This window comes from Thamnophis sirtalis, unplaced genomic scaffold (assembly GCF_051295495.1).
Source record: "Thamnophis sirtalis isolate CommonGarterSnake01/CBP01778 unplaced genomic scaffold, rThaSir2_p1.2 scaffold_4, whole genome shotgun sequence".
Classification (NCBI taxonomy): domain Eukaryota; kingdom Metazoa; phylum Chordata; class Lepidosauria; order Squamata; family Natricidae; genus Thamnophis; species Thamnophis sirtalis.
This window is the reverse complement of record NW_028261384.1, coordinates 48,348,910-48,637,267: the sequence shown is the minus strand read 5'-3', so window position 1 is coordinate 48,637,267 and position 288,358 is coordinate 48,348,910. Positions and strand designations below refer to the sequence as shown.

Below are 288,358 nucleotides of genomic sequence, written 5' to 3'. Positions count from 1 at the left end.
CAGTGTGTTTTGGCTCTTTTAAAAAGGGCCTGTATGTAGCTCTTCTTGTGTGCAGTGGGGTGGTTAGTAGTGAAATTTAGAATTTGATCTGTGCACGGCAATTTTCAGTATATGCAGATTGTTAGTTTGTTGTTATCTTGTGTCTTATGTCAATATCTAGGAAGAGGAGTCGTTCTTTTTTTTCCTCATGTGTTAAACTGATCCCAGTGAATACATTGTTGAGTAGATGGTGTGTCTCTTCTAATTTGATGATGACAAAAGTATCATCTATGCAATGTACCCAAAATTTTGGCTGGATGGTTGGCAAGACTGTGAGTTTAAGTTTCTGCATTATTGCTTCTGCTATTAGGCCAGATATAGGTGATCCCACAGGCTGTATTTTTTAATAGATTTGGAACACATGGAATATACATGTTCAGAGCAGTGGTGAAATTCAAATTTTTTTACTACCATTTCTGTGGGCATGGCTTGGTGAGTGTGGCAGGGGAAGAATACTGCAAAATCTCCATTCCCACCCCACTCTGGGGCCAGCCAGAGGTGGTATTTGCCAGTTCTCTGAACTACTCAAAATTTCTGCTACCGTTTCTCCAGAACCTGCTGAATTTCACCCCTGGTTTAGAAGCAATAGATAACCAATGGCTGTGGAGCAGCCATTGGAGATTTCAAGCTAGCAATAGAAGACTTATATACCACTTCCCAGTGGTTTGCAGCCCTCTCTAAGCAGTTTACAGAGTCAGCATATTGCCCCCAACAATCTGGGTGGTTATCAGTATATTACCAAACTTGGAAGGATGGAAGGCTGAGTCAACCCTGAGCTGGTGAGAATCCAACTGCCAAACTATTGGCAGCAGTCAGCAGAAATAGGTTGCAGTACTGCATTCTAACCACTGTGCTACCATAGCTATTGCTTTTGTGACTTACTCATTGCTTTCTCAGTGGCATCTTATTAATGACTATATGAAGCATGCTTTTAATTTAATTTTGCTGGTAGTCTCACGTTTTTAGAATATATGGGTACATAATAATTCATTAAAAAATGATATTACACCAGAACATTTGTAAATTGTCACAAATATACTAAGGAAATTCTGCCCTATTGTACTTGCATTCCAGTGTCTGATGTATGTAAATCATGGATTCTGCATTATTGTGTTTTGACAATACACATTTCATCACATGCCTATTTATGATGCTTTTTGCAGACATCTATGTTTCTCTAAATGCAATATTTATTTAAATGTATCTTAATTGGTAGTTCTGTGGGAGTATGTGTCTAGGAAGCATACATGAAATTTAGCAATGGGGAAAGGGAGAAAATAGGGGACAAATGGTATGGAAAAAATGTAGTTTTAGTTTCATGCTATGCTGACTCAACAGATAAAGTTACATTCTAATTTCTAAGCCATTGAAGATTCAAAAACCACCAAAGTGCAGAGCTCTAGCAATTTCATTTTATAGTAAACAAAACAAAGAGAGAAAAATAATAACTTCATTTGAGATTGAGAAAACCTATTGTATCTAATGGTCCTTGATGCCTTTTTTCAATAAAGTTATGTGAAATGAAGTATTGTTTCTCCAAAACTATTTATTTCATGGGGATAGTAAACATATAGAAAACTACTGCAAATATTTATGGGAATGAACAGTTAATGGTTAATTTAGGTTGCTCTTTTCATGAATATTTATTTACAGCTTTTTGCTCTTATTAGAGCAAATCATATTAGATAGGTTCTTTGTCAGATTTAGGATAACATTCTAATTTATCTTTTGGTAAATTGGTAAATATAGAGACAAATTTTCATGCTTTCCATTTTCAGGAAATGTGTTGTACTTGTCATCCTATAGACTCTTTATGTAACTTGTCATTTGTTTGAATTTTAATCATAGGTCCATGAAACTCATGGGAATTAATTTAGTCAAGACTAGAGGTGAGCAGACCAAGGTAGATCTTAAATGATTACCTTTGGGATTCAATTTGAAAAAAAATATGATTTTTAAGTTAAAAGTTGGATCAGGTCAAACAAGGATTATACTTACTTTCTAATATTATAAAATAACAGAGGGGATCTTCCTTCCTTCCTTCCTTCCTTCCTTCCTTCCTTCCTTCCTTCCTTCCTTCCTTCCTTCCTTCCTTCCTTCCTTCCTTTTAATGTCACATTTATATTAAAGCTTCTAATGAAATATACACATAAAGTCCAAAAATTGCATCATTTCCCTCTCTTAAATTTCAAGCTGAGCCTTAGGTCATGTTTCATCTGACAAGGCTTGAAGTTCTGTATTGCAACATGTTTCTGGTAAACTTCAAATGACTATAATGGTATATGGAAATGAGCTTCGAGGTGGAGAGTGGGGGGAATGCTGTATAGAAAATGATCAGATAAAAGAGTGCATAGCCTTAGTTGTCTAATGGATATAGAAATAGAAAGAAATATCTATAATTTCTTAGGTTGTAAAAGAGACAGAAGATTTGTACTATCAAACTTGCAAGATTGATGTCAGCCTTTCCAGTAGATCTATCAGGAAGCATGAAGAGATGAGTTAATTCTACTTTATTGTAAGGCTACATTAACCGATTCTTGCACATCAGATAGCATAAATATCTTACCATAAGTTTATATTATGTGCATTTATATTATTTCATACATCTTTTTTCATCATTCGGTATGAAACATTCTATATATTCTATGTATAACAACCTTTATTACATTTGAGTCATTTTGTATCCATTTCCTATTATTTATTTGCTACAGTCTATTTCCTATTTCTATCTTTTAATCATTTTCTGGTTTTGTAGTTGTTTATTAATTTGTTAATCTTTCTTCCTTTCTTTTTTGCTTTCCTGCTTCCCTCCCCCCCCCTTTCCTCTAGCCAATTATGCCATAAATCCCATATGGAGTAATATTAAGAGTAATATTAAGATTCTTCTTTCTCTTTTAATTCTTTCGTGAGCCTTTTAATTCTTTCGTGAGCCTATCCATCTATGCATATTCCAATATTTTTAATTACATTTTCTTCTGTTGGCGTGTAATCATTTTTCCAGTTTTTGCAAATGTTGTGCTCACTGCTGTGATTATGTGTAGAATTAAGTATCTAATATTTTTTTCATAATTTCCTTTTATAATTCCTAACAGAAATAATTCTGGTTTTAGTTCAATTTGGTGTGTCCAGCCAATCTTTTATTTTTTTCTAATATTTTTTCGCAGATGCGCGCGTCTACCACGTATAGTAGTATGTTCTGTGTTGTTGCATTTCCAACAGATAGGTGAGCACTCTGGGAACATTTTCGCAATTCTCGCTGGTCGAAGATGCCATCTGTGGAACATCTTGTACATGTTCTCTCTATATGCTGTTGCCATTATTAATTTGTAATTTATTTCCCAAATTTTTCCCATTCCACCAATTCTATAGTATACCCAAAATTTGTCGCCCATGTTATCATTGTTTCTTTCACAGTTTCTTCTTCCATTTTAAATTTTAGTAAATAATGATATATTTTTAAATCAAATTTTTTCAGTTCCCTGTAGAATTTTATCCAGCTCTTGCGGTTCCTTATAAAATCCATCCCTTTCCCTGTCTTTTTTATACCTTGACTGTATTTGTAAGTACCCTATATCTATTCCCTCGTCTTTAAATTCTTGCCTTGATTTTAGTCTTTCTTGGTTGCCTAATATGTCTTTATATCTTATTATCTTGTTTATGTCCAATAGGTCTGGGTATATCAGAGCTTCCATGGTGGATAGCCAAATTGGGATTTTGTTGTAGTGTTTTGTTTTGATTTTTAGCCACATTTGTAGTAGAGGTTTTCTAATTAAATGTTTTTGGAAATAGTTATGGATTTTGTCTTTCGCATCCCACATAAAGGCTTGCCAACCCAGTTCCAAATTATAACCTTCTATTGTTAGTAATCTTCTATTTTTTAGATTGATCCAGTCCCTTATCCAGGTGAGAGCTGCTGCTTGGTAATAAAGCTCCCAATCAGGAAGTCCAAATCCTCCCTTTTCTCTACTGTCCTATAACAATTTTAATTTAATTTGTGGTATTTTCCCTGACAAATAAATTGTGCAATTAATTTGTTTAAATCTATGAAAAAGTTTTTCCCTAGGCTAATCAGTACCATTTGAAATAAAAATAAAATTTTTGGTAGTATATTCATTTTAACAATGGCAATTCTTCCCATTAGTGATATTTGTAGTTTTGTCCAATTTTCCAAATCTTTCTTAATTTTCTGAATCATTTTATCATAATTGTCTTCCTTAATTGTTGAGCATTTCCCTGTCAGCCAAATTTCTAAATATTCCCATGCATTCCCATGTTCTCAATTGAAGTGGAGATAGCATCCATACATGGGTTGACATTGTCCGTCTTCTGATTGGACTGAGTCTGATTAAAGATAGTTAAGATACACCCCTTTTTGGTAGCCTTACCCAGCTTTTTGACTTCAGTCCACTTCTGAGGACGGACGTGCCATCGCTATCTCTTGCTGATAATTGACTATTGTAGTTCTACAATTTATTATTAGTTTACTTCATTACTTTTGATGTGAGAAGGGGAAAGAATTGTGAGTAGGAGCCTTTCTCTGAGCAGTCAGTTGGGGCTGGAGCGAAAGGTCTCAAGCCCTCTGCTCATCCTGAGGGACCTTTGCTGTCAATGTGCACTGATAGGGCGGGAGAGAGCGAAGCGCTCTTTGCTTGGTCACCCCAGGTGGTCAAGATCCCCATTTGTCTCCATCGTAATCACTTTTGTGCCTTCTCCTTCTGCTTGCGAAGTGCAGCTCTGCTCCTTTAATTGTGGCTCTCAGTTCGGAAAGAAGCTGCAGCTGAGACATTTGAATCTGCGTTAGCTGATTCGTTTTTTACAGAACAGGTGGTGGAAATGGACACAGTTCCTGCCCCAAAGCTGTTTCTGGATGTGGTGCAACACCAGTGGGCATCCCCAACATCAGGACCTACGCCATTGTCTACAGACAAGAGGTTTTACAATGTGGCCCATAACCTAGAACAACTCCTCCAAGTTCCAATGATTGATACCCCAATAGTGGCCCTCTACACACCGACCACTCTGCCCAGGTCACAGGAGGAGGTCCCCAAGCCAGAGGATAAGAAAACTGATATTGAGTTGTATCCAGTTCGATTCAAAGCTTTGAAATTCTAGCTCAAAGAGTTTTTAGTAAAGTTTATACCATTTTAGTTGTTTTAAATGTTCTCACCAATATTGCTGTGCTGCTATATTCTCTTCTTCATATGCCGCTGTCACAACTCAGAATCAGCGATGGATGCCAATTTCTTATCCGGTGATTCCAAGGGGTTTCTCTCATCCGGTAGGGAAGTTGCTTGCCTCCTCTCTGTCACCTGAGCTCCCCCTCTCTCCTGTTGATCCCTCCAGGTTCAATTTCATCCTTTTTCAGGATCTTCATCTCAGAAACTTGAGCAAAGCTAGTGGAGCCACCATTCCTTTGCCTAGTCCGAAGTGATGTCACCGCAGGAAGTTGACATTTTATCGATTTCTATTGTGTCCAATGCTTCTCTAGATCTTTGACAATATGCATGGTCCTCTTGCTGTTGCTGCTGAAATAAGTCATCATCTTCACCTCAAAGTATTGTGAATGGGGATAAAAGGTGACATGGAATCTTCACTGCTTTTCATGAGGAGAAACATTCAAACAAAAGATTGAAGTAGGGTTATCTAGAAGTTTGATCAAAGAAAGCAGTATCAGAAAATATATTAAGAGGAATTTCAGATTGACACAAAAGTATTATATGATACTTTTGTGTATATGTGAATAATACCTATCTGCCTAATGCATCAATTGTTCATTATTGATTTACTTTTCTTTTCATATTATCTTTCTTGCCAGGAGCTTAGGAAGAGCTTGAAGAACTATTTACTGTTATTTTTACTAAAATAACAAATCTGTGAGGCAGGTGAGGTTAAGATTTAGGGCTAACAAATAGCTTAAAGTCAATCACAGAGTTTTCTTGGCTGAATATTTTTCTCTAATCCTAATCCAATATATGAAATGCATCTATTGGCTTTCATAGAAAGCAAAACAACCAATCATAAATAAGAACAGATTGTCAAGCACCCAAAATATGGTTATGTGACTGGGAGGCTGTTGTGAATGTACAGTCTGCAAATGATTGTGAACAGTTGTAGTGATAAGGTATTGGTCTTAAATTGAGGACTACCTGAATGAAGAGTTTTGAGTTTGTGGTTGAACCAAGTCCTTTTTTTCACAGAAGATTTAGCTTGCCAAGAAGCCCTAAATTCTTATTGCTATCCATTGTGGGTTCCCACATCAAACTATAGATCATATCATGCTGTAAGCTGAAGACATATGCTGGTCCAGTATCTGATATATTTCATATAAATGATGCTGTGCTTCAATGGTTAGATGGCCTAGACATTGATATTTTAACGTAGATCTTTTTAACATTTATATTCAGTTGTATTTTATTAATCTAGGTAAAATATTAATATGTATAGCTAGTACAGGTATGATATGTCATACCCTAAATAAATAATAATAATCATAAATAACCTTTGAAATGAAAGGCTTTTGGATGAACACTTTCAGAGACTTCCATTTAAGCTAAAAGTGCTAATATTCTGTATTGGCACATTTACAAGTGAGCAAGAAATCATATTGATACCCCTACCCCTTGCCTATTTGTACCTTCTCCAAAATGGAGACCAAGCCTTTATGCCATCAGTTTCATTCTTTAATGAACCCGGAATCCTTTGGGAACATTATTTTTTACTAGCATTCTAATGACATATTGAAGTACTTCAGTATTTTCTCCCATATCAAGCAGTTACCCAGAATTTTTTAGCATCTGTCTTCTTTTTAAAGTGGAACATATGTTTTATAGAGAGTGACTTCTCAATTGCGAATGTTTTACAGTAGATTGTTTTATTATTTGCGCCACACTAGCAAAGCTTCTGCAGAAATTCACTGTTAAAAATTCTGTTTTATTATATAGAAATGCTAGCAAAGGATTTCTATATAGCCATTCAGATTGATAACAGAGGATGGTTACATAGCCCTACAGATCAAGTAAAGTGTATAGTATATAGTCATCATGGGCCTTGCTGCTTAAAGGTTTCAACTGTCACAGGAAACTCCTCAGAACATCAAGGAACTATAGATTCTAACAGAAGATGGAAACTAAACACTGCCACCTACTGGCTGAATAATTCTGTAGTTGTTGCAATACAATATACATTCTAACATGTATTCCAACATTTACAGACAGGAAATCAATGAAAATAAAGCTCATCCCAAACATATTGCCAATATTAATGCCACTGCACTCATGCTCCCAGGTATGAGGTCAAGGAATAGGCCACAATATACTATAATAAGGTAAAGGTAAAGATTCCTCTCGCACATATGTGCTAGTCATTCCCAACTCTAGGGGGCAGTGCTCATCACGGTTTCGAAGCTGAAGAGCCAGCACTGTCCAAAGACATCTCCATGGACATGTGGCCAGCATTACTAAATGCAAAAGGCGCATGGAAAGCTGTTACCTTCCCACTAAAGGTGGTCCCTATTTTTCTACTTGCATTTTTTACATGCTTTCGAACTGCTAGGTTGGCAGAAGCTGGGACAATTAACGGATGCTCACTCTGTTACCTGGTGCTTGTAATTCGAACCAACAAACTGCAAACCTTTCTGATCGACAAGCTCAGTGTCTTATCCACTGAGCCACTTTATCCCTTTATACTGTATACAGGCTCATCGTCTGAATTTGCTTCAGGTTAATTGCTCCTAAATAATTTTACTCCCTTTCTTTTGTAAGTGGATTTAATTTTAGGATTACTATTCTAGATTTACATATAAAATCTAAAGTGACTTGCTGGAGTGAAGGAGGCAGTGCATAATTAATGACATCATTGTCTATTATTGAATGTAATGTTTGGTCTAGTGGCTAAACCACCAAACTAGAAACCAGAAAATTGTAAGTTCTATTTCAGCCTCAGACATGAAAGTTGGGTGGATGATTTTGGGCCAGTAACTTTTTCTCAGCCCTACTCATTTTACACAATAGATGTGGTTATAAAAATTAGGAGGAGGAAAGAGAATTAGGTATGTTGTCCACTTTGAGTTATCTATAAAAATAATAAAGGCAAGATAAAGAATAAATAAAAATTAATTAAATTTAATTTAAAGTGTTAGGCATTGTATTGCTGCCTCTTTTTCACCATGACACTAAAGAACTAGGGGAAATCATTATGGATGTCATTTGTGTCTATAAAATAAAAGAAAGCCATTCCTTGATAAGTTTTTGCCATATTTGAATTTGAGTGGGCAAATGAGTATGTGCCACATGCACGTGTGAAGCTGTATTTCTGAAAGAGGTGTGCATATGTGCACTCAGTCACTTGCCCAATGCTTCCGTGGCCCAGTTCTGAATAGGCTGCAGCCCAACAGTAGGCCTCAGCCTGGGCTTGAGGACTGCCTGATTTATAGGGTGACCAGACGTCCCGCATTTGGCGGGACAGGCATGCTTTGTCATAATTTTTCCCGCGTCCCGGGCCGTTTCCAAAAGAGCCCGCTTTTTAATTTTGGCGCCTTCTTCGATCGCTCGCTCCCCCGCCCATCCGCTGCTGCTCGACGAGAGGGACTGCAGAGGGTCTAGGGCAGCGAGTCATTCAATGGGAAACTTGCCTCTTGGAAGGAATGACCCAGCTTGGCTCCTGCTTCATCTCTCCTGCCTCTTCGCTTCTCCGTTTGATCGTTGAAAGCGGGTTCCTAGTGCAGCTACTGACAAAAATGATAAAATCAACTTTTAATAATAGGAAATGCAATCCATAACTTTTTTTAATGCACACATTTTCCAGAACTAATTCTTCCCTACAGTTATAATCTACTATAATAACAAATGTAGCTTGTAGCTTTAAGGCCTTATGAAACCTTTAGCAAATTTGAAAAGCTCTCTGTAAATGATCATATCTCTGATAACAGCTATCTGTCCTTTCCTTGGCAACCTGATTATGAATAGAGAAGGAGTCAAAAAAGGAAAACTGATGCCATCTGTTTTTTCACTCCAGGCCACAACTATTACTGGCATATAGTTACCTAATAATATTGTTGTTGAATGATTGCAGTTCCTTGCAAGTTCCATTGCTAACTATAAAAACACCAGAATAATGCAACATGTACTATGACATTGTGATGTAAGCTCCATTTTGTGGCACTTGCATTGTGACATTGCATACAACTATATTAGGGAAGAGTTTGGATTACAACATGGCAACATATGTTTCATTATTGGTTTCTTCGCCCATTTGCAGGTGTCTATGGATAAATTAACCACATTTCTTTTTTATTTCCTTCTTTCTGACCCATTTTTTCTTGGTGCTTTCAAGTGACATTTTAACAGATCTTTGTCAAAATGAGTTGGGTTTTGTTACTATGTTTTTTCTTTAATATATCACAGCTGCATTTTTCTTTTTCTTTTTTTTCATTTTCAAATTAGCCTTTCATCGTGTTAGTTTTCAGTATTTTCATTTGAAAATTTTTGAAACCTTTTTCTAAGTAAGATATTACTTTAAAAATTGGCATTATGAGCTGATAAGATTGTCCATGAAAATGCAAGGCAAGGTTATGCTGAGGTCATAGTGATGAGGAGGTCTAACTAAAGGTATGATATTATGTTGAGAAGGGAATCAATTAAATTCTGAATAATAATTGGCATTAATAATGGCTGACAGAACAGTTTGGACTGGATAGCTGGATCAGTTGTGGCATAAAGAAGACCAGCATCTGAAATAACACTCCAGATCATAATTGTGAGCAGAGATTTGTGAATATATTGCAGGATTGATGGAGTAGTAGATTAAAACAGATTGGAAAGAGGGGGGGTAAAGATAAAGTAAGGCAAAGACTACTCCAGATGAAGAAGGGTCAGCCATTTGCTGTCAATTCTTTCTTCTACCCAATTACATCTCCTTGGACCTGAATGGATGCACCTCTCCAATCTCCTAGTACTCTTGATGGTATTCACTATCAGTGAACATGGAATCTTCCTGGAACTCCTACTAGGGTTGAATGTGGAAGGCACAGTTGTTCCTCTTCTTCTGGAAGGAGTCATTCTAATCAGTAATGAGGGGGAAGGGGTACTTGAATGTTTACCTAGTTCTTTGTGGTGCTGCAGGGCTTATTTCTTTTTTCTATGCTACTGTGTGAAACCACTGGGAGAAATTAGCAATTTGGGAATGACAGATTAATTTGGGATATTAGAAGCAGTAGCAATACTGGTCTGAAGTGAAGATGCTGTGGTGTTTGGAGCCCATGAAGCATTTGATCAGACAAAAATAGTATCAGGTAAGTTATGCTAGCAACCAGATTTTTTCAACCTCTTCTCATATTCCAAACTACCAAAGGAATTTCAAAGGAATTGATTCATTTAAAACATGGCTTCATTCATGGAATTTCTCCAATCAAAGAAGAATATTCTCTTTGAGGAAATCCATTTTTTCTCCGGATGTTCCTATCTTATGGTTATAAATCCATCTCAAGTTTTGTCAAGCATGATATTCAGTTTGGCTAGGATTGCATTTTTCAAAAATTGGTCCTGAAATACATTAATCATTTCTTATTTCTCTCTGAACTCTCTCAAGTCAGTGAAGTGTAACTGCAGTAAATACATATTTTTATAGAAGCAAATCTTTTGCTGTCATCTCTTTAGGAATCTTTCCTTCCATAACAGGAGATTGAAAATTTCAGTGATTCAATTTTCATGGCAAAAAGCAGGAGACAAGAAAAAAAAGCAATTCAAGTAGAATGCTTCCATTTAATAAGGAAATCTTCATTACAGTTAGTACAGCTTTCAGACTGTATCATGTATTTAATGAAAGGACTACTGAGATACAGAAAGTCTTCAATTTGTGACCATAATTGACCTGGAATGACAATCATAAGTCATCCCAGGTCATTAAACGGATCATCATGTAACTGTGACTGGTTTTATGATCTTTTTTGCAGTGGTTATTAAGCAAATGCCACCAATGCTAAGCAAACTCATTACCACAATGGAAATTTTTTAATGGAAACTGGAAGTAAACACCATTATCCTGCCAAAAAAAAATCACAATGGTGCTATGAATATGGTCATGTTGCAGTGGGATGCTGCAAAGAACCTTAAATATGGGCCAGTTGTATCATGTGACTGAAGGTGGCAGCAGTCAGAATTTCACATCTAAACTGTAGGTAAGGGGGTGTGTGCATTGTAAATTTTAATGGTTGCTGAGACTAGTTGTAAGTTGAGGGTACTTGTAATATGTGTCAAAATTTGTATTCTATGAGATCTATATCAACCAGCAAATAAAAAGAACAGAGAAACTAAACATTTTGCTTCTAAAAAGAATAAATGGAAAGGATTTCCAAGAAGTTTGCAGGGTATTTCTTGATCAAAATAAAGTGCTGGGTTTTTTTTTTTTTTATTTGTAACACACAGGAGCACTCAGCTAGATATCATTTCATGAGCTGTGCAAGCATGGAACAGCATGTAGTAGACTCAGATTTGACATTGTTCAGACAGCTTCCCTGTTGAGTTGTCGTTTAGATTGCAGGACTGTTACAAAGCTTTTCCGAAAGCTGCCAGCCAATAAAAAAAATAGGATAATGTGTGATCTTCAGTTGTATTAATTTATTTTTCTATCTTTTGCCGGAACAAAGTATTGGTAAAAATATGGTTGAAATTAAAAGTTGGGCAGGTAAAGCTTTCAAACGTAGGAGGAACAATATTGATGCTAAAAGAGCATAATCTTTCAAAATCAAAAATTTCAAATTATTTAGGACTGGTTTCATTTTTTCCAAAAGCTGTCAAAATAAAATTTGCTTCAAACGTTAGTTTTCAGCCATTTCAAATTCAGTAACTTTAAGGCTAGCAATCAGCCTTTCTTGATGGAATTAAGCAATCCATCATATCTAAGTGGGCTTGTGACATTGATTGTTATAGAAAACCGGTTTCTTCCATGAAAAATCTGTAACATATAGCACTGGTAAATTGCAATTTCATTGCCATTAGAAAGTTTAAATAATAAGTGAAATATTGTGTTGTTATGTTTTCTTTTGACATGTATATCATGCCTGAGTACTATCACCTAGATACTTTAGTCATTATCTATCTGAGAATGTAGGGGCACCTTTACTAATAGTTCAGCAAATGGACAGTATGGGAGCCCATGCCTGCAGATGAGAAACATGGGCAGAAGGTCAATTTTCAGCCTTTTCACTCAGCCACTTTTTTCCAGATACATTTCCAGGTAAAAATGCAAAATCAGCACATGAAAAAATGAAATGTAATACACCAAGTCTTTTCAGACTAATAATGTATAGTACTGTAAAGCTTTGCTATTCTGACTTGAAACCCACCTTCATTAATGAGAAGGCAAACTGATGTTATAATTGTTAGTATAGAAATGTTCACTAGAAATTCAAACACTTTTCTCTGCAAATTTCTTCTGCCTCTAAGTGGAAGATTTTGCAACTAACATTCGTTTTCTACCAAAGTACTGTTCTAGGTTATTCTTGAATAAGTGTACAGGTACTCCTTGACTTACAGCCATTCATTTAATGTTGATTCGATATTACAACAGCCTCAGAAAAAGTGACATACAGTATAGCCTGTTCTTGAAGTTGTGATTGTCTGTCACACACATCCTGGAAAGTCACATGCCTTGCATTTACAATAATTGTAGCAACTTGTGGATTCACTTAATGACTAAATTTATAAGGTCATCTTCTGCTTGACAAACGATGACTTGAGAAATGGCAATAGGGAGGAAATGGCAAGCATTTGATCTTGAAATATGCATCAAAACTCATCATAAGAGGAATGGTTAGTTCAGTTATAATCATTGAAATAAATGACAACTCAGCTATTTCTTTGGGAAGCCATACAATAATACAATAATATAATAGCAGAGTTGGAAGGTGTCAGGGCAGCCTCCCTCAGCAACCAAGAAAGAAACCACTCAACTCCATTTTGCAGAATTAAGAGTACTTTTACTGGTTATGAGTAGATAGCAGCTAAGCAAAGCAAGATCTGAGGCAAAAGCGTGCGTAATCATAGATATCAATATGTGACTCAACTCCCTCCCCTTGGTAACCCCATCCCATAGTCCAATCCACACACCCCTCAGATGTCATGTGGGTTTCATCTTCAAAAAGCATCATCAGGTTGGTATGCCAGACAGTTGGCCTTAGCAGCAAATCCACTATCTGCAGCATGCGCAGTAGATGGTGAGAACAAACTCCCTTTTTACAATTACTCCTGTACTGAAGATTTCCCCTCCCAAATACCATGCCTTCTCCTCCCCGTTTCAATGGCAGCCGAAAGCAAGTAGCGAAGCAGAGGCTGACATCCGGCCCTTCTTCAAGAAAGGAAGTCATACCTGCAAGAAAAACAAACACACACAAACAAAAACAGGAACAAGACAATTTAGAAATATATAAGTCAACTTGGGTCATGGTTTATCGGGGTAGGTAGAGTAGAATTTCTGCAAGAGTCTAGGAGCCCTAACATGGGACTTATCAACCCATTCAGCTTGGGAGGGGGAAAATGTTTCCAGGAGACTAGATATTGAAACTGATTTCTATGTTTCCTGGAGTCCAAAATCTCCTTAATCTCAAAATGTTGCTCTCCTTCAATGAAAAGAGGAGCAGGTGGTGTAGGTAGAGGTGCCCGGAAAGAGGAAGTGTGCTCCGGTTTCAAAAGGTTTACATGAATCACTGGGTAAATATGGTTAAGATGCTTTGGTAGTTCCAATCGTACAGAAACAGGATTAATGATCTTCACAGTACGAAACAGACCTACATACTTAGGCCCCAATTTCTTTGACTTCTGGGTGGTTTGGAGAAACTTGATAGACAAAAACACTTGATCTCCAATTTTGTACTCCCTTTGCTTCACCCTCTTTTTGTTGGCCTGTTTCTTGTGTGCCCGATGAGCAGCTTCCAATGCTTTGCAGGTCATGGGCCAGATTTGTCGGAGCTGGTCACTCCACTCGGAGAGGGACAAAACTGGTGGTTTTTCTTGGTGTAATTCTGGAATAGGTACAAAGTCCTGTCCAAACATAATCCTAAAAAGGGTGAAACCGGTGCTGCTGTGGACATCATCTTTTTTTGTAATATCCCATAGTCTGTCCCATTTCTTGTAAAATCTCTTAAATCCTTCTGTGATGTTTTGAAGTCAGCCAAAATGTTTTGAATTAACAAGTTTTCTTCATCTAAGTATTGCTCCATTTTTTTAGAATAAGGAATAATATAGAGAAAGAACAAGAAGAGAAATTTGGTACTATCTGAACAAAGAAAACATTGTTACAGCAGCAAAAAAAAAAAAAAGCTTCAGACTTGGGCTTCCTAGTGGCAAATTTGATGCTTTTAAAACCTTTTTCCTTAAGTATCTCCAATATAATATTGCAACAAGTAGAAAAAGAAATTTATTGAAGTAAAAAGAGTTTTAATTTAAGCCAAAAAAGTTAAAGTAGTAAAGGGAGATAGGGAAAAAAGAGATCCCTTCACCGCGGAAAAAACGGGAGCGTTGCAATCACTCAATCCACAAAAGATTACAAGCAAGAGCAAAAACTTTCTAAGGCAGTCCAATGGGGATTAAATTCTTGCTTAATGGACTAATTAAGATTAAGAAAAGAGATTCTTAGGGCAATCTTTTAAAAGAAAAGAAAAAAAACCCTTACCTGGTAGAAACACTTTCATTCTCTCTTCCTCCAACTATGTCAGCCGGGGGGGGGGGGGCTGCCTGTTTGCCATCTGTTGGAAGCATTCCCCTTGGGTCGATCAGGGACTTTGTGATGTCCCTGCGACCAGCAAGGTCTTGTCTTCCCAGTCACCGTCTCTTCGGGACGGTTTAGGTCCTGTTGGACCGTCCAGGGACAAAAGTGTCATCAGCGGATTCGGACAGCTGAATCCACACAATGTATCGTTGCGACGTTGGCTCCTTGACATCTTAATAAATAAGGTAGATGTTGGTAGAATAAGGTAGAATAGAAGAGAATCTCATCAAATTTGCGGGGGGAAACAAATGCACAAGTATAGAATAGGCTCTATCTGCTTGGTAGTAGTAACTGTAAGAGAATCTAGGTATCTTAGTGGACTACAGCTTAACTATGAGGTGGCCAGTACTTGTTTATAGCCACTTATACTTCTCTTGTATTTCCTTCCCCTAGGGATTAGAATGAGATATTGACAGAAATGACAGAAGGCAAGAAAAAGAGTATGAGGAGCCAGTGGTGGGATTCAGCTGGTTCGTACTATTTCAGGCGAACCGGTTGTCATATTACTCACACACACCACTATCAAAGTGGATCCTGAGCGCTGTGCTGCAATGGAGAAATGGGCAACAGAACGGCCAGCACTTCTCCCTGCTCCTCCTCCCCCATTTGTGCCTGCCGTTGCATTGTCCGTTTCTCCATTGCAGTGCAGCACAACATCCACAGTCAATTTTGATGGTGGGGGGGAGTGTAACAATTTGCCTCGCCAAACTAACTCCACAATATCCTCTACATTGGGGCCAGCTTCAATCGTGCTGTACTTAATTTCTCACCCTGCTCACTTTTTTTCTGCAGATAGACCAACATCCCCTGCACACAGCTCCATAGGGAGTAGAGAACTCCTCCCTCCACTTCCCACCAATTCTTCACCTTCCCTTGTGAGCTCTTGGGAGATCAACTCCTTGTCTCCATGGAAATCCCCTCCCCATTCCTCGGAAACCTCACCTCTTAAATGTCCAGAAGGCTGAAACAGCCATGAGACCAAAGTGCAGACAAGCACCCTCAGAAACATCCTTTTGGCAAAGTGTAGAAATTTAACAACTGGTTCACCCAAGATGGCCATTGCTAAAGGCTTGTTCCACATGTGCAGCAGAGCTAGAGAACAGAGATGGGTCACACCTCCCACAACAGCCAACCTAGGTGAACCAATTGTTAAATTATTTGAATCACATCACTGTGAGGAGCTATAAAAGGAATATCAGAAATATCAGAAAGCAATCAATAGAATGAATATTGTAAGTATCTTACATGATCGTAAGAAATTAGAACAATCTCTGTAAGTGGGATGTTATAATGCATTAAAAGTTAATTTTGATTGTGCTTCATCAATTTATTTTTACTGGAAGTAGCAAAAGAGAGCCAGAAAGAAAGACAACTGAAGATGGCTTGGGAGCATGGAATAGATAACTTCTGTTTCCACCACATATCTCTACCTCTGAGTGGAAGAAAAATGGATGCTGATGACAGTAAGATTTGTCCTTCCATTTCTGGGAGAGAAAGACACATGTTTCAATTGATGACTCTCTACTTCAGGAAATCACAGTTGGGAATGTCATCTCTTCATCCTCTGTCACTAGAGTTTTAACCTTTAGCAGCAAGCTACCTTTGAATGAATCAAAAATAGTTCTTATACAAATCCAATTCTTTTGTGTTATTTGATTGCAAAATAAGCAGTTGTAAGAGTATAGATAAAAGCAATCTTAATAACATGCCATTTTCTTAATGTGATATAGCATGATAACAATGAAATATCCAAATAATACTGTTGTTAAATTATTTGCTTAACACTTTTCAGACTGTGTGAAATGTCAGAGGAAAAGACCTGATTGTGTAAAATAAAAAATAATGCAGTTTTAAAGACATTACCATATTTTTCAGAGTATAAGACGCACCTTTTCCCTCAAAAAAGAGGCTGAAAATCTAGATGCGTCTTATATACTGATAAATTTGCCTATCTTAGGTTGCTTTTGATGAATTTATAAGTATATTTTTCTACCATCTTATGGAGAAATGCAAAGTAATTTCAGCAAATTTGCATTATTATAACAATGCATTTTCTGATTTTCATTTGTCAGTCATTCCGTTAATCAAATGTAGAGTATTAGTCCAGAATGGATGTCTTATTTGAAAAAAAAAATAGAAATATGCAGAAAGTTTGTTATAATAGTTACCATGCACTTTATGAAAATATTTAAATATAAACCAAGTGTGGGCTTTATATAACAGTTCTGCTTTCCACAATATTAAGGTAATATATATACTGTTTAACCTTAAATTGATAAGACAAACAATAAGGCAGAAAATAATATTGTATCATTGCCCTTTTTAAAGAAACTCTTCTGAGGTCATTTGTCAGGACTTGCAATAATTTTGGCACCATGATTTTTATATGCCAAATGTTTAATATTTGTTGCTATTAAAACAAGTGGACTAAAGTATGAATCATAATATTTCTTTCCATTTTAAATAGTGATTGATTTCAGCATGAATAGACTCAGCAGATAACATTTGCATGCACATGCTAAGAGTTTTCTTTGCAATTTGGGGGACAGAGGGAAATTCCATTTGATTGACAGCTATATTGTTAAGTGAATGGAACCCTACTTTCAGAAAGCTTTAAAAATCAAATCAAAGAACACCATTGAAATTCATATTTAAAGTCCAAGATGAGATCTACTGAATTAAATGGGAAAAGTCTCCAAAATTAGTGGAGATAGCATCCATGCATGGGGTTAACTCCATCCATTATCCAATAAGATTGAGTCTACAAATTGTGATGTCATAGCTCCTGAGGTAGCTCATCCCAGCTTTTAGACTCAGTGTATTCCTGGACTGGCTGTGCATTTGCCTCTCTCCTCCAATTTTGGATAAAATAATTAGGATTTTTTAAAATTTGGCCAGATTCTTCAAAAATTTCTCCAGACTTCAATTGGACATCAGAAAGCAGGGAAAACGGCGCCGTAGCATTTGCAGACTTGTCCCAGTGACAGGGAGGGCACCATGAGTCAGCTCTGGAGTGGACTCCCAGGGGCTTACCCATCGGCAGTTTCTCGCAAGGGACAAGTCCATGAGTGGTAATCGCAGCCTCTGTCTCTTGCCATCTTCTCTGCCACTCCCAATTGCCTTGACATCACTGCCGCCACTGCAGGTACTGCCGCCACAAGCATTGCCGCCGCCACCACATTTACCACAGCTGCTACCACCATTATGCTTCTTCTTCACGGGATGCTCCTGGTTCATCTTGCCAACCATCAGTGTTTGGAAAGGAAGAGCGTTCAGCCAGAGATTCGGATCTCTTGGAGGATGAAGTTCTGCCCCCAGATTCACCTAGCTTTCTGGGTCTATTTAAACCAGCTGTTTTTCATTCTCTCCTGTTTAAGGTCAAGAAGATAGCAAGCATTCCTTCCTACAAGCTGTCTCAGGGGACAGAATACCATTGATCCTCTCTTCTCTCAACCCACAGTGGAGAAGGACATGATTCCTTCCCCCAGGCTATTCCTTGACATCGTCCAGAATCAATGGATTTTCCCTGGTAGATGTCTACTTCTGAACATCCTGGACAAATGTCTCTACAATATGGGGCCAGAGAGGCTTTTGAAGGCTCTCAAAGTTCCTTCCATTGATCTCCCAGTAATGAGTCTTTCATCCTCCAATGTGGCATCTACTGCTTCTGATGATGCCCTCTGTCCAGAAGACAAGAGGTTTGAACAGATGACCCTTAAAGGGCATCAGGCTTCAGCCTGGGCAATTTGAGCCTCTACTTCCACTTCTTTCTTTAGTAGAGCTGCCCTCCTTTGGTTGCGGCAATTACAGGATAGAATCTCACCTAGTAATTCCAGGCTCACTGGGACATCAATAAACTTAAGGCAGCTATGGAAGATGCAGCAGATGCATCCTTGGATGCGGTTCACTTTGTGTCCAAATCCATTGCTTACCCAATTACTGCATGCCGCCTTCTGTGGCTCAAGCAATGGCAGGCATATGCTAGGGCTAAGGATGCATCTGCTAGCCTCTTCCCCCTTTTCCAGCAATCTCGTATTTGGTCCTCCTCTAGAGCCACTTCTAATCAATCCAAGGACAAACAGAAGGTCCTTCTATCTGTCACTTGAAAATCAGAAGGGCGTTCTCCGGCATTTTATTGCAAGACGCCCTTTCGAGGGCAGGATGGGATTTTTAGCAACTCCTGCCCTCAATGACAGGACCCTCCTAGACAGGACCTCTCATTCTCCGACAGATCAGGCAGGAGCAGCCAACATTTCCCGCCTAGGAAATCTTTCCAAGGAGGTTCTAATCGTCCTTTCAGAAGGCAGAAGTGACTTCCTGGAATTGCTCCCATCGGAGGCTGGTTAGCAGCCTTCATGGATTGTTGGGATGACATCACCAATGACACCTGGGTCAGGAGAACTATCAGGTCAGGTCTAGCCTTAGACTTCCTCTCCAGCCCTCCAAACCACTTTGTCACATTACCGGTCTCCAGGGATTCACTCAAGCACCATCTGGTAGAACAAGCCATTCAGCACCTACTCCACATTTGGGCCATGTAACCTGTGCCTCCAGGCCAGGCAGGCCAGGGGTTCTACTCTTGTCTCTTTATCATGCCAAAGTCTTCAGGGGATTGGAGAGCAATTCTCGACCTAAAATTTCTCAACTGTTTCATAAAATACTGGAGGTTCAAAATGCACTCTCTGTAGTCCATTCTGGAGGGCATTCACAAGAACGACTTCCTCACCTTGGTGGATCTCACAGAGGCATACCTCCATGTTCCCATTCTTCATGATCACAGAAGGTTCCTGCATTTCTCCTACTCAGGAAACCACTTTCAGTATCATGCCCTCCCCTTTGGGCTGTCATCTGCCCCTAGGTATTCATCATTACTCCCAGTAGTAGTGGCCCAGCTTCATTCCAGACCCATCAGGATACAATGCTATCTGGATGACATTTCACTGCAGTCCAGATTGCTCAATCAGGCAAACAGGGATCTCCAAATCATGATCCAGTGCTCCAGGACCAAGAGTTCTCCATAAATCTAAAAAAGAGCCATCTGGTGCCCACCTCCTGCCTTGTACATCTGGGAGCCTTGATAGACACTGTCCAGGGGAGGGTTTTTCTTTCCTCAGAAAGACAGCGCAGCCTCCAAAATCTGGCAAACATGGTGAGGAGAAAACAACAAGCCCCACTGATACAACTTTCACAACTATTGGGAAAGATGGTCTCGTGTTTCTCCATTGTTCCGTGGGCATGCCTCCACAGTCAATGCCTTCAATGGTTCCTGCTACCCTATCAGAAGAGCAACAGCAGCTGTTCCTCCAAGCACGTACGTCTGACTTCAGATGTAATACAATCGCTGGTATAGTGGGTATCCCTGGCCATTGCACAGGGGCCCCTCTTCAGGGAGCCTCACCATATCACGTTCACAATCGATGCCAGCCTGAGCAGGTGGGGCTCACATCTGAACTCTCAAGTGGCTCAGGGTCTATGGTCCCACTCTGATCTCTCTCACAGCATAAATTGGCTGGAGTTGAAAGCAATTCACCTCACCCTTCTACATTTTCAGGTCTCAGTACGCAACTCCCACATCCTGGTCCTCATGGACAACACCAACGCCAAGGCATATGTCAACCGCCAGGGGGGACAAGGGCCATTACCTCATGGAGTCAGCCTGCCCTGGGTTGTTCGGCAGAAACTCACCTGCTCTCCCTCCATGCAGAACACATTCAAGGAGTGGAAAACACACAGATAGATTGGCTGAATCGCACACAGATCGATCCTGTGGAGTGGAGTCTTCACCAGTGCATCTTTGCTCAATTGACTGACAGGTATGGGGTCCCAGTCCTTGACCTCTTTTCCACGCAGTTCAACAACCAACTGCCAAGGTATTTCACATGCTGCATGACACCAGGGTCAGAGGGAGCATATGCGCTCAGGCCCCGGCCTCCTGTACACATTCCCTCCCTTTCCACTACTCCAGGGGGTCATCTGCAAAATGCTGGAGGAGGAAACGGAACTGTTACTTCCAGCACCCCACGGGCTTGATGGCCCTGGTTCACAGATTTGGTGAACCTCTCAGGGGCTCCTCCATGGCGGCTCCCCCAACAAGCTCCCTTCTCCACCAGAGGTCAATCCATCACCCCAACCGTCAATGGTTGTGGCTAACCACCTGTAGATTGAGTGGGCGGCCTTAACTGTGGCAAATCTGTCAGACAGAGTCATTTGGAGAATCCAAGCATCTTGGCATTCTTCCACCAACAGGATCTACAATGCCACGTGGGTAGTTTTTGTCACCTTGTGCAGAGAATGAGACATTCTCCCTCAGGGCATCCACTTCTAACGTTCTCGAATTCCTGCAGAAAAAGGGATCTCATCAAACGCACTCAGGAGGCATGTTGCAGCCCTCTCTTCAGCCCTTACCCTCTGCCCATCCGAACCGCTCTCCCTGCACCCACACATATCGCGATTCCTCAAGGGTGCAGCCAATCTCTGTTCTCCCATTGCCACCTATTGCCCAACTTGGGATCTTGCCAAAGTCCTGGACTTTCTTTATGAACCTCCCTTTGAACCCTTGAGGTCCATCTCATTGCAACATCTGACATTGAAAGTGGCCTTCTTAATCATGTCACATCGGCAAGGTAGATTTCGGAATTGGCGGCTGTGTCAATCAGAGGTGATCTGTGCATCTTCCACTCAGAGTCTCTTCCTCCTCGACCCAACATTCATACCGAATATGGTCTTCCATAGAATGCAATAATTGATGTTACCAAATTTTTGCCCCAATCCAACCCACAGGGTTGAGCACAAATGGCACACTCTTGGGTTTACTGTAGACTTCGGTCCGAAGTGTTATTTGTCTCTTTCCACCCAAGCAGCAAGGGGACAAAAGCTTCATCCTCCACTATAGGATGCTGGATAAGATCTGCCATCACAAAGGCATATACCGTGCATGCTTTGACTCCTCAATCAAAACTCATTGCACACTCAACCCAGGCCTTGGTGGAGGAAATCTGCAGGGAAGCCACATGGACAACTCCATCCCCATTTGTCCATCACTACAAGCTCAATAAGTATGCGTCAGCAGAGACTGCATTCGGATGGCGGGTGTTATAGTAGTTCCTTTCCACACAGGGAACCTAGTAGTAGTTGTAGTAGTTTATTGGTCTTGTATGCCGCCCACTCCCGAAGGACTCCGGGCAGCTTACAATAAACAGGGGAAGGGGATAAATAGACAAAACAACAATTTAAAATATACAACATTCATAGTTACCGTGGGGCTGGATACTTCAACAGCCCCCCGGCCTGCCGGAGCAGCCAGGACTTAGTGGCTTTGCAGAGAGTTGTAAGGGTCCAGATCTCCATGGGGAGCTCATTCCAGAGGGCTGGAGCTGCAACACAGAAGGCTCTCCCCTGGGGAGTCGCCAGCCAACATTGGCTGGCAGATGGGATCCAGAGAAGGCCTAGTCTGTGCGATCTGATCGGTCTTTGGGAGGTAATTGGCAGGAGGCGGTCTCTCAGGTACCCAGGTCCAATGCCATGTAGGGCTTTATAAGTAACGACTAGCACCTTGAAGCGAGTCCGGAGACTAATCGGTAGCCAGTGCAGCTCACGGAGGATAGGTGTAACATGGGTGTACCTGGGTGCACCCACAATCGCTTGCGCGGCTGCGTTCTGGACTAGCTGAAGTCTTCAAACACTCTTCAAGGGCAGCCCCATGTAGAACGCGTTACAGTAATCCAGTCTTGAGGTCACGAGGGCGTGAGTGACTATCTGAAGGGCCTCCCGGTCCAGGTAGGGTCGCAATTGGTGCACCAGGCGAACCTGGGCAAAGGTCCCCCTGGTCACAGCCGACAAATGGTGTTCTAAAGTCAGCTGTGGATCCAGGAGGACTCCCAAATTGCGAAGCCTCTCTGAGGGCCGTATAATTTCACCCCCCAGCCTGAGAGATGGAATAATTGGCCAATCTTTGGGAGGGAACATCAATAGCCACTTGGTCTTGTCGGGATTGAGTGCAAGCTTGTTCATACCATCCAGACCCTGACAGCCTCCAGGCACTGGCACATCGCTTCTACCGCTTCACTGAGTTGGCACGGGGCGGCCAGATACAACTGAGTATCGTCCACATATTGATGGTATTTAATCCCATGCCGGCGTATGATCTCACCCAGCGGCTTCATGTAGATGTTAAATAGGAGGGAGGACAGGACTGAACCCTTTGGCACCCCATAATTGAGGGCCCTTGGGGTCGACCTCTGCCCTCCGACCAACACCGACTGCGACCTGTCCGAGAGGTAGGAGGAGAACCACCAAAGGACGGTGCCTCCCACTCCCACCTCCCGCAACTGTCGCAAAAGGATACCATGGTCAATGGTATTGAAGGCCGCTGAGAGGTCAAGGAGCACAAGGATAGAGGGGTGACCCCTATCCCTGGCTCGCCAGAGATCATCGATCAGCGCGACCAAAGCAGTTTCCGTGCTGTAACCAGGCCTGAAACCTGACTGAAAGGAATCCAGATAATCGGTTTCATCCAAGGACTGTCGGAGTTGAAAGGCCACCACTTTCTCAACAACCATCCCTACAAAGGGCAGGTTGGAGACTAGACTATAGTTTCTCAAAATGGCTGGGTCCAGAGAAGGTTTCTTCAGGAGGGGTCTCACCACCGCATCCTTTAGGAGGAGCGGGAAAATTCCCTCCCGGAGAGAGGTGTTAACTATCATCTGGATCCAGCCGTGTGTCACCTCCCTGCTGGTCGAGACCAGCCAGGAGGGGCACAGGTCAAGTATACAAGTGGAGGCACTCACCGCTCCCATGGCACTTCCTCAGGAGAGACAAGTTGAAACTCGATCCATGAAATACACTCAAGACCTTCCCCCGGTACCTCGGCTGGTACCATGCAATTGGAGTCCATCTCTGTCCGAATCCAAGCGACTTTATCCATTAAATACTGAACAAATTCCTCAGCTCTACCTTGTAAAGGGTCATCCGCATCCCTCCCTTTCAAGAGGGAGCGGGTTATTCTAAACAAGGCGGCTGGGCGTGATTCAGCGGATGCAATAAGGGCGGCAAAATGCACACGTTTCGCCGCCCGTATTGCCACGAGCTCTGATAAAGGCTCTCATCAGTGCTCGGTCTGACTCAGATGTACTGGCCCCCCAGCAGTGCTCAAGGCGTCTCTTTTGGCGCTTCATCTCCCGGAGTTCCTCGGTGAACCAAAGGGCCCTCCTGGATCCGCTGCCTCGGAGAGGTTGCAAAGGCGCAATCCGGTTTAGAGCCCCCGCCGCTGCTGTATTCCAGGCAGCGACTAAGGACTCCACCGGATTGTGGACGAGAGTGTCAGGTATTTCTCCAAGCGCCATCTGAAATCCCATAGGGTCCATCAGGTGCCTGGGGCGGAACCACCTAATCGGTTCTGCCTCCCTACAGTGGGGGATTGGTTTCCGAAAGTCAAGCCTCAGTAGGAAGTGATCAGACCATGACAAGGGCAAGATCTTAATGCCCTTCAACTCTAGATCACATCTCTACTGCTCCGAGAGGAATACAAGGTCAAGTGTGTGACCCACTGAATGAGTCGAACCCCGAATTACTTGGGTTAAGTCCATGGATGTTATAGAAGCCATGAACTCCTGCGCCCCGTCAGAGCGTTCACCGAGTGTAGGCAGGTTGAAATCCCCCAGCACCATAAGCCTGGGGAACTCTACCGCCAGCTCGGCTACTGACTCGAGGAGCGAGGGGAGGGCTGTTGCAACACTGTTGGGAGGTAGGTACGTTAGCAACAAACCCACTTGACCTCCAAGGTCCAACTTCATCAACAGGGACTCACACCTGACAAGCTCTGGAGCAGGGATCCTACGAGGGACTAAAGACCTTCGGACGATGACAGCCACTCCCCCACCCCTTTCCTGGGGTCGTGGCTGATGAAGCACCTGAAATCCTTCTGGGCACATTTCAGTGAGGGGGACTCCTCCCTCCGGGCCCAGCCAGGTTTCAGTAATACATGCCAGGTCTGCCCCTCGTCTAAAATTAGGTCCTGGACGAGGGGAGCTTTGTGAACCACAGACCTGGCATTTAGCAACAACAGCCTGAGACCAGGGCCCTGACAACTCTCACCATCTGGCCCTGGAGTGGAACTAGCAGGGCCGGAAGGAGGGATCTCTGTGACGTAGCAAACCCTCCTTCCCCGGTAATGGCTAGCCCTGAAGTTCCCGTCGTACCTGCCTCTTCCCATAGTGACTGTAATGCTCCGGCCCACCCCCGCACCCGTAGACCCCATTTCCCCTCCCACAGCCTCCGCTCCATCCGGCAGGCGATTTATATCAATCATTCTAGGACGGGAGGTAGACCTGGGCCCCCTACCACTTCTGCAATAGCACTCAGTGGAGGAGGCACCAGGCTGTACTCCCAATCCTCTCATACATACACAGCCGCTCATCCATACATTCCCCACGTAAGTCAATTAAACACACAAAATACAACAATATGAAGTTAAAAAAGTGGGTACAAACATCACCCAGGCACACCATTCACACCACATTCCTAAAATTTGCGGAGCACTGCGCAAGTGCAGTTAAGATAGTCAATGGTGCGGAAGGAGGAGGGAGAGCTGCTCCGCCCCTCTCCCTTCCTCAAGTCCTGAAAAACACCCAAAGTCAAAGGTCCAAAAAAACCCGTGTTGGGTGGGCAATTGTAAATGGAGGGCAGATGGAATGGTGTCCCTGATAGTTGGAATAATATTCTTGGGGTAGCGGTGGGCGGCCGTAGTCGCAACAAAGGAGCAGGGACGTAGATCTGGAAATCCGAGAGTCCAAGTTCATAAACAAAGTAAACAGAGAGAGCCAGGTGGTAAAGATGGTAAAGAAGGGAAGGAGGCTCTGCAATCGTAAAAGAAGGCGAGGGAAGACTGCACTGCAAAGAGGCCCTGATCGAGTAGAGCCAGGGGGGTGGGGAGTGGGGGTGGGCTGCAAAGGCACCAAGTAAAGTCCGCCGCCCCCTTCCGTCCAGGGCCGCCATCCAGTGTCGCCCCCTGGCCCTGATCGAGTAGAGCCAGGGGTGTGGGGGGTGGGGGTGGGCCGCAAAGACACCAAGTAAAGTCCGCCGCCCCCTTCCGTCCAGGGCCGCCATCCAGCATCGTGTGAATCGGCCACCCTACTCCCCAATGCTGATAATAAATTGGTGCAAATCCACAGGCTCCTTCTAACTCGTAAAAAGTAGGAAAGCCGGAACAAGACCGGCAGGATCGCCGCAAACTGTTGAGATGATACGGGAGGGGGGGCACCTGAGGGGGAGCCATGACGGCGACAACAAAGCCTGCCAATCGATCCCCTTTGGCGCCATCCAGGCCAGCTGCCCCCTCCCTGGCACAATGATCTCCTGTCCAGTCCAGTCCAGAGTAGGCTCTGTTGGGTCTCCCGACCAGGAAATAGTCACAAGATGCTGGCGTCGTTAGCACTGCCAGGAGTGGCGTCGCCAGCATGAAGCCGCCATCTTCGCTGCTCGATCAGAGGAACCAGCAAAACAACCACGTAGGCTGGGAGCCAGCCGAGAATGGCGACTCCCCAGCTAATCGCCTGCCCGAGTCCCCTGGACCATTAGGGTTCCTTTCCGAAGACTCGCAGCTGAAACCGGTGGTGTTTTTTAGCATTCCTTCTGCCTGTCCCATCGGAGCAAGAAGCTACTGACCATTCCGCAGCTCACACATGCGCACCTAGGTCCGCACACAATCCCTCCTGTTTGGACAGGACAGGCTTTGGTATGTCCCATGCATGGATCCTATCTCCACCGTCCAGAGAATGGGTGTATCAGATAAGAACCAATGCCCATTTCCAGAAATTTGCTAAATTAAGATTTTATGTTTGAGTAGTAGTAGTAGTAGTAGTAGTAGTAGTAGTAGTAGTAGTAGTAGTAGTTGTTGTTTATGGGTCTTGTATGCTGCCCACTCCCGAAGGACTTCGGGCGGCTTACAATAAACAAGGGAAGGGGCTAAATAGACAAAACAACAATTTAAAATGCACAACATTCATAGTTACCGTGGGGCTGGGTACTTCACCAGCCCCCCCCCCCCCCCGGCCTGCTGGAGCAGCCAGGACTTAGTGGCTTTGCGGAAGGCCGGGAGAGTAGTAAGGGTCCGGATCTCCATGGGGAGGTTGTTCCAAAGGGCTGGAGCTGCAACAGAGAAGGCTCTCCCCCGGGGAGTCACCAGCCAACATTGGCTGGCAGATGGAATCCGGAGAAGGCCTAGTCTGTGCGATCTGATTGGTCTATGGGACGTAATTGGCAGGAGGCGGTCTCTCTCACTCTCTTGAGTGTATATCTATACTCCATTTTGGGAGCTCCCTCTACTTCCTGCTTAACCCAACCAGGGACAACCAAAACTGGCTGGATTGCTGTGGCTAAGAGATGCAGTCATGTGACATTGTTTTGCACCTCTTTGTTTAACAACAACGACAATAGGTCCTAATTTGATCCCAATTGAAATTGTAACATGATGACTACCTGAATTATGAACATGCTCTTTCACCACCAAATACACTCCTGAATAAATTGCTTTTGGCATTCCCTTCTTGTCTGGAGGTCAAAGTAAAGAGAAGCCTTCCAGTAATTTGAATGACATGTAGATGGTCATGCCCTGCAAGCTTCTTCCCTAAGTATCTGCGGAGCTAAGAAAGAAAACCTCAAAAATACTTGGAGGAAGACATAAAATGTGCTCTAGCCTTGCCAGCTAAGTTAATACAAGCCATCTGGTTAAATGTCCAACAGTGTTTCTGTCATAAAAAATATGGTGAGAATAATTTACAGAAATGTATATCAGCTCAGTCATTGATTGGGTTACAGGAACCTTGCTACGTTGTTAGTTCCCGGTGAAAATGGACTATAGGATTCACAGCTGGTGGCTGAGTAACCAGGGCCTGCAGCCTTGCTAGAAGTAATTCAAACTGAAAAGGCAAACCAGAAGGAATTGGCAGTAGAAAAAGCCAGCACAGTTATTGAACTGTTTATATTTGGAAACCAGGACCTTATTCTTTGCCTCACAAACTACAAAGGTTTCTAACAAAAGAAGTAGAATAAGGTTGCCTGCATTGAAGGTTGTTAGCACAAGCATTAAAAGATGCAAATGCTGTAATAGTAAATATAAGCACCTGCTCACACAAGAAACAAACCAACTAATGTATAATGCAGTTGCAGATATAATTGAATATCTGGGGTGCATAATCAATAAAGAGGAAAAGCAGCCAAACAGTGCACTACCAAAATGAAAGATTAGGCTGGAAAATAAGATCAGCAAGCTGGGATCAGATGCAAGCAAAGTAGAACAGATGAAAGAAAAGAACCTGAAGAATAAGCCTAAATAACATTGGAACAAAAAATATCATCTAGAAACAAGGAAGATTAAGAAAGCATTGAAAATAATAAAACTGTAAATAACAGCTATAGCCAAAAATATCAACAGTCATGAAGTTCAAATTCCACACTACAGGCAGACTCTCCAATTTCAATCTCAATCAGAAACATTGAGAGACTGCAGTAAATCAGTCAACACTTGACAAAGAAGATATGGTGCAGTTCTGAGTGAAGATATGGGATAATTTAAAGAAATACAGTGAGAGGTGGATAAGAATTTAAAAAATGGGTTGAAATGAAAGAATTTGTAATAGCAAAGAAATGGTGGAGAAAAAAAGCAAAGAATATCAAGAATTGGTCAGCAACAGATAAAGATGAACTGTATGATTTTGGTTGAAACATCTGACTGGTTTATACTCACTGGTTGCCAAGCAGTTTAACAACATACTGCAAGGAGGTGAAATTTAAATTATCTGATAATGAAAGATGCAGTAAAAGCAACAGCATCAGACACTACAGGCTGATTACCTGCTTACAGTGGCTCAGTGGCATAAAGTAGTTGGATTTGCCAGTCAAAAAAGGTTGGCTCGCTGTACTACAACTGTTTGGGCCCTAGCACCACATGATGGAATGAACTCCCATCATTTGCCTCAGCTTCTGCAAACCTAGCAGTACAAAAGCATGCAAAATGCAAGTAGATAAATACTGTATTTTTAGGACTATTAAGACACAGTGGAGTATAAGACTCACAAAGATTTTGAAGAGGTAAATTAAAAAAAAAAATTTGGCCCTCCCCATCCCCCAGGAGCACTCTGCAGGCCTCCCAAACCCTCTGCACCAGTGGTGAAATTTAACATTTCCCCACTGGTTCTGTGTGCGTGTCTTGGTGGGTGTGCCAGGTTGTCATGTGACTGGGTGTGTGTGGCCAGGTTGTCATGTGACTGGATGGGTGTGGTCAATTTAGCAGTCCATTTTGCCAGGGAGCAGGGGCTTACACTAGATGACAGGAGGCAGGAATTTTCTATCAGCTAGATTGTCTTGAGGTTTCTCAATGGCTCCCTCAAGGCAGGCAGTGGGCCAGTTTGTTGATTCAGCTTTGCTACACTTTTATGAGATGTGAAATGCTTTTGGCTGAAAACCCAGGCAGCTCGTTAAGAGTTATCCCCACTTCCCACAGCCACCTGGGGAAAGGGAAAAAAAAACAGCAAAAGATGTTGGTTTATTGTTCTATTGTGTTTGTTTGCTTTTCTGGTGTTACTGGAATAAAAATATAGTAAAAATATGACAAAAATATGGAAGCTTCAACCAGGTGAAGGAGCACCAAAGTAAATCTTCTGACAGCTGACCCAGAAACTAACTGCTGAACGTCACTTTGCTTCTGCAATTAAAAACTTCCTTCTAAGCAGCTTCCGAAGGCTTTTCATTTTAAAGCAGGGGTCTCCAAAGTTTGCCACATTAAGACTTGTGGACTTCAACTCCCAGAATTCCCTAGCTAGTGATGCTGCTAAGTTTGGAGATTCCTGATTTAAAGTGATGGCATTTTTCTCTTTGCCAAGCAATCTCCCGGTTGAAAAGTGAGTCCTGATTTTTTCCTTCTAACACCTCCCTTTTCTTTTTTTATCTTTCTTTCTCAATTTCCTTCTTCTCTCCGACCCCCCCCTCTCTCTTTCTTTCTTTCAGACAAATGTGCTGGGAAAAAAGGCTTTAAAAAGGAAAAAAGGAAAAGGAGGAGCCAACGTCATGATGTCACAACATGCGGTCTCGATACTCTGAGACCACCATTGATACTTTTTCTGCTGGACAGTCCATTGAGACTTAAACCATCCTGCAGAGACGGTGATCAAGAAGACGAAGACTTGTTGGTCTCAGGGACATCGCAATGTCCCTGATCGACCCAAGGGAAGCGCTTCAAGCCGGCGGTAAACAGGCAGCTCCCAGGCTGATGAAGTTGGGATGGCTCCAGAAGGAAGGAAGTGAAAAGAGAAAGTGTCCATCTGATGAGGTATTTTTTCTATTTTGCGAAAGACTGCCCAAAGAATTTTTTATTTATAGCCAAATTAGATCCCTAAGTAAAAGAATTGAGCAGCGAAATTAACTCATATTGGATTGCTTTGGAAAGCTTTTTTTTTTCTTTGTTATACTTTGTGGATTGAAGTGCTTGCAACATTTCTCATTTCTCCTTTTAAAGTGAACGGATTAATTTTTCTTCTGCTTTTTGTTGCTTTATTTTTTGATTTCTGGATTAAACTTACTTTTTATTTTAACAATTCTTCCTATTACTTGTTATTAAATTTCATTAAAAGAAATCTAAAGAACTTTATTTCATATAAGCCAGAGATAAATATTAGAAAGTGAAAAGTAGCAACACTGCCACTCTGGCTGGAGTTTTTGAAATAACGTATCTCTTCTCTTTCCTTCTTTGATTTCACTGACTTTGTAGCTGAAGGGTTTGCAACTTGTTTATAGAAACTGATAAAGAACCAAGGGCATGAATTGTTTTCAGGTGCCTTTGAGAACTATTTTGGCAGGGGGAAAAAAGGGGGAAAAACAGAACCCTTCTCCTTTGAAGAGCATAAAGGAACTTGTGTTCAAGTCAACTTAAAATAAAAAAATAAAAGAGGCCTGGAAGGCTGAAGTGGCAGTGGCTATTAGTTTCTTTCTTTCTTTCTTCTTTTTTGGAAACAGATCAATATTCAGATGAGGAAACCTTAAAATTCCAAAATATCTTGGCTGGAATTCAAAATCTATTGGAAGGATATGGGAGAATTGAGAAGTTGGAAAGACTAGTCTTTCTCACAGGAAAAGACGATGGGGTCGGAGCCCCAAAAATTAAAAGGGGAGAATGAAGATATAGAAGATAAAGATAAGACAATAGATTAATTTATTAATGGAGCAAATGTGGGTGAAAGTGGAAAGAAGAGATTATGGAAAACGGAATTCAACTAATTGGAGCTCTACCCCAGATTCCAAGATACCGAAGAAAAAATGGTAATGATGATGGATTAAGAGGAGAATTTTTTTCAGAAGCAAGATTTACAACCAAAGACAAGCTAATTTTAGTAGCAGCTGGAGGGCAACGAGATTGCCTGAGAGATCCTTCAAGCAACAAAGTGCAGAGAGAAGTCTATAAAAATCTTATAAAGGAGATAAAAAGAAGTCTGACATCACAATTGGCAAGAGAGATAAGATTGTTTTGTTACTGGAAAGATACAGGTTGACATAAAAGTTGATTAAAAAATAGTTGATTTTGGTGATCAATAAGTAGGAATTTAGTAACTCTTAGATTGTTTTAGATTGTTATCAAATGTTTATTCATTAACAAATAATTAACTATGATAACAATAATGAAATGATAATGGATACAGCTTAATGATATATACATGTACTGGCAATCTAGTAAAAGAAATTTGGATATAAATTGCAAATTGTGACTTGGGAAAAAGATCTATAAATTTTATTAACAATTTTTTATTGAGATCTTGTTATAAAGGTGTAAGTTTTTTGGGGGGGCTGACAAGAGGAGATGGGACATAAATAGTAAATGATTTTAGCCAATTATAATAACAACAAGGAAATGTCAATGGATATTGTTTAACAATATATACATGCTATGGTATTGGCAAAAGTAACTTAGATATAAACTCTAAACAGTGAGTTGGGGGGGGAAAGGGGGGGTTAGAGACTTTTTAAATTGACTTTTACTTAAAAGATGTCATAAAGGTGTAATGTTATTGGAGGATTTTTTTAAATAGTTAATGAATGCCATTATGTGGTTGTGTCTTTAAGTATGAATGATTTGAGGTAAAAGCACGTTCAAATAATTGTAGTCAAATGAGAATTGTGGTACATTGATAGTAAAATATACAAAGATTTTTGATTTAAACTGTATAATCTAATAGGAACTATAAGTAATGACTGTGGAAGAAATGCACAAAAGTTATCTGTAACCAATCGACACGCTTTCTACAAGATGTAATGAAGGATGATTCTTTTTTTGTATTTTTGTTCAATTAAAATAAAAATAACTTTTCAAAAAAAGTAAAAAAAGGCTTTAAAAGGTAAAAAAAAAGATTCTGAGGATTGTGTGCCTCCCAGCTGAGCCATGTGATGGTGGGAAGTTTTTTGTTTTTTTTTGGCTACCGGTTTGCTGGAATCCTGCAAATTTTTGCTACCGGTTCCTGGAAACTGGTGAGAACTGATAGCATTTCATCTCTGCTCTGCAAGCCTGTTTTTTTTTGCAAAGTTCTCCTGGGGGCCAGGGAAGGCAAAAATGCAACATATGGGGGGTTTGGGAGGTGAAAAATAGGCCTGAAAAATGGGGAATGCAGAGGGTGTGGGAGGACTATAGAGTGCTCCTGGGGGCTGGGGCGGGCAAAAAATAGGCTCTTTTTTTGTTTGTTGCAAAAACTGATCCACTTTTGCAAAACAAGGGCATGCAGAGGGTGTGGGAGGCCTGCAGAGTACTCCTGGGGCTTGGGAGGGCAAAAACAGTCCCATTTTTGTGAAAAGTGGGCCCATTTTTCACTCATTTTTGCCCACCCCAGTCCCCAAGAGCACTTTGCAGGCCTCCCAAACCTTCTGCATGTCTATTTTTTGTGAAAAATGGGATCTGTGGGATGGGTTTGGGGGGGGGCACAAATGCTGTATTCAGTGTATAAGACGCACCCAGATTTTCATCCCCTTTTTGGGAGGGAAAAAGGTGCATCTTATACTCCAAAAAATATAGTAGGTAGCACTCTAATGAGAAGCTAATGAAGCTTCCTACAGTAGCAAGAAGCCAATCGGCACCAGATCTGGAGTAATGCAAAATGAAATCAGTGGAGAAAAAGTCCTAGATAACACCAACTGTCCCACAGAATGTCAGTAGCACTTTGTGTCAAGCTAGTTCATCTTCTGCAGTATATCATGGATAGCGCATGAGCATGAACTAAACAAATTGGCAAGGCAGCCAACCTACTCTGTAATAGTACTGTAGACTCCTTAGCACTCTATGTACAAATGCCACATGCTAAGTAGATAAATAAATAATAAACCTGTTTACCAACAGTGTTCAAATTGCAAACTAATGTGGTAGCTAATAGAGTCCAACACTGTCCCATCAAAAATAAGCTCTTTCCACCTGAGCAGAAAGAAAATTGCCTCTCAACAGAGGAACAAAAGCTTAACTCCTAATTGATAAGAAATTTTTGGAAAACTGCAAGAAGAGCAAGACCAACTCGAATGTAGCGTGGATTGATTACAAGAAGGCGACTCCATGCCATTTGATTGATTGGATAATCAAATGCCTAGAAATGATCTGAGTAAATAGAAAAAGCTTTGTCAAAGATCAATGACACAATGGAACCACCTAATTAGCTGCTTCAAATAGATAGCACAAACTGATTATAAACAATGTCTTATCAAAGTAGCAACAATGGTGCATTGCAAGATCTGCAACAAAAAAATCCCACCATTTGCCTGCAAGCAAGACTGGGTGGACCATAAAATAAAGGAATAGAAAATGAAGAAACTCAACTGTCCTGGCACTTTAGAATTCAAACAGATAATGTACCTGTCATACATCAAGCCAATTATTGATAAGAAATACAAAACAGTCTGGGTAGTAGATGTAGCACTACTTAGAGACAATAGAATAGAAAAGAAAGACTGGAGAAAATAATAAAATACGAATATTCACAAACAGAAATACAACAACTGCAAGATAAAAGAAAGCAAAGTAGTATCAATGTAATAAACACCTTGGATGAAATCCAAAAACAACTGGAGCATCATTTGGATACTATTAACATTGACAAAATCACTATTTGTTAATTGCAAAAGTCAGCTTTATTCACAGCAGCTTACATCCTGTGACAGTATCTCTAAAATCATCAAACATTAACATCTTCTCAGCCCAGATCCATTGGAAGAACATGACAGGTGAATAAAAATGCCAAATTTAGTTTGAACATCTGACTGATTCACTAACTGCAATGAATCATAAAAACAACTACCTTGATATTCTCGTGGAGGAAGGTGAAAGCTATGCCAAAGGTTTAACCATACAGACAGGTTTCATCAGAGAAGTCAGACAAAGAGTGTCTCTCCCTAAAAAATATGGTGAGACATAAATTACAGAAACCTGTTCTGACCCCCCCCCCCCTCCTTGCTTGTTCACAAATGACAGCCAGACAGAACTTCAAAGAAATTTCTTATCAGTTCCGGCTCAAGCTGGCTGCGAGCCCAAAATAAACATAGATAAAGTCTCTGGCAAAAAGTTACACAGCAAATGCAAAAACAAAACTCTTACAGCAAACCAGGTTTACAGAAAGCAAATCACTTATCCAAGTGCCTCTTTGAATCGTGAACACTAACTCGAACAGGAATGGAACCGAACTCACGAACAAATGAACGACGAACAATGTTGACTTCTGCGACTAAGGCATGGCACCATCAGTCTTTTATCTGCAGGAGAAGACCCTAACGAGCAACAGCTGCTCATTATCCTGCATCTCGAAACAACTCACAGGTTTCTGCTGAGTCACAACACTATCCCTCACCGCAGGGCCCTTCCCCTGGGTCCGACAGTCCGGATGCGGTTGGAATGGATTGTCCATAAGATGGCCTGCACTCATCTACTGTGTTTCCTCCTTCGTGATTCCCAAATACCTGCAGGAACATTCCCCTTGATCCAATGATCCCCCAGATATCTGGTGGCCACCACATCTCCTCCCTCCCTGTGTGGCATCGACACCCCGTCCAGGGTCCTCCACCCTCTCCAAGCCCGACCCACCAGCCCCCGTACTGTCGGAGTCTGGTGGCAGCTCTAACAGCACTGGCCGAGCCCTAACACCCCGTCCAGGGTTCTCCACCCTCTCCAAGGCCGACCCACCAGCCCCCGTACTGTTGGAGTCTGGTGGCAACTCTAACAGCTCTGACTGAACCCTAACACCGTGTCCTCCACCTCCTCCATTGCCAAGTCATATGACCCCTTGCCGTCGGAGTCTGGCGGCAGCTCTACCGCCTCCTGCCGGGCCACCACACTATCCCCCACCGCAGGGCCCTTCCCCCACTTACGAAGCTCGGGATGCAGCTGGAATGGTCAGTGACGGCCTCCATGGAACATAGTCCCAGACACTGGTACCCCGCCGGGATCCTAGAAACAAAGTCCTGTGCTGCGGGGACCGGGATCGGCAAGGGCTGGAATCTTGGCGAAGCCCTTCTCGCAGACCTGGGCCATTGGCACTGGACACACAACTCCACGCACTTCCAGACGTCATTTCTTAAATGGGGCCACCAAAACTGACAGGATGCCAGGCGAAATGTCCAGAAAAACCCCCAATGTCCTGCTGCAGAAGCGCCATGAACCTGAGAGAGCACCCATCTAAGGATGTGCCCTGCGGGAACATAGAGCCACCCCCGATACTTCAAAAGATCCCCTTCCAAAGTCCATGGGGAAGCCGGCCCTACTTCCGCCTTTCATCGCTCCACCCATTTGTCACTCCGCTGCGCATCCCGTATCAGAGACTGTATGCTCATGGGATGATAAACTGCAGCGCAGGATGCAACGGTTAGAACAGTCCGAGGTGGAAACGAGTCCGCAGGGTCAGAGTTCTCCGATTTCCTAGGCAGGGCATCCGCTCTGGGATTCCACACCCCATGAATGCACGCTACATTGTGCGAACGGGGTATCAAAGGCTCACAAACATGCCAGTTGTCTGACATGATAGTTCGTTGCTGAGGGACGGCCACAGTCCGCGCAACCCTTCTATTCTTCTTGGGGCAACTCCCTGCCAGGTGTCCAAGATCCCCACAGTAGAAACACAATCCCTCAGCATGTCGTCTGTCCATCTCAGTACGTGACACTCGAGGTCTGACAGCACCCAACTCCATGGGCTCCTCCCAGTCCACTGCAGTCTCTTGATGAACCGGCATGCTGGTGGTCTCCTGGAATGCATGCCGAGGCCTTCACCTCTGCAGCCGGGTGTCTATCTGGAGGCACAAATGGGAAAGTCCTTCACTCTCAAACTCAGGAACAGCTGGCATTGGCCCAGAAATGCGGTAAACATGGCCTGACTCCCATCAAATTTATCTGGCATGGCTACTGGGCACTTCCTCCTTGGCTGGTTTTTTTTTGCAGCTCTCTGCAGCTGAGCAATTTAGTCAGCCAATACTGCTATTTGCTGAGTCAGTCTGGCATTTTCAGCGTACAATTGCTCCATGAAATAAATGGAGTTTTGTCGTGGCAGAAGTCAATTTGTTCTGACCCCCATACTTGCTTGTTCACAAACGACAGCCAGACAGAACTTCAAAGGAAATATCTTTATCAGTCCCGGCTCAAGCTGGCTGTGAGCCCAAAATAAACATAGATAAAGTCTCTGGCAAAAAGTTACACAGCAAATGCAAAAACAAAACTCTTACAGCAAACCAGGTTTACAGAAAGCAAATCACTTATCCAAGTGCCTCTTTGAATCATGAACACTAACTTGAACAGGAACGGAACTGAACTCACGAACAAATGAACGACGAACGATGTTGACTTCTGCGACTAAGGCGTGGCACCATCAGTCTTTTCTCTGCAGGAGAAGACCCTAATGAGCAACAACTGCTCATTATCCTGCATCCCGAAACAACTCACAGGTTTCTGCTGAGTCACAACAGAAACCCATACCAACTTGGTTGTCATCCAGATATATGACATGCTAAGTTTTGGAATTCCTGGATATTTGGTGAAAAATCAGGATTGCTAGCTGAATAACAAGGACTTACAGCTGAAGAATTATTGGAAGAATAATGTTTACTCTTACAAAGAAATAATGATCTGTTATTATAAATCAAGTCCAACAAGAACAGGATATTTGAAATAAATGTACCAGTTCTGGAAAGAACAAGATCCAGAATCATAAATAACAGAACAGAGGCTAGCAGATCAACACTGATTTATCATACAAAATATTCACAAAAAAGAATTGGAAAAATGGCAAAAGTCTACCTAGAGCAGAGAAACCAAAGCTTACCAGAAGTAACTCAGACTGCAGAGACAAACCAGGGGAATTGGCAATAGAGGAAGTCAGCACAGCTATGGAATTATTTTTATTCCAAATCATCAGATCTGAAAAAACCTATAACATATAATAATAAGGTTTGAAGAGATTTGTGGGGGGGATGTTTCCAGGTCCAACTTCCTACTTAGAATAAAAAAGACTTACTGTTCAGCACCAGAAAGGCAAACAAATGACTCAAAAATTGATTATTATAGGTTAGCTATGGATGTCTGCAATAGGTTATGTAATCAGTTTATTACATTTAATGGCCCACCCTCTGGAACGAACTCCCCGTGGAGATTCGGACCCTCACCACGCTCCAGTCCTTCTGCGCCGCCCTTAAAATCTGGCTGTCCCGGCTGGCCTGGGGTTAAACGATTCTAACCCCACTTGAATTGTATGACTGTTGTGTTCTTAAATGATGTAGTGTCTCCATGTTGTAAATTGTTTGTCCTTCCCCCCCCCCCTTTTTTGAACTGTGAGCCGCCCTGAGTCCCCCCAGGGAAAAGGACGGCATACAAATAAAGTGAAAATGTAAAAATAAAAATAAAAAGTAAAATGTATTATTTGTAAATATATATCATGAATGTTTCTTCTCTTTTACCTTTTTTCTCCCTTTATAATTTTGTGTATATTTCTTTGTTTTTTTAATTCAGTTAATATTTTTTTAAATGTTCAGGCTATTGTTGGTCATCCAGACTTCTCTAATTTGATGTAGGTAAGGCAGCATTTTTATTCTGCTATTTCACCACAGTGAATAGGTAGTACATTTTGTCCCACTAACTAGCAACAGCAATAACAATAGCACTTAGACTCATATACTTCTTCACAGTGCTTTACATCCCTCTCTAAGCAGTTTACAGCATCAGCATGTTGCCCCCAACAATGTGCTGTATGAATTAAATAACATCATAATGACTCATTTTATCATATGAATGCTTTCTTTTAAATGCTCAATATACACATGCTCCCTAAATGTAATAGATTTTGTGTCATTTATTCTGTTTTGGACATGGCCTGCTCACACCACCCAGGAGTGAATGAAACTCAAACTGTGGATCTGAAAGAACTCCATCATGTCATCTGGTTATTCTAGCCACATTTTCCCCTCCAAACAACTTTTTTCTTCCTAATGACTTGGGTAGAGGAAGAATTTTTGAAACTCAAAAGCTTTACACAGTTGGCCTCATAAAGTTAAATAAAACCCTGCATAGGTGTTGGATCTATGAGAGGAACTGCTGGGTGTTGGATAAGGAATATTTCAGATATTTCATTCGAAATAGAATATATAGAATATTCTATTTTAAATGAAATATCTGAAATATATATAAATAAAATATATAGAATATTCTATTTTATATTATATATAAATGATAAATATGTTATATTTATATTGTAAAAGAGGTAGGGGACCAAGATTTCAATTTAAGAAATGCAGGAGCATGCTAAATCATTTCTTATTTATTCGAGTAATAAATTCATATCTTGCTCAATAGATATAATCCCCACATGGCAACTTATATCAGCTTAATTCCTCTTAGATGGATGATCTGAGAAGCTGAAATTGCTCTAAGACAGCAGCTAAAATAAGAACCCAGCTTAATACCATTGATAAAGAAGTACACAGATGCAAAACAAACATTTTTTTAAAAATGTACATTAAATCTTATTTACTTAGATTGTGTGCAGATAATATCAGTCAATATGATTCCGTTGGTTTTTATATTTAACTACTTACACTATTAAATTAAACTAAGGGCAACATTTTTTTTCTATATATTGCTTTGTATGTATCCTTGCCTTATTGGCTTTGCTTTTAATGCCATTACAGTGCTATTAACAATGTATATAATAAATAGGTGGGCCTAGGAACTATTATTTAAAAAATACAAGTTTCTTCATTTACTCAGCAGTTCGACTCCTCCCCCCATGCATCAAACAATAATCCCCATTAAAATCACTAAGATTCACTTTTAAGTGAAGGATTGCTTTGTAGAAGTATGCTTTCAAATGAAGTTTTACTTCATAAATGGCCCATCTCGCTCATAATGTTTCAACTAGAGAGACAGAAGGATATGGTTGCCCATGTGCAACCTTTCCATGCTTTCCCCTTGATTCATCTTGTTTTCCCATTTTCTATTTAAAAATAATAATTTAAGGAGGAAAAAAAGAAACTGCTCAGTATATTTTGATTGGAAGCCATATACCTGGAAGTGACTTGGCAAACAAATTCAAATGAATTAAGATAAGACCTAAGATAGATAAGTAATAAATCTAATCAGCACCACAAATACAAACTGGTAATACCTGTAATCAGTGGCAAGAATGAAGAGACTATCTACGAAAAAGAAATTCATCAAGAGCTGTATGGACTATCAATTTGATTATGGAAGACTTTAGGCTGAAGGATCAGAAATGTAAAATAGAGTATGAGCATAAATATTCTGAAGTCAGAATGTATGGATGATAAGCTGAAAGTATTCAAACCTTTCTTCCTCTTTTCTCTCTTTCACTTCTTTGTTATTATCATGAATCATCACAGCTGCTTTTTTCTATTTCAAAGTCATATTGACTTAATGTGATCTAAAATTACCATGAAATAAAAAAAAATTAATTAAAGTAGAAATGTTTTTAACATGCTTTTACAACACAGTGGGAAGTGGTGGCTAAGATGCTGACGCTTGTCAATCAGAAAGGTCGGCAGTTTGGCGGTTCAAATCCCTAGTGCCATGTAACGGAGTGAGCTCCTGTTACTTGTCCCAGCTTCTGCCAACCTAGCAGTTTGAAAACATGTAAAAATGCAAGTAGAAAAAATAGAAACCATTTTTTCTAATGGTGGGAAGGTAACAGCGTTCTGTGCGCCTTGGGGTGGCTGGCATTACTAAATGCCAGCCACATGACCACAAAGATGTCTTCGGACAGTGCTGGCTCTTTGAAACGGAGATGAGCACCGCCCCCTAGAGTCAGGAACCACTAGCACTTATGTGCAAGGGGAACCTTTACCTTTACAACACAGTGATTTGGATGTTATACTGAAATCAGATTTTGATATATTTGATTTTTAGATTGATAGTATAATGAGAGAATTCAAATCTGTTATCTTTAAACTGACTTTGTTGTTGTTCACATATCTTGTGAAAGGTCAGGCAGAGCATTTTTATTCTAATATAACATCCATAACATGAAAACCTATGGGATTTACTCTATGTAGTGTAATGTTCAAATGAAAAGTGAAAAAATAGAGTGCTCATGCTGAGATTTATCAGATCAAAACAAAGGAAGAATAAGATGAGGAAGATCTTCAATTGTTTCATGTTTCAACATTTTAAAAAAAAACTAAGAGGGGATTCATAAGTAGTAAGAAAACCAACTCTTCTCTACCCTTGCCGTCCTTAAAGTGCTAAGCATTAGTCAACTGTGTATTGCTTATATTACTTAATTGTAACATGGGAATCACTTTTACTGGGTTATGCATAAGCTGCCTAACAATTGTTTTCAAAATAGCTGTCTCTTTTTGGGATTATATACTTCGCTTAGTTGCCTAGTGCTTTTTAGTTGCTTAGTAACAGCAAATCATGCTCCCTAAACAAGAATCACAGAATCTCCAGAAGTATCTGGGGACTGCCCACCACAATGCTAGACAACTCATCAGTGCTTCAGAGCCATCTCCATTGCTTAGTCTTTACTGTCCTTTTCTTGAAATCTGAAACAGGCTGGAGATCCAAAGGCCAGTCATACCACAAGAATTTACAAGAGACTGAGAACAGATCATATCATGTCCCTGCCAAATTTACACCTATGCGTGCTTCTGCTTTTCGTTACCGGGACTCTATTTTTCATGGATTCTTCTGAAGATTAGTTTTGCCTTTTGGTAATATTTGAACTATCTACCTCATAATAAAACATGAAACATCAATGATGGAATAATTTACTTTCTTGCATTTTCTGGTTCTATCATCAGACCCAACCAGGTTAAACTTTTAATTTTTCATAATATTCCATAAATAAAATTTGATTTGGTGGAAATAGGATGCTGGTAGACTCAGCATAAGGACCCACTTCCAACCAAAACAATGGCCTAGAACAGTGATGGCAAACCTCCCCCCCTCACCTCAGAAGCTCCATTTCCGTCAGCAATGGGCAGGATGAATGTTGAAGAGTTTCTGTGGTTGTTCACAAGGGCAAACAACTGCCGTTGTGCTGCAAGATTAGTAGTTTTGGGACTTGTTTATAAACATTGTGGGGTGCTTATCACGTAACTTCAAATGTTCACTAAGGGAATTACATGTATTCAACTGGAATGTTCCTTTTCATGACTTTAGGCCTTTTTGCTACATTTTTCACATTATGACAATCGGAGAAAAAGTCATCATACTATTTCAGGTACTTGAATAAATACATAATACCCCTCCATAGACAACTTTTAAAAAAAATCTAATCATAATCTTCAATGTCTCCTGGGGAGATTCTCTTTCCTGTCTACATGTCTGCTTTTGCTCCTGATCTTCCTCAAAGAGCAATGCCAGAACTGAACACAGTGTGTGAAGTTAGCTATGTATTTATGTTATTTTTCCCAGATGAAGAACATTTATCTCTATTAAATTTTATTTTGGGGTTTTCAATTGTTGTCTCTAATCTATCAATATCATTCTGAATCCCATTCCTGCTTTTTAACTTAAGGTATTCAAACAATTAAAGCCCAATCATTTTATGTTATCTACAAATTTGAGAAACATTCCTTTTTCTTAATCTAAATAATTAATGAAAATATTGAACACAGACTAGAACTGTTCCTTCCCCAAACACTTAACTTGCTCCATTCTGATTTGGAACTGTTGCCAGCTGTGCACCTCCTGAAATGCCATTTGACCCATGTCCATAGTTTGGAAATCTGAATACACTTCAATTAGATTCTCTGCATCTGATTTAGTGCATAAGTTGATTGATACAGCTAGAAACATTTTAAAGTATTTTACTTTTACATTTGTTCAGTTTTTTGATAGCTCGAACTAAGTCTTAAAGTTAGCAGGCAACAAAAGCATTTCTCTAGTTTATTCCAGGGCATCTGTCTCTCTCCCTCCCTCCCCCTCTCTCCCTCCCTCCCCCTCTCTTCCTCCCTCCCCCCTCTTTCCGTGTTTGTGTGTTTGTGTGTGTGTGTGTGTGTGTGTGTGTGTGTGTGTGTGTGTGTGTGTAAGGGATCTGTATCAAAAGCCATAGTGGTGCCTCTGATTGCATAATTGCAGCTCCATCTTGATTTTTCTGTGGGTGGCCCTGTTTTAATTCCTTCCATTGATGCTGTAACTACCATTTAAATAGCATTTCCCAAATCTTTTAATATATTTCTAAATATATTTTTTAAAGAATACCTAGAGTTATTCTTCAAAGATTGATTTTAACATTGCTTTTAACACTAATTACTTCAAGAATATTTTTAGCACTAAGCCACTCTATTCAAAATCTACGTTTGTTTTAAGGATATCCAGTTAAGATAAGCTTTTGTGTATCCACCTCTGTTGTTAGGGAAAAAAAGATTAAAGAAACATTGCGAGAGCACAAGAGGATTGCAAATAGATGATGGTGTCATGTCATCTAGTCTGAATAAAGTGTGAGCAATTCCATCCTCCATGATTAATGTAGTATTGCCCATAAGGTGTCCAAAACAGATGGGATTATTCTGTCAACTTGACTCCATCTGCTGTTTATGTCACTCAGAAATCCAGTCTCCAACAGATTATCTCCAAATTAGATGGCCCCTTAACAAAAAACAAAACAAAAAAAGGTTGCCTCCCAATTGTTTATGCCTATGGGTGGTACACACAATGTTTTGACACAGCATCTTTATCCATCAAATTATTCTTTGATGATGCAGAATGGAGGAAGCCTAAATTACTCTCCATTTTTTTATTTCTTTTTTGGTACATTATTTTCTAAAAAGGGTTAAGGGTTCATAGCTCTCCCTTTGGGAAAAAATCATACTAATTATACACAATATTGGTTCCAGTAGTTCTGGAAAGCTGTATGTCTTTTGATAGATAAATACATCTAATATTTATATTCACATTATTATAGAGATACATAACAGACAAGAATACATTAAATTCTTGTCTGTTATGTATCTCTTTTTGTCTTTCTCTCTGTATTTTTACCTGCCTTGCATTCTATTTTACCAGGTATTTCATGTCTACTAGTGTTTAATAAATAAATATTTATAGCTATACATTTATGCAGCATTTGGTTGTAATTTTAAGATACAAATTGCTATCAACTGCTGCAATCCACAAAAATAAAACAAATCTTCCTTGAAATATTGATTTGATCAGATTTAGAGTATTTTTGACTGGTAACTTGGTTTATGTATATACTGTATATTCACGTCCTTGAAGTAGAATTTGAATTTGATGGGACAGAGCATGGGAAGATTATTTCAACCTAAACTTATCTAGAGATGATACTATTATTTCATAAAATTTCTGAGTAGATTTATCCATATTAGACACACTTCCAAATTCCTGGAGTTTTTGACATGTAATACTACATGCTGCCATAGCAAATGTGATTATATCTATATTTTATTATGAAAGGCATAGTTATTACTGAGGGAATGCTGCATTTTATATACATATATTAACCTATGGAACATACATCATTATTAACAAAAGGGATTATTTAGCATATTTCTGATTTCCCAGGTCTGTGACTTTGGTTATGCTTAATAAAATCAGTGTCAATTGATATTTTCCAGTCATTTAATTTTTTTAAACATCAAACTAGAGGGAAATTTTATTTTATAACTGCAGGTACATCCAATAATATGTGCTTCAACCTTGAGATCATGTTATTGGCTATCTCTTAAGTGTTTTGTGTGATAACAGATGGCAAATATTGTAGATGACTGATGAATAATAAATAATAGGATTGATAAAATTAGATTGTAAGAATTATAGTTCGGCAAAATAAGAAGACAATTCTATTCTGCATCACAACCCATAGGAATTGACTTTATGTTAGTAAAGTTCCAGCAATGAGTGAGATAATGGACTTTTTAAAATGTTCAGGATAACAGAGATTCCTTTTGCAAAGATCTGGTAGGGAAATACACATTTATTAAAACAAATAAGCAATGTTAGTTGGATTCATCATTTGCTTTTAAACGAATTAATCAATAAGCTATTTTGTATAAACTTTTATGCTGCAAACATTTCAAGAGAGCTGCTTGTTTTATATCTTATTTTTTAAGAATTGATCAATAAGTAAAAGCTCTTGGTCTCTCTATTTATGGGAAGCCATTTTTAATTTTTATAATTGTGTAATGAGAACCCATTTTTATTTTAAATTTTTAGTGGAGTAAGTTGATAAAATATGTCAACAAGATAATTCAATAATGGTTGAAATTTCCTAAGGATACACAAAGGTTGCATGTGGATAAATTATTCTTTGGGAAGAGCATTATATGTTTATATGTTTTCTTATATATTTATATGTTTTCTTATAAAAGAACATTTGAAAGTATCATAAAGATGATCAACATTGGATTGATAGCCCTAGTTGCATTCCAATATTGCTGATAACTGCACTATCTCTTCACTTAAGAAATATTCAAAAACAACAGCATGAGCTAAATTTATTAAGTGAAATATTTTTCCTTGGCTAATATTTCCTATAGATTATTGGCTGTAGATTCCATAATTTTTTTTTATTTTAAATCCTAGAAATGCACATACTCTGGTTTTAGTCACTTTTGTCCTTTCAATTGTATGCCTATCATTTAGTAGCATTTCAAATGGTAGGCTAGACTAGGATAAATTTGATCTAAATTAAACTAGTATTAATTAAATTACTTAATGTAATATTTCATATATGTAACAATTGCTTCTCTATGTCAAGTTAAAATGTAGAAGCTTTGGAAAGATGCAATTGTATACCTTGATAAAATGTATATTGAAGATGTCAAGGCTGCTTCACTCAGTAACCAAGAAAGAAACCACTCAACTCCATTTTGCAGAATTAAGAATACTTTTACTGTCATGAGAAGATAGTAGTTAAGCAAAGCGAGGTCTGAGGCAAAAGCGCGCGTAATCACAGATATCAATATGTGACCCAACCCCCTCCCTCTGGTAACCCTAGTCCATAGTCCAATCAGTACACACCACAGGTGTCATGTGGGAGACATCTTCAAAATGCATCATCAGGCTGATATGCGGGACAGTTGGTCTGAGCAGCAAATCTTTTACCTGCAGCATGCGCAATAGATGGTGAGAACACCTCCCTTTATTCAGTCTCTCCAGTGCTGACACTTCCCCACCCACAAACAATGCCCCCCCTCCCTGTTTCAATGGCAGCCGAAAGCAAGCAGCAAAACAGAGAGATGTTTTAAGATGTAAAATGAAGAAGAAATGTTGAGACATGTAAAGGCTAGTAAAAAGGGATGTTAGTATGTGGCCTCTTATGTCAAAAGAAGCAGCCATGGCTCTATCAAGCAGAGCTGCTTACTTCTGCTTCCCTAGTTAAACTGAAATTGATGATTGGTAGGTCAACATAAAAGTAATATGGTAGCAATGGAGTTCTTAAAAACTAGGTGTGATAAAGCAAGAAGCCACAAGGTCAAGAATGAATGGTTGCTGATGAATATGGACAGAATTAAAAAGGAAATAACTAATATGATAAAAAGGATGTTGAGATGGCTTGAGCATGTAAGAGAGAATGAATGAGAAGTGAATTGCAGAACAAATATATGGAAGTAGAGTGAATGAGTTGAGAGGAGAAGAAAGACCAACAAAGTCATGATTGGATGAAGATGATGTTTAAAAAGAGAGAAGTGAAAGCAATACATGAAGTGGTATATTTGGCACAATTTGTTTTTGAAAGAATGAAAAGATATGGAGCAATACAATGGAATGTATTGATATAAATTGGTTTAGTTGGAATTCTTTTTTCTTCTTCTTGTCTGTCTTTAATTTCACCATTTCTTATTCTTTTTCTGTACCTTGCACAATGCTGGTTATCCAAAAAGTATCTCTAGGTATGTTTGAATGATTAGTGAATACACATACATCTGAAGTATATGTATGTGCGTGCATGTGCGCGCGCCAGAGAATATGTTGAAGTGCAAGTAACAGAAAGGACTGGTGTTTATAATGAGTTTGAAGTAATACCTAATTAGATAATAGTTAACATATGTAGAAATTCTAGTTGTTTATTATTTAAGACTGTGTATTACTTAAATACTATTTAAAGAAAAAAAGCAAAATAAGGATGTGTAATATGGTTTTAATATAGTTAAATAAAAAGTGCTCCTCTTGGTGCGGTGGCTGTGCTCAAAGCCTCACTTCACCCTACCTCCACCCAGCCAAGTGCACTGCACCAAGAGGAGCACTTGCATCCATTGCCTCTGAAGGCGGAGGGCAGGTGCACAGCAGCAGGGAGCAGCAGGTGCTGCTGCTGCTGCGGATGTGGGATGGGCCCAACGGAGACAAGTGCTCCTCTTGATGCAGCCGCTGTGCTCACCTGCGCCAGCCTAACCCTCACCCCACCCCACCACTGCCCAGCCAAATTTGTTTCGGCTTTATTGGTTGTCACTGAGGTAACTCATTAATCCTTTGTTTTAGCTCATCACAACTTCCAGAAAGGTTTCTTGGGTTCAGTGTTGACCTGACTGTAGAATCATAGAGCTGTAATGGGCTATTTGGTTCAATGCCTTATTCAGAGCAGGAATCCAAATTATAACATCCCTGAAAAATGTCTGTCTTCCCTCCGCTTGAACACATCCAGTCAAAGGAAGTTGCCAGTTTTCTTAGTATTTGGTTCAAACTCATAAGCAGATTTTTTTTTTACATTCAATGTCACATTTCCTGTAATTTGATTTCATTATTTTATCTATTACATATAGAAAAATTGAAAATGTTCCTGACTTTCTGCTGTAAGGCATCCTTTCAGAAATTTGAACAATTTAGATAAGTCCACTCAGTTTTCTCTTTCCAAGACAGAACATCTCATCTCTATAAGACATTGTATATGATATTATATAGCCTCTGATCATTTTTGTGCTTCTCTGAATTTATTCCAATTTATATTAATCTTTATTTAAATAGGATGGCCAGAACCTGATGTAATATTCAAAGTGTGGTAGAATTAATTCAGAATAAAAAATACCCCTCTTATACAAGGACATGGTTCAAAGATTTAGATTAAAAACCCCTCCTCTAAATGTACAAGCATAATTACTTGCTGAATGATTCTGATACTAATGTAAGCTTTGTTTGTGAATTGAGTAGCATGTTGGATGAAGGAACAGCTTTTCTTCCATGAATATTTAATGGTTCCTGCAGGAATCCTGATAGTAGTTGTGCCTGTGAAAAACAGTTGAGCCAAACACACACATATATTTTTCAGAGAGATCTCAGTTCATATAAAGTGGGACTCAATGAAATTGAGTTTGACACCCCGGTCTAGAAAATTCATTTCATCCATAATTGTCATGTAACCATCTTTTCAACAACCTTCCCTAGAAAGGGAAGATTGGTGGCAGGATGAAAATTATTCAGTGGGGTAGGAGTCTAATGATGGCTTCTTAAAAAGAAGGTAGAACACAACCTCCTTAAAGTGCTGGAGCACCCAGGGAAGCATTAATCAGTGCCAGACCTCACCTGCATGGTATGTTGTGGGAAGCTTTTGCAAGCCAGGAGGGACATGGATCTAAAACAGAATGTTTGTGCTCATATTCCATAGGATCTTGTCTACTTCCTCAGGAGCAACAGAGCCAAACTGTTCCCAGATAACTGGGCAAGAACCTGTCCCATGTGTCATCACCAACCAACAACCAAAAACCATGCCAACATTTAATTGGGAACTACTTAGAGTGATTTTGTTTTCCAGAAAATCATTAAATTCCTCAGGATATCTCTTCAGGTGGACCTCTGTATCCTCCTTTCCCAGATCATCTTAAAGACAGTCACTGACTAATTATTTGCAAATGTGATTAACATAGATAATGCCTGAATTCTGCAGGGAGTCTTATCCCTTGAGACCAACCTAAGAAAAAAAGTCTCACAATCAGGCACTTGTGGAACCATGCCCCTGGAGGCTGTCAGAGATTCTCAATAACCTCACTTTATAGTCTAGTCTGTACCATATTTGATAATCCACTGGGCTTATTTCTGAGAGAGCAATGCCCCAGCCAGGTGTCAGTGACACAAGCTTGATTAGTTGCAAATGTGGGCTAGGTTTTTGTTTTCCAAGATCATACACAAATTGCTTCCCCTATCAAAGTTACAGACCAGAGCTCTCACTGAAAAAGAAAGGGTCAGTTTTTCTGAGAATATCTGACAAAGAAAGAAAAAAATCAGAACCAGGTGGGAAAATATCAGCCCATTGAGAAGTTGGAAGGACCTGAACTTTCCAATTTCTTTAATAAAAGAAGTCCCAAGTAATGGCCTCAAATTTGCCATAAACCAAAACAAGCAATTTTCATACGGCTCAAAATGCAGAATGATTTATGAAAAACACCTTCCACCCAAAAAAGGTTAACATGGATTGTGCGGAGGACAAAATCAGAGCAGCAAAACAAGTGGTTGTATTTACAGTTGGGAAAAAAGGACAAAGCAAAGGTATCTAGAAGCTGTTCACAAATCAGAGAATTATGCAAAGAAAACAGCCTGTACTCATGTGCAGCTGAAAGAACCCCAGTATGTTCCTGGTTATCCTCACCAAGAAGTAACAGCCTGTACCCATTGATATTTGGGGGCCTGTCTTGGCACCTGATTTTTCCCTGTTTGACCCAAAAATATTTTTTAGAAACTATTTTAATCAAAAATAGATAGCTGGGAAATTGGTATGCTACAAAGCAAAGCACTATTCTCTAGTATCAAAACATTTCCATGAATGCCTCTGGGCAGCACATATGTATTTTGTTTGCTTTTAGAAGTTTACTTATTTAAGAACTCATTCTGGAGTACATTGTTGAATGTTAGGTCATGGAGAAATGCTATCTGCTTATCTGTCATATATTGCCTTCTGGCTATGCAAGTATTTTCATCCTTGTTGAAAGTCCCCACTCCTTGAGCTTAATACGTTCTCGGCTACCTTCCCTAGAAGATCACTATTTTCCTCCTGTGCTTTTCTTCAAAGCCAAGTCATGAAGCCAAGTCTTTCTGAGCTCTTTCATCCTGCTCTACTTGCAATCTTGAAGAATGCATCAAGAAGATAATGTATAGATTTTACCAAAATAGGCTTCAGGAATGGATAACTATTTCTTGCAGTAAACTGTGAAAAAGATTGACTATGTAAATACGTTATCAACTTTGAAAACCAAAACAAGAGACAATGTTTATTTTTAAAAACAAGGCATCATGTCTGGAGATGCATTTGTCAATTAATTGGAAATGCTAAAACAGTCACTCAGTTCACTATTTTTTAATCTAGCAAAAATACTTCCAGAAACATGGAAGGTATATATTGGAAGAAATCTCTCTGCTCATTTCTCAAATGAAAACGTCCAGCATTATGTGTAGAGGACAGGCAGGACCATCATTTTCCTAGGAACACTATTCCTCTCTTTTAATAGTTCTTTCGGCCCAGAAATTCTTCCTAATATTCAGTCTCAATCTACTTTGTTTTAATTTTAATTCATTCACTTGTCTAACTCTTACTTTCAAGAGTTTGAAGCTATATTTCAGAACTTATAATAGGTAGCCATGGTACATTCAGGACAAGTGAGAAAATTAATGAAAATGGCAAGAAAGACATTTGAATAATTTTTACATAAAGGTAAAGGTAAAGGTTCTTCTCGCACATATATGCTAGCCATTCCTGACTCTAAGGGGCGGTGCTCATTTCCAGTTTCAAAGCCGAAGAGCCAGCGCTGTTGGAACACTTCTCAATATGGCTGGAGGACTAAATGGAGCGCTGTTACCCTCCCACCAAAGATGGTCCCAATTTTTCTACTTACGTTTTTATGTGCTTTCAAATTGCTAGGTTGTCAAAAGCTGGGACAAGTAATGGGAGTTCACTCCGTTACATGGTGCTAGGGATTCAAACCGCCAACCTTTCAATCGACAAGCTCAGCATCTTAGCCACTGAGCCACCTAAACTTTACATAGGATAGTCATTAACAAAACCTTCTCCTATCCTGGTTGATGTGATCTAGCATTCCCAGATGTCCAACTAAAGTAGCTGCAAACTATAGTCTCAGCACAGCTGTATGTCATTGTATATATCAGTAGAAAGCTAAATCAAAAAGTTAAACATTTTAAGAAAGCCACAAATGTTGATCTGATCATAAGAAAAAAAATCTAATTCATTTATTCTCAACCAAAGGTTTTGCCTACTTTAAAGATTTATTTGTTTGTTTGTTCAGGTATTTGTTTGTTTATTTATTAGAATTGGTCTTAAGAACATAAGAACAACCACCCATAGGGATGAAAGCTATCAAATTATCATGCAGACATAATTTTCATCCTTGTGTGAGTCACAATCTTCCTGATTGTAAAACCATGAATGTAAAGATAAATTCATCCATGCACAAAGTGATGAGAGGAGAATCAAGAGTGAAGATTCACATATTAATTTTCATGGGGCACCTATTCTACACAGTTGCCCAGGACCCATATGCTTTCTTTGGAAGCTAATCCCTTGTGGATGATGAATTTGATGCCCATTGTAATTATGGCTTTAAAGCTAAATATAACATTTGCTAGCCAGTGGAATATCTGAAACAAAACATAGGGCAGAAATTCAGAGCCTCACTTATCAAAGAACAATGAATGACTGTCTTGAGGGTGATAAGTGAGAATAGTTTGATACCAGTTCTTAACCTGACCAGGATAAAGGCTATTTGCTATATTTTTTCTTTCTATTTGTACTTACTTCTATGAAAACATATAAATTATTTTTTATAATCAGAAGAATACTGCTTAATAAATACAAAATTACAGATGTTCCTCTTAACATTTTGTCCATAACCTAATATATAGCAAATATCTGGAAACCGTCAAAGATCCACAATCTTAGATTAAAAACTATTTGTTTCGTCACCTGTAACATTTATGAGCAGGCTCTGAATTGTCACAGCTGCCTTTTAAATTATCTTAAATTGATGGTATGAGTTCTGCACCTTGTTTTAAGCAGTCAGATATGATTTGTGTAATTTAATTTTTTCCCTTTCATGTAGATCACCTGTTGAGTCTTTTTATGGATGGAATCCATTCAAAAAATGCTTTTATAGATACTACGAAAGATGCAAACTGAACATTACCTGTGAGTTGGTGATAATTTTATCACATCCTATATCTTTTGAAGATTTACTGATGAAACAAAATTTTCATTTTGCAATATGCTGGTATTACATAAAAAGATGGCAACAATAAAAAATTAAAAGAGGCGTATTGATAATTCAATAAGTGGGGGAGAAAAAGAATCAGGTTTAACATTCAATGAATTCTTGCCCTCATTTTAAAAAGATTGAAAAAGGTTTTTTTAGCAAAAGAATTTGCTTGGCATTGAAAAGATAATATTTGACTGTTTGTTAATGAGGGTCTGAGGAAAAGCTATCAGGATATTTTAGTTCTGCTTTCAGGGATCTTTGGGTTTTTCTTCTTCAGACAAGCAAAATACTTTATTCAGACTTCAGTACCTAGACTTTGGGATCGATCATTTCAGCAGCAAAATGGCTTAATTTTATCTACTGCAGTGGTTTTCAACATTTTCACTATGTCCCCCTTTAAACACCTTTTGTGGCCATGGATCATGACTATGCACTCCCAAGGCTTAAGATCTTCAAGCCTTGGTGGATTCCCTGTGACAACATTACAACCCCCCAAGGAACTGTGGACCACAGATTGAGAACCAATTCTCTATTATACAGCAGCAAAAAGTAACAAGTTAAGAATGCTAAGGAGTAAAATATATAAAACAACATACTTAACTTGAAGTAATTTGCAGAAATAGGTACGTGTAACTCCTGAGTTGTTTGTATGATCTTTAAGATCCAGAGGTACCCACTTGCATGGTCTTCTGGACACTGTGAAGACTTGACTTTTCCCCCAGGCACTTGTCAAGACAGGACTTAAGTCCAATACGTATATTGGTGGTATGTAATGTCCTAAATATTTATAGTGGTCTGATGACTAATAGCCACTCAGGTATATCTTGTATAAAATAGTGGCCATGTAAATCTTCTAAATCAATGTTATTTAACCTTGGCAACTTTTAAGATGTCTGGATTTAATCTTCCTTCTTTCTTAAAATTGCCAAAGTTGAGAAACACTGTTATAAATAAATGTGGGCAAGGAGGAGGATGTCAGAAAAATAAGCATGACAGCCACAACGCAAGATTGGAACGCCACCTTAGTTACATGCAATGCCTACAAAAATTGACAAGGCTGTGAGGGCATAGACCCAGCTGCCATGTAGCTTTTTTAAAAAATGTGTGTATGTATACGCACATGCACACACACAAATGCCTATGCTGCAAATTTGGTTTCTCATTTATTTAACAGCTAAGGTGATGCTAGTTCTGCTGGATGAGATATAGCAAAAAAAAAATTCTATCATTAAGTGATCAAATATAAAGCTATTTTCAAAAGCTTATTTACCAACATTTTGATAAAGCAAGAGTACAATAAAACAGAGACTATTGATATACATAACCTCCAGCAATTAAAAAAGCAGGTAAGAAAGTACAGGTTTAGTAATCACACATCAAAAAGGCTAATTTTATAATATTCATGTGGCCCTGTTATCCTGTCAGAATCAATCCTTTTAAAAACATCTGAATAGACAGATAGTATTGAAGAAGGGATTGTTTTACCGATTGTGATTCACTCCTTTTTATTGGCTGCAGCACTGCATCTCATGCCTTAATAGATGGATTCCACAGAATATAGTATGTAACTGATGCAGAAGCAGTGCCATTCTGGAAGCAATTTTCCCAGGGAAATCTAAAGCATACATTCAAATTATTAGAGTTGCAAGAACATTTTTTGGCTTGCTATAATATAATAGGCTAGTAGTGTAGTTTATAATAATAATAATAATAATAATAATAATAATAACAACAACAACAACAACAACAACAACAACAACAACAACAACTCCGCCGTTGCCAGTCCCAAGCCCGGATAAGAAAGGAGGAAGGTTGGGGTCAGGTTGGCATCTGGTCCCGTAAAAAAACAACCCGCCAACCCATACAATATGGTGAAAAAAACAAATAAGAATTCCATACTGCATCGGTCGTCGCGCGGGTTAACAAGGGCCACGGCGGATGTTGGGGTCCCTGGACATCCGTCGACAAGTGGGCTACAAGTGGACCAGCCAACAAAACGACAAAAATATAGTGCAGATGAAAACCGTGCCATAATAGCCTGTTACTACAACTCAGAGCCAGAAAAAAGAGGCTATTTAAAGCAAATGTATGAATTATGGAAACAACAATATCCAGATTCAAATGTTAATGAACAACGACTAGCAGATCAAAGGCGATTTATTATACGGAATAAAGTGTTTAGTGAAGTTGAACATGAGGAAATTCAGGCAAATTGCAAAACCCAAAAAACAATATCACAAGCGGAAATAACATATTCAAGACACAACTAAAGACATTATAGTAGAAGCTCTCGGGGAGGAAATAACATCACCACCACTAGAACCAGTTATCACTGAACCAACTGATGAACTAACTCAAAAACAAAAAGAATTGAAGGATAAGATCATGGAACATTTTCTGCTTAATGAGGAAAGGCAACGTTTACCCAAAACTGTGCCTAAGAAAATTTTGGCCCCTATCATGAAAATGGTTAATGCAGTGTTTTCAACAATTGAACCGGGATCCATCTTGGAAACAAACCAGTTAATGTACAGCGCAGCTGTAATAGTCACTAATGAACTAGGCATTAAAATTAAAGTACCTAGTCACACAACAGAAAAAGCATCAAAGCCAAAGTGGAAAATCCGTTTAGAACAAAAAATCAAAAAATTAAGGGCAGATGCTAGTAACTTAAAGAACATGCATGAGCAACGGCTTAAAAACAACAAAATCATAGATCGGCTAATCAGAAGATATAGATTGGATACAAGAAACATCAATGAAGCTGTAGAGATTGTAAAACAGCAGATAACAGCAACAGCTAGAAAAATTGAAAGATATGAGGCACGAATCATCCAATATAAACAAAATCAGCAATTTCGATCAGACCAACGGCGTTTTTAATGTGAATGGTGACACCAAAAATGAAAAACCAGAAAAGCAGGCCACAGTTGAATTCTGGAAAGAATTGTGGGAAAATGCAAAGGACTACAACAAGGAAGCAAAGGACTACAAGGAAGCAAAGTGGATACATGACTTTGAGAAAAGCATTGGCAACAAACAAATGCAAGTATTAGAAATAACAACTGAGATGGTCAAAAATCGAGTAAAAAAGGTAAAGAATTGGACATCACCTGGAAAGGACAAATTACATGGTTTCTGGCTCAAATATCTGACCAGTTTACATGCAATATTGGCCAGGCAACTGAATGAAATTTTACAAAAGGGCCAAATTGATGAATGGTTGACAACTGGAAAAACATACTTGATTCAGAAAGATGCAACTAAAGGAACAACACCTGAAAACTACAGACCAATAACATGCTTGCCAACAACCTTCAAATTACTTACAGGCCTTATTGCAGATAACAACTGGCATTAGCAAAAATACTACATCCTTTACTGAAAAGGCGATGAAACAATGGAGAACTGAGTTGGCAGTAGGGAATGAGATCTACGGAATGGTTAATATCAAGCGAGGAATTTTCCAGGGTGATTCACTTTCACCTCTTCTCTTCATCATCGCAATGATCCCACTATCAGTAATCTTTAAAAAAAAATGAAATTAGGCTACCAAACAGCCAAAGAAGCTGAAAAAATTTCGCATTTACTATATATGGATGATTTGAAACTCTATGGAAAGTCAGAAATAGAAATCCAATCATTGACAAACACAGTCCGAGTATTCAGCACCGATATTTCAATGCAGTTTGGCATGGAAAAATGCGCCACTGTATCCATAAAAAGGGGCAAAATCACTGCATGTGAGGGAATTGAAATGCCCAATGGCCAATTAATTAAATGCAAAGAAAATGAAGCCTACAAATACTTAGGCACTCTGCAGTTGGATAACATCAAGCATGGAGAAGTAAAAACTATTGTCAGGTGAGAGTACACCAACAGAGTTAGGAAAATTTTGAAATCTAAATTGAATGGTGGAAATACAATCAAGGCCATAAATACCTGGGCAATACCAGTTATAAGATACACAGCTGGTATAGTTAACTGGACACAAGCTGATTTGGACCTTTTGGACCGAAAAACCAGGAAACTAATGACAATGCACTACAGTTTACATCCACGTGGTGATACTGATAGACTGTATCTGCCCCGAAAATCAGGTGGCAGAGGATTATTACAAGTGAAGCAAACAGTTGAAGAAGAAAAACATGCACTGGCTGATTATTTAAAAGAAAGTCAAGAACATCTATTAATCGAAGTAAAGAACAAAAATCCACTGAAGGCCCAACAGACGAAACAAGAATACAGAAAAGATGTGATAAAATCAAGAATGGAGAGTTGGCAGAACAAAGCACTGCATGGCCAATTTCTGGGGGGGAAAAAAAGATAAAGTGGACAGTGAACAAACTTGGTTATGGTTAACAACAGGTACATTAAAGAAAGAAACAGAGTCACTAATCCTGGCTGCGCAAGAACAAGCTATCCGCACAAATGCCATTAAGGCCAAAATCGAAAAATCCTCTGATGATGCCAAATGCAGACTTTGCAAAGAAGCTGATGAAACTGTTGATCACATACTCAGCTGCTGTAAAAAAAATCGCGCAGACTGATTATAAATTGCAGCACAATTCAGTAGCACAAATGATCCATTGGAATTTGTGCAAAAATTATAATATTAAAACAGCAACAAACTGGTGGGAACATCAGCCTGAAAAAGTCACCGAAAATCAGATGGTCAAGATCTTGTGGGATTTTCGCATACAAACAGACAAAATACTGGCGCATAATATACCAGACATCACATTGGTTGAGAAAAATAAGGTCACAATCATAGACATCGCAATGCCAGGTGAGAGCAGGGTCACTGAGAAGGAACATGAAAAAATCGCAAAATACCAGGACTTAAAAATTGAAATTCATTGACTATGGCACAAACCAGCAGTGGTAATTCCAGTGGTAATTGGCACACTGGGTGCTATTCGAAAAGCACTGGAATTACATTTAAAACAGTTAAAAATTGATAAAATCACCATCAGTCAAATGCAAAAAGCCGCACTGCTTGGATCTGCGCGCATATTACGAAAATACGTTACAATGTCCTAGGCCCCTGGGTGGGGCCCGACTAGTAACCAATGCCAAATCCGGCAAAACAACTGGCCGCTGTGATACAATTGTATAATAATAATAATAATAATATATTTGTATGGTTTTCTGCATCTTGAAAACCAGTCCTCAGGCGCAGGTGTTAGCTGAAGGCCAACCTTATAGTCAAAACCGTATCCTTTTTATGTGTCTCATGTAGCATGTAAAAAAACCTTAGAGTTTTGATTGCATGGTTGTGATCTCCATCTTGACTTTTTTTGGCTCTGCCTGTCCTGGATTCTAACACTGTTATACAGTGAAAAACTAAGCATTTAGGATTCTGCCCCCTGAGTTTGTTTGCCCAGTTCATGACAGGTAACAGAGCTGACTCCATTTCATATATGTTGATAGTCTTCATTATAACTGGGATGGAGTTTGCTCATTTCAGTCATAAATCGTAATGGTCATAAAGCACATCATTTATGATCAAGCTGATTTTTAAACTTTTTTTTTTGCATCATTAAATGGATCACCATGGTTGTTAAGTGAATCTTCAGTAATTAAATAAACACTGTGGTCATTAAACAAAACCATTATTCATTGTGGAACATATTTACAAAACACCAGAATAAATCCTGGTTTGGGCAAAAATGTTGTGAGTCATAGGCAAGTGACTATGGGATGCTATTAATGCCCACAAATGTGGGCCAATTGTCAAACACCCAAAATATGGCAAAATGACCAGCTATCAAAACTTTGGAACTGGTCATAAGTACCTTTGGTAGATTCACTTTAACTTCAAAAGATCACTAAGAAACAGTTGTAAATGGAAGACAACGTATAATTGAAAACTGAAAGCAGCTAAGAAGTACAAATAAGTATTGCACAAGCAAGGACTTTCATCTTGGTAGTCTGGTATAACTTTCAGCACCTTTATTTAAAATTTAATCCCACTGATGCAGGAATCCTTGATAGAATATAGAATGGCAGCATATTTTGGATAGGGCAGCATAGCATAGCAAGCTATTTTGTAATTAACTTGATTTTACAAAGTTGGCAACTCTAATTTGTGATTTGCATAAGTTAAGATTCCCCATGTGTCCTCTCTGAGATAAAAATGACTACATTAAATGAATCCTGGTTTTCTTCAATCTCAGGGATTTTTTATAACAGAAGTCATTCCAGAATTCAGTTGTTATTTCTAGAGCAAGAGATGGGAATCATATGCACATAGTCTCTACATGCCTTGAATTTACAGCTCAAGATGGATGTGCATGCTGGGAAATGACAACAAACCAGGGGAGGAAAAGTAGCATTGGTAAGAGAATGGCAAGGTATGCTGTTCTCATGCCTGTCAGCAACAATATTAAGATAGACATCTGTCAAAGTCTGGTCCTGTCCCTGGCCTACTAACTGGATCCCTAATGCCAAAGAAAGGGAAAGGAGTCATGAAATCACTCAGAAAAGCATAAAATGAGATGATTTCTCCCTGCATCCTTGGCTGATGCTGCTGTAGTTAATTAACCTCTTTGATTTATAAGAAAAGAAAAAGGAATAGCATTTGTTGTTTGACTGAAGAAGAGGAAGAGGACTTCATGCCCTTTATGTTAGTGACCTGGCTTTGGGACTAATGGCTAATCTACCACTTTTTATTCCCTCTGGTCCCAGCCCAACTTAAGGCTGTTAAAGGGCAAACCTAGCAATAGTGATTTTTCAGGAAGAAACACCATATTACAGTATCTATCTTGACAAATAAGAATTACTGGAACATTTTTAAAAATCTTGGTCACTTCTTGGAATATTCCACTTTCAGTTGGTCTCCATCCAGTACACAATAAATGTCAAAATATGATAGGTGAGTTAAGTCTATATTTATCTACCTTTTTATTCTGTTACTGTGTATATTTTTCTGGCTTCCATGTTTCAACTATTTTTAAATGTAGCACCTAGAAGCCAATATGTTTTTCCCCCTGATGCAAAAACAGCAGTTTGGTTGTTGGGTGTCTCTGTTTATGTATTACAGAGAAAACAAGATTTATTAAGAAAACAGCATGAAGCAAATGATTAATTTTACTGACATCTGGATTTTTTTCTAAAAGTTCAGTAATGTTTCCCTAGCTCATCCTATTTTACAGAATTAGATAAAGATTTGAAACTTGACATTTAACCTGATATGCAGTAATATGATAAAAAAATCAACTTGATTCATTTATTTTTTTATTTAAGTTAAAATATTTCTAGAGTATTTCCAATATACAAATAGTCCTTATTTATATTCAGTTGCTTAGCAACTATTCAAAGTTACAACAAACAACAAACTCCCCCAAAGTACTTACTGCCAACTGCCACCCCCATTCCCCCAAATCACACGATTGCACTGGGTGCTCAGCAACTGGTCCACATTACACATGACCACAATTTATTATGTCTTTTGCTAGAAAGAGATATTCATATCTGATTTCTGGCAAAAATTTCACACAACAGGTTGCTTAACAACTGCAGTCTTCACAGAACCCATGGTGTTTGCTAAATGACTTCATTGTCACTTTATAACTGCCATATTTGTTTACAACTCTTAAATGCCATTGTAAAAAAAGTCATAAAATTGGGTCAGCTACCTTGACATATGGTGGTGGCAGTGGCGGGAAACCATTTGGAGCGGCCTGCCATGGCTCTGCACTGTAGGCGAGTCTGGGGATCCCTTGGGGCCTTTGCGAGAACCCTGGGCTCACTTAGAGCACAGGGCCACATGGCCACAACTAAACGTGGTGGTGGTGGCGGGAAGCCAGCTAGAGCAGCCTGCCTTGGCTCTGCGCTCTGGGCAAATCCAGGGATCCCTTGCGGCCTTTGTTCCAGTGGATCCCCGAGCTCGCCTAGATTGTAGGACCACCTAGCACTCTGCTGAGGCCTTTATTGCCACCCGCACCCAGTCCCCAGCCTCGCCTGGCTGGCTAATCCTGCTAGGTGGGTCTAGCTGACTGGGTTGTACCTGTGTCCCTCCAGTCCGGCTTACTTGCTGCCTGGTCACCTGCCTGCTGGTTGCATCCATTGCATTGGAGAGCTGCTGATTATCCCTGCTGGTAAGTGACTCAGTTTTTTTTCTTTATGCTTTTAATGTTTTTTAAAAGGATATTTTATTTATTGTTTATAGAATATGTTCTATTTAAATGTTCTATTTTTAGGGAGAGAATGGTTTTTTATTAATTGTTTATAGAATATGTTTTTTAATGGTTTATAGAGAGGGAACAGTTTTTAATTTATTGCTTATAGAATATGGGTTTTTTAATGGTTTTTAGGGAGGGAATGTTTTTTATTTGCTGTTTATATAATATTTTTTAAAATGTTTTTTAGGGAATTTTTTTATTTATTGTTTATAGAATACGTTTATTACAAGAAATGTTATTGCTTTTTGCAAATGTTTTATTTGTGATGCAATATGTTGCTTTTAATTGAGCAGGTTGTGAATTCACTACAGAAACACACACAATCTCCCAAACCATGTACCAACCTGCACATTTAAAAGCAGCTACTTTGAGGCACATAAAATTTATGTGCCTCAAAGTGGCTGCTTTTCTATGGGCAGGCCAGGTTGGTGCAATAGCTTTGCAATATTTTGTGTGTTTCTGTGTGATACCTGGTGGTTGAGGTAATTGTGAGGTGGTTGCTTCTTGCAGCAATAACCTTCTACGTGACTCCATGGCTGCTTTCATATGTTGAGTTGTGTGCTGCTTTGTGAGCTCCTGCAGCTTGATGGGTTTTGATGGTTTCTGATTGCCCTGCTTTCCCCCCCCCTGGATTAATTTTGGTTCCAGGTCTTTTGTATTTCCTACCCTAGGGGTTAGTTCTGCCAAGAAACAGGAAAAGGGGAGTTCCAGGAAAGCTATTTTTAGCCTTTGTCTTAATGGGTGTACTTAAAATTTACCATTCAGCTGGTGTTTTTGTCTGGTGGTTTCTGGTTCTGTGATCTTCCTGGCACTGTCCTTTATAACTTCCACAATGCCTTGATGGTTTTTATTCCAGTGGCTTTGTCTTTCCTATCCTTAGGGTTAGGGGAAAAACTGGTTTCATCTGCAGTCTTTTGGGGGGGAGACTGTTCTTCTTTTGGTGTTTTCCTGGCGCTGTCATAGTTTGTGTGTGTGTGTGTGTGTGTAATGTCCCGCAGTTATCTACACATTAATAATGATCAATTATTATTACTAATATTTCCTTATACATTTTAGTGACCTTTTGTTACATAATTGGTGTTTTCTTTCATACTTTTAGTTTTCTAATTTTTGTTTCTGTTAGTTAGCCATTGATAAAACAAATCCCACGTGAAAAAGTATTCAAAGCCTTCTTGATTTTAATTGTCAATTTATTCATTCCTGCATTCTAATATTTATTCATTTTCATATCTTTGTTTTTCCACTGTTGTGCAAAGACCATTCCAGCAGCTGTTAACATGTGTAAAATTAAATATGTATTGTATTCCCTTTGAAATACTCAACAAAATATTTCTGGATTTAAATCTATATCTTGCTTTACCATTGCTTCTAACCATGGCATCACTAACTCTTCAATAGCTACTTGGACTGACCTAAGTACTGAACCTAATCCATATATTCCTGTTTTTTGAACTGAGGAATAAATTTCAGAAAAAGAAATCTGTACTCCTCTGTGAATCTACCTATGACATTCATTCTTCTTGATCTAACTTCTTAGATGAAAAACTATATCTTTCCTGTTTGTTGGGGGACATCCTTCCTGAAAAGGCTGTACATTGTTGGATGAAAACAGAGGTCCCTTCTGTTACCTGTAGTCCTCAGCTTACAACCACAATCAATTCAAATATGTTTTATTTCATTTGCAGTTAGTATTATTTAATGAAGAAGAGGCAACAGAGTTTTCTTCTCCAAAAACCAAGAGAGGAGCAATCAGCTAATCCACAAGTCACCAGCACCAACACCACCAGCATCAGCAGTGCCAGCACTAGCACCACCACTTTCACCACTTGAAGTTGGAGAAAGCAGGAAGTCCATCTCTTCCACTGAAGTTCCAAAACTTCCTGACTGCTGGAGTTTGCAGCAGTACAGAAACTTCAAGGACAAGTATGATGGATTAACAGTATCCGACAAAAAGTTAAGTTGTGAGTACTGTGCGAAACCCATGTTCTCATTAGAGAAAGATATTCATGTTTCTAGAGAGTGGAAAAATTTCCAGGTTGAGGCTGCAGGGACAACTAAGGAGAATCAGCAATCCTCTCTCAGAAAAAAAATTGAAGGAACATTTTCAGTCAAAAGCACACTTTATTTGTAGATAGAACAGTAAACAACTGGAGCAGGATGCTTTAACCAAATCCATAGCTAAATCAACCGACAAACATTTATCCAGTACTAGCAAAATACTGTTTACGATCTGGCACAAAGATGCAAACCATTCTCAGACATCAAAGGGCAGGTAAATTTGCTAACTATGGTTGGAGTAGATGTGGAAGTAGGCTTGCATTCACGGAGATCCGCAGTGAAAAAAGTTGAATTCATTGCAAACGAAATTAAAACCACCGTGTTTTCCAGCATTATGGCAAAGAATCTAAAGGTGTGTTTAATAATCGATGAAGCCTCAATGCTATCAATGAAAGCAGTTCTAATAGTTTTAGTTAATTCAGATTCAGAATACCCAGCAACTATTTTTGTTGACCAGTTGGAATTAGAGAAACAAGATGCGGACACCATATGTTCTGCAGTGATGGGAAGCTTGCGTAGTTGGGTTTTCCACCGAATATCTGCAGAAGAATTTAATAGCTTTCTGCTCTGATGGTGCCAACATTATGCTTGGGAGAAAATCTGGAGTCAGCACCAGAATAGCTCAAGACTTCCCAAACATTGTAATCTGCCACTGCTTGAACCACAGCCTCCAACTTGTGCTGGATGATGCAATAAAAGAAATAAAACAAGTGAACCACTTCAAGATCTTCCTTGATAAGGTACACATCACTTTCCAGAAATCCTGCAAGAGCCAGAATGACCTTTTCCAAATCTCCGAACAACTGGACATTGATTGGCAGAGTTTTGGGACCAAGATGGGCTCCCTGTAGTTTAAGATCAACCATAGCTGTGTGGTGTGCTTATCCAGCGCTACATCAGTTTTTTCTGGGCAATAAAAGATTCCCAGGCATGGTTTCCATTTTGAAATTTTAAATTTTTTGAACGATTTAGCCCTCATGATCGATATTCTAAATGAGATTTCTCTTCTGTCAAATGCCCTGCAGGGGAGAAACACAGATATCATCAAGGCCAAAAAATTAGTATTGCGATCAATTAAAGCACTTGAAATGCTTCGACGGGGAAAAGGCCCATATGAAAAAAAAAGTTGATGCAATGCTAGCTTCAGAAGCCTTCAAAAACATAAAATTAGTTCCAAATTAACCATTTGTTGCCCTTCCCTGTGAAAACCCTTTTGGCACGCATCACCACCAATTTGAATAAAAGACTGATGGACTACGACCATCTAAAAACAGTTAGCCAATTGCCAGACGCAAACAAATTACACTTTATCACATATTTGGAGCCGGATTATTGGAACATTGAAGATGTAGTTGTTCCATGGGCAGAAGCAGAGGCAGCATTGATTGAATTTGGTGAAATTTTAAATTATGAAATTGATTTGAATGACTACATAGCTTTTTTGGAAAATGTTATCAAGGATCCAAAGACCTACAAAATTCCTGATAGTATCAAAAAAGCTAGAGATATTGTCAGGACAATTTCTGTTAGTTCAGCAGAGGCGGAAAGGGGGTTCTCAAAAATGAACCTCATATGTTCAGAGCAAAGAACCCACCTAATTGTTCAAAACGTTAGTAATCTGATGATGATAAGCATTGTTGGCATGCCTGTTGAGAGATGGGACCCAATTCCTGGAGTGAAAAAGTGGCTCAGAACATATCATTACATGGCTGATGATCCAAATAAAGACCAAGAAAAGTGCAACTGAGGAGTCTGGAAGCCTAAGAACAATCTGGAAATCTCTTCAACTACAAAACTAATAGCACAAGTAAATACTTGAGTGTATCTCTTTCATTGTGTTATTCTTATGTACATGCAATTAAAGTCCTTTCTGTGTCTGTTCTTTGTGCAGGTTATTGGAGCAAGGTGATGAGGTGGTGGTGTAGAAAACCAGCAAGGCAGTCATCTTTCCTCTGTAAGTAGCTGTTTTATTGTTTTGTGTGCTGGTTTCATCCTTAATGTAGTAGTGCATGCAATTAAAGTCTTCCTTTCTGTGATCAGTGATATTGAAGACTGGCAAGGATAGTCATCTTCCTTCTGTAAGTAACTCTTTTATTGTTTTGTGTACTTATTTTAATCTTATTTAAATAGTAAGTGCACAAAATAATAAATTTCCTTTTTTAATATCTTCTTTTTATAGATCATTCATTGGGGCAAATAATTCAGTGACATTGACTTGGCCACTCCCACCCAGTCACATGACTGCTGAGCCACTCCCACCTGGTCACATGACTGCAGAGCCACTCCCACCTGGTCACATGATCACCGAGCCACTCCTATTCAGTCACATGACTGCCAAGCCACTCCCAACCGGTCACATGACCACTGAATCACTCCCACAAAATAGGCCACACCTACAGAGTAGGTTCTAAAAAATTTAGAAGCCCACCACTGGGTTTTACTTAATTTCAACCTCTGATTTCCTGCTGGCTTCCCAAAGATTTGTAGGAAGCCAGCAGGGAGGTTTGCAAATCATGGACATGTGGCCAAGACATGTTGCAATAGCTGGAAATCTGGCAAGGTTTCCAAATGCCCAGATCATGATTACATAACTTTGATAATCAAAATTTCAAGGACTGCTCATAAGTGCCACTCATTCAGCATTGCCACAAGTTTGAATGATCACTGAACAAATGGCTGTTAAGCAGGACTAGCTGTAATTACACAAACATGATAAACACAAGTGTATTCTAGTTTGCAAAATATTCAGCAAAGCATTTAATATCAAGAAGTGCCTAAGCAAAGAGTTGTACCATTTAAAAAAACCCAGAAAATATATAGCGAAGGAGTAAGCATTCACTTGCAGTAAGCATTGCCACTAATTGATAAATTCTCCCTTGATTCATTATTGATTGATCAGATTTATTATATCAAAATATATTGTTACTTGAGCACCAAAAGTATACAAATGTTTTGATTACTTTCGTTCACAGAATTCAAAAGCATAAGTATTTATGTGACAAAATGATTTGCTTCTAAAAATCTGTAGATTCTCAGTCATCCTGGCTATGGTTGCCCAAAGGTGCTTTTTCAGGAGGCAACTGGACTTTCTTGTTTTTTCTTTTGAAGACATTTCACTTCTCATCCACGCAACTTTTTCAGCTCTGACAAGATTCCTTTCTATACTACCCTGTCAGAGCTGAAGAAGCTTCTTGGATGAGAAATCAACCTTCAGTTGATTTCCAGTTGCCTCTTGAAAAAGCATCTTTGGGACATTTTTCTATGAATGTTCTTTGCTATGATCTGGATAATTTGTATGACTCTGACCTATGCCATTTATAATTTATTAAAGGATTGATCAAAATGGCATAATGTTCTCAGTAATTTCCCCCCTTAAATGCTTTCTCTGATTATTTTGGTTTATGACCATAAATTGAATAAATGAAAGGAAATACTTCTGTGCTACTCTGCTATCCCAAACAGATACCCCTTCTTTTGTGAGCTTGTTTCCCTGCAAACAATGAAACAGAAGCTCGCAAAAGAAAAAGATCTTACCTATTGCTGCACTGTCGGTGTTGGGATGTCTCCTCCGGCAGGCCAGCTAGTCTTCAGGTCTCTGCTATGCATACATGTCCGTGCATGTGCACATTTGTGCATGTCCATGCATGCACAATGATTTGCCATCACTGGAATATATATATTGTATATATATGTATATATATATATATATATATATATATATATATATATATATATATATATGTATGTATGTATGTATGTATGTATGTATGTATGTATGTATGTATGTATGTATGTATATATATATATATATATATGTGTGTGTGTGTGTGTGTGTGTATGTATGTATGTATATATATACATATATATACATACATACACACACACACGTGTGTGTGTGTGTGTGTGTGTGTGTGTGTTTTGCTAATGATCCTTTTTTTTTTACCTCTGGCAATGACTTTTTGCTCCTAACAAGACACAGTAAGAAGGGTCAGACAGTTTAATCATTAGTCTGAACCAACCGCTTTGAAGAAAAGTTGCATGTGATTTTAAGAGTACAAGTTGCTCAATTTTGCTCTAAAAATGTAAAAGTATAATTGCTAGATATAAAGTGTAATTTCAATCTTAAAGAAAATGCATCAAAATTTAATATGTCTACAAGACCAAACCAGTTAAGGGATTGATTCAAACCCATTGAAATACATGGAGGCTTATAAAACAAATGACTGTGCTGTACTGAAAGATATAACAGAATAAATGGATGCAATCATTCTGAAATTTGTGCAAATTTCATGCTTTTGATCTCTGTTAATTGTGTTTCTGCTAAGCTTTTGGCAGTTTGCTGCTGTTCTAGCTCTGAGAAAACAGGCTTTAGAAATGTAATGGGGAAAAGTAAATATCGCTTAAAAAGCCACTGTATTGCTGTGAAAGGACAGCGTCTTATTAAATTTTATATGTGCGATTGAAGTGTTGTGAAACCCAAGCACTTTCTTCTTTAATTAAACTTGCCCATTTCTTCCTTTTAAGAAGAAAATGTCAAGTTAGAAAAAACAAAATTAAAATTAATTATTCAGATTTGACACTCAGGCAGTAGGAAAAGGCTGCACTTTAAAAAAAATAGTTTATGGTAAATTTATTCAGCCTGCTATTTAACAAAGAACAAAATAGATTTAGAGGACAGGAACCACAGCACAGTAGAAGAGTTAATGCTGTTTATATGAAAGGTTGCTGTTCACTTCCTAGCACCCCAGTGAAATAAACTATCAGACATTAACAATTCATTATTGCCATGCATGCTAAGGTAGAAATCATACAATGAACAAAAGTGTGCTGCAATTTTGCATTTTTTACTTTCCATCTCATCTCCATCTATACAGAAAATATTTTGATTTGGGTAATGTAGTAATTACTAAGATATTACACAAGCATTGTGTAATCAGTGTTAGTAGTAGCCAAAAATAAATAAAATAAAATACAATTTGATGACACACACACATACACGAATCAAAGCTTTTTAGCTTAGCATATCATGTACAACTGATATGTAGAGAGACCCGAAGGATTATTTTCTCCCCAGGAAAAGCAATCTTTAGTATCACTGAATTTAATCCTTGGAAATAGTGCCAATTTGAAATTTCAGGCAATGGCTCAATATACATCCTATTTAATGTTATTGAATAGGTGGGCAATATATGGCTTTATGTAGTTATTCTTAGACTTCCGTTTCATGATCTCACAGGATTGGCCATGCTGATGAAACCTTGAATTCAAGACCATTTGTTCTTTAGTCACGTTCAACACCCCCACCCTTCTTTTTCACTTGTTTGAAAACCAAACAAAATGAGTTGTTAAGATGAATTTCTTTGCAGTTTTGAGTGAATTGCATTTGGTAAATTAGTCACCAAAGCAAAAAAAATAAATAATCCCAGAAGTTTCTAACTCTTATTTCAATGCCCTATAAAATTGGGTACAAATTATAAATATAATTTTAACAATATTCTTCAAAGTATATTTGCTTAGTTTTTTTTTAAATTTAAGGTTCTTTTATCAAGATTTTCTTGTTGCTTTTCTTGTCTAATTTCTGACCAGCTTTTTGTTTATAAAATTCAAGATAATTCTTGATTTTGTTTGGGTTCTAGTTTTGATTTTTTTAAAAAAAAGATAATGTACAAGTTGCACAATTTAGCTACTACAGCCAGAGGCATCCACAATGTATATGTGTGGGGGTGTATGTGGATATTTGTAAAAAAAAATCAAGATGACAGTTTCAATCATGCAATCATGATTGACATCATGAACAGAAACAGCACCTGATGCCCCAGCTGTAACACTTGTTGGCAGCAACAAATTATTCAGGATATCATTTATTTCAAAAATAGGCCTAGGATAAATTGTGATAATTTTGTGCCCTAGTGGTTCCTATCCTTATAGGTTGGAGTTAATGAGAGCTGGTCCCAGGCATCTTGCAAAATGTTATTTTCTTTGATGATGCAAAAAAAAGATCTCTTCCAATGTTCTATTAGTTGTGCTAGGTGGCTCGAAAAGAAATATATTCAAAACATATTTCTTCTCAATGCACAATTCTCCAGCAACAGCAGGTAAAGCAGAATTTAACCTCTGGCAATGGTTTTGCTCATCTCAGTTGAACATGTAATAATTCCAAATGTATACAGTGAAATCCTTTGACATTGGCATGGCCATTAAAAAGGGGAAAGGAATGCATGTCATTTTTGTGGGCTTTCACATTTGGAAATCACGCAGTCAAAATAGCATGTCACCCTATGAATAATTCCTTCAAAGGAAAGGATGATCTCCCATGCTATTTTATAATCATAGAAGTCATTCAGGAAGCAATATAATGAGAACTAGTCACAGAGACAGAATGAAATCAATTCTATATTCTTTATATTTAGGACAACATGTGTTGTCTTCCAGTGTAATGGGATGGAAACTGAGTAATTAAACTAAAAATAGAAGAGAACAAAAGTTAAACATGTGAGAACTACACCAGGCATTTGGAAGGTATAAAAAGCTCCATCAGAGTCTGTATTACCAAACCCATGCATTTAAGCCAGGTGAAAAATCTGAGCTGGTGCACTTATGATAAGACAAAAATAGCCTCTTTTCCTTCAATATTTGACAAAGTTAATAAGAGTAAATGGAAATTTTCTAACAGGCACTTTATTCACACATTAGATTAAGACATAAAGATAAATAAGAGAAAATACAATAGCAGTTATGGTTTAGCATTTAGCCTATATGTTCCAGACACTTATGAGTTGCATTCACAATCTTTTGAAAACAAAAATTCATACAAGAACAATTTTCACAGGCTTATGGGACACAACTTGGGCTATCCCCTATAAATCTAAACAAGTGCATGGTGCAACAAAATACTGCAGTGAGAGACATTTCAGTGTTCCATTAATCATCTTCTCTTGACCTCCTATTAATTTTAGTTGTTTCTGCTACAAAACTGTTTATGGCAATTGAACACACCTAGTAATTATCTGGGAAATATAACTTTTCAGATTTTACTTTCATGTTTGATTGTCAACAATTTCTCACACACATCATGTCTAGGTTAGACTACCACAGGGCATTTTACATGGAGTTTCTTTTGAGTCTTCTTAGAAGCAGCATTAGGACCAGTCTTCTGGCAGGTGAAACCAATCCTGAAAATATAGCATTGACTTACAATAGACTTCAGAATATTTCTTTTACAGCTCAGCATTCATGTATCTGCAATTTAATTTATTTCAAATAAAACCAACCCATCAATTGTTTCTGATCCTAAGTAAAGGTATAGATAATCCCACCAATCGGTGAAGCAGAAGACAATGTTCTTCCATTATCACCCCATCTCAATGGAATAGACCTATCCAGAGTTCAAGACAGCATTCTCTATTAATAATTTTTAGAAAAGCAGTAAATGTTGAGCCTTTTTGCAGTTTTTGTTTCAATTTCTATTTTTTTAAGCATTGTCACTGGATAATAGATGCCAAATGAATTAATGGCTTTATCAATTTTGATTAGTATTAACTATTTATTGATTTTATTTGAATATATTATTGCCATGCATTTTTAGGAATTTGGTGGTATATAAAATCTGTCTGTCTTATCTAATCTATTCATCCATCCGTCATCTATTTCTATCACCTATTTATTTCCACCCATTCCACCAAACCTGCTCTTACTTTTTTTTTTCAAAGGTGCTCCTTTGATACAAAACTGGCTGATACTTACATTTAAACTTTGCAGAATTTGGAATGAGAAATTCCATTCAGCAACCCAAGCTTTGCCACTCATCAATGGGTAGGTAGAGAGGATTTGCTTCAGCAGATGGTCAATGAGGCAAATAATAATGGTTGTCTCAAGCCACTGGAAATGTGATAGTACACACTGGTCCATATGTGAAAATAACTGCTTGAATTGGCCATAGGAATGAATCTCAGTCTATTTCAAAATGTTTTATAGTTCTGAGGACTTCTGCTGTGGACTAAGAGTGAGAAAGCACTGTCAGCAATTGTTTCTGTCATGATTATGTATTTTGAACATGTTAAGATCCCAGCAAAGATCTCTATGTCACTGTGGGATTATTGTTTTTATCTTCTTTTAGCAGACTTCCATTTGCAGAGAAATTGGCACAAGACAGTAAAGGTTATGATCTAAGATAAACAGAGCTTCCAAGTTCATGTATCTTTATATTATCAAGTTGCCTCAGCAATTTGCCCATGAATAATAAAAGTGTGTTCTCTCTTCTTTAGTCTCATTCATAACAGACAGTTCCAAGTGCAATGACCGTGTTTTCTTTCCATTAATCATTTACTATTTTCAAGCACAACTCTTGCCTGGAAATTTTTAGAGGGCAAGATGTACAGTCTATGATATGACATCACAACAAATCCATTTTATTTTTATCATACAAAGAGTTGCAGCACCTAGAGACGAATCCATTTTTGTCATCTCTAATTCTACACTGTATGTCACTGCTCAGGTTTCCCAAATCTCTTGCTATCAAGGTGCACTAGATATATTCCAACATACTAGGGTTATGACAAATAGAAAGAAAAGGCTAATACTACTGCATTTATTTTTTCTTGTTTTCATCTCAGTGACCCAAGAACAACAGAAAGAAGTTAACAAATCCACTTTGCAGGAAAAAGCATTTAATTTATATACTGGCATTAAATATTTGAACGTTATCAATTCATGTTTGAATCTTTTCATCTCATTGAATATATATGTATCCTTTACAGAAGTGTACAGAATAAGTGAAATGATATTAGCAATGCTGGCACAAAGCCATATCACACAAAAAGATCTGGTGTCTTTAGAGCTCAACATTCTCTGGCCGTCACATTACACACTGCTGGCTTCAACGTGGTTCCAGTAGCTTCCAAATGGGAAAAACAAGTCTGAACCTTGGCAACTCCTAGGGAAAGCAGAATTCTTTTTTCTCTCCCTCCTACTCTCCTGATGTAAGTTCGCATATACTTGTCAATTGCCTGTACCAATTTTTTTTTGAAGAAAAGGTTTCAAATTAAAGTCAATGAGTTGCATGTGGTCTTAGAGCTGCAAATTACTCACTTCTGCTCTGGAAAAATAATTTAAAAACATACACAGTGATGTACTGTATCTGTCATCTATAATTTTACTCTGGAAAAAATTGAGAAAATGCATCAAAATATAATTAAACTATGTAAGAGAGCCTGATTAGAGTAATGGTTAAGGCAGCAGCCTAGAAAAGGGAGCCCATGAATTCTAATCCAGAACCAAATTGAAGTTTAACTATTGGCATTCTAAATTCCAAACTTTTTCTTAAAACAATTGGACTCATGTTTAGTCACTGGGGTCCTTTAGAGCATTGATCAATCACTGGTGGGGAAATGACAGAGGATTTGTAGGAAAAACCAAGGCTCTGCTCTGGTTTCACTCACTCTGAAATAGGCTCTACTACTGTGTTTGGAAAGGAGAAATTATTTGGAAGTTAAAAGAATGGAGAGAAAATTATGCCAGCTGGTGTAAATCAACAAGCTGCCACTCTGGCCTATTAACAAGTTGTTAATAGCATTGAGCATGTGAATGGCTAAACTTTGTTATGTTAAGAATGTTGAAAGAAAGGAAATACCACATAATTAAAAGTATCAGCACAGCTAGGTGCTACATTGGGGTCTGTTTTGTTGGTGCCTTTCATTGTAAACCCCATATTGATCAGCTAGCAAGGTTTTGGGCACTGAATACTTCAAAACTAACGTATTCATAGGTCTTTGATGATTTGCATTAATATTTAGGGTAAACTTTTTGTTGTTAATATCTTGCACTGATTCTGTCTTAGTTCTTAATGAATATTCTAGAAGATCAACAAAAAACATAATAGTGTTTTCTTGTGGTGATCAACAGAAATTCTGTAGGTCATTAGGTATTTAACCTCAGAAGAGCAAAATTTGTCTCTATCAGACAAAACAGCATTAAAATTATTAAACAAATTCAAAGCAATCAACTTGTACTTTGTATAACCTTCTTAAAAGTTCCCTCTCCCACATTGTCTTCTTCAGCATAACATATTACAAAGTGAACTGGAGCCTTGAAATGCTGTAAAGTAAACGTGTTTATCTTTAAATTACAATAAATCTCTTTGGTTTTTTACAATAATAGAAAGAAATGCTGCCAACACAATCATCTAGGCTTATACAGATCAAAGGGAGAATGACCTTTTCTAACATTTTGCTGCTGTGGCAACTAGAGGAAACAGGCTGCAAGTGTCCCATGGTTACTTTTCAACTTGTTAACTCAAGTCCACAGCAGGTGGGGATGGACAGGCATTTGGCTGATAGAAAAAGAAATTTCTTCTGGAAAATGTTTAAAAATTGCTCTGACAATGTTTTGAAACATCGCTGCCAAGGCTAGTATTTTACAAATGTTTATTAAGATAACTGCTTCTCATCATCCTAAAATAGTGTTTTTATAATCAATGGAGCAAGTTAGTTAACTTATTCTGCTGGTTATCTACTAGAGTATACAGTAGCTGCAAGAAATTCATTATAAATATGCCTAAACCTGGATTCAATCATTTGTATTTAAGTAGGGATGGGTTGGAAACATAGCTGTTGGTTTGAAACAATAGGCAGATGGATTTATGTTCCCTGAAGCTTGCCCCAGGCTATGTGCTGCAAATAATTGTTCTATGTTTGTCATTCCTAAAAAGTATTCTTCTTAGCATAACAATAAGTAATTCTGCCTTCGTCCATCCAGCCAACACAGTGCCCAAAATATTCTATCAATCTTTCAGTTCCATGATTCTCCTTCTTACTGAAAGCAAATGCTTTCCAGAAGTTCTGGACTACAGTTCCAAAAGTTCTTTGCTATTGGGGATATTCTTCAGGGTTAATTGAGTTGATTAGTTTGCCATAATTTAGATTATGCTATTGAATGACATGATAAGAATGTAAGTTTTAAGGAAAAAAACAGAAATCCAATTTCCCTTCCATCTTTGTTATAGTACCAGTAGCTAAGAGGAAAGACTTTCACTATTCTGGAGAATTTTTTTTTTTATGAGTTGGAGATGAAATTTAGATATTGCTTCTGGTTATATTCCTACCTCTGTTTTTGCTATGCAGTAATGTATTTATTTTCAGGATGCAGCCCATATTTGGAATTTAGTAGCACTTTATAAAAATCGCAGAAGGATTGAAAAGTGGAATTTATGTCATACCAGTGAGAAATAAACCTAAAAATAAAAATACTAATAAGGTCTAAGCACCTAAATATACTATACTGAAAAACTGAAAATATATTAAGGAGTTGAGTCTAGGGAGATTTCAGAGAGATAATGGATTCTATCTTGAAGGGTCTCAAAAGGAACATTGAATCCCAACAGTTGCTTTGTCTTTCATTATTCTGAGAGTTGCCTTATAATTATAGCCTTGCTTTGTTTCGCACTTGATGGTTACACCTCCTTAACTCTCCTGCCTTGTAATCTTTGAACAATAGGAGGCCTGGAAATGTCCACTCTCTTCTGATATATACAAAGATAGAGAATTTTCTAAAATGTACAAAGCCAATCTATATACATTGTATAGCTATAGAAACTATTTTAATGCTATATATACAAACAGAGCAGAAATAACAATCCATTGAAGACAAAGCCAACAAACATATTCCAAGTTTTGTTCCAGGTACATTACATAGCTCTTAACATTAGCTACGGACTAAGTAGAATTTGCTGTGCTCTTCTCTTCTGTAAGATGAATCAGCTTCTATTGCAGTCTTTCAGGACTTATCAGGTAGCACACTCTAGGTCATCCATCACCGATAGAACCAGGAGTAATTCAGGCAAAAATAGCAAGAGCGTTCAATTGTATTTGCTTAATCTGCATGTGAATGTATGTAAGTAAAGCATTTCATTCTGGCTTGGAAGAATTCATCATTTTCTTATTTTTCCTTTTCTATCTTTTCTTCTGTTATCTTATCTTCTAAATCAGCAGCTTCCAATTTTTTGGGCACCAGGGACCGGTTTCCGTGGATTGGTGGGGTGGTGGTTTTGCATGCTGCCTGGTTGGGGCTTCAATTGTTTGCATGGACAGGTTGTTGACATGCTGCGTACCGGTGCTGATTCATGGGTAGGTATCCTGTTCTAAATAGTGATTTCTCTTTTACCGAACATATTCAAACAAAAATTGGACAGCTGTTGTGAATGCTTTAATTTGAATTCCTTTATGGAACAGAAGGTTGGCTTGGATGCTTTAGATGCCCTTCCCAATTCTATGTTTTAATAATAATAAGATTCTTTTTAACAGCTTGAGGATAAAGGAAAAACACTTGCCAAACAAAATATACATATAAAGAAACAAACACCTACATAAACGATTCCAGGTTGGTGCAAACCAGGATTAGAGATTAAATGAGGCAAGATAGTTGATAGCTTTAAAATAAGAGAAATTATACTTCATACAAGAAGTTTCCATTCAATTCTGCATATATACCAGTTGCAAAGCGTCCAAATTTTGATCACACAATCATGGGGATGCTGCAAAGTCATAAGTGTGGAAAACAGTCATAAGTCACTTTTTCAGTGCTCTTGTAACTTTGAACAATCATTAAACAAATGGTTGTAAGTGAAGAATTATCTTAACTCATTCTTACGCTCTTACAAGTAAGAATAAAAAGGAGGTGTTATAAGGATGGATGGGAACCAAAGCTTTCCCATTTCCCCAATTATTCCCAGAATGCAAAGTGTATTACAATGGTGATTATGGATTCTAAAAAGATTAAGATTTGGATATTGGGGTGGGGGGAAACTAGCTATCTAAAATCTTGGGAAACTTAGATATGTTAGTCTATCTTAGAATAAGACAACATTCTAATCACTAGTGGAAGCTCAAATGTATTCAATTATTTCAAATGTTTTCTTCTCCTTTGCATTTTAGGTCCTTCTGATTTTAGGGATTTGTTGTTATTATTATCTTAATTGATTTAGAAATACTCTGATCATAATTATCATGTATTTACATCAATCTGATTAATCCTACCTATGAATTTCAGCCCTAGGATCAGATTTTCATCCAATCCCCAAAAGTTGGTTGCATTTTTAAAAGACGTATTTCATAGATCTGAGACTAGCCTCTTACATTTCTAGTAAATGCAGATTTAGCAGAAAAGAGATACATTTTCTTCTCAGAAATTTCTCCAATTTGCTCTCTCTGCTGTAAATTATTCAACACTTCTATAGAATTTAGTAATGGGCAGGAGAAGAGGCTTTTGCAAAATCAAACTCCAGTAACATGTTTATTCAGAAATACTAAATCTGTTTATGTTTATACATATTTTCTAGTTAGTCTTGGTAACTTGGTAACAGTCAAAGAACAATAGGATAATTTTATTATCTTTGCTTTATTTTTTTAATAACAAGCTAGATTACATTTTTTAAAAAAACAGAAAATTAACATGCATAAAGAATTTATATTTGTTTTTTCCTAGGATAGTAGTTGAGATTTTCACCCAGACTGCATCTAGATGCTTTTAAAGACTAAAAGTGCTAAGGGAATAATGCCAAATTGGAAGCCCCTTTAATGGAACTGGTAAACTATAGGCAATCGTTGAATTATGAATGTAAGGGAGTCTGCCAATTACATTCATAACCCAAGGATTTGTTGGAGTGAATCACATTGAATAAATGTGAAACTCTCTGCCTTCACCCAGTGCATGGAGGGCCTAGTGTTTTCAACCACCCAACCCAGAGACATCTCATGTTCCCAGCCCCAATCCTGCCCAACTGAGTCCACTTACCTTTTAAAGATCTCAATGAGCTGTCTCCTCTCCAGCCTCTCTGCAATGGTTTCACTTTGATCAAAGTCTTGCCGGAGACTAGAGGGACATTGTGTCCTCCTAGGCTGATCGTCTTTGTGAAAAACCTTTGCCGGGAAGAACGGAGCCCAGGATGGATGCACCAGCCTTTTCTGGGCTCCTTTCTTGCTGGCAAAGAAGACAACCCGAGTCTATGGGGATACAATCTCTTGCCCCTGCAGGCTTTGGCAAGAAAAGGGCAAACGGAGGGAAAGCCTGAAGAACTGAAGTATTTGTTTGGAAAGCCTTTGGCCGCAGATCTCCTCCAGGCTGCAATTCGCAGAGAACAGAGGCTTAAAGTAGTGCAAGATCACTAGCATTAGATCTCGTGCTCCTGATCTTGTGTTTTCTCGCACGATTTTAGGCCTCAGTTTTCTGTGAATGCACTGAAGGCCTGAGGAAATGAAGAGGCAAAGAAACCGAAGGCTTGCTAGATCTTCACAGGCCCAGTGCCTATGGAGACCTGGCTGGGGCAGGAGGAATAGACAGGGCAAATATTGCAGTGCCTCTACAGTCATTTGTAAGGGTGAGCGACTGCTGTGGTAATGCAAGATTCATAACATTGGGACTGTGTTGTAAGTACTTTGGGAAAGGGTTTGTGTTGTAACTTTGAACAGTTGGCACAAGATACCAAGAAGATAGAATAAGAAACTGATGAGGAAGTGGGAGCTCTATTACATCTACAGAGCTTAGCTTAGTTTGATTATAGTTCACATGCATATAAATGTCTGAAATGTTTAAATATTTTATGTTCATAGTGCTCACTTCTATGAGATTTTTAAAATTATTAACATTAGGTTTTTTTTTACTAATAAAGATGAGCATTTAAATGCTCCTTTATTTTACAGAAAATGTTTGTAACTGATTTCCCCCACTTCAAAAACTAAGGATTTCAGAGATGTTACTCCCCCCCCACACACATTTCTTTTAAAGTTATTATGAATTTATTTCATCCATTCTGTTTGTGGGAGTTTGTGGGAGTAAGTGCATGTATGAATTCTGATCCTTTATTTTTAATTTGGAATTCCTGATTTTTGTTTTTTATAATACCAAAATGTATCCAAAGATGAAACTCTTTTCTAATTATATACATGAGTTTATACACATATCTGAAAAATTAAATTATTTTATTGTATATGCTTTAAGTGACTTAATGATTTTTCTTTCAAGCTTTGTCTTGTTGCTATTTATATTTTATTACTGTTAAAAAAGCTAATTGATCTAATGAAGAATGTATTTTATCAACAGCAATTGGATTTTATTCCTTTCTCTTTTGTTGACATTCCCCCTTTTTCAAGCATTATTTTGCCTGATCACTAAACTGAGTCAGAAAAAGAAAAAGGAAGGAAAAGTAGAGTGGCAGTAACATAAAATAGGTGTATGAGATGATAAGCAAAGCAATCCTGGATATATATTTTAACTCCATATATGAAATACAATGTAATCATACATGTAGTCATACATGTAAATGTATAAAAGTGATAAAATATAACAAAAATAATAACTATGTGAATGTATACCTGTAAATGTATGTAAGAGATTAAAAATAAAAAAACTTTTCAAAAAAGAAAAGAGAAAGTAAGTTTGAAGGGGAAAAAAACCTAGATGTTTCTTAGGGTTAAAAAGTAGGCTTTTGTTACATTCATAAAATAAAAGAGCTTATTTCTGTTTCCATTATGGAATAGTTTAATTAATTTCAAGCCTGGCAAGGAGAGATAAAGTTCTGAATATAGAATCACAGTTTGAATAGAGGATATGGTAACCGAAAAATGGACACTAATTTTATAAATTGGATGGATATTGTTCGTGATGTATTAGTGCTGTACATTAATAAATGGACAATGCCCTTCTTTTGACTACAGGTGGTTCTCAACTTACAAACACAATTGAGCCTCAAATTTCCATTGCTATGCAAGACAGTTGTTAAGTGAAGTTTGCCCCATTTTACAATCTTTCTTGCCTTAGTTGTTCAGTGAATTGCTGTAGTTAAGTTAATAAAATGGTTAAGTAAATCTGGGCCCCCTATTCACTTTGCTTGTCAGAAGGTTGCAAAAGGTGATCACATGACCCTGGAATACTGCAACTGTCGTAAATACATGCCAGTTGTCAAGCATCCAAATTTCGATCATATGCCCATGGGAATGTTCAATGGTCATTAAGTGTGAAAACTATTATAAGTCACTTTTTCAGTGACTCTAAACAGTCACCAAACAAATGTTTGTAAGTTGAGGACTACCTGTGTTTCTTTTACTAATGAGTCAATTTATGCTGATTTCATAACGTTTTCAAAACTAATATGTAATAAAGCAACTGCCCAGTTTAGCTGCTTTGTGATGAAGATTACTACTTGTTCCTGACAGCGGGGGAGACAGCATATAATCAATACTTACATCATCCCAATTCAATTAATCAACAAATCAAAACACTGAAACACTGGTTGGATTATATATTCCAAATAAAGGTTGTCTGGAAGGAAAAATTAGTGATTGGTTCTCCAATTTCAGTACTTTGAAATTTCTCAACTGAAATATGCTACAAAATATATGAGGAGCATATGAAGAAATTTAAGTGCTTCTGGATTGATTCAAGAAGTCGTCCGGTGTCTTTTCCTCCCTTAAAAAGCGTAGAAACTGTTGATACCCAGTTGTCAGAAATCAGTATTATAGTATTAAAACATTTCATAAATAATTAACTAACTAACTAACTAAAATCTCAACATTAACTTAATCATGTTAACTAACTAACTAATTAACTAAAATCTCAACATTAACTTAATCATCTTAGTGATTATCTTGATTTGGTTCTGCACCCTCTCCCCCACTTCAGTGAAAGCAGATACCTTCAAAATCAGAACCAAATTCAGATAATCACTAACATGATTAGGTTAATGTTGGGATTTTAGTTCTCTAAATTCACAGCTAGCTTAGGAGTGTGTGAGACATAGCACAAATTAAATAAGGTTATTGTACGCATTTCAAGTTTGTGTGAAGAATTAATTGCACTGCATTGTATGATTGTACGTAACGGGCTGAGGCCCAATGGAAGGCCTGTGTTCCATTACCTTCAGATGCCAGTTCACTTTGGGTATATTTCTTCGTATATAATGAAGAACAAGAGATTCGAAACAGTATAGCTAAAGAAAGGTATTAAAATATTGAATCAGTATGGCCCAGATCCAGAAACACTTGAGTTCTGAAAAACAAATAAACAAAAACTTGTAAAGAGAGATTACCAAGGTGAGAGTACAGTGAGACACCCAAAACTGTAAGAATGGTGGCACAAAATCGAAAGTTCAGAATGAGCTGAAATTAGCAGAGTATTAGAAAAATGAACAGGTTTTCTTAAAGTATATTTAAAGGAACAAAAGCAAAATGCGAACATAACTATCCAAGTCCTCTTTTGACCATATCATCTCTTAACAAGAAGCAGATATTTTGCCAGTCATGAGCATATTGAAGGAATGAAGCTCAAGACTGACATAAGCAAGGTCAGGAAATTGCAATTTCTCACGAATAGTTTAGATATCTAGGGCTTTATGAACTACATGGTAAGTTGCTAATGGTATGACCAAACATGAATTATCTCTGAAAAAATCCTTGAGACCTTGTGATATGCTAGGTGACTGGAGAAAGTCAAAATTCATATATTTGTTCAATAGATGGACTCAAGAAATTACAGACCAATCTAAAATTGATATGTGGTTGGGAAGACCTAAAGATGAAAATAAAGACAGCAATCTGTAAGCACCTTGAAAACAATGAAGATACTATTTTCAGCATATATTTGTTAAAAATAAATCTTGCTAGATTAAATTTGTCATATTTTAATCAAGTTGCTTGTTAGGTTAAAATGATAGAAAAACAATTCTGACTGAACATTAGAAAAAAATTAACAATATTTTGTTAGGGGAAAAATTTACTTTCAGAGCTAGTTTTCTCCTTGTCATTCAGTGAAGCTGGAGGATACACAGCTGTCTGTTAGACAGAAATGTTTTAATTTGGATTTCTGCACTCAACAGGGAGTTAGATAATAGTCTGACGGTCCCCATCAGCTCAATGGTTCTGTATAAAAGTGATTCTAATAGAAAACCTCTATATGGTTCCCTTAGCAGGTTGCAGAAATGGTTCGCCACTGCTTTTTTTTTACTTCCTAGTGTCAATAGCTCTGAGATTCCCCTAACCTAATACTGACAATAACTGGGCTTTCAATAACAGGGATCCTGATCTGTTACACAGGTTCTAATTATACAACAAGTTCCTATGGATTTTAAGGAGCTAATTTTATTATTTGATTAGGAACCAGCCCACTTCATCAAATCTTGACAAGATTTTCTATATCTATCTCACTTACAGATACACAGTAAAAATTGAAGATTGAGCCAAAGAACTGCGAACTATTTGCATATGCTCTTTCATATATATGAAAAATAATTTATATAATAATGGATGTGGATTTTCTAAAATTTAGAATGAAAGGAGAGGGAAGAAAAATTATACTTCAATCTCAATTCAAAATAGATTTGTAGATACATTCTCCAATGCTCTCTTTTAAACTAAAACAAATACTATTCTAACACTTCATATACATCTATTCAAATGCAACACTTTATGTTCATTACAATAAACTACTTTCTAATATTCACCAGATATTTTAGAAATCAACTCCCCAAATCCGCAGCAGATAAGACTTGAAACTCAAAATTTAAGTACCAGGTTATAGAAAGCTGCGGTGTTGCATGGCAGCCAGAATAAAAATATATGAGTGCCAAAATCAATAGTAAGTTGATCATTTGAATTCAGCAGATTGGAACTAACCAAACATTAACTTGATAATATCAAAATGACAGTTGTATACTTGGAACATAGAATGGTACTATGTCGTATAATAACATAATCTCTCTCATAAATATATCAATACATATCAAGGTTTAGATATATCTTCAGAGAGCCAATTTCGGGAAATTTGAATTGGCCTGATTCAAAATCACTTTTTGATCAGTGTAAATCTGTGATCTGTCCACATAGCAATAGCCAAACAAGGCTTATAAGGCAGTCTTTGGGTCAATAAATTACTCTGCATTTACATGGTTCAAAGTTTAGCTTTTATTTGGTTTTAAATTAAAAAAATAAATTTCATTATTAAAGAGTGGAATGAGTCTAAACTAATGTTTACATTTTAGTTCACTTCGTTTAGAATACCACCAGAGAAACAATAAAAGAGTACTGTTATTATCCCAAAACAGACATCTTTTTTTTAAGAAAGGTTGACAGTGGCAGAATTCAGTTTAATTGGAAAAAGTCTTTAACATATTGACCACGAATGTTAGAAGGAAACAGCTGGTATCCGTGCTCTCCATACCTAATGGCTATCTCAGTCTGTCACAGGGTTTGGGCTCATTATACAACAGTGCTAATGTCATCTGCTTCATCTGGTTTTTTCTGCCTGCTTGGCAGAGATTTCAAGTACTCCAGGTGCCGGCGTGCATCCTCTTGATTTTGCCGCACATAGTAAACTACATAGGATATCACCATGGTGAACCAGCCAAACATGGTGACTAGCATGGCATAATCTGTTGTCTTTTTAGGAATATTACATAGGTCAGCATCAGCTGCATTGAGAAATGGCCTCCCAGCATGTTCATCTAAATCGGAGGTCTTACAGATGACACTGTTGGCTGTTTCATGGTTGGAAGCCATGCTTCTCAAGACTTGCTGAAGGGTGCAATCACAGTGCCAAGGGTTGTTTGCAATTCGAGCCCTAGCCTTCAAGTTGTTAAAAGCATTTTTGTGCACACTTTTAATCCGGTTGTCTGACAAGTCTAGCATTTGCAAGGTTTCTGCCACCCCTTTGAAGGAGTGCTCATCTATGAATTCAATGATGTTTTTGGATAAGTTGAGGACTTTCAATTGGTGCAAGTCCTTGAAAATCTCATTTGGGATGGATGTAATCTGATTGGAGTCTAAATAGAGGAGGACAGTTTCAGGAGGAAGATCTCTGGGTATTTCTTTCAGGTTCGCATTGCTGCAGCTGACATTCAAACCTCCAGAATGAGAACAAAGGCAACCTTTGGGGCACATACTGGCAGAATGAAAGCATAGTATCATGAGGACAAAGCTTTGTAGAAGCAGACACATGGAGAGGGAGCGAGTTAACCACAGGTCTACCAAATGCATGCTGGAATGTCAGCATAATCACCCAACCGCTTCTCATTTACCCAACAGTGGTAGCAAAGTGTCTCAGGAACAAAACTGCAACCTCATTCTCACCAACAATGGAAGTCAAGAACAGGTTAGTATATAGACATCTTCATGGTTGGTTTGCTTTTTAAAAGGACATTCCTGGAAAAGGAAAAAAAAAACCTTTTAGAAGACTGTGAGGGGTATGTTTTAAATGATGTCAATATAGCTTAAGGTACAACCAGGGCAAAACTATTCAGAAATAAGTTCACTGGGTTTTGTCCCCAGATAAACATTTAGAGAATTGTAGTCAAATGGGAAATCTTGATGGCAAAGTCTAATTTAGTAAATGTCCAATAGGTTCAGTGTTACAAATGACCTTAAGATGTTCTTTCACTCTAATATCACTATTTCCAAAGCAGACTATTTCTTTTTTAAACACAGGTTTTCTAGAACAGCGGTAATAAAACATAATTACTTTCTTCCATTTACAGTAGCAGACACATTAACGAGACTTACACTGAGACTCATGCAGCAGTGACAAATTAAGCAACCATTTTTGTGGTTAATGACCTTGCACTACAATGTTCCATATTGCTTTAAATCCAAATTAAACTATTTAAGAAAGGAAGTCCTTTTTTTTTTTTTACAAGAATGTACTTATTTTTCAGACAAACCAAAATACTGATAGATCTGAAGTCATAAACATGTTTTTGCATCAAGTTCACAGGCATCCTAGTTAGGAAATTATGGGAGGTATACTGGAGTTCCAATCTAGGGAAGACTGAGTGTATTCATCTGCTTGTAAAGAATTTTGCTATAAAAGCTCTAAAAAAATTATCAGTGCTTTCTATGTATGTAAAATAAAACCTAATGACTTTTTTTAAAAAACCTGTTTTTTCAAGGAACTCAATTGAAAGGGGAGAGGGTTGCAATAACTTGAACAAAACCTAAAGACAAATTGTGAAATGTTGCAATACAGTATCTTTAATTTCTTCATTATGAAGTACCTCCATCTTTTCAATCATATGTATCACAAACACACATACTTTTATCAACAAGCTAAGAAGTTTGCATTTTTTCAAGCTATTTAAATATAAATGAAGTTAATTTTAACATGTAAGTAAAATAATACTAGGACTAGTAGTGAGTAAAATATCCACTCTTTTATTTTCAGATGTAATCTGGAGAAAGCCATCTTAGCAGTTGGGCAAATAGGTAGGTGACGTAAACGTTTACTACTGATAATGAATAGGTTTTTCATTATTGATACATGATGGTTATCTTACTATTTCTTAAGACAAATGAGTAAAGGCTAGATACTAGAGTTGTTGGGTGCAAGATGGGCAGCAAATAAATAAATAAATTCTATAAATAAATTAAGGCAGAAAGTATTCATTTCTTATGGTACCCAAGAACAGTGAGAAATGTTTCCCAACACATTTTTTTTGTAAATGGAGCCAGCAGAGATGCTAAAGAGAAAATAGTACTGAACCTCTTTTAATATGAAAACTGCTCCAAGTATATTTTAGCATAGCTTTAATACCCACAAATGGGATGAATAAATAAAATATACAGCAATATAATCTTAGAATTTGAGTTAATTATTATCATATCAAGAGAATGCTATCTCTGACCTAGGATCGGAGTATTGAGAAAATAGCAATTAGCTCTCTATATCATTAAAAAAAACACAATATAGAATAAGATAAGATCCAAGAACCTGTCAACTTATTGTAGTTCAGTTACTTTGATGAAGTGCCTTAGGGATTGGAAGGAAGCTTCTTAATTTGCTCCTTTTTTCTGTCAAAGAGGTAGAAAGAGATCTTGCTGAGTGAATCACATGGTGCCATCTCATATCTTATGGCCAGCAGATCTTAAAGAAAAGAGAAACAAAATAATTGTTTTATAAGGTTGGGCAAACATTGGAAAAATCCTATAATCCATAGGAAATAAGTAAACACATATATTTTGATGATTGGAACATACAGGGTTATTTTGATAGAGAAATCAAAGGAAAGGGAACTTCTAGTTGAATTCTAAGAGAAATATAAAGTTTGATGCTGTAATTACTTTTGAGAACAAGAAATTAAAAGCTTAAAGAATTAAAGATGTGTTTTATATAATTTTGATATAGGTGAGGGGGTGGAGAGAGGGGGAGAGAGCTGGTAAGAGTATGGGGATTTGGGCTGCATAAATCCAGATGACAATTAGAATACACCAAAGAATTAACATTTTCTGTATTTCTTTTCTGCCTTTTGAATTATATTTTCTCAGCCAAACTAGTTCATTTTTACAAACACATCTCTAAAGAAAATCCTTGTAAATCCCATTCCTACCAATGAAATTTTACACAAACAAAACCATAATTACTCCCTACCCTTGCATTAAAATAATTTCTTATTTCTCATACCCCACTTCTGCCATGATATACATTTAAAGAAAAATAACTTTATTTTTAAAAAATTAAACTTAAATTCAACTAAGAAGTTTTCAGATTTTCTATTTGTAAAGGGCCTGTTAACTTTCTGAAAACTGGGCTGTCAGACCAGAATTTTAGGAGCTATGTAGGTGATGTGCTTTTTGTTTGAGGTTGATTGTTTAACTAGGATTTCATGGATTTATTTCCAAAGACACTAGTGTGATGTGGGGACTATAAAACTTACATCAAACAATCAGCATTAGCATTTAGAGACTATATACAAAATTAAATCCTGGCAAAATTCTATGGAAATATATTTATTAATAACTGAGTTAGCAACAACATAGAAAGAAATCAGTGGGATAAGGCACAAAATCCAAGTACAAAAGAAAGAATTAGATGTTTTCCTCTATAGAATCCCTGCAGAGTTCAGTTTTTACTTGTGTGTCTCTGTCTATATGTGTGCGCACGATAAACATCCAGCATTATTTCTCCCATGCCCCCCAAAATTGATTAGGTACAATTGACTATTATTCTTCTACAACTATATCATTGTTAAATGTATTTTTAGAATTATGAAAAAAAATTTTTGAAGCAGATTTAAATATTTCATTCTTTTTATGAGGCATCAAGAATCTAAATAATATATAACCAACAGAGCAGATTTTGCTTTTAAAAGAAATAGAATCCAAGGAGAGAAAATGATATAAAATGAAATAAAAACAAGGAATGCTTACTAGATATATTTTCCATAATTATATAATTGAAAAAAGTATGGGTGGTTATCTTTCAAGTACAATATTAAATGCTTTCAAAATGTAGGCATGTAGAGTATGTAATGTATGTATGCATAAATAAATAAACAAACAAATAAATAAACAAATAAACAAACAAATAAACAAACAAACCAGAGGGGCTCAAATAACAGTAAGCCTATTGGGAGAAGAAAAATAATAAATAAATAAATACCAAAAATAAATTAGACAGAGGATTTCACATACTCCATTTACATTAATGGGAAAAAAGTAATTGTGAAAAATTTCTTTAGATTCTATTACAGGTAATCCTCAGATTACAACATTTCACTTAGTGACTGCTCAAAGTTACAATGTCACTTAAAAATTGATTTATCACCATTTTTCACACTTAAGACCACTGCAGCATCCCCATGGTCAATCACATGAACAAAATGTGGATGGTTGGCAACTGGTTCATATTTATGAGTTGTAATGTCCTCGGGGTCATGTGATCACCTTTTGCGACCTTCTGAGAAGCAAAGTCAATGATGAAGCCAGATTCACTTAACAACCATGTTCCTAACTTAATAACTGCCATGATTCACTTTATGAATATGGCAATAAGATTGTAAAATAAGGCAAAATTCACTTAACAAATATCTCACTCGGCAACAGAATTTTGGGGCTCAATTGTAGTTGTAAGTCAAGGACTACCTGTATACAGTTTATATAATCTGGCTGCTCTTGTCATGAGCTGGATTTTAACTTCCAAGGTACCCAAATAGTGTGCTAGCTGGAAGCATGGGGATCAAGACATGTGGAGGAGTTCAGACTAGGAAAGTTGCAGTAATATAAAATAGCAAATTATTCAAGAATACAAAATAGGAATACTTCTACTTAATAATTTAATCTCTAAAAATGTAAGTTGGTTATAATTATCCTGGTGGCATAGATCCTATTAGGGGAATTTTTGGCATGGAATGGGGGGAATTATAACAACAGCCACTTTGAGCTTTTATCCCTCCTGTGTGGACAAATATAAACACAAAGCAAACTGTAAAATTTAAGAAGTAAAATAAATTTTAAGAAAAGAGAACTGTAAAAAGTAGCACACAGATCTCAATTACACTATTAGAAGCAAATACTCAAGGTGGGCTTTGCTGAGGTAAAAATGGTAGTGATCTCAAGAGAATGAAGGCCCACAATCTTGTCATTTAATTTTTAAATATATGTTCCAACTCAGGGATATTCTATATTCTTCACATTTAGAAAAGAATGTTGATAGACATACATACACATACATACATATGGGGGGGGGGGGAATCAATTTGCTAATTGATAGAGTGGCAATACCAGATCAAAAAGGGGGCAGGGCCTCTGTGAATTGTGTGATTAAATTTCCAGAAATCTGATGTAAACCTCAGTTGAACTACAGGAACTTTCAAGTTTTACTGTGGGTGAGAAACTACAGTGTTTAATATAACGGAAGATCTAATGGAAGAAATGAGTGTTCTGATTTCTGCTCGGAAATTGGCATGAGAACAGAACAGCTGAGATTCCACAATTCTCCAAAACAACCACAATGATAGAAGTCTGGCAACAGTGCAACTGACATGAACTGAATACACTATCTTAGCCACTAATTCCGTAAAAGGATGTTATTCTATTATCTACCTTTTGGAGGTATTGTACAACTTCATTTGAGGAGTTGCTAATTCGAGTTTAGGAGAGATTGTGCATCCCTCCAATGGCTACATGAGAAAAATAAGCTTTGTGGCAAAAAGAAGTGCACTGAAACTTGGCTTTGCAAGAAGATGACATCACATTACTGTTGTGCATACCTAGGGCCAAATTATCATTGTGGCAGATGGTCTATGCCGGGAGCTATATTAAACACTATTGCAGTTTATGAATATAAACAGGACATACATGCTGTGCAATGTTTCCTACAGGTTTTCCGTTATAAGTACTAACTTATCACTTTAGAACAAGATTCCTAAACTTCTGAAAAACTGATCAGTTAAAAGGAAGTCAGTTTAGTCTCAATTTAAAGGTAAGCATAACACACAAATGTATCTTCCAATAAGAGGTAGAATTAGGATTCAGAGAGACAAAGCAGAAATTTGTTTGCACCTTGGCTGATAATCCTTATAGAAACAAACTCAGTAATGAGAAATTTCTTTATTAAGCCTAGGATGCAGGTCTGTGTCTGAAAAGTAATGCCTGGCAATAATAAGATAAAGTAAGGTAAACTCTTACCATTTAACTCTTTGTTTGGAGCTTCAAGACCGATTTTCAGTCTCTTGTAATTTAATGTAACCAGCCCACCTCCATCATTTTTCATTTATTTTCTTATTAAATATTATTTTCGATTATCACTCAAATGTTCAGCACATTATTACTGTCACACACTCCAAATCCACCAGGACTTGGTAAGTCAGTATAAAAATAGGAAACCAATGTCATTCTTTTAAAAGCTTATTTGTTGGGAAAGAGTAGAGATCTTCTCCCTCATGCCAATTTCACATAAGTAGAGTATTCTGTTCAAAACCATCTACCCAGAAAGAACCAGGTATTCCAGAACTCGTTATCAAAGAATATCAAAGAAAGTAGAGATTTCAGAGAAAATCTGCAGATGTGTTTGGGGCAAGTTCACCTCATCACCCTTGATTTATAGTACAATAAAGGCAAAATAAACCACTGATACCTTGGACAAACAGAATTATTTTGTCTTTTTTCAGCATTAATAACACATTTAGTTTTCCATATATGAAATCATGGCTACTGCATCAAGTACTGCTATTTATTTCAAGATGTAATTTAAGAAGCACATAATTACTACAAAGTTCCATTCATCATTTCAACGAGGAGTGTAGAGAATTAAGAGGTCTGTTTTGCAACGGTTTATTATATAAGGAGCTATGGAAAATACATACTACCATGCAGCCTTCTCAATATGGCTTTGTCTAGCTATTTTACATCTTATCTGTAATTCCTTCAGCTACCGCTGATCATGTTGGCTGGTTATCAAATCCAGCATGTCTGAAAAACTTCTGGCTGGAAACCATAAGATATAATAAAAATAAAAATCATGAAAGTAAATAGCTATAGTAGGTTTGCAGGCATTTTGCATACTGACCATAATTTTCAAAAACAATCCCCATCCCACCCCGTGCCTGAAGACAAAAGTTTTCAATCAGCATGTGCTACCTGTTCTAAAATACGTTGGTGAAACATGGACATTAACCTCACAACCAATACAAAAAATATGAATGGCATAAAGAGCCATGAAAAGATATATATTCGGCATTACAAGACAAGATAGTAAAGCCTCACATGGATTAGAGAGCAAATGAAAGTATACAATATCATTGAGAGCAAAATAATTAAAATGGAAATGGGTCACATAGCAAGATCATCTGATGGCAGGTGGACCAAGACAGCCATATAATAGACCCACTTGATAAAAAGCATCCACAAAAGAAAAAGATGGATTGATGGCATCAGCAAGTATTGTGGTCCCAGTTGGCAAAAGAAATCTGAGGACCATATTGGTCGCAAACTTGTAGAAGAAGCCTTCATTCTGCAGTGGATAGACAATGGCTAAAATGATGAATAAAATGATAAAAATTGGCTTATTATAATCATAGTTAACTAAGGCAATTTCCCACTATATTCAGAAAACCAGTGATTCAACTACATAATGAAACTGATAATGGGAAAAGGAAAGTTGCATTATGACTTCATAGCAGGAATTCTATATACTGGGCATGACAGTGATGTGCAGTCAGTGGAGGCAGGGCCTCACCACTGTCATCATGAAAAGAAAAGAAAAATTAAAAGGAAAAAGGCTGAGGTAGTTGCTGCCAGAGTCACAGTGGATGACTCTGCTTAGTGCTTAACTGTTTAAAAAAGCCTCTAAAAAAAGTGTCCTCTGCAGGAGGAGGCGAGAGAACCACATGCCTCATTTAGTCTATCTTTATGATCACTTGAGCAGAGTTAAGCAAGGGTTAAAAGCCGAAAAATTCCTTATGTAGATGAGGCATGTGGTTCTATCGCCTCCTCCTGCAGAGGGCACTTTTTTAAGACACTTTTTTTAAACAGTTAAGCAGAGTCATCCATTGGAGGCTCTGCAGCAGCTAACCCAGCCTTACCTTTTTCTTTTTACATTTTTTACATTTTCATCATGGCAGACAAGAGGAGAGTTGAAATCCTCTGTGAAACAGCTGAAAAAGGTATGTGGGTCGGAGGGAGGAATTCAAAATTATTGTAATTTGTATTATTATAAGTAATGTGTGTGTGTGTGTGTGTGTGTGTGTATGTGTGAGTTTTACCTGCCTCTGCTGGCGTGTGGGCTGGCACTTTATTTTTTATATAAGCCCTGCCGCCGCGCCAGCCATAGAGCGGGATGCGTCCCACTCAATGGCTGGCACGGCGCCAAGATTTTAAAGCCATACTGCCGCACCTGCCATAGAGCGGGACGTGTCCCGCTCTATGGCCGGCACAGTGCCAGGACTTTAAAGCCATGCTGCCATGCCCGCCATAGAGCGGGACGCATCCCGCTCAATGGTCAGTGCAGCACCGGGACTTTAAAGCCATGCCGCCGCGCCCACCATAGAGCGGGATACATCCTGTTCTATGGCGGAAAGCCGCACCGGGACTTTGGTGCAGCTTTCCAAAAGCCCCACCGAAGCCCCAGCGCTAGCAGACATAGGGCGGCAGACATAGAACGGCTTTTGCCCGCTTGCCTCACCGCACGTCACTGGGGCATGATTGTATCTTTATTGGTTCAATTACTGAAAAAAATGAGATATTAGGCTGAAATATCAAAGTAAATGTTTTTCATTTGCATATAACCCACTGGGAGAGAAATATATGCTTCAAAATGTCTTCAATCAGTTTACTATACATTCAAATTAAGAAATTATAGTCTTTGGAAAAAGCCAATCAGAGTTGTAAAAGAGGGCTTGGTTTCAAGATTGTCAGAGTTCCCTCTTTACACAAAACATGCTTCTTGTAGTTAGAGGAAGATTTGTTTTTCCACGCTTTGGCTGGAACTTCCCCAATCTACCATACTGAGGCAAAGAAACTATGTTAGTTGTAACAGTCACTGGATACTTGCTTTATAAGAATAGGGATACCTAAAAATGGAAAAGCAAGGTTTTTTAAACTGATGTTGAGTTGAGGCCTACATCAGTAGGTGAGAAATCTTAGGAATCTGATTTCCTGGCTATTATTTGTACAATTGGCAAAGTGAGCCTTTCAGGAATGTACCAAAGCTGGGAAGTCCAATGTTAAAGAGTTGGAATGTTGAAAATAATAAGGCTGATTGAGATGGAACTTTTCTCTAGATTACAAATCCCTTGTAAGGGCTGGACTTGGGAGCTGTTAAGGAGGCTACTATTCTTTTGTTTAAATGGGATTGCAGGGGGCTTTGTCTGTTTTTGCATCAGAAAGGTTTAAAAACAGGAAAGGTGCAGCTTCCATTTTATTTGCTACATTTATTTTCTCTACCACACTTTGGTATGAGAATGAGGCACAATCAGTGCTTGATTTTATTTTCCTCCAAACTGAGGAATTTATTATTTATTTATTTAGACAATTTTCATGGCCATCCATTCACTCTTAGTGACTGGATTGCTTAAAATGTGAACTGGAAAGAATAAGTGACCAAAAGAGGTAGTTGGATTATGCATGAACACTTGTAAAATGTATTTGTAAGAGAGTATTTCTCAATCTCAGCAACTTTAAGATATGTGACTGTGGAAGTCCAATTTTAAAGCTGCCAATACTGAGAAACATTGTTGTAAGAGAGGACCAAAAATATGGGCTCATCAACTTATTGGCTCATATACACATTATAAAAGGAAGACATATTGCTCTCCGATTGCTCTTTGTAGTGTAATCTGTTATTAATGTGCTTGTTTCAAAATATATAGCAGATTATGGTGGAAGAAATAAAATTGAAGTTACTTCTTGTGCACAACTGAATGATCATTTGTTTCAAATGCATTCAATCACATAGAAAGCCAAAAGTGAATTACAGCTTTCACTGCTGGAATATGTTTATGAGAGAAAAATAATTAGAGCTATAAAAGGTCCTTGAGCAATTCATAAAGATACAGTAACAGGGTGTTTCTTCGAGTCAAATTATACTATATATCCCCTTCATGAGGATTTTTTTTTACTACAATTGAGTCTTTTGTGCAATCTGAGTTTGTTTGAGATGTTTCATTATCTGATTAGGTAACATCACCATTGCTAAAGAGTGTAGGGTCTGCCTCTTGCTTATACATAGGACCTTGCCCTAGTAAGGTTGTGGTTTTCTTCTTGGTTTTTCCAACAAATGTCTGTTGTTTAGATATATGAACCATGTCAATAGACATATAGAGACAAACCATATTTACACCTATTCAAAAGGCAATAAAAAACTAAGAAGGAAACAAAAAGATCAGAACATATCTCTTCAGCAATCAAATACCAGATGAGCAAGGATTAACATCAGAGAAACAATCAAGCTGAAAATATACATATATACCTTAATCAAGGAATTACCAAGAACCATCAATTACCCCTCCCAACATTGGCAGGAAAAGTTACAGTACATAAACAGGAAACAAAGTCCACAATTACTTGTATAGATGATGTTACATAGTTGGATAATGTAATGTCTACAAGCAAACAGAGATTACCAAGGACTCCAACCAAAGATCCTAAAAGGAATATGATTGCAGGCCTGACACCAGGAAAGCAAGTACTGTAGGCCAGATCAGAGTTAAAAAATAATTGAGTACTGCTTAACAAGTGTAAAAGTGTTTTTCTTTAAATGTTATGATAGATCATTCTTCATGGCTAAATTTCAAAAATATGCTTCTATTGGGTGTACTGGACAGCCACTGAATATCTAATATACCCAAATTAAAATGCTTAAAACAATTAAAATGGAATAGATTTTGTAAGATTGTCAGAGATCAGAAATAGTGGAATGGTTACTAACACTTACCGTACATGTGATAAACTAAACCTTTGCCTACCATTGCAAAAGAGCTGTTATATTCCTAATTAATGCAGACTGCTCTTGTAATATGTTTAGATATATAGAGAATAAATCAAGAACTTTACAAATGACAACCATTTTACCTTTTACAAAATTTCAGCAGTGAATGATAACACAAAATCTGACCAGAGTATAAGGATTTATGTATATTTTAAATATTAAAGAGAAACCAAACTACTTATTTTTTGTCTACATGCCCATTTTAAAAAGGAAATCACTATATATCAATAAATTTAATGGTCTTACTGTTCTGCTTGACTTCCAACACTTTTTTGGAATTCATTCTAATAATTAAAGACTTAAAGGACAATATTTTACAATATGCTGAAATTTAATATGAGTTGTAAATTAGGTATTCTTTTTCATTGCTTTTTGACTGTAATAAATATTTTGAATTTAAATTAGCTAATGCAAATATTTAGTTGGTGATGAAAACATTTTAATAGTGATTTTACTAATCCAATGTTGCCTGTCCATGTCAAATAATATGTTAAGATACAGAAAGTACCATAACCATGAGATAGTTCAAACCAGCACCTCTCAATCAGTTCTCTTCTATTTAGTAAACTGCAATGCAGATATAGACAAGAGGTTAGAAAGTTAATTGAAGAGATTTTCAGGCCCCAAATGTCTATATATGAAAATAAATGTAGTCCTTTCTTCATATGTAACTTCATTCTGCGCATTTGTATTCTGTGCTATTTGTCACCAATGGTTTGTTTTGTTCTTATAATAATTTTGAGAGATAAGCAAGAAACAGGGTCTGATATAAATTTACCCTTTGAAATACTGTCAATATTTCATCTTCTATGTTTCAAAAGTTTCTTAAGAGAATAGTAATTTGCACAACAAAGTTGTAAACTTTTGCAGTGATAAACATCAATAGAACCAAGATCCTGAAATGGTACTTTTCCAATGATGGAAATGGAGTTTCCACAAATAGATGCTTCTTCTTTGTAGTCTATATGGTATTGTGGTTAAGATGCTAGACTAAAATTAAGAAGCCCTATGTTCCCAGTCTACCTTCAACCACGGAAGCTCATTGGGGCCATGTACTGGTCATTTTCTCTCAGTCAATCTAGCTTGGAAATGGTTGCTGGGAGAGAAGTGGGAGGATGGACTGGGTGAATTGCCTTAAATTCCTGAAAGAAGAGGGATTGTAAATCTTACAGGAAATATGTTTCCCACTCACACATATCCCATATTTCATGTACAGTATCTTGAATATGATGTGGGTGCATTTTTCTTTATGTACATAATTAAGCATAAGAACTGATATGCTGCTCAATACTAATCACAAAACAGGTCAGTACTAACTACACTACTCTCTGAGATCTGTTAAGAAAGGCTTTGATGGGCCTCACTGACTTACAGAGAACAGTAAAACTGTGACCCCCACCACCTGCAGTTCAAAATGCTACAGTCCAGAAAAACTTGTACTATCATATTGTCTTGAATTTAGAATACTGTTCTTAAATATATAAAATGGCTCTTATTACATCAATGTGGTATTATTTGTAATATTCTAGGTTAAAGATAAGTGTAAAAGTTCCTCTGTCCAGTCGTATCTGATTCTAGGGGGCAGAGCTCATCTCCATTTTTTGGCTGAGGAAACCAGCATTGTCCGAAGACACTTCTGTGGTCATGTGGCCTGCATGACTATATGCCAAGATGCATGGAATACTGTTATTTTCCCACTGAAGTGGTACCTTTTAATCTACTCCTATTTGCATGGTTTTGAACTGGTAGGTGGGCAGGTATTCTGAGTTAGAGGTGAATAAATTGTAGTGTCTGAATAGATTTTTTTCAAAGTCCCAAGCTCATCAGTTCCTAGTAACTGACCATAACACCATGAAGGACAAAACATTAATCAATGAGAAAATGTTTTTGAAAAATGAACATTAAATTAGGCAGGTAGCAAGAAGTTTAAGCGATCACTAATTAAATGAATAATAGAGATGTCACAATTAATCATGAAGTCTTACTTCCAAATGAGAGAATACCGTCATTATTTAATACAATAAACTTTGGCATTTTATTTGAGATCAAATTTAAAGTGAAGGTCTTAAAAGTCCAGATATTTTTTTTAAAAAAATACCTTTATTTTATTTTTAAATTTTAAACTGGGTTTCAGCTTCTACAAAGACTATGGGAAGAAAACATTAATAATCTAATGTCATGAACAATTAACATGAATATGAAATGTAGAGCCTACATGAACTTTTAAAGCTTAAATTAGATTGCTTCACCCCTGGTGACTAATGGATCCTAGTGAGTTTCAGAGGAAGCTGAGGGCTATTCACTTGTCTGTTTCATGGTCTTCATTACTATTACTATTTGGAATAGGGAGCTGGCTGAGGCTCTGGATCAGATTGTGCCCATGTGACTTTTTCCCTTTTGTTGATCCTGTCACTCCCTGTAGTTCATGAAGGAGTTGAGGAGATGAAATAAGAGAAGAGACACCTAGGCCATTGCTGACACTCAACAAAGGATAAACTTGATTGAATCCAGATTAGAACTACTATTAAGGCCTACCTTGTGGCAGTAAGGTTAGTGAAGATAGTGACTATTATTTCTCTGCCCCTGTTGTGTCTGCAAAGTAGCCATTCCGCAACCCTTTTCTGGGTGATACATGCTTCTTGGGTAGAGGGGGCTGGTAGAATCTCCTGTAGGAAGAATTTGTTCAGAATCTGTTGGACAAAGTTATACAAATTAACTTGAAACTGAATGCCAGCCTTGTTGCAGGAACAGGAGATGCCTGAGGATCAGTTTTGTCCAGTTATCTGGGGAACAGAGGAACCTCTGGGCCCTGAGGAAATGGGGAGCCCTTAGGACTGTGAGTTTAATCACCTTGCTCTCCTGACTTGTTAAAGCTACCTGGGGAACTAGCATGAGTGGCTTCTAGCAGTAGTAAATTCTTCAAGTGACATTCCTTTACCTCTTAAAGAAGACTTGGTTCACTTGTCCTCATGAAGCCTTCTTTGGGCCCCAATGTATTAAAGAATTTTTGTCCCATATCTAATCCCTTCTGGGAAAGGTGACTGAAAAGGTGACTGTGCAGCACCTTCAGACAACTCAGACAATATTTATCAGGATTCCTTCCAGTCAGAATATAGACTGGATTTTGGATTGTATCACAGCCCCATTGGAATCCAGCTAAGGGAAAGGGGGGGAGTTGGAACCAGTACCATATGAGGATGGTACATCTTCCCTGGAATGTTCAGAGAGTTCAGGAGCTGACAATGATGCTGTCCTAAGCTCCTGGCATTGGTGAGAGACAATAGATGCCCTCTGGCAAGGAACAGCTGCCTCCCCAACACAATCGGAGGTACATAGTGTGGCTCAGAGTGAAGACCTCAGAGGAGGTCTGTGAGGCTGCTTGAGATGAAGCTGCTCCATCCTCATCAGAAGGAACACATGGCTTGGAGTGATTTAACAAAAGGCCAGGGGCAGGTGCTTTCATTGGGAACAATCGTTGGTTTCAGCACTCAGTCCCCTGAGTTTTGGAAACCTTGACTTCTGGACTTCAACTCGTGTCTCAGCCTCTGGATTTGCAAACCTTGCTTTGTAGGCTCTGACTGGATGAACCTTGTTTTGAAGCCTCTGCACCAAATTTGTGGACTTCACCTTTCTTCCTATTTGGGGGCTTGGTTCTGGTGACTATTGGACTCAGCTGGTGGAATTGTATTACACCGACTGTGGGTAGTTTTGGGGAAACTACTTTTGGGGGGAAAAGTAGAATGGAAGTTTACCAACACTCCTGAAGTGCTGTCTGTCTTGGTTTAGCAGTACAATAAAGTACTTTATTGGTGCCTGTACCTGCTTTCATGAATTGGGTCAGAACAGATGGAAACAATATTGGTTGCATTTTGGAATAATCTCATGCAAGAGCAGGAGGGAGGTTATGCATCAATCCTTGTCCCACTTAAACGCTCTGAAATTTTTTATATCATTGGACTTGGTATGTTTCTGTATTAGGATTGAGAGTGTGCAGCACTTTGTTATGTTGGTTCATCTTTTTCTGAACTTGATTTCAACTGGTAGTGATTCGGGAGGAGAGATCCCACTCTCAGACTTTGCTGTGTGGGTACTGCAGTATTTGGTACTCTCTCCACTCCTATTCAACACCTACATGAGGCTGCTGGGTGAGCTGAACTGTCATCATGGTATGAAGTATGCTGATTATATCATATATATATGATATAACACCTACATGAGGCTGCTGGGTGAGCTGAACTGTCATCATGGTATGAAGTATGCTGATCATATCATATATATATATATATATATATATATATATATATATATATATATATATATATATATATATATATATATATATATATATATATATATATATATATATATATATATATATATATATATATATATATATATATATCTGTCTCTAGCAAATTATTATCCTAGTGTCTGGAGGCTGTGAGGGTCTGGATGGGGATCAACAGGCTTGCTCTAATTCCTGACAAGACTGGACTGGTTTTGACTGCCAGTTCTAATACTATCTTTATTGCTGATTGGGGTTGCACTGTTCCAGACAGATCCAGTGGGCAGTTTAGGGTCTTCCTGAACTCACAACTCTGGTTCAAGAGCAAGTGGCAGTTTTGAATAGAAGGATCTTAGCACAGATCCTTAGCACAATTGGAAATAATTGTACAGGTTTCACCCATTCATAGATCAGAAGGTTCTTCTCAAAATCATTATGCCCTAGGCATGACCCGGCTGGATTTCTGTAATGAACTGTACAGGGGCTACCCTTGAAGAGTATCTGGAAACTTCAGATATATTGCAAAAGAATATGTTTGCTTATACAGAAGCACAAGTTACATTTCTGCTTTACAAGCTGCACTGATTGCCAGTTTTGTTTCCAGGTCCAATTCAAGATGCTGATTTTAACCTTTAAAGTCCTTCATGTCATAGGGTTAGGTTAGTTGAGGAAATGCCTTTCACTGATTATATTTGGTCACTTCGTCAGATCTATCAGAAAGTGCATGCTACAGATCCTGTTTGGTACTGAACTACATTTAGCAGATCCCAGGAGGTTAACCTTCTTTTCTGTGGTGCCCATTTTAAGAAACATTATCTCTCCTAAAATGAGGATGGCATCATCCCTATTTGTTTTCCAGAAGTCTCTTAAGGTCTGGATATGTTATCAGGCTAATAGACCTGGGAGTCACAGGAATGGTGAGATCTTGAGGTGACTCCACTATTGCTGTTAAGATGTCACTGCCTTCTGCCTTACAATTTTTTAAAACTTTTAAATCTCTACTGTTTTTAGTATGTGTGTATGAATATATGTGTAAGTATGGATATACACACATACATATTTCTATCTTATTGTAAGTTTCCCAATATATATTTATTTAAAAAAACCACTCTATATATTAACATACATACTGTACGTACGTACGTACATACATACATACATACATACATACATACATATTTTTATCTTGTTGTAAGTTGCCCCAAATAAGTAAAATGTAGCTCTTGGAGCCCAGTTTTTCCCCCCTGAAGACGTTTTTAAATTTCAGATTGGCTTTAAGCTTTTATGAAGGCTCTGGAAAGAAAACAGTTAATAATCTCATGTCATAAACAATTAACTCTAATAGTTACAGAAATATGAAATGGTAAGTAGAGCCCACATGAATATTTAAAGCTTTAATTATACAATGACTTCACGATCACCAAATATACTGCTCTGTATTAGATTTAAAATTTCCTTAATTATATCGTACGTGTAAATTAATCAGCACTTGTCAACTGATGTGTTCACTTCATGTTCAAAAGGCATTTGAGTTTGCTTTTATACCTCTTGAATCACAAATTATTTTATTGAACTTACAGAAGAACTGATTGGGTAAGTCTCTAAGATACATAGAACCATGCACATCCTTAAGCATGGCATGGAAGTAAACAATAAAACACTGTGCCTGTCTGCCTGTCTACCATCCAATAAAAATAAATAGTGTGTAGTCTTATTGAGGAAATATACATTGTAAATAATAAACATTCATAATAAAATTATTTAAGATCTTCAAAATAACAATGTCACAAAAAGATTTTAAAAACATTGCCACAGCTATTCAGGTTTTGCAAGTTTTATATTTATTTGCAAGTTTTATATTTATTTTGCAAGTCTTTCTCAATGTTATTCAATGAAAAACTGAATTGGTAGAGACACTAATAACTATATAGATCAGTGTTTTTCAAACATGACAACTTAAAACGAGTAGACCAATTCTGGGATTTCAGGTCCATAGATCTTTTAGTTGCCAAGTTTGAATGACACTGATATAGTTTATCATGACTGCAAGACATAATGACCTAAAATTATTTCATTTAAGGATATTGAGAAGTTATTCAGTTTCTCTTGTGCCACAACCTATAAACAATTTGCAGAGATTCTGGTGAGACAGGGCTATCAGCCTATGAGCAAATTGTCTACTTGCTGGAATCAATAACCTATAATTACACATAAATGTAGCTGATAATCTTTATAAGTTATGTATGGCTCCACCCCTTCAATGTTTAAATTAATAAACCAAAAGTTAGGATAGAAAAGATATAGATCATTTGGAAATTAATAAGTCAGTAGCAATAATTAAAAAAAAACCTTTTTGTGATTTTGTGACTTACAAGTATTTCCCTCTGCAGCATTAGGACTACAAAAGCATTCTGCCTAGAACATCAAATTAAGCTTCCACTTGAAGAATCAATTTCTAGCACAATGCTTATCTCAAATAAAATCAACTCACATTTGTCATTTCTTTTATCAAAATACTGGGAAGAAAAAAATCCTAAAAACTATATGTCTGAAAGATGTATGTGAACAGTGGCTTTTAAAATTTATCTTGAAACTTTAACTCTTAAAACCCCACAACAGAAAAATATTATATATTATATCAAAATATCAAATTCGGGATAATGTATTTTTCTTTAAAAATAAAGCAATATAGAATGAAAACATATACAAAGTCAGTTTATATTTAGAAACCTTGCAGCAAGATAAACATAATCATGTGGAGAAAAGTACACAAAGGAGTATTTGATAACCCTTAAATGCTGCCCCACCCCAAACATAGATTCTAATGCCTGTAAAAGGTGAACAAGGTAGAAAAAAACAATGAAAGCACAATGACTTGGCAACAATACCCTACAATTCTACTAGCCATTCTATGTGGCATGCATTGTTAAAATTCAATTTATAAAAATAAAAAAGTCCACTTCAGCCCAATAATCAACTCTTAACTCAATTGAATTGTGGAGTCCACTCACCTTTCCTAGGCTATTTGGCCATCTATGAGAGTGCAAGGGGGAACAAGTGATGAAATCAGTTTTGATATCAGTTTCCTTCCTTGTATTGTGACATTGCATGCACATGCATAATAAGTGGAGCTAAGCTGCAATGCTTGTTTTGACATTCTGATAACATTTGTTAGATTCTAATATCTGAAATATTACTTCTACCTAATCTTCATTTTTGTAGAAAAAGGGAAAAACAGGTGGTACTTGACTTAGAATCATTTATTTAGTGACTCTCTGAAGTTACACCACCACTGAAAAAAGTGACCTTTAACCATTTTTCACTTATGACCATTGCAGCATCCCTATGGTTATGTGATAAAACTTCACATGCTTGACAACTGGTTCATATTTATATACTTGCAATGTCCAGGGGTCATGTGATAATCTTTTGTGATTTTCTGACAAAGTCAGATTTACTTAATAATCATATTACTAACTTAACAGTTTCAGTGATTCACTTAACAACAGTAGCAAGAAAGGTTGAAAAATGAGGAAAACTCAGTTAACAATTGTCTTGCTTAGCAACATAAAATTTGAGCTCAAATATGGTTGTAAGTCAAGGACTACCTTTAAATAGGAGCTCAAATTTATTATAAGCCTGGAAGAATTGAATTAGCTTCCGTTTTGCCATTAACAAATTTAGATGATGTTGCCCTAAGAAGAAGTTACAATTTTCCATACCATTGCTTAACTTATATGGAAGAGAGAGATTAGAAACAGTAGCTTTTGCTTGCAGCAAATCTTTTTTAAATCAGCCTTTTTTCTCATTATCAACTGTATTTTTTTTCTGAGATTGTCATATATTGATTATATAGTTTTATCAACTCTACTATAGGTTTTATATATAGAATTCCATTCCCTTTGATGTTATGGTCCATATGTTTGCTATATAAATACATTATATAAAGTCTAGCTTCTGAAAAAAATTGCAATTGCAAAAATGGCAAAAATTAAAGAAGAAAAAGAAATCAAACAATAATTTTGTGGCAAAACAGAATGGAAATCTTTGCAATATGTTCCTGGAGTAGTAAAGAGATACTCCAATTGTCTTTTAATTCAGGGCGTGTCTGAAAGCTTTTTCTGCTTTTTCTTTTTCTGCTTGAGCATGCAATTCTGCTCTCAATAGCAAATTGTGTATCTCCCACTAACATGTAGTATATCTATGCTTGGGGAGAGGAATGATTTATTTACATCTATACATAGTTACAATTAAATATATTCTTTCTCTAGCTGCCTATCAACATTTTTTTTCTTTTGACAAAGGCAATTTGGGAAACCAGATTCACTTATGTTACTATCTTATCAGCTGCAGTTATTCACTTAAAAACTGTGGCAAGAAAGGTGGTATAGTGACCAAAGATACAATGGCATTGAAAAAAGTGACTGATGACCATTTTCACACTTAGCGACCGTTGCAGCAGCATCATGGTCACGCGATCAAAATTTTGATGTTTGGCAACAGTTACAATTTATATTTGTAAATTGTAGTTATGTTGAAATAAAAAAAATATTACAATACTATTTTTGCATTGTATAAAAAATTTTGTTGCTCCGTATAAAATTTTTAATCAAGCCCTGCCCCCCCCCTCCAGTCAAAGGTGTCCCTCTTTACCAATTTGAAAATCTGGTCACCTTAGTCATGCTGGAAAGCAAAATACCAGCCTCCAGCATCATTTTTACTTCTAAGATTGCCCCTGGGCCTTAACAGCACCTACAGATATTCTAGGTAATAGTATTGGGAAAGGAGGGTAGCTGCAACCCTGTGTTTTCTTTGGACACAGGATCCCCTGCCAAGAGAAAAAAGAGGGTAATAGAATGAGGTCACAGGAAATAACATTCACCCCCAATTTGCCTGTTGCTAAACTGATGCTGTCTCACTGTGGAAAACCATTCTTCTGTGAATACACTCCCTCTGCATGAAGAGAAAAAGTAGAAGGGAAGAATAGAAATAAAAGGAGATTTTAAAAATAAAGCACATGGCCATCCCAAGTATAGTTTTGGCTACACTAAGCTCCAGTTTGGGCCCTTCACTATGAAGAATGTGATCACTTATAGACCACAGAATGCAAGAGGAAAATAAAAATAAAGTCCATCCCTTCTATTTTAGACATACCAGTTCTTTTCTTTTTCTGTTTATCGTCATATAAACCTCATATTCACTACATATTGCTTAGTGACATTAAATTATAAATAGAGAGCCCAGTGAAAAGTTGAGATTCTGGAGATAAAACTTAAGATGGGATAGATTTTATCACCTGAGTTAAAAAGAACTGATAACAAACAGTGGGAGACAAATCCTCCCTAACTAAGCAGTGAATCATCTAAACAGCCTTCTTTTTTCCCTCTTCATTCTTGTGAAACCCAGATGAATCCACAAATAAAGGAGACTAAGGGTAAAACTATACACTTTATAGCACTGCTAACCTATCCTAATTAGCACATGTTTAATACAGTAAGATTATTTGGAAAAAATAATGAATGAGAAGCAGATATCAGAGCTGCTACATAGGAAATACAAGAAAAAGCTTCATTATAATTAGGCAGAGGAAGTCTGTTGATAATAAGTCAGCATAGTGGAAAAGGTGTAAATTCCAGGGGGACATTTATCCAGCAAGCAGCACATTAATACCAGCTGCCTAAGAAGCCTAGTTCATTCTGGTGGCAAAAATTGTTCAAGAAACATGGTCTCACTAGCCAGCAGAAGAAATAGAGGTGCTATAGAAAAAGTGGTTAAAAATGTAAAGGTACTATTTCATCAAAATATCATAAGGAGGATTATTATATTATTTCTGTTGGGCTTGCTTGAATCTGCATAATTGTCACCCATTGAAGCAGGTTTCTGAACCTGCCTATCTTGCTCATTTGGAAGGAAAGTTGAGGACTTAATTCCACTAAGCAGTTCATATAATCCCACCAGTTCTTTCAATCAAAAAAGGCGGAAGTGGTAATTTCTATTTCCTAATTCAGGTAGTATTTTCTTCTCTGTATAACAGACATATTCTTTTCTGATTTTTACAGAGTTATGATGAAATTATGTATCTATACTGAACATTTACATATCTGACAATTTATTTTATTAATTTTTAAAAGATTCTATGCTTGGTCGTACCCTGTTTCAGTGAAAATAAGACTTCCCCGGATAATAAGCCCAATCGGGTTTTTGAGTGCATGTGCTAAAATAAGTGTTCCCCAAAAATAAGCCCTCCCTGAAAATATTGCAGCACAGCAGCAGCCATGAGGTGACCATGCTCACCGCCTCCACCTCAAAAATAATAAGACCTCCCCAAAAATAAGGCCAAGCACTTATTTTGGGGGTCAAAAGAAAATAAGATCCTGTCTTATTTTAGGGAAACATGGTAGCAGTGGTTTGCTCTCTTCACTTACATTCCATTCGGTAAAATCTCCTGAAAAATCGTGTCCCTTATGATTTTTAAAAAGGAAGATGAAAACTAATACAAGCTAATATAAAGAAAAAGATATCAAAGAAAATCCATCTTACAATATTCTCACTGTAATTATTTTATTAAAAACAAAGTGCCATGACATTTTACAACTATTTGTACATCAATCCCAAAAGAAAAAACTTATCTCATTTGTATCTGTTAAAATCCTCTAAATCAGTGTGTATTTTAATCAAAATTTAATAGTTTGTTGCATATCTACCAAACATGAAAAAATATTCCTTCTAGTTCACATTTCCAACATAAATATGAAGTCCTTTTATGCATTTTAGACAATTTCTCTGTGATATATACCAAAGTTATATGTCACATCAACTTATTAAAAACTTCCTTTATGATTATGATAAAATGTAAATTATAATTCTTTCAACCATATGTTTTTCCATTGTTCCATCTCTATATTATACCAAGTCAAAGTTTATACAATTAGCATTACATACTATTCCAAACTCAGTTTTACAATGTTCAAATGATGAAATGCATTTGCTAAAATATATAAACTTGAAAGTTTATATATACTGGAGAGCCATATTGCCATGACTATAATAGTATGGACAATCCAGGAAGTACTGTTAAAATACAAACATGTGAAGAAAGCCTTAGGGCTCAATATTAGTATTGAGAAAAATTACAGGAAAAATGTTTTGTATTCTATCTTGCACGCAAGAGAACCATGGTAGCGCAGTGGTTAGAATGCAGTGTTGCAGGCTAATTCTGTTGATCCTCACCGGCCCAAGACTGATTCAGCCTTCCATCCTTCCGAAGTCAGTAAAATGAGAATCCAGATTGTTGGGGGCAATATGCTGATTCTGTAAACAGTTTAGAGAGGGCTGTAAAGCATTGTGAAGCGGTATATAAGTCTAAGTGCTATTGCTATTGCTATCCTTATTGGAACATCTATACCAAGGGTGTAAAACAAGGCCTGCAGGCTGGATTTGACCCACAAGTGTGCTTAGATCTGAACCATGGGGCCACCCTAGAAACAATGAAGGACCAGCCTGCGGTGCCTCTGCCAGCGAAAATGGAGCTCAGGAGATGTACACTGTATTTTCACTGGCAGAGGGCTGCAAGAGGTTTCCATGGGTGAAAATGGAGCCAGAAGCGGTGCACCCACTGGTTTTCCTGCCATAGGGCTGCAGGAGGCTGTCGTGGCCGAAAGCTGCATGTTCCTGCCCGCCCCATGTTCTGTTTTTGCTTGCAGAGGCTTCAGCAGGCCATTGCAGCTGAAAATGGTGTTTGAGCAGTTTCCGTGTGGTCCTTTGGGTTCCATTTTCACTGCCAGAGGGCTAGCAAAATAAACTACTAGCAAAAGTGGCATTTGACCACAAGGCAAGGAGGCATCGAGAAATGTTTCCCCCTTTACATTTGAGCATTCAAGAAAGGAGAAAGGAAAAGAGGAAAGACAAAGAAAAAAGAAGGAATGATAGGAAGAGAGCAAGAAAGGAAAAAGAAGGAATGGGGAAGGAAGAAGAAAGGAGAATGAAGAACAGAAAAATAAGAAAAGGAAGGAAGGAAGATTATAATGAGAGAAATGGACTGTCTAAGGGAAGTAATGCCTTAGCACTTGGCCACCAGTAGCTCTGCTGCCTTTTTGCCATCCCCTTGTCTTCTCCTCCTGATCTCTCCTGGTGGTCTCCCATCCTATCACTGATGATTCTTTGATTACAAAGCTGGAGTCTTCTTCTGTGGAGAGGGAGTAGGACTCCCTATGACCCACACACTTTGCCCTCCTGCACACACCATGTGCCAAGGAGAGCAAGTACAGCAGCAGCAGCCTTGAGGAGTTAAGTGCAACTGGGCACCCCCACAGGGAAGCAGGCTGGGTGTGGGATCCCAATGCCCTGTGAGCTTGAGGGCTGGGGTGGGCACTTGCCCTCTGCTGCCTAGGACACTGGACCTCCTGTATCACCATCCGGAGCTCACCTGTGTGGTCTGAGAGGGACAGTGAGGCTCCTATGGAGGACAAGAGTTTGGCACCCTTCCTGATCTCACCTTCCTCCACTGGAGACAATGGATACCCTCAGCCCCACCAGGTGCCCCCGACATGAGTGACATCAAGCTGGCCATGCCCATCCTGGCCACACCCACCCTGGCCACGTCCCTGCACCCACCAATGTCAAACACAACTCTGATGCAGCCTTCAATGAAATCAAGTTTGACGCCCCTGATCTGTACCATATTGGAAAAAGGAATTCTTTTATTCTTTTCCTTTATTTTCTTTCATATTATCTTTTTCAGTCTCATAGAATGCTGATCATTGAATTCTTGTGTAAGTATCTGTGTTAGTATAACCAAACATTCAAAAGGTTAATAAGTAATGGTCATTTTCTAACCATGGATTTAGAAGATTAATAATAGGGTAATGTGAAATATTGTATTATGGAAAGGGTATAAGAAAAAGAAAAGAAAATTACCTTTTAAACTACAGAAAATAAAAATTGAGAATTACGAGGTATTTCTTTTTAATGAGAAAGAATAAAAGGAAAACAATGTCTAATTAATAAGAATATTGATCTTTAGAGTTGTGACTGTAACAGAAACAAGAAAGCTGAAGTCTAAGGCGGAAAGCGGAAAAATTAACATTCATCACTTTTTTGATCTTGAAGTCTTTTTTTTGCCATGCCTTTCCTTAGAAGTCTTGAAACATCAGTGTAATGACCAACATCATGATAGAACCATCAAGAATGGTGTGAAGCTATGACACTTAGAATATGACATGACATAATGCCCAATTGTTTTTAGAAATCTGACAGACTCATTCTTTTCCCTGCTTATCCGTCTGCTCTTTTGCCCTGAAATCTCTTCTTTAAATTACAATAAGAGAATCATTAACCCATTTTACAAAAATATGGAATAAAACATATGGAATTTTTCACAATCAATTTCTGTGGGAATGAAACTAATGCTTGGAAAATAAATGAAATTAGTTTTATGCAACTATACTCAGAAATGAATCCTCATACCTTCAATATTTATTTCTGGATAAGTGCACAAATTACTAGATCTAGGTATCCTAAATTTATTCCTGTATTTCTGTATAAAGTAGCAAAAGTTGATGGTTTATACAGAAATACATTGAATTCTTATACTTTTATGATTTTTATACTTTTATAGTTCAAATCTCAGGTAAGGCCTAAACACAAACTCATTGTGTACAGGTTCTGTTGCATTTCGCAGAAATATACACATACCAAGTGCATTTTCATAACAGAACTATATTCATATTGTACAGTGTTCATCATACCAAATGCAAAAACAAAAATTAAATGTACAGGTACAGAATATGTCTAGCCTAATAAAAAGAAGAATTGGGGGTGCATGATGCTGTCTTCCAGTACTTGAGGGGCTGTTCCGGAGAAGAGGATACTGTCTTATTGTCCAAAGCACCTGGGGGTAAATCAAGAAGCAATGGATTGAAGTTTTTCAAAGACAGATCTGATCTGAAACTAAGGAGAAATTTCCTAATAGTAAGGAATTAATCCATAGAACAGCTTGCCTCCTGGAGTTGTGGATGCTCCATTGCTGGAGATTTTGAAGAAAAGGTTGTACAATCATTTATCTGGGATATTAAGGTCTCCTGCTTGAGCAACTTGTTGGATTAGGGAAACCTCCATGGTCTGGCCCTATGATTTCTCTTGTGTTCTCTTTTCTCCCTTCCCTTCCCTCTCCCTCTATTCTAATATGCTGTAAATGAATTATTTAACAAGATTAATTTAACTCAATGGCTTATTTTGAGAATAGAATATCATTTACAAATCCAAATCTGATACCCACAGCATCAGAAAAGCTGCTTTTTCTACTTAAAAGCACAATTAGTAGTCCCAAAAAGAAAAAGTATTTTATAGCAATGAATAAATCATCTGCTGAGAAAATCCAAAGTTTCTAATTAATTTATTGTCTTGTGTTATACAATTATAAGCTATTTTGGGTGGGCAATAGATAGATATGGGCAGATAAGAGATGAACAAAATATTTTTGATGCAAGCTTTTATCACTTCTTCAGATGAAAATTTTCATGGTGCTAGAAAGTTGGCAAGCAAATGTTTAAACTGAAAGATGAAAAAAATGTTCATTTCCATATAGAACAGAGGCAGGAACATGCAGACAGGGGAGGCAGGGCCTCACCACTGTCATCCTGAAAAGAAAAGAAAAAAATAAAAGGAAAAAGGCTGAGGTAATTGCTGCCAGAGTCACAGTGGATGACTCTGCTTAGTGCTTAACTGCAGAAGGCTATCTTTATGATCACTTGAGCAGAGTTAAGCAAGGGTTAAAAGGCGAAAAATTCTTTACGCAAAGGAGGCACATGGTTCTCTCATCTCCTCCTGCAGAGGGCAATTTTTTTAGAGGCTTTTTTTAAACAGTTAAGCAGAGTCATCCATTGGAGGCTCTGGCAGCAGCAGCTCTTGTCTTTTTCTTTTTACATTTTTTATATTTTCATCATGGCAGACAAGAGGAGAGTTGAAATCCTCTGTGACACAGCTGGAAAAGGTGTGTGGGTCGGAGGGAGGGGGGAGGAATTCAAAATTATTGTAATTTGTAAGTAATTGTAATTTGTATTATTGCAATTAATGTGTGTGTGTGTGTGTGTGTGTGTGTCAGCGTTCCAAATATCATGCAGCATTAAATCAGAGTCAAAGGCAAAACTATGCTTAAAGTTCCAATTTAATAAAGTAGGCATGTTGGCATCGTGCTATGGAATCCCAATTCTGGAAGTTACATCAGGATCCCACCCAGTTAAAAGTTCATGATCTTGTCCCCACACCCACAGTCCATCACATGGTCCAATCTTCTTCTTCCACGCCAGCACCTACGCCCAACTACTTCTAATCAGGTGCAAAAGTTTGGGGGTCAAAACAACACATTCAGCCCCTGAAGAGCATTCAGAGACTTCAGCTTGTCCAGAATGCAGCCACATGAGCGATTGTGGGTGCACCTCGGTACACCCACGTTACACCTATCCTCCGCGAGCTGCACTGGCTGCCTATCGGTCTCCGGATACGCTTCAAGGTGCTAGTCGTCACTTATAAAGCCCTTCATGGTATTGGACCTGGGTACTTGAGAGACTGCCTGCTGCCAATTACCTCCAACAGACCTATTAGATCCCACAGACTAGGCCTCCTCCGAATCCCATCTACCGACCAATGCCGATTGTCTACCACCTGGAGGAGGGCCTTCTCTGTGGCTGCTCCGGCCCTCTGGAATGAGCTCCCCGTGGAGATTCGGACCCTCACCACCCTTCAGGCTTTCCGCAAAGCCCTTAAAACCTGGCTGTTCTGATAGGCCTGGGGCTGATGAGTTCCCGTCCCCGCTCGAATTGTGTGGCTGTTAATTGTTTTTAAATTCTTTCTGTAGTTGCTTGTTTGTTGTTTTTTTCCTCTTGTCTGTATCCCATACCTTTGGTTTGTGAGCCGCCCTGAGTCCCTCCGGGAATAGGGCAGCATATAAGTGGAATCAAATCAAATCAAATCAAATCAAATCAAATCAAATCAAATCAAACATTCTACCCCTTGCTAATTCCCTCCCTTAATGAGAGTGTGACAGGCCAAAGATTCTTAAAGGAACCGCTGCAGGCCTGACAATGTGTTTTACTCACCTCTGCTGGTGCACGGGCTGGCACTTTATTTTTTATTTTTTAAAACTTTAAAGTGCATGCCGCCGCCGCGGCCATATAGCGGGACGTGTCCCACTCTATGACGAAAAGCCGCTCTGGCACTTTAAAGACAGCGGTGTGTGTGCACCCTCATGATTGCCTGCCCCCATCGCAGAGATTACTGAGACCGCGTGAGTCACCCTCGAGGGCTGCCCGGGAGCTTCCGGCAAAGGGGCTGGCCAGATGGCGGAGCTTGTTCTCTGCTTTAAGGGGGCTTTGCGTGGGAAGGGGGGCTCTGCTTGACTTTCCCCCCTCTCCTCAGGTGCAGCTGGGGTGGGAGGTGGATGGCACATGCACACGCACTATTCGGGCGGGCAATGGGAGGGAGGCAGAATGCCACAAGGAAAATCCTGGAGCACGAGGGTGGGTGGAGGCAGGGGGCTCTGTCAACGCCAGCTGCTGCTGCCCTACCTCAGTGCTTCTGGTGTGCGAGGCTGCTCCAGAGGCTGGCTAGGAGAGATGATTCATTTCTTGCGGGGAAGGTGTTCAGACGCTTGGCTTAACCCCACCGCCGCTGCCCCCTCACCCAGCTATAGCGAGCGCGCGCGCGCTCGGAGAGGCAGGCTCCAAGGTGACCCCTCCGATCCTTATGCGGCGGGGAGCTGAACCCCGCAGGTTGTCCTACCCCCTTCCCCAAGCTGGTTCCCCCCTCCTCCTCCTCTCCTTCAAAGGCAAGAGGCGGGCGGGGGTTTTTCTTTCCAGAGCGGCTTGGAACGGATGCCGGAGGACGTGACATTTGACCTCCTGCCCCAGCGGTCCTCTTGGAAACTAGGGTGGCCGCCCAGCGGGGTGTGGCACTCTTGGAAACGCATGTCATTGAACTCTGGAAAAGGACTCCTGGCTCTTGAGCAATCTGGCCTGGCTTTAGGACTGCCCAGGGAACTTTTTGACCCTGCCTAGATTGGAGGGGTGGGGGGAGGAGAATATAGAGGTCCTGCCCACTTACCTCACTGGCTGTGAAACTCACCGCACGTCACTGAACAGAGGTATGCAGAACATTATATGATACTGCACTAATATAAAATTAAGAAAAACGATATATCCAGTTGATTAGAAAAATACAATGGAGCATAAAAAAAATGAGCCAGTGGTTTTCTACCCTGAAGTAGACAACCTATGGCAAGGATTATAAATTTTCTTCCCTCCTTACTAAAGTTTTGCAGTGCAATTGCTAAAAATCAGTAGTGGTTTCCTACCATTTCAGGAAGGAAACATAAAACATTTAATGGGAACTCCTAAATCAGATATAAGACATCTTTAGAAATTGAAAACAAGAACAGCAGCAGCAACAACAACAAAAACAATCCCAGTTCTTCTAAACAGAGTGGAGGAAAGGAATATCCCAGGCAGAGGCATTTATTGGGTATAAGTAATGGATTCCATTACCTATACCCAATAAATGCCTCTATATGGGTGCCGTCTTTAGATATCTGACACCTCTTCTATAGTCACCTCCAGTCCCATTTTTGCATCATTGCCTTTCCTCCTCATCCTCAAATATTTGTGTCCTTCACCAAGTTTTTCTCACATCTATTCTACAAAAATAGTAAAGAAGCAAGTATATGAAAAAAGTGCTTTTTAAAATCTAAACCTGAATAGATTGTAAGTAAAAAGAAAAAGCTTAAATATTAACTAATTCAATTTAAAATAAAATTCTAAAATTTCATGAACAGGATTGCACAATCAGCATGATGATGATCAATATAACAGCAAAAATCATTTGCAGATCCAAAGAACTGTCTTTCAACCCCCGAATATAATATTAATAAAAAATTATGTCAATGATGTTTTCAGTGTAAAGGTTACAAGTTACTGTGCCAAATGTCTTTAAGCTGACGAGGCATGCTTATTTTCTCAAACTAGCTACTACAAATCTATTTTTAAAACTCTGCCTCAAACAAGAGACAATAGAAGTCTTGGTATAGTTTATATTTACTGCCTGCTGAAAATAAAGTTGTTATACAATATGCAAAGCTTAATTAAGGACCTTTCCACATAGCAATTTTTCAATTTCAACCTGGGAGTTCTACCAAAGGAAATTCTCACACAATGGAAGTCTTTTGAAAGCCTAGTCCTATCCCACACACCTAGTAAGATTACATATTTCAACTAAGACTTGCATAATGGCTTCTGACCAAACATGTGATTTAACTGCCATAACAATACCACAGTTGTCTGAAAGGAAGGCAAATTTAAGATACTGACTCTATTTTCAAGGAAGAGAAGTTAGAAAAGCTACAAATACATTTGACAAACTAGAAGATTAGCTGATGTTTCAAAGGGAATCTTTCCCTGGGGAAAGTACGGGTTTTTTTCTTCTAAGGCCTAAGCAGGGCTCTAACCTCTGTTGCTCTTGCTTCATCTCTTTGCAGTTCTGCAGTCCCATTCTCTTCTCTTTCCAATAAAGGATACCACTTCTTATCTCAATGCCAATCTTGGATTTCCTTATTTCTTTCTGTCAGAAAAAAAGGGGGGAACATGGATGGGTGCATCTGTGTGCACTCCCATGTGTGTTTCTGTAGATGAATATGTCTTATAAAAGTACTCCTTGATTTACAACCATTCATTTAATGATTGAAGTTACAATTGTGACTTATTACCAGTCCGCACACTTATGACCACCACAGCATTTCCATAATCATGTAATCAACATTTGAATGCTTGGCAACTGGCATATGTGTATGATGGTTGCATTGCCCTGGGATTATGTGATTGCCATTTGCGACCTTCTGAGCTGGTTTTTGACATGCAAAGTCAATGGGGAAAGTCAGATTCACTTAAATGATGGCATGATTCACTTAACAATTGTGGCAAAATGGTTGTAAAACCAGGCACGATTCACTTAACAACTACCTTACTTAACTAGCAATGGAAATTCTAGTCTCAATTGTAATTGTAAGCCCAGGACTAACTATACAATTATTTATAGATGGGCTCAAATCATGAACACCTTCTTTTACTTAATCATCAACTTTAATGTTATTAATTCCATTATTATTATTTTTGTTAGATTCTGGCTCTTTTTATTTTGGGAGATGTGATTATCATAAATTGTGTTTACTTAGCACTAGTGATAGAGCTACTATTACCTATGGTGCAAAATAAAATAATAAATAATAAAATCTAAAGAGCAGTGCCAGACCAATACACAAAATTAAATTGTACTCAAGCAAGTTCTTAACATTATTCTGATCCTTCAATTAAGTTTTTCCGCAGAATTTTAATGTCCCAATTTTTTTTGCCTATAGGCTTATTTATTGAAAAAGCAGAAACTGAACTAATATTAGCAAATTGTTCCTTTACACAGTTCCTCTATGCCAAACTATATAATTTTATTTCAAAAACCAGGGATGGATGTTTTAATTTAAGCAATAATATAAAATAATTTTTCAACAAAAAGGATATAAAAGGACTATTTGAGGAAACTTCATTAACTTAGGAAAAATAAACCATTTTATAATTCTTGGTTTTTCATACTGTACTATTATAAATACTGCACCTTTTGTGGGGATTAATGCAGACTTCTGTGTAATCATAAAGATTGGTTTCATTTCACTGCTTTTTGTGATGAGACAATATAAAAGGCTCAATGCAGCCCTAAACATGTTTACTTATGAAGTATACAAATGAAGACGAATATATTTGTCCTAGGTAATGTTGCAGGATCCAATCTCGATCAATCACCAGGACCAAAAGTTTTATCTTCCGAACTTTCAGACTTGTGTTGGAGGGGCTCCAGCAGGTGTCCGACAGCCCGGAAGACAAAAACCTCTGGTCCTGGTGACCCAGATTGGATCCTGTTATACTGAATATATTTAAAAGCTGACAACTGATGTGACTGATTTTGATTGAGGCCCAACTATATCCTATAGATCTTGCTGCTGAGTGAGCAGAGAAAAGGTTGAACTATGCATCCACAATTCTGGACATAAACAATGACTATATAATAAGTTACAAAAATTAGGACAATGAATTTAGATAAACCTTATCCCTCCTATAGACCATGACATCCTCAAAAGAATTCAGGCCTCCAGAAATGATCAAATTGTAGTTTTCAATATAAAAGAAGAGGAAAATATTCTTTACAATATATTTTCGTATCAACTCTATTTAATTTAAAATAAGTGAAGAAGATGGAATTAAATGTAGATATCCTCCTTTTTGGATTGTAGCTTCCAGCATATTGTTCAAAACTGCTACACATACATAATATCTATTTCAGGAACCACATTCCTAGCGGTACTGAAAGATCTCTTTGCACAAACAATAGTGCATGAAGAGATTTCCAGATCAGCAGGTATTTAGTGTAACCAATGTTTTCACACAAGTTAACTTCCACACTGTTATGATGTATGATAGGCTTCTCACAGTGAAAGCTTGGCAGAGACAAATCTTTAGAAACAATGGTATAAGTATGAAGTGTTATCTTTACAACTATACAAGTTGTCCTGGCCTTATAACCATTTATTCAGTGATGATTCAGAATTACGATGGTGCTTAAAAATTGACTTATAACCTGTGCCCAAAGTATGGCTGTTGTAATACCCTGTAGATAAAAATTCAGGCACTTGGAAGACCTCTGCACTTATTATTGCAGGGATTTTTATTTTCTACTCTCCCCTCCACACCTGCCTGTTTCCCGCATCAATGCCCTTTGGTTTCTCTTGCCCCCTGCTTTGTAGGACAGTAAGCAGCCCCAAAACATTCTGGTGATATAGATACTATTTCTGCTCTTTTGGAATAAGATGATAGATATATTATCCCATATTTACAAAAGTATGCTTATCCTGGGGTTATGAGGCTTTACATGGAACTCCTGCTCAAAAGTATTCTTTTTTCACTATCTTTGCCTTCAAAAATATTATTGCAAACCCGATTTTGATGGTAAATCCAGGTAGAAGAAAATGTATGTCAGTAATATTATGGTTTGGATCACACAGCTGTTACTCTTCAAATAAAAGCAGTCAGTAGAAACATGTTCTATAGTTCTTTCCACTTTTTCTTCCTGAAGCTATTCCAACTTACAAATGTTCCACTTGAGCACTTTGTTGTTCTTGGTATTAGTTAATGTTTCTTACTATCAACCCCACTTTGACCACTGGTACTGGTTACAGTGTTGGTTAGTTTATAAGTTTGGTAAACTGGATCATGGCAAGCTCTGGCTCCATGCTCCTTAAACATTCAATATTGCTAAATTGAAGCACGGCTTGATTCATTAAAAATGAAAAGAAAGATGCCTCAAAGCTTGGGAAGATTATACAACAAAGGTTAAAGAACAACCCCTATTTAGGGACATTTTTGTCACTAAAGAAGACATGTGCAAAATACAAAATTACAACAGATGCAAATTGTCACCAATAAAATGTAGCATTGGCTTACCTGGTACGCTCATTTTCTGAAGAAGTGGAAACAGCATCCCTGTGTGGGTTATTGTCACGTACATCCAACAGAACTGAGTCTGCAAAGTTTAAGTCCCACCTCTTCCTGCTGAGCTTCCCCAGCTTTTTTGACGAGACTAATACGCAGATAGATGTGCATGAACAAAATGATCTCTCCCAGAATAGTGGCCCGGACCTAAAGGGTGGGCTGGATGTTGTCTCCACTTCTTCAGAAAATGAGCATATCAGGTAAGCCACTGCTACATTTTCCTGACTCAGTGGAGACAGCATCCCTGTGTGGGACATACCAGAACTTGTCCAGCATCACGAGAGGGAAACTGGGACGAATCCTCTTGACTAACCCTGACCTGCTGTAGGACTCTCCTCCCAAAGGCCACATCAATTCTGTAGTGCCTAATAAAGATGGATGGAGACGACCACGTGGCTGTCCTGCAAACCTCATGCCATGTGCCCCAGGCAGCTGTAGCCACTGCACTATGCGTAGAGTGTGCTGTAATGTTACCTGGCACAGGCTGATCCTGAGATGAATATGCTTTTGCAATGCATGCCCTGATCCACCTTCCCAGGGAGGGAGACGATGCTCTGAGGCCCATAGATTCTGGTTTAAATGACACAAACAGGGCCTCTGTGCGATGGAAAAATGATCTTCAAGGCTCGACAGACGTCAAAGGTGTGCCAGCTGTGTTCAAGGTGATGAACCGACTGTGGGCAGAAGTTGGGGAGAAACAACTCCTGCTCATGATGAAAGATAGAGTTCACTTTGAGAATGAATGCCGGATCTACCCTGAGAACCACCCGGTCCGCATAGAAGGTGCACAAGTCCTGTCGCATGGAAAGGCTGCCAGTTCTGAAATCCGGCGAGCGGACATGATGGCTACTAGAAACAGAACTTTTTGTGACATGTAGAGAAGAATAGTGTCTCACAATGGCTCGAACGGAGCCTGCGTGAGCATCTGAAGGATGAATGGCAAGTCCCAGGACGGGTAACGGTGCATGGTAGGACACAAGTTGGAGGAACCTCTTATTAATTGTCGAATGAGTGGATCGGCGGCCAGCAATCTGTCAAGGCTGGATCAGAGGACAGAAGAAAGGGCTGCTACCTGACGCCGAAGGATTTTGGGAACCAAGCCAGCAGTCAACCTGCTCTGCAGGAATTCAAGAATGTGGCACCTCCATGCCTGGAATGGGACCACCCCTTTGGACCTGCACCAGGTGCAGAAGGCCTTCCAAGTGGCATCGTAGATTCGAATAGTGGAGGGTCTCCTGGCCGCTTGGATTGTCCAAATGACATCTGGTGAAAGACCCTCTGTTGTCATTGAGCGCTGCTCAGCCGTCATGCTGTCACCTTGACCCACTGCGGGTCCAGATGCGTCATGGCTCTGGCGTAGAAAGGTCCTGGAAGGGGGGGACCCTCCACGAAGGAGCAACTGATAGGTACAGATCCGTGAACCACGGGTGTTGCGGCCAGTAGGGAGCCAGGAGAATCAACTCTGCCCGTTCTTCCAGCATCGCTTCCTTCTGGGCCCGGAGACCCGTACCGAGGAAACTTCTTGTTGCTGCTGGTGGCGAAGAGGTCGACTACTGGAGTTCCGAACTGCCTGATGATCTCCCGGAAATGGGCAGGATGGAGTTCCCACTCCACCTGATCCACTTGCGATCAGCTCAGCCAATTCACTGTGGCGTTGTCGGTGCCTGCAATGTGTTTGGCTCAAATGGAGAGGAGGTGTTCCTCTGCCCAAGTCAGCAGCAGCTGGGCCTCCTTCATCAACCATTTGGACCGGGTGCCACCCTGCCTGTTGACATGGGCTTTTGCCGTCATGTTGTCCGTCAGAACTAACATGTGTCTGCCCACCACCGACGAGTGGAAAAGCTTAAAGGTACACTGACAGGTAGCCTTAGAATCAACACCGAAACTTCTACAGTTAACAGTACAACCAGTCAGGAAATGATATTTGCGTCATCTCTTCCAGAAGGAGGTACATGGAGTCTCTTCTCAGGCAACAAAATAACTCTTGCTAGCAGTTAGATCACATGTCATATCATTTTCATCTTCACGGAAACCAACAGTAACATTTTGCTTTTGTGGCAAACAAAACTTTTCTTACCAGCTCAATTTTCCTCAAAAAGTAGTCACCCTGTGTATATTAGCACTTTCTCCACTGCAGTACAGCACTAAAACAATATATTTTTATGTTTCCCATCTTTGCATTATTCCAGATAACTACAAATTTTCCAACAAATTTTCCTCATTACCCAGAAGCTGGGCCCTGGTGTGCCCTTAATTGGGACATCCACATTTGTTAACCTTCAATATCTAGTCAGATATATACAGGAATGGACAGAGGTGCAGGAGAGGCCTCATCCCCTTTGTTGGATGACCTCTGGAAGGTCCATCTACCCTTCACCTACCCAGCAGGCGTAAATCCCCTCCCCCCAAGAAGGGAGGTAGAACCAAGGGCAAGTCAAGGGCCACACAGAGAGCAGAACTCAGGAGTGGGGAAAGGCGCTCATGTTGCTTGCCGCCTTCGGGATACCGCTAGGTTGGGGAGTGGTGTTCTGCCTGGCCGAAGGGGCGAGTTGCCGGGCGACTGCTCCCTTGTGAGCGGGCTCCTGAAGAGTCGGGCACATCCTCAGGGGCGAAGCAGCCATGAGGTGACCATGCTCATGATCAGCCGCCCAGCAACTCTCCCCTCCGGCCAGGCAGAATGCCACTCCCCAACCTAGCAGTACTCCAAAACTCCGCTGCTGAGTCTTCCAGCATCGGCCGCTCTAGGAGTGCTCTCTATGGTGAGCTGGCTGCCGGACAGAGAGTCTTCCAGCAGTTTTGAAGTTATGCTTGGAGTGTGGTGGTGGCGGGCGATGACAACCGGCAGCAGTGCCCTGGGAGAGCTGTGCAAGGGTTTGATGAGGCTGGGGATGGAACAGGCGCTCACACAACCCCCCTCTCCAGCCGGGCATAGCTCCATGCACTGACCTAGGGGGTATCCCAAGTGTGCCAAGCCGTGGGAGCTGGGAGGGCGGGCAGAGCGCCACATGGCTTGGCGCCTTAGTGATACCCCCCTAGGCCAGTGAATGGCACTCTGCCCGGCTGGAGAGGAGATTTTCCCAGTTGCTGCTCGTGAGCATGGTTACCTCATGGCTGCTTCGCCCAAGGTTGTGCTTCAGGAGTCTGCTTCAGGAGTCTGCTCGCAAGGGAGCAGCCGCCCAGCAACCCCAAAACAATAAGCCCTTCCTGATAATAAACCCAAGGCCATATTTCGTGGGGCAAAAGAAAATAAGATCAAGTCGTATTTTCGGGAAAACACAGTAGCTAGTTACACATACAGCCGATGGCATATTTCTTATTCTTGTTCATTATTGCTTACCTAGTAAGAGTGAATGGTTAGTGTTAAATATCCCATGGAAAATGTATGTGTTTAATCAAAAGTTTCCATATGAGTTATTCAATGCTCCACATCTGCAAATACAGCTGTGTGAAAAAGTCCTGCATGCTTTATGGTTTACAGTTTATGACATTTTTTGGATAGGCCATTGATTTTATGATATTTTATGCTAAATGCTATGCAAATATTGATATTTAAATAAATACTGGTGGTTTTTAAGTGAAAAGCATAAGCTTTTTGCAATTTGGTGCTGTTTGGATGTGGATTGTGAATTTTCTTGCATGCTTACAATGACTATGAAAACAGATTAACTGATGCATACTCTATGGCATATGTGTTGCAATTACTAAGGCCAATGCTAGTGTTTGTTAACATTTTTATTGTTTGTGGCCCTGAAAAGGACCGTTTAGGTAACCAAACATGGTTACTAATATGAAATTGGCCAGCCCTTATTGCTTATCACCAGGCGGCATCACTTTGGCATAGACTATATAAGCCTTTCCACATGATCTTTGGTGACAATGTGGTGCCAGGCTGCAATAATGGATTCAATCAGCTCCTGCTTCTTGCTTATTTTGTAACCAATCTTGGCCAACAAGTTCTCAGTTGGCTTCAAATCCGGGCTCTGAGCTGGCCAATCCAGGAGTCGAACACCTTGGTTCTTCATCCACTGCTGGACAGACTTGGCTCGATGACAGGGAGCATTGTCATCCTGGAAGTAAACATCCTTCCCTACAAGTTGCTGAGCTGAAGGAAGCATGGTCTTTTCCAGGACTTCAACATACTGCTTGGAATTCATGATTCCCTATATGATTTGTATCCAACCAATACCAGAAGCAATGATACAGCCCCAGATCATCACGTGCAATGGATGCTTCACAGATAGATTCAGGCAGTACGACCTAAATTCTTCAGCTGGAAATCTTCTGACATAGTGAAGAAAAAATTGTTCTTGTCACTGAAGATGACCTTGGCCCACTGTTCGTTGATCTACGTGGCATACTTCTTGGCCCACGTACATCGATGAGAGTGGTGAGCATCTGTGAGCAAAGGTTTACTTTGAGCCCTGCAGCCTTTGAGCCCTCTGCGACACACTGTGCTTGTGCACACTTTTATATCACATGTTTCACCCCAAATTCTTGTTATCTGAGGTGAGCTGAGTTTTCTGTCAGCCATCAAAATGAGTTGCACAGCCTGATCTTGCTGTTTTGTTGACTTTCTTGATCTTCCAGAGCGGAGTCTGTCATCAACTGAACCAGTTATTTGGTATTTTTCAACCACTCTGCTCACTGTGGTGTGATTGCATTTCACTATATTGGCTATTTCTGTATAGAAGTAATCATGAAGCACAATGATGTGATGCCACTTCTCAATACTGGTGAAAGCAAAGGCCTTCATCCTTGCACGCAGCCAGAGCTAAATTAAATTTCTCAATGCTTTTCATGCCTATTTATAGTCAGAGAGTATGACAACATTGATTGGCTCATAGATTTAGCCTCTGTGCATTTTGATTGGTCAGTCGAAGCTCGCTGCTGATTGGCTACTTTTGATCCTAACATTCTTGAAAATTCAAATTGTGTTTGTTTTGACACATAAACTCACTCAAAATCTTAAAAAGACTTTGGATATATTAATAAAAATTATGCATCTCAATCCGACTACAGAAATTTTAATCAAAGTACTAATTTTGCGTGGTTTCTATGAGTGAAAAGTTGATTAAACATCAACTTAATACAGCTTAAAACTGAAAGCGTGCAGGACTTTTTCACACAGCTGTAATTGCTAAACTTGCAAATAACTGATTATGCAGTGACATTACTGAGGTGAGATCCATATGCAAAAGGAATGCCTAAACAGGATTATCAATGATACATAATAGCTAGTATGGTAATAATGTGATGGATTAGATAGGAATGAGTTCCAGGTTCCAGTCTTCTCTTATTCTTCGTTTTGGTTTCCTGGTCTGGACTTTCTTGAAGGCTGAGATCAATATTGCAAATGTACTATTCTCTTTTTAAAGAGTCAAAAGATTCTGTTTTGGTTTTTAAAGCTATCTCCATCCCCAGGGTATAGCACTATCCGCTGACTGCCTTGCTATAGTATTGTTGCAACACCAGCAACAAGTGAATGTACAAAATGCCATTATGTCGCCCTTCAAGGTATTTCAGACTAGGACATCAAAACCAAGAATGCTAACACTACCCTTACTGTAAGGTTACAGTAACATAATCTTTACATTCCAAAGAACTAGGGAAGATCAATTCTAAGATGCATTCTCCATCACCATTTCTACTTTGGACTCAGATATCTCAGATATACCAAATACATAACTTATACCAAAAACGTACCTGTAAAATATAGACTAGGAATACAAATTAAAACAAACTAGAAAATGATAAGAGAATGCCTGTCCACACTACATGAGTTCAAATCACTGGGACCTGACAGATTACATCCCAGAGTTCTGAAGGACCACTGAACCATATCTTTCTTTATTTTTATTTTAGACTCATAAACACATCCACAAAAACAAACACATGACTTAAAACAACACAGGAACTAGAAGTTCCATCATACCTCATACAGCAGTTTCGTATCGGTGTGCCTTTACAGTCAGTTTTTTTCCTCCTCTACATTCTATATCCATACTCCTATGTCTTACATTCGTGGTCCCCTTATTCATTATCCATTTTTATGTACTATTCCATATTTATTTATACTTAGCTGTTTATATCAAAATATTGTTTTACCTATATTATACTTTATGTTCTTACTATCATCTAATTACTCATCTTAACTTATCTTTACAAACTCCTATATTATCACTATGTCCTAAATTTCTACTACGTTATTTTATATTTCCCTATTTCTTATTTCTGTCCTCTAACCATTTATACCATTTTCCCCAAATTAAATAATATTCTGACTCCTCCTTTCCTTGTATTTCTTTCATCAATTTGCCCTCAGTGCATTCTAAAATCTCTACCTCTTCCTTTGGTACTGCATTGTTTTTCCAATTTCGGGCATATGTTATTCTGGCAATAGTAATAATATGTAAGATTAGATACAGAATTTCTCTGCTACACTTTTTTGTGATTATACCTAATAAAAATACTTCCAGCTTCCAGCCTATATGATCTCCTGTTATTTCTTCGAGCCATTTTTAAATTTTGGTCCAGAATTGTTTCGCCATCTTGCATGTCCACCATGTGTGGTAATAAGTCCCATATGATTTTTTGCACTTCCAACATGTCAGTTATATATTTGGGAACATCTTTGCAAGCCTCACAGGTGGGAGGTGTCATCTATAAAACATCTTGTACTGGTTTTCCTTGTATGCCGCCGACATGGACTGAACCATATCTTTCAAAGATCCTGGAGCACCAAGGAACTACAGAGGATTGGAAAAGAGCTGATGTGAAGAAATAACAGGGGATCATATAGGCTGGAAGCTACTGACTGAAGGGAGAGGGGAGATCAAGGCTTGCCATTATAGTTCCTCCAAGATGATCTCTTCCACTCATGTTAAGCCCACCTAATGCAGAGCTCCTGGAAAGATCTATTATTAATACCTTTAAAAAAAGGGAGGGGGACAGATCCAGGAAACTACAGACCAATCAGCCTGACATCAATACCTAGGAAGATCCTAGAAAAGATAATTAAGCAACAGACTGCAAACACCTAGAAGCAAACAAAGTTATAACCAGATTTGTCAAAAACAGATCATGCCAAACAAATCTTATTTCATTATTTGACAAAGTGGCTAAATTAGTGGACTAGCAAAATATAGTAGATATAGTATGGATTTCAGTAAGGCATCTGACAGAGTAGACCACAACCTAATTCTTGGTTAGCTCAAAAAATGTGTGATAGACAGCATCACCATCAGATGGGATTTGTAACTGGCTGTTGAATTGACATTCAACATGTCCTCAATAGAACTATATCTACTTGGAAGGAAGGAAGCAGTGGGGTAGCCTCTACCTCATTCTACAGGTTCTGTTTTAGGCCCAGGATACATCAGCATCTTTATAAATGATTTAGATAGGGAAATAGAAGGGGAACTCAAGAGATAGTAATAAAGTCATGTGATAACTTATTTCATAAATGGCAGCTTAGTCCAACCAGGTGGGGGGAAAATCCAAGAAAAAGCATTTCCTATCATTCAAATACAATTTGCCTTGATTAACTTAATATAAATGAGGATAAAAATTCATGTTACTAGTTCCAAGACAACCCAGCTGAGCAACAATAAGCAAGAGAAAGAACTATACAGATTTCAGTAAGGCACATATATATATATATACCATATATATATATATATATATATATATATATATATATATATATATATATATATATATATATATATATATATATATATATATATATATATATATATATATATGGTACTTTGAACGGTTAACGCAGTGATGTCTAACATTTTTGGCATCACATGCCAAAAGCGTGCATGCCCACATCCATAATGCAATGTGCACGTAATGCTCCCCTCCCCCTGTGTATGACCCCACCTCCCCCATCACCCATTTTTGGCTTCCAGGTTGGTTCAGGAGTCTTTTAAGGCCCAAAATGGGGCACGGGGGGGGAGCTCATCCTGTGCCCCTGTCCCTTGTTTTTGGCCTGGAAGGCCGCCTGCACCAACCTGGAAGCCAGAATGGGGTGCAGGGATGCTGCGCGAGGCCCATAAATGCAATGCAAGTGTCCCCCATGCATGCCCCCTGTCCTGCGCATATGCATCCCTGCATGCCCCCTGCCCCCACTGCACATGTGTGGCAGAGACCTGAACATCAGCTGGCTAGTAGGAGGCGCGTGAACCTGCATGGTACAGTTCCAGCAACAGCTGGCGGGCCTGCACAGTGGGCTCTGCATGCCACCTGTGGCACTTGTGCCATAAGGTCACCATCATGGTGTTAGAGGATTGTCCTATTCTCATTTATAGTGGCCAATCATTCTCTCTCATCCCTAGGAAGATGGCAAAGGCAAACCACTCTGAATAACCTTGAAAAGAACACAGCAAGGATTTGTCCAGGCAGTCTTAAGAATCTGTTACTACTGACTGAAGGGGGAGGGGAGATCAAGGCTTGCCATTATAGTTCCTCCAAGATGATCTCTTCCACTCATGTTAAGCCCACCTAATGCAGAGCTCCTGGAAAGATCTATTATTAATACCTATCACTCCTACTATTTATTTGTAATAGGTGAATGGAGGCCCACACTGGTACAGATATGATGGATCAGATACTCTAATGTTAGACTTCAGAAATTATTAAAAGTCGATCTATTTAAGATGACCTTTCTTTTATATCACCATTGACTATTAATATTTCATCTGTGTTTTTATTGTTATGCAAAATTATGACTGGTATGGATGTTTTACTATTGAGACTGCAAGCCTATGGTAGCTTTACAACTGTGGTAATACAAACATTGGATGGATGGATTGATGGATAAATAAATAAATTTATTTTAAATATTTCCTAATGAAAAATAATGTTAAGTATAAATAATTTACTTCTAACTTCTAATATTAACCTTTTATACCTATTTTCCATGTTCTTGAGTTTTAATAAGGTCTGATAAAATAAATGTAATATTAAATCACTCTGCTGTAATATGAGGAAGAATACATAAGGAAACAAACTATGGAGTAAAACTTATTCATGTTGCCAATGTCAGTTATATATTGCATCTTATTATAGGCTTTGTTTCACTTCATCACCTTCCATTCAAAACTGTGTTGTTTTAACAGAAGCACTTTTGTTAAATGGATGGAAAATGAAGAACACAAATTTAGACTCAGAGAGAAGATTACTTTAATGCACTGCTGATCTCTTCAAACTCAAATTAAAACAAGCTCCAAAAGTAAAGGATGTAATGATAACCAGCAGTGGAAACCACAGTTATTTTCAGATAGCCAGTGAGTTAGTTCTTAACACAATAATTCAAATAAACGAAAGGGTTTCAAAATACCAACATTAACTGTATTGTGCTACAAACCCATACAAAGTATTGCTAAAATAAACTATATGGGTATATTTTTAAGAGTCTTGATTTAAATTGCTTCTGTCTATTCTTTAAGTCTTCAGTGAAGAATAGCAGATATAAGCCTGCTCATAAGATATCTTGTTAGCTCGGTATAATTTGAATTTTATTCTCATATTGCAAACTACAGTGCTTTATTTCAAAGGGCTATCTGTCTGCAAAAGATGGGGTGGGTGCTGGGGGGAGTAAACTAAATTGGCAGCCTCTAATAAAATGGGTATTTCTGACATATTACTTGTATTCAGTTAATTTAGTTATGATAGAAGAGGCATGAAAATAGCCCTCTAACAAGTATTGGCTTTTATACATGTATGGGGTATCCATTATATATACTAATCTAGTCTGATGTTCATCTCATTCCAATACTTAATACATATATGCCTAACTGGTATTGATATATGTTCTATGTGAGTTAATGTTATCTTCAATCTAAAGACAGTTCAATTGAATTCAAATAATATACTGCCTCCAGAGGAACTTTCTGTATTGGGATAATCTTATCACAGCTAATTAAAAACAGCTTTTTCTGGCAGACTGAAAGGGGTAGATAGAACAAGAAGAAAGATAGAATAAGGTGGCCATCCTGAACACCCACTAATATTCAAATATTTATTTTATACTAATGATTTTTAAATAAACAAATTCAACAAAATGAATTAAAAGGATGTTCTTTCTAAAATAATACTCTTCCAGCCCAATTAGCATCAAGTACTCTCTGAACACTTTCTGATCTTGTTGAAAAGCAAAACAAAATGGATGATAAAGGATGACACTTCTTCCTAATAGAGTTCATGCTCTTTCTGCAGTAGATTGATTTTATCTGTTATGACTTTACCAAATCAATAATTGCACTTTCAAGAAAGAATTGCAAGAATTGTAATATGTGGCATAAATTTTTGTGTGTAGCTTTTGTAAGTAAATAACAAGAAAATTACGAAAGACTATCAAAATAACCTGCTCCCAAACCAAAATGACTACAAGTGGTCCCTCACTCAGGATAGATAAAAATCAATGGTTTTTAAAAAAAATTAAAAAACACCATATTTTTAAATTCTAAATTGATTTATTTAATTTAAATCAGATTCTGTTTATTTTTACTAAATGTATTTTAATAAAATGCTTTTGGAGTAAAAATCTATCTAAAAATCTTCCATTTAAGATACATTAATAATTTAATTTATTCAGCACGAAATGGTGCTTAGTTATGTAACATAAGGGTATATATTTTGCAATATTGTGACTGTCGATGAGCCAATTGCAGGTCATAGGAAGAGCCTCTGCAGGACAGAGATGACAGTTGCTCTTTAAAAATTATGATTTAAATTTAGTTGATTTAAATCAAGCCTTTTTACTAGTGGTTTAAATCATTTAAATCGTGATTTAAATCAATTTGATTTAAATAAAATTCACCATGCCCTTACTTACAACCATTCAAAGTTACAACAGTGTTGAATGAATTGTATTTATGGTCTATTGCCCCTGCATTCACTTGATCAAAATTCAGATGCTTGTCAGCCTGCATTTACAATCACAGCATGTCTCAACTCCCCCCACATATCTCCCAGATCTCTGCCCTTTTGGCTGTCCTGCTCTCTACTGTCCCTGAGGTCCTTCCCGCTGACTTGCAACTCAACAGCTATTTGTCATGAAGGATCAAACATGGATTTAATGGCACATAATGCACTAGGGACAGGTATCCTACAAAGAAAGACAATTCTAGAGGCTGAATGAGGAAAAACAAATACCTTTGAAATGTAGTGGTGATAATTTCTGAGAATACGTTGAATTGCAAGAACAAATCATTTGATACTAGATGAAGTAAAACCAAACCAGTCATTGCAAGCATTAATAATGAAGTTAAAGCTTAAATATCTTGATATCTAAGGATCATGTCCATAGAGGGGTAAAGTCAAAAAGGAGAACAATGAGATTGGTACTTACCATATTTTTTGGAGTATAAGATGCACCGGAGTATAAGACACATCAAGAAGAAATTTTTTAAAAAGTAGCTAGGTAGATAGAGGGATAGAGAGGAAGAGAAAGAGAGAGAAATACAGTAGGTAGGGAGAGAGGGAGAGAGAGTAGTTAGGTAGGTAGATAAAGGGATAGAGAGAGAAATAGAGAGAGATAGAGAGAGAGAAATACAGTAGGTAGGTAGGGAAAGAAAGAGTGTAGGTAGGTAGGTAGGTTGGTAGGTAGAGGGATAGAGAGAAAGAAACACAGAGAGAGAAATACAGTAGATAAGGAGGGAGGGAGAAAGAGTAGGTAGATTGGTAGAGAGAGGGAGAGAAATACAGTAGATAGGTAGAGAGAGTAGGTAGGTACTAGGTGGCTAGAGGGGGAGAGAGAGAGAGAGAGAGAGAGAGAGAGAGAGAGAGAGAGAGAGAGAGAGAGAGAGAGAGAGAGAGAGAGAGAGAGAGAGAGAGAGAGAGAGAGAGAGATACAGTAGGTAGGTAGGTAGATGTTTCCAGATGTATTTATCCATGTGCTGGAGAAGGAAGGAAATTGCTGACAATCTGCAGCACCTAAGACTGTTTCTGCTGGCACAGCACTTGATCAATGTAATTCTCATCAATCAGTTAAAGAGCTTTTTTAAAAAAAGTTTTTGCGTTGTGCAAACCTTGGGAAAACCGGCCCATTTTTTAAAAAGCATGAATAGCCGGGGGGGGGGGCTTGCAGAGTGCTCCTGGGGGAGTTGAGGGCCAAAATTGAACAAAAAATGACAGGTTTTTCAAAAAATGGGCCCGTTTTTTGTCAAAAAAATTGCATGCATAGCCTTATGGGGGCTTATAGAGTGCTGCTGGGTGCTGGGGTGCAAAAAATGGCCCATTGTTTGCTCATTTCTGCCCTCCCCAGCCCCCAGGAGCTCTCTGAAAGCCTCCATAAGGGTATGCATGGCCATTTTGATGAAGGGGCGGGGCTTCGGGAGGCAAAAAATGCTGTATTCGATGTACAACTCAGATTTTCAGCCTCTTTTTGAGGAAATAAGGTGCATCTTATACTCCGAAAAATACAGTAATAGGTTTTTATAGATTTCTGAAAGCTAAGTGGAATAGGGTTTGCTTAAAATTTGGATGAAAAATAGACCAAAATAATGGGGCTCCAGGCAAGTTAGAGGGAAAAAAAAGAAAATTCAAGAGGAGGAGGAAATGAAAAACTATTCCAGCATTTTTGCCAAGAAAATTACATAGCCAAATTAATAAAATCATCAATAGCCAAGTCTGAGCTGAAAATATTATCTTAACTTTTCATATTTATATTTTAAATTACATTTACAGAAAAAACAGATCTGTTAGGAGTATTCAACATACACAATTGCTTTATAAAAAGAATACCTAGCAATTTTAGACAGATTCACAAATGCCAGCCTCACAATGATACATATAACATCATACCCACTAACAGGATGGTTGGGAATTTGTATATCATGTAACAGAAATCTGCAAATGGAATAACTTTTAAGCACTTGCACATTCTGCAAGTTAAAATGTCTATCTAGATGCTGTTATTTCTTCCATTCTGTTAGGATGTGGCTGTTATTAATAAGCTTTGGTTCAAAACAAGATTCAGAAATAGGAAAGTTATGAAAAGCAGGCTAATCAACTACAGGTAGTCTTCGACTTGCAATCATTTATTAAGTGATTGTTTTAACTTACAACAACACTGAAAAAAATGACTTACAAGTGGTTATGACCATTGCATCATCATGGTCACGTGATAAAAATCTAGACACTTAACAATGAATTTATGACAGTTGCACAGTCCCAGGGTAATATGATCACAATTTGTAGCTTTCCCAACTAGCTTTCAACAAGCAGAGTCATGGAGGAAGCCAAATTGCCTTAAGAATTGTGATGATCTGTTTAACACTGTTGTAAAAAAAGGTTATAAAACGGGGCAAAACTCATTGCTCAACAATGAAAATTTTAGGCTTCATTTTATTGTTTATTAATTTAATGATCAGGAAAGCTGTAAAAACTTGGCTGTTCCGGCAGGCCTGGGGCTGTTGACCTCACCGTTGAGATCCAGCCCCGATTAGAATGAATGTATAAGGTGTTGCTATTTTAAACCGTTTTTTTGTTTTGTTATGTGTTTGTTATGTGTCTTTTTCCCCCCTCTTTTTTGTAAGCCGGCCGGAGTCCTTCAGGATTAGGCGGCATATAAATTTTATAAATAAATAAATAAATAAATAATGTATTTGCCACCCATCTTGCCACAAGGTCCATTATGGTCATAAATGGAGACTACCTGTAACTGAGTTAAATCATCAACCTAATTGGCATCTTGAAGAAATTTTACAATAGGTCATATCCTATAGATTTGGAAGGGAGAAAGCCACCAGAGCCCTTACTGCTCTACTTCCAAAACTATAGCTATGTTATGCAATGATGGACAGCGTTTTTGTGCTTCCATGCCTCTTTGCGGACTGGCGGTGGTGACGTTGCAACGGCGGTGGCGGCGCGTGAGCGGTGGGCGTTTTTCATTTGCGCTGCTGGTGGGGGACTCTAGACCTGTGCTGAACCTGCTGGACCTGTGCTGGGTGGAGGTCTGCGGCTCGCCCCGAGGAGGGAGCGGTGAGTCGTTACAACAATGGGTGTTGGGACTGGGCAGCTGGTCTTTTGCTGCCGCCGCAGTTCTTCTAGGCCTCCCCCCCTCCTTCTCTCTTGGTATGGCCTTCTTTTTGCTTTGTTGTTGCCGTTGCGGGGCTTTCGCGCTGCCTGATACTTTGCTGCTGACATTTTGCTCGTTTTACTATGACCAGTGCGGCTGGTGGCACCTGGTGCTCCCGCAGGGGTACCATCTTCGACAGCGCTACTTTTGGAACAACGGCGAGAAGCGGTGAGGGGCGAAGCCGTGAATTTACCATCTTTCAAACTGGCGCCTACCCCCTCCCCCTGCAACCGCTCCAGCCATTTTAGACTCTGGGCCCCTGGGCCCCTTTTGCACTTTCCGGACTTACAAGAGGGAAGAGGGATTGAGGAACTCTCCCTCCTTCATCATTATCAGTTCCGACCTCCGAATCTGCACGAATCTGCTTGTGCAGAATTTTAAGATCTGCACAATTGTTTGTTTGTTGATGGAGTATGTATGGTATGAATGACGATGAACGAACCCACTTAATTTAATTAATTTTATACTATTGTACCATTGTATTTTCTATGTTTTAAATGACCATGTATGAGGGAGTGACTGTGTGTATACATGAGAGGACCGAGAGCGCAACCTAGTGCCTCCTTCACTGAGTGCATAAGCAGAAGTGGAAGGGGGCCCGGGCCTACCTCTCGTCCTAGAATGAATGATAGATGCAGCCTGCCGGGAAAAGCAGGGGCCATGGGAGAGGGGGTGGGTCTATGGGGATGGGGGCGGGTTGGAGCATCCTGGTCACAATTGGGAGGGGCAGGTATGACGGGAGCTACAGGGCTAGCCATTACTGGGGAAGAAGGGCTCGCTATGTCACAGCGATCCCTTGTTCCGGCCCTGCAAGCTCAACTCAAGAGAAGCCAGGGCCCTGGTCTCAGGTTGTTGCTGCTAAATGCCAGGTCTGTGATTCATAAAGCTCCCCTCATCCGGGACTTAATACTTGACGAGGAGGCAGACCTGGCATGTATTACTGAAACCTGGCTGGGCCATGAGGGAAGAGTCCCCCTCTCAGAAATGTGTCCAAAAGGGTTCCAGGTGCTCCACCAACCACAACACCAGAAAAAGGGGTGGGGGAGTGGCAATTATTATCCGAGGATCATTAGTTCCTTGCAGGATCCCTGCTCCAGAGATTGTGGGGTGTGAGTTTCTTCTCTTGAAGTTGGACCTATTTTGTATATAATCAGTCCATTTTTCCAGTCTCATTTATATTGTTAAGTGGTACTTAAGATATGCAGATATTTTACCCATCTCAGCTAAATTTGTGACTTTCAGTGTCTATTCTTGAATTGTAGGCAAGTCTTCCTTCTTCTAGTATTGCGCCACCAACAATCTAACAACAGTTATTAAATGCAAAATCAAATTAATCTCTACAGCTGTACAATCAGTAATTATACCTAACAAAAATAACTGAGGAGTGAACTTTATCCTTTTTTTAGAACATTTTGCATAATCCTAATTTCATCCAGTTCTGTTCACTTTCCCCCTTGTTTACGTCTATGTAATCTATTTAAATTTATCAAAGCTCCACTCATATACGCTTTACTTGCATCCCATACAATTTCCATAGATGTACCCTTATTCATATTAAAAACAAAGTATTCTGCTAACAATTTTTACATTCATTAGTATATTTCTCATGTCTAAATAAATTTTCATTCAATCTCCAAGACCTTCTTGCTTGCGTCACCCCTCCCAACTCCATCCAAACTGGATTAAGATCCAATAAAACTCTGGAATATATCTTTATCTTCTTCACCCTAGAAAACAAATCATTGGTAATTAGTTGATTGTTGTTTTTTTAATTGTTGATCCATTTGTCTGGTAATCACACGGTTTTGTCTTTGTTCCTTGGCTCCTTGTACTTCTGAGGGAGAAAGATGATCCATCCTTGTTGATAGTTGTGTAGTTTGGTGTCTATCTTGTCCTTCTTGTCCTCTTTCTCTAGGTCCAAGTGGGGCGGGATGTCCGGCCTTCAAGATATTATGGTAAAAATCTCGAGCTTTCCATACTGATTTAATATGGTATCTTTGCCCCTCAAAGATGAATGTTAGCCCAACTGGTGTCTCCCATCTGAACTGTAGCTGACGATTTTTAAGCTCTTTGACTAAAAAAGCATAGTCTTTCCTGGATCTTAGCATTTGAGGTGGTATCTCTTTCAGAACAGTCACTTCCTGACCCCCAATTTGGAGCTTGGTTTTATAGGACTCTTGCAATATCATATTCCTCATGTCTCTTGTAGTAAAATAAATCACAATGTCCCATGGAAGCTGGTTCTGTTTCGCCAGCCAAGAGTTAGCACAATAAACCTTATCAATTTGCCAATCAAAATTTCCCCCTGGCCTTCCCAATAGACTATCGAAAGCTTCTGAAAGAATCTATATCAAATTCTCCTGATTGTTTTCACGCAAACCTCTTATTCTTAGTGCAAACTCCATTTGTCTATACTGTAACATAATAATTTCTTTTTCAGCATTTCCAACTTTTTGTTGCACCCTGTCGATTTTCGATACCAAATTAGTATTGGCATCATTAAGATCTTCTAATCTGTCTTCAATTTCCGAGACATATTCTGTTAACAAATTGACAACCCCCAACATATCATCCCTGATCTTCTGAACCCGAGTCTCAAGTTTATCAGACAGTTCTTTGTGCGCAATGAATATCTCCTCCTTCAATTTTATTTCCATCGTAACTACATGATTTTTAAATGCTTCAGCCAATTCCTTCTGAAAAATTTCTTTAGTTAATGGCTCCCCTGTGGGGGGAGGAAGTAATGATAGTTTTGTGCCAGGGGCAGGCGAGCCTTTTGAAGCCGGGGGGGGGGGGAGGGAACCTTTTGAATAGAGTTTTGCTTAGAAGCCATTCCAAGTTTTAATCTTCTTCAACCAATTAATAAGCTGGTCGATGGTGCAGCTGTTACTGATTAATTTAGTATTAAATCACTCCTTCCCTTTGAAGTTTTAAACTCCATAGAAATTCAAAGTATTCGAACAGTGTTATGAAACTGCTCGGCGCCATTTTGAATATCTCTTTAGCAAGTAAGATATCAGAAGGAGTTCTTGTAAAAGAATGAAGCTAAGGATTAATACAAACAATTAAAAGTTCACATGTACAGAGTCCGCTTGTCTTGGATTCAATAAATCAAATTTTGTTCCGAGGATTTGTGCTGCTAATGCAGCAGAAATTCCTGGCACGGAGACAATTCTGCCATCGTCTGGCCTCCCCCCCCCCTCCCAGAGACAATCTGTAAGAGTTAGTTGGCATGTTGCCCGGCACAATCAGCTCACCTTATCTCCTTGGCCCGAAGAAAAGGTAAACAAGCTGTCAGATGGCTGATGAATTGCTCATCTGACAGTTAAACGCGACTAGGATTCTGGAGCTGTAACGAGCAGATCCTACCAGCAAGCCCCCTCAAACCGGAAGTCTCTTTAAAAATCTTAAGAAGTCTCTTTTTTTCTTAAAAAATTATTTTCTATAAGCCGCCCGGAGTCCTTTGGGATTGGGCGGCCTATAAATTTAATAAATCCAAATCCAAATCCAAATCCAATGATACTTATCCTTCCCTGTTAAAAATATCTTCAGCTTAGGATACTCTTATTTATTCAATTCAGCTGTCTTTCTTTTTAACAGCTGACTTAAAACATGATGGATGCAATTCACCTAAATTTTAAGCAACCCCATAAAGTTCAACTGATGATGTTATCCAGTCTGATGACAAAGTATTTGGAAATTGAAGAACAAGCTGAGAGAAAAACCAGCCTAACAGACCACAAAGTATGGAAATATTGAGCTATTCCTATTTCATAGGACTTAAAAACGCTTGTTATTAAGTAAATTGTGACCATTCTAGTAATATCTCACAGCTTTTCCCTTCACTGCTTTGCTTATTATAAATATTTAAATGTTTTATCTTTTTTCTATTTTCTTTATCAGTGCTCTTTTTATTTCTTATTGCTTGGGGTCAAGAGCTAGGAGTGCCCAGAGAGATGGAAAAAGATGAGAATGGCAACCAGAACTGCATGCAAAATAGATGGGGCTTTGATTGTGCAGTCATGGTTACTTTCTTGATTATTTTATATTTTCTGAAAATGCCCCTGATCAGTGCACTCATCATAAACATTGTTTAAATGCCCCAGGATGACTTAAAACCAGATACTGACATTCCTGTATTTACAGATCTGATGTGATGGAGTCTTCAGGAGAGCACACACTAAGGGAAAGTGCTTTAATAGACTTGTTCCAATCCTTCCTGGAACTCTCTTGTTGAATATGATTTCATCTAGAGACCAATTAGCAACTAAGGTACACTTGATGAGCATATAATAAGGAAAAGGAAAGATATACAGAACTCCTGGGAAAAGAGAAGTTTAAGAGAAAGCCCAAACTTAAGACAGAATGAATCTGAAAGGGGTCAGTTGAGATAACTGGGTAGCAGAAGCCAACATTTTTTTCAGAGTATATATGCTCTAGCAGACCAAAATAACAACATACTTAAGACTTATAATATGTTTAGTATTAGCTCATATTCAAAATCCTTTGCTGCTTAATAGTCTCCAATTTGCAACTCAAGATAATAAAAAAGTCAACAATGCTGGAAACTGCATCTTTTAGATACATTGCACAATTTTGTACTGTAAACTACCACATAAAGGACATGGAAACGTTACTACATTCCACTTAAAAACTAAAGAGTCATTTGTAACAAAAGTCAGCATTTTCCTCTACAACATTAAAGCAATTTAATAGTAATTATATTCTGAATACATATCATCCAAACTGTTTCTATATCAGATATTCAATGCAAGGTGACTCTTCTGAATTGTCGTTTTAGTTAAAGCTCTACATGCATTAAGAGGATTAAGAAGCTATTAATCACAAGTAGTTTATCTGGTGGAGGTTTATGAAGATCTAATGCCATTCAAACCTCTGTCCAAATCACACTCAGACCACTCCCTTTCCTGCCTCACCATCTGTCATATGATGCTCCAATGAATGCCTTTCATATTCTTTTTATTAGAATTAAGATAATGCACATGTATATCCTAGTTGTAGTAATAACAAAATCTATTCACTTCTAAATTAATACTTAATATATCCCTCTCACCTCCCCCACTGCAATTTTTCTCTGAACAGCAGGGCCTAATCTTATGCTTCTTTTCAAAGTAAGGTATTTCTTTGTTAAAAAATTTAAAGGGAGTCCACTCTGCAAATTAAAAAGTCAAAATATTTTATAGATATTTTATTAAACAATCCCATTATTTCCATCCCCGTATTGAGAATAAGATTCTCTTTTCTAATCCTTAAGTATATAAATGGAACATTTATAAGAATAATCAGATGACAGGTTGTTTTTTTTAAGCATTAGTATTAGCTGAAATATCCATGGTGAACCATACTCATTATATTCTGATGTCAAAATGTATGACCAGGAAAATGAACCCAATCAGGGGGGGGGGGGGCTCTATAAACAACTTGTTATATCTGCAAAAATGACACAGCTGTCAACCCAGCAGGTCATCCTATAGAGCTGATGAGTTGCTTTCAGTTCTATAACTAGACAGAACTATCATCATTTTGCAAAGTCTTCTTGCAAACCCTTAGGCTCAGAAGGCTATATTTTGATTGGAAAGCTGAATAAAGACTTAACAAGCTAGCAAAAATAGCCTGAATGTTTCAACACATTTTCTATTGAAGGAAAAGAGAAAAAGACCTAAGCCATATGTACACTATTTTTCCTTTTATCCCTACATTGATCAAAGACAAAGTATTGACTGCCTACTGGAAGCACTAGCATTTCAGATGTTATTTGAACAATAACGAATAATATAGTCTAGATATTTCTTTTTCTATTAAGTACAGTATGAGTCACACAATCTTTGGGTGGAGGCGAACATAGCTTGATACTGTTTGCCATAATCACCTGTCCCTTATTAGTTCTTTAATATAAGTCAAAATCAATATTTTCTTTTCCTTTGAAATTTTAGCATGATTCCTAGAAAAACTCAATTTCTGGAATAATTTTTCATTTAAATAAGTTTGTGGAATTTACTCATGAAATTCAACTCTATTCAGAATGCAAATGGAATTTCAAGTGATAATTTAATCCAGGTGCTTTACAATATTTCCTTTGACATTGCAAGTTTTTCTACCCAACCTAATATTTTATATTAAAAAAAGAAATGATTAAAACAAAAATAAAACAGGAAGCTAGACTGCTAGTAGAGGAAAACAGTTTAATGGGCAGGTGCAGCTCAGGGCATTCTTTGTATAGTAAGCATGCTTTTCTGCTCAGAAAAATGAACAAAAAAAATCTGCAGTTTTGAGGGGACTGGCAGGTAATCTAGTGTTCCGTAAATGGTTGGACCCTGTAAGGCAGCTAGTCTATGCAGTAACAGCCAGTCTGTACAACAGCATGTAACAACTTCCCTGAATTCTACATGTGCCCAGTAAAAGGCAGAAAGTATTTTGGCGGTACTGACCTAGTCTAGTTCTTTATCTTCTCTGCTACTTTCCATGGACTCAGCCTAATAAGCCTTGTTGTGGCTAACGAAAGTCTGATATATTTCATATACTCTTTTTCCTGATGCCAAACTTGTCCACATTCAGACAGAGCATTTGTAAAGAAACCTATAGTTTTCTTTCTTTTCCATTACCAATATAATTCCTATCCCTTTGACACATGCCAAATCATTCACCCTTCAGACCACTCAGGAAATCAAATTATATTTCTCTCCTGTGTCTTAACTAATGAACTACTGGAAATGTATAATAAAACTACTGTTTTATTAGACATTTCCATTCAAAGTCTATTGCTAGAAAGGCTTCAGTCTTGGAGCAACTGGTGCAAAGGTGGTATACAGCAGGTCCTGACCAGTTCTGGAGAACTGGTAGTAGAAATTTTGAGTAGTTCAGAGAACCAGTAAATACTACCTCTGACTGGCCCTGCCCCCATCTATTCTCTGCGTCCCAAGTCCCAACTAATTGGGAGGAAATAGGGATATTGCAGTATCCTTCCCCTGGAGTGGGGAGGGAATGGAGATTTTACAGTATCCTTCCCCTGCCTTGCCCACCAAGCCATGCCCACCAAGATACACCATACCCACCTAGCTACGCCCACAGAACCGGTAGTAAAAAAATTTGAATCCCACCACTGAACTGGGGATATATGATACATCTAGAAAACATTTTGCTTTCTGGACATTGATATTAGTATAAACAGATTATTTTCCTCCAGCAGAAAATAGTTTAAAGCACAACTGTTCATAATCTCATATAGCCTCTCCAAAATTTTATGTCGATTAATTATTTGCAGTATTAAATAAACATGATCAAATATGTGAGGATTTTGTTTTTATATTGCATTTATACCCTGGCATTGCCCAAGGTAGCATGTATGGCATCCCTTCCATTTTCATTCTTACAATATCCCCTTGGGGTTGAGAAATAATGATTGGTCCATTATACAGTAAGCTACAGGGTATCCCTGTGCTATACTCTACTATTCCATGCTACTCTCAGTACAGCCTGTTAACTTATAGTTTGGGTTGGTGACATGTAATAAATAGTTTGGTTTGATATTAACTTTTATTGATTTCATTAAATTTACATTTCATGTACTTTAGTTTGTCTTCTGGCCCCATCCATTTTTTTATCCTGGACTATTCTATTTTGGAGTCTGCCTCTTTTCATATCAATTGCTTTGTGGAGGGACCTATTCCTTTAATATCCAAAAAAACCCCTTACAATGTACAGAGACAGCGATCACAAAAAAAACAGATAGTTTTTCTTGAGGTAATAATTTTGCAACCTTCCAATAAAGCACATTTTATTAGGCTTGAAAATAAAAGAATAAACAAGAAGCATCCCACACAAAATTTCGTATCCATTATGTTTTTTGCCTTAGGGAAACAGGTTCCTTGCACTTTACCACTGTTTTTTTTTTAAAGTCCATGGCCTTTGTAATTGTCCTCCCTAGTCACACACTAATTAACAAAAAGATGACTGTTGAGTGTTGAAAACACAAATCTCCTAGCTGGGTCAGTGACCATCAGCAAGAAGCAATATGACTCGGTTCACAATAGCAGAACATTCTATCATTTGACCACAGCATGACTGATGGTTTGGCCATCTGGTAGAGGAGCATAGCAGCTGAAATAAAGCCTCCAGCATTTACAGTAGTTTCACTATCTGAAAAGAAGCATGTTGGAACTCAAATAAGCTCATAAACCAGAGTTTCTGATCCCAAAATATTGTTCTTTAATTACCAGTGTGCAAAAATTGATTGCTATGGGCATCAAAGTGCTGCTTCACATGTTCCAAAGATGGGCATTAACGAGATGATCAATCTGAGTCCTGTCAACTTTCTTTCTTCGCTAGAATAAAATTCATTCTGTACTTCAGAACTCCAACATTGCTTTAATTTTCATAAACAACATACAAATCTTCTAGATAAATATTAGAGTTCTTTTTTTAAAAAAATGATTTTATCTTCCTGAATTCTACATGGGACCCAATCTAAATGATTAAGCAACTGATCACAATCATATAATATAAAATAAAATGTATGTAATATTTATGATAATTAGTAGGTCTGCATTGACTTTGGATTCAGCCAAAAGTGCTTTTAAGCACATCTGCTCAAAGGAGTTACAGACAGGTACAGATAATCCTTGACTTACGACCACAATTGAGCCCAAAATTTATGTTGCTAAGTGAAACATATGTTGAGTTTTGTCCCATTTTACAACTTTTCTTATGCCAGAGTTATTAAGTGAATCATTACACTGGTTAAGTTAGTAACATGGTTGTTAAGTGAATCTGGCTTCCCCAGTGACTTGGCTTTGCAGAAGTTTGCAAAAACTGATCACATGGCCCGAGGACACAACCATCATAAATATGAACCACTTGCAAGCATCTGAATTTTGATCACATGACCATGGGGATACTGCAACAGTTGAAATGTGAAAAATGGTCATGTCCCTTTTTCCAGTGCCATTGTAACTTTGAACAGTCACTAAATGAACTGTTGTAAATCAAGAATTACCTGTACTTCATTTGGAGCCCATGTGCTTCAAAGTATTTCTTTAATCTGATTCTGAAGCATTGCCCAGCCTTAAAGATTAGCCCTCTGGAATGGCAACTTTGCTATCTTATCTACCATCAGGACATGATCCACAGTCTTATTGATATCTTCACAACTTTTTAAATCTCTTTTTGAAATGCCTATTTTACCTTTCTTGTAATATCTCTTGGTATTTTCCAGTGTATCACATTACAATGCCTCTAATCTCTTACCAACCAAATGGGTTGGTCTTTTATCCCAGGGGACTTTTTTAAAAAATTGGACCACCCTACCTCTCCCTTCTGCTATAAGCAGAATTTAGTACGGAAATATGCTTTGTGAACATTATGTCTTAATTATAACATTTGCAACACATAAATACACACACACACACACACACACACACACACACACACACACTGATTTTTTTGAGACAAAAGCCCAAAATGACCAAAATTTTGCAGTTCAGTTCTATCTACAGAACATTACTGCTAGACACTGGACCATAAATAGAAAAAAACATTGCATGCACCAGTGTTGAGTGCATTAAAAGCTTTTCCCTTAGTCATGGTTCAATCATAAGATAACAAACTCTGAGCTTGACAATTCTTTAAATCAAGAGTTATGATACAGCACTCTCAGAAAATTTGGCTTGGAGAAAAGAAACCTTTGCGTCTAGAAATAACAGAAGGAAAAAAGGTGAAGGATATTTTACATGAATTGGAGAAACAATCCTGAGAATAAAAATAAATTGTTACATATGTCAGGAAATGATATTTTAATGTAAATATTGTTTCTTTGTAAATATTCTCACAATTTACTAACATGGAACACTAATTTCTTATTTGGGAATATTTTTCAGTGAGCAAATAAAGATCCTCATATATTAGAACAGAGCACACAGCTTTTGCTGTGAGCAAGGCCGTATCTTGCTAACCAGATACAATCAACAGCTTTGATTGTACAAATCACCTGAAATGAGTGATTTTGTGCAAAGTTGATGTTGCATGCTGTGGAATGTCTGTAGGCCAGAACCAAAGTTCTAAACTATTTCAATTAAATTTGAAGAATAAGTAATTGAAAGGACTTATATTGGAAGATTATAAATATTAGCATAAGAACAAATTATAAGAAAGACCTACTAAAATCAGTGAGAATTTAGTCTGGATTTACTTCTAGAGTAGAAGGATCCTGCTGGATCCTTACATAACATTAATCCAAATTATGGCTTCATTTTGGCTTCATTTAGTAGTGTGGACTCAGTTATAACCTAGTATGATATCCAAAGACAGACAATCCAGATATGTTCAATATATCATATGAGTCGGGCTTGGTTTACAGTAGCAAAACCAAGGGTGGATGTGTAACAGTGGTGGGTTTCCATTTTTTTTTAGAACCTCTTCTGTAGGTGTGGTCTGCTTTGCGGGAGTGGCTTGCTGGCCATGTGACCGGGTGGGAGAGGCTTGCCAGCCATGTGACTGGGTGGGCATGGCCAACTTGTAAAATGTGGTGAAACTCACTTAACAACGCTCAGTATCAGTCAGAATTAAATTACCAAGCCATGATTATTTCAAACTCATTTTTTTCTCCAAACTAGACGACCTATCCTAAAACCTATCCTAAAAATTAAGGGATGGAATGAGGATGCAATAGGATCGAAGTTGGTGATGGCAGGATGGTAGCACATGAGGTAAAGACTTAATTCTGATGATCAAATCATGGTATGGAAATAACATTTGTTTCTATGAATACAAACTAAAGAATGTGGATTAAAAAAAAATATTTCTACAATTCACTCTACAGTGAATGTAACATTCTACAGTGGTGGGTGCTTCGTGGTCAAACATATTAAGTAAGAACACTTATGTATATATATATTATCGGTCAACTAATATTAATTTTAATTAAAGGCCAAATAATTGTTTATAATAGGAAGTTTATAGAGAAAATGTTGGTGGTCCACAGAAAAATTATTTGCATTTTTTATATTGCACTAAATCAGGGATCCTTAACCTTCGGCTCCTGGGCCAGATACATGCAATGAACATTTGTGCTGCTGCAGAGCCTCCCCCTTCAGGGTGGGAGAAATTCTGACTTGGGGTCTGCTTCAGCCTCTTGGTGAGGGGCTTTGAGTGAAGGCTGGAGGGAAGTGCCACTGGTGGTGAAGAACCAGAGGGTCTTGTTTCAATGGGACTTCATCATAGTCTGGAACTGGCTGAGCATCTCAGTCCACTGAGCCTCCGGGCACCGGTCCCTGGCCAAGCACTTCCACAGGTTTTCCCTCTGCTTGGAAAGCCTATGTTCGTAGTTCTCAGTGAGGTGCTTCTGCTGAACCTCCTTCTCGGTCAGAGCCAATTTGAACTGAGCCAGCTGTTTTGCCAATTCTTTCTCATGGTGGCTGCTTAGCTCCAGCAACTGCTTCCTGTTGGGGTCCTAAGGAGTCCGGGTGCACAGGCAAGCAGTGGATGGGAGTGGAGGAGCGAGTAGAGTCTGGCGAGGCACCCTTGACGTGAGTGATATCGAGTTGGCCATTCCCACCAAGTCACATGACCACCTAGCCACACCCGTCCAGCAGGTCATTAGGCAGATCGTGTTAGTGGTCTGTGGGATTTAAAATTATGAAGTTGGTGGTCCCTGAGGTCTGAAAGGTTGGTGACCCCTGTCCTAAAGCAAGCACAAAACATTCCAATATTTTTGAAAATTATTCTATAAGGTTCTGAATTATGTGCCAAGGTTGGATGCTGAATTAATCATGCTTAGAATTGTCTGTAGAAGTATTGGAATAATGAGGACAATGTAGGAAGTAAGCTCTTTACTTTCAAGGTATCTATGGTAAGGATCCAACTTACTCAAGAAATTGTCTTTTCCTCTAAATATTCTTCTCTGCTCTTTTTTTTTTAAATTCACAATTTCTCCACAAGAAATCCATAGAGAGATTTGATCTGCTCAGAACTACAGAAAAGTCTAAATTAAAAAAAAAAAAGTTATGATTAGTATTCTTGAAGCAATCTTTACCATAGGTATATTGATTTACCATCAGAGTCAGCTAGTGGTCATAATGATGGTAAAAAAAAACCCAAGAAAGCTCAAGAAATTATGCTATTTTTTTAAAAAAAAATCTCTATATTATAGTTTCAAATAAATAATCAGAAAGTAAGTTCTGGTATTTAATAAAAACAAAAGATCATCAGACTAATACTGGTGCGCCTCAACTATTGAAATATCCAGAGTTCCTCCCTGGATAGACATGCATAGAACAGTTCAATTGCTACATGATTTTAAGTATATGCCTATATTTTCCCCAGTGAATGACTTAATTGCACTTTCATTTTTACCAATAGAGCAATCCATGGAAAGCTATTCCTATGACCTACCAAAGGCAATGACAATTCCTATAGCACATAATAACCATAGATACATTTAATTATGTTAAAGATTTTTTTAGACCCAATGGCTACAGGATCACATTTAATTATCTCCAAAATTATCTTTACTCTCAATTGAGAAATTATTACATTTGTGATTTAGCTTCTATTTACCTTCCATTATCATTAAATTCTAATAGGGATTCCCCTCTACTATGTTGATTCAAGAATCCTAGAATGTAATATTTTAGAAATATATTCTTGTTCATGGTTTTACATTATTTACATATTATCATTGTGTTTGCCTGAAACAAACCACTGCCCCCTCCCAATGTGTTACAGAGAAAATAACCTTGCTGGGTTTAAAGGGTCATTTAGTTTGGGTGAAAAAAGCAAGTGACACTGACTTAATAATTAAAAGTTTGATTTCACCTTAATTCGCCCCTATAATAGTAAACAAAATGGGAGATGAAGTGAATAAATGGATTATGATCACTAGATTTACATATAAATAAGCTTTTTATTATAGATGGTCTTGTTTTTCAGTGGCATTGGCATCAAAGGGCTTATTAAGATCAGCATATACTGTTAAGCACAGAAAGAAACTGAATGTTAGAATGGCTGGAATGCTGGTCTCATTTTCTTGTGAACTGCTTCACCTTGAATGTGTGTGTGTGTGTGTGTTTGTGTGTGTGTGTGTGTGTGTGTGTATAAATTTCTTGCAATGTCTTTATTTCCTTTATGATATTCTTCAGATATAAAATGGATATAGTCTCAAAAACTAAGTTAAGAGTTCTGCAATACTAAGTTCTGCTCAAAAACTCCCAAAGTATTCCCCCCCCCAAAAAAGTTCAACACTATAAAAATATTAAATGTGTCTAGATTGGATTTTTGGCAATTTAGAAGAAAAGAAATTTAGATAAGAGTGGAACATTTTTTTTAACTTGTTGGGAAGTTAAGCACAAATCACTTTTAGTGATGAGGAGCAGTACATCCAAATTCTGAAGATAAATCAAATCTCTTAAAATAACTGCAGATCTCAGATAATAATATAGATATGAAATTTAACACCTGTAATGTTCATTTGTGATTCAGAATAGTTTCTTTTACTAACTACAAGGATTATTCAATTGGCACAAACATTCCTGAAATTGCTCAGCCACAACAGTACTTTCAGAACATCCAGTACAGAAATATTCAATAGTGTCCCTTAGTTAAGAGAAGAGAAAGCCCATTTTACATTCTAGCATTTAACCACTTCGGGATGGTGGTTAAAAGTACCAATCTAGAAACCAAGCAGAAAGATCATTAGTTATAGTCTTGCCTTAGGCATGAAACCAGCTAGATGACTTTGAACCAGTCATTCTCTCACAACCCTAGGAAGCAAGGGCAAAGCCAGAAATGTTCCTAAGAAACTGTATAGTATCAACTTATTCACAGATACACCAGGATTCAACAATGGTTTGAAGGCCCAGATAAATAAATAAATAAATAAATAAATAAATAAATAAATAAATAAATAAATAAATAAATAAATAGTTTCTTCTTTATCCCCAATTCACACACTCACCTGCATGTATCATTTTTGTCAAGAAGTTGCCAAAGAAATAAGGAAAAGTATGTTAAGTATTCAGTAAATTAAAAAAAAAACTTTCAAGATTCCTGTTTTTAATTACCGCAACTTATCTAATACTCTAATACAATAGAATTAGTAGTTAACTCAAGTTTTCCATTCAATATCTTCCATTTTCCAAACTAGATTTTTATTATTTGAATACTTGAATATCAACAGCTTTTATGATTCTCTTTTCCACAATTGGTTTTTTCTCTGTCCTTCCTAGTTAAGCAAATACACGATCAGTAAAAGCTTTTTACTTAATTTATTTACTGTCTAAGCCTCTCAACAGCTCCTAGAATGTATTTTTGTCCCCTTCCTTCTTCAGAGTTTTTCAAGGTGATTGAATTTCTATGCTCCCTTTAGAAAATCATACCGAGATACACATACTGCTATTTCCCACTTGCGGCGAATCTCTGCACCTCTTTTACACAGCCATTAAATTGCGTATTTGGGGTCGCGACCACAACGTCCCTGAGGACATTCTTCCGTTTTGGATTGATTCATACATTAATTATTTTCTCCCTTTGAAACGGGACATTCAACTCCCATTCTCGGCTTTCGCGTTTTAAGGCTTTGAACGGAATGTGCAAAACCAGAAAAAAGAGATTCTCACCCGGGCATGAAGTTGACTCCCTGATTAGCCTACCCGAGGCATTCAAGGCAGGGAGTTCAAGCACCTTACCAGATGCAGCGGGATGACTCAGAAGGAGGAAGGGAGGCGAGGCGCAGGCAAGCAGGCAAGTATGGAGAGCCGCAGCTCGCGAACTGGAGTCTTGCGCCTCACCTGGGAGCTGCTATCGCCGCCACTGCAGCCTGGATTAAAGATCTGGCTGCCATTTGTTGCACGCCTTCTGTGAGAAACCGCACACGAGTCATGTAGGATTAGCCTTTCCTCCCCATGACGATCTTAGGGAGGCTAGTTCCTTTCACAGTAGCAAAATCCCAATGCAAGTCGCGGCGCTTTCCCCCGCGGGACTCAGTTGCCTGCTCGCTCTTCGCCTCATGTTGCACTGTCAGCCGTCTAGCACGTCCAAATCGCTCTCCTACTTGGTTTCTTTCGCTTACCGAATGATGAGCGGCGCCGGGCGTTACAGCAACGGCTCGGTGGCGTCCTGCAGCCCGGGCGTGGCAAAAGCGGCGGCGGCGGCGGCGGGGGGGTTATAGGGAATGTTGAAGAAACACAACAAGCTCAATTGCTTCGTGCTCCACAGGTGCAGCGTAAAGGGTCGGGAGGGGGAGCTGCCCATTTTTTCTCCCTCCCGGGAGATTTGCATTCTCCAAGACCTCCAAGCCTTGCTTCCTGAAGAGGCGCGCGCGCAGCCTCTGCGATCCGGGAGATGACTTGCTTTCTAACGGGTCAGGCTACGAGAGTTTTGTTTTACGTGCTGCAAGGGAATCTCAGGCTCCTGGTGTCTAGTTTGAAATTTCCCATCCCCACCCTGCTCTGTAGCTGGAACATCAGCAGAAAGAAAAAAGGCATTCAATTCCACACGATCTCCCTAAAGGGGTAACCCCAGATTTTCCCTCCTCCCGGTCGGGAAGGGGCTTGCGCTATCGTATCCGGGCTCCCCAAGCTTGCCAAACCAATCCAGGACTCTTGGTTCGTTCGCCTGCTATGCAAAAACCTACTCCCGGCCAACGTCCAGAATAGCTTCGGATTGCTAGTTTCTCTACAAGCACCCGGCCTCTCGAGATTCATTTTAAATGTGCTCAATCGGAGAAGCCTTCCTAAACCTAGAAGCGTTTTCCTATTCTATTGCCCCAATCTTGTTAACATCTTCCCAGTTTTACCGCAGATTATGTCCCATCCCAGCCTCCTTTCTGACTGTCAAGTAAACTGTTGCTCTTGCAGCTTCAATTCTTCTTCCGCTAATCAGGACTCCCACATAAGACCCACTGTGTACATTTAGATGTACCCTCGTTTTATTCGGCCGTGATAATATCTAGTAGCGTTTCAGTGTGGTCATTTCCAAATTGCTATATAACCCCCAACTCCGAATCGCTACTATTCTCTTGCTTTTTCTACGGATGATTTGCAGTGATACAGCTTTGCCTTTCTAACTCTACCTAGAAATCGTATATGCGCAATTTATTTTCTTTCAATCAGACTTTAAACACCTGGAAGGTGATGCGGGAGAATACATTTTGGAGAAAAAGGTCTGCAGGCTTTATCACCGAATGGTTTGTGTTGTGCCCTACCAATAGCTAAAACATCATTTGGGCACAAATTAAAATTCTCTCTCCCCGCCTGCGACCTCCGTGCTTTCCATTTTTACGAATTGCACCCTGTAACTTCGAAAGATGTACTTGAGGAGAGCATATCTACAAAACAGTGTTGTTCACTTACGGGGGGAGAATATCGTCTCTGCAAAAAAAACCAAGTCTCTCCTATCAACCCTGTCCTCTGTCTCGTCCAGACCTTGGAAAAACCTCCTTTCCGGCTGTCAAGTAACTGAACGGCTAGCCGCTAGGAAATAGCTGCTCTTGCCTTGTCAAGGGGGAAGGAACGCGCGCCCATTCTATGCAGGAAACGCAACAGGCGGCGGCGAGGGCTTACCTTTTCCCGAGCTTTGAGCCTCGGTGACAGGCTGGCGGGGGGAGGGACAGGCTTCAGGGGTAACAGAATGGATTTTTTTTTCTTTATTTCCTTTTAGGGAGGTGAAGGAGAAGCAGAAATGAAATAGCTATTCAAGGACTGCCCCCTTGGCTTCGGCCTGCTGAACGCAACTGTTGCCTGAATCTGCCTTGGTCCAAAGGGCTTGTGCAAGATTGAACAGAGGTCAAAACTCCCCTCCATCTCGGGAGGGAAAAAGGAAATAAGAAAAAGAGCAGCAGAAAAAAATACAATATAATTGTCATTAAAATATTATTGTAGTAATATCATTATGTGATCAGTTGTAGCCTTATAAACCTAGAGCTACATTAGGCTTACTTAGTGTTCAGTTAATGTAATTAATTCAGTGAAGAAGGGTGGGCTTCCAAAGATCTAGTCCTGCCTTAGCCATGAAAGCTGGCTGAGTGACTTTGGGCCAGTTACTGTTTCTCAATACACCTCACCTCAACAAGGTTGCTGCGAAGAAAATAGAGAGGAGAGGGTGGTATGTTAGATATGTTCATGGGCTTGAGTTATTTATAAAATAATAAAGGTTAGATACAAACAAATTAAAATAAAATAAATAAATGATACTGTACTTATTCCAGCTGATCTGCATAACACAGTGGACTTCAAAGAGATTGGCTAATTTATAGTTCAGTATGTTTATGATTGGCCCTAAACCAAATCATCTTTTTCTTCTGCCCCCTCTTGGTTTACTATATACTTATACATTCTCTTCATTGGAGTATTCTTGTAGAAACCTGCAACTTATTTAGAAACCAGTTGAATGCTAAGTAAAGCATTTCCTGAGAATATAGCTTATATATTTTATAATACATGCCACCCAGTTTTATTTGTTGAAATGAGCACTTTGAACTCAAATGTTAGAGGGCTACATGAACAGGTAAAATGTAGACTAGAGAAAAGTTATAAAATCACCAGCAAGAAGTGACATTTAACACATGAGCCTTATACATCCAAAACTTTTAACATTTAACCCCATTATTACTGCTTCCAGTGAGGAGTATGTATATACATCATCCAATATTGAATTATTTATTCTTCCATTTCAAAATATTCTCAAAAATTATCACCAATATAATTCAAGGATAATACATTTTTCTTCAGATCTATTGTCTTCTAAGTTAATAAGCATTGTTAAAAAATAAGGAAGGCTAGCCAAATCCTTGTGGTGGGTTGGTGCCTTGGAGAAAGCATCTCTGTGACTTGTACCTTGGAGAAAAAGATGGAGAGAAAATGTTGGAATGGCAAAAAATTTAATATTCATTTACAAATAGGTAAAACATAGGGCAGACATATACAACTGTATATTAATATGATTCCTCAGATCAACCTAGATTCAAATAACAGCTGATCCATTGTCTAGATTTGTTGGTATATAATGCCAAGAATCACCTTAATGCTTATGGGTTAAGATTGAACTGTTTGCTTATTTCAAACCTTAATGCGTTTCAACTTACAAATGAACAGAGAAGGGGGAAATGGAATGTGAAAAGTGTGAGAGACATGGAAACCATCAAGGTTACCACTGCAGGGGTTGGAGAAAGAGATGGACTGTTCCTGTAACAAAAAGACATTTCATAATTGGATAATGTGATCACCCAGGGGTAGGGAGAAAGGGAAGCTATTGTTTAACTGAGCAAGCATTTGCGTGGGAAAACCAGAGCTGGTTTTGTTTCTTTAGTATCAACATGGTGTATTCAATAAACATTTACATTTGGAAATTCAAATCTTCTGAGAGTGTTTCCTTATTTTCGGTTTGCTAATTGGACCTTCACGTAATTTTTAGAAAATGGAAGCCCCTTTTTACTGAAAGGTTAATTCAGTATCAAAGCATTGTATTCACTGGTCAGAAGTTGAAATCTTTTGATGATATCAGGAACAAATGTAATTATCAGGAACTGATACAAATTATGGAAAAATAGTTACTAATGATATTATATAGTACAGTATACTTTTAAAACACCTATTGAGATTTTAAGGGAGAAGTAAAAAATAGTTAAAGTGGTAGTGTGAAATGCTTGCAAAATGCATATATTTTTAAATATACAGTGAGAATAAAAAGTCTACATATCCTTGGTAAAATGCCATGTTTTTGAGATGTAAAAAAATTAGACCAAGGTATATCACTTCAGAATTTTTTTGATCTTTAGTACAACTTATAAGCTGTACAATTCAATGGAAAAACAAACTGAAATATTTCAGGGAGGAAATAACAATGAAAAAATATAATAATGTGGTTGCATAAGTTGCACACTTATTTAAAAGTAGGGATATGGCTGTGTTCAGAACTAACCAATTACATTCAAACTGATGTTAAATAGTAGTCAGTATCTGTCATCAGTTAAAGTGGCTCTGATCAAAGCCTTATAAAGTTCAGCTGTTCTAATAGGATTTTTCTGACATTTACTCAGTTGCCACATACAGCAAAAGCCGTGGTTTTCAAAGAGCTTAAAGAGCATCAAAGGATCTCATTGTGGGAAGGTATCAATCAGGAGAAGAGTACATTGAAAAATATTCTGTTCCTCCAACTTTCCCAATAAGCCTTGTCTTGACATATTGCTAGGATATTGACTATATTTTGATATAGTCCAGGGAAGGGAAACGATCCTTTTATGACTTGTGAACTTTAACTCCCTGAATTCCTGAGCCAGCTGTAGTGCATTAGCAGATTTCAAGATTAATAAACAAAATATGATGTTAACAATAGATATGCAAACAAAAGATCAAATAGAATTGATGGAAACATGGTTTAAAGATTGAGATGAATATGAACAAATATGAACTGTATGCAATTTCAAAGTATGTATAAAACATAGAATGAATTTTAAAAAGTCATGTTAAAATGAGAGAAACTATAACTGCCATTGTAAATAATGTCTAGATAAAAATGAAGGTTTTACTTAGAATTATGGTTTTGTCTCAATATCTTTTTTGACAGTTGATGCAACATTTAAACAGCAGTGGCAGAAAAATATATATTTGTATGGCAATTTGCCATTTGGTTTGGTTGAAAGAGTATTGGTTGGAATTAGGATTTCGGTAGCTGGAAATTTGTGATACAACAAAGTCAAGGTTAATGAGGATTTTAAAAATATTATGTTAAGCATACCTTATTGACAATATGGAATTTCCAAAAATTGTGGCTGTACCTTTGTGACTCTCAATATAAGAAGCATTTTATACAACTAAAACGATAACTAAACAAAATAGCTAAACACAAATGGCTAACAACGTGAAATACTAGAATTTTGTCAAGGGGAATGTAAAATAGAAATAAAAGAAGACCTAGTAGCAGAAGGTTACAGTTATTGGAAAGATTTAAAGTAGGCAGTAGAGTTTGTTTGTTCAAGTTGGTTACTTGAAAAAAATGATTGAATATATGATAAAATGTGCTAAAATTTAATATAAAGATTTCCCCTGTCTGGTCATGTCTTAATTTTAAGGGTCGGTACTCATCTCCATTTCTTAGCTGAGGGAGACAGCATTGTCCCAATACATTTCTGTGATGATGTGGCCAGCATAACTCTGCCAAGATGCACAGAATATAATATAGAAATGGATCGATGAGAAAATATGTGGTTGAATGGAATGAAGTATACACTATGTTAAAAACTTAAGAAATTTTTTATAAAATGATGTACCATTGGCACAATAAAGAAACTTCAAATTTATAGTGGAAAATGAACAAAAGGGGACATTTTATCATGTTTGATGGACATGTTAAAAAACTAGACATTTTTGGATCCAAACACAAATATTGATTCAAAGGTCATTTATTTGTCAGTGTTGTAAGAAACTACTATATGCAAGATATCCTTATAACTTACTGTTATGATGAGGCTAGTACAGAACTTTTTTATTTTAACTTTATATTAAAATATAGTAGATTAGTATCTATCAATATTTAATAGTCAGTTATGAAGGGTCTAATAACTCAATAAAGCAGTAGTTTTAATTTCTAAATATTAAATAAAATTATTTCCTGGGCTTATTAAGGATCTAAGTCATGTAGTGTTTTCATTGTATTCATCTTGGAGTTTATAGCTTGTGGATAAAAACAAGATAACATAATCCTTTAATATGTGAAAAACTGTCAAATGACTTTAACCATTCAAGTTATGCACTTTTTAATAAAGGATTAATCCATTCCCTTTTCATAGTGCTATAAAATTCATGAGAGGTTGATACATTAATTAACTAATCTTCACATTAACTTATCTATACTGAAGAAATGGCAGAAGTCATCCTAATTTCAACAAAGCAGTATTTCATACAAATATGGACTAGAATCTTTCTGTGGTGATAATACGATCTATATAAGACTAATGTGCCTTTTGTTGAATGTAATTCCTGGGTAGAGCACACATGACTGACCAAAGCTTGGTATTGGCACACAGTCATCTCGTGAATCTGAATTTCCATTTAATAATTGTTTATGCTGAATTTATAATGTCAATGCCATACAGTAGTTCACAGTCACATTATTATTTTGCTTTATATATTTACTTGTATTTTACAGCAAGATAGTTTTCACAATATTTACAGTATGATTATAATAAAATCATAAAATTATTATGACCATCTTGACTACAAAAACGAAGCAACCGATGTGAAAAAAAATTAAAACCCTGAGTCAGTTTCTGATTCATCCGTAAAACTGAAATTAAGCTTTCTTAAACTGTTTAAAAATATAGGAAAGAGGCAAACAAATTTCCATGGCATTAATATTGTTAATGTTTTTTTATTTCTTTCAATTATAGCTAAACTTTATCAAATATGTATCATGGAGGGATGACTATGTATTGATTGCTCTTGGGCACATAGCCAATTACAAACTACCTCTATAGCTAGCTAAAGGCAAATTGGCTTATTGACTTTTGTGTTCCACTCTCAAATTTTTTACTACCGTATTTACTTATTTTACTATATACTTACTGTTTTTTTGTAGGCAAAACAGCACACACCTAACAAAGCACTAGGCTACAATCTGCCTCATATAATTTATTTTTTAGGAGTGCCAATTGATAGCCCAAGGAGAACTGGGTGGAATGTGAATGGAGACACATGAGAGAAGCCCCAGCTGACACAAGAGAGAAAAGGGACCAGCTGCACCAGCTTGGAAAAAGATGGAGTGAGGTGTGGTATGACAAGCACCGTAGCAAACAAAGTTGGGTGGCAGAGCAATGATAGTAGCAGGTAGGTGGCTGGCCAAAAGGACAGAGATGGAGTAGAGCTAGGTGGATGGGGGCAGCTGAAAGGGAGGCAGTCCTTTACGCAAGTATGATTTGGATTTGACTGGGTCCTCACCTAATGACCATACAGGATCCATTCAGTGACAGGAACTGGGATTGCCAGTGCTGCTGTCGCTAAGCAGGATGGTCATGTGATTTTTTTAACAACTGCATTGCTTATCAATGGAGTTGCTAGTAAAAAGTCTGGCAGCTGTCACTGTTGGAATATGACTTCCCTTTGCCTTTGCAAATATGTTAATTTTGCAATAGATTTAAGTAAGTTTTACCCAACTGAGTGGAAGCAAATAAAAACTGTGATTAAAAATAGTGGAAAATTGCTGCCCTGATGTTTCTGATGATATCAGTGTATTATCTCTATGCCCCCTGCGGTTCTCACAGTTTGAAAAATAAATAAATGCAGTTCCCAATACACGAAGGTAGTGTGCCTGTTGTTTCATTTATTTAATGTATTGTTACTCCTTTTTGTTAAAATGTGATTACGTAAGCAATCAAGATATCAAGTACAATTAAAATTAAACAATAAAACAGCATAAAAAGGTAATTGATAAAATAGAAGAAGCTAAAATGCTAAGAAGATGAAAATTAACACACTGTTTGATTTAAAGCCTGTCAGAATCAGAATAACTTGATAACATTGATTATTTTTATTTAGGTTATACTTATGGTAGTCAAGAACCAATAAGAATTACAAAACAAAAGGCTGGTTTTGGATAATTCCTAAATGTTTTCTCAATATGGGCTGGTTTTAATTTATATATAATAATATGAAAATAAATGAAATATAATTAAAATGTTAAATATTTAATCAAGTATTTTATTCAGAAAATGTCAAATAATGCCAACTAATAAAATAATCAGAATAGTTTTAATTTTGGGGAAAATGCATGAATAAACAATAGAAATAATATAAGGATGCTATTTTGGAAATCCTCATGATTCTTGTGCATTATATTTTAAATGTTTCTTGGTTCAATGAATCAATGAAAGCAAATAATGTTCTTTTTCCCTTACGCCTTTTGGAACTTTGTTCTTAAATACATTTGTTGCTCAGCAAATGACACCAATAGATAAATCAGCACCTCTCTAATCCTAAAAGGTATCAATTGTACTTATGTTCAATTTCAGCAAGTTAAGATGTTCCTGACAAAATAACATTGATAAACATCCTCCACTATTGGATTGTTCATTATTTCTCTCTGCAGTTGTTGTTTAAAGATTATTATTTTGCCATTTAGCTTATGTGCATTAACAAGAATTTTTGATTTTGATTTTGATTTTATTAGTATTTATAGGCCGCCCTTTTCCCTGAGGGGACTCAGGGCGGCTTACATAAAATAAGGAAGGGCGGGTACAAACAATAGACACAAACAATACATAGAAGTAAAATAGTAAGCAACATTCATTCATCATTCAGGTGGGGACAAATTAGCTTTATCCCCAGGCCTGACGGGCTAGCCAGGTCTTAAGGGCTGTGCGGAAGGTCTGGACGGTGGTGAGGGTACGAATCTCCACGGGGAGATTGTTCCAAAGGGTCGGAGCTACTACTGAAAAGACTCTCCTCCGTGTAGTTGCCAGTCGGCACTGACTGGCAGATGGAACTCGGAGGAGGCCTAATCTATGCGATCTAATTGGTCGCAGGGAGGTAATTGGCAGGAGGCGGTCTCTCAAGTACGCAGATCCACTACCATGGAGGGCTTTATGAGTGACAAGTAGCACCTTGAAGCGCACCCGGAGATCAACAGGTAGCCAGCGCAGCTCGCGGAGGATAGGTGTTATGTGGGCGAACCGAGGTGCACCCATAATCACTCGCGCAGCCGCGTTCTGGACTAGCTGAAGTCGCCGGATGCTCTTCAAGGGCAGCCCCATGTAGAGCACATTGCAGTATTCCAGCCTAGAGGTCACAAGGGCCCGAGTGACTGTTGTGAGGGCCTCCCGGTTCAGGTAGGGTCGCAACTGGCGCACCAGGCGAACCTGGGCAAATGCCCCCCTGGTCACAGCCGTCAAATGGTGGTCGAAAGTCAGCTGTGGATCCAGGAGGACTCCCAAGTTGCGAACCCTCTCTGAGGGGTATAAAATTTGACCCCCCAGCCTGAGCGATGGAACACTGATCGAATTATTGGGAGGAAAACACAACAGCCACTCGGTCTTCTCCGGGTTGAGTACAAGCTTGTTAGCCCTCATCCAGTCCATAACGGCCTCAAGACCCCGGTTCATCACGTCCACCGCTTCATTGAGTTGGCACGGGGCGGACAGATACAACTGAGTATCGTCCGCGTATTGATGGTATCTTATCCCGTGCCTCCGAATGATCTCACCCAGCGGTTTCATGTAGATGTTAAATATTGGGTTATAAAATTAGTAACTTTAATTGTCCATATACTAATGCTCAGAGTATGGAAAATAAACAAGATGAAGTAGTGTTCTTAGAATAATTTAATAGGAATGACAAACTTCTGGCAGAATGATTCTCATCGCTGGAATATAGAAAGTGAAGGATACATTTAGTCCAAAAGAAACAGATACCTTAGAAAGGAAGGAGGAATTGCTATGTTTAAAAAAAATTCCAGATCTGAAATCAAGATAAGTAAGTTTGGCCATGCTATAGAGAGCATCTGTGTTGAAATAAGTGGACAAATAAATAATAAATAAAAGTAATATGATTGTCTACTAACGAATATGTGGATATTTGCAAAACACATTACAGATCTTTCAAAGAAGCAGATCAAAAATGAACATTTTGAGCAAAAATTACATTAATGTTCTTGTGGGATTAAAAATTTTTATATTAGAATAATTGAAAGTGGGGTCATGGCAATGACAAATAATATGGGTGATAGTGTGTTATCTTTCTCTTAATGTTGACACACTCATATTTTTCATTTTCTGCCATCAATTCTGCCTTCCACGGTTTTTTTTTCTATAAACATTCTAATGTTTTACTGAAACCAGTTGTTTCCAAACACTTGATGACCCACCTATGTGGTAATGAATCAAATATTTTTTTATAAACCTTATCTAAATTGCTTTTTGGCTTTTACAATTCTCCAAAACTATTTTATCTCTCAGAACTTTTGCACTTCTGATGGTATGATGAGTCTGTCCTTTAGGTTTTTTTGTTTGTTTTTGTTTTTTTAAATGTATTTATTACTTTCATTATTAATTTTCTTTGCTTTTTATTTTATTTTTTAAAAACTTTTGTTAGATGATAGACATGTGTTTATTCCAAGCATGTTTAAACTTAGTTATTATGATTGACCCACTACTTCCACTGGAAGTTGGTTCCCAGCTTTTCCTACACTTTCTGTGAAGTAATCCTTTCTAAATACTTTCTAGCTTTTGAGCTCCCTTCCTGTGGGTTTCTGTGTTATTGATTGTTGCTTAATATTGAAAATACTCTTTTCTAGGAACTTATTCATATTTAATATATTTAAAGTTTTCAATAATTTGTTCCCTTTCCCTTTTGTCCTCCAGGGGATACATATTGAGTTCCTCCAATCTCTCCTGTGATGTTTTGTTCTTCACACCATCTTTGTTGTGCACTCTGAATTGCTCAATCCTATTGATAATATTTTTAAAGTGAGGTCTCCAGAACAGGACAAGTGGAGTCTAACTAAAGCCTTATATAACAGTTTTAAAACCTCCTTTTTTTCTGCTGGTGATCACTTCTAGGGATGCACCCCAGAATTTTGTTCTTCACAGTTTCCTAGCCAGACAATTTACTCAGACAATTGACTATTCTTCTATAAGCGCACCTCAATCCTTTTCTTTTGCTGTTCTTTTGACACTCTACCTTCAATACTGTAATCTGCCAAAGGATTATTTTTTCCTAAATGCATGGTCTTACATTTACAAACATTGAGCTGCAGTTTCACATTTTTGATCAATTTTCCAGGAAAGTCTGGTGGTGTCCCTTTCACTGGATCCTTTTGAATCAGATGGATTTTTCCAGTTATTAACCATGCTGTCTCCTGTATGCAATGTTTTATTAAGGCATTTAGCTATAATTTGCTGTAAACTAATCAGACATTTAAGCCAAAAGCCATGCATTGTTCATTGTTTCTAAGTGATGTCCAGTTTTAAATCCTTTTCATCTGATTTTTAACAATTTCTACTGTTATTATTAATTCTTCCATTTGATTTTTTACCAAATCCATCTTTAAATTCTTTTATCCATCCGATATTTTTCTTGTAGATTTCCCATAGATATTTCCAAAACTGGATTGTTTCCTTTTTGTTTGATTTTCCATTTTTAAGAATGTCTGTGGCCAGATATACTTACATGGAATTGCTTCTGGTCTGATTCAAATAGCTAAAATTGGATGATTTGTCAAGCTATTGCTATTATTTGTTGCTTTATGATTTCCAAAGCTTCTGAGATTTTTCTAGTGCCAAGTCATTTTTTAAAATTAGTCTTATCTTGATCTTTACAGTCTTTAATTTTGTTCTCATCCATGTTCTTTAAATTACTCATAACCGATCTTAGTTTCTTTATCATGGCCTCCAGCCTGTTCTTCCATTTTGTGATTCAATATGATTTTGCTTATGTTTCCTAATTTTAATAATCAATTATTTTGAAACTACCACTGTTACATAGTAGGCAAGCTGATTGGTCTGTTCAATAGATGTTATTTTAATCCTTGCAAATGCTTTATTCGCATCATTCATTATACTGTGAGGGGGAATTACTTTCAATGCCATCAATGTTTGCCTTTCAAGTAAAATTGTGCATATACTATAATTTTCTCTTTTAATTTTATTAAAAAATAAAATGGGTGAGGAGGTCAGTTTTATATTTCTACTTGTTATCCAGATTCTCCCTACTATTCTACTATTGTTTTGGATATTCCATTTTCACAATTTTTCTGAATATCTTGTAATTCTACATGAATATTGAATATTTTATTAATGACAATGAGTCACCTTTCATCTGCTAATTATTGTTCAGAGTTTGGATAAATTATTTTCCACAATTCAAACCTTCTCTTTAAGTAGCTTTGCTTTCTTGGTTTCAAATTATAATAGTAAGTCATAATGGGATGATTTTCTTTTATATATATATATGATTTTTATTAAATTTCAAAAACATGAATAAAACATAAACAAGGAAGAATGGGAAAAATGAAATAATAAAATAAAAAACAAAAAAATCAAAGAAGGAAAAAATGAAGAAAAGCAAAGAAAAAATGGCTTCCTGCTGTCTTTCGTACAGATATAGACAAAAAAATGCATTTAACTCTTATTCTAAAATAAACTATTGTTTATATTAATTATATAATTCCATGCAATTCTAATTACCAAATCCAAAAATCAAGACTTCATTAGCATCATACTGTTTTCTTAAAATTCAACCAGATACTTCATTCACCCTGTTTTCTACAAACAAATCTTCAGCTTTCCTTATTAATCAACAAAGATCCTGTAAAAATTAACAAAATATCTAATAACATAAATGTATATCTCCCATTTCCATTTAGCCTACTTTCTCCTCAGCCTTCTCTTAGCATTTAAACATTACAACCTCTCCCCTCCCCACTAAAATATAAAACATTACTGTCTGGTGCTAAGCCAGTTGCTGTCTCAAAGCCCAACACATCTTACTGAGCTGTTGATGTGAAGAAAATAAAAGGAAGAAGCATTAGGTATATTTGCTGCCATTCCTATAAAATAATAAAGATGGGATAAAAATAAAATAAATAAATTACCAAAAATAATCACTCCTTATTTGGATACTGTAGGAAGTTGGCACCCAGCCCTCTCCTAGAAAAATGAAATATCCTAGGAAATATTGAAAAGGCAACATATTATATTTCCCTGGATCAGAAATGGAGAAACATGTTTTTAGGCAGGAAACAGACTCACTCTTAATAACTCTCACTTTCCTTAATGGCCCATTAAAATGCCCAAGCCAGTCTATTCTACATGATAAAGAATTCTCCCCTTCAGCTCCAGGGTGATGGGATTAAGGCATGATAATATTAGCCTTCCACAGAAACTTACCACATGGCATCTAGAAATTCAAAACTTGGCCCCTTGGCCCACAGAACTGATTGGTTCTGACAACCAATCAGAATACATTTCTTACATAGGAACAGGAAACAGAGAGGTGGGGCCGAACAGAGGGTATAAAGCCAGGAACTTTCAGCCCTTCCGTCTCTTTCTTCTTCTTCACCCAACATTGAAGGATGTGGTCACCTTTTCTGTTCAGGACTCAAGCCATGTGGTCCTGTCCACCATTAAACCATCTTTCCAAGCAGCCTCCATGTCTCCAGTGTCTTTTTCCCCTCTTGGAGCTGAACCCAGAAGGACATTTCTTCCAACAATACCAAAAACTAATCCATTACCCCATTATATTTTTCCAACATTATTACTATGATCTTTGGCTGCACATTCAGCCAGATATTAAGTCTGGATTTGATATTTGTACCCACCTTTCAAGACCTTCACAATATCAGTGATAGCCAAATGTTTGATAGTGTGAAAGGTATTATCACAGAATGTAAGCTGTTCCAAGTAAAGCTGCCTTTTGTAATTGACTGATTGTGATTTTGTCAATACCAGGAATATTTAAGTAGTGCTCCAGATGTTTTGAGATTGCACCCCACATGCCATCAGCAGCTGCAGGAATCCCTCAGTTATTTGAAAGCTTGACTACTTAGTGGGTTTTGTTACCCAGGACAAATTCCATGGCATTTCTTCTTTTTGCCTACCTTGCTTTTGATCTTACTTCCTTTCATTCTTCTTTCCCTCACTCATCAATTCACAGCTGTTAGAATAATATAGACTATATAGCCATTTAAACTGCAAATAGAAAGAGGACAATAAGGTTGTGAGAGTTTCTGTTAGGAGCTTGCCATCTTATTTATTCACTACCAAATTTCAGTAGCTTTGCATAGATAAGCAATACTTTTGTAAATCTATTAAATTATTCTTTCTTTTTTACACTATCTTTTATTTACGTAATCTTTATGCACTATAGAGTTTAAGTATTATAGTGGGCATCACTGCAGACATAACATTGCCCCTTTCTCATTGCAAAAGGGCACATGGCACATCTAAAAGCCCTACATGTAAATGTAATAGCCAAACTATGTGTAATGTCAGGAAATGCAGGATTAGCCTCTCTGTGGTTTTTTTGGTGCATATATTTTGTCACCACAATGGCAAAAGTGCTATGGATCATCAAGAACAAGGGTATTGTTTAAAATCAGGAGCGCCTTCTTTTCAGCCTCAGATAAACTATTAGCATTATTCCTATTGTAGATAAATAACATTTAAAATGGTTTTCTTCTAGTGAGCATTTTATATTTGCTGTAGTGCAGTATTGGTTTTTTTCTTGAAAATACGCCACAATGAATTATGTTAGAAAATATATATTAGAGTAGTAAGCTGCTCACTTGTTATTTTCTCTCTTATGTGCTATAGATGTAAAATTATGTCCCGAAACCTATGAAACAAGGAGTGCAAAAACACCAACAGATCAAACCTAGGCTTCCCAACCAGTACAAGTGTCCCACAGGCTACTTGGCAGGGTTTCTTGTCAAATGATTGCATTGTGGCAATCAATTGGTATGCTTTAGCATCTCCCTCAGAGATCTTGTTGGCAGCCAACTATAAGTAGAAGTTTCCCAAATACGTACAAGTTCAATATGTAACAAACAAATCTTGTGAAAAAACTATCAGTAAAAACAGTTTTAGAAATAAAGTTTACAAAAGTTTGCATGTAATGTAACTTGATTATTTGCAAGCAAAGGAGGGAAAAGCACTTGTCACTATACTTTAAATTTGAATTCCAGCACAGAGTAATGACTGGACTCAAGGTTCCCATCCAACCTAAACTCTGACCAGTAGCAACAAAAGACTGAGGATAGGGATACAGATCTAGATCCAAAGCTTGTGGTAGCTTTTATTTATGTATTAAATTTAGATTGAGACATCAGATCTGGCACACATATTTTCTGGAAACATCATTATAAAACTGAACAACAAAGAGTGTTGATTAATAGTTAAATCCAAAAAAGTATTTCACTTCCCTCAAAATAGTGTTTTTCATTTCATTGAGGTGAATTTGAATGTGAAACAACGGAGCTGAAATTTTAAAAAAATGATCTATCGGATTATACTCTAACATCACACAATACAATGCTGATATATTTAATTCCTTTTTAAATTTGGAGTTTAACTTTTTTTTCTTATCCCTTCTAAAACCAAGACCTTAAAACATTTCTCTCAGGAAATAAAAGAAGATAATAAAACTGTGATGATTAATGGACATTTTAGCTTTTGAGACTTAGCAGGAATATTTAAATTTGAATAATCTAAAAATGACATCCTATTGAAAATGAGAATGCTGGTTATTCTTGTTATTTTAATTAATATTCTAAGCATTTTTCTCTTTTGTTAGCATGGGCTGGTATTTGGGTCACATGACTAATATAAATATCATTTATAAAATAATGCTAATGATCAAAATAAATATTTCAATACAGTTGAAAGCATATACACTGTGTTTAGCTGGGATTTGATATATTTTGCTTTGAAAAATTGTGCTGTTATTACTTTATTTCATTTATTTGAAAGTCAGCTCAAGACAGAAAACATACTTAATATTCCTGATTACTATTTTCCCCAGAACCACAAACCTATGAAGGGGGTTGGGCTGAGAAGGTCTGGCTGAAAATCACCCATATTGAGACTCCTCCTCAAGAAGCCTTCTCTGGATCCAGCTATTCTTAAAAACTATCGTCCAGTCTCCAACCTCCCTTTTTTAGGGAAGGTTGTTGAGAAGGTGGTGTCCCTCCAACTCCGACGGACCTTGGATGAAGCAGATTATCTAGATCCTTTTCAGTCTGGTTTCAGGCCTGGTTACTGCACCGAAACCGCTTTGGTTGCACTGACCGATGATCTCTGGCGGGCCAGGGATAGAGGAAACTCCTCTATCCTTGTGCTCCTTGACCTCTCAGTGGCCTTTGATACCATCGACCATGGTATCCTTCTGCGACAGCTGGAAGAGGTGGGAGTGGGAGGCACCGTTTTACGGTGGTTCTCCTCTTACCTCTCCGACAAGTCGCAGTCGGTGTTAGTTGGAGGGCAGAGGTCGACTCCTAGGCCCCTTAATTATGGGGTGCTGCAGGGGTCGTTCTTGTCCCCCCTCCTATTTAATATCTACATGAAGCCACTGGGTGAGATCATTCGCTGGCACGGGATCAAATACCACCAGTATGCGGATAACACACAGTTGTATTTGTCCGCCCCGTGCAAACTCAGCATAGCGGTGGAAGTGATGTGCCAGTGCCTGGAAGCTGTTAGGGTCTGGATGGGAGTGAACAAACTTGCACTCAATCCTGACAAGACCGAGTGGCTGTGGATGTTGCCTCCTAAGGACAGCCCAGCTAGTCCGTCCCTAAGCCTGGGAGGAGAAAATTTTCTCCCCTCAGAGACGGTCCGCAACTTGGGGGTCCTCCTGGATCCGCAGCTGACGTTGGAACATCACCTTTGCCCAGGTTCACCTGGTGCACCAGTTGCGGCCCTATTTGGACCGGGAGGCACTGCAAACAGTCACTCACGCCCTTGTCAACTCAAGACTGGATTACTGTAATGTGCTCTACTTGGGGCTGCCCCTGAAAAGTGTTCAATTAGTCCAGAATGCAGCCGCGCGAGCGATACTGGGTGTACCTAGGTACACACTACACCTATCCTCCGCAAGCTGCACTGGCTTCCTATTGGTCTCCGAGCACGATTCAAGGTGCTGGTTATCACCTTTAAAGCCCTACATGGCCTAGGACCCGGATATCTACGAGACCGTCTTCTGCCGCACACCTCCATAAAACTGATAAGATCGCACAGGATGGGCCTTCTCCAGGTGCCATCAGCTGGACAATGCCGGCTGGCAACGCCTCGGAGTAGGGCCTTCTCTGTTGCCACTCCGGCCCGATGGAATGAGCTACCCCCAGAGATCCGGACCCTACCCACTCTCATGGCCTTCCGAAAAGCTATCAAAACCTGGCTATTCCGGCAGGCCTGGGGCTGTTGACCTCTGGATTGAGGTCCAGCCCCGCTTAAACTGGGTGCATGTTGTGTCTTTTTAAATCTGTTAATATTTTTGTTTCTGTAAGCCGCCCGGAGTCCCCGGGATTGGGCAGCCTATAAATTTAATAAACAGTAAACAGCAATATGACAGACTCAGAACTCACAGTATCCTGGTTTCTAGGCCAGTAGTTTTACCACTAACAAATAAAAATACCATTAAAAATCACAGTAGAAAAACAGCAGAACCACAGATTCAAATGTTCCTGAGGGAAACAAAGCAATAGCCAAATATTATTAAGCCCAGGAAAAAGATTATGAAGTTTTTAAATGCAAAGCAAATAAGTGAGTCAGCTGAGTCTTCTTGAACTTGAATTCTCAGGGAGAATTTCAAAGACACAAAATCTTTTCTTTGTCATCTGTTAACTTCCAGGTACCTTAAAAATAAAAAATAATCTAATGCCATTTGCAAACAAAACACATTGTTTTTGTAAAATAATAGAAACAGTCATGGTGGTCATTAGATTGCATTTTAGAAGACCCAGCTGAAAGCAGAGGAAATCAATGGATACTTAGAAATAATTTACCTAAATAGTAATAGAAAGATGGCTTTATACAACTATGTGCTCCCTTAAGAATAATGGAGTACTTGTATATACAGATATTCCCTGCAGTTTTCCCCATTTTAACTCCATTTTAACTTCATCTAATAAGTAGTGTGTCCTGTTATACAATCACACCCATTTTCCATTGCATTGATTTGTCATCTGGAAGATTATTCCAAGCTTGCCTAATGCTATCAGTCTGGTTGATAACAAAGGAGGAGACAGTCCAGAGACTAGAAAGTAGTGAATGAATGGAAAAAGAACTATTTGTAAATACATTACTCTATTGCAAGAAAGATGGAATATAAATTTAAATCACCTGCCATAAATTAGTTAATTCTATTTGTTCATTTGACTCACTAGAAATGACCTTCTAGTTGCCATGGCAATGGTTTTCAAACTATGTTATATAAATTATCATCTTCATTTTTGCTAAAAAGAATACTTTAGATCTTTGGACAAAGACATGCATATCAAATATAAATATAATCTTTTAATGAATAAATGCAAATCATTTATATCTAGATTTATCAGTGCCCTTACAGTACAGCCATGCTGTGGGGCAGAAAGTCAATATCTTGTTCACTCTTAGCATATAATTAGATATCATCCTTGCAGAAGACATGGCTGGGGTAGTTTCCCTCTTGAATGGTTTCCATATCCAAACCTTATGATTACCTGGCTTTAGGAGTTGGGTTGAACTTTAAGCCTAAGCAAAACAGCAGTCTGGGCAGTGCATCATCTTGATAAATTCCACACTTGATGGCCATTTGTGATGTCTTGAGTTGACTTCCAGTGTTGTCTTCCACAGCCCAATTAAGATCTTGAGGAAGTTATTTAGTGTCCTGTTGACTTTGTATAGTGCTAGGTATTCACATATCCATGTGTGTTACATTGAGTTATAAACTTTTCTTTATTAATTCAGACTGTGGTCAGATTGGTCTGTCTAGACCTTGAGTTTGTAACTTCTGTGCAACTGGTGTTTTGAGCATATAATGTTGTTTCCAATGCCCATTGAAATTGTACTCATGTGCTGTCTCATATGGTATTGTATAGCTATGACTTTCCATGTTATGTGAAAAGGTTTCCAGCTTATTGAATGGTAATTGGACAAGGCTTTCCCTTGGGGGATATTTCATGATGAGCACTGACCTTCCTTGTATCAGCCAGTATGGATGGGAGCCTGCTTCTAACAGCTGGTTTATCTGTGCTGTTAGACATTTATGCACCCTGCTGTTGTTTCTTTATCCAATAAGTGTGGATCATGTTTGGGCCAAGTGCTGTCCAGCTCTTCAGGTTGACTTGCTGTTGGATGTCTGCTACTATGATGGTGACTTTGTCACGTTCTGATCATGTTCACCAAGTTGTGTAAAAGTGGGAGATAGGCGACAGCTGAATGGCTTACCATCTGACAGCCCCGAGTATAAAAAGAGAGCTGTCAGATGAGAAGCCTGCTGTTTAAAAAAGCCTCTAAAAAGCACCCTGTACAGGAGGAGGCAAGAGAACGACATGCCTCATCTGTCAGGAATTTTTTGGCTTTTAACCCTTGCTTAACTCTGCTCGAGTGATCATAAAACGCCAGACTAGATGAGGCACGTCGTTCTCCTGCCGCCTCCTGTAGAGGGCACTTTTTTGGAGGCTTTTTTAAACAGTTAAGCACTAAGCAGAGTCATCCACGGTGACCCTGGCAGCAACTAGCTCAGCCTGACCTCAGCTCTTGCCTTTTTCCTTTTACATTTTTTTCTTTTCATGATGACAGTGGTGAGGCCAATGTTCCCTCTAATTTTTTTTCAGTGTGAGCGGAAAAGTATAGTGTTTGAGCGGCACATTTTCATGCCTGAGCACCTGAATTTTTTTCACAGATGTCACCTAAGACAACAACAAAATCAGTGTTATTTGAAACTCAAAGTTATGTTTATTCAAAGTACCCGCTTAATTAAAAGCGTTATATAATATCAGTATCACTTAACAACGGTCCTGCTTAGCAACCAAAATGTTGGCTCAGAAACTCTGGCATTGAAGCACGCAAGTCTTAAAGCTGTCAAGTTACAAGACCCTTGCACCCCTAACCCTTTAGGGAAAAAAACCCCAGGGGTCTTCAAACCTGACAGCTTTAAGCCTTGCTGACTTCAACTCCCAGAATTCCTCCTCCAGTCATGTTGCAGCAACGTCATCTGCGTGGATCTGCTCCATCTTCGGTTTTTTTCACAGGAGGTAGGGCTGCTGCTGAAGATGCCAACGAGCCCCCACCGCCACTAGAATATGCATTTGTTTAGCATGACATAGAATAGTCTTTCAACCAGAAGTATGGAATAAAAGAGAGACTGATAAATATTTAAAAAAATAAAACCAAAAAGCAGCTATTTATTTGAGTTCTAGATAAACATTTAGTTCAGATTTAATAGTGTTTCAGAGATGTGGCTGTCAGCTATTTGTGTATGTATGTTATTATTATGGAAGGTTAGATGAGATTTCACCAACATTATTCACCCCTGATTAATGCATTCATTCTAATAATCGAGTCTGACTCTGAATTACAAATCTATGTCTGAAGAATCTGGGTTAAGTTTTGGATTGGAAATTTGGGGAACATGAAAGTTTATGCATAATTTTTGTAATTTTTTCATTGGGTCTTAATAATGATTTTATTCATTTGGGATTTTTTTCATAGGCTTAACACAGCTCTAATTTTGTCATTAGGAGCAATGTAACATTGGCCACTAATGTATTGTATACAGGTTGCCTTAGAAGGTAATACCTTTTGTATAGTAGGAACTTAAGATAGGCAGACTTCATACAGATAAACAATTGAGAAATATTGTTCTTTTTAAAAAGCAGTGTTAATTGCTGCACCTTTCTCATATTAAGTATATTAGCTCAAGTTCATGTTAGGAAAAACTTTCAGTCTTAAAGGTTTGGTGAGGAGAAATCCAAAAATTCTTTTAAAGAATTTAAATTAAATTTGAGGCTACCTCTGCTTTCGCTCTCCCTCCCTCAGTTGTGCAGCAGCGGCAGCGGCAGCTCTCAGCCTACGGCGGCAGCGTCACACAGGCTGTGGAAGGAGGAGGAGGAGGAGGAGGAGGAGGAGGAGGGAACCAAAGAGAGGCTTTTACCGGGTCTGCGCCCCACAGCCAGGACCGTCCTTGCACCTCAAGCCGCGTTTCTTCCTGCAAAGCCCTTCGGGCAACCCGAGAGTTCCGCTTGACGCCAGAAGGGCTTTGCAGGAAGAAACGCAGCTTGAGGCGCAAGGACAGTCCTGGCTGTGGGGCGCAGACTCGGCAAAAGCCTCTCTTTGGTTCCCTCCTCCTCCCGCTCCTTCCACAGCCTGCGTGACGCTGCCGCCGTAGGCTGAGAGCTGCCGCTGAAACAAGTTTGGGGAGGTCCTTTGCGGGCGGCCAGTTCTAGCCACCCGCAAAGGACTTCCCCACGTTTGCTTTGAAAGAAACCTCTGCGCGGCAGTTAGAAACCTCTGCGCGGGGGTTTCTTGCCATGTGCACGGCCGTAGAGGGAACAGTGGGTGAGGCTCTGCCTCCCCTGACTGCAATCCCTGACTGTCTTATTGCACTATAGTTAGGTATATAATTTGGATGGTACTTTGGAGGGCATTTATCTTCTTGGCCTCTGCTTCTCCACTGTATTTTCATAGCATCGTAATTATTACTAGAGCCTTTATTTAGCAGTCTCAAGGGCTTCAAATGGAGTCAGAAACTTGTATTTTTTCAGTAGTTGAGTATTATCCTTTAACTTCACACCCTTCTATAAATCCCCGAACTAACTAATCTTTAAGTTACCTTGTTCTTAATATATGACTTCATTTTCCGTGTGTGTGTGTGTGTGTGTGTGTGTGTGTGAGAGAGAGAGAGAGAGAGAGAGAGAGAGAGAGAGAGAGAGAGAGAGAGAGAGATGTGCTGTTGTTCTTAATCATGAAACCAAGCATTATACATCACCTACATTAGGTACACTGTGGTAGTAACATTCCAAGTACCGTATTTTCACGACCAAAAGCCGCACCGGATTAAAAGCCGCAGTATCAATTAACGTTAATTTTTTAAACTTTTTCCACATATAAAGCGCACCGGGTTATAAGCCGCGCTCAGAGACCCGGCTCCCCTTGGTTCCTCATCGAATCACGTGCGCAGGTTGCAACTTGGAACTCCGTCTGCCCGAGTTGGGGCATTTTCTGGCTTGGGACGCTCCGGCGGCTTCTTCGGGAGGCAGCCCGCCGGCTTCGGCGAAGGCTGGGACGGAGAGCGCGGCGACCGTGGAGCATGTGTAAAGTACTTTCGCCCCCACGCCGGCCCCCCTCACCGCGCGCCGGCCTTCGGGGATGAAGGGGCAGGACTTCCCGGGCGGAAGGCATGCCTGGCTCTGCGGCTCCAGCCCCAGCACCTTTCGTCCGAGCCTCTCCCGCCAGGCGGCCGCCTTCCTCCGCTGAGCGGCCCCGCGCAGCCTCGCCACCCCGGGAGATCGCCAGCGCGGGGGCCTGGGGCGCCGCGGCCAGGGAAGCCAAACTGGGCGGCGGCGGGCAGGGCGCCTGGGTTGCAGTCCCCGAGGCGGGCGGGTGGGCGCACGTGGCAGGCGTCGGCTAGCGGGACGTTTCTGGCGCGGGAGGCTTCGGGCTCCGCTGCTCTCCCGGCTCTTGCCCGGCCGGCGTGGTGTGCTGGGAAGACCGGCGCCGCACCGGCCACCCGCGCGCCCTTGACCGGCAGCGCAGAGCCGGCTGGGGCGCGGAGCGGAGTTAGGCAGGGCGACTGCCGGGGCGGATGGGGTACTCGGCGCCGGCAAATCCTGAAGGGCTGCGCCGGTCTGCCGTCCCTTCTTGCGGCGGCGGGGGTGACGGAACAGCTCAGTCTATAGGGGCTGGGAACTGGGTGGCTCTCTGCTCGCCCCCCGGTCTCCGACTGAGAAAGTAGCGAGGTTGAAGGGAGAGACCCGAGGGACGTGTGCATGCTTGCGAGCTTCAAGTTTGAGCGTCGGGAGGGAGAGATTTTCGATCTTTTTTCACATATAAAGCGCACCGGGTTATAAGCCGCACTGACGGTTTTTGATCAAATTTTAGGATTTTCAGTGCGGCTTATAGTCGTGAAAATACGGTATCTTGTCTCTTACATGCATGATTTGTTTCAATGGCTCAATTATTCTCAGATTCAGCCTGTTTTTCAGTCCTTTTATGGCCCGTTTAGTGCCCTTTGGGGCTCTTTTTGGGCTGTTTTTGGCCATTTTTCAATCCATTTTTCAGCTCTTTTCAGATAGTTTTCTGGGCCATTTTAGATTCCAAAATAGCCTGAAAATGGCTAAAAATGCCCCCCAAATGGCCTGAGAACAGCCTGACAATGGCCCCCAAAATGGGCAGGGGTGGGGCCAGCCAGGGGTGGGTTAGCCGGTTCACCAAATTGGGCAGAATTTTAACCACTGAACTGGTCCGAACCAGCTGAAACCCACTTCTGGGCAAATTACCCTTATAGAATAATTATTATTATTGTTTTATAAACATTCTTTTTAACATATAGACTTTTTTTAAAAATTGATGCATCATTTCTTTTACTTTCTCTTAATACAGGTACTCTCAAGTATATTTTCTTTTTTTTAAAAAAGTTTTTTTTATTTTAATTAAACAAAAACACAAAAAAAGAATTATCCTTCATTAATTTGAATTTGAATTTGAATTTATTTGAATTTATTAAAATTTATAGGCCGCCCTTTTCCCTGAGGGGACTCAGGGCGGCTTACAATCACAAGGGAGGGAAGTGCAACATCAAAAACAAAACAAAATGTGAACAAAGAAAAAAAAATAGTAAAACACAACTTTCGTTCAACAATCAAACACTCGGGCGGGTGAATTAGGAACCTATCCCCATTACATCTTGTAATGGGGACATCTTGAACCTATCCTCATTACATCTTGTAGAAAGTGTGTCAATTGGTTACAGATAACTTTCGTGCATTTCTTCCACAATCATTACTTATAGTTCATATTAGATTATACACTTTAAATTAAAAATCTTTGTATATCTTACTATCAATGTACCACAATTTTCATTTGACTACAATTATTTGAATGTGCTTTTACCTCAAATAATTCATACTCAAAGACACAACCACATAATGGCATTCATTAGCTGTTTCAAAAATCCTACAATAACTTTACACCTTTATGACATGTTCTAAGTAAAAGTCAATTAATAAAGTTTCTAAACCTTCCCTCTTTTTTTTCAACTCGCTGTTTAGAGTTTGTATCCAAGTTTCTTTTGCCAAAACCAGAGCATATATATATTTTTAAACAATATCCGTTGACATTTCCTTGTTGTTATTATAATTGGCTAAAAATCATTTACTATTACTACATTGGGGCCCTTATCCATCTTTAGGAAAGAGACTTTTAAATATACAGCCCGCTAACCTTCACCGGCAGGGTAAGACTACTTGGTTGCCGTCCATGAATTTTGGATCTTCACATTCAATCCTGCTTGTATACAGCCACCTTATATATTACGCACTTTTGACTTGGTGGCCAAGGACATCTCCCCAGGACATAAGAAGGGAGAGGAGCGGATCACCGCTTCCTCCACCGTTTCCACATTACTATACATTATAATTGCGCAATTTTAAAATAGTATGATGAGTGTATGGGAGTTGGTTGGAATTGAATGAATGGCCCACTTTTATTAATTGTTACTATTGTATTTTTATATGTTTTAAATATTATGTGGGAATTGTTAGTGTGGATAAATGAGAATGTTTGACTCGGAGGGCCTGCCGGGGAAGGCGGGGGTCAGTGGGGTGGTTGGGGGGACTACTGCCACGGGAGTGGGTCGGAGCATTACGGTCATTACGGGGAGGGGCAGATATGGCGGGGACTTTAGGGCTGGCCATTACCGGGGAAGGAGGGTTCGCTACATCACAGAGATCCCTCTTTCCGGCCCTATGAGCCCCACTCCAAGACCAGATGGCGCGAGTAGTCAGGACCCTGGTCTCAGGCTGTTGTCGCTAAATGCCAGGTCTGTTGTACACAAAGCTCCTCTCATCCGGGACTTAATTGTTGACGAGAGGGCAGACCTGGCATGTATTACTGAAACCTGGCTGGGCACAGAAGGAGGAGTCCCCCTTGTAGAGATGTGCCCAGAGGGATTTCAGGTGCTTCATCAGCCGAGAGCCCAGGGAAGGGGTGGCGGTGTGGCTATTGTTATCCGGGAGTCTCTGTTACCTCGTAGGGTCCCTGCTCCGGAGCTTGTCGGGTGTGAGTCCCTGCTGATAAAGTTGGACCTCAAGGGTCAAGTGGGTTTGCTACTAACGTACCTGCCTCCCAACTGTGTTGCAGCATCCCTCCCCTCGCTCCTCGAGTCAGTAGCCGAGCTGGCAGTTGAGTTCCCCAGGCTTATAGTTCTGGGGGACTTCAATTTGCCATCGCTCGGTGAATGCTCTGATGGGGCGCAGGAGTTCATGGCTTCCATGACAGCCATGGGCTTGACCCAGGTAATTCGGGGCCCAACCCATGCAGCGGGTCACATGCTCGACCTCGTATTCCTCTCGGAGCAGTGGATGTGTGATCTTGGTCTGAGGGGTAACGAGATCATACCCCTGTCGTGGTCAGACCACTGCCTACTGAGGCTTGACTTCCAGAGGCCAAACCCCCACCGTAGGGAGGAGGAACCGACCAGGTGGTTCCGCCCCAGGCGACTTATGGACCCGTTGAGGTTCCAGACGGAGCTTGGGGTCATTCCTGATACTCTCGCCCACAGTTCGGCGGAGACTCTGGTTGCCGCCTGGCATTCGGCGGCGTCGGAGTCTCTTGATCGGATTGCGCCACTACGGCCCCTCCGGGTCAGTGGATCCCGGAGGCCTCCTTGGTTCACCGAGGAGCTCCGGGAGAAGAAACGCCGGAGGAGATGCGTAGAGCACCTGTGGAGGTCCGATAAGTCCGAGGCGAACCGAGCACTTCTGACCACCTGCACCAAGGACTATGTCCGGGCATTAAGAACTGCCAAAAGATCATACATTTCTGCCTTGGTTGCGTCCGCCGAGTCACGCCCAGCCGCCCTGTTTAGGATAACCCGCTCCCTCCTTAACAGGAGGGATGCGGGAGACCCCTTGCAGGGTAGGGCTGAGGACTATGCTCAATTCTTGGCGGACAAAGTAGCTCGGTTTCGGTCGGACTTGGACTCCACCGCAGTAGATCCAGCCGAGACATAGGAGGACTACTTGGCAAATCATCTCTGGGTTGAGTTCCAGGATGTTGCCTCTGGGGACGTGGACAAGGCCATTCGAGCTGTAAGTGCCTCCACCTGCATTCTGGACCCGTGTCCCTCCTGGCTGGTTGCCAACAGCATGGAGGTGACACATGGCTGGATCCAGGCGGTCGTGACCGCCTCCCTTCGGGAGGGGCACTTCCCCGCCGTACTTAAAACGGCGGTGGTGAGACCCCTCCTGAAGAAACCATCCTTGGATCCAGCCATTTTAAACAACTTTCGTCCTGTCTCCAACCTCCCCTTTATCGGGAAGGTTGTTGAGAAGGTGGTGGCCTTCCAGCTTCAACGGGCCTTGGAGGAAGCTAGTTATCTTGACCCCTTCCAGTCTGGCTTCAGACCTGGTTACAGCACAGAAACCGCTTTGGTCGCATTGACCGATGATCTCTGGAGGGCCAGAGATGGAGGCTATGCGTCCATCCTGGTTCTCCTTGACCTCTCAGCGGCTTTCGACACCATCGACCATGGTATCCTTCTGCGACGACTGCGGGAGGTGGGAGTGGGAGGCACTGTTTTGCAGTGGTTCTCCTCCTACCTCTCGGACAGGTCGCAGTCGGTGTTGGTCGGGGGGCAGAGATCGTCCCTGAGGCCCCTAACATGTGGGGTGCCGCAGGGTTCGGTCTTATCCCCCCTACTATTTAACATATACATGAAACCGCTGGGCGAGATCATTCGGAGGCACGGGATAAAATACCACCAATATGCGGACGATACGCAACTGTATCTGTCCGCCCCGTGCCAACTCAATGAAGCGGTGGACGTGATGAACCAGGGTCTTGAGGCCGTTAAGAACTGGATGAGCGCTAACAAACTGGTACTCAACCCGGACAAGACCGAGTGGCTGTTGTGCTTCCCTCCCAACAATTTGGCTAATGTTCCAACACTTAGGCTGGGGGGTCAAATTTTATACCCCTCAGATAGGGTCCGCAACTTAGGAGTCCTCCTGGACCCACAGCTGACTTTTGACCACCAGCTGTCAGCTGTGACCAGGGGGGCATTTGCCCAGGTTCGCCTGGTCCGCCAGTTGCGGCCCTACCTAGACCGGGAGGCTCTCGCAACAGTCACTCGAGCCCTTGTGATCTCTAGGCTGGAATACTGCAATGGGCTCTACATGGGGTTGCCCTTGAAGTGCATCCGGCGACTACAGTTAGTCCAGAATGCAGCCGCGCGAGTGATAGTGGGCGCACCGCGGTTCGCCCACGTTACACCCGTCCTCCGCGAGCTGCACTGGCTACCTGTCGGTCTCCGGGTGCGCTTCAGGGTACTGATGACCACCTTTAAAGCACTCCATGGTAGTGGATCTGGGTACTTGAGAGACCGCCTTCTGCCGATTACCTCCCTTCAACCAATTAGATCGCACAGACTGGGCCTCCTCCGAATTCCATCTGCCAGTCAATGCCGACTGGCGACTACACGGAGGAGAGCCTTTTCTGTTGCAGCTCCGACCCTGTGGAACGATCTCCCCGTTGAGATCCGTACCCTCACCACCATCCAGACCTTCCGCGCAGCCCTCAATATCTGGCTCTCCCAGCAGGCCTGGGGATAGGTTCCCAATTCACCCGCCTGAGTGTTGATTGCTGAATGAAAGTTGTGTTTTATTATTTTTCTTTGTTCACATTTTGTTTTTTTTTTGATACTGCACCCCCCTCCCTTGTGATTGTAAGCCGCCCTGAGTCCCCTCAGGGAAAAGGGCGGCCTATAAATCTTAATAAATGACTTAAAAATAATAAAATGACTTATTTATATCCAACCTCCTCCCATCAAACCCCCAAAACATTACACCTTTATGACAAGATCTGAATAAAAATTGGTTAATAATCACAATTTGCAATTTATGTCCAAATTTCTTTTACTAGTTTGCCAGTACATGTATATATCATTAAGCTGTATCCATTATCATTTCATTATTGTTATTATAATTATTTGTTAACAAATAAACATTTAATAACAATCTAAAACAATCTAAAAATTACTAAATTCCTATTTATTGATCACCAAAGTTAACTACTTTTTATTATCAACTTTCATTGTCAACCTGTATCTTTCCAGTAACAAAGCCACCATCTCTCTTGCCAATTGTGGTGTCAGTCTTCTTTTTATCTCCTTTATAAGGTTTTTATATACTTCTCTCCCCACTTTGTTGCTTGAAGGATCTCTGAGGTAATCTCATTGCCCTCCATCTGCTATTAAAATTAGCTTGCCTTTGGTTGTCAATTGGACTTCTGAAAAAAATTCTCTTCTTAAATTCATCATCATTATTCTTTTTTCTTCTTCTGTATCTTGAAATCTGAGGTAGAGCTCCAGTTTGTTGAATTCCCCTTTCCATATTCCCTTCTTTCCACTTTCACCCACATTTGCTCCATTAATAAAATCATCCATTGTCTTGTCTTTATCTTCTATGTCTTCATTCTCCCCTTTAATTTTTGGGGCTCCAACCCCTTCATCTTTTGCTGTGAGGAACACTAATTTTTCCAACTTCTTCTCAATTCTCCCATATCCTTCCAGTATATTTTGAATTTCAGCCAAGATATTTTGGAATTTTAAGTTTTCCTCATCTGAGTATTGATCCATGTTTCCAAAAAAGAAGGAGGAAAAAGAAAAACTAATAACTATTGCTACTCTAGCCTTCCAGGCCTCTTTTATTTTTTTATTTTAGATTGACTTAAACACAAGTTCTTTTATGTTCTTCAAAGGAGAAGGGTTCTGTTTTTTCCTTTCTCTCCCCTACCAAAATAGTTCTCAAAGAGCACCTATGAAAACAATTTGTGCCCTTGGCTCTATATCAGTTTCTGTAAACAAATTGCAAACCCTTCAGCTACAAAGTTAGTAAGATCAAAGAGGAAAAGAGAAGAAATACGTTATTTCAAAAACTCCAGCTTCTGACTTCTGAGTGGCACTGTTGCTATCTTTCTTTTTCTAATATTTATCTCTAAAGTTCTTTAATGAAATTTAATAACAAATAATAGGAATAATTGTTAAAATAAAAAGGAAGGTTTTAATCCAAAAGTCAAAAAATAAAGTAACAAAAAACAGAAGAAAATTTATCTGTTCACTTTAAGAGGTGAAACAAAAAATGTTGTGAGCACTTCAATCCACAAAGTATAGTTACAAAGAAAAAAAAGCTTTCCACAGCAATCCAATATAGGTTAATTTTGCCGCTTAATTCTTTTGCTTAAGGGTTTAATTTGGCTTTAAAACAAAGTTTCTTTGGGCAGTCTTAAAATAGAAAAAATATCTCACCAGTTGGCCTCACTTTCTCTTTTCATTTCCTTCCTTCTGGAGCCGTCCCAACTTCATCAGCCTGGGGATACCTGTTTACCACCGTCTTGAAGCGCTTCCCTTGTGTCAATCAAGAACTTTGCGGTGTTCCTGAGACCAACAAGGCTTTGTCTTCCTGATCACCATCTCTGCAGGACAGTTTAGGTCCAAATGGACCGTCCAGTGGCAAAAGTATCAACGGAGGTCTCGGAGTGTCAATACCGCACATTGTATCATCGTGACGTTGGCTCCTCCTTCTCTCAAGTATATTTTCAATAGCTTTTGCCTACTTTAAAAGTTAATTAAGCATTATATATATGTAAAAATACATTTGAAAATTTGGGGTTAAACCTTTCTTTCAGTTGCACATATCAAGCAGAGAGAAATGCATCTTGATTCCAGTTAATCCTTAACTTTAAGTCATGACCTCCAGCTTATCTTCATGGAGTAAAATCTTTTTCTTCTTTGGAAGTATCAAAAACTATATCATGAGATCCTCAATTTGTTGATGTCCTTAAAGAAAAAGACCCAAATGTCTCTATTTTCTCAAAGCTTTTCTTTCAGTTGTGTTGAGAGATTTACATTTGAACCATAGTAATAGTAATGAGTGAAAGTGAAAGTTAATATCTGGCTCTTCCGAAGCTACTATAAATTCCTGAGTATTTACAGCTATTTGTGAAGTTGTCTCGGCAGTTTTGTAACATTTGCCACATTTTTGCATCTCAGAAGTATTTTGAGAGTATTCTTTTTATCCTCAGAGAACAACTGATTCACAAATTGAAGCATTTTATTTAGAGAACTTTCAAATATATCTCTAATACTTTGCTCCACCATCTTGGCTTCCTCTTTTAATCCGCATCAGAAGATCTTAGCCACCCACAGCTAAGAAGATCAAGCTACCAGTTACTAAAATCACAGCTTTCAATCTTTATCTTTGTTAAGCTTTTTTTCTCTTCTTACCCTACTTCTTTATTTGGCTTGCCTTAGCAGCCTTCTTCCTTGTTCTTTAAAAGAAAACAAAAATCCCTAAAATGGCACAGGTCTTCAAAAAAATATAGAAAGCTGTTGCTGGAAAGAGTCTCTTCTACATTGACTTAAGATAGAATAATAGTCTTTGACGGTGATTAAGATAAGGAAGGCATAACTTACAATCAGTTTTAAACCTGAATTTTAAATCTGAAATGATGACTCTTCAGCCCCCAAACAGATTTTGGCATGCAGACAGCTTAGGAGTTCAACTCCAAAAGCAATCTGCCAGCTTACAGCTGTATTGAAGGGTCCTGATGGGTATGTTATAAAAACTGATGGGATACCAATCCCTTCAATTAGAAGGCAAAAGAGCAACACCCCAGAGAGAAATCCTGTGGAGATCTCTCCCCGTGCATGTGTTAAGTTAGCCATGTTCACAGGAAGTAAAGATCTATCTGAATATTGAGTATTATTTAAAGTGTTAGCTATTTTCCCCAGCTTGGTGTCATCTGTAAATTTGATTTCCCCTTCTCTTTCACTATCTAGATAATTTATGAAAATATTTAAGAATACTGGGCTTAAATAGAATCTTGATGCATTCCATTGCATGTTTCCCTCCATGTTATGTAATTCCTTTGAGGATTACCTACTGAGTGCAGTTGGTCAGCCATTTGTTAATGTATTTAGTGGTGGTATGTTCTATTGAATATTTTTCTATCTTCCCAAGAAGTAAGCTGTGGGAAAATTTGTCAAATGTCTTACTGATGTCTAAGTTAACTATGTCCACAGCATTTTTCTAATCCATTAATTTAATCATTTTGTCAAAGAAAGGAATAAAGTTTGTCTGGCATGATCTGTTTTTGACAAACCCATGCTGGCCACTAGTAATTGTCTTTTTCATTTCTAGGTGCTCACAAATGTGCTGCTTGATTATCTTTTCTGATATTGATGTTGAGCTGATTGATCTGTAGATTTCTGGATTTTTTTTTCTTTCCAGTAATAAAGCCAGCATTTTGACACTGAAGAAATAGAGCCACATTGTCTGAAGTAATATGAGAACTGGCCAATGTCTGAGAACAACAGCATAAGAATTGACACAACAGAGATGATGAAATTCGGAGATAAATTTATAAAAATGATAGGGGAAATATATAATACCCAAACATCCAAAATTCTTATGAATTGAGACTCAACAGAAAAGATTGAAATAAGGAAAGCAGTAAGACAAGGATGCCGCATTTCCCCTCTGCTGTTCCTATTAACATTGGAAATACTCCTAAATAAAATCAGGAAAGATCAGGAGATAAAAGGATTAAAGATCAAATATGAAGAATATAAAATACAAGCCTTTGCTGATGACCTAGTATTTATATTAGAAGACTCTTTGGAATCTGGCCCTAAATTAATCAAAGAATTAGAAGAATTTGGAGAAGTGGCAGGTTTAAAAATTAATAAAAACAAAAAAATAATAATAACAAAAATATGGCAAAAAACCAAGATAATGAATTGGAATTTATGACCAAATAACTAAAAAAGTTAAATACTTGGGGATCTGGGTAACTGCAAAGTGTTCCTCAATCAAGGAGGATAATTATAATAAACTAATAATACAAATAAAGAAAGACCTGGAGAGTTGGAAAAATATACAATTACCGCTAATGGGGCATGTAGCCACAATGAAAATGAATATTATCCCAAGAATATTATTTCAGTTTCAGGTAGCACCAATTAATCCAGGCAAATCATTTTTTTCAAGAATTAAACAAATTAACATCCAAATTTATATGGCAAGGGAGAAAACTGAGGATCAAATTAAAATCAATGCAAGGTGGTAAGGAGGTTTAGCACTCCCAAATTGGGAGTTATATTCTCAAGCAACAGCATTAACTTGGCTGAGGGTATGGATAGAACTGAAAAAGAAAAGAGTCTTGGCCCTAGAAGGACATGGTTTGCAAGTGGGATGGCACGCATTTCTATGGGATGGGAAAAATAAAACCCACAAATATTTCCAAAAGCACCTGATCAGAAATGTGTTGCTTCAAAATTGGCACAAAATTTAAAAAGCCCATTATACTAAAATTCCTAATTGGCTTTCCCGAACAGAGACGATGACACACCCAAATTTCATAGATATAAACAAATTGACAAGATATAAATATTTAATTAGCATAAAAGGCATAAAAGTAGATTGGCTCATGTACAGGCAAATTAAATCTAGATACAACAATGACATCAAAACATATGAAATACAATCAGAACAACATGAATTAGACAAGGTAATCCAAAGCACAGAAAAGAAAATGATTGGGAGAATATACAAATTTCTACTAAAATGCAAAATGGAAGAGGAAATAGTAAAATAATCCATGATAAAGTGGGGCACAGAAGTTTGGCTACAATATAGAATTGGAAAAATGAGAAAATTTGGGGGAATAAATTTAAAATTGACTAGGTCTGTGTCATACAAGGAAAACCAGTACAAAATGTTCTATTGTTGCATCTACCGCCCGCAAGACTAGCAAAAATATCATCTAATGTATCACCAAAGTGTTGAAAGTGTGAGAAAGCACATGGAACATATTACCGCACATGGTAGACAGCGAGGCAGCCAAAAAATACCAGGTAAAAGTTAAAAACTGGCTGGAAACCATAACAGAAAAGCAAATAGATTGAAGACCTGATATGTTCTTATTAGGTGTAATGATGACAAAATACAAGAAAGAGATCTTATATTTAATCTTACATATTATTGCAGTGGCTAGAATAGCATTCATGCAGAGACGGAAAAATAAAATGACACCCAATGAGGATGAAATAATACAAAAAAATTCTAGAATGCGCTGAGATGGACAAGTTAACCAAGGAAATCCAAGGAAAGGAAGACATGGAATATTATTTAATATGGGAAAAATGGTATAAATGGCTGGAGGATGGAAACATAAAATAGCGATAATAGTCTAAGAAAGATAAAAGTTACTAATCTATGAAAAATGTCATACTAGTAGAAGAATTTCAAAGTCTGTTCGATGTAAATAGCTAAATATCGATAGATAAATGAAAGAGAATGAAATAAGAAGGTTAAAAATGCAAAACTGATATGAAACAATGTGAAACAATACAGAGAAATGTATTGAGAGGAAAAATAGTGCACGTAAAGATGTACCGATAGATAACTGCTAAGAGAAGGAATGAGAAATTCAGGTGTGATGTATAAATGTAATGTATGTCTTTGTTATTGTGTGTATGTGTTCAAAATAAAAAATAAAAAAAAGAATTGACACAACAAAAATTAAAAGAAAAATTGTATGCTCATAGAATCAGAGAAAATGTGACTATCAGCATGGGTCTTTTTTATTTTAGTTAAAAATTACCTTTCTGTAATACTGTTACTAAAACTGCCAATTAATTTTTCAATAAGAGATCATTGCAAATTTCAATAAAATGAACTGCTTTTCAAGAATGTGTGATAAAGATATGTAGCACAATACATGCTGGAGGTTTACTTGACAGGCATTAAAACTTATGCTGAATTTTTATTTAAGAAACAAAAGACTGAAAGAAACCAGCCTATATTAAAAATGCAATATTTTCCATGTGTGTGTGTGTGTGTGTGTGTGTGTGTGTGTGTGTATTTAGTGTCACAACCCCTGGAATGCCCAAATATGGGAGGAAGCCTACTGTTTCCTTTCTCTGTCTATCGGCTTGTCACAAGAGACCATCCAGACAGAAAACCCAATATTTTTACTGTTACCTTTGTTACATTTGTGTTGTATTTGTGCTGATAAATAAATAAAGGGAGACTAGTATAGATCTATTTCAAGCTATTTAGCTCTCATCAGATATATATATATATATATATATATATATATATATATATATATATATATATATATATATATATATATATATATATATATATATATATATATATATATATATATATATATATATATATATATATATATATATATATATATAAGTTTTCGTAGATGTTCACGGGTACAGGTATGCAGGTCTTGCCGTATTCAGGTCTTTTCCCATGTAAGATAGAGAGTATCTTGGCGACGTTTCAACAAGGTCCCACTCGCCATCTTCAGGCTGGTGCCTTCAGCTTCATGCTTGTGCAAGCAAAGCGTGATGGGAGCTGCCGTCTTTCTATAAATATTAGTGGGTGGGTGTGGAGTGCTGGCTTTGTTGCTGTAAGTGGGTTGGTTGGCTGTGTTGTTATATCTTGATTAGCTGATGGAGTTGATGTATGCAGACTAGTGTGGCTGAGGTACTAGCTGTGTGCGGATTAGTCTTTTGTGTTGTAATGAACTGGATAATGGGCTTTGTGATGACATCCTGATCTCTAGTGTAGTGATATAATCTACAAAAAACCCAATGGCTCCCTAGGACAAACCATCTACCAGAAAAAAAAAACACATCAACTGCTACTTAAACGCACAATCCCATCCTGCACAGATGAACTCCATAGCCAATACCCGCATCTCCAGAACCAAACACCTAGCCGACAAAGACCACCTGAAAACTGAATTACACACTCTCACAAATGTATTGATTTCCAATGATTCCAAAGAAACACAATTACCAACCTAATCCAAAAGGAGACACTTCTCAAGAACCGAGACATAGAACAGGACAACGGCATTGCCCTCCTCCCTTACATCAAAGGCACCACAGATAAAATCAGCAAAATTCTCCTCAAACACAATATCAAGACAGCCTTCAACACTGACCAAAAAATAGCCAACATCTTAAGAAATCCCAAAGACAAGATCCAGCTAGAAAACCAAGTAATCTATGAAATACCATGCGAAATCTGCCCAGCCACATACATTCTAAAACTAATAGGAGAATAAATGCAGGCATCGCAGAACACAAGAACGCAGTAAGAAAACAAGAAAAAACTTCCTCAGGTTTGACGAGACGTGTTAGATTTTAATGTAATTTGACCCCACATGTATACTGTTTTTTTTCTTATATTCTCATTACTATTATTATTACTATTTTTTCTTTAAAACTAGGATATGTTAAGTATATTGACATGTAGAGGAAATACACCAAGAAGAGGAGGAGTGGGAAATAGAAGGGAGAACAAAGATGGGAAGAGAAGGATAGGAGACCGGGTAAGGGGGGAAGATGAGAAGGATAAGGAGGAGTGGATTGTAGAGAGAAGAGTAGTAGAAAGGGAGGGGAAGTAGAGTAGAAAAGGATGATGGAGGGAAGATAGAAAGTTGGAGGGTGGTAGAAGAAAGAGGTGTATGGAGAGCAGAAGAGCTATAATGGGTTTCTATTTTTCTGGGTATTGTTGACAAGAGGATTTGATGTAATTATTATTTAATACTATACGATACGGGCTATGTATAGTATACATGTGAGTGTGTGTTATGAAAATGAAAATGGAAATAAAAATATTCATACAAAAAAAAAAAGACAATCCCAATCTTATACGGGAAAAGACCAGAATACAACAAGACCAGCATACCTATACCCATGAAAATCTATGAATGTGTGTGTGTGTGTATATAATATTAATATCCATTTCTGAATTCATTATATATTAATATTAATATCCATTTCTGAATCCAAAAGGTTTTTGTAAGTGGGAAGTTGGGAAGGAATTATTCATGTCCATTTTATCCCTGTGTTCAGGCCCCAATCCATTCACCAGTTCCTCATTCTGCCATGGTTGTCAGCTCTGCAAAAAGTGAAATTATATTTCTTCTTTGAAAGTCTGAGGCAATACATGTTGTGATGGCTTAATAATATGGAGCAGGTAGTACACAGCAGCTTTATAAAAAATGTACCAGATAACATTTTTTCTCTTTACAAAATAAGGTTGGTTCCATCCAGTTTTAGAATTGTCTGAGACATTTTCTCATATGCATTTGTTCCAAATTAATCAGTTGTATTGCATTGATTTCTTTTAGCATACCTAGACCTATCACTGTAGGTTGCAGAGAATACATTATTAAGAATTAGATGTCAGAGGCTATGTTGTTTTCTTTTCTTTTCAGATGTGATTAGCCTTGTAGATTTGGCTTTCCAGAGAATTCAGTGGGGGTGTTTGTTTCAACCATCTGGTACTATTTACTCAGATTGTGACACCCTAGGATTCAGAATATATTATCTGATCTGAAAGGGAATGCTTTCATAATAAAAAATAAATAAACACCTATCAGCCAGGGAACCAGCGATAAAGAAAATATAACCAAAGAAACTGATGTGGATTAGCTAAGAATAATTCAGGACAGTCATAGATATGATAGAAAGGAAACAACTATTTAAAAGAGTAGCAGCATATGTTAAAGGCTACTAAAGGATTATTTTGAGGGATATCATATTATATGGTGCACAGTATAAAACTACTTTTGAAATTTTGCTTCCAACAGATTATGGGAAAATAATGCCTCAATAACACTAATAAGCCACTGTGTAAAACTAATCTTAAATCATAATGAGCAAGTTTTCATAGTACTAACAGTAATGACTTTTCCCAAGAAAACTCTTAATTATTTTTATTGCAAAAAACATAAGGGAAAATATATTTTTAGCTTAACTGCCTTCTAATTAAGGCAGTTGGGTATCTTATAGCACTGTTTTAAGCATTTAAAGTATTTTAAATATTAAATGCCTTAGCAGCTTAGTGCATTTGCAAAATATATAGATATGTAAATTGAATAGAAAAATATTATATTTTAGTATTTTAGAAATATTAGGTATTTGTTAAAATTCTAAACAGATTCTAAATCTGATGCAGTTGACAAATAAATAGAGGTAATCCTTAAGATAAGACAGGCCATTTAATGACATTTCAAAACAATTATCGATACCCTAGAATTGCATACAAACCTGGTGTGATCCAAATGGTCAAGGCAAAGCAGGCTTCTACAAAGTCCTTTATTTCTCTCAGCAAATGATTCTCCAACGACCAGTAAACCTCCATCCTCCACACCACCCTGAAGGCATTCACCCAAACTCAGTCCCCCAAACAATAGCCCCCATGGTACAAATAAAGCCCACAGAGCAGGAACATACTCACAGGGCAAGGTCCAGGTACCAAGTCCAATCCACAAGGCACAAGACAAGGACAAAGGAAAGGTCCAAGACAGGGGTGAGTTCCGGCTGGCATTACTGCTGGTTCGGTGCATGCTCAATTTAAAAACATTTTAAAAAAAACAAAAAACCTTCCGTTAACTCCAGGCTGAAAAGTAGAGGAACAAAATGAGCAAGTAAAAAAAATATTTCTGTAGGTTTCCCCCACCACCTCTAAAACAAACAAACCCTCATCTCTAAAAGTTGGGGCAGAAAATGGAGGACACTGAAATTTTGCAGATTTTAGCTGTCCATTTGACTGCTTGTAGACTCCAGCAAGGACTTAAAACTTAGATTAGGGGTCCCCAACCCCAGGTTGTAACCCACTACTGGGCTTTGAGCTGTGCAGAGTGCTCACACAAGCCTGCCTACCACTTGCACAAATGGAACTATACGCATGCTTGCCTGCTGCTCATGTGGAACCATCCCCTTTCCCCCCTCCTGGCTGGTCCACAAAGGCGGAAAGTTTAGGGGACTCTGGACTAGACTGTAGAGTGCCCTCTATAGGCAGTCAGGGGGATAGCTAAAGTCTGCAAAGTCCCAGAGTCCTCCATTTTCTGGCAGAACTTTTAGAAATAATCTTTTATTTCTATAACTTTATAATGCCTTAGTGATGCCACGCTTGAATATTGCAAACTAGATTTTAGTCATTCAACATTATTATCCATTATTGCCCATCATCAAAATCTGTTTCTTGTGAAAATCAGGATTCAGCCCTACATATGTGAAAGCACTCCATCTGCTAATACCTATGTTCACTCCACTATAGGGTATATAAGCTGATCAGTTATAAATTGTGTTTTTAAAAATCATTTAGAAAATGCACATTATTCTACAAATCCTATTTTAAAAGCTTTGTGATATTCCTGTTATTTGTCCTCTTTCGCCCACAAGCAGGATTAAAAGAAAAGGAGGTGGCAATGAGAAAGCAAAATACCAAAGCAGCATTTCACCTGCCTGAAGCAGCTTCTTAATATACCTACACATGGCAATTGCTAAAACAGTGTTAGTGTAGCACACCACAGGATGACTTGGGGGCTTGGGGCTTCATCCAGCTGTGCTCGACACATAAATAATATTTCTTCAGCAGCTAATGCTGTAATATCTTGTAATTCAATGACAACACATTTTTCATAGAATATTAATTACCTTTTTAAACAAAAGACACAGTATTGCCATGGGATGTTTTTGCACAAGCAAAATTTATGTTTGGCTTCATGACAAAATCTTAGTATTTTTATAAACAGTGGCTGTAATAAAATTAATAGGTTTTATCAATAAAAAAGAAAATCATTTTATTTTAAATCCACTGATTCTGTGCAATATAACTCTAGAGTTATATATGATGGACAAATAAATATAACATTACATTTGGTGACCATTCAAAGTCATTATTACACTGGATAAATGATATTTTACATCTGGTCCTTGAATTTATGGCCATCAGTGACGTGCAGTCAGATGAGGCAGGGGAGGCACAGACTCACCACTGTCATCATGAAAGGAAAAATATGTAAAAGGAAAAAGGCGACAGCTGAGGTCAGGCTGAGTTAGTTGCTGCCAAAGTCACTGTGGATGACTCTGCTTAACTGTTTAAAAAGCCTCTAAAAAGCTCCTTCTATAGGATGAGGCAGGAGAATGGCATGCCTTATCTAGTCTGACTTTAAGTGTTTTATGATCACTCAAGCAGAGTTAAGCAAGGGTTAAAAGCCGAAAAATTCCTGACGTAGGTGAGGCCCGTCATTCTCCTGCCTTCTCCTGTAGAGGGCGCATTTTTGGAGGCTTTTTTAAACAGTTAAGCAGAGTCATCCACGGTGACTCTGGCAGCAACTACCTCAGCCTGACCTCAGCTCTTGCCTTTTTCCTTTTACATTTTTTTTGTTTTCATGATGGCAGGCAAGAGCAGAGTTGAAATCCTCTCTGAAACAGCTGGAAAAGGTACCTGTGGGTCGGAGGGAGGGGGAGGAATTCAGACTTCATCCTGCTGGTGCAACTTTGTGTGTATGTGTGTATGTGTGTGTTTGTTTGTTTGAGAAAGAGTTTGTTTGAGTGAAGTGAGAGAAGGGGGTAGGAAAGGCAGGGAGGGCAGCCCACCTTACCCAGATGGAGGGGCGTCGCCTCTGGCTTCAGTCCAGCCTGCGGCACTTGCAGCCCCTGCCAGCTCCTTCAGGGACTCCCAGGCTCAGCACCGGAGAGCCGCTGCGAGAGCCGCTGGCCAGGTTGCCTGGGCAGCGGCAGAGGTTCCCTTTGTTCTTTCGGGTGGGAGAAGGGGAGAGAGGCTTCCTCTGCTCCATCCACGCCCACCTGCGCCACCCTCCCCCAAAAAGCGTGCCCCGGATGCCTCGCAACTCTGGCGGGCGGTGCTGTGGCTGAATCCCGGGGCAGAGGGCAGCAGGGAGGCCCGGCTGGACTCTTCATGGCTGGCCTCCCCTGAGCCGGACTGGCATTGGTTGACCCCAACTGGAGGGCTTGGGTGCTGAGGGTGTGGTTGGGGGAGCCGGGCCGGCACCCCTTGGCTCTTCTCCATGGAGCAAAATGCGGGTGGCAGTAGGTGGATGCTCAGAGCCCCGGGAGCCCTTCTGCCGAGCATGGCGCTCCCTCACAGCTCCTGTTGCCCTGTCTGGCAGGCGCCGCCGGCCTGGGAAGCAGCTGAGCTGGGGAGTCCTGGCCCACAATTTGGCTTCCAGAGCGGGCAGTGCGGGCACCAGTGGGCTCCTCCAGGCTCTTGCCTTCCCAAAGTGTGTCCCTGTTTTTGCGAAAAGCAAAAGAATGGAGAAGAAACAGGGAAGCTTCAGGTGGAAATGAGGCTGTGGAAGAGAATTTTGCCCTTTGCTGGTGAACGTGGATCGGTCTTGCGCCCATCCTGGAGGGATCCTACCCTGGGCTGGCTTTCAGAGATGTGAAAGGCTCTTTTCTCAGGCAGGCATCTTTTCCAATGAAACAGATTGAGACAGGAAGATCATTTTATTACATTTGAACATTCTGACTAAAACAGATTCTCTCATTCAAAGAGGGAATCCAAAGACCATCTTTCTGTCCCTTTTATCAAAGAAAATGCAAGAGAAAAGCTGATTGGACAGGGCAAAAATAACTCCTCCTTTGCACTATAAATCAGCTACATGGAATTAAACACTACAATCCAACTTTTGTGTGTGTGTGTGTATGTATGTTTGAGAGAGGGGGAGGGAGGGAGAGAGGGAGGAAGGAGGGGAAGGGAGAAGAAAAAAAAGAAAGAAGGAAACTTATTTAGCAAAGGAGAAAAACAAATGCTGTCACTTTAAATTGGAACTGAGCATGCCTGGCTGTGGAATTCTGGGAGTTGAAATCCACAAGTCTAAAAAAATTGCTGCCTCACCAGCCATAAACCTCACAGCACATCACTGATGGCCATTGCACTGCTCCTGCGGTCACATGATCAAAATTTGGGTGGGTTGACTGCAGGGTGGGCTTCAATTCTCACTTATCTCCCAATCTCTGATCTTTTGAGCACTCTGCACTCTGTTGCCCATGCTGCTCCCAAATGAGTTTCACCAGCCTCTTCCTCACCCTGTTGACAAAGTACTTTGCCTCACTCTTCAGGAAGGTCACATGTGGCCATGGGAAGAAGGTTTTGCAGTGTCAGCAATTGCCTCACAAAGTCAGGCCAGCTATACATCTTCAGCAATGTGAAGAACATAGCAAAGGTCAATGGTGATAGAGTTCACCGTAGCTTGTGCTCCTTATTGCATCCAACAACAGCCATTCCCAGCCCAGCTATAATTGTGTTGGGCCACAACAATCCCTTACCTGAGCACCAGCCCACTTGCAAGCTGCCTGGGACGGTTCCACCACAAAAGCGCGTAGGACAAAATCGCGCTCGATGAAAGCGCGCTGTGACGTCATCACAGCGCGACGAAAAAGTTCAAAAAATGTAAAAATAAAGCGAAAACCTTACCCTAAGCCCCCCAAACCTAACCCTAACCCTAAACCTAAACCTAACTCTTAACCTAACCCTAAACCTAACCCTAAACCTAACCGTTAAAGTAACGAAAAACCTAACGCTAACCCTTAACCTAACCCTAACGCTAACGCTCTAAAGCTAACCCTAACCCTTAACCTAACCCTAACCCTAACCCTAAACCTAACCCTTACCTTTATGTGAATCGGCTTGCTTTAATTTAATTTTTATTAATTTTTATTTGAATTTTTCGATCTTTTTCGTCGCGCTGTGATGACGTCAAAGGCGCGATTTTGTCGATCGCGCTTTTGTCGTCCGCGCTTTTGACGGGTCACGGCCTGGGACTCACAACGTCCTGCTGATTTCCCAGCAACTTGCTTATTAGAAGCAGGCAGGTAGGTGCAAGGAGGTCCTCACTTAATAACGGCAACTGGGACTGCATGAATTTTCATTGTTAAGTGATGAAGTCATGTAACATCATGCTTTACAATTGTATCAGAGGTGGGTTGCTGCCAGTTTGGCCGAACTGGTAGTGGCGGCGGCAGGAGGCCCTACCCACCCACCCAGATGCTTCTGCGCACGCGCAGAAGAATTATGCGCACAAGCAAGCGAACCAGTAGTAAACCATTTTTCACACTTAAAACCATTGTACCATCCCCATGGTTATGTGATTTACATTTGGAAGCTTGATAGCTGACTCACATTTATGATGGTTGTAATGTCCCAGAGTCATGTGATCGCCTTTTGAGATCTTCTGACAAATGAAGTCAATGGGGAAACCAGATTCACTACACAACCATCTTACTAATTTAACAACTGCATTAATTCACTCAACAAATGTGGCAAGAAAAGTTGTAAATTGGAGCAAAGCTCATTTAACAATTTTTTCACTTAACAACATAAATTTTGAGCTCAGTTGTGGTTGTAAGTTGAGGGCTACCTGTATTCTTTTTTTCCTATCAATGAATTCTTTTTAATAGACACTGCAGGATTTCATTCAAAAATCATGGAAACTGTAGTTCAAAGAGCTACCAAGAATTCTCTTCAGGAGACCAATATCATCTTTTCATATACAATTTAGTTCCAATTTTCTTGAGAAGAGAGAAGCTTAGATAATCTTAGATTCTAAGAGATATCAGGAAGTTTATTTTTAAAAAAGTTTATTTGCAGTCACTTATAACTCCCCAATTGGCTTTCTGAAGAAATTGAAAAAACTCATGCTGAGCTTTTCCATTAAAATAATTATATTCATGGAAGACCCATATACACAATTATTTTTTCTGATGCGCTTCCTCAAAAACTCCTTAAAGGTTTTTAAGATACACAGATAGTTGCAGGAGAAAAATTAATTTCTGCAAAGTTCCTTGACAATGCAAATCCTCCAGTTATGTACTCAAAACCTGCCTTTATTTATTTCAATACTACTTACCTCTTGGATGTTTTGGCCAAAATGGTGTTATTTTTAGGTATATTTGTATGCCATATAGTTTGGAGAGGTATTATTTCTTAGCAAGTTCTTATTTTGTTTGATGAGCACCGCCCCCTAAAGTCAGGAATGAATAGCACATATGTGCCAGGGGGAACCTTTACCTTTATATACATACATACATACATATATTAGTTTTAAACTCATTTATATTTTATATGTTCTAATTTTCTATACCTCTTTCTGGATGTTCATCTTCACTTTTCAGATATATATTTCATGTTATGAAACAGCCGACTAATCTGCAAACATCAACTCCATCAACTAATCAAGATGTTACAACACAGCCAACCAATCTGCTTACAGCAACAAAGCCAGGACTCCACACCCCCACCAATATTTATAGAAAGACGGCAGATCCGATCACGCTTTGCTCGCACAAGCATGAAGCCAAAAGCACCAGGCTGAAGATGGCGAGTGGGACCTCGTTGAAACATCACCAAGATACTCTCAATCTTACACGGGAAAAGAGCTGAATACACCAAGACCTGCATACCTGTACCCGTGTACACACACACACACACACACTCACACAAACACACACACATCTTTTATGTTGATGCCACAGCAAGAACAGCTGGAAAATAGCAGGGCTCTCTTGAGCCCTGTGAAATTTAGCTGGTAACTGCTGTTTGGAGACCCCATGGGGGTCATAGCCTCTTTGCAGAAGAGGTGAAGGAAAGAAAGGCATTTTGATGACCTCGAAGGATGAATAACTTTTGATATGGCCTCCTTATACAGAAGGGGCCAACAATTGGCATACCAGCTAAAGTAGGAGAACAACTGTTTTGGGTATGGGGTCTATTTATTACACAAAAAAGTTATGAGATTAGGAAGATCGCTAAATACTATAGATGTGCTCATTTAGAAGCAATATAACCCTATCCAGATTCAAAAACTGGAATTAGGATTAGGATGGAGCCAATTTAAAACCAACAACAGCAATTCTATTTTGTCAGGATTTCATTTGTTTTGATCCATCCAGTTTTTATAGCCTCTAAGGACCACTTGTACATATTCTTGTCCAGCCTAGTGGTATACATTTAAACATTCCTGATGATAATTTACCTCAAACTGCCAGTTGATCTCTTCCCCTACTTTCACTAGATGTTTAATTAGCAAGGGGTATCTTATTTTGGTGTAGCAAAAGGCTCATTGACCTGCCAGAACACATTATCTAAAATTGCTTACTTGGATACAAATCACAGCTGCCAATTTTTAACCATTCTGAGGGAACCAAAAACCAAACCAAACCAAAATCCTGAGACATTTTCTACAAATGTGCCATAATTTATATTCTTGTATATTGTTCATTTGAATCTATCTGGTCTATACAGACAAAAGGAATCAAACATCTGTCTCCTTCTCCCTCTCTCCTCTCTCTCTCTCTCTCTCTCTCTCTCTCTCTCACACACACACACACACACACACACACACACACACCAGTAGTTTCACTTATATTATATATTAAATAAAATAAAAAATAAAAATCTGTATGAGTTGACAAGTTATCTTCTACTATTTTTATGATCTTGTATTAATTTTTTTTTTAAAAAATCCCTCTTGACAGTGCTTTTCTCTTGGAACAAATTAGCAATAGCAGTTAGACTTATATACCGCTTCATAGGGCTTTCAGCCCTTTCTAAGCGGTTTACAGAGTCAGCAACTTGCCCCCACAGTCTGGGTCCTCATTTCACCCACCTCGGAAGGATGGAAGACTGAGTCAACCTTGAGCCGGTAAGATTTGAACTGCTGAACTGCAGATAGCAGTCAGCTGAAATGGCCTGTAGTACTGCACTCTAACCACTGCGCCACCTCGGCTCTTTAATGAAATTAAAGAATTAAAGAAAGATACTTGACATACTTTCTTACCTGTTATTTGTAACCACAAATCTGTAAGAAAATATTTTACCAATGCTATATAAACCAAGAACTAAAATAAAGAAGTGAACAACCACTGTTAATTTTCACCCAGCAATAAAGCTACTGCTTTAGGCTTCTAGAAAAATAATCCTTAACTCTCTGACATAAATTGGATCAATACCCAAGAACACAAGAACATATAGATTGTTTAATAATGAACAATCAGGGCTAGACCAAGTCTTTCTATTGCCTGAGGTTATCTTACTAACAATGTTTCCACCCACTCAAGTCATGTTACAGACTAATAGCCAAGTTATTTTTGCATATGTGGTAGAAAATTCATCAAATATCTTTTCACATCCTTGTTACAAAAAAAGGAGGGTGGGAGGCAGGAAACTAATCAATCCCTGTCCTAGTCTTAAAACAGATCAACCCTCAACGTGTTGTATTCTATTTTTAAAAATACCCCTGAGCTCTAGATGTGAGGAGAGAGTATATTTTGTAATTAGTTGTGTAATTAAACTTTCAGCTTTAAAGTTACATATGGATCACACTGTTTATGTACAGTAAATATGACTATAAAGTTACTTGGGTCTCTATTTTATAAATTGTAAGACATAATTGTCATGTGATAAAGAAGCACATCAATGTATTTCATAATTGTTTCTCCTCAAATTATCTTGAAGTTTCTTATGCAATAAAACCTGGCTAAAGATTAAAAAGCTACACAGCAGTCAGAGGTGGTATTCTGCTGCTTTGCACTGGTTCAGGTGAACCGGTAGTGGTGGCGGCATGAGGCTCCACCCACCCACCCAGACGTCATCATAGACCTTCTGAACATGCACAGAAGGTTCTGCACATCCCCAGACATGCGTGCTCCCGCTACCGAACAGTAGTAAAGAAAAGAATATACCATGACTGATAGCAGGAAGTTGCCTCTGGGGATGTGGACAAGGCTATGCGAGCTGTGAGTGCCTCCACCTGCATACTGGACCCATGTCCCTCCTGGCTGGTTGCCAACAGCAGTGAGGTGACACGAGGCTGGATCCAGGCGGTTGTTACCGCCTCTCTTCGGGAGGGGTACTTCCCCACTGCGCTTAAGACAGCGGTGATAAGACCCCTCCTGAAGAAACCGTCCTTGGATCCAGCTGTTCTTAATAACTATCGTCCAGTCTCCAACCTCCCCTTTGTAGGGAAGGTTGTTGAGAAGGTGGTGGCTCTCCAGCTTCAGCGTACCTTGGAGGAAGCTAACTATCTTGACTCCTTCCAGTCTGGCTTCAGACCCGGTTACAGCACAGAAACCGCTTTGGTCGCATTGACCGATGATCTCTGGAGAGCTAGGGATGGAGGCCATGCTTCCATCCTAGTTCTCCTGGACCTCTCAGCGGCTTTCGATACCATCGACCATGGTATCCTTCTGCGACGACTGCGGGAGATAGGGGTGGGCGGCACTGTTTTGCAGTGGTTCTCCTCCTATCTCTCGGACAGGTCGCAGTCGGTGTTGGTGGGGGGGCAGAGATCGTCCCTGAGGCCCCTAATTTATGGGGTGCCGCAGGGGTCGGTCCTATCCCCCCTACTATTTAACATTTACATGAAACCGCTGGGCGAGATCATCCGAAGGCACGGGATAAAATATCACCAATATGCGGATGATACACAGTTGTATCTGTCCGCCCCGTGCCAACTCAATGAAGCGGTGGACGTGATGAACCGGGGTCTCGAAGCCGTTAAAGACTGGATGAGAGCAAACAAGCTGATACTCAACCCAGACAAGACCGAGTGGCTGTTGTGTTTTCCTCCCAAAAATTTGACCAACATACCATCACTCAGGCTGGGGGGACAAAACTTACACCCCTCAGAAAGGGCCCGCAACTTGGGAGTCCTTCTGGACCCACAGCTGACTTTTGACCACCATCTCTCAGCTGTGACCAGGGGGGCATTTGCCCAGGTTCGCCTGGTGCGCCAGTTGCGGCCCTACCTGAATCGGGAGGCCCTCACAACAGTCACTCGAGCCCTTGTGATCTCTAGGCTGGAATACTGTAACGTGCTCTACATGGGGCTGCCCTTGAAGAGCATCCGGAGACTTCAGCTAGTCCAGAATGCGGCCGCGCGAGTGATCGTGGGCGCACCACGGTTCGCCCACATAACACCGATCCTCCGTGAGCTGCACTGGCTACCTGTCGATCTCCGGGTGCACTTCAAGGTCCTACTCACCACCTATAAAGCGCTCCATGGTAGTGGATCTGGCTATTTGAGAGACCGCCTTCTGCCAATTATCTCCCTGCGTCCCATCAGATCGCATAGAGTTGGCCTCCTCCGTATTCCATCCGCCAGTCAGTGCCGACTGGCGACTACTCGGAGGAGAGCCTTCTCTGTTGCGGCTCCGACACTATGGAACAATCTCCCCGTGGAGATTCGTACCCTCACCACTGTCCAGGCCTTCCGCACAGCCCTCAAGAACTGGCTAGCCCGTCAGGTCTGGGGATAAGTCTATTTTCGCCCCTCCCGAATGTTGAGTGAATGTTGAGTTTTATTGTTTAATTTACCTTTGTTCACATTTCTTTTTGTACTGTCCTACACTCCCTTTCCTTTGTGATTGTAAGCCGCCCTGAGTCCCCTCAGGGAAAAGGGCGGCCTATAAATGTCCAATAAATACAAAAAAAAAAAAATACAAAATAGCAGCTACATAGAAATATCTATCTCCCTTTTCTAGAAAACATCCAACTATTTTATCATTGTTCATATCCTCCTCAAGTTTTTTTTTTGCTGTTTAACAGTTTATATTAGTTTATGTTATAACATACAAAATATATATAAAAACAAATAGGAAAAACTGGGAAAGGGAAAAAGGCAGAAAGAAAAAAAATGCATTCACTTCCAATTCCCTTTGGTACAGTAAAATAAGACATTAACATCAAACCTCAATTTCTATGGAGATTCTCAGTCATCCAGGTCATGGTTGTCTTAAAGGTGCTTTTTCAAGAGGCAACTGGACTTTCTGAACCTGCTTTATGAAAAAGCATCTTTGGGACTATCAAACCTCAATGTTTTACTTTTACATAATAATTTAAATTAAATTTAAATTTCTATAATAACAAATCTATCTAATTGGTAACCTTTCCTCTCAAATTCTATTTTTCTACTTCAATCAGAAAGTTCAGAAGCAGTTTCCAGGTAGAAATAAAAGTATTTGTATTTTTTTTTAATCAAAACAGTCAATTTAGTCATATCTGCTAATTCCATCTATTTTTGCAGCTATTCATCCATTGTAGGGATAGAAATGTCCTTGCATTTCTGTGCGTAGAGTAGTCTTGCTGCCATCACCTTATATAACGTCAGAATTCCAAATTTGTTTTCCAGGTCTTTTTCCATTAAACCCAAAAGAAAAGTCTCTAATTTTCTCTTTATATTCACTTTAACAATTTTCTGTATTAAAGTATGAATCCTACTCCAATATTACTTAGCTTTATCACACATCCGTAAATGATAAAAAGTCTTTTCTCTACATTTGCATTTCCAACATTCATTTGAAATACCTTTATACATTCTTGACAACTTGTCTGGAATTAAATACCAATGATACCTCATCTTATAGAAATTTTCTTTTAAATTATAATTTAATGAAAATTTTAAACCTTTCTTCCACGTAGTCTCCCATTGTTCAAGTATTACATTATATCCAAAATTCCTTGTCCACTGAATCATACAATACTTTACATGTTCACTTCCCAGATTTAAATTACATCACATTTTATAGACCTTAGCCATAATATGTTCATCACTAACAAACATTAGGACAAACTCTTTTTGCCTAATTTAAATCCTTCTTTCAATTGTAAATATGTGAACTAATGGCAGACATGACCTTCTGATTCTAACTCCTCCTTAGACTTGAGAGTTGGCTCACCAAAATTAAAAGATATTATTTTACCCTAAGTCAGCAGTTTGACTTCATCACTATTTCATTTCTGAAAAAAGCTTCCTGTGGGAAAACCCAAAGAGACACTTTCATAGAAAACCTTATTTTATATTTATTCCAAACTCTCAGACATTGGCATGTCTAACAAAATGGCTGTTGAAAACCATTTTTCAACATTTAGTATTACCTTATCATACTATAGGTACACGTGCCTCCCAAATCTTAATTCATGACCTAAGTCAAGTAGCTTCTTATTCTAAAGGTTCACCCAATCTTTTAGCCAGAGCAAACAGCAAGCATCAAAATACAATTTCAAATCTGGTAAATCTAAAATCCCTCTTTCCTTAGCATCTTGCAATTATCTCTATCTAATTCTTGTTTTTTTCCCTTGCCATATGAATTTAAACGTATCCATCTGCCATTGTTTAAATGGAATATCAGTAGCAAGTATTGGTAATGATTGAAGCATAGAGAGCATCTTTGGTAAGATATTCATCTTTTTTTTTTTTTAAACAGAACTTTTTTATTTTTCTTTTGAGAAAAAAAACACAAATATGTCATCATTTGTCAATCATTAAGACATTGAAGTACAATTTTTTTGTGTGTGTGTGCCCCTCCCTCCCTCCACCCCCCACCCCCCTCCTCCTTCCCCCCCCCGACTTCCCAGAACCCGTACACGGTATGGATTTTTAACTAACACAGTCTAAAATCTATTGAGAAAAAAGAAATAAAGAAATTAATGACATTCTGCATTGACCTTAGCTTCTTCTTACTGAACTGACTTTTAACAGTTTAAATCATTTCTGATCTTAAGCATAGGCTAACTGGAATTTCTTAGTCCCGTATTTATTTTGTATATAGTCAATCCATTTTTTCCAGTCTCGTTTATATATCTCATTTGAATGATCTTTGAGATATGCCGATATTTTAGCCATCTCGGCTAAGTTTGTTACTTTCAATGTCCATTCTTGGATTGTAGGCAAGTCTTCCTTCTTCCAATATTGCGCCACCAACAGTCTTGCTGCAGTTATCAGGTGCAGAATCAAATTGGTCTCTACCACTGTAAAGTCAGTACATATACCTAGTAAAAATAACTGAGGAATAAACTTTATCCTTCTTTTAAAAACATTTTGCATGACCCACCATATTTTTATCCAAAATGCCTTAACCTTTTGGCAGGTCCACCATATATGATAATATGTAGCATCGAGAGAACCACACCTCCAACATTTAGGCTGTACATTCGGATACATAGAAGCCAACTTTTTAGGATCTAAATGCCATCTATAGAACATCTTGTAAAAATTTTCTCTCAGATTTTGAGCTTGTGTAAATTTCACATTTTTTACCCAGATTCTTTCCCATGTATCCAACATTATTGGTTCCTCAATATTTTGAGCCCATTTTATCATACAATCTTTAACTAATTCTGTTTCCGAATCCATCTGTATTAATACATTATATATCCTCTTTATATGCATTAAGCTTTGATCTCTTATTTGTTTAAACAGATTATCCTCAACTTGGATAAAACCAATTTTTTGATCTATTTTCCACCTAGCCTGTAATTGCCCATACTGGAACCATGTTTGAACTACCTTCTCCTCTTTTAATACCTCTAAAGATTTTAATTGTAATACCCCCCTTTCCGAGGTAAGAAGCTGTCTGTAAGTAATTCTGTCCTGTTTTTGTGCTGTATTCATATTTTCAATTGCGTGTCTAGGAATTGCCCACATAGGTATCTTGTCATTTAATTTATATTGGTATTTCTTCCAAACCCGCAATAAAGCATTTCTTAAAATATGACTTTTAAAATTCTTATCCAATTTTTTGTTGAATAACAGGTAAGCATGCCAACCAAATACCAGATCGTGTCCCTCAATATTCAATATTCTATCATTGGTTAAATGAGTCCAATCACTAATTACAGATAATGCCACTGCATCATAATATAGTTTTAAATTAGGTAGTTTCAATCCTCCTCTCTCACGTACATCTTGCATTATTTTCATCTTTACCCTCGGCTTCTTTCCTGCCCACACAAATTTGTTGATACCCTTCTGCCATTCTAAAAGGTTCGCATCTTTTTTAAGTATAGGTAACATTTGAAAAAGAAATAAAAATTTTGGTAAAATGTTCATTTTCACTGCCGCTATCCTACCCAGCAAAGATAAGTGCAATTTCTCCCATTTTTTCATCTCTGTCTGTATGCTATGCCAAAGTGGTTCATAATTATGCTTATATAATTTCCCATTTGAAGTTAAAATGTTAACTCCAAGATATTTGACTTTTTTAACTACCTCACATCCTAGCATCACTCCTAATTCTTCCTTTTGTTTAATGTTCATATTTATAGCTAATATTTTGGTTTTTCCTAAGTTTATTTTAAAACCCGACACTTGACCATATTGATTAATCGTATTCATTAAAACCATACTGGATTCCTGCGGTTGTTCCAATATTATGACCAAATCATCCGCAAAAGCGCGGACTCTATATTCTTGCTGCCTAATCTTGATCCCTTTTAAACCATCCAAGCCCCGTATTTTATTCAACAATACTTCCAAAGTTATAATAAACAATAATGGGGACAAAGGACAGCCCTGTCTTGTACCTTTTCCAATTTGAAAAGAGTCTGTTAAACTTCCATTGACTATGATTTGTGCTGTTTGCTGTTGGTATATTGCTTTAATTGACTGTAAAAAATTATCTCCTATCTGCATTTTTTGCAGTATCTTCAGCAGAAATTGCCAGTTAACTCGATCAAAGGCCTTCTCAGCATCCAAAAATATAAACGCAGCAGGGATCTGGTTGTTCTTTCCCAAATATTCTAATGCATTAATAATTAATCTAACATTACTTTTCATCTGTCTCCCTTGTATAAAACCTGTTTGGTCCGTATGTATCAATTGTTGAATGACCAACATTAACCTATTTGCTAATATTTTAGTAAAAATTTTATAATCTACATTCAGTAATGAAATAGGTCTATAATTTTTGGGTTGAGTAGTATCTTGATCTTCTTTGGGTATCAAAGATATAAACGCTGTCTTCCAAGATGGAGGGACTTTGCCTTCCGTTTGAATCATATTAAATAATTCTCTAAGAGGTTCTACCATTTCTAACTGTAAGTTTTTATAGTAAACCGCTGTCAAGCCATCTGTACCTGGTGCTTTCCCTGACTTTAATTGCTTAATTACCTGCAGGATTTCCCCCGAGGTTATTGGTTGATTCAATTTTTGCCTGTGTTCTTCTCTAACTGAAGGTATTTTCTCTTTGTCTAAATATTTGTCTATGTCTAAACCATTAATTTTATCCCCTTTATACAGTTCTGTAAAAAATTCCCAGAAAGCCTTTTGAATCTCTTCCTGTTGAAACACCTCCTTCCCTCTGTAAATCAGTTTAGATATATTTCGAGTTTTCCTTTTTTTCCTAATCTGATAAGCTAACCATCTGCCAGGTTTGTTTGCATTACAAAAAGTATTGTGTTTTGCATATAATAAATTAGTAGCTACCTGGTCAGAGATCAACATGTCAAATTGAGATTTTAATATGTTAATAGCTTCCTTAACCTTTGTATCGTCTGGGTTCATTGTTAACTCCAGCTCTTTTCTCTTAATTTCCTCTTCCAGGTAAGATATTCATCTTGATTACAGAAATTCTATCCAATAGTGGTAAATGAAATTTATCCCATCTTAGTAAGTCTTTTTTTAATGCCACATATTCTTTTTGGAACAGTTTTGTGTGTGTGGTTGTCAACATAACCCCAACATATTTTACATTTTTCTCAACTCTAAAACCAGACTTTTTACTCAATATGCCACCTTCCTGTGAGGTCATATTCTTAATCAGCATTGTTGTTTTCTGTTTGTTTATTTTAAAGCAACAGCACTTAGACTTACATACTGCTTCGTAGTAATTTTACAGCCCTCTTTAAGCAGTTTACAGAGTCAGCATATTGCCCCCAACAATCTGGGTCCTCGTTTTACCCACCTCAGAAGGATGGAAGGATGAGTTAACCAGGAGCCAATGAGATTTGAATTGCTAAACTGCAGCTCAGCTAGCAGTCAGTTGAAGTAGGCTGCACTGCTTTGGCCCACCTTGGCCCAACATCATTTAATTTCCTCATCAAATATTCCATATTATTTTTTTGATCTTGCAGAAATATAACCAACTCATCAGCAAATGCCCTCAATTTATAAATTCCTTCTTATTACTTATACCTGTTATTTTTTCAATAATGATATCTTCCAATACCAAAATAAACAGCAAAGGAGACAGAAAACTTGTCTCATAGCCTTTTGAATTTCACATGAGTTGATTAATTCACCATTAATAACAATTTAACAAACTATCCTCTATAATCATAATGGTAGCTTGTTTTAGCAGTTTCACATTTGAGTTATTTAAGAATTTTTAGATAAGTACAATCCACAATCATTTGTTGATTCAATTTATAACTATAATGTAATACATAATCCACCATAATTTTATTTGCGTGTGTTGCAAGCTAAGGGGTTTCCTTGATAGATCTCTTCTTCTAAGTGTTCCTTACTAAATAATAAATAAAATAGTTGCTACTGCTTAGACTGAAAATATTTACTTTTGATGCAAGACTTCACCCTTTGTCCCAGTTCTAGGAGAAGAGAAAGAAAGGAGGGGGAGAGAGAGGGAAGAGATAGTGGCAATTCTGAATCACAAGGAGTGTGAGGCAATTAACATCATCTCGCATTCTTGGGAAGTTTTTCTTTACTGTGCAAACTTTTTGCACACAATGGCTGAGAGACACTCGCAGTGGGATACAATTTGGGGGTGGCAAGTGGGGCAGGGGATGGGGTAGGGTGGGCTATGAGTAGGGTGACCAGACGTCCCGCATTTGGCGGGACAGCCACGCTTTTTCATGAATTTTCCCGCGTCCCGCACGGTTCCTTAAAAAACACGCTTTTTTTGGTGCTCGCAGCTCCCTCGCTACCCCGCCCATCAGCTGCTAGCTCGCTGGGCTGGCTCATCGTTCCATTCTATCCTACAAATTTAAGCCAGCGCAGCCTGCCGCTCACTGATTGCATTGGCCTGGACTCCAGCCAATCAGTGAGCTGGCTGGGATGGGAAATTTTCAGCACACCACGTGCTGAAAATTTTCCATCCCAACCAGCTCACTGATTGGCTGGACTCCGTTAGCTGAGCACGCCTGCGCGAGTCTCCACTTCATTTCATCTTTTGGGGTTGCAGCTGCGCTTACTCACTGGTGAGTAATCATGTTATGAATTGGTACGGGTGGGAATCGGGAGGTGCTGGGGGGAGGAGACAGCCCTCCTCTCTTCCTTCTCCCCCTTTGCGGAGTTCATTTCACCTCCTCGCGTCACAGCCAGCTCCTGTGCTGCTCTCCTGCCGCGGCTTCTGTTTCAGTCTGTGCTGCCCGGGAAGAGAGGGAAAAAGAGGAGGTGTGGGACAGATCGTGGGATCGCTGGTTTCTGAGCTTGGTTGGCAAGGATCCCCCATCCCACCACCTCTTGAGGAAAGAGGAGGTGTGGGACAGATCGTGGGATCACTGGTTTCTGAGCTTGATGGGCAAGGATTCCCCACCCCACCACCTCTTAGGGAAAGAGGAGGTGTGGGACAGATCGTGGGATCGCTGGTTTCTGAGCTTGATGGGCAAGGATTCCCCACCCCACCACCTCTTAGGGAAAGAGGAGGTGTGGGACAGATCATGGGATCGCTGTTTTCTGAGCTTGATGGGCAAAGATCCCCCACCCCACCACCTCTTAGGGAAAGAGGAGGTGTGGGACAGATCGTGGGATCACTGGTTTCTGAGCTTGATGGGCAAGGATTCCCCACCCCACCACCTCTTAGGGAAAGAGGAGGTGTGGGACAGATCGTGGGATCGCTGGTTTCTGAGCTTGATGGGCAAGGATTCCCCACCCCACCACCTCTTAGGGAAAGAGGAGGTGTGGGACAGATCATGGGATCGCTGTTTTCTGAGCTTGATGGGCAAGGATTCCCCACCCCACCACCTCTTAGGGAAAGAGGAGGTGTCAGGCAGATCGTGGGATCGCTGTTTTCTGAGCTTGGTGAGCAAGGATCCCACTATCTTACTATTTTATTTTTCTTTATGTACACTGAGAGCATATTCACCAAAGACAAATTCCTTGTGTGTCCAATCACACTTGGCTAATAAACTATTCTATTCTATTTTACTCTACTCTATTTGTTTCTATTTCAATTCTAACAAGGAGTTTAGCTTCTCTCTCTTGAAAATGTAAGCCAGCATAAGGCATTATAATGCAAGCTAGCCTTAACTTTCAAACAGTTCATTTAGTGACCAAAGTTACAATGGCATTGAAAAAAGTGTCTGATTACCATTTTCACACTTAGCGACCATTTTCACACTTAGCGACCGTTGCAGCATCCTCATGGTCATGTGATCAAAATTTTGATGTTTGCCAAGTTACAATTTATATTTGTAAATTGTAATGTTGAAATAAAAAAATATTACAATACTATTTTTGCGTTGTATGAAAATTTTTGTTGCTCCATATAAATTTTTTAATCAAGCCCCCCCCCCCCCCGGTCAAGGGTGTCCCTCTTTACCAATCTGAAAATCTGGTCACCTTAGCTATGAGATGCGCATCTTACTGGAGACCAGATCTTGTGGCTTTTTTAGGGTTTGTTTAAAAAAAGTCTCTCCAAATGAGCTCGAAAACTTCCAAGATTGCTCCTAGAGTGGGTAGGCAGACTAGCAGCATCCCCCCCTCCCTGAGCATCTGCAGCCTCGGAGCCTGCAACATTTCCTGGTGCTTGTACAGTAAAGGCAATTAACAACTCACCCTCATGAAAAGATTTCTTTACTGTGCAAGCACTCAGAGTTGCTCCAATGCTGCAGGTGCTCAGGAAGTGGGGAAAATGCTGCCCATCTTTCCCCTCTCAAAGCAATCTCAGAGGTTTTCAAGCTCATCTGGAGAGGCACTTTTTAAAAAGAAAACCCCGAAAAAGCCGCATGATTCAGAGCTGCCAGAAACATGTGGGCCCAAGTGGAAGGCAGCCTTTTCTGCAGCATCTTCCTCCCCTCTTTGGATTGCCCTGCAGTGGCAGCTCTGCTTTTGCAGAATGGGGCAGGCACATGTGCATCAGCCCCAGGATGTCCACATGCCCTCCCAAAGCGCTCTAAGAATATTTTTGCACCATCCTCAAATGTTGGAGAAGGAGTGGCAGAGGGAATGGAGTTATAAAAGGGATCAGCCTGGAATACCTACCAATCCACAAGCAAACTAAGTCTAATATTCTTTGAATATCATTGACCCTTAGTAGGTGTTAACTGTTAGATGAAAGAATTCTTGTGCATAGGCATGATTGACATTAAATCAGTTTAATTGGACCTTTACATATGGAGTTGATTTTTGCACTTGACATAAAGCTAGTAGGTTATCACAGTATTAGACTTTCTCCTGCAAATGTCAGTTTGTTATTATAACTTTTTCAATTAAAAATTGCAACTATTTCAAATAGTAACCCTATGAATACTACTGGTTCTTTGGTTCATTTGCTGATTTGGGATATATTCACCAAATAGTCTCATTGAGGTGATGTTCATAAGATGTTCACTTACTCCATATTGCATCAATGTTTGCCATAATAATTCCCCAGCAACTCTATCAAATGCTTTCTCTTGGTCTACAAATGCTACAAAGATATTGTCAACATGTAAAGTGTTTCCATGATTACTATCAACTCAAGAAAGGAGGAGAATTCCATGCATACTTTTGGCCAGAGTCAAATATCATATTCTTGCAGCTGGCATGTGAAGGTGCATGTCCATAACTTGCTGTAACATCTTGTGGATGAATGTGATTTATGACTTCAGGCAGAGGGGAGGGGACACAGGGGTAAAGTTCAGATGCCATTAAGTGGAATTCAGTTTTGGCTCCACAGGAGATCATGCCAAGATGTTGATCCTAATAAATGAATGGGTTTTTTTTTAACTTTGTCTAGAGGCTCATAAATTAATTAGGTCATTCCTTAGGAACTTCATAGACAGCCGAAACTGACTTTTAAAAATCTATCAAGATTTCTAAGTTTCCTGAACCTGGGCTCTCCGAGCACTCACCCAATATTTGGGGTGCTTGGAGGGAAAATCAGGCAACAGGGTGCTGAAGAAAGAGACTGATAGAGATATGTGGCAATGTCAAGCAGTGATGCCTTTCCCACAGCAGGTGGTCCACCCGATCCAGTTTGAGCACGTTGATGGGTTCCTAATTGGAGGAGTCTATGCCACCCACCTGACTGAACCAGTGAGGCTAGAGCTAGTGGATCACTGGGAAGTAAGTCGATTCATAATAGCCTCCAAAATGAGACACAGTCATACTGGAACTTTCCTGGCTAGACAAGTGGGGACCGACCATCTGGTGGAAAGGGGGTACATGCAGACTTAGGATATCAAGGGGCCCCCAATCCCTCCCACACCAGCTAGCAGAACACCACTCACACAGGAACCCCTCCAAAAGAGCCCACAGGAACAACTGGCAACCACATCTGACAAAATCCCAGAGGCCAAACTGATTCCGATGGAATATCAGGACCTTGCAGAAGTATTTAGCAAGGCCAAGTGCGATGTTCTGGCTTCTCACTGTGAGACAGACTGTGCCAGCAAGCCACAGGTCGTGGCACCAGTCCTCTTCAAAGAGAAAAAAGATGGAACTATGAGATTGTGTGTGGACTTTTGAGGGATAAACGGGATGTGCGTACATATACCCCCTTCATGTTATCTCATCTGGCCAAGGGAAAAGTCTTCATCAAACTAAACCTCAGAGAAGCATACTACCGAGTACGTATCAGAGAGGGAGATGAGTGGAAAACAGCATTCAACTTCCCCCCAGGGAGCTTCCAATTCAAAGTGATGCCTTTCAGACTGCAGGGGCCCCCAGCTTTATTCATGCAGTTAATAAGCGAGGTGTTGCATGAACACCTCTACTAGGGGGTCCTCGTCTACCTGGATGACATCTTTATCTACACTGAGACCATGGACGACCACATTCTTCTGGTCCGCCAAGTACTGTAAAAACTTCTGGCAGCCAACCTGTACGTCAAGGTATCAAAATGGGAATTTCACCGTGCACAGTTAGACTACCTGGGTAACCGAGTGTCAAATGAGGGAATAGACATGGACCCAGCCAAAGTACAAGCCGTCTTAGGCTGGCAACCCCCTCACACTTGCAGACAGCTACAAAGTTTCCTAGGGTTCAAGAACTTGTACAGGCAATTTATCCCCTCCTTTGCAAAAATTGCCAAACCCCTAACAGACCTCCTGAAGACAGGGAGCCCAGGAATGAAATCTTGTCCGGGACAACCCTTACCTAACCTGCCAAGAGGCATTCGAAATGCTAAAAGAAATATTTGCAAAGGAGCCAGTGCTGAAGCATCCTGACCTGAGCAACCCTTCGTGATCCAGGCAGAAGCCATATACATGGCATTGGGAGTGGTGCTACTCCAAAGAAACAACCAAGGAAACTTACAACCTTGCACCTACACCGCCCGCAAGCTCACAGACACAGAGAGATGATGGGCCGCGTGGGAAAAGGAGGCTTTCACAGTGAGATGGGCACTGATAACCTGGATACATCTGTGGGAAGGGGGCAAGAAACCGTTCGAAGTCTGGACCGACACAAAAATCTGGAGGTGCTTAGGACCCCACGGAGACTATCACCCAAACAGGTCTGATGGGCTCAATACTTCAACCTTTTTTATTTTGTTTTAAAGCACATTCCAGGGGGGAGGAACTTTCTAGCTGACGTCCTCTCCCATGTGCCTCAGTACAAATGCGAACGGGAGCATGTAGTGGACGCCATCATTCCCTCTACTCAAACTGCTGCCCAAGTGACCATCAGGCGGCAATGCCATGACCGGCAAGACCAACCCGCAAGCGACCTAACTACGAGGCTCAAAACCAAACTGCTAGCAGACCCTGAAACAACCAACACATCTTGACAAAATGAGACAACCTTGTATGGAAGGGTCAAAACTCTATGTCCCAGAATCCCTACATACCCTAATTCTCCAGAGGAGCCACAACACCAAACCGGCAGGCCACTTTGGATTCCTAAAGACTTTACACTTAGCCCGGAGGCAATTCTGGTGTCCTGACATGAAGAAAGATGTGGATAGTTACGTGAAAAGTTGCACCATCTGCGCCCCAATGAAGAGATGACTGGGGACCCCCCCCCCCCAGATAGCTGCAAACAGTAGCAGAGCCAACAAGGCCATGGGAGGAGATAGCAATGGACTTTATAGTAGAGATGCCAAAAAGTGGGGGAAACACGGTGATTTGGACTGTAATAGACCTGTTCTCCAAACAGGCACACTTCATACCCTGCAGCGGACTACCCTCAGCTCACAAGCTGGCTAAACTGTTCGTGAAGCATATCTCCCACCTGCATGGAGTACCTCAAAGAATTATCTCAGACAGAGGGGTCCAGTTCATGGCTAAATTCTGGATAGAGTTTCTGTGGTCCATTGGCTCATCTCAGGGTCTTAGTTCAGCTATTCATCTGAGCACCAGTGGGGCAGCAGAGAGACTGAACTCTATGGTAGAGCAGTACCTGAGGTGCTATGTGAACTATTAGCAGTCCAATTAGGCAGACCTTTTATCTTTTGCTGAGGTTGTGTACAATAATGCTGTTCACAGTAGCACAGGACTCACACCATTCAAAGTAGTGATCAGCATGGATTTTGTCCCAATGCCTGAGTATCCAAGGGATCCCCCTTCCTTAGTCAGCTTGACTGATTGGATGTCGATGCTGAAAGCAACCTGGGAAAATGTCAAAAAAGCACTGGCTAAAGCGACACAAACCTATAAGAAACAGGCAGATAAACACTGGGCTCCACAATGGCCATTCCGGGTGGGAAAGAAGGTTTACCTCTCCACAAAATATTTGAGATTAAAACTGCCTAGCAAGAAACTGGGGCCAAAATTTATGGGACCATTCCCCATAGTAAAGATCATCAACCCAGTCACAGTGCAATTGAAACTGCCTCGATTGTTGGGAAAGATGCACCCAGCATTTCAGAGTAGCCTCTTAAAACCCGTAATTGGATCCACTCTGAGACTACTACCCCGGGAGACCCCGGGCCCTATGATCATAGGGGGCCAAATCCATTATGAGGTTCAACAAATCCTTGATTCGAGGTGGCACAGGAGACAATTCCAATACTTAATCAAGTGGAAGAGCTATCCCTTATCAGAGGCATCTTGGGTAAAAAGTAGAAATATCCAGGCTGATTGCCTTATAGCAAAATTCCATGCAGAAAATTCAGGCAAGCCTGGGGGAGAGCTCATCCCTAAATTAGATACCTGTACTCAAATTGTTTTTGTGTCACACAGGTCACTTTCGGGAAGTGAGGGGAGCTGGATATCAACATGTAAAGCATTTCCATGACTACTATCAATTCGAGAAGAGAGGAGAATTCCATGCATACTTCTGGCCAGAGTCAAATCTCATATTCTTGCAGCTGGCATGTGAAGGTGCATGTCCATAATCTGCTGTAACATCTTGTCGGCGAATGTGATTTATGACTTCAGGCAGAGGGGAGGAGACACAGGGGTAAAGTTCAGATGCCATTAAGTGGAATTCAGTTTTGGCTCCACAGGAGATCGTGCCAAGATGTTGATCTTAATAAATGAATGGGTTTTTTTTTAACTTTGACTTGAGGCTCATAAATTAATTAGGTCATCCCTTGGGAATTTCACAGAGATTCTTATTGCATTCCATATTCTTTTCTATTAGTTTTTTAAGCACAAAAATTGCACGTGTAGCTTCTACTGCTTCTAAAACCTATCTATTGTTCTTCTAGTTGTGGTTCTATAATTGGGCTCTATTATCCTGGTGTACATTTTCCCTACATGACACAAGAGTTAGATGCCTTGATGCTGTATATGCATTCTTGTTTGCTCTCTTTGGTGGTATTATTATCTATTGCCAATCAGCAATCACCTCTGTGCAGTTATTTTCTAAGGCACCTGAAGGCCAGACAAGGAATAATGGATGGAAACTGATCAAATACAAATTCCGACTCAAGGGCATGATCAGTGTTTTGCTGCTGCTCTTTGAAAATATTTTGGCAAGAGAAGGAAAAGGAAAGAAAAAGAAACAAGAACCCTTCTACTTTGAAAACCAGAAATTCACCATAGAATAAAGAGAAGTTTTCTGACAGTGAGAACAATTAACCAATGAAACAGCTTGCCTTCAGAAATTGTGGGAGCTTCATCTCTGAGGGCTTTCAAGAAGAGATTGGACTGTCATTTGTCAGAAATGGTCTAGAGCAGGTGTCAAACTTGCAACCCGCAGGCTGAATGTGTCACCTGTTAGCCCCATCTCTGCTCGGTTTAGCAAAGGAGGGGAGTCCTGATATGTCATGTGATTCTATCGTAATGCTGCAAATTTGATGCCTGGTCTAGAGGCTCCTGCTTGGGCAGGGAGGGGGGGTTGAACTAGATGACATACAATGTTCCTTCCAACTGTTAATCTGATCTGAATTTTATTTTGCTTTCTTGATTATCATGTTGGTATCTCTATGTTGTAATCTATAGCTTATAGAATCTTATTTTCCCGATTTTATCCAATGTTTTTATAACTTTTTTCCAACTCTACTGATTTTTTTACTTCTTCACACTACCATGCAGGGTGTTTTATACTATTCTGTATTTTTCCACTTTTCCTTCCTATGAACACTTGCTTCTGCTTAACACTACAGAAGAATTATGTCTTCCACCATTCTTCACATTTCCGATCTCTGATGACAATTGACTAAATGCTGTCTCCACTTTTTGTGTTCTACTACTACTTCTTGTTTAAATTATGCCAGCTTAATTAATTCCAGGTTTGTTTGGGGTTTGTTTGGTCTTTTTCTGTTAATATCAGGGTTGTCACGTCTCACTGTTAGCTCTACAATCTTATTATTGATGTCACATAGTCCATTGGGAATAGCTTTTTCATAGACTATTCTGAATCTTCTTTTTACTCTTGTTAATATGTGATCAAACTGACTTTTGGGGGTGATGTCATTCTGTTTATTCCTTTGTGAGTCTTGGTGTTCAAAAATATGTTAGTTATTTGCATGTACCTTAGATATGGTAGTTTTATAGTACCACATCCTCAGTATTACATTACTTTATGTAGGTTTGCATTATCATTTGCAATGTGAGGAGATGGTTCAATTACTGAATTATATGGTCATGCACTAGAATTTTAATAAATCTTGGAAAGCAAAAGAAAAAACATGTCTTTTCTAAAGGAATTCAAGGGATGGGTGAGCAGTATGACAAATAGAGTGAGCTGCTCTAACTACTTTAGATGTAAGTTGATTTTAAGAACTACTTTGGTAGGCTTTCAAGTATATATTATATTATCCTACTAGAAACAAAGAGCTTCCAGAAATCCAAGGAATTCTTTGTTTATAGAGAGAGCCAATTTCACAGGGCTTTCATTTATGTCAAAAGTAGAATAAATACATTGATAATTCTATAATAGTAACTGCATTAGATTATGAAACAAATTTACTCCTATACAACGATGATTATTATGCTAATATATTAAATATATATGTTACCCAACTCTCAGCAACTCATCTTGAGAAGAATGGCATAAAACTGGATTAAAGTCAGAAGGGACAAATCCTTCCCAATTCTCAAAAATGTTTTAAATGTGACACATGTATGCTGCTCTCTATAAAAATATCAGCGCATGAACTTCCCTAATATAGATTTTTTAAATTAATTGTGGTCTATGGAGTTCTAGGTTGTTGAATGGGTTCTGGAAGAGACAAAGGGAAAAATAAAATGAGAAAAGGAAATCCTCTCCATGAGGAACTAAGTTGCTCATCAGCTATATTTCACCAGTGCTATATGTTACTCGGCCGATGTGCATAAAATCCAATTCCCTCATTGCTTCCAAAATCTGACAAGGATTTTTAACTGCAAGAGTAATCATGATGAGTTCTTCTCCCTCTTCACTTTCTATGTTGTAGACAACATTGATGTACATACATATAAGTACACAAAGTAAGACCCATTGAGTTTTATGAATATTAATAAAAGAACTGCAGCCCACATGTGTTTCAAACCTCTGGAGTGAGACTTCCTCTAGTGTAAACATACATGAGAATTGAATTTGCAAATGCAGGAAATAAATGGATACTTAAATGGATTCAGCCAGGCATTCATAGTAGAAAAGAATCATGCCAAGAACACCTCTCCTAAACATACATTCAAAAATATGCATATTATTTTTATATTCTTTTAATCAGGCTTACTCAATGATTATGTAAAGTCAAAATTTTCCAGACATGGATCATTGGTTGCCAGCTGATAAACTGCAAATGATACAGAAAAAAATGATAATAAGCAAGATAAATTCCAAGACTACTGGAGTTGCTGCTACAACTACAACTGCTTACAGCACAACTTTTAGTAAATTAAAATAAAATTGTGCTGATTTCGCATTGCAGACATTGTCCTATGTGGTATGTGAATTTCTTCACAGAACAAAATCCATAAATTGTCAGGGCAAACATGTCAATATGTGATATCACTGGCAGCAACATCACTTTGGCAGAAAGCCTTCAGCAAGAAAACTCAGGTATAGAGCGAGATTAAATATAGAAGATAATCTCCACTGACAAATAATACTTATTGATCCAAATGCTGAATTTTTATCCAATTAAAAGCAATAACAACAATTTTGTACAATTCAACATTTATTTTTGCACATATGAAAACATTAACTTTGCATTTAAAATAAACAATTTATTTTTCATTATATTGCCAATTTTCTATGTCACTAGATTGCCATGGCATGAAAAAAACTGAAAACCCATTCTCTTCTTGACATTCCTTCCTTTTCAAGTGCTTTGGGTTATAAGGGTGGCCTGATGTAAACATAAACTAATATAATTCAATTAACCTACCTGGATACTCGCTCCTTACTGTCTTCTCTAGATGGTGCTGTATCAATCTGTTTCAAGAAGAACAATACAATTTTCTGTTCTTTCAGTTTTTGGAATCTATCTTTTATTTTGGCCTTACTCTCTTTTTGTTCAATTTTTTCAAGGTGGCAAGATACCCACATTATTGCTGGTATTAGAATTTTTTTTTCTTATAAAGTATTACATTGTTCCATTTTGAACTGTATTTCAGTATCTCCTGAATGAAAAGAAACATATACCTGGAATAAATGAACACCATTAGTAACTAAAATAACCCTTCTGACAAAGCAGAATGCAATTTAGATCAAATCAGAAATAACATTATGCATCACAGTTGTCAAGGAAATTGATTTTATTGAAGTTGGCTCTGCACATACATGCATGTGGATAGATATGTATGCATACATGTACTTGAAGAGAGAAACAAAGCAACTGTAGACAAAAAAAGGGAGGATAAACATTCTGTTGGGTTTTAATTATGAATGGATTTCATTATAAAGGCTACAAGTGTTCTTACATCTTGTTATCCTTCCTAAAAATAAACACCTCCCAGTAGCAAAATTGCAGAATTCCCCAATGACCAGTTTATCTGTGAACACAACATAACCTTTAGATAGCATTACATAAAATTGAATACTCGCAGCAAGTGTTGGTCTAATTAAACACATTTGCAGATACCACATGTCTCTTTTACTTGCCTTTGGCTAACATACAACTGTAACCTTGAGTTAAAAGCAGATCAATATGCCTCCAGGCAAAATATCAAAAAGCTTCAAACTACATCCAAATATGTCCAGGTTTATGTAACTAAGAAAATGGCAGAAACCCACAATGACTATAGAAAATAGACAGTGCAATGCAATCACTGAGTGACTTTTATTCTGGTTCTTCATTAAAGCCTCTGAGTTTCTTCTTCTAAGTTTCCTAGGCAACATTATACTGGCAAAACACATAGTTAAGATGACTATCTGTCTCAACCTCTTTTATTTCCATTACCTTATCCAAGTAATGGGCTCAGTGTTTAAAAGTCATGCCCCCCCCCCCAAGTTTTCTTTCTCATAAAATGTCTGAACAATTACATAATATTCCAAGCCCCAATGTATAGTGTACCAACTACAATATAGTGGAATGAAAAATTTAAAAGGATAGTAATTTTCATGTTAATTCTTTTAGCTGCATTTATTTTTACATTTTTTAAAATGTTAAAACCCATTTCCCCCAGTTATTAGTTTGCTATGTCTTATGTATCTGTGTACTAGATCATATTTATTTTGCCTTGTTATATTTTAATTCGGGAAATCTATCTTATAAATCACCCAGATGGGAAAGTAGTTTATAAATAGATAAATGCCATTAAGTATAGTACATACAGCCTATTTTCCCCAGATTCTTATATCTGAACACCATTAGATAGTATCTTGTAATGTCCTAGGAAATCATCCCTTCAGGTGAGCTCTGGCCAAATTTTGACATGCTTGTGTTTGGTCTTATGTAACAATACTGATATCTCATCAAATGTTGTAATTAACTCAAAGTTATTGAATAATAGAGTTTAAAATATTTTATGTATCTAAGCTGCCCTTTAGTTGAGTTGCAATAAGGAGAGAAAGTTGTTAACAAGACAAATTAGACATAGCTCTTAGTTCAGAAGGCAGTATTTAATGGCTTCCAATTAGTGGTTAACGGCTTTTGTTGGTTCTTCCACTTATAGTGTTTTATCCCAGATGCAACAGAGCATTGCAACATTCATTCAGTAGGATTTCTGAATAGGTTCTGTTGATTTGTACTTCTTCTCATTTTTCTGTTGCTTCTCTTTCTTCTGAACAAATTATATTATGTAATTGTAGTATTCCAATCATGCAACTCATCCTCTCAGTTTTCTAATATATCTTTAAAACATTTTTTCCATGGCCTTTCCCATACTCCAATGAGGCAATACTGCTCAAGAAAATTCATGTCCTATGGTCATTGAAACCTACCATCTTTTCTTGCTGTGCAGGTGAAGAGGGGGAAAGCAGGGCTTGTAAAGGCTTCAGGGATTGCAATTTCATGGATTACCAATATAAGGCCATCAGAATATGAACTTTTTAGTATTCACTGTGTGCCCTTTAGTTGTAGTTCCCAGCTACATTGCTTATTGCTTATTGCTTTTCACTAACTAGCTATTGATGACCATATATGAATGGTGGAAATGGAAAAATGGAGTCTATTGGCCCACATGGGGCTGAGGTATTTAATGTATCTACAATTCTGGGTGGAGAGAAAATAAGCTTTTATCCAACTGGTGTTTTCTTCTAAATAATATTGAAAGTTTTTTGCATTTAAAAGAAGAAAGTAAGACTCTTTTCTCCATAGATGACTTCTGACCGCATTACTGTATTACTGTCAGTTTTGGTAGTTCAAATAGCTTTGTAGATTTACCAATAATTTGCAGAACTATATTAAGTCAAGATTTCAGTCATATTTCTCTAATATATTCTTTTCTAAGCATTTACTGTTTGCCCTTACAACTGATACTATAGTATTCATATTCTGTTCACAATGACCTTTGAAAAGCTTTCTATCTTTGGAGCTCTTTTTATTTAAAATAATTAAAATCTGAAAACCTTGAAGTTCCCTGTTAACCTTTGTCTTGTATATTTGTGAGGTACATAAAAGATAAACACTAAGACCCCTGTTCTCTATTATTTTATCAAAATACTTATACCTTTTTATTTAATGTTTAAATATTTTCTTTTCAAGCCTTAAGAATTTGCAATTCTGAGCTTTACTTCCACTGATTAAGAACTCAATTGACATAGCTTATTTTCTACAGATGTTTCATTGTAGTAGACTTTGACATTATAAAGTGACTAGGAGATTAGCCATTGGACAGAAATCCTGAAAATAATGGATATTCATTGTTATTGTTTTTAAAGAAGGTGACTCTGAAACGGCAAACCTTCTTTCCAGATGGCATTTAGGAACAAAGAAGAGGGAGGAAAATCAAGTTATTAAATTCCTTAAACTCAATTTTAGTTGTATTTTTAATCAATACATTGAGCTTTTGGTGGCTATTACAGGGTCTAGCCACAGGCTAGATAGTTTGAAAAAGAATGTCCCTATTTGGCAATAAAATGAAGAATTTTTAAAGAAAATGCTTAACTTGGACATCTTTGCCACTTCCTTTCTCCTTGTACACATCCTGTTCTTTGGTGCCTTCCTTTTCCCTTTTTGCTTTTGATATATTTCTCCTTTCAGTAGTCTTCCTGTATCTATCTGTACAAATTAAATTAGTTAGAATTAATATTTGGGCAAATAAGACTGGACAAGCTCAAAAGAACTCATGATTTGTACTATTAAGATTGAAAATACTCTTGGAATGAAAATAGGGTTGTCAAATGACTTGTTTATTTCAAAAATAAACTGAAAATGTTCTGGAAAAAATTAAAATTGTGCTACACTCAAAATTCTAGATGCTTTAGGTCAACCTTCCCCTTAATGTTTCAAATGGCTTTCTGAAAAGACCTAAGAAATTAGTCCTTATGGACTTTTAACAACAGATGCTCAAGTAGTGCTTAGCACAAAAGTGAATAACCTGTATAGACCACAGGAACATTATAGCCCTCTAGCACATTATTTGTGATCTGCCAGCATTAGAATGCAACAGTGCTGAAATTCAGAAGCAAATAGCCCCATTACAATTTCCAAACTTTTTTTCTTACCAACTTAAGGATAGAAGGCTCAGTGATAGCCTTCATGACAAGAAAAATTGCCCTGCTCTCTTAAAATTTCTATAACAAGATTCTGATTATGTGAATTGTGCATTTTATTAATGGTGAAATAGGAACAGTTTGATTTTCATAGGTTTTTTCTCTCTCATTGTCACATTCAAGAACTGGGAGAAGGGAAGGAGGGGGGGAATCAGGTAGACTGGTTTTTCAATAAACTACGGGGTGGGGGGGAATCAACCCTGTCCCTTTCTGTAATGTCATTACTTTTCAAGAAAGTAAGAATAAATAGAAATTCTTAGTTCTTAGAGAAGACCTCCAGCTAATAGGAAAATCAATGCACTTTCTAGACATGGAAAAGTCAGTTCCTAACCTAGAATTTGGCTACTATTTTGTAGTAAGGAAAGCTCAAAGTATCTGTCTCTTTGCTAGTCTTTCTCCAATCTGAAACCAAGCAGATAATCTACATGACAGTTTTAAATTTCTGCACAACATAGTTAGCCTATGATCACAAAATTCTGGGCCTTTTAAATTAGTTCTGTTGTTTTTATATCATCTTATATATATGTAAACCACCATGTCTATAATAATATCAACATTCTTAAACATTTTTTCTTGCATAGTATCTAAATCTTAGTGATAACGGTTTATACAATAACAGAGTTGGAAGGGACTTTGGAGATCATCTAATCCAAACCCCTGCTCATGCAGGAGACCTATACTAGTGATTCGAACTGCCAAACTGCTGACTTTTCTGATTGACAAACTCAGTGTCTTAGCCACTGAGCCACCTATGCTACATATTTTATATCCACGCTAAAGAGATCCTTTTAAAATCAAAATGTGGAACTTTTCAAGAAGGCATATACTAATAATTCCACTCATATTCTTTAGTTTACAAACATGGTTTATTTAGGCATCTTCACCGTTATGAACTGTATTTCAAAATGATTACTGTAATACCATTTATTAAAGGTTATTAAAGCCTCTTAAACATCTTCTCTGAAAATTGCCATTGGACTCTCACTTCTTAGCTAAGAAACATGTAAAATAATACAAATACATTGAGAATAGCCTATCATTCAATAATTTATATTGCTAAAATAGAGGAAACAAACCATTTTAAAAAACAAAAAAATGAATGTGGACTTGCATTAAAAATGCTGCTGGATGATCTCAAGTTTATCCAACCTATTCTCCAATTTTCTCATCTGATTCATCAGTATTTTTAATCTAAGTTTAGTATTTCTGACATCACAAATTCACAAAGAAACCACCATAGTCCTTTAATTAGAGGATTATATTATGTAAAAGGGTCATACACCCTTTCTGTCAATTATAATAAAACATTGTTTCCATAGATTTCATTCTGGGTGGAATCCTAGAATAGTTTTTCTTAAGATATTTTGGGCATAGTGGCTAACCAGTGTGATTTGCAGCTACAATATATATTGACAGCACACAAGTAGAGGAGTCTTATCACAGTATTTCCAAATAAAAATTGGATGAAGTGAGGGTGGAAATTATCTCAGAGTAAATAACTGAGGTGTGCAGTGCTACCTATGGTTGAAGATACTTGCAGCCAATTGTCACTCTTGGTTTAATTTATAATAAAGTAAGACCTCTAGGGCTTCATTTGTACCTAGGCAACCTGTGTTTGTACTACAAGCATTCCTGCACAAACATGCACTGCCTCAATATATAGGAGGTAGCCTAGTCTGTTTTCTAGTTAAACTGGAGGCTAATTATTGTGTTTCACTTTTCAGAAGAAAAATAGAAATAAAATTAGTATGCAATTGCCATGAATTAGTTCTATTCATATGAGCTGGGAGAAAATAGGCCAAAAAGAAGTAAACTAAACAAGAAAGGACAAAAGAAGTGTTCAGAGAAAACCTACTGATGGCTGAACATCATGACCCCAAATGGAATTCAAACAACTCAGTCAGTAATTAGAATCATCAGCATGCAACTGTGTAACTAGGGAATTCTTCTCCACTTGTATCCTTTTGCAAGTACGGTATTTTATTTTTAAAATATAGTTAACTATACACGTTTTATTTATCATTTGCACATTGTCTAAGGCTTTGTTTGAGACATTCTTAAAGAAATGCAAAATGCAAATTGATTAAATGCTATATGAAACACAAATAACAAAACAAAAATAGGAAAACTATTTCTATTTAAAAATTTAGTAATGTTACATTTTTAAAAATCCACAGATGCCAACAAAATATATCACTTGTTTTCATTTCAAGTGTACTTAATTAATAACAAGTTAGTCAAAACAAGTTATGTAATGTATGTGCGTATGTTTACTAAAATGCTTGTCATATTCAAAAATTCTTTAAATGATGGAAAAGTAAAACCAGAATATTACTAATATTATTAGAAGGAAAAATTAAAGTAATAGAGTCAAGCAGCTATCAGAACTGGTTTTAGACTTAACTATGTTATACAAACCAGATAAATGTATTTTTATGCTCCTAAATTCTAAATAATGAGGGTTTTACAGATTTAATTGCTAACTCAACATTTTATTTTTTAAGAAGAAAGTCAGCTGGTCATTTCTATTTTAGGCTACTTAGAAGAATTACAGAGGCTGACTGTCAAGATTGCCTTGCACTTTCACCTTCATTCTGCTTCTCTAGTAGCTTGACAATGCAAGGGTGGCAGGAATGACATTCAAGCATTCATCGCTTTCCATGACACATTGCTTTCATCTTAAGAACACATCAAGCAGATATCCCAGCATGACTGGCAGATTCCCATAACAAAATGAACAGAAGTTATTGGTGGACATAATGGTTTTGGGTGACCCATAGGCAAAGGGGGAAATAATTATGCTTGTTTTGTGCAGGAAACTCAGAGCTGGTTAGCTTCTTTTGTGCCAATGTGGATTATTCAGTAAAATTTATACTCTTGGTAAAATAATGTTGCAAGAGTTTCTTTTTCTGGATTGATCAACTGGATAGTTGACACCAGTGATGGGTTTCAAATTTTTTAGACCCTATTCTGTAGGTGTGGCCTATTTTGTGGGCATGGCTTGGCAATCATGTGACCAGGTGGGAGTGGCCAACTTATAAAATTTGGTGAAACTCATTTAATAACGCTCTTGCTTAGCAACCAAAATTTTGGGCTCAATTGTGGTCATAAGTTCTCTTTATTTTTCTTTCTTTCTTTCTCTATTTTTTCCTTCCTTCCTTCTTTTTTTCTTGTGTCTCTCTCCCCCTTTCTTTCTTTCCTTCCTTCCTTTCTTTTTTCCCCTTCCTTCCTTTCTTTCTTTCTTGTCTCTCTCTCTTCCTCTTTCTTTCTTTCTTTCCTTCCTTCCTTTCTCTTCTTCTTCCTTCTTTATTTCTTGTGTCTCTCTCCCCCACTTTCTCTCTTTCTTTCTCTCTTTTTCTCTTTCTCTCTTTCTTTTTCTTTCTTCCTTCCTTCTTGTGTCTCTCTCTCCAACTTTCTTTCTTTCTCTTTCCTTCTCTCTTTCTCTTTCTATCTTTGTTTCTTTTTTTCTCTCTCTCTCTCTCCCTTCCTTCTTTCCTTCCTTTCTCTCTTACTCTTTCTTTCTCTCTGTCTTCCTCCCCCCCCTCTGTCTCACACACATATCTTCCAGTTGGTGAAAATTTCTGTTTTGCCAACTGGGAGGCTGGCAAAGAAGTCTCATTTTCCCTGCTGCCTGCAGTACCCGAAGGAAGGAAGCAGGGAAGTGAGCCCCATGCCCCATCTCTGCCTCCTTCCTCGAGAGCTGGCTTTGAGGATGGCCAACCTTTCCCGCCACTGTGCCCATCACTCGCCTTCCACACGGAGGATCTACCGGTGTGGCACACCCCCCCCCCATTTCACCTCCCTCAGAGACTGGGTGCAGCCGAACATACAGTGAAATGCGTCCATGTCTATTATTACTATCACCACCAGCAGCAACAGAGGCGATGGTGACAGCTGGTCTCTGCTTCTGTGGGCGTGGCTGCTCTCTGCTCCCCCTGCTTTGCAGCCTTGCTGGAGATAAGCACCGCTGCAGTGGGGCTTTGCTTGTGCAACAGCTTGGACAATGGGGAGGCAGGAGCAGTGACGTGCGGTGAGGTTTATACCTGGTGAGGCTCAGCTGGGCATCCTTTTGCGAAGCAGCTCAGCAGGGCAGCGGTTGGCCTCGGCGGGGGGGGGGAATTTGCATCGCGGGAGCAGCCAAGCGCCCGGGTCTGCAGCAAAGGTGCTTGGCAGCTCCCACGATGCAAAGTGCCCCGCAGCCTCCGATGCTGCTGCCCGCCCGCTGCCCCGGCCTGCTTCTCCAGGCTCCGCCGCTGGAAGTCCCGGATCGTCTCTGGGGGAAGGCTGGGTGAGAAGTGGAGCGAAGCTTCTCCGTGGCCTCCCGGCACTGCGCAGAGGCTCTCGCAGGAGTGCGTGCCAGCAGCCGGCGGTCTTGCAGCCGGGGCCGCTCCGGGCCACTGGCTGCTGGCACACACTCCTGCAAGAACCCCTGCATAGCGCCGGGAAGCCGCAGAGAAGCTTTGCTCCACTTCTCACCCAGCCTTCCCCCAGAGGCGATCCGGGACTTCCAGCGGCGGAGCCTGGAGAAGCAGGCCGGGGCGGCGGGTCACTTTGCATCGCGGGAGCCGCCAAGCGGCCAGGTCTGCAGCAAAGAGCCAGCCTCCTCCTTCTCGCCCACTCCTCTCTTCTCTGAAGCACGCCCCGCCCAACATAAGCGTGCTTAAGAAGACGTGATTTGCTGCTTGCAGATCAGGAGGTGGGAGAATTAGTGCCTCTTTTCCATCTGAACTTCTTTGCCTTTTAACTCTTTCTTAACTTTTAGAAGGTGAAAAATTCCTTATGGAAAAGAGGCCCCGAGTTCTCTCGCCTCCTGCTTTGGTTAACACTAAGCAGACACCAAGCCATTGTGACCTGGAATCTGGTAGCAACTATCTTGGCTTTAATTATTTAAAAAAAATATTTAAATTTCTTTCTTTTTCCTGAGGAGACTGGTGAGGCTTCGCCTCCCTTGCCTCTAGTGACTGCACGTCCCTGGGCAGGAGTACTGTTGTCCGGGTTTGGGGAAATGCGACTGGGGCCAGGCTGCCACAGCCAATCCTCTGCTGACCCCTAAAGAAGAAGCAGTGGCAGATAATTGGTTGTATGAGCAAATCATCCACCTCCTCCTCTTCTTTAGGAGTCAGTGGAGGATCGGCTGTGGCAGCCTGGCCCCAGCCACCTTTCCCCAAACCTGGGGTCTGAGCTGCAGCAGCAAGTGAAGCACCACTTCAGCTTATCCCCAGCTGGGCTTCAAAGCATGGTAGCAGAGAGCAATCACAGCCACAGAAGCAGAGACCAGCTGCTGCTGCTGCTGCTACCCCACTGTTGCTGGTGGTGGTGATAGTAGATATCTTCACTGTATGTTCTACCACACCCAGTCTCGTGGGAGGCAAAATGGGAGGCGCCCCACTGGCCGAGCCTCCATGTGGAAGGTGAGTGAAGGGTGCAGTGGTGGGAGAGGCTGGCCATCCCCACAGCCAGCTCTCGAGGAAGGAGGCAGAGATGAAGCACGGGGCTTGCTTCCCTGCCTCCTGCCTCCGAGAACTGCGGGTGGCAGGTTGCCCCCAGTTGCAGGTGCCCAGGGCAGCCTTGACCTCCACCTCCCTACCACCTCCAGGCCTGCGCAACCTCCCCACCAACCCACCAACCTGGGGAGTGGGGACACTCCCAGTTCTGCTGGGCAGCTGCTCCTTTGTGCCCCGTTGCCGGCTGCAGTTAGGCTTTTGGTGGCACCGCTTTCTCTTGGACCACTTCCCGGCTGGGAGATGTTCTAGGACAGCTCCGCCACACCATCCTGGCCAGGCGCTGGGTCAGTCAGCAGCCTGCGCACCACCACCACATGATCTTTATAAACAGAAATTAACCAACTTCTTTTAAACTTTCCATTTCAATGAGAATTTTTATAAAACTTTGAGAGATGAGAGAGCAGTGAATGGCGGGAGGGGGAGCGAGCAAGGAGGAGCAGGCCAGGGGAGGGACCATTCTGGTACAGGACCTCTGGAGACCCCGGTACACAAACACATGCCAGATTTCTGGCATCGGTCCATGTGTACCGGACCGGGCCAGCTGAAACCCACCTCTGGTTGACACTGAGCACAAGATGAGGGTGTCAGCTTTCCAAATACCATGCAGAATTAAATCAGAGTTGAAGGCAAAACTATGCTTAAAGTTCCAATTTAATAAGGCAGGCATGTTGGCATCGTGCTGTGGGATTCCAACTCTGGAAGTTAAATCAGAATCCCACCCAGTTAAAAGTTCATGATCTTGTCCCCACACCCACAGTCCATCACATGGTCCAATCTTCTTCTTCTATGCTGGCGTCTCCACCCAGCTGCTTCCAGGTAGGTGTGAAAGTGCAGAGACAAAGGATGACCTTGGCTTCTAGTAAAGAATGAAAAACAATACATTCCACAATTCTACTCCTTCTATTCCCCCCTCCCATTGACTATACTAATGAAACAGCATAATGAAATAAGAGAAAGTGTGGCAGGCCAAAATTCAAAAAGGAATATAAACGCAGGCCTGACAGGCGGCTTCTCCTCAGAAGAAAAATGTTTCCTGAAAAGAGAACAACATAAAAGTTAACATTAAAAAAATTAACCACCTACTTCCACCCCTAGGGGACCTTTTGGCTTATCGGGAAACTTCTTGTGGAATTGTTCTACTAACTTTTCCACTTTTAAGTTCCAGCTTTTCACTCAAGTGGCTTCAGACAAAGGGTAACCCTTCCATTGCACTAAATACCTTAAGCGATCCCTATTCAACCTAGAGTCTACAATCTTTTCCACCTCTGATTGTGTTTCCCCTTCTATCACTATAGATGGTGTTTCCCCTTCTATCTCTAAAGGAGGAGAGAAAGCTTGGGTGGATGCTCTTATGCTAGACCAATTTACTGGTTTCAACAAGCTACAATGAAATTCCGGGCCAAATTTCCATAGACTTCTGGGTAGACTGAGCTGAACTGTAAATGGGTTGACTATCTTCACTATAGGGAATGTACCTAGAAATTTTGGACCAAATTCCTTGCTAGGCATTCCTAATCTTAAGTATTTGGTAGTCACAAAAACTTTGTCCCCCACAAGGAAGGGGTTCTGGAGTGAGTGGTGTTTCTCAGCTTGCTTCTGTTAGGCTTCTGCTACATCTGCTAGAGCCTTCTTTGTATTCTCCCAACCTTTCTTTAGCATGTCCGTTCATTCATTCAAAGACATGGAGGAGGGAGGTTGTCTAGGCAGCTCAGGCATGGGAACAAATTCCATGCCACTGGTAATCTGGAAAGGAGTGCTGCTGTGAACCGCATTGTTGTACGCCATTTTGGCGAAGGGTAGCAAGTCTGACCAGTTGTCTTGCTGATAGTCCACAAAACATCGGATGTATTGTTCCACTACCACATTGACTCTCTCTGCTGCGCAGTTCATGCTAGGATGAACCTCCAAGCTCAGTTCTTGTGTGGACCCAATGGATCTCAGGACCTGGCTCCAGAACTTAGCTGTGAACTGGACTCCACGGTCTGAAATGATCCTCTTGGGCAATCCATTCAGGCGATAAACGTGTTTCGCAAACATTTTCACTAATTTCTTTGCGGACGGCAACTCTGAGCAAGCGATGAAGTGCGCCTGCTTGGAAACCAAGTCCATAACTGTCCAGATTACTTTGTTTCCACCGCTGTCTGGGAGTTGCACGATGAAGTCCATTGCGACCTCTTCCCATGGTCTGTTAGGGCTGGCCACTCGTTGTAGCCAGGGATGTGCAGTCAATAGAGGCAGGGGAGGCGTGGCCTCACCAGTCATGAGGAAAAGGAAAGAATTTTAAAGAATTTTTAAAAAATAATTAAAGCCAAGGTAGTTGCTGCCAGACTCCAAGTCACAGTGACTTGGAGTCTCCTTAGTGTTAACTATAGGAGCAGGCGAGAGAACTTGGGCCTCCTTTGCATAAGGAATTTTTCACCTTTTAAGAGTTAAGCAAGGGTTAAAAAGCGAAAAATTTTGTATGCAAAGGAGGCACGTGATTCTCCCGCCTCCTGATCTGGGAGCAGCTAATCATGCCTTGCAGTTGAGCGACTGCGCAATCTAGCAGCAGGAGCCTTGCTTGTAAAATGCTCCTGTGTTGGAAAAGTTCATGCTCCGAGCAAGTTCAACTCTCCACTTTGCATCTCGGGAGCTGCCGAGCCCCTTTGCTGCAGATCCAGGTATGGTGCTGGGCTGGCTGCAGTCTGGGGGAGCGGGTGGGCAGCGGCATCGGAGACAGCGGGGCACTTTGCATTGTGGGAGCCGCCAAGCGCCTTTGCTGCAGACACTGGTATGGTGCTGGGCTGGCTGCAGGCTGGAGGAGGGGGCGGGCAGTGGCATCAGGGGTGGCGGGGCACTTTGCATCGCGGGAGCCACCAAGCACCTTTGCTGCAGACACGGGTATGGTGCTGGGCTGGCTGCAGGCCGGGGGAGTGGGCAGGAGGCGGAAGAGCCACTTCTCTGCCACACGCTACACCACGATGTCGAGCGGGGACTCTGGGCTCTGCATCTTGCCCCAGGGCAGCACTCCAAATGCGACATAAGCCGCGGCCAGGGCAGAGAGGAAAGTGGCAGCAGTGAAGGAAGCGGCAGCGGCATCCGATGAAGTTCCCGTGAAGTCCCCGGCCTGCAGCCAGCCCAGCACCATACCCGGGTCTGCAGCAAAGGGGCTTGGCGGCTCCCGCGATGCAAAGTGCCCCGCCGCCACCGAGCCCGACATTCATGCTGCCACAGATGCCACTGCCTGCCCGCAGCCCCGGCCTGCAGCCAGCCCAGCATGGTGCTGGGCTGGCTGCAGGCCGGGGCAGCGGGCAGACGGTGGCATTGGCATCGGCGGGGCACTTTGCCTCACGGGAACTCGGATGCCGCTTCCTCTGCTGCCGCTGCTTTCCCCTCTGCCCTGGCCGCAGCTTATGCCGCGTTCAGAGTGCTGCCCTTGGGCAAGATGCAGAGCCCGGAGTCCCTGCTGGACATCGTGGCATGGCGTGTGGCAGAGAAGTGGCCCTTCCAGTGGGTGGAAAAGCGGTTCGAGCTCATCCCGTAGTCTGTGCAGCGCCACATCATCTACTGGTCCTTCTCCCCGCACCGGCCCTCCCCCTCCCGGTAGCTTTTCCTCCTTTAAATCTCTTTTTGCCCACTGTCAAGCCGCTTTTTTTCTTTTTGCCTCACCAGCCATAAGCTTCACCGCACATCACTGGTTGTAGCAGTCCAGACTGGTCTGTTGGGAGCACCAATTTCATAGCTGTCATCAGCCTATCCTGGCTTCCATTACTATCATGCTTCGGTTTTCTCGACAAAACATCGCCCAACAAGTTTTTAGGTTCCTGTTGGACAGCTGGGGTTTTTGTCTCTGCTGCAGGTTCTGGGCTTTTGGATTCAATCATCCCTGGCTGGCCCTTTTTCTCCATCGGTGATATTGGCTCATCCACAATCATCAATTTCCTACCACCGTCTTCCCACTTTATCATAGGTTTCCACTTGTCAAGCCATGCAAGCCCCAAGATTATTTTCTCTGGCATCTCTGGAGCAACAATGAATCTGAGAAGCTCGCAGTGGTGGCCCACTTGTAACTTCACCAGTTCAGTTACTAGCGTGGATTGGGTCCCTCCAATTAGTGTTCCATCTACCTGCTCAACCCGAATGGGACAGGCTAGAGATCTTGTGCTTATGCCTAGTTGCTTGACAATCGACGTGCTGATTAAGCATCGAGTGCAACTGGTGTTCACAACTGCTACAACTTCCCCCTCCAACCCCATCTTAGGCACTTGGAGGTTGACTTGGGAGGCGAAGGGGTGGATGGGTGCATTCACCATTGGGTCATCTTAAGCATTTTCCTCCTCCGAGGCCTCCCCTTTGGTAGGACTCTTTGTCACCTTAAGTTGGGGATCCTCTTCCAGAGGGTGTTTGCTTTTTTCCTCCTCCGAAGCCTTCACCTTTGTAGGACTCTTCGTCACCTTAAGTTGGGGATCCTCTTCCAGAGGTTGGTTACCCTTTTCCTCCTCTGAGGCCTTCCTCTTGGTAGGACTCTTCATCACCTTAAGTTGGGGCTCCTCTTCTAGAGGTTGTTGGGCCAGATGACTCTTTTGTGGTGGCATCTGGGGCCTTCTGTTTTCTGCCGTGGCGATTGGTGTGCACGTTCGTGGCAATGGGGCTGTCGTGGCAATGGGGCTGGAGCCAAGCACTCTTTGTGGCCAAGTTGACAGCAAAGGTGGCATTTTAATTGCCCCCACAAGGAAAGGGACCTAGTTACATCTCTAAACTTAGGAACCGCCTCATCACATTTTTCCATCATCCATTCTGTAGCTTGCCCCTTGGTAATCCCTTCTTCCATTGTTGAGAACCTTTCTTTGTAGGAAGGTTGGGCAAGAACCTTTTGGGCCATTGCAGGGGAGACTGGAACTGGTGGGGAGGTCAATCCCTTGGTTGGCCACTCCCCAGTTGTCTGCCATGGTGCCATCTGCTGAGGAAGGCAGGTACCAATTGGAATCCCTTCCATCCATGACCTGGGATTGAGACCCATCCCAAGGGTGTCTGATTCACAGGTTGCAGTTCACCCAATGATAGCTGGTTAGGGGGGTTTATGTGCCAAGGGCCACTCTGCTGGCTTGGAGGATTTCTGGCCCAAGAGCCCCTCTGCTGCCTTGGGGATTTCTGGCCCAAGGGCCCCTCTGCTGGCTTGGGGGACTTTCCAATGTTGATGGTCCAGGAGATGCCCACTGGAATCTTAACCATCCATACTCTGGGAAGAAAGCCCAATTTAGTGGTGCTTCATCCACTATTTGCAGCCCAATCTCTAGTGGCTGGCAAGTGAAGGATGCTTGCCAAATCCCTTCTTGCTGGCTGGGTTGAAAATCCCATCTTGCTAGGGATTCTGTCTTCAACTCAGTTGCAGGGCATTGGCTCATTCCAAATATGCCCATTTGGAAGGAGTCAAAATCTCCACTCCAGGAGTTTTTCCAAGCCTTGGCTGGGGGAAAGGAGGGGGAGCATGCACTCACGTTTAGTTGTCTGAAATAGTCTGGGATCTCCATTCATCAGATCTTCTGGTCATCTCCTAGACGCGTTGAGATTCAGCTCCTTCATTCCTTTACCTTCCATCCCCCACAGGCAGGGCTTCTTGCTAGCGGCAATAAATTTTAAAAGCGAAACTGCTTCACCTTTGAAGATTTGAAGAGTAAAATCTCATCTCAGCTTCTTATCTCAAAAGGCTTTCTCCTAATTGTTCGCTTATATTTTACGCTGACCGGGTGGTTCAGTGCTGGGAAAACAGCCACCCTCACCAGCCCCCCCGGGAGGGAGGGGTGCTGGTGATTTATTTTGAAGGCAGAGTTGGAATATTGTCAGCGTTCCAAATACCATGCAGAATTAAATCAGAGTCGAAGGCAAAACTATGCTTAAAGTTCCAATTTAATAAGGCAGGCATGTTGGCATCGTGCTGTGGGATTCCAACTCTGGAAGTTACATCAGAATTCCACCCAGTTAAAAGTTCATGATCTTGTCCCCACACCCACAGTCCATCACATGGTCCAATCTTCTTCTTCCATGCTGGCGTCTCCACCCAGCTGCTTCTGGTCAGGTGTGAAAGTGCGGAGACAAAGGATGACCTTGGCTTCTAGTAAAGAATGAAAAACAATACATTCCACAATCCTACTCCTTCTATTCCCCCTCCCATCGACTATACTAATGAAACAGCATATTGAAATAAGAGAAAGTGTGGCAGGCCAAAATTCAAAAAGGAATATAAATCAGGCCTGGCAGAGGGTTTACAATATTAATATTTTCAATGATTCTAGCCACTCATGAAATATCCAGATAATTCCATGGTCAATAGGATTTCTTGCAGAAATCAAAGACTGCTATCAGGAATCTTATTTACCTGATTTCTTGCTTAGTCAGGAAATAAAGTTGAGAAACCCTAAATCCAAGGTTGGAAGTACCCTGTTAAATCATCTTTTTTTAAAAAAAAATTATTAGTTTTATTACAGAAAAAAACACAAAAAGAAAAGAATCATCTTTCATTACATCTTGTAGAAAGCGTATCCATTGGTCACAAGTACATTTCGTGCATACCTTCCATAATCACATATATTCCATTCAGTTTAAATTGTATATGTTAAAAAAATTATATATTTTACTATCACCATACCACCATTTTCATTTAATTAAGATTTCAAAAACATAGCCACCTGCTGGCATTTTTTTCCTTCCCCCAGTCTCAATCAATCTGCCATATCTTTATATCTTTATAACATATTCTTTAAAAAAAAGTCAATTAATAGGACCTCTAACATTTCCTCTCTCTAATATATCTTTATTATTATTATAGTTAACTAGAGGTTATTAACTATTTTTCTCTCCTCTTCTCTCCACAGCCGCAAGAAAGCAACAATCTCTAAACAACAATCTATTAATATGTGTTAACAAAATGACCATTTAAAATCTAAAACAATCTAAATAAAAATTGACATTTCTAGTTGATATATTAACATAGTATACATTAACAATCCCTTTTGTTTTTTAGTTAGAAAACAGAAAAAAAACAATTGTTTGCCATTTCTAATCCAAATTAGAATTTCTAGTTGACAATCACCAAAGTATGCATTAACATTCCCTTTTATTATTGTAGTTAGAAAAAGACAGGAAAAAACCCAATTGTTTGCTATTTATGTCACATCACCTCTCATTCTAATCCAAATTATTTATAGCTTCATAACAGGATCTAAACACAGATTTATAAGATTTATAAGTTGTTTCACCAAATCTCAGTTACAATTTGCGGCCTGGTTGTTTATCCTAATTAAGGTTATCATTTCATTGTTAGTATCATGATAAATTATATGTTAACAAATAAACATTCAGTGATAATCTATAAGAGTCTACAAAGTACTAAAATCCCTACTTATTAATCATCAAAAATTAGCTAATTTTTATCATCAATTGGCATTATCAACCAGTGTCTTTCCAGTAGCAAAAAAGTCCTTTCTCTCTCGCCAGCAGTTGTGTCATTTCTTTTATTGGCATCTTTTCAGAGTTTAAAACTTCTCTCCATACCCTGTAGCTTAAAGGATCTCTCATGTAGTTTCGTTGCTCTTTAGTTGTTGTTAATGTAGGCTTAGCTTTGGTTATCAAACTTGTTTCTGGATATATTTGTCTTCTTAATTCCATCCTTTTCACTCTTTTTTTCTCTCCTGCGTCTTGAAGTTGAAAGAAAGGCTCCAAGTTGTCAAAAATACTTTTCCAGCTTCCCTTCTTTTTGCTTTCACTCGTATTTAGTCCATTAATGGATTTATCTGACATCTTATCTTTATTTTTATTTTATTTTATTTTATAGAGTTTTATTTGGCATTTATAGGCCACCCTTTTCCCTGAGGGGACTCAGGGCGGCTTACAACTCATGGGAGGGAGTGCAAGACAAAACATAAAATGTGAATAAAATAAAATAAAACAGTAAAACACAACATTCATTCAGCATTCGGGCGGGGCGGATTAGGATCTTATCCCCAGGCCTGACGGGATAGCCAGATCTTGAGGGCTGTGCGGAAGGTCTGGACGGTGGTGAGGGTACGAATCTCCACGGGGAGATCGTTCCAAAGGGTCGGAGCTGCTACTAAGAAGGCTCTCCTCCGTGTAGTCGCCAGTCGGCACTGACTGGCGGATGGAATTCGGAGGAGGCCCAGTCTGTGCGATCTGATGGGACGGAGGGAGGTAATCGGCAGAAGGCGGTCTCTCAAGTATTCAGATCCACTACCATGGAGGGCTTTATGGATGGTAAGTAGCATCTTGAAACGCACCCGGAGATCAACAGGTAGCCAGCGCAGCTCGCGGAGGATAGGTGTTATGTGGGCGAACTGCGGTGCGCCCACAATCACTCGCGCAGCCGCGTTCTGGACTAGCTGAAGTCACCGGATGCTCTTCAAGGGCATCTCTTCTCTATGTTTCCATTCTCTTCTTTGATCTCTGGGGCTCCAAACCCCTCCTCTTTAACTGTAGCACCCCATAAACTGTCCCATTTCTTGTCAAATCTTTCAAGTCCTTCTGAAATATTTTGAAGTCTAGCCAGGATGTTTTGGATTATTAGATTTTCTTCCTCTGAATATTGATCCATTTTTCAAAATGTAAAGGAATATAAAGAAAAAATAGGAGAAGGAATCTGCCACTCTAGCCTGTCAAAATTTTAGGAGGTGTGTCTGTGTTTATTTTAAATCTTAAACACAAGTTCTTTCAAAAATTTTAAAGTAGGAGGGTCCTTATCTCTTGCTTGTCTTTCCTTTTCTTGCCAAAATATTTACCAGAAGCACTAACAAAACAGGTTTCGTGCTTTTAAGTCTTTATCAGGTTTTATAAGCGAATTCCAAACCCTTCCATTGCAAGGTCAGTAAAACCAAATGAAGCAGAACAAAGGATACATTGTATCCAAAACAGAAACAAAGTTCAGACTTTGGCTTCCAGGTGGCAGATTCAATAGTTAGTCAGTTGTGTGTTGTTGTTTTTTTTGCTTTCCCTTAGATATCTTTAATATAATTTTAACCAATAGAAGGAAAAATTTATTGAAGTAAGAAAAGAAGTTTAATTTAGCAAACAGAAAAAATTAGGGTAGTAAAAAGAAAAAAATAGAGAAAAAAAGATCAGTCCATAGACTACAAGCGGGGAGACAGGAAAGGTTGCAATTACTTCAATCCACAAAACATAATTACAAACAAGAGCAGGAAATTTTCTAGTAGCAGTCCAATAAGTATCAAATTTGCTGCTTTATTCTTACTTTGAGGACTATTAATATTATTATTTTTTTAAGAAAAAGGTTTCTTAACGCAGATCTTCTGAAAGATCGCTTCGTCTTTTCCTTCGGGAGCTGTCTCCGACTATGCCAGCCTGGGGGCTGCCTGTTTGTCTTTGGTTGGAAACACTACCCTTGGGTCAAACAGGGACTTTGCGGTGTCTCTCTGACCAGCAAGGCTTTGGCTTCCCTGTCACCGTCTCTTCGGGACGGGTTAGGTCCTATCGGACCGTCCAAGGACAAAAGTTTCAGCGGCGGACTCAGACTTTCGGGTCCACGCGATGTATCGTCGCGATGTTGGCTCCTCCCTTTCCCTGTTAAATCATCTTGATTCATTGCCAACTCCAAGATAATATGCTTATAAGATGCTTAATTTTTTTTCCAAACCAAGAGAAAATAGTATTGTATGCTCATATACATCTAATTACTTTCCCAACACATAATATAGAGTAGATATGGAAAGTTTTTCATTCATGGATAAATATTAGGCTGAAATATTTTTTATAAGATCAAGATTTCCTCAGCCAAAAAGGAAATTGGGTTTTTTCAAAGTTAATGGATAGGATTCAAATTTTAATGCAATCTATTTTGCTTTTATAGAATACTTTATTTGGTGCCCAAATCTTAATGGCTTAGTTCAGTCTTCCATTCCAAACCCTGAACATATTTTCTTAACACACCAAACTATTGTCAGTTATAGGAGCACTCTTGATAACTATGCTAGGATAAGACTAACATAGCTATCAAAGTTTCTAGTTTGTGATCATTCTAGATTTACCTCAGAATAGCATTTTGTTCCAATTCACTGGATTCAGTATTTTTGTTTTATAAAGCTTTTTAAATAAAAGCAGCTGTAGTGGGGAGCAGCTTGCTTTTAAATAACAAATCAGGTTTGTATCCAAAGGTAAATCACCTGATCCCTGAGAATCCACAAAAGAAGGGGGCAAAACCCATTTAACAACTGTCTTGCTTAGCAATTGATATTTCGGGCTCAATTGTGATAGTATGTGAATTACTTGTGTAATTTTCTAATGCTAAATAATGTTTGGACCCATGCAAAAAGTAGAATTACTAACACATGAAGATAAATATCTGTTTGCATAAATCTTTTGAAGAAATTGAGGGAATAGTATACATTTTAACTATTCCTTTCAATGGTGACAGCACTAAGTACAATACCTGTATAGTTTCCTTTTCTACATCTTGAAAGTGCCTTTTCCATTGGTAAGAGTTGGTATATCAGCCATATGTTCCCCAATTGTATAGTTTCAGATATATGGAGAATACAGATTTAGTATACATAAGGTGCAAAAGTGAATCTGAGTAACTATAAAGAGAAATGAGATGCTATAAAAATTGAAGCATCCTTCATCCCAAATTTCAAAGAGAAAAATACTCAAGTGATTTTCAGAACAAACCTTCTTAATAGCCAGGAAAAAGGCACAAAAGAAGAATACAAATAATCATCAACTTATGACCAAAACTTGAGCACAAGTTTTCTGGTGCTAAGCAAGAATTTTGGTCTAACAATCATAAGTCACTATTTTCAGTGGCATTGTAACTTTGAATGGTCACTAAATGAATGGAGATAATTGAGAACTACCTGTATTCATGAAAAAGCAAGGACTGTATTTTATTGTAGAATACAATAAACTTGATAGCAGGTTTTCTGTTTTTTTATGTTTTAATGTGTTTAGTTTTTCATATGATTACATATGTTGCCTTAACTTTTGATTGGGAACTGCTCAAAATTGATAATAGGTCGCTGCATAAATGTTTAAAATAAATAAATAAATTGTAGAATAAAAAAAGTTGAGACCTACAAAAATAATTCACCTAATCTGAATGAAATCTTATCTCTTTCCTTTCTGCAACAGTTTATACAGAACTACAGAATTGCAAGAACCATGCAGTATTTTATTTTATTTTTATTTAAAACATTTGCATGACACTCACCTTAGAATACAATTCTAGGCAACTCTCAGCAATTATATAACCTCCCCTCAAAAATAAAAGCAAATAATAACAAGGTAATAATAATTTAAATGGCAAATATTAGATTATTATCTGGAAGGCTTTATTCCTTATAACGCTAAACATTTATTTAAGTCTTGGTTAAGATATTAAATATGTATGTCTTATTTATATGTAACAGGTCATCAATGATTGGTTCACAATCAATTTAAAATGAAATAAATTTATGGTTTTATTGCTATAATAAGGTATAGCATGTTCCCTGTTGTTCTGAAAGACCTGACACCATGAATAGCAATATCACAATTTAACAATAATTTTCACAAGCAAAACATACTTGGTTTATTCTGATGAATATATTATTATTTATCAAAGAGTGAACAGAAGAAAAAGAAGGAAAAATGAAATGAAAATTAGTGAGAGATAATATATATATTTTTCTGTCCTTAAACATACCTTTTATTTATATATATCTTGAGGATTGCTTGAAAAACATATCAATGATTTGGTGTTGTTGTAATCAAAGGAAAAAGCTTTGATAATTTAGGACTAATGGAAGATATACTAATAGATTTTACTACCAAATCACCATGGGATATCTAATTTGCCATCTATAGAAATTATATAAAAAATATGAACAGAAACAGCTTTACTTTTCATTTGAAATTTCAAATCATAAAAGACTTGAAAGTGGAAAAGGCTGATTACTGTCTTGGTAGAATGAATTCTTTGTGCTAATCATACTGAGGGAAACCAGGCCAAATGATCTCTTCTATTTGTTAATATCACCAAACAAAGTTTCTGTATTTCCTTAAGTTCTTAGTGAAGGAATCTCTATAAGATCTCTGGGAATAGTAAATAGTAAATACAAACAAACAATGCAGAGGGATGTATGTGTGTGTGTTGTGTATGTAATTTATTTTCATATTTTTCTGGAATATTTTATGGTATTTATTGCAGAGGTGGTATTCAGCATGTTCTGACCAGTTCTAGAGGACAGGTAGCGGAAATTTTGAGTAGTTCAGAAAACTGATAAATGAAGAAGTCGGATCTGACAGATGAGGTGACAGACTACTGAGGTAACAGGAACAGCTTTTATTAAACAGAACCACTCACAAAGGTAACTATGTACAATTCAGCACCCTGCTCTGCTTGACAGCTATTTATACAGCTGGTGGGTTTTGTAAGGCCTGAACTCTTCGGCCACCTTGCCCAAGGGCCATCCCCTGTGCACCCAGGTGAATATCTGGGAGAGAGTAGGGTCAGCCAAGGAGTGGTGAACCAGTATTAGGTAAGCTCCCTGTTAGGAGAACGAGTGCGTGCAGAGAAGCGTAGTGAGAGTGATGTAGAAGAACACATAAACCAGCATACGGAGATACTGAATTGTAAAACAGATAGTGTACTTTTGTGGAAATAGAGGTATGCATAATAATTAAAGATACAATATTACTCTCATGGTTATTGTCTTCATATACAACAATAGGCTCTCGTACATTAATCCCCACTTTTAGTAGGAGTTGTTTGTAACAAACCAAATCCGTGCATAACAAAGACAAACATGATAATTCATCCTCCATTGTTGATAAACTTAAATGTTTTTGACAAATAGACCTCTTTTCCTAAGAATACAACAATACCTAATGTGGATTTACGTGTAGACACGCATGTAGCAAAACTAGCATCAGCATATGCAGTTAAGCTCAGTTCATCCTTAGGCTTTAAATATAAGGCATAATGTATTGTTTGTTTACGATATCTCAATACACGCTTAACAGCTTGCCAGTGCCTTTCAGTAGGTTCAGCATCAAACCTGGCTAATTGACTAACACTATATGTTATATCTGGCCTTGACCAATTACTAAGATAAGATAAGCTACCAATTAGCGATTGATAAATACCTTTATCAAATATAGGGCTTTGTACATCATTATGGCTAAATTCTTGAGCCATTGGGGTTTTAGCCAGTTTACCCAGTTCCATTTTAAAAGTCCTGAGTAACTGGTTAATTTTCTCAGTTTGTGATATTTTGTATCCTCCCCTAGTCTTATCTATTTTTAAACCAAGATACTGCTTAATCTCACCAAGATGTTTTATTTTAAACTGCGTTTTTAACAGTGTAATAATCTCAATAGCTTCTTGCTCAGTTTTAGTGATTAATGCTATGTCATCAGTGAACAATAGCAACAATGAAATCACACCATCACTTTCTTTTTTAAACAAACATGGATCAGTCATGCCAGCTTTGAAACCTATCTTTGTTAATTCCTTCACTATGCATTGATTCCATTCATAGCCTGATTGCTTTAAGCCATAAAGACTCTTTTTTAACTTCCAGCAATCAGTGTTATTATCAGTGTTTAATCCTAAAGGCTTCTTTAAATATACAGTATGTTGCAATGGTGCATGGAGATATGCCATCTCAACACCTAAATGATTCGCTACATATTCATGCCTAGTTGCCCAAACTAATGCTGCACATAATGTTATAGCCCTTAAACTAGGTGCAAATACCTCATAGTCATTGGCTGACTGATCAAACCCTTGTGCTATTCATCTGGCTTTATGGGTAACAGTCCCATCTACACTTGTTTTAATCTTGTAAATCCATTTACATCCTATGGCATGTTTACCTGGGGGTAACCTGACATTTTCATATACCTCTAAATTTTGTAAGGATTTCAGTTCATTTTCCGTTGCTGTTTTCCAAGCTATCTGCTCCTCATTAGGATACAGGGTTAATTCATGATAAGTAGCAGGAACTTTATTTACTTGACATTCCTAAAAATCATACTGCCAAGTTTGAATTCTTGAACTCAAATGCACATTAATGTTCCATGGTACTTATGCAGGTCATCTTATAAAATCCTTTACCTGTTTAAATACCCAGTTTCTCCTTATATCTAAGTGACATGTTAACAAGATCCCATGAGACTGCAATAAAACAATAAACACCTATTTTCCTCAGATGAGTCCATACACAAAAATATTAAAATATAATAGAGAAAAACACGTTTCACATTAATTTTAGTCTTCAGTTTTGCCAGACAATATATATGCTAAATTCTTTCAAATGATTGCTAAGATGACATTTGTCATTACTAATCAAAAAGTATTGTGCAACTATACTCTTTTTCTAGCAAATAGAATTTTCTACAACAGCAATAATACCATATGTTGCCATATACATTAGAAAGCATCATCATTTGTACATTGGTTCTTCTTTTTCACATATATTGACTAAGGGTAAAATGTTCTGTTTACTCAGAAGTACTTAATCCAATGAAGAGGGAGGATTATTTACAGGTAACAGATATAGTTTTGCAGAATTCATCCTAAATAGCTAATGTGACTAAGATGTGATTAAGCTGATATTAAATTTGGTAAATATGTGCTGTCACTTAAAAAAGGGAAGATTGTTGCTGGAAGCATGTGAAATTCCATTAGATACAATGGCTATATTCAGACATCATACTCAATTAAGCAAATCCATGGCTTGCTAAATTACAACAGTTTTAGTTTTTTATAATATGCTGACAAAAAACGATTAATAAGCTATAATACCAAAATTCCTAAATGAAAATTGAAGATGCCACATATTTTAGCATTATTTGTGAATTTATCCAGAATATTAGAATTTTTTTTACTAGTTTGCCCCAAATCTGTGCTTAGTAATGTAAGCTTCTCTTTTATCCATTTTAAAAGTATTATACAGTCTTTTCTGTCTTACTTTTATTATTTTATTCTGTATTTCTCTCTTACTTTCTTAGCTTCCAAAAAATAGTTTTAGCCTACAAAATAATATTTCAGCTGACATAAATCATTGTAATGATTTCTATTCAGCCCATTTATCACTAAAATTTTACCCTCAATTGCCACTAGCAGTAGCTTCTGAAGTTTAATGATAAACAATTTAATATTTATAAACACTTTGACAGACAAACAAGTGAATATCTAGATTTGCATAGAAAGACAAATGCTTGTTTCAAAATGAAAGAATGGCAGTGTCATATGTTATGATAAAAACAAATGTCATGAAAATTTTGACTGTATGATTTCACTGCTAAACAAGATAGAATCCATCTATCTAGATTTGCATAGAAATACAAATGCTTGTTTCAAAATGAAAGAATGGCAGTGTCATATGTTATGATAAAAACAAATGTCATGAAAATTTTGACTGTATCATTTGACTGCTAAACAAGATAGAATCCATTGTGGTCCAATTTGGAAAAAAAAGCAATTAATAAAAGGTTTGAAAAATTCACACATACCTGAAAATTCTATGTTGAGAATTAAACAGGGATAATTAAAATTGCATGTCATTTCAGTGTTGTAGGGGGATGTAGGGCTGCTGTTATAATGCTAAATGTGACTGATATTTATAGATTTGAAATATTCATTAAATATGGATGTTGTCAAGCAGATCACAAGTTTAGTGAAAAAATGTCTTAGATTTTGTGACATAGAATGTTGAAGCCTGGAAGACAAACATCAATTATTTGGAAATGTTGTATAAAACTATGTATATCTGAGAAAAAATGTAAAAAGCTGATATCATAAAAAATAAATCCAGAAAAGTTTATATTCATATACTTACATCAAAAATATTAAATTACTAAATACAAAACTGTATAATAATTAAGCTAAGAAATTTGAAATCCTTATTCAATAATGAATGTCCTTTTTGAAACCAAATTTATCCTTCAAGACATATTTACAATTTAATAAATAAGATTATTGAAATTATGTCATAAGATCTTTTTGTGAACGAATAAATGAATGAATATATAAGCCACCAAAAGAATATTCAGTTCTTTCTTTGTTATTGTTTAATGATAGGATTAAATTATGTGCATTTTAGTATACTGTAAGCACATAATAAAAGATTCATCTATTAATTCAGTAACATAAACATTATTGAATTATATTCATCCTTCAGATATTCAACTTTTGTCTTGTTCTTAGTTAAAACTTTCAAGGAGTTCCAAAAGCTGAAACATCACCTTTAAGTATAAACTATCACCATCATTATCATCATTGGTTCCCTTCATATGAAGGGCATAGGATAGCAAGCTTGTTCCAAGAAACCTATAGTATATATAAGTATAAACTATGTATAGCTATTGCATTTTTACTATTTCATGTTATTCTTTAATATTTCAAGCACCTCTAGCAACAGTGCACAAATTTTGACTTGAATTGTCAGAAAATCAATAACCTTTAAGAATTATGGTATGTTTGTGATATCACACAACCCTAAAATATTACAGTAGTTAATTTTTTTTACCCAGAAGTATATATAACTTCTAACAAATCAATATATACATTTACTGACATTTCTTTGTTTGCATATGTATGTATATTACAATTGATCACTTTGTATCTTATTCATAATCAGATTTATTATTTTTTTGCTAGATTTTTCTGTCCTCTACCAGATATAATTTGCAGCAAGAATTTTCTTTGTTTTAATAGCTTGAATGGGACAATTTAATAATGCAGACACATAAATTACTTTGTATTCCAATGCATATTTTACCAGAGAATCAATCTCATTAAATTTAGTGAGACTTTGAACAGAGTTGCATGGGATTGCATTCTTAGTTGTTGAGCATTAAATGGTCAATGAAAGTGTCTAAATAATTTACATTTTAAAATATGTCAATGTTTTCTATTTATGTAATTTAGCTAAATATACTGTGTATAATTTACTACTCTCATTCCTCTGTTCAGAAAGAATTTGATCCAACAAGCTTGAGAAGAAATCTAAAATCATTACACATTATGATATGCATATTCTATGTAAAATAATTTAAATATACGTGTCCTTTTCCAATATGTTAAAACTAATCCATATTCAGTTACTTAATGAGAACAAGAAGTCATAAACCAAGATACAAAGCAAGGGGAACCTAGTCAAAATAAAAATCAAGGCAGAAAAATTATAATTTTTTGGGTAACACACCACAGAGCAATAGCATAGTAATAAATCCTTTATTATATTTATATTTATTTTATTTGTTCAAGTTCTATGGCATGCCACTTCAGTCAATGACTCATATATAACTGTTGATTTTTTTTAAAGTACAAGAACAAAATAAACAGAAAAAGGTATGAAAGAGAAATCTCAGAAAAAGTAAAAGTGCAAAAAAGAAGAAAAACAAAACAAAATAGAAAAAGAATGACTTTATCCGTAAACCTTAATAAAAACATTTCTAAATTGTACATTAATTTTCAAAAAAATGCATTACTAATTTTCAGATACTTCATTTGATTCTTCCTTGTTTTGATCTTTTTTATAGTTCTGATTTCTCTGCTGTCGTTTTAGAACTGTTCATAGTTTGTCTCTAGGGTTTTAAAGTTTTGGTAAATTTTGTTCTTTTATGATGTTACTTTGTTTTGCATAAAGAAATACCTTGTGGTTTGTATAAATTAGAATAATAATAATTTTCTATTTTCTCACATTGCCCACTAAACCCTTAAATCTTGAAATTTTAATATCAGATTTTTTTCTCTTTGCTTTCTCAATTTGTATGTCAACAATTTCTCAGATTTATTTATAAACTTAAAATTCTTCTGTTTACATATGGTTTAGTGGTGGTTTATTAGCATTTGTAGGCCGCCCTTTTCCCTGAGGGGACTCAGGGCGGCTCACAGAAAACCAGGGAGGGGGGAATACAACATTAAGACAACAACATATAATAAAATAGTAAACAACATACATTCATCATTCGGGCGGGGTAGCGATCCTTATCCCCAGGCCTGACGGGCGAGCCAGTTCTTCAAGGCTATGCGGAAGGCTTGGACGGTGGAGAGGGTACGAATCTCCACGGGGAGCTCGTTCCAAAGGGTCGGGGCTACTGCTGAGAAGGCCCTCCTCCTTGTAGTTGCCAGCCGACACTGGCTGGCCGATGGAATGCGGAGGAGGCCTAGTCTATGAGATCTTATAGGTCGTAGGGAGGTAATTGGCAGAAGGCGGTCTCTCAAGTAGCCAGATCCACTGCCATGTAGGGCTTTATGGGTGATTAATAGCACCTTGAAGCGCATCCGGAGATCGACAGGTAGCCAGCGCAGCTCGCGGAGGATAGGTGTTATGCGGGTGAATCGAGGTGCACCCGCGATCACTCGCGCGGCTGCGTTCTGCACTAGCTGAAGTCGCCGGATGCTCCTCAAGGGCAGCCCCATGTAGAGCACATTGCAGTATTCCAGCCTAGAGGTCACAAGGGCCCGAGTGACTGTTGTGAGGGCCTCCCGATTCAGGTAGGGTCGCAACTGGCGCACCAGGCGTACCTGGGCGAATGCCCCCCTGGTCACAGCCGTTAAATGGTGGTCGAGTGACAGCTGTGGATCCAGGAGGACTCCCAAGTTGCGGACCCTCTCTGAGGGGTGTAAAATTTGACCCCCCAGCCTGAGTGTTGGAATATTGGCCAAATCTTTGGGAGGAAAACACAACAGCCACTCGGTCTTTTCTGGGTTGAGCACAAGCTTGTTAACCCTCATCCAGTCCATAACGGCTTCAAGACCCCGGCCCATCACGTCAACCGCTTCATTGATTTGGCACGGGGCGGACAGATACAATTGAGTATCGTCCGCATATTGATGGTATCTAATCCCGTGCCTGCGGATGATCTCTCCCAGCGGTTTCATGTAGATGTTGAATAGTAGGGGGGATAAGACCGAACCCTGCGGCACCCCATAATTTAGGGGCCTTGGGGACGATCTCTGCCCTCCCATTAACACCGACTGCGACCTGTCCGAGAGGTAGGAGGAGAACCACCGTAACACGGTGCCTCCCACTCCCACCTCCCGCAGTCGTCGCAGAAGGATACCATGGTCGATGGTATCGAAAGCCGCTGAGAGGTCAAGGAGGACCAGGATGGAGGAATGTCCTTCATCTCTGGCTCTCCAAAGATCATCCATCAATGCGACCATATTTCAGTTTATCTCTTTCCCTTATAGATAATTGTTAATTATCTAACAATTGTTATATTAACAATTGTTAGTTATTGTTAGTTATTTAGTTAGTTATTGTTAATTATCTATAACAGGTAATTGTAACAGATAATTGTTGTTGTAAAAAGTTATCCTATATATAATATATGCATCTGTCAGTGATTTTTTTGTAAATATTCTTTTTAATTGCATCCTACCTTCTTGAAACTTCTTTTTTTAACTTTCAATAATCATATTGCATTTAAAAAATCTTATGAAAGCTTTAATGGCATCCCACATAGCAATAGCAATAGGACTTAGAATATATCACTTCACAGCCCTCTCAAAGTGGTTTACAGAGTCAACAATCTGAGTCCTCATTTTACCAACCGTGGAAGGATAGAGGGCTGAGTCAATCTTGAGCTTGGTGAGATTCGAACTGCCAAATTACAGGTAGTTGGAAGTCAGTAGAAATATCCTGCAGTATTGCATTCTACCCATTGAACCACCACAGCTAAATGGTCTTTACACCTGTATCTTTATCTAAATTATTGTAAAGAAAATTGGTTAGTTTCTTCCTGTAGTCATTTACCACCAAGTCTTTCTCTGATACTTCAGTTTATATCTAAAACTTCTAGATTTTTTTTCATAGTACCAAGCTGACAGGGTTGTGAGCAGAAAAAGTTTTAGATGAAACTGTTTTCAGAGGTATTATTTGCAAAATTCTTAGAAAGCCACATCATATCAATTCTCCAAAATATGTCTTTCTGAAAAATAGGTTTATTCCCTAGAAGCATAGCTCCTCTTTCCAAGTATCCATCAAAGACAGATTATATAGTATTTCAAAAACAACTTTTCTTTTTTGAAAAGCAATTGCCTTGGTTAAGTTTAATTCCCTTATTTGAAGTTATTTCTATCTAATTGTGGAACAGAAACTCCATTCCAATCCCATCATGTGCCAATTCTCACATTAAAAAATAGTTAATTTGTCCCTAAGATAATTAGAGAACTTTATTTTATCATTTGGAACATAAAGACTAACTACTATAATAGATTTAATCCCCTGCATTTCAACTTTAACTGTAATATATCTACCATGTTCATCTGTTAATAATAATTTAACTTTTAATTGTGGATTGGTGTACAAAATAGCACCATTAGTCTTTTTTAATGCTGAAATAAATTCTTCAACCTGAGCCTTAGGTATCAAATACTTCACATTTTTTCTTATATGTGGTTTTTGGGGAAAAAGTATAACTTGTTTCAATTTTCTCAAATAATTAAAAGGCTTTTTCTTTTTGAAGAGTTCAATTTATATTCAGTGGTGGGCTGCAGCCAGTTCACACCAGTTTAGGTGAACCAGATGTTAAGATCCTGCTTAGTTTAATGAACCAGCAAATCCACCACTGGCTTCCCCCCTCCCTGCACAGCTTGCCCCCATCCCCCCCGCTCCCTCCCTGGGATTGCCATTCAGGGTGGGGAAGCTGCAGGTTCCTGAATGGGAGCTGCGCTGATCAGCTGGTAGGCTGTGAAAGTGTAAATGAACCTGAAGCGCTGACATTTGTAGCTCAGGGTTGAACTGTGGGGTCCTTGGTGCTCTCTGAGCTTGATGGTTTTCTTGCAGATGTTTCATTAGCAAACTAAGTAACATCATTAGTACTAGAAGGGAGTGGAGTTTGCTCTTATTTTCATATACTAGTGGCTTAACCTGTCAGTGTTGATCAGTTGCTACAAAAACAATGTTTTGATTGGAGCCAGGTATCTACAGCCTCAGGCAAAGAAAGGCTATTTTATGCACTCCTCCCTCAAATGTTCTTTAAAATATAGTTTCCCAGCATTCTTTTAGGAACCTTTAATATGCAAACTGTGGTTACTCATCCTAAAATGAATCCCCTTTACCTGGAGCTTCACAATTTGCTGTTTGCTGGGAAGGTGTGTAGCTAAAAGTCAATCTACATTTAGTGTACATCTGACTTTGGGAATATTTCTTCATAACCAAATAAAAGTGTATTTTCTGTGCAGTTCATGCCCCTTTCTCGCTGAATCTGGATGTCACAAAACAAAGCCCATGTTTTGTAATTAACATCTGCGCCCCGTTTTGACTGGCAGAGTGCTGCAGGAGACTGAGAACTGTCACACCCCTGGCCATGCCTACCAACCCATGCCCGCCCACTCAGTCATTAGGGCAGAGAACCAGTTGTTAAAAATTTGCAGCACACCACTGTTTATATTCCATGTTAACATTTATAATCCATATTCAAGGCAAAAGTTTATAAAAGTCCTTAGCTGTAGCTTCCAAAATAGTCCTCTTTTTCAATATCTTTAATCACTTGCAGCTTTGTAAATATTATAATAAGAACTCTTAATTGAGAGATTCAGTAATTGTTTAGGATGATAAAGTTGCTGAGATATATAGGTATCCTTTGGGATACCTGAACTGAGAACATAGATTTAGTTGTCTGATGAACACTAACTGCAAAGCAGGTAAATTTTACCAGCTTGACTAAAACCCATTTTTCAGTAGCTAAAGCATTTTAATATTAATAACTGAAATTTAGTATCCGAATCATTGCATTTCAGTAATGTAATTTCTTCTTTTTAATTTTTTAGATTAATTAAATTAAAAAGAACTATTTCTCCCTTTAGTTTTTCCCTCAAACTAGGGTGGGGGGGAGAATGTTTGACTTTACAAATGCTAGTTAACCGTTGTAACACAAGTACAAACTCAACTACTATATACACACGCTATATATTGTGTATACAGAACACAAACAGTTTTCATTCTAATCAGCAAGCCAATGATGTTGTCGTCATATGGTCTAATATTCAGAGGATTTTGCAGTACTTGTCATATGGACACTCTTACATAATGTTGCTTAAGTCAATCAATTATATCAAATGACTTCATTCTTTGATTTTCCACAAAAATGCTCTGTTAAATGCATGTACAAACAAGCTAAGAGAAATATCCACTTGTTTTTTCCACTCACTTCTCTTTTCAGGGATGTAGTTCTCTTCCTTTCTGCTAAGCCTGACCAAGGCTATGATTGAGCATGCTGCTGCTCTTGACAATGACAAATCTTTTCCCCAGCAAAGAAGCATCTTAAGTAGATACTCTAAAGAAGTTAGCAGACATTCCATTCCCTGCACTGTTAATCACAGCATAACATCCAAAGAGAATGGGGTTGTTTTGCTATGTTTTTTTAAAAAAACATTTTTCGTAGTAGCCCTGTCGGAAATTATAATGAGGATTAATTTCTTCTGGCTTCTCCTTTTTATTTAAACCAGGATTAAAATAATTTACTGGCATTGTTTTGATTTTATTAGAGATTATATAAGCACTTTGTCATAAATAACATGACAGCAGCACTGGATTAACTCCTTTCCAGATTACCAGTGGCATGGAATTTGTTCCCATGCCTGAGCTGCCTAGAGAACCTCCCTCCTCCATGTCTCTGACTGAATGGATGGACACGCTAAAGAAAGGAGTGGGAAAATATGAAGAAAGCTCTAGTGGAAGTGGCAGAAGCCTACAAGAAGCAAGCTGATAAACACTACTCACTCCAACCCCCCTTTCACGTGGAGGACAAAGTTTTTGTATCTACCAAATACATAAGATTAAGGATGCCTAGCAAGAAATTTGCCCCAAAATTTCTAGGTCCATTCCCAATAGTGAAGATAATTAACCTAGTTACAGTTCAACTCAGTCTACCCAGAGTTCTAGGGAAATTTTACCCAGTATTTCATTGTAGCTTGTTGAAGCCAGTAATTGGGTCCAGCATAAGACAATCCATCCAACCTCCCCCTCCTCCTGTATTGACAAAAGGGGAAACACATTATGAGGTGAAAAAAATCTTAGACTCCAGGCTATATAGGGGTCGCTTACAGTATTTAGTGCATTGGAAGGGGTACCCTTTGTCTGAAGCTACTTGGGTAAGCAGATAAGTTAGTAAAACAATTCCATGTTAAGTTTCCCGATAAGCCAAAAGGTTCCCCCCCGGAGGGGGGGGGAGAGGTGGTTAATTCTGTTATGTTAACCCCTACATTATTCTCTTTTCAGGAAATGTTTTTCTTCTGAGGAGAGGCCACCTGTCAGGCCTGTAGCAAGATTCTTTTGGGATTTTTGGTCTGCCATACTAATATTATATTCTACTATGCTGTTTCATTAGTGGGGAATTGGGAGGAGGAATAGTAAGGAGTAGAATGTGATGTTGTAAAAATAAAAATCCTTTCTAGAATCCAAGGTCATCCTTTGTCTCTATACCTCTACACATGACCGGAACTGGATGGATGGAACTGCCAGCATGGCAGTGGAAGATTGGACCTTGTGATGGACTTGTGGGTGTGGGGGCAGGATCTTGAACTTTCAACTGGGTGGGGAAAACAGTGAAGCTTTCAGATTCGGATTTTCCCAGATGTGCCAACATGGTTCTCTTAATAAATTGGAACTTTGAGCAATACTTTGCCTTGGACTCTGATTTAATTTTGGATGTTATTTGGAACCCTGTCAATCTGCCAGCCTTCTTTTTCCTTCATTCAGATTGAACATAAAGCTTCTCCCAAGCTTGAGAAGAAGGAACCCAAAAGCTTGGTGGGCATGGCAGGGGAAAAATCTGTAAATACTGTAAAATCTCCATTCCCTCACCACCCTAGGGGACAGTTACCGCAAAATCCCCATTTTTCCTGATCAGCTGGGACTCGGGAGGCAGAGAATAGATGGTGGGGCGGGGCAGTCAGAGGTGGTATTTACTGGTTCTCCGAACTACTCAAAATTTCCATTACCGGTTCTCCAGAACTGGTTAGAACCTGCTGAATACCACCTCTAGTAAGATACATTCTAAGTGCTTTCCCAGTGCTTGAGCATTTGCTTTGTTCATTAGCTGAAAATGAACTTGTTTTATCTACAATGTATCAAGTAGTTTGGCTAGTCCTAGTTTCTAAAAGGGAGGGTTTTTTAACATTCTTCGTGGAGGTTATAATAAATTATTAGCAATTTTAGAAAGGCAATAAAATCCATGTTAATTAGTCAGTGTAACAATACTACAAAATATTGCAAGTATTACAAAGTCTTAAGTAGCTCTCATCTGTTACAGTATTTGAAATGATAGACAGCTGACTTGATACAGGAGTCAAAATAGTGAACTGCTGATTTGTTACAGGATTTAAAATAGCAGATGGCTGACCCATTGCAATATTTAAAACTGTGGGTAGTCTGACTTGTTACAGTATTTAAAATAGCAAATGGCTGATTTGTTATAGTATTTAAAATGCTGGATAGCTGACACAGTATTTAAAACAGTGAATGGCTGATTTGTTACAGTTCTAAAATGGTGGAAGGTTGACAGATATTTTAAATTGGAGCAGCCAATGTGATCTGCTTTAAAACAGTTGATGATAAATTTCTTTCTTGAGTTGACCAACTACTGAAGTCGCACAATGCTTGATAAGAATCATGAGTAGTGTATGCATTTTTAACACAGAATACAGCCTGTTTTCAGTAGTTCATCAAAATATTGCACAGCTTTAGCAGTTTATTGGCTTGAGAAAGAAGAATGTTATTTGCCATTTTGAGTCAAATCACCTTGCCTTTAAGACAGTGAGATATTTAATTCCAGTGGGTTTTTCTTGAATTGACTTTAGTTTTATGGTATAAAACCCAAATTTTCATAGTTTAAACTTTATAAAAGACATATTGTTATTGTTCAAACCAAATTTGCAGAATTATGGATTAAAAATGAAACAAAAAAATGTTAAAGTTATATTATTTATGTAGTTACTTACCATCTAAATTATATCAAAGTAACCAAAATATATTTACAATCCCCAACGTATGTCACAACTTTTGAGCACCCCTAATGTTTGGGAATTGAAAGTTGAAATCTGATGTAAATATGAATTTGGGATAAAGATGATAGAATTCGTTCTTAACTCAGGGAGTGCCTATATCTTGATGCCCACAGAATGACTTCCCAGCCAGAAGCCTTCAAGGAATTGTTTTATATATCTGAAGTCAGAAAAAGACCATCAGATTCTTTGATAGGTTATTCTGAATTTTTCTCAAAATCCTCTTTAACAAACTTTAACCAACTGTTGCTGATGCTTATGCAAATAATTCTATTAATAAAACAATTAGTGAGCAGTTACGGTACTCACATCTTTGTTCAATTCTGCATCTCATTCTCTTTGGAATGGATGAGGCAGTTGCAGCATATATCCATACAAAAAATGTTTTTCTTTGGAGATCCAATGCATTCGATTGGCTATTGAAATGGTAAGCAGTGGTGAGCTGCAATCGGTTCGCAGCAGTTTGGGCAAACAGGATCTTAAGATTGCTTAGTTCAGCAAACCAGCAAATCCCACCATTTGGCTGCCCCCCTCCCACCCTATTATTAATTTTACATTAATAATGTAAAATAGATGAAATCATTCATTCATTCATTCATTATTGTGTATATTGTTATTTTGGCTCAATCATACAAATGTGGAAAATTTATAACACATTAACTCTTAAAATCCCATGAAAAGCACTTTGCAGTATAATATGACTTGTCATTACAATTTCAAAACATAATTATTATTGTATTACCAGTTTTTTCAATTACATTCAAATTCATCAGTAATACAGTATTGTAGGTGCAGTTCATCAAATTAATGATATATTCATTAAGAGTTACACTAAACTGTGCATTCTGCTTTTTTGGTATAAATTTGAAAAGTCCTCATAAATTTTCTTTCTATAATTAAATTCGTAATGACCACATTCTGGGGCAGGATAAAACCTAATTAATAATTTCTTCTGTAGTTTTGGGGGAAAATGATATCAGACATAACCAAATAATTCCTGCCTCCTACAGTGTGGTGCAGGGATCAAAATTTGAATCTAAGACTTTGTGAACCCTGGTCCAACTTCTGCCATGGAAGTTTTCTTGGAGAATTGGCTTAGCTTTTCTTTGTCAGCCTACCTTGCAGGATTGGCCATCCCAATATAAATTTCTGTGAAAAATTGTGAAATATAAATCCAACAAGCAAACAAAAATGCACATCTGAGTACCTAAAAAGCAAATGTCATGAAACAATAATTGGTAAACTTTGTGCTATGCATAAGTAGAATTTCAAAACCATGTATTTCTGAGAAACATATTATAAAATGATTGCCATAATGGAAAAAGTCTGATACATGTCTAGAAAATAAATGTTGCTCAAGACGCTGCATATGAAACTGTTCTGACCCCCTCCTCTGTCCAGTAACAAAAGCCAAGACACGCTTAATGAGAACGTCCTTTAATAGCAAGGCCAGACTCTTGGTGGTTGAAAGCCAAGTAAACAAACAAATTAGGACCTTGGCAGCAAGTCCGACAAACCTTGGCAGCAATTCAAACAAACTCTGGCAGCAATCCAGCCTGCCAAGTTAGTTTCTCTTTAGTCCAAGTGTTGACTTCTGCAAGAAGGGCGTGGCACAAGCAGTCTCTTTTATAGTCTGGAGAGGAGCCTAATGACCATCAGATGAGCGTAATTACCTCCTGTAATTATGTAGTTATTCTTGACGCTGAGTAGCTCTTCGATGGTGTGCATCCCGGAACAACTCACTGTTGGTTTCTGGATCACTCTCCCTTGTCTCCTTCCCACTGATCCAAGGCTCAGGCACCACCTGGTGGCCAAGCAGTCTCTCTGCGCCCTGATCGGAGTCGGAACCCTGTCCAGGGTCCTCCACATCCTCCAAGGCCGACTCATAGGGCCCCTCGCTGTAGGAGTCTGGTGGCAGTTCCAACGGCTCCTGCTGGGCCACAACATGAAACTATTATACCTTTGCCTCTTTCAAAACAAATGAACACATTGTGAAAAAGGGAGATAGAGTATCTAGCAAGCAGGTGGAGGCCCAGTGCAAGTCTGGAGACAGGGAATGGCACATTCCCCAACCTGGTTGAGGTGTGTGGCGAGCAGACGGCAGCTGTGGGACAAGACTGAAGCAGGAGAATCATCCTTTCTGCATGAAGGATCTAGAGAGCAATGAAGCCTATAGACTCATAATTTTGAGGCTGGAATACATTAGATTGGCTTTGTCATGGGCTGTTGTTGGAGGTGTTGCGTGTTTTCCAGCCTTTTTAATATATAACTTAAACTCAAAATGTCTATTGCCAGTCAAGAACTATACTTGTATGAAGACTACAAACCAATTTTAATAAAAGCCTCCATATACATTAAATATTTACAACTGAATGGCTCACAGCCAGTTCTTTGACTTAAAATCAAAATGGACTCCAAATTTTCCATTGCTAAGCAAGGTAATTGTTAAGTGAGTTTTGCCCCATTTTACAATCACAGTTACTAAGTCAACCACTGTAGTTAAGTTAGTAACATGGTTGTTAAGTGAAGCTGGCTTCCTACTGATTTTGCTTGTCAGAAAGTCTCAAAAGGTGATCACATGACCCTGGAACACTGCAATTGTCAGTATGCCACTTGTAAAGTGCCCAAATTTGGAATATGTGAACATGGGATGCTGCAACAGTTTTAAGTGTGAAAAATTGTCACTTTTTTCAGTGATGTTGCAGCTTTGACCAGTCACTAAATGAATTGTTGTAAGTTGAACAACAACTGGTATTACTTTAGATAAAATATGCCAGAAATTGCCACAATTTATGGAATTTTGCTGAGGCGGTCAGACAATTCAATTTTTCCCCAAGCATTAAAATAGAATGAAAAAATATTGAAATGCCATCAATTTAGTAGGGCACATAGTTCTACTTCATCTCTATTATTTGAGTCCCAGGAGGGAGCAGAACTATATGGAATTATTTGAGCAATAAATAGGGGCCAGAATAGGGGCCAGAAACTGTAAACACAAATATAAATAAGAAATACTCTAATCTAGATATTTTAGAAAATACATGGTGTCTACTATAACCTCCTACTTAGAGGTATTCATGGATCTGGTAATCTCTCTGTTTTGTATGAAGAGTCATTCAAATTGATTGAAATAAGATCCATTTAGAAAGCCAATATGTCAAAGCACTATCAGTAATAAAATGTGATTGATCAATTATTCTGAGTCGACAATAATAAAACATCCAGCCAAAAGCACAAATACAAAAATAGCACAAAAATAGAATTGATGGAAGTAAAGTGTAGCTGAAAAGAGCAAGCATTTTAGTGAAGAAATTCTGAAAAAATCATTAGGGTAAGAATGGGTTTTATCAGATTGTGATATAAACAAGTAAGGAGTAAGAAGAGCCAAACTCAGATACCACCAATAAAAAGACTCAACTTTTTTTTTCAAGTAAATTTCTATGTTTCCTTTTAATGTGCACTTCCTATATACAGGTTATATCCGCCTTCAGTTTCCTAAGTTTATTAAACATCTGAGCTCTTTTTTTTTTTTTTTGGTGCGTTCAGTTCATTCAAGTTTATTGAGATAATTGTTATTCCCTGGTCCATCTTTAGATGGGGTGTTTTTTGTTGCTTCTGGTTTGTATCTGACTTTCCCTCTCGCGCCTTCCTTTTCTGCTCTCTCTCTTTCTTGCCTCTATTCTTCTTTCCTGTTTCTTTCCTTGTCTTCTGATGTTTCTTCTTCTTGACTTCTACTTTCTAGGTCCTCTTTACTTCCTTGTTTTTCTTCCCATGTGCAGTATTTTTCATAGAATTCCTGTGCTGCTTCTATCTTCTCTATTTATATCTTTTTTCTTGCCAAGATACCAGTACCCCTTCTGATACCAACCATCTGTACATTATTCTGTTTTTATTTAACTGATTTGTTAAAAATTGATATTGTCTACATTGTTCATGAATTCTCTGTGGAATCTGTTTCAGCATGATCAACTCTTTTCCCTTGAATGTAATCGTCCCTTCTCTGGATTTTTTTGTATACTTTGTCTCTAGTTGTTGTTGTTTTTTTTTTTTTTTTTGGCAAGTCTTACATGCACTTTTTTCATGAACCTATGTCTTCTGGCATAATTAGTGTGCACATGGTAAGCCTCATCGATGTCCTCTCAACTCCTTTCTTTTCTCTGTAAAATTTCAGCGAAGATTTCGATCATTTTTCCTTTCAAGTCTTCCTCTTTTTCTTCCAGTATGTTTTGGAATCTTAGATAAAATGAAGCTCATTCATTTTCAAGTCGGATTATTGATAACTCTAATTCTTTATTGACTTGTATATATTTCAGTTCCATTTTTTCCATCTTCTGATCTGTTTGTTCTATTTTTGTTTCGATGTTCTGTATTCTTGTTCATTGATTGCTAAGGCATTCTGTATCCTTTCAATTTTGTCATCCACATTTTTGATATTTCCTTTCAATTCCCCCATTTTGTTTTTCATTTCTTCATGATTCTTCCTTGTCTCTTCATGATTTGTAGCCATCACTTCTTGGTTTTTTGTCAATGTCTCTTGTATCATCTGGAGAATCAATTGCATACTCTTCATTGTTGGTGCTAGTCTTGTTGTTCCTGTCATCGTTCCGTCTTTCTCCAGCCCAATGCGCTCTCAATTGATCTTTGATTTGAGGGGGAGGATGTTGCTGAAGCAGGGTTGGATGTTATTTTTTTCTGTGACTTCAGTGAAGTTGCCATCTTTATCCCTCTATTTATCCTTACCCCCAATTGCATACAGATTCTATTTTACTTCTACTTTATCAGCAATATCAGCAGTATCAATAATTATATATCTCAATATTTAACAGTAATTAACGTTCCTTAATATCTTGTTTCAATATCTAAACATTCCTATATACTATGCTAGTCTGTTCTTGATCCTTAATTATTTTATATATCATAGAGTTATATATCACACTGTTATCTTATACAAATAGATGTCTCTCAGTTATGTAAGTTATACGGTACTCAATTCTAATAATTAGTTTCTATCTATCTATCTATCATCTATCGATCTATCTATCTATCTATCTATCTATCTATCTATCTATCTATCTATCTATCTATCATCTATCTATCTATCTTTCTATCTATCTACTCCAGCTTGTGTCACCGTCGGTTCAAATTTATAATCCACTAGGTGTCACCCTCTCCTCAGTATCACTGTCTGTTCCGTCAGTCACAGTCAGTAAGCACAGCAAGCCCAGTGGCAGACACAAAACAAAGGGGGGTGGGTAAAGGAGCCCTCCAACCATTCCGAAACAATTCTCTCTCTACTGTCTATGGCAGTGTTTTTCAACCACTGTGCTTACATAGTGTAAGGTGTGCCGTGGGAAAAACACCCGCCGGGTGTTTTCAGCGGAGCTCTTCAAAACAAGACTTGTTGAATTCCGCAGGTTTTGAGGCCATTCACTTCCAAAAAAACCCACTGCTTCCCCCAATAAGCCGGCCATTTCGGGAGCGCTGCAGATTGGTCTGCTTGACAACCCCAGCCAGGGATTCTGGGATCGCGTTCGCGGCACCACGCAAATGCCCGCTGACTTGCATCTGGCTCCTCCGGGCTTATTTCCCAGCAGAGAAATCAGGACAAGGAGATTGAACGCAAAGCAAGAGGAACAAAGCCAGCACCCCCGCTTTCCTAGCAATGTCTCCTCCTCCTCCCCGTTCCCGTCACCCTCCCGCAGGCAGATTTTGGCCCAGACAAGCCGACGGGGCTCTTCTCGTCCCGGGAAGGGAGGAAGGGAGGAAGGGGCAAGGTTCAAGGCAAACTCAGGAAGGGGGAAATCGCAAAGCTGGAACGGGAGACCTTCAGCGATGAACACGAGCCCAAAGGGGCAACTCCGCGCACGAGCCTCGCCCTGAACCCTGAAAGGCAGAAGACCGCAGGACTCCCATGCGCTCCCCCACCTCCAGCAAAAGCAGCGCAGACGCTGCTCTCTTCCCTGCGCTGCCTCGGAAAGGGAGCCCAAGCCCCGCCGCCCCAAGCGCAGTTTCTCCTGCGATCACCCACCTCTGCCGCCTCTTCCCTGCGGTGCCTCGGGGAGCAGCTTTGCTCCCCCCCGTCAAATTCACTGGACTCGCTCCTGTAGGATGGCTCCGAAGCTAAAGCACAGGCTATACTCATGCAAAACAGTTCCAAGATTTTGAATGCCCTCAATTGGTCCTCTCCCAATACTGTTCCTATACTTCAATGATGCTGTTGTTAGCTTTCAGTTTTGGAATAATGAGTGAGGAACTAGGTAATACCTACCTCATACCCTTGGATGGATGCTAGCATTCTAGGAAGTATAATCTCAAGAGAGTGGATTTTAAATTGATAAATTGATTTATACTTCACAAAAGACAATTGCAAATTGAGATAATTGTAAATTGAGAAGATATAGTCAATATAGGCACAGAGTTAAATATTTTTAACATTTTCTAATGGTGGTGTGCCTCGTGGTTTTTTTCGTGAAAAAAGTGTGCCTTTGCACAAAAAAGGTTGAAAAACACTGGTCTATGGTACAGTTCCAACTTCTGAGGAGAGTAAATACTGTATATTTGTAAGGAGTCCCCTCCAAAGAAGAAAGAAAAAGAGCACTTGCTCCCTTTGTTACCTGAATTTATTGTTCATGGTTGAAACCGTTCAAAGTTCAACTATTCTTTGGAAAGACAAAAGAGTAGAAGGAAAAGTAGGAATTCCCCCCCCCCCCAAGATGGCGGTGCGCTTAGATGCTACAACTTTGATCTCCTGGTTCCACAGTAGAGTTAATCAAAAACTAGTCTATACCTGCAGGGAGATATTAAAGATTGGATCTTCTAGTTGACTAGATATTACCAGTGACTTCCAGCAGTCTCATAATATTCCAAGTGACATAGTAAAACTGCCAGGCTCTCCATGGATCATTGTTGGGCCTAGGAGGTGGCAAAGAGAGTGAAAGCAGAAGCAGGGATGCAGAGCTGGTTTGCTAGTTCAGTTATGAAAGCAGCCTCACAGCATTACCAAGCATTTTTCTAACCAACTCTAGATCCTTTGTCCAAAAACTGATGAACTAGAGCTATAGATGGCAGCGAATAAGCTCATTCATGACTGCTGTGTCACAGAGACCTGGCTTCATCCACTTGTATGGATGTGTCAGTGGAGCTAATTAATCACACTACGCACCGCTTTGACAGAAACAGCAATGCTGGTAAAAATAAAGGTGGAGGACTTGTATTTACCCACATAATAACTCGTGTACTAACAGTAGAGTTGCTTATACTCACTATTCTGCAGATGTGGAATTCTTAACTGTCATTTGTTGGCCATTTTATTTACCTAGAGATATTTCTGTTATAGTTATCACTGCTGTCTATATTCCACCTGATGCAAATGTTAGCACAACGCTCTCTAAGTTATATGACGCCATCGAGAGGCAGCAGCAAACTTACCCTGAGGGCTCTTTTATGATGGCTGGGGATTTTAGTCAAGCCAGTCTAAAGTCTGTTCTCCCTAGGTTTTTGCAGTATGTGCAGTGTACCACCAGAGGTAAGAATACTCTAGACCATATGTAGTCAAACTTAAGGCAGGCATATAGAGCAATCCCCCTCTCCCATCTGGATACGCCTGACCACATCTCTATGCTACTGTGCCCAAAGTATATCCCCCTTAGGAAAAGGATATGACCAGTCTTGAAAACTGTCAAAATCTGGCCGGAGGGAGCACTCTGCCAATTGCAGGACTGCTTTGAGACTACCAAATGGAGTATATTTGAACATTTGGATCTGCAAGAATTCACTGACACTGTACTCTCATACATTAAAAAATCCACAGACAATGTAACAGTGAATAAGCGCATCAGAGTTTACAGTAATAATAAACCCTGGATGTCAGCAGAAGTACAATTACTTCTGAGAGCCCGAAACTCCACCTTCAAGGCAGGAAATGAAGACAAATACAATGAAGCCAGAGCAAACTTGAGAAAAGGCATTAAGGTGGCTAAATATAAACAAAAGGTAGAGAAATATCTGGAAGATAATAACTCAAGACAGGTGTGGCAGGGGCTACAACACCTAACCAACTATAAGGGCAATACGAAAAAAAAATAGCCAATGCTAATGCCCTGCTAGTAGAGGAGCTAAATAGCTTCTTCACCCACTTTGAGGTCAAAAGATCAGTCTCTGTGACTCTAGCCCAAAGGCCTCCAGCCACAATGAGATTGTGCATTTAAGTAGCAGTTGGTATGTGTTTTTTTTCCGGTAGTTCTTGTGTCCTAGGGAGCATTGGGTTTTCTGTAGATTAGGACGTCCAGAAAGGAAGTTTCTACTTAAACACACGATCCCATCACCACCCTGCACAGATGAACTCCGTAGCCAATACCCTCATCTCCAGAACCAAACGCCTAGCTGACAAAGACCATCTGAAAACTGAATTACACACTCTCACAAACGTATTAATCTCCCACAGATTCCAAAGAAAAACAATTACCAACCTAATCCAAAGGGAGACTCCCCCCAAGAACTGAGGCACAGAACAGGACAACGGCATCGCCCTCCTCCATTACATCAAAGGCACCACAGATAAAATCAGCAAAATTCTCCACAAACACAATATCAAGATAGCCTTCAACACTGACCAAAAAATAGCCAACCTCTTAAGAAACCCCAAAGACAAAATCCAGCTAGAAAACCAAGGAGTCTACGAAATACCATGCAAAATCCGCCCTGCAACATACATAGGACAAACGAACAGGAGAATAAATGCACACATCGCAGAACACAAGAACGCAGTAAGAAAAAAAGAAAAAACTTCCTCTCTTTTCCAGCACCTTAAAGCTATAGGACATGAAGTTAATTTTGAAGGAACCAAATTAATCTCCAAAACTGAACATTTCAACAAGAGAATAATTATGGAAGTTATCGAAATAGAGAAATACCCCCACAACATGAATAAACGTGATGATATCTCCCACTTACCAGACATCTGGAAACCAGCCCTTGTCAACAAATGAGCCCCACCCACCATCTAGGCCATTATAACACAAAATAACAACGGACACACAGCCAGCACCAATCAGCACCAATCTACCAATTATGATACAACCACACAACCAATCAATCCACTTACTGAAACAAAGCTAGCACTCCACACACACACACCAAGATTTATAGAAAGACAGCAGCTCCAATCATGCTTTAAGCCAAAAATACCAACCTGAAGATGTCGAGTGAGACCTCGCCAAAACGTTGCCAAGACAATCTCAATCTTACATGGGAAAAGACCCAAATACAACAAGACACACACACACACACACACACACACACACACACACACACACTTTGTTTATTTGATTTGTATCCCCACAGGCTAGAGAGAACTAGACTCATTAAAAATCTCTGGCAAAATGTGCAGTAGCAATTAAGGGTAAAAAGAAATCCACCTCAATTTTGCAAGATCTAACAAAAAGACTCATGCATAGCATGAATATTAGCAGTGAATGGAATTTGCTAGCATCCACTTTCTTTGGTAAAATATTAACAGACAGAAAAAAGATATTTCTTTGTAAGAGACACGTCTAAAATATGTTTCTCATAATTACTAATAAAAGGGTTAATTACATTTTTAAAGTTATATCTAGGGACTGTATATTTAAATGGTTGCATCATAAATTACCCAATCAAAATAATTTTAGGAAAATACATTATTTAAGAATAGTTTCCTCTTTAAGAAATGTAACTACATAGAGTTTTTACATAATAAAAGCTGTCTAATTACGTTAAGGAATACTTCAAACAAAAAGAGAAGCAGTTCTTTTTTTATTGTGTCCTTTAAAGTCTGTAAAAAATTCAATGGATCGGTATAATGCAAAGAACAAATAAACTAAATTTATATTCATCTATTCATAACAGCAACAAGAACATTTCTGTAACATGTATAAATTAATTATGGACTTGAATCCAATAAATGTAAAGTTCTCACAAGCAAATAAAAGAAAATGTTAAAAAGAAAATGTTGTTTTTTAAAATTATAAATACAAAATTCAAACTTTTCAGAATCCCATAGAAAAAAATGGTGCCATTATTGATACTAAGAAAGGCACAAAACATGATGAGTATAACATAGCATTTTCCTATTACTCTTTATAGCACCTGTGACTTTTTCAAGAATTCCATGGCTGTTGCAGGATGCATAAAAAAGATGCAGCTGCTTTGAAAGATATTATAACAATATCCTGCCTGTTCTAAAACACCATTTGGGGATCAAATCTAAAGCACAGTCCCAACAAGCATTATTTTGCTGAAAAAGGAATAAGCGTTTAAAATAAAAATACTGAAATGAGCAAACTTAATCATATCTAATACTAATGTAAAATATATCCAGAACATCTAATAATAATCTAAAACATACATCTAAAACATATCCATAAATCATATTTTGTTTTGTTTTTACAAAATTCTGGGTTGAGCAGTATCTACCAGAGTATCATGTCAGTCCCCTACCACATTATTTCAAGGTTCACTGTTTACTACTTTGGCTCTATGTTACATTCCAAAGAGTACCATTGCTTGAAATGTATTGGAAACCAGCACAAAAATTACATTCAATGTACTAGTAGAAGGGATAAACTCAATCAAACAGTAATCCACATCTCTCTACCCAATATCCCACAAAAAACCCCAACCCCTTAATTTGGGGAACATGATTACATCATACTGTCATCCAGATAAAAATTATATTTCATTAACTTAAATAATGAACATAGAAGCCATCAAAACCAACTATCATAGGATGTTAACTAACACAAGCAAAGAACTTTTACTATGCAATCAACTATGTTTGTTTCTCTTCTACACCAATCAGTAGAATAAAAGCAGTATTTGCTATACACAATTTGCTGGCAGTAATATCAGCAAATATTTCTGCCAAAAATTTGGTGTGTGAAATGTATCAATTAAATAGTGTAAGCATTTGTTTTAAAATGGTATGCTATGTTTATATAATGCAATACATCTTTATTATCAGTAAGCCCTATAAATTGTTAATATATGTATATATTATATTTAACATTGTACATTTATCTGTAAAATTATTATAAAATAAATATTGCAGATTCAAATAATTTAAATTGTTGGAGATTTAACAATTTATGGCTAAGATTTTTTGGTTGATATTTACTATAACTGTCTCTACCATCCTCTAGCTCTGAATCTTTGTCCTTTTTATAATACCTGATAAAAACAATAATTGTATTCATTTCTCAGAAATTCTTAAATGGATTATAATTTGTCATGTAACTCTGCAGGGGAACAGTATTTTTATTATTGATTTCTGTAAAATAGTAACCTTCACATAAAAAAGCAATGGTACCTTACAGTAGAAGAAACTTTCTGCCTGCCATATGTGCTGGCCAGAGGATGGATGAAAAATAAATTGTCCCTGTGTCTTGGAAAAGGTATCTCCTGATATCTCTTTGGTTAGATCTAGCCCTTTTAATTAGGCAATGAAGCAAATGTCTGAAACAAATTTGGAGGCAATAATACATGCTTCTCAAGAAAAAGATGCTGCTCTTTCTGAAGCCTTCAGCCTACCTCATTTTTTACAGGACAGGATATATGCACTGCATTGCCAACTATACGAGGTAAGTTAGCTTGCTTCATTCAGAATATAGTATAAAATATCCCACAATTAGTCTCAAAATATTATTCAACTTGTCTTTTTTACTGAAATAGGGAGAGGACTTTGTCAACTCCTATCTCTAGTCATTTTGACAAAATTCTACCAGCCTATTCCCTGCTTTATTTTGTACTCTAAGACCAAACTTGTCTGTTATTCTGGTTATCTTTTGGCTTCCTACTTTAGCATTCCAATCCCCCATGATCATAAGGACATCATTTTTAGTGTTAATTGTAGAAGATGTTGTAGGGCTTCATAGAACCGGTGAACTGTAGAATTTTGTCAAGAGAATACGATGGTCATAACAAACATTCTTTTCCAACAACCAAAATGACAACTCTACACATGGGCATCACCAGACGGTTTTATTGTGAGCCGCCCGGAGTCCTTCGGGAGTGGGCGGCATACAAAACTAATAAAACAAACAAACAAACAAACACAGAAATCAGCTTGACTATGTGCTCTGCAGCCAAAGATGGAGACGTTCTATACAGTCAGTAAAAACAAGACCAGGAGCTGACTGAGACGCAGATTATGAGCTTCTTGATGCAAAATTTAGGCTTAAATTGAAGAAAGTAGGGAAAAGCACTAGGCCACTGGCATTTGAACTAAATGATATCCCTGATGAATATATAGTAGAGGTGACAAATAGATTTAAGGAATTAGATCTGATAGACAGATGGAGGTTTACAATATTGTACAAGAGGTAGCAATTAAAACTATCCCAAAGAAAAAGAAATGCAAGAAAGCAAAATGGCTGTCTGAGAAAGTTTCACAAATAGCTGAGGAAAGAATGAAAGCGAATGGTAAAGGAGAAAGAAAAAGATATACCAAATTCAATGCAGAATTCCAGAAAATGGCTAGAAAAGATAAGAATGCCTTCTTAAATGAACAGTACAAAGAATAGAAGAAAGCATAATGTAGAAATACAATAGGGAGGACCAGAGATCTCTTCAAGAAATTTTGGAGATATGATGGCAATGTTTCATGCAAAGATGAGCACGATAAAGGACCAAAATGGTGGGGACCTAACAGAGGCAGAAGAGATTAAGAAAATGTGGCAAAATTATGCAGAAGAGCTATAAAGAACGAGCTTAACGTCCCTGATAACCACGATGAGATGGTCACTTAGAAAGGCCTATTTCTGAGCAACAACAAAGCTAATGCCATTAAACAGGGACTGTTCAAGGAGGGAGAACCAGGGAGAGAGGGGGAAATGTTATGGTTTACACAGGAACCGCAGATATAGCCCTTCTTTTGCTGCAATTGCCTAATCTTAGTAAAAGAACCTATCACTTCAACCAAATGGAATAGGGTTTTTCTTTCCTAAGGACCTGAGCTGGGGCAGGTCTGGTATTATCTTTTTGGAAGAGTTTGTTTGAAGGTTGGCATTCAGCTTCAGAGAACCCTGCATGAAGCAGATTATCTGGATTCTTTTCAGTTTTAATTCAGACTGGGTTATAGTACTAAGATGATATCAGTTGCACTTGTGGATGATCTCTAGAGAAATAAGGTCAGTGGTTGTGCAACCATCCTGGCACCTCTTGAATGTCTTAGTACATGTCTTAGGATGTCTTGGATGTCTTTCAATGCTATTCAACCTGGTATCCTTTTGAGATGGCTTCAGGAGTTGGAAGCATTGTTTTGTGATGCCTTTTCATGGCAAAAGCCTGTCTTTTAGTGATTTTTAGTGATTCCTCGAGATTTTAAAAAAGAGAGAAAGCTCAGATTAGATTTAGTTTTGAAGGAGTAAAAAATCATAGCTTATATTAGTCACATGATATTGAGGGAATGCAACTATTCATATATAGAAAAAGAGACTGCTTTCTCTTTGCAAATGTAAATGTAAGTAGGCAAGTAAATTAATGCATCATCACAGACTTTTATGTTTCATTGCAAATCTCAATATGTTCTAATAATTTTCTGTTTGAATACATTTCAATGCATTAGTTAATATACTATCTAGACCAAAAAAACCCCACAATAATATTAATTAATTGCTTCAGTGGCCTGAATCCCAGCAACAGGACATGTTCTCAGGAGGGCTCTCTGAAGAATAATCAGATGTCTGCTATATTGGGGAGGTGTTATTTTTTAACCCTACCATAGCTGTCCTGGGAGGACAGTGAAGAAGGAGGTGTGGTGGGGAACCCGCAATTCTCCTAAAACACCTTCATTTGCCTTCGGACCCAAAGGAGGAAAAGTAGCCAATGTGAGCTACTCCAGCTGGAAGGCCAGAAAGAGCATGGGAATCAATGTGATGAATGTCTGGGTGAAATAATAAGAGTGCTTGAAAGTGCAACATTCCTGTAAATTAATTTTTTAACCTCTGGTTAAAGCTTTTTAAAGCGAGAGAGGCATAAGAAGTGGCGAAAGGACATTACAAAACTCTCCCTCCCTCAGGCCAGCAGTGGACGGAGCCGATAGATAGAAGAAAGGAAGTGATAGATCTTGAGAACTGCTTAAAGATGTTAGAAAGCAAATCAGAAGCTCTCAGTGTTTAATTTTCACTCTATGCCTTTGATTTTCTTGGTAATTTTAGAGAATCACTGAGATTTGCTTTCGAAGGCAGGAATTTAAAAGAAAATATGTTGAATTAATTGTTGTGCATTGCTGTCTAGTAGTAAATGGGACCTGGTAAAAGCTGCCTAAGAAGAGTTGACCTTGAACCATTGTGGATAACAAAGAACTGACAAAAGTCCTTTAGAAGAAAGAAAAAAGACCAACTGTGTAAACATTGCCTTCCCTTCCCTAGCTACATTATAAAGGACTGCTGAAAATATCTTCTTAATAGTGTGTTTTTCCCCTTTTTTCCTAGCGGGAGGGAAGAGAAATTTGGATAACCCAGACAACTCATACTAAAGGTTCCTTTTTTCCCTGTGCATTTGGTTACTTTAGGTCATTTTTTACCTACTTAAATTTTATCTTTTTCCCTTTTTTACCTCTTGCAATGAGGTATGGATTACCATTGTGGAATTAATCTTGTGCCCCCCCCTTTTCTTTCTTTCTCTCCTTGGGGGGTGAGTGCTTTTTGACCAATATTTTTTTATGTGTTAATTTTTTTCTTTTTTCTCCTTACTTCCTATTTTTTTTCTCTCCCTTTTTTTTCTTCACGTGGCCATTACAAAGAAAATGGATTAAGGTAGCAAGAACTTGAAGATGGAGTCCAAGAATAAAGGTCGGTTTACTGGAGGCCGGTGCTTGGGTCAGTGTGAGCAATTCCAGGATTACAATTAATCTACTAATCTATTCTTTGGATTACACAACTTGATTACAACTTAAATACAATAATGTCAGAACAAAATACCAAGATGAAGAAAATAACATAATATGAGCCTGCAACAGCCACCCCACCTAGTTCAATGACACAGAAAGCAGCAGGCACAGGAACACAACAAGACAAAGCTATTTTGGAGCTTAAAAGTATGTTGCAAGACATACATGTGGATATCAAAGAGCATATAAACAGAGTAGAAGAGAAAGTGGGTAAAGTGGAAGACAAACTAAAAGAAGTCAAGGAAATGATGGGGAAAATGAGCAGAGACTGCAAAAAAAAGTGGAGGAGATGGATTATAGACTGACAGCAATTGATAAAAAGCAAGATGGAGCCAGTGTTTTGTGGGAGATAGAAAGATCCGAATTCTATCGAAGACTCCAGAACATAGAAGAGGAGAAAGGAGAGAACATAGCAGAGAAGATAATAGAAATTCTTTCAGCGGCTACAGAAATGAGTAAGGACTATATCCTAGGCGGAATGGATGAGATTTTCAGAGTATATTCAAGATATGCAATGAAAAACAACTTGATCAGAGAGGTACATGTAAGATTTGTCAAAAAAACCCCTCTAAAAATGAAATATTGCAAGCAGCAAGAAGTACCACAATAAAATGAAAGTCTAGAGAGATAGTAGTATTGAATCAAGTCCAAGAGGTCAGAGAAATAAGAAAGGAATACCACTTTCTGACTAAGAGTCTGATCAAAAAAGGGATGAATTTTAGATGGCTTGTTTCAGAAGGAATTTTGGTAAACTGGCACGAACAAAGGTACAGATTAAATACACTAGAGAAAACAGAATTATTTTATGAACAACATATAGCAGCAAAGGAGGAAATGCTGGTAAGAGAAAAGGAAGGAGCTAAATGCCAGGAAGCTAAGGGGAAAGATCAAAGGGAGATGGGAAAGAACAGGAAGAGAAAACACTAAGAGAAGGAGCAAGGGCCAAAGAGGCAAAGGAGCAGAGGGAGCTAAGAATGACTAGATCAACTAAACCTATAAACCAATGACATGGAGGAAGAAATAAAAGTAATCTCCATTAATATAAATGGATTAAACATGGCAACAAAAAGAAGAACATTCAACAAATTAAAGAAATAGAAATTGGACATTATATGCTTACAGGAAGTACATATTAGAAGGCAACACAAAAAAAAATTTGAACAGGCAAAACTAGGTAATTTATATATGACTCTGGCTGATCAAAGCAAAAAGGGAATAGCATTATATATTAGAAAGACAATACAATCAAATAAAATTTTTGAAGATGGAGAGTGGAGAACACTGATGGTGCAAATAGCGATGAACATGAGAAAGATATTATTGGTGGCAATATACGCTGCAAACGACAAAGAAGAAGAATTATTTGGGGAACTACACAAAAAGATAATAGAATATGACGATGAAGATATATTATGAATATATTAATATATATTATTAATATATTAAGATGTAGGAGGAGACTTTAATGCAATTGTAAATAATTGAATAGATTATAAATCCACAAAGATGAACAAGAAGCCAAGAAAAATCCTACCAAAACATTTTCCACGATGGTGAAAGAATTAAATTTTCAAGAGAATAAGACACCCGAAAGAAAGACAATATACATTCTACTCAAACAGACATTTGTCGTGGTCAAGAATTGATATGATGTGGAAGTCAAAAGAGCTAACACTCAAAACAATTAAGATAGACATAGATATAAGCACATGGACAGATCATAATCCAGTAACAATGACTTGGAATGGACAGAGGAAAAAGGAGAGATGGACTTTAAATTCAAGAATTTTGAAAGAAAAAAGTTTCCAGCAATATATGGAAAAAGAATTGACACATTTCTTCCAGGAAAATAGAAAGGCACATCATTATAGAATGTATGGACACTTATAAAGCATATGTCAGAGGCCTTGCAATGACATACTTAGGGAAAAAGAATATACAGAACAGACAAACTCAAAAGAAGTTGGAATCAGAGTATAAAAGTTTGGAGATGGAGCTGCAGAAAAACCCACAAAATAAAAAAAGTAAAAAATATGATGGAACTGCAAAAACATAAATTGAACCTGATATAAAATGAGACATAGCAAATAAAATAAAATCAGCAAAAAAAACTTTTTCAAAATGCAAATAAACCAGTACATTGGCTGGGTTATAAGATGAAAAAGGAAAGAGAAAAAAGGCACTGATAAATCAATTGGTGGATGGAAAAGGAATTATACACCACTTAAATGAAAAAGAGAGAAAAATAATTGAGAACTTTTACAATAAGTTGTATCAACATGAGAGGGTTCCAGAAGGGAAAATAAGACAATATTTAGAGGAAAACTAGAATAACCAAAATCCCAGAAAAAATTAAGAAAGCATTAGAAGAAAGAATTACAATGATGGAGATAACAAAAGGCATCAAACGGCAAAAGAAGGGGAAAACACCAGGACCAGATTACCGGCAGAACTGTACCAAAGAAGTATTAAGCAAGGTAATGTTGGAACTATTCAATGACTTATTAAAGGAGGCAAAAATGCCAGAAACATGTACGGAGGCATATATAATGCTTATACTAAAAGAAGAGTCAGATCCACAACAAGTAAAGAACTATAGACCTATTTCACTATTAAATGTGGATTATAAAATTTTTGCATCAATAATTGCAGAAAGAATGATGAGACTTTTAAATGAATTTATACACATAGACCAAAATGGATTTCTCCCCAAGAGACAAATAGAGACAATATGTGAATTGTATTGAACACACTAGAGTACTACGAAGCCCACCCAGAAAAGCAAATGGCATTGTTGTTTCTGGACACTCAAAAGGCCTTTGATAATGTGAGCTGGCAATTCATGATAAGACAACTTCAAATGATGGGATTTGGTGAGAGATTTATAAATATGATTAAAATCATATATATTAATCAATCGTCAAAGGTAATGGTAAATGATGATATGACAGGAAAGATAGCGATTACAAAGGGAACTAGACAAGGATGTATACTGACATTAGAGACTTTGAATAAAGAAATACGACAAAATAAAGAGGTCAAAAGGAATGAGGTTCAAGAAAGAAGGGTATAAATTACAGGCATTTGCGGATAATTTGGTGTTTATTATGGAGAATCCAATGGAAACAGGACCAAAATTAATTAAAATAATAAAAGAATAGGGAGAAGTAGTGGGCTTGAAGATTAATAAAGACAAAACAAAAATTCTGGTGAAAAATATGACAGAAAAACAGAAAAAAGAGTTGATGGGGAAACTGGTGGTGAAAAAAGTGAAAAATTTGGGTATTCAATTGACATCAAGGTGTGTAACACTAAAGACATATAACTATTATAAGGTGAGAAAACAAATAGAAATAGATTTGGAAAGATGGAACCTACAATTATCATTGATGGGAAGAATAGCAGTAATAAAGATGAATATATTACCAAGATTTCTATACTTATTCCAAACAATACCGATAAAACTAGAGAAAAAAATCTTTGAAAATATGGATAAAATAGTGGGGGGAAAAGCAAGAATTAATATAAAAATGTTGCAAGAAAGAAGGATTCAAGGTGGATTTGGATTACCAAACTGGGAATTGTACTATGAAGCAGCGGGACTAGCTTGGATGAAAGAATGGATTTTATTGAGAGATACAAGATTATTGACACTGGAGGATCATGATTTGCAATTGGGTTGGCATGCTTTTTTATGGTATGATAAAAGTAGGGTACATGGCTATTTTCAAAGACATTACGTAAGGAATGGATTATTAACAATATGGGAAAGAGTGAAAGGGAAACATTATTTAGAAATACCAATGTGGGTTTCAACAATGGAAGCATTGACACATCCAAATATTAGTAGTATGAAAAATATTATTAGATACAAAGATATCTTAATAAAAAGGGGGGAACTAAAACAAAAACAAGAATTAGAAAAACAAGGGATTGATATAAGTTGGTTTTTACAATTGGAAATACAATCAAGATATGAAAAAGATAAAAGGGAGTATTGTTTTAACTTAGGAAGTTCGGAGTTGAATAAGATACTTATGGGAACGGAAGAAAAAATAATCAAAGAACTATATAGCTACCTATCTAAAAAGATATTAGATTGTGCAGAGATGAATAGGTTGACAATGAAAATAAAGGATAAAGAGGAATTAGAGTACTTCAAGATGTGGGGAAGATTTTATGATTGGCTAGAGAAAGCAAGCTAGAAAAGAAAGTAGGGAGAAGATAAAGTACCCAGACGACGCACTATAAAATGGAAAGGGGGGGAAATAAGGGAAAACAGAAAATAAAATATTAAATATTTAAGTATATATTCAAGAGCGATATATAAAGGGGGGAAACATAACTAGGGCAGATTAGCAAAGGTAAGGGAATAAAAAATGATACTAAATTATATTTGGGTTGGCGAAAATACCATCTCAAGGAAACATAAATTGAGTTTTGAAATATACACCAACAATAATAGAAATAGAAAGGGAGAGAGGGGGAGAAAATGAAATGAAGATGGGGGAAAGAAGAAAGAGGTAAGGAGGGAAGGATGGAGAGAAAGGAGAGAAAGGAGAGAAAGAGAGAGGGTAGGATGGGGAAGAGGAAGAGCAGGAGTAGGAGAAAGGGAAGAGAAGGAGGAAGGGGAGGGAGAGGAGGAAGAAAGGAAGTAGAGAAGGGAGGGAAGGAGAAAAGAAATGAAAAACAATGAGGTGTTACAAAACGGGGATGGTATGGTAAATAAAGCCGTGATCCGACAAAAGCGCACCTGACAACAGCACGCCAACAAAACCGCATTGATAAAACCGTGATGTCGATAGCGTGCCCACAAAGGTTGTCGGCGGACAGAAGCGCCATTACGGTTAAGGTAAGGGTTAGGGTAAGGGTAAGGGTAAGGGTAAGGGTTAGGTTTAGGGTTAGGTTCAGGGTTAGGTTTAGGGTTAGGGTTAGGTTTAGGTTTAGGTTCAGGGTTAGTTTTAGGGTTAGGTTCAGGGTTAGGTTCAGGGTTAGGTTTAGGGTTAGGTTCAGGGTTAGGTTTAGGGTTAGGTTCAGGGTTAGGGTTAGGTTCAGGGTTAGGTTCAGGGTTAGGTTTAGGGTTAGGTTCAGGGTTAGGTTTAGGGTTAGGTTTAGGGTTAGGTTTAGGGTTAGGTTCAGGGTTAGGTTTAGGGTTACGTTTAGGATTAGCTTTAGGGTTAGGTTTACAGCGCGCTTCTGTCGGCGCGCTGTTGTCAGTGCGCTTCTGTCTTCATTCTTCGGCGCGATTTCGAACTTGTGCTTTTGTTCCCACGGTTTTGTCGGCACGCTGTTGTCGGGCGCGCTTTTGTTGGTGAATCAATAAAGCAACACAAACTGTACATTACAACTTATTAAATGAAATAATAAATGTATAAAATGATAAATGTAAAGAATTGTGTGAATGTATACTTAAAAGGGTATGTAAGAAAATAAAAAAATAAAAAATTATTTGAAAAAAAAATCATTAATTGCTTCAATGGCCAGAATTGGCTTGTTTCTGAAAAGTCTCACAGAATACAAGAAGAGTTTCATAAACACATTATAAAGTAACCTTTAGATTCAATCTACATGTTGTGCTGATTTTAGTGAAATGATTGTAGAAGTGACCTACCATTGGTATACTTACAGCATGATATATAGAGCTGCATGAAGACTCTGAATTCTCAAAGAGCTAGGATGTAAATAGTGCGATAAAGGCAGCAGGTCAATGCAACAAGAATTTAAGAGTGTCCAGATTAATGCTTAAATCAGAATAACGCCTGGTGGTTTATTAATACAATGGCAAGGCCCATCTGGTGGCTTTGCCATAAATGCTGGGAAAAACAATCAAACAGCAAAAGTAACACAGATGGAACTTCATTTCATTTTTATTTGAAAGACAAATAGACACATCTATGTACAAATCCATTTATGCTCAAGTGTGTCCCATGCATGCATAAATAACTATCCTTTGCAACCAAGTAATCCACTTCCAACTGCAGTGAATTTGACCCTAGGGCCATATACCTCTGTCCAGTCAAAATAATGCCAGAAAAAATAAAATCAATATAAAAGAAAAAGTATAGTTGAAAGCACTTATTAGGACATATGCAGAGGAATGCTTTATACTTTATTTCTTCTCTCTCCTCAATATAACAATAGCAGCAGCAACAGAATGTGAAACTGTTTAAATCAAACTTCCTTTTAATCAATTCTTTCCAGATGTGATGGGAATAAACAGTCCCTGAATACTCAAATAGAAGTATCATTGAAATAAAACATACCAGAGAGGGAGACAGGTTGTAAGGCATGCTTACTTATTTTGGTTTTGTACCTTTTTTAATGACTTGAAACTATCTGTTTTGATGTGCGTCAAGCGGCTTTAAAATTACTATTGCTGTCACAGCAATTGCATCAGAATTATCTAAAAAATACATTTATGCATAATTCCCTGAAATCATTGCCCAGTTTCTTTTGTTTTCTTTTTTTATGTTCACAATTTTTCTTGCACTTGTGACAGGCATACCAGGCTTTATTACCAAGGTCATCATGTGTCATCTAAGCTGACAATCCATTCTCACAATCCTTCTAAAACCTTTAAAGTATCTAATCAAGGGGTGTCAAACTCATGTTGTCATGATGGCATCACATGATGTATCGGGACTCCCCCCACCCTTTGCTAAACTGGGCATAGCCAGCAAGTGGCAAGCGCGGGCCGGGAGTTTGACAGCCCCGATCTAATCTATCAATTAGAAAAACAATTTTCATCTGACATTCAACCTTAGGAAGGCCCTGAAAATATGGCTGGGTCACATGCTTGATAACTGTATGTCTGAAAACTCCTGGAAAAATGACTAGAATTTCAAGATAAAGATTCCCATCCATATTTTTTTTTACACTCAGAGAAGAGAGAAGGGCATAACTTTCCCAGGGCAAAACTACAATTGCCCTTTGAATAGCATGTAGACTTCATATTCAAAACATGTTGGATGAAGTCAGCAAAAAAATCTAGGATGATTTCATTTCATTTACATATAATTGAGATGGATTATTGTTACGTACAGATGGATGTTGTCAAATTTACATGTTTTCACATGCTCACTGGGGATTGGTTGCCCAAATCCCAGGAAGTTTAAACTACTGTAATTGGCTGACTGGGCTGCCGGAGCGCCTTAATTTACATGTTTTCACAGGCTCACCAGCGATTGGTTGACCAAATCCCAGGAAGTTTAAACTACTGTCATTGGCCGGCTGGTCTGTCGGAGCTCCTCAAAAGGCAAGCTCCAGCAGCCCAGCCGGCAGAGCGCAGTCATATACTCTTGCAATGGAAAGTGCTGAAACTCACTTGCGCCTCTCGCCTGCTGCTTCTCGCCGAACTAACATTGGCAATGAAGGACAAAGGGACCTGAGAACCCTTGTTGGACAAGCAGCCATTTCGCACAAGGACCAAGACCCTGCACTATAGCACGAGATGGCATTACAAGCATCCCCTGCACCAGCTATCTTCGACCCACAGACAGAGGGCTAGCACACATACATGGGACGATTCTGGATGTTCCTGCAATCCAATGACTACCAGGACCAGCTGGACAATAGGAAGAGGGCATTATTCCTAACTTCCTGCGGAACAAAAATTTATAAGATAGCACAGACGTTGATTGCCTAGCAGACATAGAGACCGTCACATGGACAACCCTACAATGCGCCCTGGAAGACCACTACGTGCCATCCACCCCCACCCCCATGGTGAGCTGGAACAAGTTTGATCACCGGTGCCAATGGGAAGGAGAGATGGTGAATGATTTCATGGCCAGCCTCTGAGAAATCGCGACCTGGTGCAAATTCATCAACCCAGAAGAAATGATGAAGGACCGGATCATCCTAGGAATTGCTTCCTGCAAAAGAAACCCTCACACGAATGGGACCATGAAGCTGGCAGGAAAAGGAAAAGACCAATTCCTTTTCACTCAACACATCACTCCCCATGCAACCACCAACAAAAGTTCAGCAGAGCTGTTGATAAGGAGAACACTGAGGCCAAGACTCGATCGGTACCACCCAGACTACCTTCCTGGATTCCACTCGACCAACCCGGGAGTTAAACATAAATGACCAGGTATTCACCCACAACTATGCTGGGTACCCGACTTGGCTGGTGGGCTGAATCTTGGCCGTCACTGGGCCGAAGTCATACCAAGTGGAGCTAGAGGACGGATGAATCTGGAGGAGGCACCTCGACCAGCTCTGACACTGCCTGGACTGAGGAACCAGGGTGATTGGACCGCACCCACCAGCTCAGAACAATTCCCAGAGAACCCCAGATCTCTATCCCCAGAGCATGCTCAATTGCCAGCCTGGAAGCAGATGGGCAGGAACCAGCCCCACCAAACCAAGAGATCGAAGGATGACCATCCAACCCGAGCCGTGAACATGTAGCTGCATCCAAAGCCATCCTGTGAAGAAATGGCATCTCAGGAACCGAAGGAACCAGGCCGGAGCTCAACTCGTGGGCCGAGGAGCTCCAGAAGGTTTCTTCCCAGGCAACCGGAGGAACAGCAGAGTCGACCACACTGGGCGAACTACCAGGGACAAGTGATCTGCGCAGGTCAAGTAGGAGACCAGTGCGCCCTGCCTATCTGAAAGACTACGTCATCTACATAGGCTGGGGATTGGACATTGTTCATTCTAGGAGGAGTGGAGTGTTATGTATGGACGGATGTTGTTAAATTTACATGTTTTCACATGCTCACTGGGGATTGGTTGCCCAAACACCGGAAAGTTTAAACAACTGTCATTGGCAAGCTGGTCTGCTGGAGCTCCTTAAAAGGTGAACTCCAGCAGCCCAGCAGGCAGAGCGCAGTCACTTATTCTTGCAATAAAAAGTGCTGAAACTCACTCACACCTCTCGCCTGCCGTTTCTCGCCAGTCTAACAATTACAGTTAATACCATTATTCCTAGTTGTATATTTAATATTTTTTCTCTTCTGAAGATTACAATCTGGAATAATTTTTGAATGTTTCCAGGGACTACAGCTTTAGGGTGGCTTACCTTGTGAATTATGGATTATGGGCTTCTTATCTACAATGAGACTACTTAAAGAGACAGAAAAATTGCTTTCCAAATTTGTTTCTTATGTTTCTCTATCCTATAGCAGTATTTTTAATGATTGCTCATTTTGTATTTTAGTGCATAGATTTTATCCTCACACTATGCTCAGCCACAACCTAAAAGGCTTTCAACATACTCTCTGTATTGCTTAATTCATATTGAATAATTGCACTACAGATACAATTACTTAGAATTGCACTATCAGTCTGCAAAACATTTCCTCCATTCTATTATATGACTACTGAAAGATGCAAAATGAGACTTCTACCTGTGAAGATAGATTTTTTTCTATTCTTTCACCTTAACCAGCCATATATTTCCTTTTCTTTTTCCTTTTCTTTGTGCTGAATATCTAACTGAAAGAAGCATTGTCATGTCATAAACCAACAGGTTTGAAAATTATTTTGCAATGATTGAAAATTGTTGTAATTAGTTATTATTTCAGCCATTTCTGCATGCAACTCATTTGAAGAGAAATAGATTTTTCTATTAGATTATTAATGGACTTGGACAGCAGGAAACCTTCTTAATATCTGTCTATTGTTGAAGTCAAAATTCAAAGTATTACCATCTTTAGCTATAGGCAATTCAACCATTTTTATTTCATTCTTTAGCACAAGGAAGATTCTCTTCAAAGATTGGATTATGTTTTAGAGAGCATACATATTTAGAGGTAGCAGACAATTAACTTCAAAATTGATTGGTTTTTTAAAAAATAAAATAAGGAAGTTTTTCCTATATTTCATTTCTTTTTTTAAGGACTACTATATAGCCCTCAATAGCTAATTGCATTTTTATATTTACATTTACCATTTGCATGTTTACAAATTACATTTCTTCATAAATTGGGACTTGATGTTTCATAGCAAAAGTTGGTAATCCTCATATGGTCTTCTAAGATGATTGGTACAGCTGAATATCCTAAAGAAATTAAAATGCTCACATTTTGACACAATAGAAAAATATCTAGCCTCACATTAGCTCTTCCTATTAATATTTATTAACAAGAGATTTTAAAAAATTGTTTAATGTAGCAGTCCTGCTGCATCAGGGCAAAGCCTAATTGGCTCATGGTGAGAAGCTGCTATGGCTCTCTGAAAGATACTTTTGAAGGTCACATGTAGTATCTGAAAGTAATTGCCTCCTCCCATTTTTATTATCAATCGTTTATCATACTGTTATGATTTATAATCAATTACAACTGATGTAACACCATGCATTTATTTATTTCTGATTGAAGTTATCTACGTTAAATATTACTGGTTAATTTAGTGACAGGAGGATTGGTAGATTATGAATGCATAACCATGAAGAATTTATCTTTGCCTGTCTGACTATTTCTTCATATCATATTATAAAATGAAATAAGGAAATATTTTGATAACACAATCATAGGGTTGGAAGTACGTTTTAAATCTTCTAGTCCAACCCTCTGCCCAAGGCAGAAGACCTTAAACTATTCTAAACAAATGATTGTCTAATATTTTCTTGAAAACATCCAGCAATCTTTTCATGAAAACCTCATCCACAATTCAAGAAGGCAAGTTGTTCCATTGATTAATTGTTCTCACTCTCAGGAAATTTCTCTTTAGTTCCAAGTTAGATCTCTCTTTAACAAACATCCATCTATTGCTTCTTATGCATCATAAATATTACTTTATTGATATTTATCAAGAACATGGAGGCAGCATGTTATACCACCATGTTCCTGATATTTTCTATTCCATGAAGCCCACTATTATATACGCTGAATAAGTGATTTTCTAGAATTTTAGGCAGTTCTTATTTAATTTTGTTTATATGCAAATTTTATTCCAGTCTATCTTTCCCCAATGAGAAGTACAGTAAGTTAGGCTGATAGAAACTGATTCAGAAATTGAGCTTTATGGCTGAGTAGAGACTAGAAATTGGGTCTTCTAAATCTTTAGCAGTTCAATATTCTAACACCATATTAGCTCACCTTGCTAATCCCGATCCAGTTTTAACCAGAGTTGTATATTCTTTGTGCTCTGCCTCTGAGCTCATGGTTGTCCCCTTGAGAAGGAATGTTAGTATTTCATATCAAAAGAACAAAAACAAATTAATTATAATAGCTTTAGACTTAGAAAATAAGTCCTGGCCATCTAAAAACAATCAAAATATATTTTAATCAAAATGATAACTTGATTGTGTACATCTATCTATCTTTTGTGATTAATTGGATTGCATGAATATAGGTTTTGATCAGGTTTCCTAAAATGACTAAAATTGAATCCTATCATCTATAATTTAGAATTAATCCTATGATCTATGGATTCTTTGTACTCAGATTTGAACAAAGCATCTCTAAAATCCTCCAAGTCCTAATCTTCTAGATCATTCAGTAGTTTTCCTAGCCTCCAAGTTTCATTGGGTTCAATTGTTCTCAGTCATTCCTTTTTTTATAACAACAGATGATCACATTGCTGGACAAAAAAACAAAATAATAGCCAGACTAGCTTTGTATTTGTCAGACTGAATAGCCAGTAGTGCAATTAGCTTCTATCTATGAAGCAGCAGATAACAAGAGAGTGACAAAAATACCCAGTCTGCTTTATAATTTTCTCCAAGTTATGGAGAAAATATGTTCAACGAATGGGAACTATAGATATGATTAAAGATGCTACTTGTGTTATTTTTATTTATAATTAATTACAAATATATTATCTAGAACCAAAGGAAAGTTATTTTCAAATAAATGTGTTCAGCATTAAAACAGGAGACACAAACTGAATTATTTCTCAATTACTGAAATGCCAGGAATTAAGTAAGTTTAAATGTGAATATCTCCATGTTCAAAGTGTTGAGGTATCTTTTGTTTTAAAATGCCAGTAATATAGAAAAGATTCAGAATTTGGAATATGTGTAGAGAGCCAGGCCTTGAATCTCACCTTGGAAACAAAGAAAACTTGTTGTCCTGGTCCAGACAGTCTCCAAGAATTAGGCACAATAAAATAGAAAAAAAATGTGTGTGAATAGAAATGTTAATTGTATTTCATAGTTTAATATATGTAGCCACTTAAAACTCTCCAAACATTCCAGTGGATAACTTTTACAGCTAGAGTCTAACCTAATACTCCAAGGATGCTGATTATTGTTATGCTTGATTGCCCAGTTGATGAGTGGCACTTTTGTTTACCTGTTGACTTAGTACCAAGAAACTGTGATTAGCAGCTATTGTTGTTTAATAATATTGATGAGGATAATGATGATGATGATGATTATTATTATTATTATTATTATTACACAATTGTATCACAGCGGCCAGTTGTTTCGCCGGATTTGGCATTGGTTACTAGTCGGGCCCCACCCAGGGGCCTAGGACGTCGTAATGTATTTTCGTAATATACGTGCAGATCCAAGCAGTGCGGCTTTTTGCATTTGACTGATGGTGATTTTGTCAATTTTTAACTGTTTTAAATGTAATTCCAGTGCTTTTGGAATAGCACCCAGTGTGCCAATTACCACTGGAATTACCACTGCTGGTTTGTGCCATAGTCGTTGAATTTCGATTTTTAAGTCCTGGTATCTTGCGATTTTTTCATGTTCCTTCTCAGCGACCCTGCTATCACCTGGTATTGCGATGTCTATGATTGTGACCTTATTTTTCTCAACCAGTGTGATGTCTGGTGTATTATGTGCCAGTATTTTGTCGGTTTGTATACGGAAATCCCACAAGATCTTGACCATCTGATTTTCGGTGACTTTTTCAGGCTGATGTTCCCACCAGTTTTTTGCTGTTTTGATATTATAATTTTTGCACAAATTCCAATGGATCATTTGTGCTACTGAATTGTGCCGCAATTTATAATCAGTCTGCGCGATTTTTTTACAGCAGCTGAGTATGTGATCAACAGTTTCATCAGCTTCTTTGCAAAGTCTGCATTTGGCATCATCAGAGGATTTTTCTATTTTGGCCTTAATGGCATTTGTGCGGATAGCTTGTTCTTGCGCAGCCAGGATTAGTGACTCTGTTTCTTTCTTTAATGTACCTGTTGTTAACCATAACCAAGTTTGTTCACTGTCCACTTTATCTTTTATTTTTTCCAGAAATTGGCCATGCAGTGCTTTGTTCTGCCAACTCTCCATTCTTGATTTTATCACATCTTTTCTGTATTCTTGTTTCGTCTGTTGGGCCTTCAGTAGATTTTTGTTCTTTACTTCGATTAATAGATGTTCTTGATTTTCTTTTAAATAATCAGCCAGTCCATGTTTTTCTTCTTCAACTGTTTGCTTCACTTGTAATAATCCTCTGCCACCTGATTTTCGGGGCAGATATAGTCTATCAGTATCACCACGTGGATGTAAACTGTAGTGCATTGTCATTAGTTTTATTATTATTATTATTATTATTATTATTATTATTATTATTATTATTATTATTATTATTGCTGGTTTGTCACACAACCAGCCAATATCCAGATTGATTTGCTACTTTTATCTGCCTATCGAGTCCTTCCCAATGACCTGGAATAAACAGATGTGGATATTTGATGGCATTAGAAATTATCATTGCAGGATATAAGCTGTTCCAAATAAAACTGCCTTTTACAATTCACTGTTGGTGAATTTGTCAAGTTATGCTCCAGTTGTTTTGTGTTAGCACCAAAGTGTCCATGATTATTGGAATTACTTTTGCTTTCTTTTGACACAGCTGTTTTATTTCTATTTGTTATCTTTTCCAATTCTTTCTCTTCTACTTTGTCTCCAGATCCTGTGATGACTTCCCTAGACACCAGCTAGGATGAGGAGAAGCTGCAGGAGAAGTACCCCTGCAATTGGAGAGCTCAGAGGCCATGGAGGGAGAAGTGCTCAACTGCAGTGCACCAGCAAAGATGAGGAGGAATTGCCTCCTCTACTGATCTGCGAACACAGAGACCTGAGAGGAAGAAGGTACAGTGGAGATCAGCAAGATTACTCATGAGGGGGCAGCCCCAACCCCCAAGATGAGTTGAACAGCTCATCATGTAGCTGGTAGCCCAGCTCATGGAGTAATGTAACACTGGGAACAACGCCTCTGCTTCTTCCCATGAGTTTGTTCAGCTATGGAGATTCTTTGCATAGATTTAAACCTTGATTCTGCTGCCAGATTTGGACTCTTTTTCTTAGACTTGAGACCTTGCTTCTTAAACCTTTGACTTGGATTTGGGCTTTGGTTAGTTTGATATACAGATTCAAAGACCATGGACTTTGAATCTGGTGGGGAAGTTTATGAACTTATTTTATGTTTCCAAACTTGGGAATTGGACTGATCGGGTTCCTGGGCAGGATTAATCCTAGGGAATATTACTTGAGATTGATGAAGCCTCAATAAAGATTTTACTCCTTGAGGAGTGTGCCTCTGTGTGTGTGTGTGTGTGTGTGTGTGTGTGTGTGTGTGTGTTGTTGCATATTCAATATGCAAATACCAGCTGCGACCTGATTGGTTGGTCGTTTTGACAGTTGGTCTGAGTGCTAGTATAAATACCCTGACAGTTGCAGGGAACGTTTGAATCGCTTGTCACCTGTGTTATAATAAAGATCTGTCTTGCACATGGCTCCTGCGTGTCAATTCCCTCACAATAACAACAACCCACACGTTTACAATATGTGTGTGTGTGTGTGTGTGTGTGTGTGTGTGTGTGTGTGAATGAGTAAGATAGACACTATCCATATTCAGATTTTTTGCCTTTCTTATTGACAATTGTTAAGTTTGGAGTGTTATGTAGCAGGTGCCTGTTTATTTGAAGTCTAAAGTCCCAGAACAATTTAGCTTCTTCATTTTCTATTACTTTCTCTATTTCTCTATTCTATTACTTTCTCTATTTTATCCATCACTTCTTGCTGGCAAGCAAATGATATTTCTTGCAGATTTTCTTATGCACTATTATTGCTACTTTGCCATATTGTTATTTGTAGTCGGTCTGCACAATCCTCATGCAGCAGCTAACTAGTTGATCCAGTTTCTTCAGCTTCTTTGTACAGGTGGCATTTGTTACCTATTGCTGTCTTCCCAATTCTGGCATTTGTATGCATTTGTTCCTAGGGTGGTCTTGTGTATCCAGAATTATCCTCTTGTGCTCTTTCTCCAACTTTCCTGCTCTTAGCCATTGCAGGGTCTTGTTATTATATGCTTTTAATGATATTTTTTATGTACTTGCCATGTAATGCTTTGTCTTCCTATGCCTCTTTTCTGATTTTTATTTTGTCTTTGATATTGGCCTTTTTGGACTTGGTAGGCCTTTGTGATATATTAGTTTCATTATATCTTCTTCACTATCTTTCCAGCACACCTTTTTTCTCTCCAAATTCTGCTGTACTTGCAATATTCCAAACACACCCAATTTCCTTGATAAGTAATCTGTCAACATCACTGAGCAGATGGAAGGGCATGATTCATTATCTATTTTTCTGGTCTTTCTATACACAGCCGTTAATTCTGCTTGAGTCCAATCTACTATTCCAGCTGTGTATCTAATGCTTGAAATTGGCCAGATGTTAATTGCCTTGATGGTATTGCCTCCACTGAGTTTGGACTTTAAGTTCTTCTTCACTCTCTTGAAGTATTCATTTACTGTATAACCTTTTTCTTAACTTCAATGTGCTTGATGTTGGAAACTTGAAGGCTAATACCCAGATATTTTTCATGATCATCTTTATCTAGACTCTTGATGCTATTTTTGTATGGTTTTTTTCTGTCAGTTTTTACTATTTTACCCATTTAGTAGTAAGCATTGCACATTTGTCCAGTATAAGCTCCATTGCAGTATCTTGGTTGAATATATGGACAATGTTGAGCAGCAATTCTATTTCAGTATGAGTTTTTCCATATAGCTTCAAATTGTCCATATAAAGGAGGGGCGACAGCTGGCAGATTATTTTTTTATGTTTGATAGCCATAGCCTGTGTTATTCAGTATTGTTGATAGAGGACTCAGTGCTATGACAAACAGTAGTAACAATAGTGAGCCTCCTTGGAAGATTCCTCTCCTAATATTAGCTTCTCCAAATCAATCATCATTGATAGCAACCAGGGCTACCATTATGCCGTTGATCTTTGCACAAGCTTTTGATATTTCTACTGACTCCTGTTATTTCTAGACACTTGATTATCCATTACATGGCAGGGAGTCAAATGCCTTTTAGTAATCAATCCATGCTTCATTCAAGTTGGCCTTTCTTCTCTTGCAGGTTTTCAGAACCATCTTGTCAATTAAGGGTTGATCTTTTGTTCCTCTGCTGTTTGGGTAGTTTATCTTTCTGGTCAAGTGGAATGTGCTTATTTTCAACTAAGATGCTATTGGACTGCATCAGCAAATAGTTAACCTGTTGTTACCTGATGCTGCTGTTTTTTCTGGACTTTTCATTATCAGGTAAGACTGGTAGACCACTCTTCAAACTTGCCTCTTTCAGAATGTTGTTAAAATCCTTGGCACATATGAATAAGGACAATCATATATTTCACCAAAATCTATGCAATTCATCTTTACCTGGTGTTGACCAATTCTTGATGTTCCTTGCCCTTTTCTCTACCATTTCTGCTGTTATTACAAGTTATTTCATTTTATCTTCTTTTTTATTCTCCTTTAACCAAGCTGTGTTCCTGTTATATTTATTTGGGTTATCCCATATCTTTACCCCAAACTGCACCACTTCTTTCTTGTCAGACGCTGAATGGTCCACTGCAATCTTTCCATTGATAATATTTCTGGTAAGAATGTTTCTGATTAGAATGAAAATGGAGATTCTGCCTATGATTTGCAATTTGAACTTTATATCTGCCTCTCTTTTTTGCTATAACTGTTATTCGTTGATCTTTCTTGTTTCTAGGTGGTATTTCTTGATTAGGTATTCTTTGGTCTTCTTGTTCTTCAACTTCTTTTCTGTCATCTGTTTTAGTTTACTTGCATCTGATTTCAGTTTGCTGATCTTATTTTCCAGTTTGATTTTCTTTGGTGGTGTACTTTTCCCCCCCTTTTTTTCTTCTTTATTGATTCTGCCTCTCAGGTAGTCAGTTATAATTGTAGCTGTGCTGTACATTAGTTGGTTTGTTTTTTATAGTCAACTGGTGGCTATATTTGATAATACAATATTGGTATATTTTAATGCTTTTGTTAGCTGTTTCTTTGGAACAAGCTTCAATGCAGACATCCTTATTCTGTTGTTTTTGTGCTGATGTAAATGCTCAGTTATTCTTTCAATTATTTTACTTTTACAGAAAAAAGGGTTTCTTTTTATGACATAGAAAAAAAGGTGCCTGGTTTCTGAATAAAACAATTCTATAAATATGCTGATTTTCTTTATTGCCAACTCCCCCAGGTTTGCCTCTATAGCCTGGTTTGCTTCTGGCAAGGCTTTGATTTCTTTGCCCTTTGCAATTCTTCCAATTCTGCTTCGGTGAATACTTTATTTCATGTTATAAATCAATGTTGATCTGATACCTTATTGTTCTGTTATTTCTGATTCTTGATGTTGTTCTTTCCAAAAATGGTGTATTTGTTTCAAATATCCTCTTGTTCTTGGACTTGAACTGTAATAAGAGATCATTATTTATTTGTTTTTAATCACTGTATATTTATGATGGGGAAACACTTTTCCTTCCAATAGTTCTGTAGCTGCTGGCTCTGTTGCTTAGCCAACAGCCTGAGTCCTATAGTCCATTTTTAGGAACTCCAATACCTAGCAACTTTTTGATCTGGGCAATGACCCAGCTAATATGAGTTTCTATAATTTATGTCTCACCATATTTTTTATGGGAGAGACATTCTTTGTCAGACTCTTCTGATGAGAACTATCCACTATGGTTGAACCTATGTCATACAATTGAACCTATGCATATGTACAATTAAAATAGACCAGACCAGAAAACAGCTCTAAGTCAAAAGAATGTAGGGAGACCTCCGGCAGTGATATCAGACACAAGGAATGGGTCTCCACAATTGAAGTCATCACAGGGAAAGTGGAGAACCATTCCTTGTGTCTGATATTCCCTGTGAGGACTTCTCTCTGTTGGTGGGCTCCAAGAGGAGCCAAAGCCACCTTGTAGGAGTGGTGAAGCAAAAAGGGACACCCTGTGAGGTCGAGGAGAGATGCAGCTCTCCTGTCTGACCTGGGGCTTTTCTTCCTTCTCAGCCATGGCAAGGAGAGGAGACAGCCTAAAGATGGCTGTCACAAACTGGGACAACTGAAGAACAACAACTAAGACTGGTGCTGGAATTAAGTAGGGAACCAGTGACTGGAACTGGGGGAGAAGATTTCTTTTTGCCTTAAACTTAACCCCAAGGAATAATTTGGAACTATTTGCTTAGAATTATTTGGTAAAGTGGCATCTAAGCATTCTGAGAAATACCAGACTGGAAGAGGAAGACATGAAAGAGAAAAATAATAAATTTTGAAATGTATAGAAAATTGGACTATTAAATTGGGAAGATGCGGTACTGCTAAGGCATTTTAAAATGATGGAATTATTTGCCTATAAAACTTATTATGCTTTTATAATTGATTTATAACCAAAATGACAATTGCTGAGTGGTAATACTGAACTTTAAGTTGAGAGTGCCACCGGCTGACAAAACAAAAAACTACAAGCCAGGAAATACTTATGAGAAAGACTGTGAAAATATTTACTGGATTATTCCCAACTACCTCAGGACTACTGGAGATTTAAATATGAAAATAAGCAAGCTACTTAATTAAAGGAGCCCCTGAAAGACTTTGATAACATCTGGGACTATGCAAATGGAACTAACAGTTTACTTTGGGATATAAAAAACTGTGATTAGTGCACCCCTTGAAGGGCAACCTAAGGACTGAATAAATAGCTTTTGGACTGTTGAACAAAAGTGGAATTTAAAAAAACCCAAAATAAGATACTTTATAAGGAACAAACAAGTGAAACATTGAAGGAGATGGTGTTACTTTTTCAAAACACAGTGGACATTATGGAGAAAGGATTTAAAGAGATTACAGAAAAAATGGGAAATGCTATATAAGGGATGATGAGTAAAGATCAAGACACCCTGGAAAGGGAGGAGCTAACAGTAGAAATGGAGGAAAACATTGAGATGAAGAACCAGAGAATAAAAGAAGAAGACAAAGAGGAGGCAGGAAAGAAAATAACAGCGACTAATGAATTAAACCAAGGAGAAAATACATAAATAAAGTCGAAAGAGAATTGGAGATACAGGAAGATACCTTTGAAAGGGAGATAGGGGCTCGGACAGAAATCGTGGAAACTAGGCTGTGGAGGAGGCTAGAAGTGGGGAAAATACTCAGATTACACAGCCAAAAAGCAGATGTAAAAAGAGACAAAGATCTTAGAGAGGAATATGGGAGACAAGTCAAAAAGAAAAAAAGCATCACAATTAAAGTATTGAAGTGGGCAAGTGATGATGGATTTTATGTTTTTGGTGTTGTTTTGCTTTGCTTTGCTTTGCTTCCCCCCCCCCTCCTTTCTAATGACAGACTGCAACTTTATATAAATATCTATTACTATTAGAAATAAATACATTGGTTGAAAGTAATAACTATAACTAATGCTATTAGTTTTATTTGTATTAGAATGTATGATACCCAGATGCCACATTGTTCACTCATTGATAGGTTTGTAAAAAAAATAAAAAACTTCAAATAAAAAAGAACTCCACATCACACTATCCCCAAGCCTGGGAACAGAGCCAGATCTTAAGGGAATTCCAGAACCCAGGAGATGTGGCATCATCCATATCTCTGGGAGGGTGCAAGAAGGCATGCTTCCTTGTCCCACAGAATGACAATATTTAATTGAGGAGTTCTGGAACACATACAGTGGGCCCAGACACAACTAGTTATGAAGAAAATATTGGAAACAGGCTGTCTGACAGATAAGCAGACCCTATGCCCGTGATGGCGAACCTATGGCACAAGTGCAACAAGTGACACACAGAGCCATTTCTTAGGGCACACGAGGCATTGCCCTGTTAGCTCCAGCATGCACATGCCATCTAATTTTGGTTTTCATTTTTGCTCTCCGGAGGCTTCCCTGAAGCTCCGGAGGGTGAAAAACAACCCAACACACAAACTGGAAGTTCAGGAACAGACTTCCAACTGGCACTTGGAAATTTTCTTCTCCCTCTGGAGGCTTCAGGGAAATAGTTATGCTCCATAGAATTGAGTTATTAATAACAGCATTATTGGACTAAGCCTCTGTAGAGCTTAATGGAAGAGAGAGAGAACATTTTATCAATGGGGAGGTTTTGGCAAATGAGGCTGAAGATATGAGCGGAGCAGCTGGAGGTTTAGTTATCACAAACACATACACGGACATTGAAAGGGTAGGAAACTCTCTGAATGAATAAAAACAGTCCCTCTGTTCATGGGCAGGAACTTTCCACAGGGCGCGAACCACCTGAGTGGAAGGATCCCTCCCTCCCTAACCTGGAGGAGGAAAGCTGCATTTTTCTGCTGTCGGTGTGGCAAGCGGTGACAAGATTGAGCTTTGAAATATGCCGTGGAGTGGACCTCTGCGGCATTTGGGGGGTTGTCAAGGTTTGCAGCATGGAGTGGAAGGTGGGGGGAGCTTTGCAGACTAGACTGGCAGGGCCAGGAGGAAGGAGAAGAGGCAAGGGGGTGGGATTTGCAGGTAGCAGAAGAGAGTACATGCAAAAGCTCTTTTAGGAGTACGGAATTTGGCTCAGATAGCTAGAGCCAATCCTGCTGGCTGAAAAGCAAGTTCTTTAGAACAAGAATCATATGTTTTTCAGCACAGCCATTTAGACAACATGGGGTTGCTGCAGCCACTTGTGACTGTCTTATCATCAGTTTGGACTTACTCTGCATTATCCCAGGAGAGCATCATGCTGGTGGGGAGAACACGCTGCTTGCCATTGTTAATATTATCCTGCCGTCAGGGATGATAATGATGCTCCAACTTTCCCAGCTTTCCAAAATCCCTTTGCTCCCTTCCATTCAAGTAAGTACAGCTGGCAGCTTTTGTCCCCTCCCTAAGTTTTCCACTCCAAACAGACAGGGGTGGGCAGGCAGAGAGGGGGCAATTGCTGAGCATTGAGGAGCTTAAATTGATCTCCCCTCCCTGATGGTGGTATTTGCTTGCATTTACTTTTTATTTGATTTTATTTGATTTGTCTCCAAATACATACATACATACATCCCCCATCTCCCCTCTCTCTTTCTCTCTCTTGCTTTCTTTTTTCCCTGAAGCCTCCAGAAGGTGAAAAATGGCCCTAGAAGTCCTGAACCATAGGGCCATTTTTCGCCCTCTGGAGTCTTCAGGGACGCCTCCAGGGGGCCTCTGGAGAAACAAGGGAGGCTGTTTTCACCCTTACAAGGCTTCTAGAAAGCCTCTGGAAATGGAAGGAGGCAGGGATCACATGCACATGCATAGCATAGCATTATAGGTGCGGCACACCAGCGCATGGCCCCCTGTGCTCCCCCTCTTTTGGCACGTGATGGCAAAACGGTTTGCCATTGCTGCCCTATGCTATTGCTAAGAAGGGTTTTATACATGACATCCAACATCCTGATTTGTATCTGCAAACTGATTGGCAATCAATGCAGTTCTCAGAGCAGTGATGACACTGGGCATAATGAGATATGACCATTATTATTTTCAGCTGTTGCATTTTGAATCAGTTACAGCTTCTTTATGGTTTTAAGGGCAGCTATGTAGAATGTATCCAAGACTGTACTAACTTAGTGACGTTTAATTTTTCTGCCTGAGACAGACTCCTACATAAAGCATAGAAACTATGAGATAATTGTCAGCCAGTACATTTGCAGAACACTAAATTGGAAAAGCCTGATCTCTTTCTCTCTATGTGTCTTAGTTAAAATCATTTTAAAAGTTCTCTTGATCATTATTTTTCTCACTTTCTTCTTGAAAAGTAAGGTGTGAAAAGAGGCAATAGTTATAAACTTGAGAATTTTCAGGATTCTCTACATGGATAACAATGGATAATAACTATTGTGATCTATATGTCAGAATAATAGACAACCTTTGCAAACCTATTATTCAGAATCCAGTATTATCTCAAGGACAATTTATTTAGCAATTTATCCTGTGCAAAGTATTAAAGCACCAATACATGGGATTCTCTTTTCTCACTGCTTTCCTTTAGGTTTTTACAGTTATTCTGAATAAACACTTGAATAAGTAGACAAAAACTTTTGGTTTAAATAGATGTTCATTTTTTTTCCTACAGAGGCTTAATACTTCTGTATTAATAGCAAGCAGCATTTTCACAATAAACCTTTTTATTTCTGATTACTATAGGAAGGAAATTTTATGAGCCTAGAAAAAATTGCTTTGTATATTTTCTTCTCAATTGGAACAAAAAGTTCACAAGTTGTTTTCACAGTAAACTGGTCCTAGGATAGTACAAGTCTGAGTAATGTGACATAAATATACCTGACATGAAAATATAAATATTAGGTGGAAATATAAAATATTTATTCATAGAGATCATCCACAGATAAATTTAGTGATTCAATGGTTTCTTCTAATAGCTCAGTAGAAAATAATTATCAGGTTCACTAGTAGTAAGCTATCCTCAGAAAAGTAAAACTTTACAAACAGAAAGCAATAGATTAAAGATTTCATGTCCTGATTCAACATAATACAGAGAATGCTTCAATTTACGCAAAAAACCATGAAAGTTGGATCCATAAAATCCAAACGTTTGAGATTCTTTGTGGGTGGGGCATGTAATTGAGATTCAACAAGAGAGTTTTCGAAAAGCCTAAAGGAATATTTCAGAAGATAAAATAAAAAGTCATCTAGCTCATAAGGCAGGGTTGTTCTTTTAGATTTTACATGTGATATAAAGCCATCACCTTTTATAATGTATGACTGGGTGGGCGTGGCCAACTTTTTTTCACTTTTTAAAGCATTTTTTTCCTCCTGTTCAGGTGAATAGGCAGAAAAAATGCTTTAAAAGTGAGGAAAAAACCTTCCAACAATCGCGTGGATCAGCTGTGAGCTGCGCAATTGTTGGAAGCTCCCCCCCCCCACTTTTTAAAGCATTTTTTCTTGCCAGTTCAGGCGAATAAGCAGGAAGAAAATGCTTTTAAAAGCAGGGGGGGGGGAGCTTCTGACGATTGCAAGGCTCACAGGTGAGCCATGGGATTGTCGGAAGCTTTTTTTTACCTGCCAGTTCACAGAACCAGGGACAATCTTTTCTACTGGTTCTGCTGAACCGGGAGGATTTCACTCCTGATATAAGTGTTACAGAAAACCAGTCTATGGGAAACAAACACAAAATATGTAGAATAGGCTTATATAAAATAAGGTAGACCTGCAGCATTCAACTTATTTATATTTGCATAAAATTAATTTTCATATTCTAGTTTCAAGCATTTTGATAGTATACTTGTTGAGTATGTTGCATAGTAATTCAAGTATGACACTTCAAAATCATCCATTTTATGATAAAGTTTCTCATTAAGCATTAATCAGGCTTTTGATCCTCCATTCCTCACTCCTTAGGGAAACGTGGAGTTATCTTAATCGGCCACCTTTATTTTAACATGTTCATAAAAAGTTAATTATATAAGAGATATTCAAGCATTCAAATTTGATTAAAATATTTACACTTACTACATCTCAAATAGGAAAAGTAATAAATCAATAATATCTATGTATAGCCAGCCCCTCAAGTTTATTCTAATTAATATAACAAAACTTGTTCTTGCTTTTTTTATTGCTTAGCATACAGAGTTAAATTTGAACCAGAAGCAGTTCACAATATCATGACTTGGAATCCAAGAACATATTACATTTTAAAATGTATAGAGGAATTTTATTCCTATCTAAACCTGGAGTCTGAGAGGTAGGATACTAAGAAATTCCTTCTTATGACATTGTATATTTCTGAAAGCAAGGTAATAGAACAAGTCTTTATGTGCTTCAATTTATAGCAGAAGAAAGTTGCAATGTTTTAATCTTTAATCTTTATTAAAATTATTTTATTCCTATCTAGGATAATGCTTAATGTGTCCCTTATAGACGCATTTCATTATACAAAATTGTCAATATTTATACCAGATGCAATTTTAGATACTAAAGTAAAGATACTATAAATGTAGATACTAAAAAAAAAAACCCATATAGCAGTGCCTTTGCCCTTGCAATGAGAGAGATTGAGCCAGTAAATGCATGCATTAGATACTATTAACAATACAGCAAATTAGTGGGGGGGAAGAGATATAGTTATTAAGTGATAACTTGGTTTTAAAGTACCAAATATTTTATGATGGCCAATTTTATACAAATGACTGTAAATACTTCAAAGAAACTATTAAGATGATAAAGGACTAGGAAGAAAAACCTAAAGAATGGTTGTACTCATTGGGCATGTTTATTTTGGCAGAAAATGCAGTGAGACCTAATAGTTGTCTTCGGGATATAATTGTATAAGTTGTTTCAAGACAGATTATTAAATTGCAAGGAAGAAGATTTCTGTTCAATATCAGGGGGAAAGAACCTTATTGATAATTACTGTTGAACAATAGAACAGAGTAACTTGGAAGACAGTGTTACCTTTGCTACAAGTGTTTAATACTGTAATAATGGATTTTCTACACTGGGCAGGCAATTAAGTTATTTCCAAGGTCTCTTTCAATGTTTATATTCTGTGATTTTGTGATTGTTCCCAGGATGCAAAAGAGATAAACAAAACTTCCTAGTTCTTATTCAAGAACATATATTGCTAAATCACGCGTGATTTGGATGAGCTTTGTTTAGTATATATAAGCCACCCATTTGGACTGTAAATGTTACTTAATGATTTACTATATTGTGTGAATCCAGCCAATGTTTATTCAGTAAACTAGATTAAAAAAAACTATGATTTCAATTATTTTCAATGAAACCACAGGTTCTTTAGACACTTTGTGCCCTTGGCTCTTATCACTTTTAATTACAGAGCTTTGAAGCACAAATACAGTGAGATCAAAGGAGAAACAGGAACAAATGCGTGGTTTAAAGAAAAACCTCTAGCCTGTAGCCTTTGAGCAGCAGAATTCAAGTATTTTTACACTTTCTTGTGTTGTCTCAGATTTAGGAGGGACAAAGTTCTTAAATGGAATTTAATAGAAAATAATAGATGATTTTTGTTGAGTAGAGAGGGAGATTTTAGTCCTTAAGTTGAAAAGCAAAGCAGGAAGGAGCTGAAGAAGAAAAACTGGTCCGTTCACTTTAAGAAGGAGGGAGAGAGAGAGAAAAAATTGCGAGGAGCATTTCAATCCACAAAGATTAGTTACAAAAAGAAAAGCATACTAACCAAAACAATCCAATGAAGATCAGTTCCGCCGCTAACTTATTCTGCTTAAGGATTTAATTTAGCATAAAAAAGAGATTATTTGGGGCAATTTTTTTTAAAAAACAGAAAGGATTCACCAGATGATCACACTTTATCTTTCCGTTTCCTTCCGTTCCTTAGCTGTCCCCACTTCATCAGCCTAGGCTGCCTTTTGTCACCAGCTTGAAGCTGTTCTCTTGTATCAATCAGAGACTGGTGATGTCCCTGATATCAGCAACACGTGGTCTTCCTGTTCACCATCTCTTCAGGACGGTTTAAGTCTGATTAGACACCCCAGTGGCAAAAGTATCAGCTGCAGCCTCAGAACATAAAGACCGCACATCCGTACTGTAGGGACATTGGCTCCTCCCCCAAACCCATAGTACATTTTTAACAACTTTCCTGAGGAAAATGAGACAAGAATCATCATAGTATACACCATGTAAGTCACAGTAGAATTGCACAATGAAGGTAGCAGAGAAAACTTGGAGATGCTCGCAGGGGATGGATGTAGAAATCCAGAAAACCAGAAAAAAGAACAGGCATGTTAAAAATACAGATAGTTCTTGTTTAGTATGTACATTATTTAGCAACCATTGCAGTTAAGACAGTGATAGAAGATAACTTTATAGCAGTCCTCATATTTATGACATTTGTAGGTCTATAAAGCAAAGGAAAGTTGAAATAAGTGGTTGTTAAGCATAGTGGCAGTTTCACTTAGTGAACATTTTGTTTAATAATAATTGTCCAAATTATGGTCACCAAAAAGAATGCCCTGTATATCTTTTTAATTTTTAAGTCAGATTTATTGATAAGATGTAAAATAAGACTGAGTTTTGTACAGCTTCTGATATCATTCTATTTTGATTCCTTTTTCATTAAGCAAAAGCTTAATGGAATTTCAGAAGATATATGGTAGGCAGAAAATCTCCCTCATTTGTATTTTTTTTTCTACCAGGTCAACAGCAATTTGAGACAAGGATATTTACAAACAGAAAATAATTGCAGTGGAATAATTAGAGCTACCATATCAAGGCCACAAAACTTTGAATTACCATCTGAGTTTTTATAGACCAGATATGCTAGCTCTGTTTAATGACAAGAATAAGAAAGCTGTTGTACTTTATTTCCAACTAGCAAGTCTAACAGTGAACAATGCTGAGATTTATAGTTAATCTAGATGCAGAAAAGTTCCCCATTCTTGTCTGAAACTAACTAGCTTCATCTTCACTCTTCCAGATTCATATGAGCAGGTCTAATCCTATGTTACTGTAAGATTATTTATATACTAGTGATTTACAGCATCATTCAAATACTGGCATTACAAAGTGTGTTTGTGTTGAAGATTTATTATCATTGTAATGGCTGACTAAAGTTGTTAATTGCTACTGTGAAAATTTTCTGTAACAGTTGAAGTGAAAATTCTTGCAACTTCCAGATGTCAGTTCTAAAATTTAGTGGGCATTCGGTAAGATGATCTTGGTTCTTTATCTCTAGCTTCATTGATTTTGTCCTCTTCTGTGTCCTAGTTACACTTTTCCTACAAAAATAGCAAAGGCAAAACAAGTAGAAATGTCAGGGGACTTGGTTATTTTGTTTTGATTTTCTGTTCTTTAACTCTCGTTTCTGTTTGCATGCTCAAGGTAATTGAATAAAGAATAAACAGCAAATAGATAATCAAGGATCCTTACTGTTGGTAGAATATTCCCATTTGGCTGTGGCCTTGGCAAGTATCTCATATTAATACCGTAGCTGAAGATGCTAGCCCAAGAGTTTGAATTATATATGCTCAAGGTGTAGGCAATATAACCCTTGGGTTGGATGGTTGAATTCCCATTCAAATGCAATAAAATATGTGACTGGTTATATATGCAATGTTCTGTTATTCTTTTTTAAATTAATGCTATTTTAAGAAGAAGGATAGCTTAATAAAAGGGAGAGGTTATAATGTGGATGCAGATACAAAGCACAACTTTTCTTCAGAAATTGGAGGTTGAAATGTTCTTTTAGTTTAGCTACAACTGGAATGTTTCGAATTGAGTTTTTGGAGCATAAAATGCCAGAAAGATAACTCTTTTTTACCTATCATCGAAACCCTCTATGGAACAGTCATTTTCTGGGGAGATGCTTGCCCAATTTTAACAAACAATTATTAAATAAAAGATCTATAAATATGCAAATTTCAATTTACTTATGCAAAATGTATTAACCTAGATTTTTAAGTAATGTTTACGTATCCTACCCATGTATATCTTAAACACCTATTTTATATATCTTTGCATAAGCTTAGGCCTAACATCCTTTATTTTCCTTTAAGTGCAGCATGTCAGAAACTGTAGAACAGATTATGAGATGAAGTCAGAATCCTTTATATTATAGACTTAAAGACTGAGAATGTAAACTCAGATCTAGTTCAGATCTATTATAGAGTTAAGGACAAAGACGCTTATTTGATAATAGCCCAAAGCACAAAGAATATCCTGGCTGCATGTAAATCATTTTATAATCTTTATTGCTTATATACTGATATGCAATGTGTAACATTAAATAATGAAGTGCTTTTATTGTCTTTTTTAAAAATTGCTTTTAAATCTGGGGTTCAAATAAATTCTCAGCTACCAAACGCTAAACCTTTGAGTATCTAAGGGCATGAACTATTCAAATTCTAGCATTTTTGCTGCAATGATTACTTAGTGAGATTATGTAAGATTCTACTTAATTTGTAATCATAAGTGAAATTTATTTTTTGAATTAATTTTAAGTGTTTTCTCAATCTATAATAGTTCTGATAGGTGAATGAAGCGAAGAGATAGCAGAAAAGTATTTGTGGTATACCCACAATAGCAGGAAAACATGTACTAAATGAACTAGCAATTTGAGGCAACCAAACTATTCTGTAATTACACTGCAGTGTGGACTTTCTGGAAGTCTAGATATATGGAATATGAGCTAAATATGTATGGATCATGATCTGAAAATGAATTCTATATAAATGTTAATATATCAAATGAAAACAACATACTGGTTAGAGTGCATATTTGGAGATGTTAGGTTTTTCTTAATTATAAATCACTAATAATCTAAATGAAAAGCCATTATAGCATCATTTATTAAAGTGTACATACATTAGTGTATCAATGGTTGAAAGACAAAATAATTTTCCAAGTTTGTTTTAAATATTATACTGATTAATTTCAATTTAGAATCACCTCATCTTTTTGTGAAATATATTTATATCAATTTTATGAAATTTTACTGAATTAAAAATTGCTCTTTAGGTGTACAATACAAAAAAGCCCCAAAATCTGCATATACAATTCTCTATTACAAATTCACAGAACTGTGAAGCACAGAACTTTTCTTTTAGCAAGCTATCCTTTAATTACCCCAACAGCAGGAGGTTCAGAGATTTATTTATTTTTTACTTTGCTTTTCTATCCTCTTTAGCAGTGTTTCTTCCTCTTGCTATGAGAAACATAGTCCAGCAGATAACTGGCTAGCAGTTCACCTCCATTCTTGTTCCATTTTGCAGTAGATTTTGAATCCATTTGGATTGTAACAGTTACATTATCACAAAATGGAAGCATAATTAGGGCTGCTGTATCTGCATGAAACCCCAATTATCCAAAACAATAAAAGCAACCTGATTCAAAAGGGACTATTGAGATGAGGAGGATGTCATGAATCAGTTAAATGAAACAAGTGTAACAATCTCAGGATCAAATAATCTTTCAGACTGGCTTCCAGTTTGCATATGAATTGGTAGCAACAGGAGTGGATACAGCTGTTGTATTATTTAGATTCCTTGGTGTGGCCTTTTTATGGCTCAGCAAGGTCCCACGTTGAAACAGTACTAGAAAGAACAAGGTGAATACAATTTTCCAAAGGTCAAAAAAGTGAGATATTAGCACTTCCTAGCCTTTTCCTCAATCCATCCTGGAACTGTGTTTATATAAATAAAATGAAGAAAATCTATGTATTTCAAAAAATACATTTTATTTGTAAGCATATTGTGGTCTTGGAAATATGCAAATGAGTCTAAATTTCATTCACTGCTGAACTATTGAGAGAAATCAAACAAACCTTTCATCTGTCATTAGTCTAAATAGAGAATACTATATAAGTTGAAATTAATGTTTCATGTGAAAAATCCCCAACAGAGAATATGAAACCAAAGCTTTTTTCTAGGATATATGATGTGACTACCAGATTTTATTGCTGTGAGTAGACTAAATATAATTGGAAGTTAATTTACCATGGAAATCTTAATGATATTTGAAAACACAGTTGAATGCATTTGAGAGATAACAGTGAAAGCCGTCATAGCAAAAAAATATCCATCATAATAGTGGCAATAAATCTTAAGCAGTTTGAGATAGTGTCTATTAAAATCAGCAATCTTTTTGCTACTTTGTTTACAAGTCAATTCATGCGTTTGTTTTAGGTTCTCCCAAATGATAAAAAAGGAAGGAAGGAAGGAGGGAGGGAGGGAGAGAGAGAGAGAGAGAGAGAGAGAAAGAAAGAAAGAAAGAAAGAAAGAAAGAAAGAAAGAAGAAACAAAGAAAGAAAGAAGAAAGAAAGAGAAAGGCTGCCCTTTTAACATCTTGCTTTTCTTTGCTAAAGTTTTAAAAATCAGAAATCTGAAAAAACATTGTTTTCTTCCAAAAATAGAAACTGAATTAACTCAAACTATTTAAACAGCACAGAAGTAAGCATTTGCAAGGAATTTCCCAAGGAAACAGGACAGTCCAATGTGACCAAAATGCCATTGTTTCTAAATGGCTAAAAACAAATGCACACACAAACAGATATGAATATGAAAGTTGAGTCATATCTTGCTTTCCAACACAAAGCCAGAATTTCCATAGGCAGAAAGGTCCATCCAAATAGCCTACATCATGGGTGTCAAACTTGATCGCGTCATGTGACATAATCTGACGTATTGTGATATTTTTTTGCCACCAATTTGGCATACATCATCTAGAAATTAATTTGAATCAAGGAGAGCTATGGTGTTTTTCATGGATCCAAAATATATGACTGAGAATTCATGAGAATTACAAATACATGTTTCTTAAAGGAAATGTTAACATATAGCATCATATTCCCAGACTCCAAAGGAAGTAGGTAACAAAGAGGGAAAAGGGAGACCATGGCTAATACAAGGTAGGTTAATGTTCTTCTCCTTGCTGTATGTATATCAATGGTGGGTTCTAAAATTTTTTTACTACCGTTTCTGTGGGTGTGGCTAAGTGGGGGGACATGTGACTGAGTGACATGGCCAACTTGGTGTCACTCACACACACTCAGTCACATGATACCCCCCACCAAGCCATGCCCATCAAAATGCCAAAAAAATTTGGGATTCTGACAGAGGGATGGTGGGGGAGGGAGAAAATCCTGGCTCAGGACAAGGGGTGAGGAGGAACAAGCTGCAACCCCCCAAAACACCCCCAGGCATGGCAGGGGCCATGGGAAATCACAGAGCCACGATTGCACATGCACCCTTATGCCCGGCAGTCACTTGTGGTGTACCCACCCCACTCCAGGTTCCTCCTTTTGTGTTCCATTTTTGTGCCTTCAGGTGGAACAGAGGAGTCACTCAGCTTCATCAAATTCCTGCAATGGGTAAGTTGAGCAGTGGTGATGGGAGGTGCCCAGCCAAGCAGGTCCTGGGTGGGCTATGGAGAGCAGAACCAGGATGCCACACAAGGCCTGCTTCCCTCCACCCAAAGGCACAAAAATGGAACACAAAAAGAGGAATCTGGGGTGGGTGGGAGTGCCAGGCGCAACTGCAGGGCGCAAGCACATGCATGCGTGCAATCCTGTGTCAAGTCCCATTGTGCGGCTTGCCATACATGGGAGTGGAGGTAGTGAAGGGAGAGGCATGGAGGGGCCCATCTTGCTGGTAGGTAGCTCCCCGGTGTCCACACCAGCCGATACTCAGCTTTTTATGAACGCCAGCACAATCCACAGCAGCTGCATGTTCAGGAGCAGCCGCTCATCAGCTGTGGAGTCTGGAATGTGGCCAGGGGGCAGCCAATATCAGAACCATGCCAGTGAGCAAAGTGAGAGTCTCCAGATGCCCACAGCACTTCTGAGATCAGGACATCCCAGCCGTTTCTCTACCGATATGCTGAGGCTTCCTAGATCCTGCTAGACTTTACTGACTTTGCTGACACATAGGCGGATGCTGGCTATGCATGGCCGGATGCCATCTGGCTAGTGGGCATGGTCTAAGCCCAGGCCATAAAATGTGCTGGGAGGCAGCAGCTCCCAGTGCTGACTTTGCATGTGTTTGGTATGTTTACATTCACTGTGTACCCTGTTGCTTTGGTCATTGCAAGAAAAGCAAAGACTGGAGATTTCACCAACTGCATCTCCTATGCTTTCTCCCTGGTTCAGGCTGGGACAGTTTTGACATCCGGGCTCTGTGATTTCCCATAGCCCTCACCGCGCCTGGTGTATTTTGGGGGGTTGCAGCCAATTCCTCCTCCTCCCTTGTTGTGAGCCAGGATCTAACTTTCCTCCCTCCCTCCCGCCCTGCTTGCACACTCCAGCACATCCACCTGCATTTTTTCCTATCACTTACCCTTTCCTTCCCATTGTTCTCTCTCCCCCCTTTACTCGCACACCGGATTTAAACACAGGCATGACCTCCAGGCTGCAAAGTTGAATGCTTTGATTCCTTCTAGGAAACTTATGGCTTTTCCTGGCTCTGTGCTCCACAGCCTGCCCAGATCCTGCTTGGCTGGGTGCCTTCTGTCGCCACCACTAAACCCATTGCAGGAATTTGATGAAGCCAAGCGGCTCCTTGGCGGGCTCCAGATCCAAACTGAACCCAGACATTTCCAGCGGGGAGTGAGTGGAGTGCAAGGGAGGCGTCCCTTTTGGTTTCTTGCTCCAGAACTTGGGATGCCGCCCTCTCATCCCACTGCCCCCATCTCCTCCCGCCACCACTGCCCTCTCCTGCTGCCTCTGCCCTCTCCAGCATGCTACCCCCATTCCCACCATGGCTGCAACAATGGAAGATTCTGGCCAGTGGGGAGTGGGGGGCTAGGCTAGCACGAATGCTTACCTGTGTGTAGGCAGCAGGAGACAGTTCTATGGATGCATGTGGGGAAGGCAAGGCAGAGTGAGCATTGCAGCAGGCCAGTTCAGGGATGTGGCCAGCCAGCCATTACTACCAGTTTGGTGGCCCAGGCCCAATTACCAGTACTGGTTCACCTGAACCTGTCAGAGCCAGGATCAAACCAACCTCTGATGTATATTGTAATTTGTCTCTTGCTGAGTTGAGAACAAAAAAATGAGATTCTTTCTCTGAGAAAGAACATCCATTGCTATGATAGTTGCAGCATGAAATAAGGTTATATATGACAATAATGTATTATTCAGCATGTCACTGATTGTTAACTATCTTGAATTAACTAGAAAATATGTTGCTCTTATAGTACTTCACTGGTATTAATGTTATAATGATTCCTACCCCAGCTCTAGAGGTCTTGTCATCTTACAAGCAGGAGTGTCAAACTCAAAGCCCGCATGCTGGATCCGGCCTGTGGGATGCTTAGATCTGGCCCCCATGGTGGCTCGGCCTGGCCCAGGCCAACCAAGCACTGATCTACAATCTAGTGGCAGCTGGCAGTG

At 38.6% G+C, this 288,358-nt stretch overlaps 1 protein-coding gene and 1 long non-coding RNA gene across 11 annotated transcripts; one reads left to right on the top strand and one right to left on the bottom strand.

Moving 5' to 3' along the window:
• Nucleotides 1-61,872: 61,872 nt before the first annotated feature.
• Nucleotides 61,873-144,314, bottom strand: LRRC3B (leucine rich repeat containing 3B). 9 transcript variants are annotated; one of them, XR_015696357.1, is made up of 6 exons: nucleotides 142,518-143,552; nucleotides 83,445-83,597; nucleotides 80,904-81,883; nucleotides 78,607-78,737; nucleotides 69,447-69,699; nucleotides 68,366-68,875 (listed from the first exon to the last, which is right to left on the bottom strand). XR_015696357.1 is itself a non-coding variant. In XM_087712879.1 (4 exons), exon 3 carries the CDS (start codon nucleotides 81,716-81,718, stop codon nucleotides 80,942-80,944), a length of 777 nt encoding a protein of 258 aa, XP_087569005.1. In that variant the 5' UTR covers nucleotides 81,719-81,883; nucleotides 83,445-83,597; nucleotides 142,518-143,552; the 3' UTR covers nucleotides 77,258-78,737; nucleotides 80,904-80,941. The 9 variants fall into 9 exon arrangements, 1 of the variants encoding a protein (XP_087569005.1); XR_015696356.1 differs by lacking the exons at nucleotides 68,366-68,875; nucleotides 69,447-69,699 and adding an exon at nucleotides 61,873-62,722; XR_015696360.1 differs by lacking the exon at nucleotides 142,518-143,552 and adding an exon at nucleotides 144,252-144,314 and having other exon boundaries at nucleotides 68,366-69,699.
• On the top strand, nucleotides 69,612-269,660 carry LOC148045834 (uncharacterized). 2 transcript variants are annotated; one of them, XR_015696363.1, is made up of 3 exons: nucleotides 69,612-70,681; nucleotides 82,899-82,939; nucleotides 269,150-269,660. It is a non-coding gene; the product is annotated as an uncharacterized LOC148045834 (long non-coding RNA). The 2 variants fall into 2 exon arrangements; XR_015696364.1 differs by lacking the exon at nucleotides 269,150-269,660 and adding an exon at nucleotides 149,537-149,723.
• Nucleotides 269,661-288,358: the final 18,698 nt, after the last annotated feature.

Bases quoted from the DNA above. Each gene is read 5' to 3' on its own strand.
- LRRC3B (XM_087712879.1), bottom strand. From the start codon at position 81,718: ATGCATTTGGTAGACCTGTGGTTAACTCGCTCCCTCTCCATGTGTCTG.